The sequence below is a fragment of the Anomaloglossus baeobatrachus genome, chromosome 3 (assembly GCF_048569485.1).
Source record: "Anomaloglossus baeobatrachus isolate aAnoBae1 chromosome 3, aAnoBae1.hap1, whole genome shotgun sequence".
Lineage (NCBI taxonomy): Eukaryota > Metazoa > Chordata > Amphibia > Anura > Aromobatidae > Anomaloglossus > Anomaloglossus baeobatrachus.
In genome coordinates, this window is record NC_134355.1 from 201,444,279 (window position 1) to 201,732,636 (window position 288,358).

Genomic DNA, 288,358 nt, shown 5'->3' on the forward strand with positions numbered 1-288,358 from the left:
TCCTCTCCTACCACTTCCCTAACTGTTCTCTACTCATTCTCTGAACTGACTTCCTTCTCCCGCCTCCAGGACTGTGAACTCCTCAGTGGGTGGGGCCAACCGCCTGGCTCCACCCCACCTGGTGTGGACATCAGCCCCTTGAGGGAGGCAACAAGGATTTTGTGTCTGGCTGATGTGCCTGTCTCAGGGTGGGGGTGTGTGTTGTAGTACCTGTGACGACCTGTCTAGACCAGGGCGCCACAGCTGTAATCAGCAGACTTTATTTTCCAGAGACAGGGCAGGGAGCGATACATGTCTATCAACTCCCGAAGAAACTCTTGGTTATTGGAAGACATCTGAAAAGAGAAAAGCGAACAGTGTGAATGAAACAATACATGTAACAGTTTTGAAAACTCATAAACCACATTAGAAATGCCCTAGCATTGGAAGGGCATGGCCCAAAACAAATCCATGGTTGACCTTGGCAAAAGTATGTACACAAATAGAAGCCTAGGCCTCCATTTGCTTGCAAGCCTAAAAGCATGACCACAATGTAGAATACATTTATGATTCCATATAACTGATAGCTACAAATATATAATATATATAATACTATAAAATATATCAAATATAATATAAAACTTATAACAGAAACGCTACTAAGATCCTAATTAGAGACCGCAAACTATGCCTACCTTTCAAAGTAGATGGTGTAGATCCACAAATAATAACGCACTTCCGACTCCGATGGGGACGCTGAAGACAGTCCAGAGATGCACGCACCTTTGGAAGCTCTACTTCGTTCCCTTTATGTAATGACAACGTCATCCAATCACAGAATTACAGCGCATCAGTGGCCAAACAGAGAATGACAACGCAGCAGTGGCCACCCTAATAGAGAATGACAACGCAGCAATGGCCAACAATCAGAGCAAACATATACCCATATATATTCACAGACATACAAGAATGCAGACGTATATATTCCTAGTCCTGTGGATATCTATCTTGGTAAAATACAGATATATAATTAAACAAGCAACATAACATTTGGCTGCCCAGAGTCGCTGTATTGATGAATCACTTATCGAACGCAGCTGCGTCTCCGGCCACTTCCTTCGCGGTCGCATTAGCGTCTTTTAAGCTGCCGCAAGTCCCTTACGTCGACGCTACAATTCTATCGGATGGCGCTGATTCATGGCGGGCGGGTTCAATGTCGCAGATGCGACCTAGTGCGGTAATATGGCGGCCAGAAGTCGTTCAACACCCTGGGGGGATGCAGAAGTGCAATATTTGATTAGAAAGGTGGACAGCAGGGATTATGATTGTACTGAACACCAGGAACATCTCTGGCGCCCTGGACAAGCCAGGACGTCACAGGTACTGCAACAACACACCCCACACCCCGGTTAGGCACATCAGCCGCACACACAAATCCTTGTTGCCTCCCTCCAGGGGCTGATGTCCATACCAGGTGGGGTGGAGCCAGGCGGTTGGCCCCACCCACTGAGGAGTTCACAGTCCTGGAGGCGGGAAAGGAAGTGAGAGAGAACAGCTAGGGAGAGTGGTGGACTTTTTCATGTGTTTAGGATGGAAACTGTCCCATCTGAGGTATGTGGGACGGTCAATAGGCTTCCGATACACTGATGTCTGGATTTAGCCATTTTGAATGAGAAACTTCAAGAAACTTCACCACATTCTACACAAGGATGACCGGTTAAAAACAATATTCAAAGATCCTCCATTACTGTGCTACAGGCAACCTCCTAATTTAAGGAGCATCATGATCCGAAGTTCTATGCCCTCAGACACACCAAGAGGAACTTATCCTTGCAATGTAAAGAGCTGCAAAACCTGCACTCATGTAGAGACCAAAGACCGGATACAGATCCCTAACACACAGAAGGACTATAAGATTCCTGGGACATTCACATGCTCCTCTTCCAACGTGGTGTACTTAATCCTGTGCACTATATGTCCTATTGGGGGCCTCTATGTTGGAGAAACAGGACAGAGACTGAGAGCAAGGATGAGATCTCACAGGCACACAATTACAGACAAAAAAATCCATTTACCTGTGGCCAAACATTTCTGTGCTCCAGGACACAACATGAACCACATGAAAGTTGTCATATTAAAAGGCAACTTCAGATCACAGAGCCATCGCAGGGTCTGGGAATACAAATTCATCACACTGTTTAACTCTGTGGACACAGGACTCAATCTCTCAGAAGGATTTATGACTCATTATAAAATCTGAGAGGTCAGCTCCAGAGACTACAAGGGCACCAGGCCTCTGATCCTACATGGATATTTTGGACAATAAAACTCACACCACTAATCAAAGCTAATTAAGGACTCACTTTCCAAGCTCAGTGTTTGTTTATTTGAATGTCCTTTTACTATGCATCGCTCTGCCCTGTTTTGTGTATATATTTGTGTTTCTTCAGCTATTTTGTCATACCATGCCTGAGGAAGAGACCTGAGATGTCTCGAAAGCTTGCTTTATAACATCATATTTTATTTGTATCTTAGTTAGCCATTAAAAGGTATCAGAACTACAAAATTTTATTTTTGTTTCTCTCACTGAGAGCAATCAATCATTTTTCAACTGGCTAACATAATAATAATAATAATAATTTTATTCATTTATATAGCGCTATTAATTCCACAGCGCTTTACATACATTGGAAACACTGTCCCCATTGGGGCTCACAATCTAGAGTCCCTATCTGTATGTTTTTGGAGTGTGGGAGGAAACCGGAGTACCCGGAGGAAACCCACGCAAACACGGGGAGAACATACAAACTCCTTGCAGATGTTGTCCTTGGTGAGATTTGAACCCAGGACCCCAGCGCTGCAAGACTGCAGTGCTAACCACTGAGCCACCGTGCCGCCCATCACATGGTACCAAAACCTTTTTCTTTTAACTAAAAAAAAAAACAAACTCAAAAATTAGTTTACAACATACAGCACCCCACCACAGAAATTTGTTGGTATTGGATATATCATGACCAGCATGAGTGTAGTCCAGCAAGTCATAGTACCATCAGGAGGGCACAAAAACCTCATCTGTGCACATGAGTAGTACCACCATACAGTGCCCACATAAGACGCAGCGCATGAGTAGTACTGCATCAGTAGTACCACCATACAGTGCCCACATGAGACACAGCACATGAGTAGTACCACATGAGTAGTACCGCCATACGGGCCACAGGGACTATACACTACAAGGTGCAGGAAGCAGGCTCACAGGTCAAGCGATACTGATACTTAAGTCCGGAGGAAGCAGAACCACTCCCTCAACTGTCACGTTGGCCAGCACCCGGGAGCAGTTTCCAGAAACTGTGAGTAAAAACACCAGTAACTGCAACACCGGCTGGACATTCAGTTATTGCCTGCAATGCTACACTACACTCCTACTACTACCCCCATCTTCATCATCATCCACGCTGGGCCAGCTCTTCTCACGGGGAGCCTTACACCTTGCTGCCTACTAACCACCAGTCCAGCAGTGCCAAGCAGCGGCGGCTCCACTATAGCCGCAAGTATGTGGGTGGCGTCACAAACAATTCCTCTAACTCCCTAATAAACACCCCTAAAGACTTCCCAATTACTGTGGTGCCTCCCCAGGGTGCAGCTACCTGGTACCAGTGGGGCCTACCCCTTTTCCCAAGGACCCAGCAGATAATCCCCCTGCTGGGGTGCTACACATTAAAAGCATATTGGGCTTAATACCAGCTGGTAAAACAAAGATGGTATTAACTCCTTAATACGCAGCGAGCCATCCGGCACCAGGGCCGCTGGAAGAGTTGGAAACAGCGCCAGAAGATGGCGTTTCTAAGAAAGCGCCATTTTCTGGGGAGGCTGCGGACTGCAATTCGCAGTGGGAGGGGGGGGAAGCTTATGCCAACCTGCGCTGTGGATTCCAAGGGGGGGGAACTTTTTTTTTTTTAAAATAAAAGGGTGGGGGTACAATTAGGCAGCTGGGGGCTGGAATCCGAGATGCTTAAAGTTTTTTGACCTGGCCATTAAGAATCTCCAATAAAGGGTTAAAACAAATACACCACAGAGAAAAAATACTTTATTACAAATAAATACACAGACACACTTAGGGACTCCATCTTTATTACTTCCTCTCACCTCTGAAACTATCCAGGTCTTCGTCTTCATGCTGATGCTTCCCGTGCTGTTTAATCACGTCACCGCTGCCATAGTAATCTAACAAGTGGGTTACTATAGCAACGGTGACCAATGAAACAGGAAGTCAAAAATTAAAATGAAAGTATCGTAGCGGATACAGTTTTATTTGTTTATTATTAGTCGGATACCAAATACATCGAATACCCTATTATCCGTCGGATATCGAACAGTGGCGAATACATTCGCTCATCCCTAGTATGGGCACAAATAGCTTGCAAGTGGAGAAGCATGACTGCACTGTCGAATAGGGCTATAATAGCAGAACATTGAGAGGTGTTCTATAAATAGAGTAAAAATGGAAACGCAGTTGAGACCCCCAAACGATGCCCAGTTGAGAAACGTTGAAGAACAGATGAATCGGTAAGGAGTCACAGCCCGGAGGACTCTACTGCGATCTGCAATCCAGAACAAAGGATGGAAGTAAAGGGAAGGCCGCCCAGTCACAACGCACGTACAACCACCAATCGGAGCAGAGGGGACGCGGAAAAAGCAATGTAGATGCACACCTATATGTTACTAATCATGTTATGTGACAGGGTCTCAGCGACCAATGATATCGTTGTACAAGTCGTCATGGGTCGCCGTATCGTTGTTACATCGTTGGGAATATCTCACTGTTTTACAGCTCGCCAGTGACCACGTAGCGACTTACTAGCGATCCCGAACAGGTCATATCGTTGTCGGGATCGCTGGAGCGTTGCTTAGTGTGATGGTACCTTAAGGATATAGATTACTGGAACATTGTCCTGTGGTCTGATGAGATCAAGTGTAACACCCTTACAGGCATCCCCTCACTGTCCAGCTCCCCTCCCACAGTGGGGACACCGACACTCTCACCTTCTCGGCCACTCAGCGATGGCTGCTCCATACCCGATCACTTCCATTGCCTCCTTGAGACTGCATACGCCGCACAGGTCTCCTTGGAGTGTTCTTATAGGAGACATTTGGTGAATTCAGTATGACAACGAGAGGGACTACACTTTTGTTCAGCGGTTCACAAGCTGCACTTGAGAATATACATGACCAGCTGAGGGAGGATTCTCCGGTCATGATGTCTGTGTTACCAAACCCCTTATACTCTAAGAATAAACACACGGACTGCATGCGACTTGGTTCAAAATGGCCACAGCAGCCTTTTATTGCCTATTGTTTACAAACTAACACCTTAGGGACGCCGTCCAACGGGCGACCCCCAAACAACAACATAAAGTTAACAATAGACAATAACATTTACAAGACCCCCCGGGGCAGGCCCAGTCCATAACTACTACTCCCCCTGTCCCCGGCCGCAACATACCGACCCAGAGACGAGGTGCCAATCACCCACGGATTGACACCCCACACCTTGGCAGAACCCCGTGCCTGCCACATCCCGGAACCGAGAGCCACCATACCGAGACAATGACTCCGGGTCCAGCCACCACTCACTTCCAAACCTCTGGACCAGACCTACCCCCCCCGCTGCTGTGACAAATATCATCCCAACTACCCAAAACACATCCCCCAAAACACAACATAAAGGGAGGGTGGGCGGGGATCGATCGGCGTCCGGAAGGAGGAAAGGAGGTAACCTTTCCTCTTTCCCAAACTAACCCTTTCCTTACTCCTCCTCTTCCTCCCAGGCTAAGACCAACCCCCCTAAAGCCGTATTAGGCATACCTACACTGTCCCTATTAACCCCATCACTCCCTACCTCCCCCTTGGTCATGTCACCCCTCCCCCCAGGGGGATCCGTGGCTTTCTTGACCAGCTGAGGGAGGATTCTCCGGTCGTGATGTCTGTGTTACCAAACCCCTTATACTCTAAGAATAAACACACGAACTGCATGCGACTTGGTTCAAAATGGCCACAGCAGCCTTTTATTGCCTATTGTTTACAAACTAGCACCTTAAGCTGGGTTCACACTAAGCGACAGCGACAACGACGTCGCTGTTACGTCACCATTTTCTGTGACGTAACAGCGACCTTGTAAGTCGCTGTTATGATCGCTGCTTAGCTGTCAAACACAGCGACGCAGCAGCGATCATAACGTCGCTGTGCTACATGTGCAGAGAGCACGGAGCCGCGCTTAGCGCTGGCTCCTTGCTCTCCTAGGTACAGTACACATCGGGTTAATTAACCCGATGTGTACTGCAGCTACATGTCACAGTGCAGAGAGCAGGGAGCCGCGCACACTGCTTAGCGCTGGCTCCTTGCTCTCCTTGCTACAGTATACATCGGGTTAATTACCCAATGTGTACTGCAGCCACATGTGCACAGAGCAGGAGCCGGCACTGGCAGCAAGGGCGGAGGCTGGTAACGAAGGTAAAAATCGGGTAACCAGGAAAAGGTCTTCCCTTGGTTACCCGATGTTTACGCTGGTTACAGCTTACCGCAGCTGCCAGACGCCGGCTCCTGTTCTCTGCTCGCTTCATTTCGTCACTCTCTCGCTGTCACACACAGCGATGTGTGTGTCACAGCGGGAGAGTGACGACCAAAAAATGAAGCTGGACATTCAGCAACGACCGGCGACCTCACAGCAGGGGCCAGGTCGTTGCTGGATGTCACACACACGGGACGTCGCTGCAACGTCACAGAAAATGGTGACGTAGCAGCGATGTCGTTGTCGTTGTCGCTGTGTGTGACACCAGCTTTAGGGACGCCGTCCAACGGGCGACCCCCAAACAACAACATAAAGGTAACAATAGACAATAACATTTACAAGACCCCCCGGGGCAGGCCCAGTCCATAACTACTACTCCCCCTGTCCCCGGCCGCAACACACCAACCCAGAGACGAGGTGCCAATTACCCACGGATTGACACCCCACACCTTGGCAGAACTCCGTGCCTGCCACATCCCAGAACCGAGAGCCACCATACCGAGACAATGACTCCCGGTCCAGCCACCACTCACTTCCAAACCTCTGGACCAGACCTACCCCCCCGCCACAGGACAGGCCACGTGACACCTTACGTGGCCTGGATCCGCCACACACCAAAAGCACGCTCCACGCCATCCTGCAGACCCAACGCCCATAAATATGCACCAATGTCATTGAGGTGGACACCATCACCCCTCCGAAACTGCCAAGTAGCTGGCTCCAACTCCCTGTGCCTCACCACCAACCCACCGTTCCTGGTCATGAACCGAGCAACCACCCGATTCACCTGGGCCCTGGACTTATTGACCTTGTCTACCGACCGGGCCTCCCTCCACGCCAACCTGGTCACTATGTCGGACCACACGACAATCAAAGCAGGGTACTCCTTCCATAACCGCAATAAATCAAGCTTTATATCACGGATAAGATCGCGCGACGCCCGGGCACCCAGATCATTACCCCCCACATGTAACACCAGCACATCCGGAGGCCGCTCGACTTTACAATGGAAACGGAATTCCGGGACCACCCTGGACCATTCCATACCCCGAACACCAATCCACCGAACAGTCGCTTGAGCGCGATCCAAACCCAGCTGCCGACCATTCTGGCGAACCTCAGCTCGACGGGCCCCCCAAACCACGAATGAATGCCCCAAGATCCAGATCAGGCAGTTCCCTACAACAAAGTAAAACAAACAGAAAAAATCAAAACCAATAACATCACAGCCACCAAAGCAGCTAGAAACAGCCTCTTCACAAACCACCCGCACGTGAACGAAATTACCATGCTGCTACAACAACTGCGGTCTCACATACCGCCAAAAACAGGAAGATTCCCATCTACCAATACGCTTCACCACCTCGTCGCCAAGCCCCCAACGAGCGGCCTCTGTAGCCGCCCCAATCCGAAAGGAATGCGACCCGAACTCCTCCGGGCGCTCCCCTGCGTTCCGTAAACTTCGTCGCAGAACCGCCAAAAACTGAAACCTTGATAAAAAACACCCATTCATGTGCCACAAAAACGAGCCCGGTAAGCCCCCCTCATGGCCACAAACCTCTCAACTAAACGCACTGGGCACAATTCTTCCCCTAGAACCGCATATAACACCACCCACCTACCACGGCCCAACTGGTCAGTGTTTGACCGACGAATCCGGCACTCCACCTGACCACCGCCCACTCGGACATCCTCGAGCATCAAACCGCCACCTGTCACCTTGGACGGGCTCACCAACTCCCCAATCCGGAACGCCCCATAAAAAGCAAGACCGAAAGCCGTTGTAAACAAAACCGTCTTGTATGCCGACTCACAAATACCACTCAGGCCACCCACCATCCGTCGCAACAAACCAAACGAAATAGGACGCCTCCTGTCCCTCACCCATACACCGCGGCGAAAACCCCGTAAAGCCTGTCGAACCCGAAAATCCTGCGAAACATTGCACTCCCCTCTCATTTTTAACCAAAATGCCACCGCCGCCACCTGATCTGCCACTGCCGACGCCGATCGTCCGGCCGCAAAATCCGTGCACACCAATGACAATAAAGCCACCAAGTAATCTACGCTCACCCCGTCAAACAACCGACCCACAAACTCCTCCCATTCAGCCCACACTTTCTCGTAGCGGCACCAAGTCACCTCGGTCACCGACCACTGAATCAACTCTGAGATCCCCGCCTCACCAGATTCCACAAGTCCTCCGGACACTCCACTCCGACCTCGTCCGCCCAAGGCAGTAGCGCCCGAAACCTGCCGAACTGAAAACGAGACAAAGCGTCAGCCACCTCATTGTCAACTCCCGGAACGTGCTTTGCCACCACCTGCACATTCAGCTGCAAACATCTCAACACCAAATGCCGCAAATACACCACTACCGGCTCCGACTTAGCAGACAAGTTGTTGATAGCGTACACCACCGCCTGGTTATCGCAATGAAAGCACACCTTCCTCTCCATGAAATGTGACCCCCATAGCTCCACTGCCACTACAATGGGCAATAGCTCCAGCAGCGCCAGATTCCTGACCAAACCGCTCTCCCGCGACGCCTGCGGCCACTGCCCCATACACCAGTGACCCCGAAACACGGCCCCAAAACCGGCCGACCCGACCGCATCCGTGAACAGCTCTAGCACCCCGTTAGATGCCACCTTCTCCAGCACCAGCGCCCTGCCATTAAAATGCTGCAAAAATTGGTCCCACACCGACAAATCGTCCCTGATCACCCTCGTGATCCGCACAAAATGCGCCGGCGACCGCACACCTGCCGTCGCCGTTGCCAAGCGCCTCGCAAATACTCTCCCCATCGGCACGATCCTGCAAGCGAAATTCAATTTCCCAAGCAAGGACTGCACCGCCTTAAGCCGCACCTTCTTTGCCGCTTTCACCTCCCTCAAGTCACGAACCTTCCCTTCCGGCAACCTGCATTCCATAGTAATGGAATCAATCTCAATAACCAGAAAACGCATCACCGGCGCCGGGCCTTCCGTCTTTTCAGGCGCCAAAGGAATACCAAAACTGCCCGCGACTTTCTGCAACGCGAATAGCAGCCCCGCACAAACCATGGAGCCCGCCGGCCCAACACAAAAGAAATCGTCCAAATAATGAATAATGGATGTAAGCCCGGACACATCCTGGACCACCCACTCTACAAACGAACTAAACGCCTCAAAATACGAACACGAAATTGAACAGCTCATTGGCAAACAACGATCAACATAATAACTGCCATCCCACCAGCAACCTAACAAATGCTGGCTGTCCGGATGAACCGGTAACAACCGAAACGCCGCCTCCACATCCGCCTTCGCCATCAACGCACCCGGACCCGCCGCCCTGACCAGATCCAATGCCTTATCGAACGACACATAATATACCGCCGACAGCTCCGCCAAAATGCCATCATTCACCGATAGCCCCTCTGGGTAAGACAAATGATGGATGAGCCGAAATGTGTTCTGTTCTTTCTTCGGTACCACCCCCAGCGGCGAAACCACCAAATTTAAACACGGTGGGGCGTCATAAGGACCTCCCATCCTGCCCAAAGCCACCTCCTTTTCCAGCTTCTCATCCACCACTTCCGGATGCTCCCTAGCAGAACGCAAATTACGGTATGGCGGGACCGATGCATTAACAACCGACGGGATACGAAAGCCGTCAGAAAAAACAAAACATAACAACGCCGCCGACTCACTATCCGGATATCTATTTAAAAAGGGGGCCATCGCTTCTACCTTCACCGGCGTCGTCCCTCTTACCAGCACCGTCACCAGTCTTTCCTTTCCCCTTTTTAAAACACTTGGACAGGCTATGTCCTCCCCCACATCCCGAGCATTCATGCTTAAAGCGGCATGCCGCTCCAAACCTGCACTGCCCTTCATTATATTGCCAGCAGACACCTTTCTTCTGACTCGCCGCGGACCCTGCCCCCGGACCCCCGGCACCCCCCCGAAAGGGCTGAGTCGGCGCCGACATCAGCCGCATCCATAAGGAAATATCCTTATGGTCCCATCGCATACTTGGCTGCAGCGCCTTCCGCTGCCTGAATTGCTCATCGTAACGCAGCCACGCCAACCCGCCGTAAACCCGATAAGCCTCCCCTATCGCATCCATGTACCCGAACAAGGCCGAACAATGCTCCGGCTCCTTCTCCCCCACCACGCTGGCCAAAATCGCAAACGCCTGTAACCAGTTTGTAAAAGTCCGAGGAGCCCCACGAACTGCCGGTTCCACCCATGCCGCCGCCGGTGCCTGCGCCCCCTTCCCCGCTGCCCCTGAAGCCGCCGCCAGCCCCTGCAACAGCCCCAACAATTGGCTCCATACTGCAGATCCACCGGGAGCTGCCGTAGCCGCAGCCGCCCCCCCTCCCCCGAAACACCCCGCCAGCGCAGCCCCTGCCGACTCCACGGCCGTCTCACCTGACCGCAGCTCGGCGTCCCCCAAGACCGCCGCCTCGCCGTCCTCCATCTGTCGTCCATCCGACTCCTCTGAAGCGAAGTCCTCTTCCTCCTCCTCGCCGCCGACCTCATCTTCCACCCAACATCCGGGGGGCGCCGCCGCAGCACCCCCCCACCACAGCCTCCAGATCGGGCCGCCGCGTGGGCAGAGTCCTCCCCGCTCCGTCTCTTGCCCCGGGGCGACAACCCAGGAGACCGTCCTGTCCCCCGCGCCGGCACCCCGGGCCTCGACCTCTTGCGCCCACGCCCACCCCCCTGCCGACTGCCAGGGGACTCTAGACGCGGACAGACAGACGCCCGGCCCTGGATCCCAGCCGTCGCCGCCTCTGGCCCTCCTGGGCCACCGCAAGCCTCCATCCGCCAAGTCCTCCCGCTCCCACGGGAGACTGCCACGTCCGGGGGCTGCACAGCGGACCTGAGTGACCTGGCGGTCGCCGCAGGGCTCACGCCGTCACTCCTTCCCTCAGCCGCACCAGGGGCAGGCACCGCAGACCCCCCCGGTGCAGGACCTACCGCCACCTGCAGCCCCACGGTCCCCCCCGCCGACTGCAGGGGGATCTGCTGGCCTCTCTCCAGCGCCGAGCGCGCTCCCGACCTGGAGCCGCTGCAGTCTCAGTAACTCCAGCCCGGAGGCCGGGACCGGAAGTAGGCCCTGTGCTGGCCACTCCCACATCCCGACCGCCGCGGCTGGAACGAAGATTCCTCCTGCCGGCTTCTGCAGCAGAGGGTCCCTGGAGGGGCTCTTGCATCTCCTCCTCGCCCCCCCGCGCCCGGGGAATACCTGCGGGGGGCCGCGACTGGCGCCCGCTGCCGCTGGGGGGACGAGGGGCAAGCGCCGATGGGTTAACCCCAGCAGCCCTGATGTGGGTCTGCACTGCCAGGGGCCCGTGCGCTGCTACGGCTGCCTGCATCATCCGCTGCAGTTCCTGGAGGTCCGCCATGGGGAGTCCACGTGTGGATCGATCGGCGTCCGGAAGCAGGAAAGGAGGTAACCTTTCCTCTTTCCCAAACTAACCCTTTCCCTACTCCTCCTCTTCCTCCCAGGCTAAGACCAACCCCCCTAAAGCCATATTAGGCATACCTACACTGTCCCTATTAACCCCATCACTCCCTATTTCCCCCTTGGTCATGTCGCCCCTCCCCCCAGGGGGATCCGTGGCTTTCTTCTTCTTGGTAAGCAGATCCCTTCTTCACATGACAATTTCATCACCTGGTCTGACCACGCCTCAATCACAATTTGTATAGATGAAAAATATCCAAATTCTCCAATTTCCATTTGGAGACTTAAACCATACATTCTTGCTAATTATTCACACGTAGAATTTCTTGGAGTTAGGCACACTCCCTTTGTTTGAGTAAACTACTTTATATTGCATAACTATTGGTGCTTATATTTTAGCTTCTTTTTATCATGGATTTGTTTGCTGGAGAGGCTGCCTGGCACAGTCAATTTGGTGATATATTTGGAGCAGGAGAGGCCAGATTTGCATTACCAGAATCTACATCTGGTGATAATGTTATACTGCTGCTATTAGGGAACACCCAGGGCGTTGGGATGGTAGCTAGCTGTTGTTAACCCTCCGTGGGTAGGGATGGATGCCCCGGGACCCAGTGTCTCTGTGCTAAGGATGGTGATTGCAGGGGCCTGCGCGCCCAGACGGACCGGGGGTTGTTGGTGTACTCAATATTAAAGAAATCCCACAAGTCCGTGGTAAACCAAGGTGCCAGTGGCCGGAGCTCCGCGGCCGGGTGTATTCTGGTCCCTCACCCGGGGTGATGGTGTGTGTCACTTTCCTCTGCACTATTTTAGTTCTCTTTTGGACTTCTCGGTATGGAACTCGGGAGTCCGCTACCAGAACTTCAGGTGGGAGCCTTGCCCCAAGACTCTGACCCGTGGGATCTAAAAGGGCCCTGGCGGATGCCCTATCCCTCTCGGTGGGCTGCTGGTCTGCTTTTGGGACTTTGGGTGGGATAGGACCTGTAATCCTGTCCTCAACTGGTTGATTAACAAAGTCGGTGGTTCCATACTCTGCTTCAGGGTCCAGGTACCCCCTCTGTGCACGGTTTCCGGGTTGGTTCTCCGGTGTCGTTACCGGCGGGCTCCTACCCTGTCCCGGTCCACCTCAGATCTCTGGCAGCCATCTCCCCATCTCCTGTCAGATACTGACCACCACCGTCTGCCACCTAGCCAGAACACCGGGGATCCAACCCCGAAGCCTTTGCTCTCTGATTTATTCCACTCCAACTCCTCACTCCTCTCAACTACACTTCAAACAGAGACTCCTCTTAACTTTCACTCCTTCACTAGTCTTTTACCCGCCCCGGGTTCTCTAGACGCCAAGGTGGGCATTTCCTTTCCGCCTTGTCCCACCCACTGGTGTGCCTGTCCTACCGTGGGGGGAAAGGACTAGGGTTTTGGTTGGCTTTGGTGTAACCCTGTGAGGGATGGTGTTATGCGGGGGCCTATTTGGTGTGTGACCACCTGACGGCACCAGGGCGTCACATTCTCCCTTGGTTTAATACAGACCGTCCGCGGGCTGTCCGACCACCAGCATTTATTTTTTAGCAACTGTAAAACGGGAAAAAGGGGATAACATGTAAAGCATAACATAAAACATTTAAAACTTTTCTTCCCTCACGGGAGGCACACAACAAAATTTCTTTCCCATGGCACCCGACACCCAATAAAACCTGCCCCCTGGTGCCACCGCTAAAACTGGTAGACACCCCTTTCCCAAGTCCAGGAAAGGTTTCGAGTGATGCCCACACGGGCCAGGTGAAAAGTTCCTTACCCGGTAGTCCTTGTCACGGGTCCCAAGTCAGGGGGACCCCTGGCCTGGAGGTTAGTCACTGGTTGCAATAGTGACTGAGCCTCGGACTACTCCACCGCAGCCCCTTCCTCCAATCAGCCTCTCCAGAGGCCATGCTAGTGCTCAACAAGAAAGTAGGAGGGGATATTTACAAGGCCCAAACGTTTTTGGGTTGGCCTGCCAGTTCTCACCCTTGGTCCATTTTTAAAACAACATAACTTTCAAACGGGGTAAACAACTGTTGGGTAGCCGGGAAACCGCTACCTTACTCATTCTTTGTAGTAATCAGGTGAGGTATTCGGCTGATTGGAACTCATTTGCACACATACAAGACTATTTATACAGCAAGCGGACACCACTCACCTAAACTATGGTTTCCCTGTACCTGAGTGGTGGCTGACCTAAGTTAGGGCATGTGGACCGTCTTGGCCCGCTATCCTCACTTAGGACTGGTGGGGGAGAGTGAATTACAGGTTCCTCTTCCCTAATGTCAGGTATAGCTGGTAGGGACCTATGAGGGCGTGGTGTAGGTGCATCCCTGGGTGCTTGTGGTGGTGTGTCGCTGGTAGACCTCTCTGGCTCTATATCTACCACGGGTTGTGGGAACATTATGACAGAAACAATCACCACTCCTTTGTGATGTGCAGGTGTGGAGTCGGTGCCTACGTGTAGCTCTTGACACCAATCCTCTAGCTGCTTTGGGGAACTGTCATTGCCTGACAATGATGCAGTGATGGTGGAGGCAGCTACCTGGATGGCATTAATGTCTACTCTGAATAGTTTAGCAATGGTGGCATAACAGGGTAGCCTAACCTCTTCCTCTCCTCAATTCATCACTCTCACGGGCACTCTTTCCTTCCGGACATCAATCACCCCTCTGGCTGCCATTACTATGGGCCAGTTTTCTGAAGGCAGAGGTTCCACCACTGCCGAGTAATCCTGTTCCCTGGGACCTACAGCTGCCCTGCACCAGATCATCATTTCACTCCACGGAGGCACCACTAGAGGCGCTATATCCATCACCCGCACACTACCAATCTTTCCGCCTGACATGTTCACCTGTTGCCGCAGAAGGGGAGCCCGGATTTCGCGTTGCAGAGCCCTCTACTGTCCCGCTCCTGCTGTGGCAGACAGTTGTTGTAACAAATGCAGCACTTCCCCCATACAGTTCTCAATCACATTTGTCCCTAGGACCATTTTTGGGTTACAATCACTAGGGTCATTCTGCACAACAATGAGTCCTTGATGCTTCAGCTCCACTCACCCCACCTTTAGGGTCACTTCCTTAAACCCTACTTTGGTTATAGGGAGTCCATTAGCTGCAATGATAGTCAAGCTGGCATCAGGTGAGGTGAGTTCACTATCAGACAAATAACGATTGTATAGTACATAAGGCATAGTGGTTACCTGCAAGCCAGTGTCCAGAAGGGCGAACGTCGGGATCCCATCCACAGCCAGGAAGATGATATGTCGGAGGTCGCCCTACCAGTCACGCCAATCAGCTTGGCCTTGAGGATCTATTCCTGAGGATTGGCCCTTGGCCTCAGGGGTTGCTCGTTTAAAGGACACCGGTGGGAATAATGACCAGTCTTGTTGCACTTGTAGCAAACGGGCTGTCCATACCGGCTGTTGTTGTTGCTATCCTTTCTCCTTTGCATCCAGGGGACGTCTTCCGGTCTGTCGATGAGCTGGATCTTCTCTGCTGGCTTGACCTTTGGTAGAAGCTGTAGGGTTGCGAGAATCCTTGCGACGTCCTTGCTCAGACGTAATTCCGCTCCTGTACGAGTTTCAAAAGCAACTTGTAATTTATCAAAAATGGCGGTTACCGAGGCCCGGTCGGCATTGGCCCAGGTCTCTACCTCCTGCTCAGTGGCGCCGGACAATTGTCCCAACACTACCATTGCACGCTGCTTGCCGGTCGTGGCGTACATATCCAGAACAGTACATATTTTCTTCTTGAATACCTGCAGGGCATCAGGCCGGCCATCATACTGAGGTAACCAGGCAGCGCCAGGCACGTAAGGTAAGGTGATCAGCATAACTTGGGTGACTGCCAGAACCACAGGCTTACTGCGACCGGAGCGGGAGCTGCCGCATCTTTGCTATCCACCACGTTCGCGGGCACCACCGCTCCACTGGGAGGCACTCCTCTGCCATCAACATTCGGCGAAGACATTTTCCCGCTTCTCCCCCTTGGTTTTTCTGGAGCCGTTCCTTTGCGCGTCTTATTAGTTTCATTTTCGAAGAGTCACTTCTGCCCACCTCATTCCCACGGGGCGGGGCTTCCTCCTTGTGCCCTTTCTCAGGGAAGAAGACGCTGGGTTGTCGTTTTTCGCGCCCGAAGATGGTGGCAAAATGGCGACTTTTTAAGATTTTTACAGCGGAGTACCGCTGACAGTTCAGAACAAGGCGCACTTCCACCGGGTCACAATCCTGTTCGTGACTAGAGATGAGCGAACCGGTCGCGGTTCGGCTCGAGGTCGGTTCGCCGAACAGAGCTCCCGTTTGAGTTCAGTTCGTCGAACGTTCGACGAACCGAACTCGAACTGCATAGGAAACAATGGCAGGCAATCACAAACACATAAAAACACCTAGAAAACACCCTCAAGGTGTCCAAAAGGTGACAAACAACTCACAACACAACACAAACACATGGGAAAGTGACAAGGACATATACTCATGCGAAAACAAAAGAGCTGGACAAGGAAAAAGAGGACGAGACACAGATATAGGCATGGCATGCCCTTCTAAAATCATGTAAAACACCGCACGGTGACTCCAAGCGGAGTCTCCCTTTTTTCCAAAAATTGGGCCACACACACCCACCCCTTCACTGGCAGCAGTTGTGCCCCAGTTGTACACTGCACAGCTAGATTTGCATCAAGCACATTCAAAAATACGCTATTCTTAGCCGTCCCCAGGATGACACCGGGGTAGGTAGCAAAGTCTTTCCTGATCCCAGCTCTGTTCATCTTGGCTTCTTTTAAAAACAATGTAAGCAAGGGTTACTCCAAGCGGAGTCTCCCTTTTTTCCAAAAATTGTGCCCCACACACACCCACCCATTCAGTGGCAGCACTTGTGCCCTAGTTGTACACTTCACAGCTAGATTTGCATCAAGCACATTCAAAAATACGCCATACTTAACCGTCCCCAGGATGACACCGGGGTAGGTAGCAAAGTCTTTCCTGATCCCAGCTCTGTTCATCTTGGCTTCTTTTAAAAACAATGTAAGCAAGGGTTACTCCAAGCGGAGTCTCCCTTTTTTCCACAAATTGTGCCCCACACACACCCACCCCTTCAGTGGCAGCAGTTGTGCCCCAGTTGTACACTTCACAGCTAGATTTGCATCAAGCACATTCAAAAATACTCTATTTTTAACCGTCCCCAGGATGACACCGGGGTAGGTAGCAACGTCTTTGCTGAACCATGACTTGTTCATCTTGGCTTCTTTTAAAAACAATGTAAGCAAGGGTTACTCCAAGCAGAGTCTCCCTTTTTTCCAAAAATTGTGCCCCACACACACCCACCCATTCAGTGGCAGCACTTGTGCCCTAGTTGTACACTTCACAGCTAGATTTGCATCAAGCACATTCAAAAATACGCCATACTTAACCGTCCCCAGGATGACACCGGGGTAGGTAGCAAAGTCTTTCCTGATCCCAGCTCTGTTCATCTTGGCTTCTTTTAAAAACAATGTAAGCAAGGGTTACTCCAAGCGGAGTCTCCCTTTTTTCCAAAAATTGTGCCCCACACACACCCACCCATTCAGTGGCAGCACTTGTGCCCTAGTTGTACACTTCACAGCTAGATTTGCATCAAGCACATTCAAAAATACGCCATACTTAACCGTCCCCAGGATGACACCGGGGTAGGTAGCAAAGTATTTCCTGATCCCAGCTCTGTTCATCTTGGCTTCTTTTAAAAACAATGTAAGCAAGGGTTACTCCAAGCGGAGTCTCCCTTTTTTCCAAAAATTGTGCCCCACACACACCCACCCCTTCAGTGGCAGCGGTTGTGCCCCAGTTGTACACTTCACAGCTAGATTTGCATCAAGCACATTCAAAAATACGCTATTCTTAACTGTCCCCAGGATGACACCGGGGTAGGTAGCAAAGTCTTTGCTGAACCTTGACTTGTTCATCTTGGCTTCTTTTAAAAACAATGTAAGCAAGGGTTACTCCAAGCAGAGTCTCCCTTTTTTCCAAAAATTGTGCCCCACACACACCCACCCATTCAGTGGCAGCACTTGTGCCCTAGTTGTACACTTCACAGCTAGATCTGCATCAAGCACATTCAAAAATACGCCATACTTAACCGTCCCCAGGATGACACCGGGGTAGGTAGCAAAGTCTTTCCTGATCCCAGCTCTGTTCATCTTGGCTTCTTTTAAAAACAATGTAAGCAAGGGTTACTCCAAGCGGAGTCTCCCTTTTTTCCAAAAATTGTGCCCCACACACACCCACCCATTCAGTGGCAGCACTTGTGCCCTAGTTGTACACTTCACAGCTAGATTTGCATCAAGCACATTCAAAAACACGCCATACTTAACCGTCCCCAGGATGACACCGGGGTAGGTAGCAAAGTCTTTCCTGATCCCAGCTCTGTTCATCTTGGCTTCTTTTAAAAACAATGTAAGCAAGGGTTACTCCAAGCGGAGTCTCCCTTTTTTCCAAAAATTGTGATCCACACACACCCACCCATTCAGTGGCAGCACTTGTGCCCTAGTTGTACACTTCACAACTAGATTTGCATCAAGCACATTCAAAAATACGCCATACTTAACCGTCCCCAGGATGACACCGGGGTAGGTAGCAAAGTCTTTCCTGATCCCAGCTCTGTTCATCTTGGCTTCTTTTAAAAACAATGTAAGCAAGGGTTACTCCAAGCGGAGTCTTCCTTTTTTCCAAAAATTGTGCCCCACACACACCCACCCCTTCAGTAGCAGCGGTTGTGCCCCAGTTGTACACTTCACAGCTAGATTTGAATCAAGCACATTCAAAAATACGCTATTCTTAACCGTCCCCAGGATGACACCGGGGTAGGTAGCAAAGTCTTTGCTGAACCATGACTTGTTCATCTTGGCTTCTTTTAAAAACAATGTAAGCAAGGGTTACTCCAAGCAGAGTCTCCCTTTTTTCCAAAAAGTGTGCCCCACACACACCAACCCATTCAGTGGCAGCACTTGTGCCCTAGTTGTACACTTCACAGCTAGATTTGCATCAAGCACATTAAAAAATACGCCATACTTAACCGTCCCCAGGATGACACCGGGGTAGGTAGCAAAGTCTTTCCTGATCCCAGCTCTGTTCATCTTGGCTTCTTTTAAAAACAATGTAAGCAAGGGTTACTCCAAGCGGAGTCTCCCTTTTTTCCAAAAATTGTGATCCACACACACCCACCCATTCAGTGGCAGCACTTGTGCCCTAGTTGTACACTTCACAACTAGATTTGCATCAAGCACATTCAAAAATACGCCATACTTAACCGTCCCCAGGATGACACCGGGGTAGGTAGCAAAGTCTTTCCTGATCCCAGCTCTGTTCATCTTGGCTTCTTTTAAAAACAATGTAAGCAAGGGTTACTCCAAGCGGAGTCTCCCTTTTTTCCAAAAATTGTGCCCCACACACACCAACCCATTCAGTGGCAGCACTTGTGCCCTAGTTGTACACTTCACAGCTAGATTTGCATCAAGCACATTCAAAAACACGCCATACTTAACCGTCCCCAGGATGACACCGGGGTAGGTAGCAAAGTCTTTCCTGATCCCAGCTCTGTTCATCTTGGCTTCTTTTAAAAACAATGTAAGCAAGGGTTACTCCAAGCGGAGTCTCCCTTTTTTCCAAACATTGTGCCCCACACACACCCACCCCTTCAGTGGCAGCAGTTGTGCCCCAGTTGTACACTTCACAGCTAGATTTGAATCAAGCACATTCAAAAATACGCTATTCTTAACCGTCCCCAGGATGACACCGGGGTAGGTAGCAAAGTCTTTGCTGAACCATGACTTGTTCATCTTGGCTTCTTTTAAAAACAATGTAAGCAAGGGTTACTCCAAGCAGAGTCTCCCTTTTTTCCAAAAATTGTGCCCCACACACACCAACCCATTCAGTGGCAGCACTTGTGCCCTAGTTGTACACTTCACAGCTAGATTTGCATCAAGCACATTCAAAAATACGCCATACTTAACCGTCCCCAGGATGACACCGGGGTAGGTAGCAAAGTCTTTCCTGATCCCAGCTCTGTTCATCTTGGCTTCTTTTAAAAACAATGTAAGCAAGGGTTACTCCAAGCGGAGTCTCCCTTTTTTCCAAAAATTGTGATCCACACACACCCACCCATTCAGTGGCAGCACTTGTGCCCTAGTTGTACACTTCACAACTAGATTTGCATCAAGCACATTCAAAAATACGCCTTACTTAACCGTCCCCAGGATGACACCGGGGTAGGTAGCAAAGTCTTTCCTGATCCCAGCTCTGTTCATCTTGGCTTCTTTTAAAAACAATGTAAGCAAGGGTTACTCCAAGCGGAGTCTCCCTTTTTTCCAAAAATTGTGCCCCACACACACCCACCCCTTCAGTGGCAGCACTTGTGCCCTAGTTGTACACTTCACAACAACTAGATTTGCATCAAGCACATTCAAAAATACGCCATACTTAACCGTCCCCAGGATGACACCGGGGTAGGTAGCAAAGTCTTTCCTGATCCCAGCTCTGTTCATCTTGGCTTCTTTTAAAAACAATGTAAGCAAGGGCTACTCCAAGCGGAGTCTCCCTTTTTTCCAAAAATTGTGATCCACACACACCCACCCATTCAGTGGCAGCACTTGTGCCCTAGTTGTACACTTCACAACTAGATTTGCATCAAGCACATTCAAAAATACGCCATACTTAACCGTCCCCAGGATGACACCGGGGTAGGTAGCAAAGTCTTTGCTGAACCATGACTTGTTCATCTTGGCTTCTTTTAAAAACAATGTAAGCAAGGGTTACTCCAAGCAGAGTCTTCCTTTTTTCCAAAAATTGTGCCCCACACACACCCACCCCTTCAGTGGCAGCAGTTGTGCCCCAGTTGTACACTTCACAGCTAGATTTGAATCAAGCACATTCAAAAATACGCTATTCTTAACCGTCCCCTGGATGACACCGGGGTAGGTAGCAAAGTCTTTGCTGAACCATGACTTGTTCATCTTGGCTTCTTTTAAAAACAATGTAAGCAAGGGTTACTCCAAGCAGAGTCTCCCTTTTTTCCAAAAATTGTGCCCCACACACACCAACCCATTCAGTGGCAGCACTTGTGCCCTAGTTGTACACTTCACAGCTAGATTTGCATCAAGCACATTCAAAAACACGCCATACTTAACCGTCCCCAGGATGACACCGGGGTAGGTAGCAAAGTCTTTCCTGATCCCAGCTCTGTTCATCTTGGCTTCTTTTAAAAACAATGTAAGCAAGGGTTACTCCAAGCGGAGTCTCCCTTTTTTCCAAACATTGTGCCCCACACACACCCACCCCTTCAGTGGCAGCAGTTGTGCCCCAGTTGTACACTTCACAGCTAGATTTGAATCAAGCACATTCAAAAATACGCTATTCTTAACCGTCCCCAGGATGACACCGGGGTAGGTAGCAAAGTCTTTCCTGATCCCAGCTCTGTTCATCTTGGCTTCTTTTAAAAACAATGTAAGCAAGGGTTACTCCAAGCAGAGTCTCCCTTTTTTCCAAAAATTGTGATCCACACACACCCACCCATTCAGTGGCAGCACTTGTGCCCTAGTTGTACACTTCACAACTAGATTTGCATCAAGCACATTCAAAAATACGCCATACTTAACCGTCCCCAGGATGACACCGGGGTAGGTAGCAAAGTCTTTCCTGTACCCAGCTCTGTTCATCTTGGCTTCTTTTAAAAACAATGTAAGCAAGGGTTACTCCAAGCGGAGTCTCCCTTTTTTCCAAAAATTGTGCCCCACACACACCCACCCCTTCAGTGGCAGCACTTGTGCCCTAGTTGTACACTTCACAACTAGATTTGCATCAAGCACATTCAAAAATACGCCATACTTAACCGTCCCCAGGATGACACCGGGGTAGGTAGCAAAGTCTTTCCTGATCCCAGCTCTGTTCATCTTGGCTTCTTTTAAAAACAATGTAAGCAAGGGTTACTCCAAGCGGAGTCTCCCTTTTTTCCAAAAATTGTGATCCACACACACCCACCCATTCAGTGGCAGCACTTGTGCCCTAGTTGTACACTTCACAACTAGATTTGCATCAAGCACATTCAAAAATACGCCATACTTAACCGTCCCCAGGATGACACCGGGGTAGGTAGCAAAGTCTTTCCTGATCCCAGCTCTGTTCATCTTGGCTTCTTTTAAAAACAATGTAAGCAAGGGTTACTCCAAGCGGAGTCTTCCTTTTTTCCAAAAATTGTGCCCCACACACACCCACCCCTTCAGTGGCAGCAGTTGTGCCCCAGTTGTACACTTCACAGCTAGATTTGAATCAAGCACATTCAAAAATACGCTATTCTTAACCGTCCCCAGGATGACACCGGGGTAGGTAGCAAAGTCTTTGCTGAACCATGACTTGTTCATCTTGGCTTCTTTTAAAATCAATGTAAGCAAGGGTTACTCCAAGCAGAGTCTCCCTTTTTTTCAAAAATTGTGCCCCACACACACCAACCCATTCAGTGGCAGCACTTGTGCCCTAGTTGTACACTTCACAGTTAGATTTGCATCAAGCACATTCAAAAATACGCCATACTTAACCGTCCCCAGGATGACACCGGGGTAGGTAGCAAAGTCTTTCCTGATCCCAGCTCTGTTCATCTTGGCTTATTTTAAAAACAATGTAAGCAAGGGTTACTCCAAGCGGAGTCTCCCTTTTTTCCAAACATTGTGCCCCACACACACCCACCCCTTCAGTGGCAGCAGTTGTGCCCCAGTTGTACACTTCACAGCTAGATTTGAATCAAGCACATTCAAAAATACGCTATTCTTAACCGTCCCCTGGATGACACCGGGGTAGGTAGCAAAGTCTTTGCTGAACCATGACTTGTTCATCTTGGCTTCTTTTAAAAACAATGTAAGCAAGGGTTACTCCAAGCGGAGTCTCCCTTTTTTCCAAAAATTGTGATCCACACACACCCACCCATTCAGTGGCAGCACTTGTGCCCTAGTTGTACACTTCACAACTAGATTTGCATCAAGCACATTCAAAAATACGCCATACTTAACCGTCCCCAGGATGACACCGGGGTAGGTAGCAAAGTCTTTCCTGATCCCAGCTCTGTTCATCTTGGCTTCTTTTAAAAACAATGTAAGCAAGGGTTACTCCAAGCGGAGTCTCCCTTTTTTCCAAAAATTGTGCCCCACACACACCCACCCATTCAGTGGCAGCACTTGTGCCCTAGTTGTACACTTCACAACTAGATTTGCATCAAGCACATTCAAAAATACGCCATACTTAACCGTCCCCAGGATGACACCGGGGTAGGTAGCAAAGTCTTTCCTGATCCCAGCTCTGTTCATCTTGGCTTCTTTTAAAATCAATGTAAGAAAGGGTTACTCCAAGCGGAGTCTCCCTTTTTTCCAAAAATTGTGATCCACACACACCCACCCATTCAGTGGCAGCACTTGTGCCCTAGTTGTACACTTCACAACTAGATTTGCATCAAGCACATTCAAAAATACGCCATACTTAACCGTCCCCAGGATGACACCGGGGTAGGTAGCAAAGTCTTTCCTGATCCCAGCTCTGTTCATCTTGGCTTCTTTTAAAAACAATGTAAGCAAGGGTTACTCCAAGCGGAGTCTCCCTTTTTTCCAAAAATTGTGCCCCACACACACCCACCCCTTCAGTGGCAGCAGTTGTGCCCCAGTTGTACACTTCACAGCTAGATTTGAATCAAGCACATTCAAAAATACGCTATTCTTAACCGTCCCCAGGATGACACCGGGGTAGGTAGCAAAGTCTTTGCTGAACCATGACTTGTTCATCTTGGCTTCTTTTAAAAACAATGTAAGCAAGGGTTACTCCAAGCGGAGTCTCCCTTTTTTCCAAAAATTGTGCCCCACACATACCCACCCATTCAGTGGCAGCACTTGTGCCCTAGTTGTACACTTCACAGCTAAATTTGCATCAAGCACATTCCAAATCCACAAGCATTTACTCTCCCCAGGATGACACAGGGGTAGAATATTCCTGGTGGATCCATGACTTGTTCATTTTGATGAACGTTAGTCTGTCCACATTGTCACTGGACAGACGCGTGCGCTTATCTGTCAGCACACACCCAGCAGCACTGAAGACACGTTCAGAGACAACGCTGGCAGCTGGACACGACAAAATCTCCAAGGCGTAACTGGAGAGCTCTGGCCATTTTTCTAGATTTGAAGCCCAAAATGAGCAAGGCTCCATTTGCAAAGTCATGGCATCGATGTTCATTTGGAGATACTCCTGTATCATCCTCTCCAGCCGTTGACTATGTGTCAGACTTGTTGTCTCTGGTGGCCTTGCAAAGGAGGGTCTAAAAAAATTATGAAAAGATTCCATAAAATTGCTGTTACCAGCACCAGATACAGTCCTACTGGTACGGGTAGACTGTTGAAGATGACGAGACAGTCCCATGTTTGTCAAGTTACAACTGGGAGAATCACTCCCTGTACCTGCACGGTTGTTTGGTGGAAAAGCCAAGCTAAGATCGAGTAACAGCTTCTGCTGATACTCCTGCATACAGTTAGGTCCAGAAATATTTGGACAGTGACACAATTTTCGCGAGTTGGGCTCTGCATGCCACCACATTGGATTTGAAATGAAATCTCTACAACAGAATTCAAGTGCAGATTGTAACGTTTAATTTGAAGGTTTGAACAAAAATATCTGATAGAAATTGTAGGAATTGTACACATTTCTTTACAAACACTCCACATTTTAGGAGGTCAAAAGTAATTGGACAAATAAACCAAACCCAAACAAAATATTTTTATTTTCAATATTTTGTTGCGAATCCTTTGGAGGCAATCACTGCCTTAAGTCTGGAACCCATGGACATCACCAAACGCTGGGTTTCCTCCTTCTTAATGCTTTGCCAGGCCTTTACAGCCGCAGCCTTCAGGTCTTGCTTGTTTGTGGGTCTTTTCGTCTTAAGTCTGGATTTGAGCAAGTGAAATGCATGCTCAATTGGGTTAAGATCTGGTGATTGACTTGGCCATTGCAGAAACTTCCACTCATGAACTCCTGGGTAGCTTTGGCTGTATGCTTGGGGTCATTGTCCATCTGTACTATGAAGCGCCGTCCGATCAACTTTGCGGCATTTGGCTGAATCTGGGCTGAAAGTATATCCCGGTACACTTCAGAATTCATCCGGCTACTCTTGTCTGCTGTTATGTTATCAATAAACACAAGTGACCCAGTGCCATTGAAAGCCATGCATGCCCATGCCATCATGTTGCCTCCACCATGTTTTACAGAGGATGTGGTGTGCCTTGGATCATGTGCCGTTCCCTTTCTTCTCCAAACTTTTTTCTTCCCATCATTCTGGTACAGGTTGATCTTTGTCTCATCTGTCCATAGAATACTTTTCCAGAACTGAGCTGGCTTCATGAGGTGTTTTTCAGCAAATTTAACTCTGGCCTGTCTATTTTTGGAATTGATGAATGGTTTGCATCTAGATGTGAACCCTTTGTATTTACTTTCATGGAGTCTTCTCTTTACTGTTGACTTAGAGACAGATACACCTACTTCACTGAGAGTGTTCTGGACTTCAGTTGATGTTGTGAACGGGTTCTTCTTCACCAAAGAAAGTATGCGGCGATCATCCACCACTGTTGTCATCCATGGACGCCCAGGCCTTTTTGAGTTCCCAAGCTCACCAGTCAATTCCTTTTTTCTCAGAATGTACCCGACTGTTGATTTTGCTACTCCAAGCATGTCTGCTATCTCTCTGATGGATTTTTTCTTTTTTTTCAGCCTCAGGATGTTCTGCTTCACCTCAATTGAGAGTTCCTTGGACCGCATGTTGTCTGGTCACAGCAACAGCTTCCAAATGCAAAACCACACACCTGTAATCAACCCCAGACCTTTTAACTACTTCATTGATTACAGGTTAACGAGGAAGACGCCTTCAGAGTTAATTGCAACCCTTAGAGTCCCTTGTCCAATTACTTTTGGTCCCTTTAAAAAGAGGAGGCTATGCATTACAGAGCTATGATTCCTAAACCCTTTCTCCGATTTGGATGTGAAAACTCTCATATTGCAGCTGGGAGTGTGCACTTTCAGCCCATATTATATATATAATTGTATTTCTGAACATGTTTTTGTAAACAGCTAAAATAACAAAACTTGTGTCACTGTCCAAATATTTCTGGACCTAACTGTATGTGCGTCCCTTTCTATGGCTGGAATTATGTCACAAAATTTGGACTTGTACCGGGGATCTAATAGTGTGGCAATCCAGTAGTCATCATCACTTCTAATTTTGACAATACGAGGGTCATGTTGGAGGTAGTGCAACAAGAAGGCACTCATGTGTCTTGCGCAGCCATGCGGACCAAGTCCACGCTGTGTTTTTGGAATAGAGGTGCTACCCGTTCTTTCTTCCTCTGACATCTCCCCCCAACCTCTTTCAACTCAAATTTGACCAAGGTCTCCCTCATCTGCTGAGTCTTCCATGTCCATGGACAGTTCGTCCTCCATTTCTTCATGTTCTCCTGCCTCTTCCTCAACATTTCGCCTGCTACTATGTGCCCTTGTTGATCCCTGTCCCCCATGGTCCCATGCCTGCTGCATTGGTGATGATGAACGTCTGGACCTTGGTGATGTTGTTGTCCCTTGCGCATATGAATCCTTCTGTAGTTCCTCCCCTTCCTGTTGTCCCACCCCCTGACTCCGAATAGTGTTTAGCGTGTGCTCCAGCATGTAAATGACTGGAATTGTCATGCTGATAATGGCATTGTCAGCGCTAAACATATTCGTCGCCATGTCGAAATGTGCAGAAGGGTGCATAGGTCCTTGATCTGAGACCACTCCATCAGGGTGATCTGCCCCACCTCTGCATCTCGTTGGCCCAGGCTATACGTCATGACGTATTGCACCAGAGCTCGGCGGTGCTGCCACAGTCGCTGTAACATGTGGAGAGTCGAATTCCAGCGTGTCGGCACATCGCATTTCAGGCGATGAACCGGCAGGCCGAAAGACTTCTGGAGAGATGCAAGTCGCTCAGCTGCGGCGGTTGAACGGCGGAAGTGAGCAGACAGTTTTCGTGCCCTGGTCAGAAGGCCATCTAGGCCGGGATATCGTGTTAAGAATTGCTGGACAACAAGGTTCAACACGTGAGCCATACAAGGCACGTGTGTCACCTTGCCCAGGCGAAGGGCCGCACCCAGGTTTGCAGCATTGTCGCACACGGCCTTACCAGGCTGCAGGTTGAGTGGAGACAACCATTTATTAAACTCGGACCGCAGAGCTGACCACAACTCCTCAGCTGTGTGACTCCTATTCCCAAGACATGTCAAGCTAAAGACCGCCTGATGCCGTTGCGCTCTGCTGCCAGCATAGTAATGAGGCGTGCGTGATTCCTTCTGCGCAGTGAGAACGCTGGTGGCCTGACCAGGCAGGCTTGGGGCAGAGGTGGAGGACCCAGATGAGGTGGAGGAGGCAGAAGCAGTGGCGGAACTTGGACAGACAGAGGATTGACACACAAGTTGTGGGGACGGCAAGACTTGTGCAGCAGACCCTTCACCATCTATCACCATAGTTACCCAGTGCCCAGTCAGTGACATGTAACGTCCCTGTCCATGCTTACTGGTCCAAGTATCGGTGGTGAAATGCACCCGTTGACACACAGAGTTTCTCAAGGAAGCGGTGATGTTGTGTGCGACATGCTGGTGTAGCGCGGGCACACCTTTCTTAGAGAAGTAGTGGCGACTAGGCATCTGGTACTGGGGCACAGCGACAGACATAAGGTCTCTAAAATCCTGTGTGTCCACTAGGCGGAAAGGCAGCATTTCTGTAGCCAAGAGCTTACAGAGGGATAGAGTCAACCTCTTAGCTTTGTCATGGGTCGCAGGAAATGGCCTTTTATTTGACCCCATCTGAGGGACAGAGATCTGGCTGCTGTGTGTAGACGGTGTTGAGTAGGGTGTCCCTGGAAAAATGCAGTTTTGTGAGGAAAGTGCAGGCGGAGACATGATGTTGCCTTCATCCAACGTTGGTGCTATCGATGTCTGAGAAAGCTGTACACACTCACTTGTTTCCCCTTCCAAACCAACTGACGACCTACCAAGCAAACTGCCTGTTGCGGTTACAGTGGTGGAAGTTGTGCGTGGAAAATCAGGTGTGACAGCTGTCCCCACAGTCCTAGAAGATGAAAAGCGCGCAGATGCACTGGAAGGGGCAGGCCGTGGATGGTTCGCTCCGCTAGGCCGCATTGCAGCATGGTGAGCTTCCCACCGGGACCTATGATATTTATTCATGTGACGATTCATGGAAGAAGTTGTCAAACTGCTGAGGTTTTGACCTCTACTAACAGAATCACGACAAATTTTACAGATCACATAATTTGGGCGATCTTTTTCTATGTCAAAAAAGGACCAGGCTAGGCAAGGCTTAGAGGGCATGCGACCTGCTGAGCCCCCCCGACTAGTTCTCAGAGGCAGAGTGGTCGCTGATGATGCAGTTGTAGACGTGCTACCAGTGCTCCGACTCTGTCCAGGAAGGCGCAAGGTAACTTCGTCGTCGGTTGCATCCTCCTCCACAGCCTCTGTTGACCTCCTCGAGTGCCTGACTGGGGGTTGACAGTAGGTGGGATCTAGAACTTTATCATCAATTGTTGTGTTTGCACTCCCCTCCCCCTCAGACCGAGCCTCATCTTGCCCTGACCGAATATTTAAGTTGTCATCCCAATCTGGTATCTGGGTCTCATCGTCATCAGTATGTTCCTCATTGTCTATAACCACAGGTGTTACAGTTTGTGACAAAGGGTCAACATTACGCTCAGAAACTTGGTCCTCACGGCCTGAATCAGAGTCACAAAGGTTCTGGGCATCACTGCAGACAATTTCCTGGTCTTTCTTTACTCACTGTAGCTTGGGAGCAGACCTCTGATTCCCAGGCTATAGTGTGACTGAACAGCTCTGCAGACTCAGCCATCTCAGTTCCACCATACTGTGCAGGGCTGATGGAGACTTCAGAGCTGGGAGAAAGCAAGTTTGATTGGGATGACAACTCAGAGGACTGGTGTTTTTTGGATGCGGTACTTGAAGTGGCTGAGAGGGTACTTGTTGGACCACTTGAGATCCATTCAAGCATTTTCCTTTTTTGGCCATCATCTAGCTTTGTTCCTGTTGTTCGTGTCTGTAAAAAAGGGAGCACATCGGATTGTCCATGGTAAGTAGTAGACATCTTACTTTTGCTGGTAGATGGTCTATCTTCAGCAGATGATAATGGAGCTTTGCCACCTTCCCCACGGACAAACCCTTTTTTCCTTTTACACCCCGCCTCTTCCCCTTTCCACCAGCATCTGTCATTTTGCCACTCATGTTGATTGCGACAAGATTGTGCACTGAAAATGTGGTAGTAAAAATTGAGAGGTGGTGTAGATTGCAGCGGTGGTCTAGCTTTATTAACAGCAGAATAATAAAGATAAATTTCCCTGACAATGCAACTACGGCCCTTAAACTGGCTTCATAAATTGCTAGTATAATGGCTTAGTTATAATGAGTTGGAGTTTGCAATGCAGGCAGACGTGCTGCAAATATCTGTGCACTACTGGGACTATACAGAAGTCCAACAGCCACGTTTAGGATGCCACTAGGTACACTCAGTGTTTGCTAGTATAATGGCTTAGTTATAATGAGTTGGAGTGTGCAATGCAGGCAGACGTGCTGCAAATATCTGTGCACTACTGGGACTATACAGAAGTCCAACAGCCACGTTTAGGATGCCACTAGGTACACTCAGTGTTTGCTAGTATAATGGCTTAGTTATAATGAGTAGGAGTGTGCAATGCAGGCAGACGTGCTGCAAATATCTGTGCACTACTGGGACTATACAGAAGTCCAACAGCCACGTTTAGGATGCCACTAGGTACACTCAGTGTTTGCTAGTATAATGGCTTAGTTATAATGAGTTGGAGTGTGCAATGCAGGCAGACGTGCTGCAAATATCTGTGCACTACTGGGACTATACAGAAGTCCAACAGCCACGTTTAGGATGCCACTAGGTACACTCAGTGTTTGCTAGTATAATGGCTTAGTTATAATGAGTTGGAGTGTGCACAGGACAGGAGGGTACAGTGCCAGGCTTGTGGGTCTCTGGGTAGAGGAATGGAAGCCTGCCTTTCTATCTCTCCTAATGGGGAAATGCATCGAGGAAATCCCTGACCTTAGCTACACAGACGCTGTCATCTTGTGTAGCTGTTAAACTCTGTTTTCAGGACCTGTCACCTATGGCTCTGACCCTGCCCGTATGAGCCCTTAAAAGGCCATTATCCATACAGCAGTGATCTGAATGCGCTGTTCCTGCACACTATACACTGAAATTTCATAATAGTGTGAGTCACAGAGTGACTTACACTATTACAGCGGAAAGCCAGCTAGGAATTAGCTGGGTTTTTTGCTGCTAGAACCGTTCTCGAACGTAGCTAGAACTATCGAGCTTTTGCAAAAAAGCTCGAGTTCTAGTTCGATCTAGAACAGCCCCCAAAATCACTCGAGCCGCGAACTGGAGAACCACGAACCTAGAACCGCACTCAACTCTATTTGTGACGCCAAATTTTCGAGGTGTACCGCCCTGACGTCAGCAGCCGGGCTGCTCAGATCCGTATCTGCAGTGTGGCTCGATGGGTCTCCGGACCTGGGGGTCTCGCAGACACTTCGAAATAAAAGGGGGGATAATGGTATGTGGGGATATTGTATACAGTCCGTAACGCCACCCACGGTGTGTGGTAAAATGGGGTACCACCGCTGCTATTAGGGAACACCCGGGGCATTGGGATGGCAGCTCGCTGTTGTTAACCCTCCGTGGGTAGGGATGGATGCCCCGGGACCCAGTGTCTCTGTGCAGAGGATGGTGATTGCAGAGGTCGGCGCGGGGGTTGTTGGTGTACTCACTATTAAAGAAATCACACAAGTCGGTGGTAAACCAAGGTGCCAGTTGCCGAAGCTCCGCGGCCGGGTGTATTCTGGTCCCTCACCCGGGGTGATGGTCTGTGTCACTTTCCTCTGCACTATTTTAGTTCTCTTTTGGACTTCTCGATATGGAACTCGGGAGTCCGCTCCCATAACTTCAGGTGGGAGACTTGCCCGCAGACTCTGTTCGTGGGATCGAAAGGGGCCATGACGGATGCCCTATCCCTCTGGATGGGCTGCTGGTCTGCTTTTGGGACTTTGGGTGGGACAGGTCCTGTAATCCTGTCCTCAACTTGTTGATTAACAAAGTCTGTGGTTCCGTACTCTGCTTCAGGGTGTAGGTACCCCCTTTGTGCATGGTTTCCGGGTCGGTTCTCCGGTGTCGTTACCGGCGGGCTCCTACCCTGTCCCGGTCCTTCTCGGATCTCCGGCAGCCATCTTCCCGTCTTCTGTCAGACACTGACCACCGTCTGCCACCTAGTGGCAGACGGTGGTCTCCGCCTGGTCCCGCACACTGGTGTGCCTGTCCTACCCTGGGGGGGTGACTAGGGTTTTAGTTGGCTTTGGTGTAACCCTGTGAGGGATGATGTTATGCGGGGGCCTATTTGGTGTGTGACCACCTGCTTGCCTTGTAGCATTGTGCCCACCCTTTAGCATTGTGCCCATACTTGTAGCATTGTGCCCATCCTGTAGTATTGTGCCAAACCTTGTAGTATTATGCCCATCCTTGTCCCCTATAGTAATAATGTCCACCAACCTTGTTCCCAGTAGCATTGTGTCCATCCTTGTAGCATTGTGCCCATCCTTGTAGCATTGTGCCCATCCTTGTAGCATTGTGTCCATCCTTGTAGCATTGTGCCCAAACTTGTAGCATTGTGCCCATCCTGTATTATTATGCTCATCCTTGAAGCATTGTGCTTATCTTTGTAGCATTGTTCCTCAACCTTGTAGTATTTTGCCCATCGCTGTAGCATTGTGCCCATCCTTGTAGCATTGTGCCCAAGCAGTAATGTCTCCAGTCCTCACCCTAGTTACCTATTATGCCGTTCTTGACATAAACACACACAAAAAAAAAATTCTTCTCACCTTTCCTCCGTTCCCTCTGTTTTCTTAACTGCTTGTTTTGGCCTGAAGACCCGTAGACCCTGTGACGATCGTTACTACACTTGAATCATTTGCGGCGCAGCACGTACTTAGGAGCTCTCTGCACTCTACTATTCACAGGTAAGCAAGTGACTTCATACAGCGATGTTACCAGCTTGACATTAGTATAGTGCAGAGAGCTCCTAGCGCGTGCTGTGCCGCAAATGCATCAACTGTAGTAGAGCCCTGCTGGCGCCGGCCCCCTGCATAGTACCAAGATAGTCACGGGGTCTGGGGGCACTCGGGCCGCAACAAGCAGCCTCAGGGGCCGCATGTTTGAGACTTTTGAGCTAAGGGATCAACAAAATAATATATACACCGTGTGCAGAATTATTAAGCAAGTTGTATTTTAAAGGATTTTTTTTATTATTAATCAACAACTATGTTCTCAATCAACCCAAAAGACTCAAATATCAAAGCTTAAATATTTTTGGAAGTTGGAGTGTTTTTTTTTCTTAAATTTTGCTATCTTAGACCTGCAACACACATCCTTTTAATTTGTACGTGTGCGGTACGTATTTGCACGTACCGGAGACACGTACACACGGAGACCCATGTTAATCAATGGTAGATGGCACACACACTAAAAATAAAATGGCACGGAACGTGTGTCCGTGAGGTAAGTACGTGTGTGCGCTTTTCTACATGGACAACATGTCCGTTTTTGGCCGGCAGCACGCAGGCACGGACCCGCTAAAGTCTATGGGTCCGTGCCTGCACGGACCGCACACGGAGTATGTCCGTGTTCAGCACGTTTCGTGCGTGTGCGTTTTTACACTAGCGATCTTTTTTCTTTTTTTTTTTAATTAAATTCAGTATACTTACCTTTTTTTCTGCTGTTCTCAGTCATACTTACATTGGCGCTCGGTTTTTTTCTTCCCCCGGCTCATACCGCTCCCCGATCACCAGCGCGGCGAGGAACAGCTGTGCAGAGAATACACGGCAACAATTACTTTGAATATGCCGGCCGCTCATTAATCAATCTCGTATTCCCTGCTTTCCCCACCCACCGGCGCCTATGATTGGTTGCAGTCAGACACGCCCCCCACGCTGAGTGACAGCTGTCTCACTGCACCCAATCACAGCAGCCGGTGGGCGTGTCTATACTGTGCAGTAAAATAAATAAATAAATAATTAAAAAAAACGGCGTGCGGTCCCCCCCCATTTTAATACCAGCCAGATAAAGCCATATGGCTGAAGGCTGGTATTCTCAGGATGGGGAGCCCCACGTTATGGGGAGCCCCCCAGCCTAACAATATCAGTCAGCAGCCGCCCAGAATTGCCGCATACATTATATGCGACAGTTCTGGGACTGTACCCGGCTCTTCCCGATTTGCCCTGGTGCGTTGTCAAATCGGGGTAATAAGGAGTTATTGGCAGCCCATAGCTGCCAGTAAGTCCTAGATTAATCATGTCAGGCGTCTCCCCGAGATTCCTTCCATGATTAATCTGTAAATTACAGTAAATAAACACACACACCCGAAAAAATCCTTTATTAGAAATAAAAAACACAAACATATACCCTGGTTTACCACTGTAATAAGCCCGGAAAAGCCCTCCATGTCCGGCGTAAACCACGGACCTCCAGCGTCGCATCCAGCTCTGCTGCATGGAGGTGACCGGAGCTGCAGAGGACACCGCCGCTCCTGTCACCTCCACGCAGCTAATGAAGGCAATAGCGCGATCAGCTGAGCTGTCACTGAGGTTACTCGCGGCCAACGCTGAACACAGCTGATCGCGCTATTGCCTTCATTAGCTGCGTGGAGGTGACAGGAGCGGCGGTGTCCTCTGCAGCTCCGGTCACCTCCATGCAGCAGAGCTGGAAGCGACGCTGGATCATCCTGGATTACGCCGGACATGGAGGGCTTTTTCGGGCTTATTAAAGTGGTAAACCAGGGTATATGTTTGTGTTTTTTATTTCTAATAACGGATTTTTTCGGGTGTGTGTGTTTATTTAAAGTAATTTACAGATTAATCATGGAAGGAATCTCGGGGAGACGCCTGACATGATTAATCTAGGACTTACTGGCAGCTATGGGCTGCCAATAACTCCTTATTACCCCGATTTGACAACGCACCAGGGCAAATCGGGAAGAGCTGGGTACAGTCCCAGAACTGTCGCATATAATGTATGCGGCAATTCTGGGCGGCTGCTGACTGATATTGTTAGGCTGGGGGGCTCCCCATAACGTGGAGCTCCCCATCCTGAGAATACCAGCCTTCAGCCGTATGGCTTTATCTGGCTGGTATTAAAATAGGGGGGGGACCGCACGCCGGGTTTTTTAATTATTTATTTATTTTACTGCACAGTATAGACACGCCCACCGGCTGCTGTGATTGGGTGCAGTGAGACAGCTGTCACTCAGCGTGGGGAGCGTGTCTGACTGCAACCAATCGTAGGCGCCGGTGGGCGGGGAAAGCAGGGAATACGAGATTGATTAATGAGTGGCCAGCATATTCAAAGTAATTGTTGCCGCGTATTCTCTGCACAGCTGTTCCTCACCGCGCTGGTGATCGGGGAGCGGTAAGTATGAGAGAGGGCTACTAACTTCAGTCACTCGGGGGATTAGCGGTCACTGGTGAATCCTTCACAGGTGACCGCTAATCAGTACTCGACACACAGACAGAGCCGCGGCATGACAATGAAGTCGGGTGAAGTTCACCTGAGTTCATTCTGATCGCGCAACTCTGTCTGCTGTCAGCCGACATGTATCAACGACATTGTGCAACACACAAACGGACATTCCACACGGACATTCCACGTACACATACACGGGCATTTTACACACAAACACGGACATTTTACACGTACACACGGCTCGCATACGCCATCACACGGATGCCATACGTACTGGAGAAACGGACGTTTTTTTTGCGGAAGTGTGTTTTAGGCCTTAGGAGGATATCTGTTTGTGCAGGTAACTATTACTGTGCAGAATTATTAGGCAACTTAATAAAAAACAAATATTCCCATCTCACTTGTTTATTTTCACCAGGTAAACCAATATAACTGCACAAAATTTAGAACTAGAGGGGCAGGCCTTCTCGTCTTAATTTTAAGCAACAGGCCAGATAGAATAACAGACGTACAAGTGAATGGGCACCTAGGGAACAGTGACCACAATATAATACAATTCCACTTGTCCTTCAGTAAGGTGCCTTGGAGGGGGGTTACAAAAACGCTAAATTTCAGGAAAGCAAAGTTTTATCAGCTTAGAGAATACCTTCGCCGAATTGATTGGGACAATGTCCTCAAAAATGGGAGCACAGAAAATAAGTGGGAATTTTTAAATCGGTATTAAACACCCACTGCGAGCGAGCCATACCATACGGAAATAAAAGGGCTAGGAACAGGAGAAAACCAATGTGGCTAAATAAGGATGTAAAAGGGGCAATGAATAATAAGAAAAAGGCATTTAAAAAGCTAAAACAAGAAGGCAGCGAAGAAGCATTAAAAAGATATAGAGAAAAAAATAAAATGTGTAAAAAACAAATACATTTAGCAAAAGTAGAAACTGAGAGACTCATTGCTAAGAAAAGCAAAACAAACCAAACTATTCTTTAATTATATAAACAGAAAAAAGATTAAAATTGATGGTGTTGGCCCTTTAAAGAACAATGAGGGCAAAATCATAGAAAGTGATGTGGGAAAAGCAAATGTTTTAAATGCTTTTTTCTCAACTGTGTTCACACAGGAAAAGCATATGCCACGGGAAATGCAGAGTGATCATGTAATCGCTTCATTAAGTATGACCTGCCTAACCCAGGAAGAAGTGCAGAACCGACTTAGTAACATTAAAATTGACAAATCACCAGGCCCTGATGGCATTCACCCTCGGGTATTAAGGGAGTTAAGTAATGTGATAGACAGGCCTCTATTTCTTATATTTAAAGACTCTATAGAAACTGGGTCTGTTCCACTGGATTGGCCTCTAGCAAATGTGGTACCAATATTCAAAAAAGGGTGTAAAAGGGAACCTGGAAACTATAGGCCGGTAAGCTTAACATCTGTTGTGGGTAAAATAATTGAAGGGTTTTTAAGGGATACTATTATGAAATGTCTCAATGTTAATAATTGTTTAACTCCATATCAACATGGATTTATGATTAGGATCGCTCCTGTCAAACTAACCTGATCAGCTTCTATGAGGATGTAAGCTCTCACATGGACCCAGGAGAATCATTGGATGTCATTTATGTCAACTTCGGTAAAACATTTGACACTGTCCCACATAAAAGATTGATAAGTAAAATGAGAAAGCTTGGGCTCGGGGAAAATGTGTGTAGATGGGTAGGTAGCTGGCTTAGTGATAGAAAACAAAGAGTGGTTATTAATGGCGCATACTCAGATTGGGCCAGGGTTACTAGTGGGGTGCCACAGGGGTCTGTATTGGGCCCCCTACTATTTAATATATTTATTAATGATCTGGTGGATGGTTTACAGAGTAAAATATCAGTATTTGCAGATGATACAAAACTATGTAAGGTAGTTAACACAAAGGAGGACAGTTTGCAACTACAGATGGATTTGAGTAAATTGGAGAATTGGGCTGAAAAATGGCAAATGAGGTTTAACACAGATAAGTGTAAAGTTATGCACATGGGAAGGACAAACAGATGCTACGATTACTTACTAAATGGAAAACTGCTGGGGAAATCAGACATGGAAAAAGACTTAAGGCTACTTTACACGCTACGATATCGGTCCCGATATCGCTAGCGTGGGTACCCGCCCCCATCTGTTGTGCAACATGGGCAAATCGCTGCCCGTGCCGCACAACATCGCACAGACCCGTCACACATACTTACCTGCCCGGCGACATCGCTGTGACCGGCGAACCGCCTTCTTTCTAAGGGGGCGGTCCGTGCGGCGTCACAGCGACGTCACTGAGCGGCCGCCCAATAGAAGCGGAGGGGCGGAGATGAGTGGCCGGAACATCCCGCCCACCTCCTTCCTTCCTCATAGCGGCCGGGAGGCAGGTAAGGAGAGGTTCCTCGTTCCTGCGGCGTCACACATAGCGATGTATGCTGCCGCAGGAGCGACGAACTACATCGTTACTGCTGCAGTAATGATAATTGAGAATGGACCCCCATGTCACCGATGAGCGATTTTTGCACGTTTTTGCAACGATGCAAAATCGCTCATCGGTGTCACACGCAGCAACATCGCTAATGCGGCCGGATGTGCGTCACAAATTCCGTGACCCCAACGACTCCGCATTAGCGATGTCGCAGCGTGTAAAGCCCCCTTTAGGCATATTAGTCAATAAGAAGCTAAATTGGAATGCCCAGTGTCAGGCAGCAGCCACCAAAGCAAATAGGGTGATGGGATGCATTAGAAGAGGTCTGGGGGCACGAGATGAAAACATTATTCTCCCTCTGTACAAATCACTCATCAGACCACACTTGGAGTATTGTGTGCAATTTTGGGCGCCGGTGCTCAAGAAAGACATTACTGAACTTGAAAGGGTTCAGAGGCTGGCTACTAAAATAATAAATGGAGTGGGTGCATTACAATACATGGAAAGGTTATCAAAATTAGGTCTATTTTCTCTAGAAAAGAGAAGACTTTGGGGAGACCTAATAAATATGTACAAGTATATCAGAGGGCCATATAGAGATCTCTCCCATGATCTGTTTGTACCAAGGACTATGACAAGAACAAGGGGGCATTCTCTACGATTGGAGGAAAGAAAATTCCTACATCAGCATAGAAGAGGGTTCTTCATGGTAAGAGCAGTGAGGCTCTGGAACTCTCTTCCTGAGGAAGTGGTGATGGCCAACTCACTGAATGAATTTAAGAGAGGAATGGATGCTTTTCTTGATAGCAAAAGTATAGAAGGTTATAAATAGCATAATCTTACAGGTAGATAGAAGAGCGACCAAGATTATTAGAGGAATGGGTGGGCTGCAATACCAAGACAGGTTATTAAACTTGGGGGTTATTTAGTTTGGAAAAACAAAGGCTTAGGGGGGATCTAATCACAATGTATAAACATATGACGTGACAGTACAGAGACCTTTCCAAAGATCTCTTTACACCTAGGCCTGTGACTGGAACACGGGGGCATCCGCTACGTCTTGAGGAAAGAAGGTTTAATCATAATCACAGATGAGGATTCTTCACTGTACGAGCAGTGAGACTATGGAACTCTCTGCCGCATGATGTTGTAATGAGTGATTCACTACTAACATTTAAGCAGAGCCTGGACGCCTTTCTTGAAAAATTTAATATTACCAGTTATGTATATTAGATTTTATGACAGGGTGTTAATCCAGGGAACTAGTCTGATTGCCGTATCAGGAAGGAATTTTTTTCCCCATTGGAGCTTGTTTGACACATTGGGGTTTTTTTGCCTTCCTCTGGATCAACATGTTAGGCTACGGGTTGAACTAGATGGACTTAGAGTCTCCCTTCAACCTTAAAAACTATGAAACTATGAAACATTTCTGACATGAGAAAACAAAACCCCAAAAAATTAGTGACCAATATAGCCACCTATCTTTATGATGACACTCAACAGCCTACCATCCATAGATTCTGTCAGTTGCTTTATCTGTTTATGATCAACATTGCGTGCAGCAGCCACCACAGCCTCCCAGACACTGTTCCCAGAGGTGTACTGTTTTCCCTCCCTGTAGATCTTCCATTTTATGAGGGACCGCAGGTTCTCTATGGGGTTCAGATCAGGTGAACAAGGGGGCCATGTCATTATTTTTTCATCTTTTAGACCTTTACTGGCCAAGCACGCTGGTGCACATGTGATGGAGCATTGTCCTGCATGAAAATCATGTTTTTCTTGAATGATACCGACTTCTTTCTGTACTACTGCTTGAAGAAGTTGTCTTTCAGAAACTGGCAGCAGGTCTGGGAGTTGAGCTTCACTCCATCCTCAACCTGAATAGGTCCTACAAGTTCATCTATGATGATACCAGCCCATACCAGTACTCCACCTCCACCTTGCTGGCGTCTGAATCGGAGTGGAGCTCTCTGCCCTTTACTGATCCAGCCTCTGGCCCATCCATCTGGCCCATCAAGAGTCACTCTCATTTCATCAGTCCATAAAACCTTTCAAAAATCAGTCTAAAGATATTTCTTGGCTCAGTCTTGACTAGAGATGAGCCACCCCCCTAGAGTTCGAGTTCGGTTCGGTTTGTTGAACGGTGCCCTGTTCGAAGAGCCGTTCGACGAGCCGTTCGACAAACCTCTCGAACCCCATTGAAAACAATGGGAGGCAATCACAAACACCTAAAAACACCTAGAAAACACCCTCAAAGTTGTCCAAAAGGTGACAAACAACTCCAAAGACAACACAAACACATGGGAAAGTGACAAGGACAAATACCCATGTGAAAACTAAACAGCTGGACGAGGAAAAAGAGGAGGAGACACAGATATATGAGTATATGCAAGGGAACATCGATGCCATAACTGTGCAACTTGAGCCTTGCTCATTTTAGGCTTCCAACTTGGATAAATTGCCTGAGCTCTCCACGTACGCCTTGGGGATCTTGTCGTGTCCTACAGCCAGCGTCCTCTCGGAATGTGTCTTCAGTGCTGCTTGGGGGTGTGCTGACAGATAAGCACACGCATCTGTCCACTGACAATGTGGACATACTAACGTTCACCAAGATGAGGAAGTCATGGATCACAGAAGACTTTTCTTCCCCTGTGTCAGCCAGGGGAGGCGAAACGCTGGTGTATTTTTGAGAGTGCTTCATGCAAAGCATCTTTTTCAGCTTGAAAATGGGGGTCAGCTGATGCCAGTCAAGTAGGGTGTGTGTGGCCCAATTAGTGGAAACGAGGGAGACTGTGGTTGGAGTCCCCACGCGGTGTTTAAAAGAACCAAGATGAACAAGTCATGGCTCAGAGAGAACTATTCTTCCCCTGGGTCATCCAGGGGAGGTGAAAGGCACGTGTATTTTTGAGAGTGCTTCATGCAAAGCATCTTTTTCATCTTGAAAATGGGAATCAACTGATGCCAGTCAAGTTGGGTGTGTATGGCCCAATTAGTGGAAACGAGGGAGACTGTGGTTGGAGTCCCCTCGCTTTTGAAAAAAGAACCAAGATGAACAAGTCATGGCTCACAGAGGACTTTTCTTCCCCTGGGTCATCTAGGGGAGGCGATAGGCATGTGTATTTTTGAGAGTGCTTCATGCAAAGCATCTTTTTCATCTTGAAAATGGGGGTCAACTGATGCCAGTCCAGTGAAGTGTGTGTGGCCCAATTTGTTGAAACGAGGGAGACTGTGGTTGGAGTCCCCTCGCTTTTAAAAAAAGAACCAAGATGAACAAGTCATGGGTCACAGAGGACTTTTCTTCCCCTGGGTCATCCAGGGGAGGCAAAAGGCATGTGTATTTTTGAGAGTGCTTCATGCAAAGCCTCTTTTTCATCTTGAAAATGGGGGTCAACTGATGCCAGTCAAGTGGGGTGTGTGTAACCAATTAGTGGAAATGAGGGAGACTGTGGTTGGAGCCCCCTCGCTTTTGAAAAAAGAACCAAGATGAACAAGTCATGGCTCACAGAGGACTTTTCTTCCCCTGGGTCATCCAGGGGAGGCGAATGGCACGTGTATTTTTGAGAGTGCTTCATGCAAAGCATCTTTTTCATCTTGAAAATAGGGGTCAACTGATGCCAGTCAAGTGGGGTGTGTGTGGCCCAATTAGTGGAAACGAGGGAGTCTGTGGTTGGAGTCCCCTCGCTTTTGAAAAAAGAACCAAGATGAACAAGTCATGGCTCACAGTGGACTTTTCTTCCCCTGTGTCATCCAGGGGAGGCGAAAGGCACGTGTATTTTTGAGAGTGCTTCATGCAAAGCATCTTTTTCATCTTGAAAACGGGGGTCAACTGATGCCAGTCAAGTGGGGTGTGTGTGGCCATTTTTGTGGAAACGAGGGAGACTGTGTTGGAGTCCCCTTTCTTTTGAAAAAAGAACCAAGATGAACAAGTCATGGCTCACAAAGTACTTTTCTTCCCCTGGGTCATCCAGGGGAGGCGAAAGGCATGTGTATTTTTTAGAGTGCTTCATGCAAAGCATCTTTTTCATCTTGAAAATGGGGGTCAACTGATGACAGTCAAGTGAGGTGTGTGTGGACCAATTTTTGGAAACAAGGGGGACTGTAGTTGGAGTCCTTTTGCTGTGTTTTACATGCTTTTAGAAGGGCATGACATGGCTTAGAGCTTGACTTTCAGCATCTGCAAACTGTTGGCTACCGAAATGCTGCCTTTCCAACCTTTTTAACCGAGGATTTTCGAGATCTTATGCCCATCGCAGTGCCCCAAGAGCTGATGCCCATGCGCCACTCCTTCTCCAACAAAGGCGTGCACGCGCTACACCAGCATGTCGCACAAAACATCACCGCTTCTTTGAGAAACTGTGTGTGACAGGGTGCATTTCACCACAGATACTTGGCCCAGTAAGCATGGAAAGGGGCGTTACATGTCGCTGACTGGGCAATGGGTTACTATGAGGAGAGATGGAGAAGGGTCTGCTGTACAAGTCTTGCCGTCCCCACGAGTTGTGTGTCAATCATTCCTTTGTATGTAGAAGTTAATACACTGCTTCTGCCTCTTCTACCTCGTCTGGGTCCTCCACCTTGGCCCAAACTCTGTTTGGTCAGGCTACCCGCGTTGTAACTGCGCACAAGGAATCCCACACACCTCCTTACTATGCTGGCAGCAGAGCTCAACATCATGAGGCGGTCGACTCTTTTCTTTGAAATGTCTGTGAATTGTGAGTCACACCGCTAAGGAGTTGTGGACGGTAAGCCTACATGGCCTTCTGCAGAGGGCACGGTGTAATGCCTGCCTGGATCCACACACTCAGACGGGCTGTAAAGGATAGGCTAGAGGGAAGCCACTCACCAAGCAGGACCCCCAGAACCTTGAAACTTTTTAACCCCTATACAGGGATTTGGAATTACACAGGACCCAAGGTGATCAATACCTGTGGAAGGCTGCAGTCCGAGAGAGTAGTAGTCAGGCAAGGTCAAACTATGAATTGAGGAACAGGAACAGAATGGGATGGCCAGGACTTAATCAGAAAACAAGCAGAGGTGAAATGCGGATCGGCCAACAAGGTACATAAACAGCAGGCAGGAAAATTAGTCAGGAAACAAGCACACAAAATCACAAAACAGAACTAGGGGGTAACAGTAACCAGAGGTTCATAGCTATGTCTGGCAGTGGTCAGCAGACAAGATGAGCCTAAAAAAGGGGGTGGTGTCTTCCCATTGATTGTAGCTGAATGATGGTACTTCATCTGTGAGACACCCACCACCTATATTCAGCCAGTGGTTCTGCATCTGTCAAGGTAACGCAGCCCAGTGGATGAGCATAACCTGTGTCCACCTGCACCGCTGGCATCGACTTCTCTCCCATCATCAGCACTATGCCCGAAAGGAACACGTTGTCACCTGGCGACCGGAGTACAAATTGATGGAGCGGACTCCGGTGGTGACTTAACAGCCGTGTGCGGCAATGATGCAAACCTGGCTGCGGGCCTTCATCAGGGCAATGTGACACACGTGCCTTGTATGGCTCACGTGTTGAATCTGATTCTACAGCAATTTTTAAAACACCATCCCGGCCTACATGACCTTGTGCAGCGGGCACGATCGCTATGTGCTCACTTCCATCGTTCACACCCAGCAGCTCAACAACTTTCATCGCTCCAGAAATCTTTCGGTCTGGCGGTTAAACGCCTGAAATGCGATGTGCCGACACGCAGGAATTTTAATCTTCACATGTTGCAGCGCCTGTGGCAGCACCGCCGAGCCCTGCTGAAATACGTTATGACGTATACCCTGTGCTACCTTGATCAAGAGGTGGTGCAGATCACTCTGCTGGAGTGGTGTCAGATCAAGGACCTATGCACCCTTCTACACAGTTTACAAATGTTGAAGAAGATGTTTAGCACTGGCAATGCCCTTCTCAGCGTGACAATTCTGGTCATCTACATGCTGGAGCACACTGCAAGCATTATTCGGAGTAAGGTGTTGGGACAAGAGGAAGGGGAGGAAGTACAGGAGGAGTCATATGCGGAAGATATAAAAAGATCTCCAAGGTCCAAATGGTCAGCGGCACCTAGGCAGCAGTCATGGGACGGTGGGGGAGAGGGATTAACAAGGGTGCATAGAATCAGGAAAAACTGTTGAGGAAGGTACAGGAGCCCATGAAGAAATGGAGGACGAACTGGCGATGGGCATGGAAGACTCAGCAGATGAGTGAGAGCTTGCTCACATTTCGATTGTGCAAGGTTGGGGGGGGAGAGGGCAGAGGAAGGAGGCATGATTTTCACCTCTCCGCCACCAACACAGCAAGGACTTGGTCCTCCTGGATGCACAAGACACATGAGCGCCTTCTTGCTGGACTACCTACAACATGACCTTCGGATTGTACGAATTCGAAGTAATGCTGACTACTGGGTTGCCACACTGTTAGATCCCCGCTACAACACAAAATTTTGCAAAATAATTCGGGCCATAGAAAGGGACGCCCGTATGCAGGAGTATCAGCAGAAGGTGGTACGCAATCTTAGATTTGCTTTTTCACTAAACACCTGTGCTGCACAGAGTGAATCTCAACGCTTTGTCATGGATAGGAGGAAATGGTCTTTTACTTGTCCAGATCTGAGGGACCGAGGGCTGGCTGCTGTGCTGAGACGGTGTTGAGTACGGTGTCCCCGCAGAGTTGCACTTTTGATCATATACAAAATGAGTTGAAAAAGGACAGATGCTGGTGGAAAGGGGAACAGGTGTGTTGGAAAGGGGAAAAAAGTTTTTGTCCGTGGGTTTGGTGGTTAAGCAAAAGTAACATTTGATGAAGAAACACTATCTGTTACGGTGGGACTGGCAGATTTGGATAAGGTGGTATATACTATGTTACCGCTATATATCGAAAATGAATAAGAAAAGAAAGAGAAAGGTATATATCCCCATCAGCAGTCAGTGTCCACCGTGCTCCCAGATGGAAAAGGAGAGGTTGGCAACTGGAAGGTTAGGTGGAGGATACAGAGCTGTGTGGCTGTGAAACTAATAGTAGCCTGAATCGAGTTAGACGCCACTCGGATCTGGAGACTGGGAGCCCTGTTAGTGTCACAGGGTCCACACGCCCACCCAGCCCAGGAACTCCCTGTTATCATCACAGGGGCCATTGAGTACGCTGACCGTGTGCATTGGGGCATCACCTGTGGACAGCAGGCGCATCAGCAGCAGCAGGCCTGTTAATGCCACTGGGCTGCACAAGCAGGACTTGTAGGACAGGAGCTGGTCTTAACCATTGTGCGTTACCAACTGTGGTGGCGGCCTGCATCGACGCCCTATCCCTGCCTACCTCTGGCCTAAAGCCGCAATGGGTTCAACACATGGAGGTGTGCTCTTTCGGAGCATAATAGAAGACTGCGCACCTCCTTGTTGGCTCCAGCCCGTTTTATAACCTGGGTCCGCCCCAAACCAGGGTGGACCACAACGCATCTCCTGGAGACAAAAGCAGAGTGACACGTCATGAGTGGCATAACTAGCGTCCTATTTGGAACCGCAACTTCAATAATGACCTCATGGCTGCCACGACACAAACACCTCACCAGTCATCGTCTGACCATCAATAATGAGGTGACAAGTCATAGGGGCTGTGCCTGATGCCCTGTGGTCTATATGGGCCCCCCACATCAGGGGCAGGGCCAAAGAGTTCATTACCGGACCTAGTCTCTGATGCAGTAAGGGCCTGAGCATGCTCAGTAGCATGAAATACAGTCTCTGAAAAAAGACTATCAGCTTTAGCATGGTGTCTAGGCACAAAACAGGACTTAGACCCGGCACGGAATGCAAGTACCTGTGCAAAGAGGCTTTTCGCACCAAGTGTGGGAGCATGCGCTGTATCCCGAAATGAAGACTTAGCCTCAGGAATGGCACAGTCAGGCTGAGCATACTCACTAGGCGAAACACTGTAGTTAGGCTGCGGCTGGGGTAAATCGGCACACGCATGCGCACTAGCTGCCTCTCCACACTTAGACGTGGAGGAGAAATTGCTCTACGGGTGTGGACTTGGAGATGCTGTCTATGAACAGAAGGAAAAGCTAAAGGTGTGTGTTACAGCAAGAAGCCACCGCAGAAACACTTCGTTCAATTGTGAGGGGAGTCATTTTGGAGTTTGGTGAGGAGTACCATAACGCCAGTGAGCAGCATCCTGTGCCACAGACCAACATTCTTACGGTGCAGTCTATACTGCTTACCGTGAGAGGAGCGTAAAGTCTGTATTTCTGGCAACTGGACATCACAGTACCCGGGTACGGTAGGCTGTGCCCAGACAATAATGCGGGCACGCAACACTTTGTTTTATTAGCAAAACACATATCTGTTCTGTGTAGGCCGACTATTTATAGACAATAAGACTTGCTGCCTCTGCACTGTCAAATTGTCACGTACAGTTTAAATCATAGAGGGACAGTGACACATGTTTGCATTGACTGTTGATTTTCAAGATTTCCATGACTGTGTTGCAGAGCTGTGTGGTTTGCATTCACACTTTTATCATCTGCCTTATCTGTGAGGCTTCAGCTAACAAGGGTATTCAGGGGGGGGTAATGTGTTTTGTCTATGTTTAGGTAGATAACTGGGAAGCTCTTGTGATGCGCCACTTGTAAGTTGTGTTCGCACACACACACACACACAAACACGCACAAACACACAATTACTGCTACGCAGAGGGATTAGCAGGTAGTAGGCAACAGAATGTTGATTGTTCAATTATTTAAATTGTATGCATGGTTCTTATTGTTTGTTTTGGTAAAGTTAAACAATCATTTATCAACCCAACTGACTAGAGTCCTTTTCCTGTTGCCTGGTTTTGCTGCATACTGGGGAGCCCACCCTGTACACGACTTAAAATGAAGCATAAGCCGCAATGTGAATTTCACTGTGCTACAATGTGGCCTAGCGTGCCTGTGCAACCACCGCCTGCCCCATCAAGTGCATCTGCGTGCTCTTCATCCTCTGTGACTGTGGGGACAGCAGTCTCACATGGTTTTTCCCACTGAACTTCCACCTCTTTACACGCAACAGGGAGTGTGATTGGCAGGTCATCACTTGTTTTGGAAGTGGAAACAGATGGTATTGTTGAGCTGTCAGACATCGAGAGAACCATCATTGGATGCAGGCTACATTATATCCACACCTGCACCTTCGTCACAGATTGGCTGGACTACCTGCAGTTAATAATTGCATTCCAGAAATGGAAAGGAGTGTAGAATGCACATGTGTTGTACCTTGCTTGGCAGCAAAGGAACACTAACTTAGTATTACAGACAATTTTAGGAAGGCAGAAAAAGAGTCAGCTCTTTGTGCAAATTAAATAGCGTGGAAAAAGTGGACAGGTGGGTACAGTGGCCGTGTTCTGTGGGTGCCAGGACAGTAAAGGAAGCCTCACTTTCTATCCCTCCGAATGATCAAATGCAGCAAGGAATTCCCTGAGTTTGCTATAAAATTAGCGTAGCAAAATGTGCATGAGGGTGTCATGCAGAGGTGCTGCAAATAGAATTGCACCAGTGGGACACTAATGGAAGTCCAACAGCCACTTTTAGGATGCCACTATGTTTCCTCAGTGTTTGCTAGTATAATGGCTTAGTAACAATGTGTCTGAGTGTGCAATGCAGAGGTGCTGGAAATAGATTTGCAATAGTGGGACACTAATGGAAGTCCAACAGCCACTTCTTGTATGCCCCTTAATGGCAGCATTTTTTGCTATTATTATAGCTTATTAAAAACAGAGCAGGAGGGTGTCATGCAGAGGTGCTAGAAATAGCTTGGCACCAGTGGAACACTAATGGAGTACAACAGCCACTTCTTGTATGCCTCTAAATGGCAGCATTTTTTGCTATTATTAGAGCTTATTAAAAACAGAGCAGGAGGGTGTCATGCAGAGGTGCTAGACATAGCTTGGCACCAGTGGGACACTAATGGAGTACAACAGCCACTTCTTGTATGCCACTAAATGGCAGCATTTTTTGCTATTATTATAGCTTATTAAAAACAGTGCAGAAGGGTGTCATGCAGAGGTGCTAGAAATAGCTTGGCACCAGTGGGACACTAATGGAGTACAACAGCCACTTCTTGTATGCCACTAAATGGCAGCATTTTTTGCTATTATTATAGCTTATTAAAAACAGAGCAGGAGAGTGTCATGCAGAGGTGCTTGAAATAGCTTGGCACCAGTGGGACACTAATGGAGTACAACAGCCACTTCTTGTACGCCACTAAATGGCAGCATTTTTTGCTATTGTTATAGCTTATTAAAAACAGAGCAGGAGGGTGTCATGCAGAGGTGCTAGAAATAGCTTGGCACCAGTGGAACACTAATGGAGTACAACAGCCACTTCTTGTATGCCACTAAATGGCAGCATTTTTTGCTATTATTATAGCTTATTAAAAACAGAGCAGGAGGGTGTCATGCAGAGGTGCTAGACATAGCTTGGCACCAGTGGGACACTAATGGAGTACAACAGCCACTTCTTGTATGCCACTAAATGGCAGCATTTTTTGCTATTATTATAGCTTATTAAAAACAGTGCAGGAGGGTGTCATGCAGAGGTGCTAGAAATAGCTTGGCACCAGTGGGACACTAATGGAGTACAACAGCCACTTCTTGTATGCCACTAAATGGCAGCATTTTTTGCTATTATTATAGCTTATTAAAAACAGAGCAGGAGGGTGTCATGCAGAGGTGCTAGAAATAGCTTGGCACCAGTGGGACACTAATGGAGTACAACAGCCACTTCTTGTATGCCACTAAATGGCAGCATTTTTTGCTATTATTATAGCTTATTAAAAACAGAGCAGGAGAGTGTCATGCAGAGGTGCTTGAAATAGCTTGGCACCAGTGGGACACTAATGGAGTACAACAGCCACTTCTTGTACGCCACTAAATGGCAGCATTTTTTGCTATTGTTATAGCTTATTAAAAACAGAGCAGGAGGGTGTCATGCAGAGGTGCTAGAAACAGCTTGGCACCAGTTGAACACTAATGGAGTACAACAGCCACTTCTTGTATGCCACTAAATGGCAGCATTTTTTGCTATTATTATAGCTTATTAAAAACAGAGCAGAAGGGTGTCATGCAGAGGTGCTAGACATAGCTTGGCACCAGTGGGACACTAATGGAGTACAACAGCCACTTCTTGTATGCCACTAAATGGCAGCATTTTTTGCTATTATTATAGCTTATTAAAAACAGTGCAGGAGGGTGTCATGCAGAGGTGCTAGAAATAGCTTGGCGCCAGTGGGACACTAATGGAGTACAACAGCCACTTCTTGTATGCCACTAAATGGCAGCATTTTTTGCTATTATAGCTTATTAAAAACAGAGCAGGAGAGTGTCATGCAGAGGTGCTAGAAATAGCTTGGCACTAGTGGAACACTAATGGAGTATAACAGCCACTTCTTGTATGCCACTAAATGGCAGCATTTTTTGCTATTATTATAGCTTATTATTATTATTATTATTATTATTATTATTATAGCTTATTAAAAACAGAGCAGGAGGGTGTCATGCAGAGGTGCTAGAAATAGCTTGGCACCAGTGGGACAATAATGAAGTCCAACAGCCACTTTTAGGATGCCACTAAGTTTCCTCAGTGTTTGTTAGTATAATGGCTTAGTAACAATGAGTTTGAGTGTGCAATGCAGAGGTGCTGCTGTCGCGGGCGGAGGAGGGGATGCCCATTTTGGTTTGAATAGATTGTGGACGCCATGTCACATTTGAAGATAGTTTGTCATGCCAAAACAACATAAAACGCCACAAGTTACCCCATTTTGGAAACTGCACCTCTTGCAGAATTCATCTAGTGGTATAGAGGACATTTTTAACTCCTAGGTGATTCATGGCATTGTATATCATTAAGCTGTGAAAATAAAAAAAATACCACTAAAATGTTGCTTTGGCCCCAAAGTTTTAATTTTCAAAAATATGAAAAAATAGATCATGCAGTTCATTACACAATTTCTCCTAAGTTCATAAGTACCCCATAGTTGGTTGAAAACTACTTTTGAGGCACAGTGCAAAGCTTAGACGAGAAGTAGCGCCATATTGGAATTCAGATTTAGTTGGAATAGTTTGAGGTTGCCATGTTACATTGGCAGAGGCGTTGACATGCCAGAAAAGTAAACCCCTCATAAGTGACCTAATTTTATAAAGTACACCAATCAATTAAGTCATCTGGAGGTACAGTGAGCATATTGACACAAAAGGTGTGCCACAGAATATCATACCATTTGTGGTAAAGAAAGAATAATGACATTGTTCTCACTAAAATATTGTTTTAGTCCCAAGTTTTTATTTTATAAGGGATAATAAGAAAAAAATGGACCACACAGTTTGTTGAGTAATGTTTCCTGAGTACACCAATACCCTACATCTAATCGTAAACTACTTTTGAGGTATAGTGCAAATCTCTGAAGGAAAGAAGTGCCATATTTGACTTCATTATTTGCTGGAACGGTTTGCAAATGTCATGTAACATTGGCAAAGCCCTTGAGGTGTCAGAACAGCAGAAATCCACGACAGAAAAACAAACAAAAACATCTTACAAACTGCACCCCTAAATTAATTCATGTAAGGGTGCAGTGAGCATATTGACATTATAGGTGTGTCACAGAATTGTATACCATTCTATGGTGAAGAACTATTAATTGCATTTTTATCAATAAAATAGTGTTAATGGATGAAAGATCGCTATTTGACTTTTGTGGCACAGATTTGTAGCTGGCAGACTCCATTTGCAGAGCCCCTGATGTGCCTAAACAGTGGAAACCCCTCTCAAGTGATCCCTTATTAGAATTTGTATCCCTCTGGAAATTCATCTATAGGTGTATTGATTATTTTTATGCTATAGGTGTTTTCCAGAAACAAACATGTAGTGGAAAGTTGCAGAGTTGCAGGAGCAAAGTTGCAAATCTGCCATTGTAGTGCCCAAAACATTGTAGCAACTAATACTTTGTGTCCAGCTCGTGCTTCTGGAGCTATACACTCATAAAAAAGTGGGCTTCCTCACTTCGTGAAAGCAAAACATGTACATGACACCTGCTGTTTAGGCACATTGGGGGGTCAGAAGCGAGGTGAGCATTTGGATTCAGTAGTGCAGATTTTGCTAGATTTCTTTTCCAGCGCCCTTCTGCTACAAGTAACTTGGACACCTCCTATATTTCTGTTAATAGGTGATCGACCTGAATGTGGACTTTCTGTGGGTTGAGTTGAAACTTATATAGGTGGCATTTTAGGCTAGAGAACATTTTGAATCAGTTGACATGTATCCAGTGCTCTACACTAAGCACTTATATCGGGGTTTCCATCTAAATCTACACAATACATCATTCAGATGAAACCCCAAAGGATCCATTCGCTAATGAGGCAGGCAGAGTTACTCCAGACTCAGTTTGGTTTCTATTTAGTGGTGTCCAGCTCCTTAGAGGTGGAAAAACCTGTGGTTCACGGCACTTTTGTGCTTGCCTAAGAAAAAGAATACTTTTGGATTATAAGCCAAACAGCATCTACAGTGTCTCCATCTGCCTCATGATAGGGATAGCCTCCACTGGGGGTTCTGTCTGAATAAAATATTTCAGAGATGAACACAGAAATCCCAATGTAAGCGCTCAGTGCAGAGGGCAGGATGAATGTGAGCCAAGCCTTACTGTGATGTTTGGGAGACAGAATAAATATTTCAACAGCAGGTCAACAATTGGATTTATTTGTTTTTTATGTAATTCCTCATGCAGTATAAGTGATTGGACGTGTTAAGAACCGGCGCCGCCATAGTCGCAAGCAGCCTGCTGCGGTTCCTGTTGCGCCCAGGCACCGGCTGACGTTCTTGGCCGTGCATCGGGTCATCCAGTTGGCTGCTCCTTCCACCACGTCTAAGTGTGGAGAGGCGGCTAGTGCGCATGCGTGCGCCGATTTACCCCAGCCAGAGTCTAAGTCTGGTGTTTTGCCTACTGAGCATGATCAGCCTGATTGTGTCATTTCTGAAACTAAGTCCTCAGTTCAGGCTACTGAGCATGCTCCCACAATTAATCCTAACAGCCTCTTTGCACAGGTACTTGTACTTCGTGCTGTGTCTAAGTCCTATGTTGTGCCTACTGAGCATGCTCAGGCAGATAGTCTGATTTCCGAGACTGTTATTCAGGCTACTGAGCATGCTCAGGCACTTAGTGCATCAGAGGCTAGGTCCGGTAAGGATCTCACTGAGCATGTCCGTGAGGTGGCAGGCCCTGATAGGGCAGAGGGTGTCAGGTGTCCTGATGACGTGGCCACTCCGGACTGGCTAACAGAGGCCCGCCCCTATGATCTGGCACCTCACCATTGGTCGTCAGATGATGACTGGTGAGGTGTTTGGGGCGTGGCTGCCATGAGGTCATCAATGACGTGGCGGTTCCGGATAGGCCGCTGGTGACGTCGCTGCTGACATGCACTCTGCTATTGGATCTTGGTGGTTCCACCCTAGGTTTGGGGTGGACCCAGGTTATAAAAGGGGCTGGAGACAACATGGAGGTGCGAAGTCTTCATTTAGAGTTCATGGTGGCATAAGCTTTGTTGGAAGCGGTAGGTAGGGCTAGGCAAATGGTGCCTGTCACGCCAAGATTCGTGGCTCGGCACATCAGGGTCAGGTGCCGTGCTTCCTTGCTGCCATTCCAGTTGTGCTATAGCATTTTAGTGGCGTTAACTGCACTGCGGCTGCTGTGTCACCTGTCCGGTTGTGCCTTCTACGCACACGGACAGCATACCTGTTGCGTTACTTGTCCGGTTGTGTACTCTATGCACACGGACAGCATACCTGCTGCGTCACCTGTCCGGTTGTGCCCTCTATGAACATGGACAGCGTATTCCAGAACCCCTGTGGAGTTAACAGGGTGTTCCTGGATTGGGTGTGTGAACCCTATTTCTCTCCTTGGCTTCCCAGTCAAATGCTACTGGTGTGACTACGTGGTCTGACGTGTCCTTCACACACATGGCCAGTCGAGTGGTGACCAGAAACGCTAATCGAAGGACCGCTCGGCCTGACGTGTCTTACACACGTGGCCGACAGGGCGCTGTCGCAGCGGTCTTCTCGGTCAACGCTAACTGGTTACCATCCGGCCTGACGTGTTCCCTACACACGTGGTTGGAGTAGCGCCCGCTCCACCGAAACGCTAACTGGGTTGTCGTCCGGTTTGACGTGTCCCTACACATGTGACCGGTTCCCAGGTCTCCTGGGTTATCTCTGAGTCATCAGCTCTATAGTCTCTACCTAACCTTCGTGTTGCCAGCAGCTCCATTGCCATCTGGAGCACGGTGGGCCCCGACTGGCGATTGGGATATATACCCCCTGGTCCTAATTTGCCGGTCCCCCCGTAACAGGATGACATTTTTCTTTGGGTCACTTTGAATACAGTGTTACCAGGTTTATAAAGTTTTTTAAAAAAAAAAAAAATGTGACCGTTTTATTTGTGGGGTTGTTCCAGATGTGGCAATACCAAATGTGTATTTTCTTGTTTTTACATAAATGTACGTATTTATTGGTACATGTAATTTCATTTTTTTTCTTTCATTTGACTTTTTTTTTATATTTTACAATTTTTAAACATTTTTAAACTTTTTTTACTAATCCTACTATGAGACTTTAACATTTTGATGGCTGATATAATGCATCAGCATTGCAATGCATTATACCTGACAGTCCTGCACTGATAGCCTCTTAGATCATGATTCTGGCATTGTCTAACAGGCTTTCCAAAGCCAGCAAACCCGAAGGTCGTCATGGTAACCTCAGGCCCTCGTGATAACATTGCAGGGGCGCCAATTGGACGAGAGAGGGAGTGCACTCCATCCCCCAACCTCCTAAATGTTGTGACTGATATCAATCTCAGCATTTGGGAGGTTAAACAGCTTGGAGTGGTGCAGGCACCACTTCTGACTGTGAGATCCAGAACTCAGCTGTCATGTAAGCCGAGGTTCCAACAACAATCGTGCTGGCACAGCTCCTGTGTCTCACATGATCGCCATGATATACCTGTATGCGTTTGGTCAGAAACCCCTATCCAACCATGATATATACAGTAGGTATATTAAATGTTGTGAAGGGTTTAATGTAGCTCCTGCTAATGTCTTCATGTTAAATATTACTTAAGGGCTTGTGCGCACACTGCGTTTTTACCTGCGTTTTTGCTGCAGAAATTTCTTGAGAAATGTTTGTAACCTTTCTGCAGACATTTCCCAGAAAAACCTATGGGGAAAAAAAATAGCTGTGCGCACACTGCGTTTTTTTTCTCAAGAAAATTCTTTCTGCAGAATTTCTTGAGAAAATTTCTTGAGAAAATGTGCATGTCACTTCTTTTCCGCAGGTACCTGCGGTATTTCACTTCATTCACTGTAATGTAATTTGCGAAATACTGCGGATATACCGCAGGTAGCAAATGATGTGCGGTATACCCTCGGTATAGTCGCGGTTTACCTGCGGTAATGTTCATCACTGCCTGTGTTTTGCAGAGAAGTGATGTCATTCTGACAGGAAGAGGAAGGTGAGCAAACTAAACACACACATCACACTCACACACAGACACAAACATATATAATACACATAGAAATCAAACGTACATATAAAAATAAATAAAAAAAAAGCGTGTGCTCCACTGTATTTTTACCGTCCAGCCGAGGTAAACACACAGCGGCGGCCCGGTATTCTCAGGCTGGGGAGGGTGAGGGCCAGGGTTAATGCCCCCCCTCCCGCAGCTGAGAATATCAGCCCGTAGCTGCCCCGGGACTGTCGCATCCATTATGTGACAGTCCCGGCGTGTCCCCGGCTTTTCCAGATTGCCGTGATGTGGTGGTAATCCAGGTAGTAACGAGTTAAATAGCAGCGGATTGCTGTCATTTAAGTCCAGGCCTTATCATGGCAGCGCCTATGAGGCAGCTTTCATGATTAACCCATAAGTAAAGTAAATAAACACACACACCAAAAAATCCTTTATTTTAAATAAAAGACAAAAAGACCCACTTTCACCCCTTTATTTACCCCCCAACACACAGCTCCAGCGTAATCCATGCAGGTCCCACGACGCTTGCATCCAGCCGCGACTGACACTGTACAGAATGCAGCCTCGTAATGAGACTATGGAGAGGTAATTACAGGTCATTTCTCACCGTCGGTAATGTGAACAAACTACCGACCGTGAGAAATACAGTGTGTGCTCACAGGGACTCTATCTATTGATTGATCTGTCCTCTATATATCCCTCTATCTATCCTTCTATCTATTATCCCTCTATCTATCCATTACCTATTTATTTATCTATCTATCCATTATCTATGTATCTATGATTCTATCTATCCTTCTATCTATCTATATATCTATCAATTATCTATCTATTTCTCTATCTATATCAGAAGGAAATTACCTTTTTTTTTCTTCTACCTGCGGAAAAACCGCAGCAAAAACGCACCAAAAAAGCAGCAAAACCGCATGCGTTTGTCCCGCGGTTTTGGTGCAGTTTTTTACCGCAGATGCAGTAATCTTCATCTCCCAGAAGTCTCTCAAGAAATTTTCTTGAGAAAAATCACTTTTCTAGTGCGCACATAGCCTTAGAAAATCTTATGGAATCCATGCCTTGATAAGTTCTATCTTATTTTGTGTCACGATTTAGGCTGGTCTCATTTTGAATAATTTTCAGCATTTCGTGTTGTAAATACCCACACACAATTTGTCAATGTTTTATGCAATTTAATGTGCCATTCGGTGCTTATTTAAAAGTGAAAATTTGTCTAGCTATCTTAATGGCATGAAATACATGTTTATCGAAGTATTTTTTTTAGAAAAGTCTTGAGACATATACTAGTCACATATGCTAAACAGCTCATATGTGTATTATAAAAGACATCAAACAAATACATTTCTCATTTTGCCCTTTTACCCAGTTAAGCCTTCTCTTTTCTATTAGGTTGATGACATCACATTATTAACAACTGACTAGCTGAATCCTTCTAAGCCCTATGTAGAAAAAGGAAGTCTCTTTTACCTGCATGAGTCATTACTAAAAAGTCCTCAACGGGCAGGAGCAGAGCAGCTGGGTGGGGAGTTAGAGTTGGATGACTCATACAGAGAAAAGAGACTTCCTGTTTCTACAGAGAGAAGAGAAAAGACAAAAGAGAAAAACTGACTAGCTACAAAAGAAAAATAATTAATTGTTACTACACAGTGCTATATAATATAATGATTTCAATATATTAAGAGGATAAAAACTGATGGGAGTGCTTCTTTAAGCTTTATATTGGAAATCTTGCAAACTTTTGGTGTAAACATGAGGTATTGATTTCAATTCCTGAAGGTAGTATATTGTAAAAATGAGCCAAATTTATTAAGGAGCATGCTCTTTGACATGAATTTAAAACAGTTTACTCTTTTGATATAATCCTTAGACGCATACTGCAAATCTGTACCATTGTGTCTAATGATCTGTCCCATTGAATCTTTGTTCTTCATCAGCTGTTATTATTGCAAATTTGCATTTTCTATATTTAATTTCTTAATTATAAAATAAGCCTGTACTTTAATATTAATATAAGGTACGTAAACTGTAATCAGGCAAGATTTTGTACACTGAATAATTTGCGTCATTCAATATCTAATTGAAGGAAATAAGATTGGCATTGCTACCATTCTGTTTTGGCTTATAATACAAACAGCTGTGTTGAATGTCTACATGATCCAGACGATAAAATGATTATTCAGACTTTTCCGACTACAAAGCAGATGTTACTTCATATTATTTTTGTTGTCTTCATATTTTATAATAAAATATCATACTGTTCTTTCATCTTAGTAATTCAAAATCATTTCACCTTTGATCAATACAGATTGAAAGGTATTGAAAATATTGGCTTTGATTAATCACACTTTCACTTGTTTATCAATTTGTAACTGTTATGATTTTATTTTTCAATTTGGGTAGGGTTGAAATAAAGATTTACCATTTTCTGGGATTTTACTTTGACTATCAGCATGTGATCAGTGTAGGTACAATTCCTAAGACAGCCTACAAAATGATCATGCAACATTGCTATCTAGCTTGTAATTATATGATATTTGTCAACATTGTCAATATTCTTTTGCACCAAAATGCAAAATGTTTTACAAGCAATTGAATTGACCTGTCTAACGTGTTTTGTTCGGCCATCTAATACTCATGTATGGCCAGGTTTGTCACTTAACCTAACCTCCGTGATACTATAAAGCTTTAGGTTTCATATAATGATTTCTAAATTTGGCACATTGAAACATATTGTCATGATTCATGCATGACGCTACCATTCCTGAGCCAGTGCATGTATCCTGCCTCTGGGAGGGGCCTGTTTGCTCTGGCCTCATTCCGGGGGTCATGACGCTATATCTTGCTGCTGCTGTCTCCTAGACCCCGCCAGTGATATTTCCAGCTTGGTGTCGTGCTACTCCTTTGAGAAGTACTCTGCTCCGTTTCCCTGCTACCTGATACTTTTCCTGACCCCTAACCTGTCCGACCCCATCTCTCCAGCCCTGTCTGACCTCGATCACGCCTCAACTGCCTGACCTTCATCCCTCCAGCCGTGCCTGACCTCTACTGTCCCTGCTCGCTCCGTTCCCAATCTGTCCTGCCCAGTCTTACCTCTAGGTTTCCTCAGTTACTCGGTCTTCTGTCCTCCCCCATGTTTCTCCTGTGTAGTTTGCTTCCCGGTATCTGACCTCTGCTCTGTTCTTGAGTGTGACTAGTTTTGCTCCCTGTTCCAAGATGTGACTTCGTGGCATTGACCCATTTCTGTTTGACTTCTCTGCCTAATAGTTTAGTGACCTCTGGTCAGCTTCTGTAGTATTACATTCAGGTTAGTTTTCCTGCCTGAGCGTCCGCGCCACCTAGTGGTAGTCTAACACAGTCTACTCTTTAAATCTTTGAGAACATATATTTTCTTTTTTAATTTCATCAATATCTTCTTTTTTCATACATATTCTTATGCCTTGGGCATTCACCCCCATGATATTCCAGAGTGAAACATGATGGACCGTTGTCTTTTTTCAACCATACTATATATGTAACTATGCAATTATTTTGGTCATATTCAAATTTTGTACAGATTTCAGAATACTAGGATTTCTGATGCTTCAAGTTGTTGCATATTCCATAGTGTTATGTTCATTTTAGAAAAAAAAAATAGACTTTGTGTTAATAAAAGATTATATAAAACAAGAGCTTTTCCTTCTTCAGGAAACTGTAAAATAACATTTGTGTTTGTTATGAAAAACTAGACTAAAATATATGCATCTTGGTAAAATAAATGTGCTTTATCCAAGGGACAGATGCTATTCTGTTGTTTTTTGTTATAAACATGCAAGTGATGCAGGCAAATATTTGCAGCATGTGTTCTGATGTTTACAGCCCTTATGCACAATGTGTGCAGACATCTGTGATACACTACTACACAATTAACACTTTATATCTGGACAATAATTCAGGAGTAAATAATGATAAACTGGCTTTTCAAGTAATAGATGATATATTTTTATATTAATGTTATCAAATTTTAACAGTTGTAAGAAAGTGCGATAAAGAATGAATTTCTCAGTCTCGTTATCAATTTAAATTGATAGTGCATTTAAAGCGGTTTCCAAACTTACCAGTTTGATCTATCGAAGGTCGAAGGCTAGGACAGGCTTGATTCGAGTAACAAACATAATGAAAGGCAATGGGGAACTCAGCACTTTTCCAGAAGATCCTATTGGAAGGAAAATCGTTGAAATTGATGGAAACAGCACTCAAATGGAATGGGAATAGCCAGCACCTTTTTTGTAAAAAAATGTTTGCCGCTGTCGTGCGGCCGGGAGATCCTGTGCACAATTTACCTGTTGAGGCACTGGGTGGCGGAAAATGGCACTACCTATACAGCTCTGCCCTTCGGCCGCATTGATGCTCCCTGAATATAGTGCCGTCTGAGCAAACTGCTCAGCTTGTCCAATGCAAATAAGAAAGCCGCGGAGACACCATCACATGTTTCTCAACGCTGCCAGGAAACTAGCCAGGTCTTTCACCTGGAAGGAACAACCACGGGAAGGGCAGTCTCCAGTCAAGGAGACCACCTATACCAAACATGGTATCCATCCACAGACAGCCGTTTCGGGGTATTTGCCCCTCATCAGTGTGGAGTAGGAATCTGGCTAGTGGGGGCAATGCCTAGTAAAAGACTACTTAAGCAAGCATTGTTGACCTTAGGGAGATCAACTCAGCTTGTCCAATGGACAGTGCGGCCTGGTTTTCATTATTCAGTTTTGTAGTCTGTACGCTAATTTCAATAAAAAACTATGTAGTTCAGATTTCAAAAGAAAAATAAAAAATGACTAATACTGTATAATCGTTTTTTTCCCTTGGAAAATATGGTTTTCGACTTACCTAAGCTGTATTCTATAAGAAATGCCAAATTTCAACCAAATTCATCAGGATCATTAACACTAGCTGATGCAGGTTCGATAGTTGAAGAACCAGTGGCCACGTTCTGTTCTATCATCTGATTTGTTTCTGTCTCCACGTCTGTTCGGGGTCTTTTGCGTGCCGGAGCCGCACTGATCGAGAAATAGTGCGTTATTTTGTCCATCTAAGACAAGTTTGCCGAAACAAAACTCAATGAACCCTGCTCCCTCCATTCTCCATCCCCCTGCTCCTTCCATCCTTGATCCCCCTGATCTCGCCATCCTCCATCCCCCTGGACTCACAATTCTCCATACCTTTGATCTCACTCTATCCCCTCTGCGTCCTTCTTCCCCCTGCACAGACTGCCGCCCTCTGCACCCCTCTCTCACATACCCTGCACTCATCCATCTTCTCCAGCTTCTTTCCCGCTGGGCAAAACTCCATGGCTCCGCCCACCCGAGTCACATGTACATGACATCATCGCAGGTCCTGCAGCTCTAGTAGCTGCTCTGCTTGTGCCTCCGCTCCACACATGGCTAATTTGTATAGTTTACAAATTAGCCATGTGGACAGAGCCAGACGTGCTGGCCCTCAGCGCTCTTCAGATTTTCCGGTACGCCGTACCGGCATGTACCACCGCAAAAAAAAAGCACTGGAAATAGCATGGGGAAGACATGTGGCTGTATCTCCGACTCCCAGGTTACTGCTGGGAACTAAATAAATAAAAACATACATAGTTAAAATGACGTTGGGTTCTCCGCATTTTTGATAACCAGCCAAGGTAAAGCAGACAGCTAGAGACCAATATTATCAGGCTGGGAAGGTCCATGGAAATTTTCCCCTTCCCAGCCTAAAAATACCAGTTTGCAACCACCCAAGAATGGGTGCATCACATTAAATACGGCTGCTCTGTCGCTTTGCCCAGCTCCTCCCAATTGCCCTGGTCTGGGGGCAATTAGGGTAATATTTTTCGGGGTTGATGTCAGCTGTGTAATGTCAACTGTCATTAAGCGCCGATGTAAGTAATAGAGAGGTAACTAACACCTCCATTTCTAACCCAGTAATCAAAAAAACACATGAAGGAAAAAATTGTTTATTTGAATAAAAACTCCCCCACACTATCCATTGTTCACAAATATATGATAAAAAAAAATTCCACAAAGCACCTTCATAGTCCCCAATCCACGAATGTAGTAAAGTACCCCTATTCTGAGGCGTCGGGTTGTGACTAGAGATAAGTGAACCGGTCTTGGTTCGGCTCGAGCTTGGTTCGTCGAACGGAGGTCGCGTTAGAGTTCGGTTCGGCGAACCGGTTCGACGAACCACTCAAACCCCCATAGGAAACAATGGGAGGCAAACACAAACACATAAAAACACATTATAAATGTACACATACAGTTAATAAACATTGCCATAACACTTACCGGTGCCCGCGATTCGTCCTGCACTCTGTCTCCTGTCGCTATTTCTCCCGATGATCGCTGCGTCCTCCGGGAACCAGCACTGATGACAGGTCTTATCGTGATGTCAAAATAGCCATGTGACCAGTCACGTGTCTATTATCTCATTGGCTACAGACTGGTCACATGTCTTTGACATCATGCTAGGTCCTGTCATTGCATCTCTCCGGTACACGGTGCACGTGTGTGTATCACCGTGTAACGGCGACATGCTCTGGCACACGGTCGACTCCCCGTTCTGCTTCGCCATTCCGTTAGGGACCGAATGACACAGCCGGTCAATAACGAAGATCACCGTTGCCATAGCAACGCACCTGTTAGCGGTGACTTCACTGCTAACAGCGGCATCGGGAATCACATGATCGGAGCACCGTTGCTATGGTAACCGTCTGTCAGCGGTAACGTTACCGCTAACAGCCAGCAGCACTGATCACTCACGGAGTGAAGACTGCATGGGGAGCAGCAGCGTCTTTCTCCCATGCTGTGCTGCTCATGGAGCAGAACTGCATGGGCTGAAGGAGAAAGACAGAAGAGCATGGATCATGGAGGAATAAGAGGGATTAATAAACATGGAGTCTCTAAGTGTGTTTGTGTATTTATATCTATTAAAGTATTTTTTTCTCTGTGTGGTGACTTTTTTTTAACCCTTTATTGGAGATTCTTAATGGCTGGGTCAAACTTGCCTGACATTAAGAATCTCTGACTTAATACTAGCTAGTAAAACAAAGCTAGTATTAACTCAAGATTACCCAGCAAGCCACCTGGCTTCAGGGCTGCTGGAAGGGTTGGATACAGCGCCAGATGATGGCGCTTCTATGAAAGCGCCATTTTCTGGGGCGGCTGCGGATTGCAATTCGCAGCAGAGGCACCCAGAAACCTCGGGCTAACCTGTGCTGCGGATTCCAATCCCCAGCTGCCTAGTTGTACCTGGCTGGACACAAAAATGGGGCGAAGCCCACGTAATTTGTTTTTTTAATTATTTCATGAAATAAGTGAAATAATTAAAAAAAAACTGGCTTCCCTATATTTTTGGTTCTCAGCCGGGTAAAAAAAGGCAGCTGGGGGTTGGAGGCAGCCCGTAGGTGCCTGCTGTACCCAGCTAGCATACAAAAATATGGCAAAGCCCACGTCATTTTTTTTGGTGGGCAAAAAACTCCAGCATACAGTCCTGGATGGAGTATGCTGAGCCTTGTCGTTCTGCAGCTGCTGTTTGCTCTCCTCCATACAGAAAAACAGCAACTACAGAACTACAAGGCTCAGCATACTCCATCCAGGACTGTATGCAGGAGTTTTTTGCCCCCGAACAAAATGATGTGGGCTTCGCCACATTTTTGCATGCTAGCCAGGTATAGCAAGTAGCTACGGGCTGCCCCCAACCCCCAGCTGCCTATTTTTACTCTGCTAGGAACCCAAAATATAGAGAAGCCCTTTTTTATTATTTCATGAATTTCATGAAATAATTAGAAAACAAATGATGTGGGCTTCGCCATATTTTTGTGTCCAGCCAGCTACAACTAGGCAGCTGGGGATTGGAATCTGCAGCACTGGTTGGCCTGAGCTTTCTGGGCCCCTCTGCTGCAAATTGCAGTCCGCAGCTCCCCCAGAAAATGGCGCTTTCATAGAAGCGCCATCTTCTGGCGCTTTATCCAACTCTTCCAGCTACCCTGGTGACGGGTGGTTCGCTGGGTAATAATTGGGTTAGGGCTAGCTGTATATTAACTGAAATCATTATTACCCAGCGAGCCACCGGCATCAGGGCAGCTGGAAGAGTTGGATACAGCGCCAGATGATGGCGCTTCTATGAGAACGCCATTTTCTGGGGCAGCTGCGGACTGCAATTCGCAGCAGAGGGGCCGAGAAAGCCCGGGCTAACCTGTGCTGCGGATCCAATCCCCAGCTGCCTAGTTGTACCCGGCTGGACACAAAAATGGGGCGAAGCCTACGTCGTTTGTTTTTTTTAATTATTTCATGAAATTCATGAAATAATTAAAAAAAAGGGCTTCCCTATATTTTTAGTTCCCAGCCAGGTACAAATAGGCAGCTGGGAGTTGGGGGCAGCCCGTACCTGCCTGCTGTACCTGGCTAGCATACAAAAATATGGTGAAGCGCATGTCATCTTTTTTTGTAGTTTTGTGGCAAAAAAAATAAAAAAAGCTACCCTGGATTTTCCATTGCCCGTGAAGGTAACACCAAGCAGTGGGGGTTAGCAGCCAGTAGCTGCTTGGATTACCCTTAGCTAGCAATACAAAAAATGCAGTGGGAGCCCATATATATTTTTATTAATTATTTATTTAAATAACTAAAAACATAAAGGGCTTCCCTGTATTTTCATTGCCTGGCATCACAGTGCTGTAAAAATAAATCTTTAAAAAAAATGACGTAGCGCTCTGCGGTATTTTTGATTCTCAGCACAGATAAAGCAGACAGCTGTGGGTTGCCACCCCCATCTGCCTGGCTTTACCTTGGCTGGCAATCAAAATACAGGGAAGCCCATTAATTTTTTTTATTTAAAAAAATAGTTACAAAAAAATGACGTTGGGTCCCCCCATTTTTGATAGCCAGCTAGGGTAAAGCAGAAGGCTGTAGCCTGAAAACCACAGCTGGCAGCTTTACCGGGGTTGGGGATCCAATGTGGAGGTCACCCCAGGCTCTTTTTTTTATAATTATTTTATAAATATTAATAATTACAAAAAAAAAGTAGGGTCCCCCCCAAATTGGATCACCAGCCAAGGTAAAGCGGCCAGCTGTGGTCTGGTATTCTCAGGGTGGAAAAGTCCATAGTTATTGGCCCTTCACAGCCTAAAAATAGCAGGCCGCAGGCGCCCCAGAAGTGGCGCATCCACTAGATGCGCCAATCCTGGTGCTTCACCCCAGCTCATCCTGTGCTCTGGTGCAGTGGCAAACAGGGTAATAAATGGGCTTGATACTAGCTGTAAAGTCACCTGACATCAAACCCACTTGCTCCACATGCTGGGACCTGGGCTGGCCTCTATCCACAATTGCCTCTTTTGCAACATAGAAGCGGTTATGTATACAGGTTACAGGTATGTGTGCTCCATTATGGTTCTGCTTTTAACTTTATCTAGGAGGCCGCATGGCACATGAAATACAGAATATAGAGTAGGACCCCCCTATTGAGATTTGCCGTGACGTTGGCAGGGGTGGCTCAAAGAATTGATCAATTATTTGCTAAAAATCTCATTTATATTACAGTACAGTTGGAATAAATCTGTGAATTTGCACTTTTTATATGATGCATGCCATTTTCAGATCGTGCTGGCTCCCCTCTCTGACATCAAACCCAGCAGTTTGTGATGTCATGGCGTCTATCAGATACCCGACATCACAAACTGTCAGTACTAACAAAAAAAAATAGACAAAAAAAATTTGAAAAAACACTCCTCCAAACATTCCCTCTTTCACCAATTTATTGTAAGGAAAATAATTAAGGGGGTCCCACGATGACTCTGGACCGTCTACAATATGGGGGGACATGCTCAGGGAACATATCCCCCATTTTCTAGGAGTGCAGACCCTCCATGTGAGGAGTGTGGGTGCAATGAATCTGCACCCACTCTCCCCGGGTCTACAGCAGCAGAGTCCATGTCGTAACTGTTGCTACCAAAGCTGCAATGCCCTGCTCATGAGGTAAGGGCATGCCTAATCAGGAGAACTATTCTACATTTCCAAATATTGGTATTTGCTGGTATTATTGCTATTCCACCTACTATATATTGGGGATAGGATCTTGGAGATGGAATACCCCTTTAAGTCCAGTTATCCAGCTGAATGAATACTAAACAACAGAGCTTGCTATTTAGACATTTTTTTTGTGGCGTATAACGGACTCTCATGTTTGGTAGTCGTTCAGCAGGGCAACTATAAAATCAAATACCTCCATTTGGAAATGTAGTATAGCTCTCCTAATCAATTATGTTCCTTACCTCATGAGCAGGGCATTGCAGTAGCTTAAAGATGCATGCTTAAAACCACTCACTGTGTCTGAACACAGGAAGCTGAGCTGACAGCCGCTCTGTGCATGTGGCAGCGTCTATTGTGAAGGAGGGGGCCGCGGGGGAATCAACGCTTCACAGGTACCACGGGACACCGGGGAACACCGGTGGGGTTATAGGGGGTGACCTGGCAGGGCCTGGGGAGGAGTTTTCTGTTGCATGTGTCAAGGCACATGCGACAGAAATCAGAGAAGTAGGGTGAATGCGGCCGGCGCGCTGCTGTGCGCGCGGCCATTTTGGATTTCCGGGAGGGGGTCAAAGGGGTTACTTTGGCGACAACGGGGGACCGGGGAGGAGATTCTCCCATCTGACATGTTTATTTATCTCCCATCTGGCATGAACAATTTTTTACCGGCGCTGTCATTTACTGTAATGTGATCATTGGTATACGGTGTATACCGGTGATCACGTGAGCGGGGATCAGAAAAACCGGCCTGAATCATGATCTCCAGGGTCTCAGCTACCCCTAAAACCCCGGAGATTTTCAGACGCTGGGGGGCGCTATTCACTTATTTCTGCCTGCTGTTTATAAACGGTAGATTAGCATAAGGCTACATTCACACAACTGATCCGTTTTTGCGGTCCGCAAAAAACGGTCCGTTTTTTTCACAGGTGCATCCATGTGGCATTCGTTTCCGTTCCGTATATGGTCCATATGTCATCCGATTGTTATCCGTGTGCCTTCCGCTTTTTTGCATACTGCAGAAAAACTGAAGGAGGGAAAATAGATAAATTTACATGAGGCGGTCACATGTTCACTCCAGTGCCATTTTCTACTGCTTTTCACAGCGTAGAGCGCTCTGGTGATTTTCTTGTGCTTGTACACTTCATATCAGTCTTTTCTGTCATTATAATGGCAGAAAGACACAATGTCCCACTCTCCTGCATTTTGTAATTTTGCACCCTGTGGTGCCTTTCATGTGGCACTAAGGGGTGCTTAGCCTTGTACTTACCAAAAAAAATAAATTTAAAAAAAAAAAATGATGTGGGGTTCCTCCTATTTTTGATAGCCAGCTAGGGTAAAGCAGACGGCTGCAGCCTGTAGACCACAGCTGGCAAACCAAAACTGAGGCACCCCACGCTGTTATTTTAAATTAAGTAAATAATGAAAAAAAAAACACGTGGGGGTCCCCCCAAAATTGGATCACCAGCCAAAGTAAAGCAGACATCTGGGGACTGATATTCTCAGACTAGGGAGGTCCATGGTTATTGGACTCTCCTCAGCCTAAAAATAGCAGGCCGCAGTCGCCCCAGAAGTGGCGCATCCATTAGATGCGCCAATCCTGGTGCTTCGCCCCAGCTCATTCCGTGCCCTGGTGCGGTGGCAAACGGAGTAATATATGGGGTTAATACCAGATGTGTAATGTCATCTGGCATCAAGCCTTGGGGTTCGTGAGGTCAGGCGTCTATCAGATACCCGACATCACCAACCAAGTCAGTAATAAAAAAAAATAGACAACAAACACATTTTTATTTGAAAATACACTCCCCAACACATTACCTCTTTCACCAATTTATTAGAAAGAAAAACAAATTAAGGTCTGCTGTAATCCGAGGGGTTCCCATGATGATCCATACCATAGTCACTGTCCCAGTCAATGAAGAACTGAATGTTCCCCATTGGCTGGGAGAGCAATGCAGTGACCTGAGCTAACATCAATAGGTCAGCCCAGGTCACTGCAGGGCATGACAAGTGCTGCTGTCAGCGAGGTACATTACCTGCGGTGACAATCTCCTGCACTGCTGACAGCAGAGCTGTCACTGACTTCAATGACCGCCGACCTCACAGCCAAGTATCGCGGGAGCCTGTGACGTCACCGCTAGTCACAGTCTCGGCTCCGCAGCGAGAGGAGATGTGAAGCGGCGGCCATGGAGCACAGTGACAGCGCTGAGGTTGGGAGGGCAGGACTTCATCACCGCAGGTAAGCCGAGCGGGGTAATGTGTGCGGCGTGCGAGGTGGGTGGAGCCAAGTGGGGCCATGTGTGTGGGTGGCGGAGTGCGAAGTGGGTGGAGCCTAGTGGGGCCATCTGTGCGGAGTGTGAAGTGGGTGGAGCCTAGCGGGGCTATGTGTGCGGGCGGCGGAGTGCAAAGTGGGTGGAGCCTAGCGGGGCCATGTGTGCGGGCGGTGGAGTGTGAAGTGGGTGGAGCCTAGCGGGGCCATGTGGCGCTGAAGACGTCAGTGTCGGGGACTGCATGGCTGGGGACAGGTGAGTGTGAGTGTGTGTGTGTGTGTACATGCCGAATGCAGGAGGGGGCGGAGCCGAGCGGGGAAGTGTCGGCTCCCTGCACACGTTACCAGGGTAAATATCGGGTTACTATCCAAAGCACTTTGCTTGGATACCCGATATTTATCTTGGTTACCAGCTTACCGCAGGCTGCCAGCGATGGCTCCCTGCACACTGTAGCTGTAAAAAGCCACGTTTTTGCTGATCGAACCGTTCTCGAACGTAACTCGAACTGCCGAACTTTTAGCAAAAAGCTCGAGTTCTAGTTCGATCTAGAACACTCCCCCAAAATCACTCGAACCTAGAACTGGCGAATCTCGAACCATGAACCGCGCTCAACTCTAGTTGTGACTACAACACTCATCAGATTCGCTGAGTCTCACTAAGCACAACATTGAGCAGCTCTGATGAGAGTTATAGTCCCTATATTAACCCCCCAAAATATTACCCCTGATTGCCACTGCACTAGGGCTATTGGGAAGAGCTGGGCAAAGCTCCAAAATTGGCACATCTAATGTGATGCACCAATTCTGCTGCGGCTGCGATCTGATATTTTTATTCTGCTGGAAAGGGGCCAATACCTATGGACTTGCCAAGCCTGATGATATCAGCCTGCAGCTGTCTGCTTTCTCTTGGTTATTAAAAATAGGGGGGACCCAACACCATTTTTTTTTCATTTATTTATTAATTTATTAACAGGTATAGTCAACTATACATACAAAACACTAATTATAAAAAAAAAATAATTATAATTATATATCGGATGGTTATTTATGTGCTTTGTGTGTACTTTACTGTACTTGTTACTAAATAAATAATTAAAAAACGTGGGGTCCCCCTTAGTTTTGCTAACCAGCCAAAGTAACAAAGACAGCTGTGGACTGATATTACAAGGCTGGGAAGGTCCATATCATTTGGCTCTTCCATGGCTAAAAATACTAGAATTGGCGCATCACATTAGATGCATGTCACGGTCATCTCTCTCTGACAGATACAGGCCCAGAGTCTCTTATTGCTTTCAGAGACTCTACACATTACAAGTGTCTTTTTTCCTTTTGGCATGCACGAAGTTAATGTCAGTTTTCTTGCCTTACTCTTTGTCAGCTCAGGTATATCCACTTTTAACCACTCCCTACCTGAATAAATACCCTCTGCTCCCAACAGAGAGTGCCGATTATTCAGATTTCATTCTGGAGTTTGGCCAGGAGGGTCTATGTTGTGTTTGAGCTGCTGTCTGTTGCATTCTGTGTGAAAGTTTTTCGGTCATTTGTAACTACTCTTCCCTTATTTATTTACCTCCTGTGCACTGTTTGTATGATCCCATGTGGGTTTGGTAGTGGTTTTCTTTAGTTGGGTTGCACCCCCCTTTTTGTGTGTCCGTTTGTGGGGTTTGACTCCTGTCCTGGTCCATCCATTGGATGGTGTATGTGGAGCGAGTTACACCAGGGCCTGAACAGGAGACAGGGTGTGACTATCATATGTCACAACCCCGTTCAGAAAGATAATAAGGGGTTCCAATGATAATAAAATGCTGAGGTGCAGTAGCAGCAAAGAGTAATTGCAGCACAAATGAAAAAGGATCACTGCCCCTTTAAGAATACATATACTACATAGATGACCGCCAGAAAAAACGTTAAGGACACATACCCATTGTACCACCTTGCCAGCAAAGAGGGTGTAGCTCCAAGAACGCGAAACGCGCGCCGGGTCCTTGGAGCTACACCCTCTGTGCTGGCAAGGTGGTACAATGGGTATAATAATAATCTTTATTTCTATAGCGCCAATGTGTCGCCCTGGACAAGCCAGGGGCCACAGGTAACAACACACACCCCCACCCCCAGTAGTTCACAGCAGACACCCCCAGTGAAACCTGATTCCTTCCCTCGGGTTCAGACAGATACACTAGGTGGGCGGAGTCAAGCAGATAGGCACGCCCACCGAAGAGTCTAGCTGGCCTGAGGCAGGAAGCAGGTTCAGACAAGTCTAGTAGAGGAAGAGAGAGGAGGTCTGCAGAGAGGCAGACGCAGACTGGGGCCTAGGTTGGAGCCTAGGGCCCCATGTAGAGAGTGAGGCAGACGGTAGTGGCCGTCTGCAGGGAGCCAGGCAGACAGTTGGTGGAACCGCAGGTAGCCGGGGCTGGGCGGTGGCCCACCGGTACTGAATCGGGGAGCCAGCTGAAAACCGGAGCGCAGGAGAAGCATACGGAAGGTGCAGGAAAGGACTTACATTACCAACCTGGGGTCAGGGGAAAAACACCGCAGCCGCCTGTGGGACCCGTCCATCCAACCGTTTGTTTCAGCAGAGACTCTCTGTGCATCATTGGGCTGAGTGAGTACCACCGTGCCGTGCGGCACAGCGCTGCCCCCTGCGACCCTGCACCTCGCCAGGCCCCGTAACCCGCCTGCCATCCATCCCTACCCCATCACCGGGCCCCGGGGCAACCAACCCCCTACCCACGGAGGGGAGAACTAACAACAAAGCTGCTCCCTGTCACCGCTCCCGAGATCCCCGTCCAGAGCAGCGGTGGTGTCACCATTATCACCAAAGCCGTGTGTGGCGTCACGGACAATAAATCCCCACTATCAATCCAATCCTCCCCCCCTTTTCACTTACGGGCGAGGAGCGCCGCTCGAGTCCCCGGGATCCGGCCCACCGCTCGAGCCACCACCGAGCAGCAGCACCAGCGGCCGGACTCGAGCAGTGGGAGAGCGCAGCGTCCCCTCCTCCGCCTGCGACACCAACATATTCCGCAGTGCTTTACAATTCAGGAGGATCATATACAAACAAGTAACAGTTATAGAAATACAATATTTAGAGGAAAAAAAAAGAAAAAACACAACCCTGCTCGTGAGAGCTTACAATCTACATTGAGATGGGGGGGAGAGGCAAGGTTCAAGTGCTTATTTACAATGACAATCCAGCCATCTCACGGAAATGGGGCTAGATAGTGGTTTCCTGGACCAGTGGGCCCGAGCCTTGAGATGCCTTTGGGTGCCATGGAGTTTGATGTGGAGTTATGTTGTGAGAAGTTGTAGAGGGACTATGTGAATCAAATCTGATTAGGGAGTGTGATAGGCCGTCCTAAAAAGTTCCCTTTTTGGGTGCGTCTGAAGCTGAGTAAGTTGTGATTTGTCCTATCTTCTTGGGGTAGAGCGTTCCAGAGGGTTGGTGCAGCTCGGAAGAAGTCTTGGATCCGGGAGTGGGAGGTTCAAATTAGTGTGGATGTTAGTCGAAAGTCGCTTGCAGAGCATAGAGAACGGGTGGGATGATAGACAGAGAGGAGGGTGGAGATGTCGGGGGGTGCTGCACTGTGGAGAGCTTTGTGGGTGAGAACAAGCAGTTTGAATTGGATCCGATGATATATGGGCAGCCAGTGCAATGACTGGCACAGAGCAGAGGCATCCGAGTAGCGGTTAGCCAGATAGGTGACCCTGGCTGCTGCATTAAGGATGGACTGTAGAGGAGAGAGTCTAGTTAGGGGGAGACCAAATAATAGAGAGTTACAGTAGTCAAGGCGAGAGTGGATCAGGACCACGGTGAGGGTTTTTGTCGCTTCCATAGTGAGAAAGGGGCGGATTCTAGAGATGTTCTTGAGGTGCAAGCGGCAGGAGCGGGCAAGAGATTGTATGTGGGAGGTGAAGGAGAGATCAGTGTCAAGTATAACACCCAGACAGCGAGCCTGCTGCCTAGGACTTATCGTTGTGCCACACACAGAGAGGGAGATGTCAGGTTTAGGAAGGTTGGAGGATGGAGGAAAAGGAAGAAGTTCAGTTTTGGAAAGGTTAAATTTCAGATAGAGAGCAGACATGACATTGCAAACTGCAGTCAGGCAGTCACTTGTGTTCTTTAGTACAGCGGGGCTGAGCTCAGGGATGAGGTGTATAGCTATGTGTCATCAGCATAAAGATGGTACTGAAAGCCAAATCTGCTGATGGTCTGTCCAATTGGGGCAGTGTAGAGGGAGAAAAGAAGAGGCCCAAGGACTGAACCTTGAGGGACCCCAACAGTGAGAGGGAGAGGAGATGTGGAGCCAGCAAATGATACCCTGAATGAACGGCCAGAAAGATAGGAAGAGAACCAGGAGAGCACAGTGCCCTTTAGGCCGATAGAATGGAGCATAGAGAGAAGGAGACTGTGGTCAACAGTGTCGAAAGCAGCAGAAAGGTCAAGAAGAATAAGCAGAGAGTGGTCACCGTTACATTTTGCTGTCAATAGGTCATTGGTCACTTTGACAAGGGCAGTTTCTGGTGAGTGTAAAGGGCGGAAGCCAGACTGTAAAGGATCTAGAAGAGAGTGAGTGGAAAGGTAGCGGGTGAGGCGAGAGTAGACCAGGCGCTCCAAGAGTTTGGAGATGAAGGGGAGATTGGAGACTGGTCTGTAGTTGCTTGTGCAGGACGGATCAAGAGAAGGTTTTTTTTAATAATGGAGTAATGATAAAGTGTTTGAGGGAGCAGGGGAAGATACCCGAAGAGAGAGAGAGATTGAAGATTTTAGTTAGGTGAGTGGTGACAACCGGAGAGAGGGACTGGAGTAGAGGTGTGGGGAAGGGATCAGTAGGGCAAGTGGTAGGACGAGAGGAGGATAGGAGCCTGGATACTTTCTCCTCTGTGACTGGGTCAAATGTGGAAAGTGAGCTGGATGGGATATGGGGATGGATGGGATTCACAACGCTTGGTGGCTGGGAGCTGATCTCTTGGCGGATGTTTTCTATTTTCTCTGTGGAATACGAGGCCAGGTCATCAGCATGAAGGGCTGTGACAGGGGTCTGTACTTTGGGACTGAGGAGGGAGTGAAAGGTGTCAAAGAGCTTTTTTGGATTGTTGGCAAGTGAGGAAATAAGGGTGGTGAAGTAGGTCTGTTTGGCGAGGTGAAGATTTATGAAATAAAGAAAATCTTATCTACAGCATCTGTGGTTTCTAGGGCAGCATTTAAACCGGTTTAATTCCAATTTGATTTATTTATTGGCGAGGTGAAGGGAATAGTTGTAGGTCCTTAACATGAACTTGTAGTGGATGAAGTTTTCTGGTGTTCGGTTTTTCCTCCATAGGCGTTCGGCACTCCTGGAGCATGAACCTGTATGAGGTTAATGAGCAGTCTCAGAAGTAGCGTTAGAGCTATGCTTGAGATGCTTGTTTTTATGCTTGAGATTTGGTTTTTATAACGCACCTGCTCAAATGCCCCTATCTCTTCTACCACCATTTTTAAGCTCCTGATTCGAGTCCCCACAGACTAGGATGGGGACTGGCATCTGGTTGGATATGCAGGATCAATTCCAGACAGTATCCTCAGGTTTTTTTTTTGTTTTTTTGTTTTTTTAAAACAACTTGCTTGGACCTGCCGATCCCAGGTATCTGTCAGTCCACCCCTCACTATAGCCTGGGAATCAGAGGTCTGCTCCCAAGATACAGTGAGTACAGACCAGGAAATGGTCTGCAGTGATGCCCAGAACCTTTGTGACTCTGATTCAGGCTGTGAGGACCAAGTTTCTGAGCATAATGTTGACCCTTTTTCACAAACTGTAACACCTGTTGTTATAGACAATGAGCAACATACTGATGACGATGAGACGCAGATACCAGATTGGGATGACAACTTAAATATTCTGTCAGGGCAAGAAGAGGCTCGGTCTGAGGGTGAGGGGAGTGCAAACACAACAATTGATGAGGAAGTTCTAGATCCCACCTACTGTCAACCCACAGTCAGGCACTTGAGGAGGTCAACAGAGGTGGTGGAGGAGGATGCAACCAATGATGAAGTTACCTTGCGCCTTCCTGGACAGAGTCGGAGCACTGGTAGCACGTCTACAACTGCATCCTCAGCCACCACTCTGCCTCTGAGCACTAGTCGGGGGGCTCAGCAGGTCGCATGCCCTCTAAGCCTTGCCTAGCCTGGTCCTTTTTTGACATAGCAAAAGATCGCCCAAATTATGTGATCTGTAAAATTTGTCGTGATTCTGTTAGTAGAGGGCAAAACCTCAGCAGTTTGACAACTTCTTCCATGAATCGTCTCATGAATAAATATCATATGTCCCAGTGGGAAGCTCACCGTGCTGCAATGCGGCCTAGCGGAGCGAACCATCCACCGCCTGCCCCTTCCAGTGCATCCGCGCGCTCTTCATCTTCTAGGACTGTGGGGACAGCTGTCACACCTGGTTTTCCACGCACAACTTCCACCACTGTAACCGCAACAGGCAGTTTGCTTGGTAGGTCGTCGGTTGGTTTGGAAGGGGAAACAAGTGCGTGTGTACAGCTCTCTCAGACATCGATAGCACCAACGTTGGATGAAGGCAACATCATGTCTACGCCTGCACTTTCCTCACAAACCTGCATTTTTCCAGGGACACCCTACTCAACACCGTCTACACACAGCAGCCAGATCTCTGTCCCTCAGATGTGGACAAATAAAAGGCCATTTCCTGCTACCCATGACAAAGCTAAGAGGTTGACTTTATCCCTCTGTAAGCTCTTGGCTACCGAAATGCTGCCTTTCCGCCTGGTGGACACACAGGATTTTAGAGACCTTATGTCTGTCGCTGTGCCCCAGTACCAGATGCCCAGTCACCACTACTTCTCTAAGAAAGGTGTGCCTGCGCTACACCAGCATATCGCACACAACATCACCGCTTCCTTGAGAAACTCTGTGTGTCAACGGGTGCATTTTACCACCGATACTTGGACCAGTAAGCATGGACAGGGACGTTACATGTCGCTGACTGGGCACTGGGTAACTATGGTGATAGATGGTGAAGGGTCTGCTGCACAAGTCTTGCCGTCCCCACGACTTGTGTGTAAATCCTCTGTCTGTCCAAGTTCCGCCACTGATTCTGCCTCCTCCACCTCGTCTGGGTCCTTCACCTCCGCCCCAAGCCTGCCTGGTCAGGCCACCAGCGTTGTAACTGCGCAGAAGGAATCACGCACCCCTCATTACTATGCTGGCAGCAGAGTGCAACGGCATCAGGCGGTTTTTAGCTTGAATGAAATGTCTTGGAAATAAGAGTCACACAGCGGCTGAGTTGTGGGCAGCTCTAAAGACTGAGTTTAATAAATGATTGTCTCCACTCAACCTGCAGCCTGGTAAGGCCGTGTGCGACAATGCTGCAAACCTGGGTGTGGCCTTTCGCCTGCGCAAGGTGACACACGTGCCTTGTATGGCTCACGTGTTGAACCTTGTTGTCCAGCAATTTTTAACACACTCTATCCCGGCTTAGATGGCTTTCTGAACAGGGCACGAAAACGGTCTGCTCACTTCCGCCATTCAACCACCGCTGCTGAGCGACTTGCATCGCTCCAGAAGTCTTTTGGCTTGCCGGTTCATCGCCTGAAATGCGATGTGCCGACACGCTGGAATTCGACTCTCCACATATTACAGCGACTGTGGCAGCACCGCCAAGCCCTGGTGCAATACGTCATAACGTATAGCCTGGGCCAAAGAGATGCAGAGGTGGGGCAGATCACCCTGATGGAGTGGTCTCAGATCAAGGACCTATGCACCGTTCTGCACAGTTTCGACATGGCGACGAATATGTTTAGCGCTGACAATGCCATTATCAGCATGACAATTCCAGTCATTTACATGCTGGAGCACACGCTAAACACTATTCGGAGTCAGGGGGTGGGACAACAGGAAGGGGAGGAACTACATGATGATTCATAGGCGCAAGAGACAACAACATCACCAAGGTCCAGACGTTCATCATCACCAACGTGGCAGGCATGGGACCATGGGGGACAGGGATCAACAAGGGCGCATGGCAGCAGGCAAAATGTTTGAGGAAGGTGCAGTAGAACATGAAGAAATGGAGGACGAACTGTCCATGGACATGGAAGACTCAGCGGATGAGGGAGACCTTGGTCAAATTTTAGTTGAAAGAGGTTGGGGGGAGATGTCAGAGGAAGAAAGAATGGTTAGCACCTCTATGCCACAAACACAGCGTGGACTTGGTCCGTATGGCTGCGCAAGACACATGAGTGCCTTCTTGCTGCACTACCTCCAACATGACCCTCGTATTGTCAAAATTAGAAGTGATGATGACTACTGGCTGGCCACACTATTAGATCCCCGGTACAAGTCCAAATATTGTGACATTCCAGCCATAGAAAGGGACGCACGTATGCAGGAGTATCAGCAGAAGCTGTTACTCGATCTTAGCTCGGCTTTTCCTCCAAACAACTATGCAGGTGCAGGGAGTGAATCTCCCAGTTGTAACTTGACAAACATGGGACGGTCTCGTCATCTTCAACAGTCTACCCGTACCAGTAGCACCGTATCTGGTGCTGGTAACAGCAATTTTATTGAATCTTTTCATAATTTTTTTAGACCCTCCTTTGCAAGGCCACCAGAGACAACAAGTCTAACACATAGTCAACGGCTGGAGAGGATGATACAGGAGTATCTCCAAATGAACACCGATGCCATTACTTTACAAATGGAGCCTTGCTCATTTTGGGCTTCAAATCTTGAAAAATGGCCAGAGCTCTCCACTTACGCCTTGGAGATTTTGTCGTGTCCAGCTGCCAGCGATGTCTCAGAACGTGTCTTCAGTGCTGCTGGGTGTGTGCTGACAGATAAGCGCACGCGTCTGTCCAGTGACAATGTGGACAGACTAACGTTCATCAAAATGAACAAGTCATGGATCCACAAGGAATTTACTACCCCTGTGTCATCCTGGGGAGAGTAAATGCTTGTGGATTTGGAATGTGCTTGATGCAAATGTACCTGTGAAGTGTACAACTAGGGCACAACTGCTGCTACTGAAGGGGTGGGTGTCTGTGTGGCCCAATTTTTGGAAAAAAGGGAGACTCTTCTTGGAGTAACCCTTGCTGTGTATTTTAAAAGGAGCCAAGATGAACAGAGCTGGGATCAGGAAAGACTTAGCTACCTACCCCGGTGTCATCCTGGGGACGGTTAAGGATGGTGTATTTTTGAATGTGCTTGATGCAAATCTAGCTATGAAGTGTACAACTGGGGCACAAGTGCTGCCACTGAAGGGGTGGGTGTGTGTGTGGCCCAATTTTTGGAAAAAAGGGAGACTCCGCTTGGAGTAACCCTTGCTTGCTGTGTTTTTTAAATGGAGCCAAGATGAACAGAGCTGGGATCAGGAAAGACTTAGCTACCTACCCCTGTGTCATCCTGGGGATGGTTAAGGATGGCGTATTTTTGAATGTGCTTGATGCAAATCTAGCTGTGAAGTGTACAACTGGGGCACAAGTGCGGCCACTGAAGGGGTGGGTGTGTGTGTGGCCAAATTTTTGCAAAAAAGGAAGACTCCGCTTGGAGTCACCTTGCGGTGTTTTACATGATTTTAGAAGGGCGTGCCATGCCTATATTTGTGTCTTTTCCTCTTTTTCCTTGTCCAGCTCTTTTGTTTTCGCATGAGTATATGTCCTTGTCACTTTCCCATGTGTTTGTGTTTGTGTTGTGTGTTGTTTGTCACCTTTTGGACACCTTTGAGGGTGTTTTTTAGGTGTTTTTATGTGTTTGTGATTGCCTGCCATTGTTTTCTATGGGGTTCGAGTGGTTCGCCGAACCGAACTCGAGCCGAACCACGGCTGGTTCGCTCATCTCTAGTCAGAAATCAAAATAAATTTCATTCTAAATTCCAATCTATTTAGTGCCATAATATAACCTTTTTTCTAATATACTTCATCAGTGACACTCATTCAGGAGCTGTGCTCATCCCTGCTCTGTCCCTCTCTGCGAGTTATGCACTGTGCGATCTACACAGTTGACAGCATCCAGCACTGCTCAGATCAGTAATTATAAGCCTTCAACAAAATTATGTCAGAATACCCAGCATTCAGGAAATCAATCACATCACTAGTAGGGATGGTACTAGTCTCCAATTGTCACAATTATTCCTCACCATGGAGTGATTTGTAGCAGTTCTACTATTTGAGCTTTCTCCCTACTCTGGAGGCATATATTAAATGTATTTTGCTTCCTGTTGGCACAGCAAGGGTAAAATGTCAGTTTTTCCTTGCATCAAGTTGCTTAATTGCAGCTCAGGTGCAGCCTTTTGTGGTCATTCCCCTGATCCTCAAAAAGGCCCATCAGCCACCTCTACTTGCAGTTGATAGAAACCCATTCTACCAAGACCTACTGTGGAGAGAGGGAGTCATTTGCAGCTGTTGGTGCAAATGTTGCTGTATGCCTGCTGTTGTTGTGAGCTACTTTTTGTCTCATTATTTCTTCCCTGCTTTGGTTTTCCCCCTCCTTTACCAGTAGTTGTCTTATACCTCTGTATTTGGGTGCAGAGAGACTGAGTTTTGGTTTCCCCCCTGTTTGTCTACTTTCTGTTGGGCTACCACTCTGATCCCGGTCCTCCACTGGGGGGAAGAGGGAGTACTAGATCAGGGCTGGCTAGGAGCAGGGCCATGGTGGCAGCCCCACATCATCACCATCAGAGGTAATTATGGGATTAGGGATAGCTAGGGCCCCCCTAGCCTGATAGTCAGTCCAGGAACCCTTGAACTCACACCTGCACACTGGGTATTCTGACAACACTCTGCTGCTGGCTGATTATTACTGATCTTTGTTGACAACATAGCGGATGTTGTCATTGTGCAAATCCCACACTGCACAATGAGCAGGAGGGACCAAGCAGGGATGAGCACAGCTCCTGAAATGAGCATCACTGATGACACTTCATTTCAGCGAGGGGCAGTATCTGTGACATTACAGCAGCCTCTGCCCCTTGCTCTGTTGACACTTCGGTTGAGTATTAAAGCTTGCACTAGGTTTTCAAACATAGCGTCTTCACACAGGAAACAGCAAAAATTAGAATAGCAGATACTGTAGTTAGGGAACGGTGGGGAAATGTTTAATACAAGTATATTAGAAAATAGCTTAGATTGCGGCATTTAATAGATAAGGATTTAGAATGAAATCTAGTTTGACTTCAAAACATCCCTTTAAGAGTTATATTCTACTGTCTTTTTGATAATGTTTTTAATTGTTTTCGCAAGCCACTATTTTTTAACATTTAGATATAAACTTTTGAGGACTCCAAGCTAAAGTCACCTGAAGAAAAGTCAGGTCATTTTGTATAATCGCTTCACATCTTAGGAATAGAGATGAGAGAACCTCTAGAGGCTCGAGTTCGGTTCGGTTTGTTGAACGGAGGCCGCGTTCAAGTTCGGTTCGGCACACCGTTCGACGAACCTCTTGAACCCCATTGAAAACAATGGGAGGCAATCACAAACACTTAAAAACACCTGGAAAACACCCTCAAAGGTATCCAAAAGGTGACAAACAACCCCCAAGACAACATAAACACGAAAGGGACAAGAAGAAATACTCATGCGAAAACTAAACAGCTGGACGAGGAAAAAGAGGAGGAGACACAGATATAGGCATGTCATGCTCTTCTAAAATCATGTAAAACACAGCAAGGGGACTCCAAGCAGACTCTCCCTTTTTTCAAAAAATTGGGCCCCACAGACACCACTTCAGTGGCAGCACTTGTGCCCCTGTTGTACACTTCACAGGTACATTTGCATCAAGCACATTCAAAAATACGCCAGCCTTAACTGTCCCCAGGATGACACCGGGGTAGGTAGCAAAGTCCTTGCTGAACCAAGACTTGGTCATCTTGAATCATTTTTAAAAACACAGCAAGGGGACTCCAAGCAGAGTCTACCTTTTTTCAAAAAATTGGGCCACACAGACACCCACCCCTTCAGTGGCATCACTTGTGCCCTAGTTGCAAACTGGACATGTTGATTTGCATCAAGCACATTAAAAAATACGCCAGCCTTAATTGTCCCTAGGATGACACCGGGTTAGGTATAGCAAAGTCTTTGCTGAACCATGACTTGTTCATCTTGGCTCATTTTTAAAAACACAGCAAGCAAGGGTTACTCCAAGCAGAGTCTCCCTTTTTTTCCAAAAATTGGGTCACACAGACACCACTTAAGTGACATCACTTGTGTCCCAGTTGCATACATGACAGGTACATTAGCATCAAGCACATTCCAAATCCAAAAGCCTTTACTCTCCCCAGGATGACACAGGGGTAGTAAAGTCCTTGCGGATCCATGACTTGTTCAGCTTGATGAATGTTAGTCTGTCTACATTGTCAGTGGACAGACGCGTGCGCTTATCTGTCAGCACACACCCAGCAGCACTGAAGACACATTCAGAGAAAATGCTGGCTGCGGGACACAACAAGATCTCCAAGGCATAAATGGCGAACTCAGGCCATTTTTCAAGATTTGAAGCCCAAAATGAGCAAGGCTCCAGTTGCAAAGTCATGGCATCTATGTTCTTTGGAGATATATATAACCAATTACATTAACCCTATGTGTACTATCTCCCACAACCTGTGATATCTCTGACAATATAACATCATTTAGCGGGTATTTTGGCGCTGAACATAATCCTGACATGCATAGCTGCCCTGTCGTTTGTTGTGTGTATTGATTTTAAACCTTCACCATATTGCACTGTGTTTTTCCGATTTGCATTGTGTAATAAAAATATTTTTACATTTGTAAAACTCTTTGGCATTTAGCCTTTATTTAGCCCTTTAATGGATGTACCAATAGAGTCAGTCTGTAAATATTGTTGTCTCTGGTGGCCTTGCAAAGGATGGTCTAAAAAAAATTATGAAAAGATTCAATAAAATTGCTGTTACCAGCACCAGATACGGTGCTGCTGGTACGGTTAGACTGTTGATGATGATGAGACAGTCCCATGTTTGTCAAGTTACAACTGGGAGATTGACTCTGTGCACCACTGGTGTTTGGTAGAAAAGCCGAGCTAAGATTGAGTAACAGCTTCTGCTGATACTCCTGCATACGTGCATCCCTTTCTATGGCTTGAATTATTTCACAAAATATGGACTCGTACCAAGGATCTAATAGTGTGGCAACCCAGTAGTCATCATCACTTCTAATTTTGACAATGCAAGGGTCATGTTGTAGGTAGTGCAGCAAGAAGGCGCTCATGTGTATTGCGCATCCATATGGACAACGTCCTCGCTGGGTTTGTGGCATAGAGCTGCTAATTGTGCTTTCTTCCTCTGACATCTCCCCCCAACCTCGTTCAACCAAAATTTGACCAAGGTCTCCCTCATCTGCTGAGTCTTCCATGTCCATCGAGAGTTCGTCCTCCATTTCTTCCTGGTCTCCTGTACCTTCCTCAACATTTTGTCTGCTACCATGCGCGCTTGTTAATCCCTCTCCACCACCGTCACATGCCTGCCACCTTGGTGATGATGAACGTCTGAACCTTGTAGATGTTGGTATCCCTTCTGCATATGAATCCTCCTGTACTTCCTCCCCTTCCTCTTGTCCCACCCCCTGACTCCGAATAGTGTTTAGCGTTTGCTCCAGCATGTAAATGACTGGAATTGTCATGCTGATAATGGCATTGTCAGCGCTAAACATATTCGTCGCCATGTCGAAACTGTGCAGAAGGGTGCATAGGTCCTTGATCTGAGACCACTCCATCAGCGTGATCTTCCCCACCTCTGCATCTCGTTGGCCCAGGCTATACGTCATAATGTATTGCACCAGGATTCGGCGGTGCTGCTACAGTCGCTGTAACATGTGGACAGTCGAATTCCAGCGTGTCGCCACATCGCATTTCATGCGATGAACCGGCAGGCTGAATGACTTCTGGAGCGATGCAAGTCGGTCAGCTGCGGAGGTTAAACGGCGGAAGTGAGCAGAGAGTGACTGTGCCCTGTGCAGAAGCCTTTCTAGGCCGGGATAGTGGGTTAAAAATTACTGGACAACAAGGTTCAACATGTGAGCCATACAAGGCACGTGTGTCACCTTGCCCTGGCGAAGGGCCGCACCCAGGTTTGCAGCATTGTCGCACACGGCCTTCCCTGGCTGCAGGTTGAGTGGAGACAACCATTTACGAAACTCGGATCGCAGAGCTGACCACAACTCATTCGCTGTGTGACTCTTATTTCCAAGACATTTCAAGCTAAAGACCACCTAATGCCATTGAGCTCTGGAGGAGGAGGAGGTATGCAGGATTCCTTGTGCGCAGTTGCAACGCGGGTGGCCTGACCAGGCAGGCTTGGGGCGGAGGTGGAGGACCCAGACGAGGTTGAGGAGGCAGAAGCAGTGGAGGAACTTCGACATGCAGAGGATTGACACACAAGTCGTGGGGACGGCAAGACTTGTTGAGCAGACCCTTCTCCATCTATCACCATAGTTACACAGTGCCCAGTCAGCGACATGTAACGCCCCTGTCCATGCTTACTGGTCCAAGTATCGGTGGTGAAATGCACCCGGTCACACACAGAGTTTATCAAGGAAGCAGTGATTTTGTGTGTGACATGCTGGTGTAGCGCAGGCACACCTTTCTTGGAGAAGTAGTGGCGAGTGGGCATCTGGTACTGGGGCACTGCGACGGACATAAGGTCTCGAAAATCCTGTGTGTCCACCAGGCGGAAAGGCAGCATTTCGGTAGCCAAGAGCTTACAGAGGGCTAAAGTCAACCTCTTAGCTTTGTCATGGCTCAACGGAAATGGCCTTTTTATTTGTCCACATCTGAGGGACCGAGATCTGGCTGCTGTGTGGAGACGGTGGTGAGTAGGGTGTTCCTGCAAAACTGCAGGTCTGTGAGGAAAGTGCAGGCGGAGACATGATGTTGCCTTCATCCAAAGTTGGTGCTCTCGATGTCAGAGAGAGCTGTACACCCGCACTTGTTTCCCCTTCCAAACCAACTGACGACCTACCAAGCAAACTGCCTGTTGCGGTTAAAGTGGTGGAAGGTCTGCATTTAAGAACAGGTCTGACAGCTGTCCCCACAGTCATAGAAGATGAAGAGTGCGCGGATGCACTGGAAGGGGCAGGCGGTGGTTGGCCCACTCCACTAGGCCGCATTGCAGCACAGTGAGCTTCCCACTGGGACTTATGCTTGTTATTCATGTGATGATTCATGGAAGAAGTTGTCAAACTGGTGAGGTTTTGGCCTTTACTTATAGATTGCCGACAAATTTTACAGATCATATGATTTGGGAGATCCTTTGCAAGGTCAAAAAAGGGCCAGGCTAGGCAAGGCTTAGAGGACAAGCGACCTGCAGAGCTACCCAGACTTGTGCTCAGAGGCAGAGTGGTGACTGAGGATGCACTTGTTGACGTGCTTCCAGTACTTTGACTCTGTCCAAGAAGGCGCAAGGTTACTTTGTCGTCAGTTGCATCCTCCTCCACTGCCTCTGGTGACCTCCTCGAGTGCCCGACTGAGGGTTGACAGTATGTGGGATCTAGAACTTCATCATCAAGCATTGTGATTGTACTCCCCTCGCCCTCGACCTAACCTCTTCCTGCCCTGACTGAATAGTTAAGTTGTCATCCAAATCTGGCATCTGCGTCTCGTCATCATCAGTATGTTCCTCATTGTCTCAACCAACAGGTGTTACAGTTTGAGAATGAGGGTCTACATTATGCTCAGAAACTTGGTCATCAGGGCCTGAATCTAAGTCACAAAGCTTCTGGGCATCACTGCAGACCATTTCCTGGTCTGTACTCACTGTAGCTTGGGAGAAGACGTCTGATTCCCAGCTTATAGTGTGACTGAACAGCTCTGCAGACTCACCCATCTCTGTTACACCATACTCTGCAGGACGGGTGGAGACTTGAGAGCTGGGAGAAAGCAAGTGTGATTGGGATGACAACTCAGAGGACTGGTGTTATTTGGATTTTGAAGTTGAGGTGGAGGAGAGGCCATTTGTTGTAGCACTTGAGATCCATTCAAGCATGTGTTTTTGTTTTTTTTGTGCATCATCTACCTTTGTTAAAGTTGTTTTGTTCCGTACAAAAGGGAGCACATCGGATTGTCCACAGAAAGTAGTAGACATCTTACTTTTGCTGGCAGATGGCCTATCTTCAGCAGATGTTAATGTACCTTTCCCACCTTCCTCATGGACACAAACTTTTTTTTCCTTTTCCAACACCCTGTTCCCCTTTCCACCAGCATCTGTCCTTTTGCCACTCATTTTGTTAGCGACAAGATTGGACACTTAAAATGTGGTAGCAAAACTTGGGAGGTGGTGTTGATTGCACAGGTGGTCTAGCTTTATTAACAGCTAAAGAACCAACACTGACTATCCCTGACAATGCAACTATGGCCCTAAAACTGACAGCACTGTTTGCTATAAAAATAGCGTAGCAAAAATGGCCAGGAAGGTAGAAGGTTGAGGTGGTGATACTTGCTTGGCACCAGTGGGACACTAATTTAGTATAGCGGACACTTTTTGGATACCACTAAATTTCAGCACTGTTTGCTATAAAAATAGCGTAGGAAAAATGTGCAGGAGGGTAGAAGGCAGAGGTGGTGGAACTTGCTTGGCACCAGTGGGACACTAATTTAGTATAGCAGACACTTTTTGGATGCCACTAAGTTTCAGCACAGTTTGCTATAAAAAATAACATAGCAAAAATGGCCAGGAGGGTAGAAGGCAGAGGTGGTGGAACTTGCTTGGCACCAATGGGACACTAATTTAGTATAGCAGACACTTTTTGGATGCCACTAAGTTTCAGCACGATTTACTATAAAAATAGCGTAGCAAAAATGGCCAGGAGGGTAGAAGGCAGAGGTGGTGGAACTTGCTTGGCACCAGTGGGACACTAATTTAGTATAGCAGACACTTTTTGGATGCCACTAAGTTTCAGCACTGCTTGCTATAAAAATAGCGTAGCAAAAGTGGGCAAGTGGGTACAGTGGCCGGGTTCTGTGGGTACCAGGACAGGAAAGGAAGCCTGACTTTCGATCCCTCCTAATGATGAAATGCAGCAAGGAATTCCCAGAGCTGAGGTACACAGACGCTGTTATCTAAAGCTGTATACAGCGTTTGCACGGACCTGCCTAGCAGCTATGGCTCTGGGGCAGAAATAAACAGCAGTCACTAATTTCTACAGCGCTGTGTCTATATCGCACACAGCAGGAGCGGCGGCAGCAGCAGCGTGAGCGGTGACTGTCACCCACACGCAGAAAGCAGATAATGGCGGCGTGAGAGAAAATGGCCGTATTTATAAGGCGAGGACATGTGACCTTCACAGCCTATGACACATGCTCTTGCTTGTCTGGCAAAAAGTACACTTAGCTGTGTGTGTGTCTGTGATTGGCTGACATCCTGGCCCGCCCCACTGCACGCGCGCTTAGGGAAAAAAAAAAAAAAAAAGGCGATCGGCATTATCTTAGCACTCAGCTGCAGCACAGATCTAAACCGCGCCCCCCCCCCCCGCACACTATACGCTGAAATTTGGTAATAGCATGAATCACAGTAACTCACACTATTACAGTGAAAAGCGAGTTAGTAAATAGCTAGGCTTTTTGCTGATCGAACCATTCTCGAACGTAACTCGAGCTATCGAGCTTTTTGCAAAAACTCGAGTTCGATCTTGAGCACCCCCCAAAATCACTCAAACATGAAATTGGAGAACCTCGAACATCGCTCATCTCTACTTAGGAAAACCTGAAGTGGTTATGTGACGCCCTGGCAAAACCAGGTTCACATCCTCCTTGTCACCACCAAAACCTACACTTAGGCATAACACACAGCCATAAAACACTAGCCACCCCCTCGTGATGATAGGGACATACCAGTGGGTGAGATCAGGCGGATGAAAACACCCGCCTACTGGTCCTGAGGTGTCAGAGATGGGGACACAACAGATTTGTAGAGCGTGTGAAGTGAAGTGGAAGTGCAGACTGCAGACAGTAATGTAGTCAGGGGTCATAGCCCTTGGACTACCTGGCTAGGTGGCAGATGGTGAGCAGAGCCACAGGCGACGGAGCTCCGGTCGCGGGAGACCTAAACTGGACTGGGGCAGGGTTGTAGCCTGCCGATACCGACAGCGGGAATCTGGTCCGGAGGCCGTGCACAGTTGGGGTGCCTGGACCCTAGGGCGAGGAAGGTTGCAAGCCCCTCTCCAATTAACCAGCTGGGGACAAGGTTCCAGACTTGGTCCCATTAACTGCACAGATAGAGCGAAATGGAAGCCCAATGCGGGGGATAGGGTGTCCACCAAGAACCCACTGAAATCCCAAGGGTCAGCTTTCACGGGCCACAGCTCCCAATACAAATAGAACCGGGAATGGACTTCTCCGTTCCATGCAAAGTCGTCCAAAAGAGAAGGAAACCCAAAGTGCAGGAGGAAAGGTTATCTGCTAATCAACCTGGGTGCGGGACCCGAATGCAACCAAAGGCAGCCGGCCACTGGCAACTTGGTTTACTACTGGACTTGTGTGAAATTATTGAACTGTGAGTACACCACTGTCCCCTGGTACGGTCCGACGTGCCACCTCCAGCAGCCATCACTCCCGTCTTCCATCTTCGGGCCCCGGGACTACACCTCCCCTACCCGTGGAGGGGATCCCACCTTGCTGCCCCGCTGCTCCATCAGCCCCGGGCGCCCCCATCAACAGGCAGCGGCAGTGCCAACATCCTTCACCGCAACCCACAGGTGGCGTCACAGACAACCTCCCTTGTAAATATCCCCTTTCCGATGGTTGTGAGGACGGGCGGTCGTGCAAGCCCGGGTCCGGTCACCACTCGCAGCAGCGAACCCGGATCCGAGCAGGCCCCCCGAGAGAGAAGCGGCAGCGGCTCCCGCCCGCAACATCCTGAACCTGGCGTCACAAACAGGATTCTTATTCCATCAATAGATGATGTGCGCCTTGCTTCAAATTCCGTGAACTGTTTGAAAATTTTGAACTGCCACCATCTTGCCCACCATCTTTGGCACCAAAAACGACAACAGCGTCATTTTCGTCCCCGAAAAGGGCGCGAAAGCCGAAGCTCCGCCCCCTGGGAACGCGGGCGGAAGCTGGTAACTCCCAAGACAGGAAGCGCAAAGGACAGTGGGTCCCGCGAGACTGCTGTCGAAAAACCAAGGGGGAAAGACCGGAAGAATGTCGGCACCTGATGGCGATGGTGGAGCGGTGGCTCCTGCAGCGGTGCAAGATGACAGAGAAGCGGCAGGCTCCACTTCAGTCGCAGCAGCAGTGGCGCCCGCGGACCCGGTGGTCACACCAGCAATGTTACCACCCAGTCCTGTAGCGGCTGCCGTTGATGAGGCGCTGCCCGCGGTACCGGTAGCCCGCGGCCGAGGACGAAGGTAACCCGTTGGCAGCCTCCGATGAAGATGAACCGGCTGTTGAGGATTCAGAATCAGCGGAGCATGAGGAAAGTGACTCCGGTACCAGTACCCCGGAGGCCGCATGGGTCCCTCGATTTGGTGGGAACGGCTACAGGATGCCCTTATCATCACGGGTGCTCTGTACACTGGAAATGTATGAAGTGGAGGCGGAGTCCACCTCAGAAGATGAGCCCCCATCCGCCGCCATTGCTAACGTGGTGGTGCCAGTATGCCGGCGTTGTGGTCTGCCTGGGCACTTTGCCAGAGTGTGCCCGGGAGGCGCCTGGCTTTAAAGGGACCAGAACGTGAAAACGAGTTAAAAGTTTTAAAAGTTTCAAATTTGAAGGACTGCACCCTTCTTAAACGTGCTCATGTTCCGTGGAGGAGGCCATCGGATCCCAGGTGGAGGGTGGCAGGACAGTTAACAGTTAAACAGTTAAGATGCTCCATTCTTGTTGAACTTCTTCATCCCTGCCTGCTAAAGATGACAAGGCCATCAGGGGTCGGAGCCCTTGGTGGAGGATGGAGCCGGACCAGTTCAAATAAAAGCAGCTGCCCCTGCACCACAGATAACTGGAGAGGGGTCTCAGGACATTGCAGCACCGTGAGTTAAAGTGGCACTGGGGATCTGTGTTGTTGTTGAGAGGTGCTGCAGCAGGAGGTTGCCCCGGCAGCGGTGTTAAAACGTTTTCTTTGTACCTACTTTCTTGTTGCCTCACCACCAGGACTGCAATGCTTCTGGAGAGGTTGGTTGGAGGAAGGGCCTGCGGTAGAGTCGGCTCCGGCCCAGTCACTAACAAAACCGGTGGCTAACCTTCAGGCCAAGGGTTCCCGGACTATGGAACTCTTGGGGTGGACTGGCGGGTGAGGGACTTTGCCCGGACATTGCAAACGTTCACAGGAACCCGGAACGGTGTGCACTTGGGATTAGCGGTGGCACCGAGGGTGGGTTCATGTGTTTTGGGTGGCCGGTAAAAACGGGAAATGTAGATGACTGTTTTCATTTTTTTGCAACGTTCAAGTATTGTGCATCCCGTAAGGAATGAATGTTTTACCATTGATAAGGCGGTCCATTTATTTACTGTGATGCAATCTAAGTGTGCATCCCTCTTAAATCTGTCTGCTCCAAATTATGAGTCAATTGTGGTAGCATGCATACCACTCTCTTTCATACACACCAGAGACGTACTCGGATATGAATAGAAAGTAAGACTGATTTAATACGGAAGTTGGACAAACATTTAAGAGGAGTTATTGGCTAGGAAACAAGAATACGTAACACGTCCATCCTATTGGATAAGGTAGAACAGCTTATTCTGTGATGTACAATATACTGTAATGTGCTTGCTTCCTCATTTATATTAAGCAATGTCAGCATGATTCACTTATCACATGAAAGCAGAGACTGTCTGAGTCTTATGTTGAAAATGCAGAATTAGATGTGGTACACAGTCTCAAACAGCATCTTAAATCCTGGTTTTTGGATATCTCCATATAATTCTTATATACTCATAATAGTTCATAATCTTGTCCATAACAGTCCCCCCTTTGGAGATAGCCAAAAGTCTTTCCTTACTTTTCCCGAGTCTATTAATCTGTCCTAATGCCAATGGTTACCTCACTCACATAGGAGATAACCCATCCCTTGTGGATGAATCTCCCCACCCAACAGACTATGCATAGGAAGCCAGATCCTGACCGTATTCTCTAGACTGTCCTCATGGCTATGTTCCACACTGGCACACGTTATTCAGGAAGGGGAACGTGGACGTAGTCCTCTAATTAGCTCCTATTTATCAGTGTTGGTTTCACTCAAAGTCTCATGCTCCTCAGTCCTCAGGCGGTAATGGTGGGACATCATCAAAGGTGGGATGCACAGTCATCTTCTGGTCCACAGGCTTAGATATCATCGTCCTGGCACAAAGTATCCGGTAGAAGAGGGAAGACAGCCATCTCCTGGTCTCAGGTCCAATATCTCTTGTTGTGGAATGCATGGATCTTTGTCAGAAAGAAAAAGAGTGAGAAAAGAGAGAGGAAGAGAGAGAAAGATTCAGAAGAGAAAAAGAAAGAGAAGAGAGAGAAAGATTGAGAAGAGAGAAAGAGAGAGAAAGATTGAGGAAAGGGAGAGAGAGAGAGAAGAAGAGAGAGAGAAAGATTGAGAAGAGAGGAAGAGAGAAAAAAGAGGAAAAGAGGAGAGAGAGAAAAAGAGAGAAAAAGAAAAGAGAAAAATCTAGATCTGGTTGGATCTGGAGGAGAAAACTCAAAAACGTATATTAGGCAAATGTTTAGTTAAATAAACAAAAAGTTTAGTTAAAGTATCTGCGGGTACTTCTAAACAGGATTTCATAGGGTCTCAACCTAGTGGTCCCTGCTGGGGTGTGTCTGACACTGAACAATGCAAGGGGAAGACTCTCATACCCTTGCTTTCTACACTGCCCCATCCTCCCAACCTTCCCTCTATTGTGTGGCTGGTATGGGGTGTGTAGAGTCAGTTCTGTGTCTAAGGCCTGCCAAATCTCTTTAGCTGGCAGTAAAAGCAGGTCACTAGCCACTTTCTATGGTCTCCGGGAGCCCACAGCTGCACCCTATCTCAGTCCTCTTCTTCTTCTGAGACTTGCTCTTGTAGGGTCAGGACAAAGTTTTCTCGAGACTTTCCATCTTTCCTGTCTTCTTCACATCGGGGTCATTAAAAAGGCACAGATTGACTGACTGTTTCTTTGGAAAGTGGTCTTGGGGCTTCTTCTTTGGATATTCTGTCAGTGAGGGCACTTCTCACTGCTTCCCTGAGCTCCTCCAATGTAGGCCTCAACCCTGCTCACCGCGACTCTGTCTGGCAATAGCAAAGCTTCCATCAGTTCTTCTATGGCCTCATGGCAGCGTACAGTTCAATTGGCAGTGATCAAGTCACTTGTCTTCCATACAGAGTAGATATTGGTTGCTTGCAGGCTTCAGTGAGAGCACATACCTCTGCTTCTTTTGCAGACAGGCAAATCCACAAGCATTTACTCTCCCCAGGATGACACAGGGGTAGTAAATTCCTTGTGGATCCATGACTTCTTCATTTTGATGAACGTTAGTCTGTCCACATTGTCACTGGACAGACGCGTGCGCTTATCTGTCAGCACACACCCAGCAGCACTGAAGACACGTTCAGAGACAACGCTGGCAGCTGGACACGACAAAATCTCCAAGGCGTAACTGGAGAGCTCTGGCCATTTTTCAAGATTTGAAGCCCAAAATGAGCAAGGCTCCATTTGCAAAGTAATGGCATCGATGTTCATTTGGAGATACTCCTGTATCATCCTCTCCAGCCGTTGACTATGTGTCAGACTTGTTGTCTCTGGTGGCCTTACAAAGGAGGGTCTAAAAAAATTATGAAAAGATTCAATAAAATTGCTGTTACCAGCACCAGATACAGTGATACTGGTACGGGTAGACTGTTGGAGACGACTAGACCGTCCCATGTTTGTCAACTTACAACTGGGAGATTCACTCCCTGCACCTGCACGGTTGTTTGGTGGAAAAGCCGAGCTAAGATTGAGTAACAGCTTCTGCTGATACTCCTGCATACGTGCGTCCCTTTCTATGGCTGGAATTAAGTCACAAAATTTGGACTTGTACCGGGGATCTAATAGTGTGGCAAGCCAGTAGTCATCATCACTTCTAATTTTGACAATACGAGGGTCATGTTGGAGGTAGTGCAGCAAGAAGGCGCTCATGTGTCTTGCGCAGCCATGCGGACCAAGTCCACGCTGTGTTTGTGGCATAGAGGTGCTAACCGTTCTTTCTTCCTCTGACATCTCCCCCCAACCTCTTTCAACTGAAATTTGACCAAGGTCTCCCTCATCCGCTGAGTCGTCCATGTCCATGGACAGTTCGTCCTCCATTTCTTCATGTTCTACTGCACCTTCCTCAACATTTCGCCTGCTACCATGCGCCCTTGTTGATCCCTGTCCCTCATGGTCCCATGCCTGCCGCGTTGGTGATGATGAACGTCTGGACCTTGGTGATGTTGTTGTGTCTTGCGCATATGAATCCTCCTGTAGTTCCTCCCCTTCCTGTTGTCCCACCCCCTGACTCCGAATAGTGTTTAGCTTGTGCTCAAGCATGTAAATGACTGGAATTGTCATGCTGATAATGGCATTGTCAGCGCTAAACATATTCGTCGCCATGTCGAAACTGTGCAGAAGGGTGCATAGGTCCTTGATCTGAGACCACTCCATCAGGGTGATCTGCCCCACCTCTGCATCTCGTTGGCCCAGGCTATACATCTTGATGTATTGCACCAGGGCTCGGCGGTGCTGCCACAGTCGCTGTAACATGTGGAGAGTCGAATTCCAGCATGTCGCCACATCGCATTTCAGGTGATGAACCGGCAGGCCGAAAGACTTCTGGAGCGATGCAAGGCGGAAGTGAGCAGACAGTTTTCGTGCCCTGGTCTGAAGGCCATCTAGGCCGGGATAGTGTGTTAAAAATTGCTGGACAACAAGGTTCAACACGTGAGCCATACAAGGCACGTGTGTCACCTTGCCCAGGCAAAGGGCCGCACCCAGGTTTGCAGCATTGTCGCACACGACCTTACCAGGCTGCAGGTTCAGTGGAGACAACCATTTATTAAACTCAGTCTCCAGAGCTGCCCACAACTCAGTCGCTGTGTGACTCCTATTTCCAAGACATGTCAAGCTAAAGACCGCCTGATGCCATTGCGCTCTGCTGCCAGCATAGTAATGAGGGGTGCGTGCTTCCTTCTGTGCAGTGAGAACGCTGGTGGCCTGACCAGGCAGGCTTGGGGCGGAGGTGGAGGACACAGATGAGGTGGAGGAGGCAGAATCAGTGGCGGAACTTGAACAGACAGAGGATTGACACACAAGTCGTGGGGACGGCAAGACTTGTGCAGCAGACCCTTCACCATCTATCACCATAGTTACCCAGTGCCCAGTCAGCGACATGTAACGTCTCTGTCCATGCTTACTGGTCCAAGTATCGGTGGTGAAATGCACCCGTTCACACACAGAGTTTCTTAAGGAAGCGGTGATGTTGTGTGCGACATGCTGGCGTAGCGCGGGCACACCTTTCTTAGAGAAGTAGTGGCGACTGGGCATCTGGTACTGGGGCACAGCGACAGACATAAGGTCTCTAAAATCCTGTGTGTCCACCAGGCAGAAAGGCAGCATTTCGGTAGCCAAGAGCTTACAGAGGGATAAAGTCAACCTCTTAGCTTTGTCATGAGTCGCAGGAAATGGCCTTTTATTTGTCCACATCTGAGGGACAGAGATCTGGCTGCTGTGTGTAGACGGTGTTGAGTAGGGTGTCCCTGGAAAAATGCAGGTTTGTGAGGAAAGTGCAGGCAGAGACATGATGTTGCCTTCAACCAACGTTGGTGCTATCGATGTCTGAGAGAGCTGTACACACGCAATTGTTTCCCCTTCCAAACCAATTGACGATCTACCAAGCAAACTGCCTGTTGCGGTTACAGTATTGGAAGTTGTGCATGGAAAACCAGGTGTGACAGCTGTCCCCACAGTCCTAGAAGATGAAGAGCGCGCGGATGCACTGGAAGGGGCAGGCGGTGGATGGTTCGCTCCGCTAGGCCGCATTGCAGCACGGTGAGCTTCCCACTGGGACATATGATATTTATTCATGTGACGATTCATGGAAGAAGTTGTCAAACTGCTGAGGTTTTGCCCTCTACTAACAGAATCATGACAAATTTTACAGATCACATAATTTGGGCGATCTTTTGCTATGTCAAAAATGGACCAGGCTAGGCAAGGCTTAGAGGGTATGCGACCTGCTGAGTCCCCCCGACTAGTGGTCAGAGGCAGAGTGGTGGCTGAGGATGCAGTTGTAGACATGCTACCAGTGCTCCAACTCTGTCCAGGAAGGCACAAGGTAACTTCGTTGTCGGTTGCATCCTCCTCCACCGCCTCTGTTGACCTCCTCGAGTGCCTGACTGTGGGTTGACAGTAGGTGGGATCTAGAACTTCCTCATCAATTGTTGTGTTTGCACTCCCCTCACCCTCAGACCGAGCCTCTTCTTGCCCTGACCGAATATTTAAGTTGTCATCCCAATCTGGTATCTGCGTCTCATCGTCATCAGTTGTTCCTCATTGTCTATAACAACAGGTGTTACAGTTTGTGAAAAAGGGTCAACATTATGCTCAGAAACTTGGTCCTCATGGCCTGAATCAGAGTCACAAAGGTTCTGGGCATCACTGCAGACCATTTCCTGGTCTGTTCTCACTGTAGCTTGGGAGCAGACATCTGATTCCCAGGCTATAGTGTGACTTAACAGCTCTGCAGACTCACCCATCTCAGTTCCACCATACTGTGCAGGGCGGATGGAGACTTCAGAGCTGGGAGAAAGCAAGTTTGATTGGGATGACAACTCAGAGGACTGGTGTTTTTTGGATGCGGTAGTTGAGGTGGAGGAGAGGGCACTTGTTGGACCACTTGAGATCCATTCAAGCATTTTCCTTTTTTGGCCATCATCTACCTTTGTTCCTGTTGTTCGTGTCCGTAAAAAAGGGAGCACATCGGATTGTCCACGGTAAGTAGTAGACATCTTACTTTTGCTGGAAGATGGTCCATCCTCAGCAGATGTTAATGGCGCTTTGCCACCTTCCCCACGGGCAAACCCTTTTTTTCCTTTTCCAACACGCCTCTTCCCCTTTCCACCAGCATCTGTCATTTTGCCACTCATTTTGATTGCGACAAGATTGTGCACTTAAAATGTGGTAGTAAAAATTGAGAGGTGGTGTAGATTGCAGCGGTGGTCTAGCTTTATTAACAGCAGAATAAACAACAATAATTATCCTTGGCAATGCAACTACGGCCCTTAAACTGGCAGCATAAATTGCTAGTATAATAGCTTTGTAACAATGAGCTTGGATGTTCAATGCAGACGTGCTGCAAATATCTTTGCACTAGTGGGACAATACAGAAGTCCAACAGCCACTTTTAGGATGCCACTAAGTTCACTCAGTGTTTGCTAGTATAATGGCTTAGTAACAATGAGTTTGAGTGTGCAATGCAGGCAGACGTGCTGCAAATATCTTTGCACTAGTGGGACAATACAGAAGTCCAACAGCCACTTTTAGGATGCCACTAAGTTCACTCAGTGTTTGCTAGTATAATGGCTTAGTAACAATGAGTTTGATTGTGCAATGCAGGCAGATGTGCTGCAAATATATTTGCACTAGTGGGACAATACAGAAGTCCAACAGCCACGTTTAGGATGCCACTAAGTTCACTCAGTGTTTGCTAGTATAATGGCTTAGTAACAAGGAGTTTGAGTGTGCAATGCAGGCAGACGTCCTGCAAATATCTTTACACTAGTGGGACAAAACAGAAGTCCAACAGCCACGTTTAGGATGCCACTAAGTTCACTCAGTGTTTGCTAGTATAATGGCTTATTAACAATGAGTTTGAGTGTGCAATGCAGGCAGACGTGCTGCAAATATCTTTGCACTAGTGGGACAATACAAAAGTCCAACAGCCACTTTTAGGATGCCACTAAGTTCACTCAGTGTTTGCTAGTATAATGGCTTAGTACAATGAGTTTGACTGTGCAATGCAGGCAGATGTGGTGCAAATATCTTTGCACTAGTGGGACAATACAGAAGTCCAACAGCCACTTTTAGGATGCCACTAAGTTCACTCAGTGTTTGCTAGTATAATGGCTTTGTAACAATGAGATTGAGTGTGCAATGCAGGCAGACGTGCTGCAAATATCTTTGCACTAGTGGGACAATACAGAAGTCCAACAGCCATGTTTACGATGCCAATAAGTTCACTCAGTATTTTCTAGTATAATGGCTTAGCAACAATGAGTTTGAGTGTGCAATGCAGGCAGACGTGCTGCAAATATCTTTGCACTAGTGGGACAATACAAAAGTCCAATAGCCACGTTTAGGATGCCACTAAGTTCACTCAATGTTTGCTAGTATAATGGCTTAGTAACAATGAGTTTGAGTTTGCAATGCAGGCAGACGTGCTGCAAATATCTTTGCACTAGTGGGACAATACAGAAGTCCAACAGCCACTTTTAGGATGCCACTAAGTTCACTCAGTGTTTGCTAGTATAATGGCTTAGCAACAATGAGTTTGAGTGTGCAATGCAGGCAGACGTTCTGCAAAAATCTTTGCTCTAGTGGGACAATACATAAGTCCAACAGCCACGTTTACAATGCCACTAAGTTCACTCAGTGTTTGCTAGTATAATGGCTTAGTAACAATGAGTTTGAGTGTGCAATGCAGGCAGACGTGCTGCAAATATCTTTGCACTAGTGGGACAATACAGAAGTCCAACAGCCACTTTTAGGATGCCACTAAGTTCACTCAGTGTTTGCTAGTATAATGGCTTAGGAACAATGAGTTTGAGTGTGCAATGCAGGCAGACGTGCTGGAAATATCTTTGCACTAGTGGGACAATACAAAAGTCCGATAGCCACGTTTAGGATGCCACTAAGTTCACTCAATGTTTGCTAGTATAATGGCTTAGTAAAAATGAGTTTGATTGTGCAATGCAGGCAGACGTGCTGCAAATATCTTTGCACTAGTGGGACAATACAGAGGTCCAACAGCCACGTTTAGGATGCCACTAAGTTCACTCAGTGTTTGCTATTATAATGGCTTAGTAACAATGAGTTTGAGTGTGCAATGCAGGCAGACGTGCTGCAAATATCTTTGCACTAGTGGGACAATACAGAAGTCCAACAGCCACGTTTAGGATGCCATTAAGTTCACTCAGTGTTTGCAAGTATAATGGCTTAGTAACAATGAGTTTGATTGTGCAATGCAGGCAGACGTGCTGCAAATATCTTTGCACTAGTGGGACAATACAGAAGTGCAACAGCCATGTTTAGGATGCCACTAAGTTCACTCAGTGTTTGCTAGTATAATGGCTTAGTAACAATGAGCTTGAGTGTGCAAAGGGCAGGAGGGTACAGTGGCAGGGTAGAGGAAAGGAAGCCTGCCTTTCTATCCCTCCTAATGGGGAAATGCAGCGAGGAAATCCCTGACCTTAGCTACACAGACTGTTACACCTCGTGGCTCTCCTGTGGCAAGGAATGAGACAGTCTCCTTGCCTGCCACGAGCGTTCCTGCTCCGCAGCGCCGAAGGTCTGCCAGACTGCGCAGAGTGCAGGAGAAACCTCCTCAGAGAGGCAGCACAAGGGTGACACCTAGTGGTACTCCTGTTGCAAGAAATGAGGCGGTCTCCCATTCCTTGCCTGCCACAGCTCCTCCTGCTCAGCAGCCTCGAAGGTCTGTGAGGTTGCGCAATGTGCAGAGATTTGCTGCTCAGGGAAGCAGTGAGACTCCCGTTATCTCTACACATTGTGAGACCGAGGATCCCGCCTCTATTTCCCAGAGGCAGGAGGGTGAGCATGTGCTATGCTTGGTGGATCCTGATTCACCCACTGACGTCACACGGCTTGATGACAAGGCTGGTGACGTGGTGAATCCTGACTGGCCAGGCTGGGATGTCGTGGATCCTGATTGGGTCAAGTCCGTCATCTCCACCTCGCGCCCGCCCTTGGCTGGAGCTACACCTCCTTAAAAGCTCCTCCTGCCATCATGGCGGCGCGCGACCGTCCTTCTATGTTTGGATGTCTGGCAGCGTGCTGCCACGCCACTGCTCAGGCATTATCTTCTTCTGTGGGCTTGGCCCTTGCTGCTTAGGCAGCACCTGGTTTGCAGGCCGTGTCCCTGCCTTGCTGCTCTGGCAGTAGCTCCTTCTACAGGCCGTGTTCCTGTCCCAGGTGAGCTCCTCGAGTCTCCACTGGACTCACCTGGTTATTGAAAGCACACGTGCGTGGGCACCTCTGTGCTACCCTCGTGCCATATTCTCGTGACTTCCACTGGCACACGTGCGTGGGCACCTCTGTGCTTCCCCGTGCAACAGGTACACCGAGCCGTGTGATCCCTGCCATACAACCCACACGGGTTAGGGCAGACCGGTGTACATAGATCGTCTGTGACATTCCAGACGATCGCTAGCAGCAACCCGCTCACTCTTCACCCACCATAGCAGCGGTCCCTTACACCGCACAGTGGACCTTGACCGGCGGAAGCGGTCCATTCCCCATCTTGGCACGCTTCCCCGGGTCCCCCTCGTAACATTACGGTCGCGCCAAAGGTCTGGCTATGGCTGAAGAGCAGCAGCAGTTGCTGCGTTATGTGCAGCAGTTGGAATCACGTTTGGCAGCAGTGGAGCAGTCTTCCTCCGACAAGACTGCTCTGACGACAGTCGCCACCCAGGCGGCTACCCATGCTGTGCTATTGGGCGGAAGGTCTCCTCGCCTTGCGCTTCCAGAGCGCTTTAGCGGGGACAGCTCCGAGTGCCGTGGGTTTATAAACCAAGTTACCACCTACTTAGAGCTGTCCGCGACTCTTTACGCTACCGAGAAGGCGAAGGTAGCCTTCGTCCAGTCCCTGCTCACAGGGAGAGCGCTGAAGTGGTCCACGCCGTTGTGGGAGCGCGGAGATCGGGTGGTGAATAACTTAGCATCTTATCTTGGGGCCATGAGAATGGTGTTCCTCGGGCCTCAAGTCACCCACGACTCCGCGCTGCGCCTCCTACGACTTCGGCAAGGGTCCGCTTCAGTCGGGGACTTTGCCGTACACTTTAGGACACTTGCCGCAGAGCTGGACTGGCCCGATAAGGTCCTTGTCCCTGTGTTCTGGGAGGGCCTGGCAGGGTTCGTCAAAGACGCACTGGCCACGCGTGAGGTGCCTGCTACTTTAGAGTCCTTGATTGTGGTTGCCTCTCGCATAGACATCCGCCAGGCGGAGCGGAGGCTCGAGGTCTCTTCAGCACCCACGTCCTCACGGCCTAAAAAGCGTCTGGCTCCCGTATTCCACCAGACAGGTCTCCCAGCCAGCTCTGTAGGCGACTCCGTGGAGTCAATGGAGGTGTCCAAAGCGGTCTCCTCTACCCCAGGTTCTCGGTCTGGTGTCATCTGCTTTTCCTGTGGGCAGAGGGGACACATAGCTACCCGATGTCCCAAACCGTCGGGAAAAGACAGCGTCTAGTTTCCATCAGAGGGGGGTTACTAGACGCTGCTTCTCCCTCTAGGTTGACTATCAGCGCCCAGTTGCAGTTTGGCACTACTCTCTTCTCTGCTCTGGCCTGCCTGGACTCAGGCGCTGATGGCAATTTCATTTCGACCTCCCTGGCAACCCGATACTCAGTTCCCCTGGTTCTCTTACCCAAGCCACTCAGGGTTCGGGTAGTCAACGGGTCCCTACTAGTCGATCCCATCACCCAGATCACCATCCCTCTCAGGATGGAAGTACCACCAGGACACCATGAGCAGGTGTCCTTCCTGGTGCTTCCAGGGGGGACGGATGAGATCCTACTGGGCCTCCCCTGGTTGAGACAGCATGCTCCTATACTCAACTGGGCAACAGGGGAGATCTCATCATGGGCAGGATCCTGTAGGGAGCACCTCGTGACTACCGAACCACCCGCTACCATTAGGTCGGTTGGGTCCTCAGGGAATACAGGGGAGCCAGGTTTACCGACACCTTATGAGGCCTACAGGGACGTCTTCTCCAAGAGGGCCGCAGATACCCTTCCTCCCCACCGGCCATACGATTGCCGAATAGACCTGAAGCCAGGCTCCGAGCCCCCTAGGGGCAGAGTGTATCCCCTCTCTGCTCCAGAGACGGAGGCTATGTCCAAATATATTCAGGACAGCCTGGCAAAAGGGTTCATTCGCAAGTCTATTTCACCGGCCGGTGCGGGGTTCTTCTTCGTGCAAAAGAAGGAAGGGGATCTACGCCCCTGTATCGATTACAGGGGATTAAATGCAATCACGATCAAAAACAAATACCCTTTGCCCCTCATTACGGAGTTATTTGATCGATTCCGCGGTGCAAAGATCTTCACGAAGCTGGATCTACGCGGGGCGTATAATCTAGTGCGAGTCCGAGAGGGCGATGAGTGGAAGACCGCCTTCAACACCAGGGACGGTCACTACGAGTATCTCGTAATGCCCTTCGGACTCTGCAATGCCCCTGCCGTATTTCAAGACTTTGTGAATGATGTTTTCCGGGATTTGTATCTTTCCGTGGTTGCATACCTGGATGATATCCTTATCTTCTCCCCCGATCTTGCCACCCATCGGAGGGATGTCATCCGAGTACTTAAGAGGCTCCACACTCATTCGTTATATGCTAAGCTAGAAAAGTGCGTTTTTGAACGTGAATCCTTGCCGTTCCTGGGGTATATCGTGTCCAGTCAGGGGTTAGCAATGGATCCGGGGAAGTTGGAGACAGTGATGAAATGGCCTGAGCCCCGCTCGCTGAAAGCGATCCAGCGATTCTTGGGGTTTATCAATTATTATCGCCAGTTCATTCCCAACTTCTCGACGGTGGCAGCACCCATCATTGCCCTTACCCGCAAGGGCGCTAATCCCAAAGCATGGACACGGGAAACGGTAGAGGCATTTCACACTCTCAAAACTTACTTCTCCAGAGCTCCCATCCTTCATCGTCCAGACATCTCCAAACCCTTTCTACTAGAGGTAGACGCCTCTTCGGTCGGTGCTGGTGCAGTCCTGTACCAGAAAGACGAACGAGGAAGGAAGCATCCTTGTTTCTTTTTCTCCAAGACATTTTCTCCGGCCGAGAGGAACTACTCCATAGGGGATAGGGAGTTATTGGCGATGAAACTAGCATTCCAGGAATGGCGGCATCTCCTGGAGGGTGCGAAGCATCCATTTGAAGTATTTTCCGACCATAAAAATCTCACATACCTCCAGACAGCACAACGCCTGAACCCAAGGCAGGCCCGTTGGTCCTTGTTCTTCTCCCGGTTCCGCTTTATTATCCGCCACCTGGCCGGTGAGAAGAATGTACGGGCCGATGCCTTGTCACGTTGTATGGTTGTGTTGGAGGAGGACGAGGAGGAGCCTCGTCTTATACTACCCCCGGACAGCTTGAGGATGGTCACTCCCACTTCTTTGGACCAGGTGCCACCTGGCAAGACCCTCGTTCCCCCTGAACTACGGAATGAGGTGCTATCGTGGGCCCATGCCTCCAAGGTCGGGGGTCACTTTGGGGTCAAAAGGACCAGAGACCTTGTGACTAGGCACTATTGGTGGCCGAGACTACCCCAGGACATACAGGAGTATGTGGGAGCCTGTATGTCGTGTGCACGGAATAAGCCGTCCCGGCAGAGACCGGCAGGTCTTCTTCACCCACTGCCAGTGCCGGATCGTCCCTGGGAAGTGGTGGGAATGGACTTCCTGGGAGATCTGCCCAAGTCAGCAGGTCACAAGGTCGTATGGGTCATCACGGATCACTTCTCTAAAATGGTCCACTTGGTGCCTCTCCCACGACTCCCGACGTCCCGTGCTCTCGCCACCTTATTCATTAGGCATGTATTTAGGCTGCATGGCATGCCTGACAAGGTGGTGAGCGACCGGGGTCCCCAGTTCGCGTCTCGCTTCTGGAGAGAGCTCTGTAAGCTCCTGCAGATAGAGCTGAACATCTCCTCCGCATACCATCCCGAAACCAATGGACTGGTAGAGAGGACCAATCAGACCTTGGTAACTTACCTCCGCCATTTTATCTCCGCGCACCACGACAACTGGGCTAACCTCCTTCCTTGGGCCGAATTTGCCATTAATAATTCGGTCCATGAATCCTCTGGTCAGACTCCGTTCCTGCTCAATAACGGACAACATCCCAGAATCCCGGTTCCGATGCCCATTACGTCACCCGATCCTAGAGTGGAGGATTGGGCGACCGAGGCCCGGGAGATCTGGGATAACACCCAAGAGGCCCTTAAGAGGGCTAAAGACCGGATGGTGACAACGGCTGATGAGCGCCGCCGCCCTGCACCATCCTTCGCCCCTGGTGACCTAGTGTGGCTGTCCTCTAAGAATGTTAACCTACGGGTACAGGCAGCCAAGTTCGCCCCTAGGTACCTGGGTCCGTTTAAAGTGCTAGAGCAGGTGAACCCGGTGGCATACCGACTCCAGCTCCCTCCACGCTGGGCTATAGCCAACACCTTTCACGTGTCCCTCCTGAAACCCGTACGACTTAATAAGTTCTCGGGGTCCCTGATGCCTCAAACTGACTCCCCGCCCGACGACTCTGAGGTGGCGAAGCTTGTGGAGACAAAAGTTATACGGGGCAGGAGGTACTACCTCGTGGAGTGGGTCGGCCGTGGTCCGGAGCATAGATCCTGGGAATTGGAGGATCATATCCACGCCCCGGGTTTGATAGCGGCCTTTGAGCACGGGCAGGGCCTAGATGGGGGGGTAATGTTACACCTCGTGGCTCTCCTGTGGCAAGGAATGAGACAGTCTCCTTGCCTGCCACGAGCGCTCCTGCTCCGCAGCGCCGAAGGTCTGCCAGACTGCGCAGAGTGCAGGAGAAACCTCCTCAGAGAGGCAGCACAAGGGTGACACCTAGTGGTACTCCTGTTGCAAGAAATGAGGCGGTCTCCCATTCCTTGCCTGCCACAGCTCCTCCTGCTCAGCAGCCTCGAAGGTCTGTGAGGTTGCGCAATGTGCAGAGATTTGCTGCTCAGGGAAGCAGTGAGACTCCCGTTATCTCTACACATTGTGAGACCGAGGATCCCGCCTCTATTTCCCAGAGGCAGGAGGGTGAGCATGTGCTATGCTTGGTGGATCCTGATTCGCCCACTGACGTCACACGGCTTGATGACAAGGCTGGTGACGTGGTGAATCCTGACTGGCCAGGCTGGGATGTCGTGGATCCTGATTGGGTCAAGTCCGTCATCTCCGCCTCGCGCCCGCCCTTGGCTGGAGCTACACCTCCTTAAAAGCTCCTCCTGCCATCATGGCGGCGCGCGACCTTCCTTCTATGTTTGGATGTCTGGCAGCGTGCTGCCACGCCACTGCTCAGGCATTATCTTCTTCTGTGGGCTTGGCCCTTGCTGCTTAGGCAGCACCTGGTTTGCAGGCCGTGTCCCTGCCTTGCTGCTCCGGCAGTAGCTCCTTCTACAGGCCGTGTTCCTGTCCCAGGTGAGCTCCTCGAGTCTCCACTGGACTCACCTGGTTATTGAAAGCACACGTGCGTGGGAACCTCTGTGCTACCCTCGTGCCATATTCTCGTGACTTCCACTGGCACACGTGCGTGGGCACCTCTGTGCTTCCCCGTGCAACAGGTACACCGAGCCGTGTGATCCCTGCCATACAACCCACACGGGTTAGGGCAGACTGGTGTACATAGATCGTCTGTGACATTCCAGACGATCGCTAGCAGCAACCCGCTCACTCTTCACCCACCATAGCAGCGGTCCCTTACACCGCACAGTGGACCTTGACCGGCGGAAGCTGTCCATTCCCCATCTTGGCACGCTTCCCCGGGTCCCCCTCGTAACACAGACGCTGTCATCTTGTGTACCTGTTACACTCTGTTTTCACGGCCCTGACTGTCACATACGGCTCTGACCCTGCCGGTATTAGCCCTTAAAAGGACTAATAGAAACTTCTATCCCTATTCTGTATAGCGCTGTGTATAGAGCGTACACAGCACTATCGGAGACAGGAGCTACACCAGCGGTGACTGACACCAAGACGCAGAAGAGATAATGGCGTCCGGACGGGCAGATACTCGTTTTTATAATGCAGGGACATGTGACATGGACATCCTATGACACATGCCGTTGCTTCTCTGGCTAAAAGTCCACTTAGCTGTGTGTGTGTCTGGGATTGGCTGACATGCTGGCCCGCACCACTACACGCGCGCGCTTAGGGAAGGAAGACAAGGAAAAAAAAAAAAATGGCGCTCGCCATTATCCATACAGCAATGATCTGAATGCGCTGTTCCCGCACACTATACACTGAAATTTCATAATAGTGTGAGTCACAGAGTGACTTACACTATTACAGCGGAAAGCCAGCTAGTAATTAGCTTGTCTTTTTGCTGCTAGAACCGTTCTCGAACATATCTAGAACTATCGAGCTTTAGCAAAAAGCTCGAGTTCTAGTTCTATCTAGAACAGCCCCCAAAATCACTTGAGCCGCGAAGTGGAGAACCTCGAACCGCGAACCGCGCTCAACTCTATTCAGGACAGGAAATAATGGGGTGGGCTTACGTGGGCACAGTGCTCCACAGACAGTACACAAGTCCAACCTATGGGGACGACTTATAGGGTGGAGGGCGTTGCTTCTAATTAAAGTTGAGTGCGGTTCGTGGTTCGAGGTTCTCCAGTCCGCGGTTCGAGTGATTTTGGGGGCTGTTCTAGATCGAACTAGAACTCGAGCTTTTTGCTAAAGCTCGATAGTTCTAGTTACGTTCGAGAACGGTTCTAGCAGCAAAAAGCCAAGCTAATGACTAGCTGGCTTTCCGCTGTAATAGTGTAAGTCACTCTGTGACTCACACTATTATGAAATTTCAGCATATAGTGTGCTTGAACAGCGCGTTCAGATGACTGCTGCTGGGATAATGGTGATCGCCATTTTTTTTTTCTGTTCTTCCTTCCCTCCCTAAGCGCGCGTGTAGTGGGGCGGGCCAGCATGTCAGACAATCCCAGACACACACACACAGCTAAGTGGACTTTTAGCCAGAGCAGCAACGGCATGTGTGATAGGATGTCCATGTCACATGTCCCTGCATTATAAATACGGGCATCTGCCCGTCTGGACGCCATTATCTGCCTTCTGCGTCTGGGTGTCAGTCACCGCAGAGCAGCTCCTGTCTCTGATACTGCTGTGTACGCTCTACACACAGCGCTATACAGAATAGGGATAGAAGTTTCTTTCAGCCCTTCTAAGGGTTAATTACAGCAGGCTCAGAGCCATAGATGACAGTCAGGTCCGTGGAAAGAGTTTTTACAGCTACAGATAAGAGCGTCTGTGTAGCTGTTAGCTAAGGTCAGGGAGTTCCTTGCTGCATTTCACCATTAGGAGGGATAGAATAGAAAGTGAGGCTTCCTTTCCTCTACACTGACCCACAACCCGGCCACTGTACCCTCCTGCCCTTTGCACACTTAAGCTCATTGTTACTAAGCCATTATACTAGCAAACACTGAGGAAACTTAGTGGCATCCTAAAAGTGGGTGTTGGACTTCCATTAGTGTCCCAATAGCACAAATCTATTTGCAGTACCTCTGCATTGCACACTCAAGCTCATTGTTACAAAGCCATTAGAATACCAATCACTGAGGAAACGTAGTGGAATCCTAAAAGTGACTGTTGGACTTCCATTAGTGTCCCACTAGTGCAAATCTATTTGCAGCACCTCTGTATTGCACACTCAAGCTCATTGTTTCAAAGCTATTAGAATACCAATCATTGAGGAAACTTAAGGTCCAGTCACACTAAGCAACTTACCAGCGATCCCAACAACGATAGGGATCGCTGGTAAGTTGCTAGGAGGTTGCTGGTGAGATGTCACACTGCGACGCTCCAGCGATCCCACCAGCAACCTGACCTGGCAGGGATCGCTGGAGCGTGGCTACACGAGTTGCTGGTGAGCTCACCAGCAACCAGTGACCAGCCCCCAGTCTCCTAGTTACAGCACACATCAGGTTAATTAACCCGATGTGTGCTGCAGCTAAATGTGCACAGAGCAGGGAGCAGCGCACAATGCTTAGCGCTGGCTCCTTGCTCTCCTAGTTACAGCACACATCGGGTTAATTGCCTGATGTGTGCTGCAGCTAAATGTGCACAGAGCAGGAGCCGGCAGCACAGGCAGTGAGAGCGAGGAGGCTGGTATCAAAGGTAAATATCGGGTAACCAAGGACAGGGCTTCTTGGTTACCCGATGTTTACATTAGTTACCAGCCTCAGCAGAAGCCGGCTCCCTGCTCACTGCACATTAGTTGTTGCTGTCTCGCTGTCACACACAGCGATCTGTGCTTCACAGCAGGACAGCAACAACTAAAAAATGGCCCAAGACATTCAGCAACAACCAACGACCTCACAGCAGGGGCCAGGTTGTTGCTGGATGTCACACACAGCAACATCGCTAGCAACGTCACAAAAGTTGTTCGTTACCAGCGATGTTGCTAGCGATGTTGCTTAGTGTGACGGGGCCTTTAGTGGAATCGTAAAAGTGGCTGTTGGACTTCATTAGTGTCCCACTAGTGCAAAGATATTTACAGCACCTCTGCATTGCACACTGAAGCGCATTGTTACAAAGCCACTATAATACCAAACACTGAGGAAACTTATTGGCATCCTAAAAGTGGCTGTTGGACTTCATTAGTGTCCCACTAGTGCAAAGATATTTGCAGCACCTCTGCATTGCACATTCAAACTCATTTTTACTAAGCTATTATACTAGCAAACTGTCCTGCCATTTTAAGGGCCATAGTTTGATTGTCCGGGATAGTTATTGTTGTTCATTCTGCTGTCAATAAAGGTAGACCACCGCTGCAATCTACACCACCTCTCAATTTTTACTACCACATTTTAAGTGGACATTCTTGTCGCTAGCAAAATGAGTTTCAAAATGACAGATGCTGGTGGAAAGTGGAACAGGCATGTTGGAAAAGGAAAAAAAGGTTGTGTCCGTGGGGAAGGTGGCAAAGCTCCATTAACATCTGCTGAAGATAGGCCATCTTCCAGCAAAAGTAAGATGTCTACTACTTTCCGCGGACAATCGGATGTGCTCCTTTTTTTACGAACACGAACAAATGGAACAAAGGTAGATGTTGCCCAAAAAAAGAAAATGCTTGAATGGATCTCAAGTGGTCCAACAAGTGCCCTCTCCTCCACCTCAACTACCGCATCCAAAAAACACCAGTCCTCTGAGTTGTCATTACAATCACACTTGCTTTCTCCCAGCTCTCAAGTCTCCATCCGCCCTGCACAGTATGGTGGAACAGAGATGGCTGAGTCTGCAGAGCTGTTCAGTCACACTATAGCCTGGGAATCAGAGGTCTGCTCCCAAGCTACAGTGAGTACAGATCAGAAAATGGTCTGCAGTGATGTCCAGAACCTTTGTGACTCTGATTCAGGCCGTGAGGACCAAGTTTCTGAGCATAATGTTGACCCTTATTCACAAACTGAAACACCTGTTGTAATAGACAATGAGGAACATACTGATGACGATGAGACGCAGATACCCAATTGGGATGACAACCTAAATATTCGTTCAGGGCAGGAAGAGGCTCGGTCTGAGGGGGAGTGGAGTGCAAACACAACGCTTGATGAGGAACTTTTAGATCCCACCTACTGTCAACCCACAGTCAGGCACTCGAGGAGGTCAACAGAGACGGTGGAGGAGGATGCTACTGATGATGAAGTTACCTTGCACCTTCCTGGACAGAGTCGGAGTACTGGTAGCAAGTTTACAACTGCATCCTCAGCCACCACTCTGCCTCTGAGCACTAGTCGGGGTGGCTCAGTATGTCACATGCCCTCTGAGCTTTGCCTAGCCTGGTCAATTTTTGACATAGCATAAGATCGCCCAAATCATGTGATATGTAAAATTTGCAGTGATTCTGTTAGTAGAGGGCAAAACCTCCGCAGTTTGACAGCTTCTTCCATGAATCGTCACATGAATAAATATCATTTGTCCCAGTGGGAAGCTCACCGTGCTGCAATGCGGCCTAGCAGAGCGGACCATCCACCGCCTGCCCCTTTCAGTGCATCTGCGCGCTCTTCGTCTTCTAGGACTGTGGGGACAGCTGTCACACCTGGTTTTCCACGCACAACTTCCACCACTGTAACCACAACAGGTAGTTTGCTTGGTAGGTCGTCAGTTGGTTTGGAAGGGGAAACAAGTGCGTGTGTACAGCTCTCTCAGACATCGATAGCACCAACGTTGGATGAAGGCAACATCATGTCTACGCCTGCACTTTCCTCACAAACCTGCTTTTTTCCAGGGACACCCTACTCACTACTGTCTCCACACAGCAGCCAGATCTCTGTCCCTCAGATGTGGACAAATAAAAGGCCATTTCCTGCAACCCATGACAAAGCTAAGAGGTTGACTTTATCCCTCTGTAAGTTTTTGGCTACCGAAATGCTGCCTTTCCGCCTGGTGGACACACAGGATTTCAGAGACCTTATGTCTGTCGCTGTGCCCTAGTAGATGCCCAGTCGCCACTACTTCTCTAAGAAAGGTGTGCCTGCGCTACACCAGCATATCGCACACAAAATCACCGCTTCCTTGAGAAACTCTGTGTGTGAACGGGTGCATTTCACCACAGATACTTGGACCAGTAAGCATGGACAGGGACGTTACATGTCACTGACTGGGCACTGGGTAACTATGGTGATAGATTGTGAAGGGTGTGCTGCACAAGTCTTGCCGTCCCCACGACTTGTGTGTCAATCCTCTGTCTGTCCAAGTTCCTCCACTGCTTCTGCCTCCTCAACCTCGTCTGGGTCCTCCACCTCCACCCCAAGCCTGCCTGGTCAGGCCACCAGCGTTGTAACTGTGCAGAAGGAATCACACACCCCTAATTACTATGCTGGCAGCAGAGCGCAACGGCATCAGGCGGTCTTTAGCTTGAAATGTCTTGGAACTAAGAGTCACAAAACGGCTGAGTTGTGGGCAGCTCTGGAGACTGAGTTTGGTAAATGGTTGTCTCCACTGAACCTGCAGCCTGGTAAGGCTGTGTGCGACAATGCTGCAAACCTGGGTGCGGCCCTTCACCTGGGCAAGGTGACACACGTGCCTTGTGTGGCTCACGTGTTGAACCTTGTTGTCCAGCAATTTTTAACACACTATCCTGGCCTAGATGGCCTTCTGAACAGGGCACAAAAACTGTCTGCTCACTTCCGCCGCTCAACCGCCTCAGCTGAGCGACTTGCATCGCTCTAGAAGTCTTTCGGCCTGCCGGTTCATCACCTGAAATGCGATGTGCCAACACGCTGGAGTTCGACTCTCCACATGTTACAGCGACTGTGGCACCACTGTCGAGCCCTGGTGCAATACGTCATGACGTATAGCCTGGGCCAAAGAGATGCAAAGGTGGGGCAGATCACCCTGATGGAGTGGTCTCAGATCAAGGACCTATGCACCCTTCTGCACAGTTTCGACATGGCGACGAATATGTTTAGCGCTGACAATGCCATTATCACACACACATACGGTTGTAGAACAACCAAGTAAAAATGGAGCAAATGTAAAAAGCTCCTAATATCACCATGGAAGGACAAACCTCACACTAGGGGGGAGGATAGAGTAACCTCCCACCACGGTGATAGAGAAACAAACAACCCCAACCAGGTTGTAAAAATTACTGAATTATACACACAAGACAGTATAGTCCAAAAGACAAAATTCAAAAGATGTATGAAGAAAAATTATTTTAGTTGTCCAATATATAGAGGGGGGGGGGCCAAACACAACAGCCTCACAATGCCCCTCAATTGGCAACCATCTGACCTGATGTGCTCCTAGACCTCCCAACGCGTTTCATAATATGCTTATTCCTCAGGGGACTATGGTCAAAAGAGAGCTGCAAATGATAAACACAAGGGTCAGATTGCTATTCAAGTACAGTGTATAGCAAAAAGGACGTATAAAGCAAAAAGCAACGTATTTACCTTCAGTTAGACAGACTTCCAGCATGTTATGTCTGGGCCTTGGCATACAGCACCAGACTTTCAAAACTCCCACCCTTAAATATCCTGTGAGTGTGCAGAGGAACGCCCTCCCAATCACAATGAGGCTAATGATAATTATCTACCACATGTATGAAGGTGTTCCTTTACTCAAGGGAAATACGCCCCTGTGGTGTGTGGGCGGAGGTATATTTCCCAAGTTCCTCCCATTCACAACTCCCACATGCAAGGAATATGGCTTTCCCCCAATCACGTAACCTGGGGGACCGCCCACCTCAGGCACACGCCTTAAGGGGCGTGGCCAAGGTCCCATCCCACGTACTGGTATAGACAACAGCCATTGATCACGTGCGCGGACCGCGTCATATCCGGTCACGCGGCCGCGCACGTGACATAGTAACTAAGGTGGCGATAAACGTCAGCCGGAAGTCACGTGCGCGGACCGCGTCATATCCGGTCACGCGGCCGCGCACGCCACATGATAACTGCGGAAGCGATGAACCTCAGCCGAAAATCACGTGCGCGGACCGCGTCATATCCGGTCACGCGGCCGCGCACGTGACACGGCAACCATGAAGCGTCTCATCCGGACATGGTGACTATGGTGGCAATAAACATCAGCCGAAAGTCACGTGCGCGGACCGCGTCATATCCGGTCACGCGGCCGCGCACGTGACATGATAACTAAGGAAGCGATGATCATCATCCGAAGATCACGTGCGCAGACCGCGTCATATCCGGTCACGCGGCTGCGCACGTGATACGGCAACCATGAAGCGTCACATCCGGTCACACGGCCCCTAGAGGCGATCCGGTGACCATGGCAACGCTGGATATGTCACCAAAAGCTGATCAACACAGTATCAGAAAAGTGACACGGTATTGAATTAGGCGACCATAAACACGTAAAACGGTCCCCACAAGCAATAAGGACCAATAGCTGATGCCGCATGCCAAATATTAACAAGCTAAAAAGCTAATAACTGATGTCAAATGCTAAATCATACACAGTATAGATAACCAGGGGGCCTAGATGGGACCGCAGGGGGGGGGGGGGGAGGGTGTAATTTATTCTGGTGTGGGAGGACATTAGCTGGCAAGCCTATATGATAACAGGGCTGAAATATTGCAGCCCCAAACAAAAAGAAGGAAGACTGTATACATCAACAGAGGTAGTCCTACCAACGAACCTAAATGGTGGACAAATGAATTGGATTAGGACAGGCATCCACGCAAGTACCTCGACTGGGGGCACGGGGGAAGAAACTAAGGAATGAAAAAGTAAAATGACAACGATCTCAAAAGGGGCCCTAACCGCTAAGTGATCCCTAACACAGCCCTAACGGACTCCTGCCTACCGACGGAGTGTAACAACACCTTAAAGTACCGGGTGCCCCCGTTCCACGGTGGCTGTCCCTAGGAGTCCCTCGCTGTCCCTACCAAACTATAAGAAGCATCCAAAAGTGAGGATCTCATTCAGGCCTAATGGGGTATGTGTCCTAAGAGTGTAGATCCATCTGCATTCCCGTTGGAGAATCCTACGGTCCCAATCCCCACCCCGGGCTGGATGATTAATGAGATCAATACCCATAAATGTTAGGCCAATGATGTTCCCATTGTGCATCGTTTCGACGTGTTTAGCCAATGGGGTGTTTCTTTTATTGGCTATATCCCGAAGGTGTTCTCCAACACGCCTCCTGAACTCTCTGCTTGTTTTGCCCACATATTCTAGACCGCAGCTACATCTTGCCTTATATATTACGCCTCTCGAGCGACAGTTTATAAACGCTCTGATCTGAAAAATTTCTCCTGTTACGGAGCTCGAGAAGCTTTTACCAGTCTGAATATGCGGGCAAGCGACACATATATCACCAATGGAGCGACCTCGCCGATAGGTACATTTTGGAAGAGTTCCCACTACATCACCAATATCCACATCCATTTTCAGGATGGCCCAGTGTCGCTCAAGAATCTTACGTACTTCCATGGAGCAGTTATTGAAAGTGGTGATAAAGCGGAACTTCCCATCCATTGTCCCTTCCTTCTTTAATGAGGGAACTAATAGACTTGTCCTATCTCTTGATAGTGCCGTCTGAAATGCTTGGGAAAGGACCTGATCGGGATAACCCCTTTCCCTGAAACGGCTACGTAAGTCCTCTGCTTGGTCAGAGAAATGCGAGGGGGTCGAGCAGTTCCTCCGTGCCCGAAGGTATTGGCCCTTCGGGATGCCTGCCCTAAGGGGTCTAGGGTGATTACTTTCCCAGCGCAGGAGCGAGTTTGATGAGGTGGGCTTGCGAAAAGTACTTGTGGCAAGGGTGCCATCCGCCTGTTTGGGGCTGCAATATTTCAGCCCTGTTATCATATAGGCTTGCCAGCTAATGTCCTCCCACACCAGAATAAATTACACCCTCCCCCCCCCCCCCCCCTGCGGTCCCATCTAGGCCCCCTGGTTATCTATACTGTGTATGATTTAGCATTTGACATCAGTTATTAGCTTTTTAGCTTGTTAATATTTGGCATGCGGCATCAGCCATTGGTCCTTATTGCTTATGGGGACCGTTTTACGTGTTTATGGTCGCCTAATTCAATACAGTGTCACTTTTCTGATACTGTGTTGATCAGCTTTTGGTGACATATCCAGCGTTGCCATGGTCACCGGATCGCCTCTAGGGGCCGTGTGACCGGATGTGACGCTTCATGGTTGCCGTATCACGTGCGCAGCCGCGTGACCGGATATGACGCGGTCTGCGCACGTGATCTTCGGATGATGATCATCGCTTCCTTAGTTATCATGTCACGTGCGCGGCCGCGTGACCGGATATGACGCGGTCCGCGCACGTGACTTTCGGCTGATGTTTATTGCCACCATAGTCACCATGTCCGGATGAGACGCTTCATGGTAGCCGTGTCACGTGCGCAACCGCGTGACCGGATATGACGCGGTCCGCGCACGAGATTTTCGGCTGAGGTTCATCGCTTCCGCAGTTATCATGTGGCTGTGCGCGGCCGCGTGACCGGATATGACGCGGTCCGCGCACGTGACTTTCGGCTGATGTTTATTGCCACCATAGTCACCATGTCCGGATGAGACGCTTCATGGTTGCCATGTCACGTGCGCGGCCGCGTGACCGGATATGACGCGGTCCGCGCACGTGATTTTCGGCTGAGGTTCATCGCTTCCGCAGTTATCATGTGGCGTGCGCGGCCGCGTGACCGGATATGACGCGGTCCGCGCACGTGACTTCCGGCTGACGTTTATCGCCACCTTAGTTACTATGTCACGTGCGCGGCCGCGTGACCGGATATGACGCGGTCCGCGCACGTGATCAATGGCTGTTGTCTATACCAGTACGTGGGATGGGACCTTGGCCACGCCCCTTAAGGCGTGTGCCTGAGGTGGGCGGTCCCCCAGGTTACGTAATTGGGGGAAAGCCATATTCCTTGCATGTGGGAGTTGTGAATGGGAGGAACTTGGGAAATATACCTCCGCCCACACACCACAGGGGCGTATTTCCCTTGAGTAAAGGAACACCTTCATACATGTGGTAGATAATTATCATTAGCCTCATTGTGATTGGGAGGGCGTTCCTCTGCACACTCACAGGATATTTAAGGGTGGGAGTTTTGAAAGTCTGGTGCTGTATGCCAAGGCCCAGACATAACATGCTGGAAGTCTGTCTAACTGAAGGTAAATACGTTGCTTTTTGCTTTATACGTCCTTTTTGCTATACACTGTACTTGAATAGCAATCTGACCCTTGTGTTTATCATTTGCAGCTCTCTTTTGACCATAGTCCCCTGAGGAATAAGCATATTATGAAACGCGTTGGGAGATCTAGGAGCACATCAGATCAGATGGTTGCCAATTGAGGGGCATTGTGAGGCTGTTGTGTTTGGCCCCCCCCTCTATATATTGGACAACTAAAATAATTTTTCTTCATACATCTTTTGAATTTTGTCTTTTGGACTATACTGTCTTGTGTGTATAATTCAGTAATTTTTACAACCTGGTTGGGGTTGTTTGTTTCTCTATCACCGTGGTGGGAGGTTACTCTATCCTCCCCCCTAGTGTGAGGTTTGTCCTTCCATGGTGATATTAGGAGCTTTTTACATTTGCTCCATTTTTACTTGGTTGTTCTACAACCGTATGTGTGTGTGGTTTAATATTTTTAACTATGAACCAATAAAGGTTATATTTTAATTGTTACCACAATTTACATTAGTGCTGGGCTGTATCTACACATATATCGTGAAGCATATGACAATTTTTGGGAATTACTAAACATTATTGGAATGGCAGGTTTCCTCACAACTGGCCTCGATACTGGCAGTTGGGTTCAGGAAGCTAAGGAAATATTTTCGAAAAAAACTTTTCACAACCCAAGTATACTCCCACATACACGGCTGCATTTAAGGAACTCACTAGAGTCTACAAAAATCAGATCACCTCCTGGTGGGAGGTTCAAAGCTTTGAAAGTTACATCAAAGCTGATATAGTTCCCCGCCACCTCCGAATTTCTCTTCTCCCTGGTCTGAGATATAAGAATTCTACCCTTCTCGATAAGTGGGAAAGAGAAGCGACCAATAGTTCTATACAGTTCATGAAGCTTCTTTTAGAGGAGGAGAAGATAACTCTGTCTGCTCTTTCAGTACAACTAAAGGAACAAATTGAGGTAACTAAGAAGTTCTCAAACGAACCAGACTTTGCCTCTAAAGAGACTTCTTTACAGGGGCAGCTAGAAAGGTTCCAGTACCATTTAAAAGAGCGTAAACACAGATATTTTGTACGGGACCTGCAGCAGTTTAAGGATAGGAGGGCCTACCTTTTTTCTACATCTAGGAATACCCCTGCAGGTCCAGAGACAGATTTCTCATCCACAGACACCGAGGCCTCGGATAACGAGAAGCGTAATAAGAACTCGAGAGGGAGACAGCGCGGCCGAGGAGGGAGAGGAAGGGGTAGAGGTTTTCATAATGAGAACTCAGGAGTTCGTTTTTTAGATCAAGGGTACTATTTGAGAAGCCAGTCCCGAGCACCCAATCAAACAGACAGCCACAGGTTTTGAATCTCTCTTCACGCATCTTAACCACTGAAGAAATGTGTGTGCTCAGTAAGGGTCTTTCTTTTGTTCCCACCTCAGATTTCCAACTCTTTGACGGCATTAAAGATTTACATCTCTTTGCCAGGAAGCTTAAATGGCACAAACATTTTGTAAAAGAAGAAAAACGTGTGAGCAAGGAGTTGGGGGTTCCTGAGGAATTGTTGGGGGACATACGAATGCTGTATCATCTATCGGACCCTGATCCGAATCTTGGTGGTGAAGGTCCTTTCACCACGTTGAAAAATAAGAGCAGTCGTATGCCTCCTAACTTATTTGATCAGTCGACCATTGACGTCTTTGTTGAGCAGGTCTCAAGGGACTTGGAATCTTTGGCTCGAGAAAAGAAACACAAGAGGTTTAATTTGACTAAATCTGAAATGTTGGCCCTCCAGACTCTTGAACATGACCGATCCATCATCATAAAAAGTTCGGATAAGGGGGGCAACATTGTGGTACAGGACGTGGCACACTATAAAGAGATGTGTCTTTCTATCCTTCAGGATGCAAATAATTATAAGAAACTTCTGAGTAATCCCCTCAAGGATTTTAAATCTGAACTCAAGGTAATTTTATCTGAGGGACTGAGGGACAAACTCATAGATAAAAATGAGTATGAATTTTTGCTTCCTGCACATCCCACCTTGGCCACTTTCTATTGCCTTCCTAAGGTTCACAAAGGCCTCTCCCCCCTCAAAGGCAGACCAATTGTGTCTGGGGTGGGAGGCCTTTGCCAGAACGTTGGCACATATCTTGATCAGATTCTTAAGCCTTTTGTGGGGGCCCTCAACTCATTCACTTTGGACTCTACGGATTTTCTCAGGAAAATCGAAGGTGTGGAATTGGACGAGTATACCATCCTATGTTCAATAGATGTAGAGGCATTATACTCATCTATTGTCCATAAAGATGGATTGAGAGCAGTGGAATATTTCTTGAGGGGTCGCGGTTGTCAATTTTTTAAACATAATGATTGGCTTCTCAGGTTGCTTGAGTTCTGTCTCACCAGGAATTTCTTTTTATTTGATGGGTTTTTCTTCCACCAACTCAGGGGCACCGCCATGGGTTGTCCATGTGCACCATCCTACGCCAATCTGCTCCTGGGTTGGTGGGAAGAAAACCTAATTTTTGGGGAGGGTTCCAGTTATGATTTGAGTAATATCGTCCTATGGACCCGTTACATAGACGATGTTTTCGTGCTATGGCGGGGGACAAAGGAGACTTTTGCACAGTTTGTCTCGGATATCAATCAGAACCCCCTCGGTCTTCATTTTACTGCAGAGAGCAATGAGAGGGAGCTCTCTTTTCTGGATATCCTGGTTACAAAACAGGCGGATGGCACCCTTGCCACAAGTACTTTTCGCAAGCCCACCTCATCAAACTCGCTCCTGCGCTGGGAAAGTAATCACCCTAGACCCCTTAGGGCAGGCATCCCGAAGGGCCAATACCTTCGGGCACGGAGGAACTGCTCGACCCCCTCGCATTTCTCTGACCAAGCAGAGGACTTACGTAGCCGTTTCAGGGAAAGGGGTTATCCCGATCAGGTCCTTTCCCAAGCATTTCAGACGGCACTATCAAGAGATAGGACAAGTCTATTAGTTCCCTCATTAAAGAAGGAAGGGACAATGGATGAGAAGTTCCGCTTTATCACCACTTTCAATAACTGCTCCATGGAAGTACGTAAGATTCTTGAGCGACACTGGGCCATCCTGAAAATGGATGTGGATATTGGTGATGTAGTGGGAACTCTTCCAAAATGTACCTATCGGCGAGGTCGCTACATTGGTGATAGAGTCGTACACAGCCACTTTGTACGTCCCAAAGAAATCAGTTGGTTACACTCGGACATCAAAGGATGTTACAAATGCAGTGGCTGTGTCGCTTGCCCGCATATTCAGACTGGTAAAAGCTTCTCGAGCTCCGTAACAGGAGAAATTTTTCAGATCAGAGCGTTTATAAACTGTCGCTCGAGAGGCGTAATATATAAGGCAAGATGTAGCTGCGGTCTAGAATATGTGGGCAAAACAAGCAGAGAGTTCAGGAGGCGTGTTGGAGAACACCTTCGGGATATAGCCAATAAAAGAGACACCCCATTGGCCAAACACGTCGAAACGATGCACAATGGGAACATCATTGGCCTAACATTTATGGGTATTGATCTCATTAATCATCCAGCCCGGGGTGGGGATTGGGACCGTAGGATTCTCCAACGGGAATGCAGATGGATCTACACTCTTAGGACACAGACCCCATTAGGCCTGAATGAGATCCTCACTTTTGGATGCTTCTTATAGTTTGGTAGGGACAGCGAGGGACTCCTAGGGACAGCCACCGTGGAACGGGGGCACCCGGTACTTTAAGGTGTTGTTACACTCCGTCGGTAGGCAGGAGTCCGTTAGGGCTGTGTTAGGGATCACTTAACGGTTAGGGCCCCTTTTGAGATCGTTGTCATTTTACTTTTTCATTCCTTAGTTTCTTCCCCCGTGCCCCCAGTCGAGGTACTTGCGTGGATGCCTGTCCTAATCCAATTCATTTGTCTACCATTTAGGTTCGTTGGTAGGACTACCTCTGTTGATGTATACAGTTTTCCTTCTTTTTGTTTGGGGCTGCAATATTTCAGCCCTGTTATCATATAGGCTTGCCAGCTAATGTCCTCCCACACCAGAATAAATTACACCCTCCCCCCCCCCCCTGCGGTCCCATCTAGGCCCCCTGGTTATCTATACTGTGTATGATTTAGCATTTGACATCAGTTATTAGCTTTTTAGCTTGTTAATATTTGGCATGCGGCATCAGCCATTGGTCCTTATTGCTTATGGGGACCGTTTTACGTGTTTATGGTCGCCTAATTCAATACAGTGTCACTTTTCTGATACTGTGTTGATCAGCTTTTGGTGACATATCCAGCGTTGCCATGGTCACCAGATCGCCTCTAGGGGCCGTGTGACCGGATGTGACGCTTCATGGTTGCCGTATCACGTGCGCAGCCGCGTGACCGGATATGACGCGGTCTGCGCACGTGATCTTCGGATGATGATCATCGCTTCCTTAGTTATCATGTCACGTGCGCGGCCGCGTGACCGGATATGACGCGGTCCGCGCACGTGACTTTCGGCTGATGTTTATTGCCACCATAGTCACCATGTCCGGATGAGACGCTTCATGGTTGCCGTGTCACGTGCGCGGCCGCGTGACCGGATATAACGCGGTCCGCGCACGTGATTTTCGGCTGAGGTTCATCGCTTCCGCAGTTATCATGTGGCGTGCGCGGCCGCGTGACCGGATATGACGCGGTCCGCGCACGTGACTTCCGGCTGACGTTTATCGCCACCTTAGTTACTATGTCACGTGCGCGGCCGCGTGACCGGATATGACGCGGTCCGCGCACGTGATCAATGGCTGTTGTCTATACCAGTACGTGGGATGGGACCTTGGCCACGCCCCTTAAGGCGTGTGCCTGAGGTGGGCGGTCCCCCAGGTTACGTGATTGGGGGAAAGCCATATTCCTTGCATGTGGGAGTTGTGAATGGGAGGAACTTGGGAAATATACCTCCGCCCACACACCACAGGGGCGTATTTCCCTTGAGTAAAGGAACACCTTCATACATGTGGTAGATAATTATCATTAGCCTCATTGTGATTGGGAGGGCGTTCCTCTGCGCACTCACAGGATATTTAAGGGTGGGAGTTTTGAAAGTCTGGTGCTGTATGCCAAGGCCCAGACATAACATGCTGGAAGTCTGTCTAACTGAAGGTAAATACGTTGCTTTTTGCTTTATACGTCCTTTTTGCTATACACTGTACTTGAATAGCAATCTGACCCTTGTGTTTATCATTTGCAGCTCTCTTTTGACCATAGTCCCCTGAGGAATAAGCATATTATGAAACGCGTTGGGAGGTCTAGGAGCACATCAGGTCAGATGGTTGCCAATTGAGGGGCATTGTGAGGCTGTTGTGTTTGCCCCCCCCCCTCTATATATTGGACAACTAAAATAATTTTTCTTCATACATCTTTTGAATTTTGTCTTTTGGACTATACTGTCTTGTGTGTATAATTCAGTAATTTTTACAACCTGGTTGGGGTTGTTTGTTTCTCTATCACCGTGGTGGGAGGTTACTCTATCCTCCCCCCTAGTGTGAGGTTTGTCCTTCCATGGTGATATTAGGAGCTTTTTACATTTGCTCCATTTTTACTTGGTTGTTCTACAACCGTATGTGTGTGTGGTTTAATATTTTTAACTATGAACCAATAAAGGTTATATTTTAATTGTTACCACAATTTACATTAGTGCTGAGCTGTATCTACACATATATCGTGAAGCATATGACAATTTTTGGGAATTACAATGCCATTATCAGCATGACAATTCCAGTCATTTACATGCTGGAGCACACGCTGAACACTATTCGGAGTCAGGGGGTGGGACAACAGGAAGGGGAGGAACTACAGGAGGATTCATATGCGCAAGAGACAACAACATCACCAAGGTCCAGACGTTCATCATCACCAAGGCGGCAGGCATGGGACCATGGGGGACAGGGATTAACAAGGGCGCATGGTAGCAGGCGAAATGTTGAGGAAGGTGCAGGAGAACATGAAAAAATGGAGGACGAACTGTCTATGGACATGGAAGACTCAGCGGATGAGGGAGATCTTGGTCAAATTTTAGTTGAAAGAGGTTGGGGGGAGATGTCAGAGGAAGAAAGAACGGTTAGCACTAGTGATGAGCGAGTACTAAAAAGCTCGGGTGCTCGAGGCTCAGGCCGAGCATCCCAAGATACTCATGTACTCGGCCCGAGCACCGAGCCAAATGTTATCCTATGGGAGACCCGAGTATTTTTATGAAATGACCCCCCGGCAGCATGTAGAAACCCTAAAAATGTCACAAAAGTCTCAGAAGAGTGTTCAAATGACATGGCAACAGCATGGGGAAAACCCCTTGAAGCATTTATCACTCAAAAGTCACAGCTGTGAACAATTTTGTCCGCGTTTTACGCCATTTTTACGGACTCACCAGAAAACCTTCAAAAATGACACCAAAATGAATTTTCATGGCGGAAATGTTAAGGGCACATACCCAATAGTGAGATAGATCTGGTGTATGTTACTTTTGGAGATTACATGAAAGATTTTACGTGAAAACATTGTGTGGCACTCCGATGTCCCTGAGAAGAGACGTACATGAAGGCCTCTTGAGTCTAATGTGCCCATTTTGAGGAAGTGAGTCTTTGTAGTATTTTCCTTTGCCAGGGCAGTCCAAAATTGTGAGGTTCACCAATGCCTGTTACGGGGGGCTGTCTGATAATAACCTAAAGGAGTATCAGACAGTCAGGGTCCACCGTGCAAAGACTCTGCTGCAGACTATGGCAGAGTGCAATACCTCTGTTAACTCACAGAAGGATATAATAAGTAAGTAAAGAAATTCCTCCCTTACTTGGAGGGTGTGTGGAATGATCTCTGTTAATAATCACAGAGACAAAGGCAATGTGTGCGAAATGGCACCTACCTAGGTCCGCTCTTTTAGTGGTGCAAAAGAGACGAACAGCAGCATAAGCCGCACAAAGCTCCTACCTCTGTTCGCTCCCCTAGTGTGCGAGGATACGAACAACTGCCAGACGCAGTATAAGGAACGTTACCCTAGCGGCAACATCCACCTACGAGTCGAACCACAAGGCCCAGCCAGACCATGTGCCTCAGGCACCTGCCTATGTCCGCTCCCCTAAGAGGTAAGGATATGGACAGCAGCCGAAGCTGTAAGGTATAAGAACGCTACCCTGCCGGTAGCGCTCACCTAGCATAGACAGAGGAATGCCTAGAGGAACGCGCACAGAGCCTCTACTCTTATGCATGAACCAAGAGGACTGAGTGCCATGCGGCGTGTCAGGGTCTTATATAGACTCTGTGCCTCATCCAAGATGGAGGACACCAGAGCCAATCCGCTGCCAGAACGACAGGAGTTACGTCATGCTGGCCTATCACCGAGCAAGGCGTCACAAGCACATGACCAGCGACCAATCGGCATAGAAGGTGTCAGAGACATGTGACCTCGTGTCAGCGATGATGTCACCCGCACATGTGCAATGGCTCCAAGATAGGACTTAGTCTCCGGCGCTCGCACGTGTGCAGTAGCAAGAAATCTGGACATAGTCTCCAGTGCTCGCAGCAACCGTAACAGTACCTCCCCCTCAAGGGCCCCCCTCCCGGCGACGCAGGTAATCGGCAACTAAGTCGGGAGCATGGACAGCCTCCTCAGGCTCCCAAGAGCGATGTTCCGGGCCGTAACCCTCCCAATCTATCAAGAAGAACCTGCGCCCTCTAACCATCTTAGAACCAACTATGGCTCGTACCTCATAGCTAGAGCGAGAGGAATCAGAGGCAGGAGAGTGCACTTCACGAGCGTGAGGTAAAATAGCCGGCTTTAGCAGTGAGACATGGAATTTGTCATGAATCCTAAGATGGACGGGTAACTTCAATTGGTAGACTACAGGATTTACCTGTCGAAGAACCTCATAAGGACCCAGGAAGCGAGGAGCAAATTTGACAGAGCTCACTCTAAGTCTCATGTGTTTTGCAGAGAGCCACACAAAGTCCCCTGGAGAAAAGACAGGAGCCGGGCGATGAAACCGATCGGACACCGTCTTCATACGGTCCTTAGCTGCTTGGATCGACTCTTGAGTCCGATCCCAAACCTCTCTGGCATTAGTTGCCCAGTCGGCGACAAGAGGAGGAGGTGCAGCAGCGGGAAACGGTACCGGTACCCTAGGGTGTTGCCCATTATTGAGTACGAACGGTGTCTGCCCAGTGGCCTCAGCCAGCGAATTGTTAAGGGCAAATTCTGCCCAGGGTAACAGGGAGGACCAGTTATCGTGGTTCTCAGCAACAAAGTGTCGAAGGTATATAATCATAGATTGATTGGTACGCTCAACCAAACCATTGTTCTCCGGATGGTATGCCGAAGAGAGATTCAACTCAATTTGCAGAAGGCTACAAAGATCTCGCCAGAAACGGGAAGCAAATTGCGGGCCTCTATCACAAATGATACGATCTGGCATCCCGTGAAACCTAAAGACATGCTTGAGGAATAGTTTGGCTAGTACCCTGGAAGATGGGATTCTCGATAACGGTACGAGATGAACCATCCGGGAGAAATGGTCCGTAATGACCCACACAAATCTATGTCCCTGTGAACATGGAAGATCACCCACAAAGTCCATGCCTACCACCTCCCATGGTCTATCTGGCACTGGTAAAGGATGCAAGAGCCCAGCCGGTCTCTGCCGTAATGGACGGTTGCGAGCACACGAGTAGCAGGAACCGACATATCTCTTGACGTGGCTGGCTAAGTGTGGCCACCAATACCACCTCTCCAGTAACTCTCGTGTCCGCCTAATACCAAAATGCCCACCCACCTTTGAGGTGTGGGCCCATGACAGTATATCATTCTGTCGATCAGGCAGAACAAAGGTCTTGCCCGGTGGGATTTAGTCTAACGTCACAGGGGAGAGCGTATGAAAAACCCTGGAGGGAAGAATAAGACGAGGTTCGTCAATCTCTTCCTGGGTAGAAAGCATAGAGCGAGACAGGGCGTCTGCCTTGTTATTCTTACTCCCAGACAGATAGTTGATGGAGAAGTGAAAGCGGGAGAAAAACAAGGACCAGCGGGCTTGGCGAGGATTCAGACGCTGAGCGGTTTGTAAGTACGTCAGACTCTTATGGTCTGTATAGACCTGGAAAGGATGTTTCGCTCCTTCCAGCAAGTGACGCCACTCCTCCAAGGCTAATCTCAGGGCGAGCAGTTCCCTATCCCCAATGGTATAGTTTCTCTCTGCCGGTGAAAAGGTTTTAGCAAAGAAGAAACACGGCCTTTTTCTACCTGCACCGTTCTTTTGATACAAGACCGCACCAGCACCCACTGAAGAGGCATCAACCTCTAAGAGGAAGGGCTTTACTCTCATCGGGTCTTTGAAGAACGGGAGCAGTTGAAAAGTGTCTTTTTACTGCCTCAAAAGCCTGAGATGTCTCAGTAGACCAGGCTTTGGGATTAGCACCTTTCTTAGTCAAGGCCACCAAAGGGGCCACCAAAGTAGAAAAATGGGGTATGAACTGCCTGTAATAATTTATGAATCCTAAGAAGTGTTGCACCGCCTTCAAGGAATGAGGTTCGGACCATTGCAGGACAGCAGAGAGCTTCGCAGGATCCATAGCCAGGCCCTCTTGTGAGATAATGTAACCCAAAAAAGGCAATGAGAACTGCTCGAATACACATTTCTCGAGTTTAGCAAACAATGAGTGCTCCCTTAAACGGGAAAGGACACGAACGACATCCTGGCGATGAGTCTCCAGATCAGGAGAAAAAATCAGGATGTCGTCCAGATACACCACTACTGAGGATAACAGTAAATCCCTGAACACATCGTTTACGAAGTCCTGAAATACTGTGGGTGCATTACATAACCCAAAAGGCATGACGAGGTATTCATAGTGACCGTCTCGGGTGTTAAAAGCGGTCTTCCATTCGTCACCCTTTCGAATTCGTACCAAGTTATACGCACCCCGCAGATCCAACTTCGTAAAAACTTGAGCTCCTCTCAGTCTGTCAAAGAGCTCCAAAATTAAAGGTAATGGGTATTTGTTCTTTATTGTGATTGCGTTGAGACCCCTGTAATCTATGCAGGGACGCAAATCACCCTCTTTCTTCCGAACAAAGAAAAACCCAGCTCCCGCGGGAGAAACAGACTTACGAATGAACCCCTTCTCTAAACTCTCTCTTATATATGTCGACATGGCCTCTGACTCAGGTATCGACAGGGGGTAAACCCTGCCTTTAGGTGGAACCGAACCTGGGATAAGGTCTATGGCACAGTCATACGGCCTATGGGGTGGAAGAACCTCAGCACCCTGTTTGGAGAACACGTCAGCGAAATCCACATAGGGTGTAAATATGGGAGAGAGATCAGTAGATGCAACCGCAATGACCTTAGGTGGTAAGGGAAGACATCGGGACTGACATTTCGAACCCCAACTAATAATGCTGTCAGACTCCCAGTCAATGTGAGGAGCATGAGTCCGAAGCCATGGGAGACCCAGAAGGACGTCGTCTATACCCTCAGGCAAAACAAGAAAAGAAATCTCCTCTATGTGACCCTGAGACAGGGAAAGGCGCAAGGGAACTGTCCTCAATGTAATGGAGTCAGACAACATAGTTCCATTAACAACACGGACAGGAATAGGCGCCTCTAACATGATAGAGGGAATATTGTGTCCCTTTACAAATCCTGAGGACACAAAAGTCTCGTCAGCTCCGGAATCCACAAAAGCCATAATAGGCCATGTATTCTCAGATAACGAGAGCTGACCTGGGATACAACACTTAGAGGGTGCAGAAGACGTCTCTAGTAACCCCCCTCTAATGGTTACTAGGCCTGGGAGTTTCCCTGACGACTAGAACACTTGTTGGCATAGTGCCCAGCCTGACGACATACGTAACATTTAGGAGGACCAGACTTGCGTAGTCTGGAAGACGTATGACCTAACTCCATAGGAGTGGGAGATGTTTCAGATGCTGAGGAAGATGGTAGTGGACCCTCAACAACTGGAATAGCCCGATGCTTAGGGCGTGAGGAAGAGACCTCGAGTCTACGTTCCTTATGGCGTACATCGATCCTCGTTGCTACTGTGATCAAGTCCTCCAGAGAAGCAGGGACCTCACGAGTAGCAAGAGCATCCTTGACATAGCCTGCCAACCCTCTCCAGAAGATAGGAAGCAACACCTTCTCTGGCCAATCTAGTTCTGCCACCAGAGTTCTAAAAGCAATGGCATAAGAACTAGTGGATAACGAACCCTGAGATAGATCTAACAGTCTCAGGGCCGCATCATGGGTAACCTGCGGACCCATGAATACCGCCTTAAGAGCATCAAGAAAGTCTTGATGTCTCAGAGTAACCACATCAGAGCGCTTCCATAGGGGAGTCGCCCATTCTAAGGCTTTGTCCTGAAGTAAGGAGATGATAAAGCCTACTCTGGACCTCTCCGTAGAGAAGCGAGAAGAGTTGACCTCTAGGTGTATCTGACACTGACAAATGAAACCACGACATGATCTGGCATCGCCAGAATATGTTTGGCAGAGCAAGTCGAGGATCATGTGCAGATGTCACCATGGGCTGAGGTTTATCCTCTATACTCGTGACTCAAGTACTTGTATGTAACGGTGTAACTGCTGATATTCTGCCATAACTGCTAGACCCTTGGCTCATTCCTAATGTTACAGGGGGCTGTCTGATAATAACCTAAAGGAGTATCAGACAGTCAGGGTTCATCGTGCAAAGACTCTGCTGCAGATTATGGCAGAGTGCAATACCTCTGTTAACTCACAGAAGGATATAATAAGTAAGTAAAGCAATTCCTCCCTTACTTGGAGGGTGTGTGGAATGATCTCTGTTAATAATCACAGAGACAAAGGCAATGTGTGCGAAATGGCACCTACCTAGGTCCGCTCTTCTAGTGGTGCAAAAGAGACGAACAGCAGCGTAAGCCGCACAAAGCTCCTACCTGCGTTCGCTCCACTAGTGTGCGAGGACACGAACCACTAGATATGGCACCTGCCTAGGTCCGCTCTTCTAGTGGTGCAAAAGAGACTGACAGCAGCGTAAGCCGCACAAAGCTCCTACCTCTGTTCGCTCCCCTAGTGTGCGAGGATACGAACAACTGCCAGACGCAGTATAAGGAACGTTACCCTAGCGGCAACGTCCACCTACGAGTCGAACCACAAGGACCAGCCAGACCATGTGCCTCAGGCACCTGCCTATGTCCGCTCCCCTAAGAGGTAAGGATACGGACAGCAGCCGAAGCTGTAAGGTATAAGAACGCTACCCTGCCGGTAGCGCTCACCTAGCATAGACAGAGGAATGCCTAGAGGAACGTGCACAGAGCGTCTACTCTTATGCATGAACCAAGAGGACTGAGCGCCATGCGGCGTGTGTCAGGGTCTTATATAGACTCTGTGCCTCATCCAAGATGGAGGACACCAGAGCCAATCCGCTGCCAGAACGACAGGAGTGACGTCATGCTGGCCTATCACCGAGCAAGGCGTCACAAGCACATGACCAGCGACCAATCGGCATAGAAGGTGTCAGAGACATGTGACCTTGTGTCAGCGATGATGTCACCCGCACATGTGCAATGGCTCCAAGATAGGACTTAGTCTCCGGCGCTCGCACATGTGCAGTAGCAAGAAATCTGGACATAGTCTCCAGTGCTCGCAGCAACCGTAACAATGCCCCTGCATACAGACGTGCATGAGGGCCTGTAAACCTGAAGTGCCCATTGTAAGGAAGTGGGTCTATTGTAGTATAGCCCTTAGGCAGGGCAGTCAAAAATTGGGAGACTCCACATTGCCCCTGGATAGAGACGTGCATGAGGGCCTGTAAACCTGAAGTTCCCATTGTAAGGAAGTGGGTCTATTGTAGTATAGCCCTTAGGCAGGGCAGCCAAAAATTGGGAGACTCCACATTGCCCCTGGATAGAGACGTGCATGATGGCCTGTAAACCAGAAGTGCCCATTGTAAGGAAGTGGGTCTATTATAGTATAGCCCTTTGGCAGGGCAGCCAAAAATTGGGAGGCTCCACATTGTCCCTGGATAGAGACCTGTTAGGTTCTTAGTGCGTCCGTGCTTGCATTTAAAAACCGCACGTGTGTGCCTGTTGGTGGCAGCGTTCAGGTGCACTTGTGTGCATTTTGCACAAACTTGGATATAACGCACAAGTTTAGTGAATACACATCAGCACAGCATTGCAAAATGCGCAAGGACATTGGCAACGAACAAGGAAGTGGACGTGATGGTGGTGCAGGCAGAGACCGAGGTCGTGTGCAAGCTCTAATTTTGCCACAACAAAGGGCCACATCTACTCGCTCGCACATCCTGTCCCAAATTCTTGGGGACCGCAGCAGTACACCGCTCTTGAACCAAGACCAGTGTCAACAGGTTGTTAGTTGGATAGCGGATAATGCTTCCAGTCATATTGGCACCCCCACAAACACTCTGTCTTCCACACGGTCAAGTGTCAGTAGCCGTGATACTGCACCGCACATTTCAGAACCTGATCCTCCTTCCTACCACCAGGCCGAGTACACTTCCACGGACACTCGGAAGAGCTGTTCACGTTTCCATTCACACATTCTGGCCTCTCGCCAGCTCCTGTTGAAGTAGGTCATGACGAGATTGTGTGTACAGATGCCCAAATATTTGAGCAGACACGTTCTCACGAAGTTGGCAATGTGTCTCAACAAGGGGTGGACGATGATGAGACACAATTGTCAGGAAGTCAAGAGAAGGAGCAGGGTGCGGAAGAGGAAGACGACGTGGTGGATGATCCAGTAACTGACCCAACCTGGCAGGAGGATATGCAGAGCGAGGACAGCAGTGTACAGGGGCAGGGAGGCGTAGCATCCCAACAGGCAGTAAGAAGCAGGGTGGTGGCCCCAGGCAGAAGTCAGGCAACCGTTTCCCGGAACAACAACACGACACAAGGTGCCTGTACAAATGTTAGGTCTTCCCGAGTCTGGCAGTTTTTTAAGTTGGCTCCAGTTGATTCTAAAAAGGCCATTTGCAACACCTGCCGTGCCAGCATCAGCAGGGGTACCAAAACTAGCAGCCTGACCACCACCAGCATGATCAGGCACATGTCAGCCAAGCACCCGAGTTTGTGGGATGTACAACAGAGTCGAGGAGCAGTGCTTGGTGATGTCACTGCTGCGTCTTCGCTTGTTGTGCATGCGAGCCAATCCTCTGTCCATGCTGCCCGCGAACAAGCCTCCTCCGGCCCTGCACCTGCAGTTGCCCACGCAGATATAACACCATCATCAAGCACGTCCTTGTCCCAGCGCAGAGTTCAGTTATCCATTCAGCAAACCTTTGAACGCAGGCGCAAATACACTGCCAACGCCCCACATGCCACACTTCTAAATGCTAACATTTCGCGACTGCTTGCACTGGAAATGTTGCCTTTTAGGCTGGTGGAGACAGAAGCATTCCGTAACCTGATGGCGGCAGCTGTCCCACGTTACTCGGTCCCCAGCCGCCACTATTTCTCCCGGTGTGCCGTCCCAGCATTGCATAACCACGTGTCACAAAACATCACACGTGCCCTGAACAATGCTGTTTCAGCCAAAGTCCACCTAACCACGTGGACAAGTGCTTGTGGGCAAGGCTGCTACATCTCGTTGACGGCACACTGGGTTAATATTGTGGAAGCTGGGACCCAGTCTGAGCAAGGGACGGAACACGTCCTTCCCACACCAAGGTTTGCAGGCCCTACCTCAGTCAGGGTTTCACCTACACTCTACAGCTCCGGAATGTAATGCTCCTCAGCCTCCTCCTCCTCCTGCGCATCCTCATCCACTTTACCCTCCACACCAGTCCCAAGCTGGAAGCACTGCAGCACTGCCTCGGCGAAGCGGCAACAGCCTGTGCTGAAGCTAATCTGCATAGGTGACAAACCGCACAATGCAGAAGAGGTGTGGACAGCTCTGAAACAGCAGGCAGATCACTGGCTCACACCTCTGAACCTAAAGCCAGGAAAGGTCGTGTGTGACAATGGCCGGAACCTGGTGGCGGCTTTGAGGCGAGGCCAGCTGACACATGTTCCATGCGTGGCCCATGTGCTCAACCTCGTGGTTCAGCGGTTTCTAAAGTCATACCCAGAGCTGTCTGATCTGCTGGTAAAAGTTCGCCGCCTGTCTGCACATTTTCGAAAGTCACCTACTGCTTCAGCCGGCCTTGCTGGCTTTCAGCGCCATTTGCATCTTCCGGCTCACAGACTGGTGTGTGATGTCCCCACGCGTTGGAATTCAACTCTGCACATGTTGGTCAGGATATGTGAGCAGAAGAGGGCAGTTGTTGAGTACCTGCATCACCTAAGCCGTCGGGAAATGGGTCAAACTCCACACATAACACCTGAGGAGTGGAGATGGATGTCCGACCTATGTAAGATCTGCCAAAACTTTGAGGACTCCACCAAGATGGTGAGCGGCGATGACGACATTATTAGCGTCACCATACCGCTTCTCTGCCTTCTAAAATGGTCTCTGCTCAAAAACAAACATGATGCATTGCAGGCGGAGCGCGATGAGTTGGAGCAAGAAACAGTAGTGGGTGTGGGTGATAACACACAGCCCAGCCTCGTCTCATCACAACGTGCAGTGGAAGACTATGACGAGGAGGAGGATGAAGACATGGAGCAACTCTCCGGCCAAATTGAGGATATGACATGCAGTCATATCCTCGGTTCAGCGTGGCTGGCCAGAGGACAGGGTAGATGATGAGGAGGAGGAGGAGGAGGACAGCATGTTCTGTCATCGTGTTGGTCAGGATACTGAAGTCCTGGCTGTTAAGAGTCTGGCGCACATGGCTGACTTTATGGTAAGCTGCCTGTCTCGTGACCCTCGCGTTAAGAACATCTTGGCCGACAATCATTAGTGGTTGGTAACACTGTTAGACCCACGAGGAGAACTTTATGTCTCTTAATCCTGAGGCAGAGAGGTCAGGCAAAATGCAGCAGTTCCAGAAGGCCATAGTCACGGAAGTAGGCAAAGCATTCCCCTCACAAAACGCTAGCGGCATAGGTCAGGAATCAGTGGACAACCAAGGCGTACAGCCAAGAGGGGCACAAGTCCAATCCGCCTGAGGTAAGGGAACAGTCTTTAAGATGTGGGACAGTTTTCTCAGCCCCTCACATACCACAGCCCCTGAGGTGCCGGGTAGTGCCACAAGAAATTCTAAGTTTGCAAAGATGCTGAAGGAGTACCTTGCAGATCGAACAACTGTACTCCGACATTCCTCTGTGCCTTACAATTATTGGGTATCCAAGCTGGACACGTGGCATGAATTGGCTCTCTACGCCTTGGAAGTCCTGGCCTGCCCTGCCGCTAGCGTTTTGTCAGAGCGTGTTTTTAGTGCCGCAGGTGGAATCATTACAGATAAACGCACCCGCCTGTCAACTGAAAATGCTGACAGGCTGACTCTGATCAAGATGAACAAGGGTTGGATTGGGCCAGACTTCACCAGCAAATGACAGCGGAATTTAAAGTTTGTAACGGGAATTTGCCATGTACCTCCACTCACCCATGGGTACACACTTCTGGACTTTGGATAATCGCTGGACTGCTCCTCCTTCTCCTCATGCGCCACCATGATGACCGTTACAATAGTTAGGCCGTTGTTTCAGGTATACCCCCAGTGGCAATTTTTTTCGCCCATTCTTTCAGAATGGGCATTACAACGACAGGAGACCCGCTCCTTTGCAATGGGAACAATGTTTTGAGACCCTCATGCACGTCTCTATCCAGGGACAATGTGGAGCCTCCCAATTTTTGGCTGTCCTGCCAAAGGGCTATACTACAATAGATCCACTTCCTTACAATGGGCACTTCAGGTTTACAGGCCCTCATGCATGTCTCTATCCAGGGACAATGTGGAGCCTCCAAATTTTTGGCTGCCCTGCCTAAGGGCTATACTACAATAGACCCACTTCCTTACAATGGGCACTTCAGGTTTACAGGCCATCATGCACGTCTCTATTCAGGGACAATGTGGAGCCTGACGCTGCCACCGACTGCCACACACGTGCGGTTTTTAAATGCAAGCACGGACACTAAGAACCTAACAGGTTTTTAGGAGCGACAATTACTGAGAAGTCTGACACTACCAGGACTGTTTTAGACTGTGTACACCAGCCCCAGATATGATGAAGGCTGGTATACGGTCACCACTAGGAATGGCTATATACCCTGCCTGCCTGCCTGTATACAGCTACAATAGTCCTGAGGACTCTTCTGGTCACTAGCCTGTATTCCGACCTGGCTATACCCTGCCTGCCCTGCCTGTTTACAGCAACAATAGTCCTGAGAAGGACTCTGCTCCTGTACTCCGACCTGGCTATACCCTGCCTGCCTGTATACAACTACAAAAGTCCTGAGAAGGACTTCTGGTCACACCGTTTGCAGCCCTGCTACGGAAATAACTATAAAGGGCCGCAAACCTTTCCCTGAAGCAGCAACACTCTCCCTGCACTGACTGTCTGGATGGCTGTGTGCAGAGCACAGCGCGCCCGCCGGTATAAAGGCTCGGTCACGCTGTGCAGGCCGGCCAATCACTGCAATTCCACAACTAACAGGGCTGTGGCATTGCAGTGGTCTGCCAGCCAATCCCTGCATGAGGGCTGGCTCTCAAAAGAGCGCCAACATGCTGGGTTGAAGACCACGAGTACAGCACGAGTATCGCGAGATTACTCGGTCCCCGCCGAGTAGCCCGAGTACAGTGATACTCGTGCGAGTACCGAGTAGTGACAAGCATACTCGCTCAACACTAGTTAGAACCTCTATGCCACAAACACAGCGTGGACTTGGTCCTCATGGCTGCGCCAGACACATGAGCGCCTTCTTGCTGTACTACCTCTAACATGACCCTCGTATTGTCAAAATTAGAAGTGATGATGAGTACTGGCTTGCCACACTATTATATATATTATATAATTCCAGCCATAGAAAGAGACGCACGTTTGCAGGAGTATCAGCAAAAGCTGTTACTCGATCTTAACTCGGCTTTTCCACAAAACACCCGTGGTGCACGGGGTGAATTTCCCCGGAGTATCTCCAAATGAACATCGATGCCATGAGTGACTTTGCAACTGGAGCCTTGCTCATTTTGGGCTTCAAATCTTGAAAAATAGCCAGAGCTCTCCACTTACGCCTTGGAGATCTTGTGTCCAGCTGCCAGCGTTGCCTTTGAACGTGTCTTTAGTGCTGCTGGGTGTGTGCTGACAGATAAGCGCACGCGTCTGTCCAGTGACAATGTGGACAGACTAACGTTCATCAAAATGAACAAGTCATGGATCCACAAGGAATTTTCTACCCCTGTGTCATCCTGGGGAGAGTAAATGCTTGTGTATTTTGAATGTGCTTGATGCAAATCTACCTGTGAAGTGTACAACTGGGGCACAAGTGCTGCCACTGAAGGGGTGGGTGTCTGTGTGGCCCAATTTTTGGAAAAAAGGGAGACTCCGCTTGGAGTAACCCTTGCTTGCAGTGTTTTTAAAAAGGACTTAAGATGAACAATTCATGGTTCAGCAAAGACTTTGCTACCTACGCCGCTGCAATCCTGGGGATGGTTAAGAATGGCGTATTTTTGAATGTGCTTGATGCAAATCTACCTGTGAAGTGTACAACTGGGGCACAAGTGCTGCCCCTGAAGGGGTCCGTGTCTGTGTGGCCCAGTTTTTGGAAAAAAGGGAGACTCCGCTTGGAGTAACCCTTGCTTGCTGTGTTTATAAAAGGAGCCAAGATGAACAAGTCATGGTTCAGCAAAGACTTTGCTACCTACCCCGATGCAATTCTGGGGACGGTTAAGGATGGCGTATTTTTTAATGTGCTTGATGCAAATCTACCTGTGAAGTGTACAACTGGGGCACAAGTGCTGCCATTGAAGGGGTGGGTGTCTGTGTGGCCCAATTTTTGGAAAAAAGGGAGACTCTGCTTGGAGTAACTCTTGCTTGCTGTGTTTTTAAAAATGAGCCAAGAAGAACAAGTCATGTTTCAGCAAAGACTTTGCTACCTACCCCGGTGCCATCCTGGGGACGGTTAAGGATGGCGTATTTTTGAATGTGCTTGATGCAAATCTACCTGTGGGTGTCTGTGTGGCCCAATTTTTGGAAAAAAAGGGAGACTCCGCTTGGAGTCACCTTGCGGTGTTTTAGATGATTTTAGAAGGGCATGCCATGCCTATATCTGTGTCTCGTCCTCTTTTTCCTCGTAATGCTGTTTTGTTTTCGCATGAGAATTTGTTCTTGTCACTTTCCCATGTGTTTCTGTTGTGTTGTGAGTTGTTTGTCACCTTTTGGACACCTTTGAGGGTGTTTTCTAGGTGTTTTTATGTGTTTGTGATTGCCTCCCATTGTTTCCTTTGCGGTTCGAGCGGTTCGCCGAACCGAACTAGAACGAGACCTCCGTTCGGCGAACCGAACTCGAGCCGAACCATGACCGGTTCGCTCATCTCTACTTCTAATAAGCTTGGCCACTTCCTGAGGTACCATTTTCTCAGACAGATTCAGAATTACATTTTTTCAAATCATCTCAATACTTCCACTATATTGACATTCAATATAACATTCTGTACCTTCAATCAATTCTCATCTAATCTTCCCCCTTGGGAGAATTCTCTTTTTCAACATACTTGTGTCATTACAATTAAACTTGCTGGTCTAATTTGACTTCATTCACAGAAGTTGAAATAGAAACCTAACACTTATCTTTTTTCAATTTCACTACGGTGTTCCACACCAGAAACTGCGTACATTATACAAACAAACGTCTTCCAGAAAAACCTAGAGCTCCAGTGTCACCTGGGTGATAGAAACTAAATTCACCCTCACTTTACGCCAGCTGTTCTTGATACCTCAAATCTGTTCACATTACATATACCTCATGAGGACGGTCCATTCATAACTCAATAATTCTGATTAAGGCAAAAGGTTAAGGGTTCTACTAATGTATTTCTTAAAATACATCGCCATCTACCAAGCAAACAAGTCATTGTACAAACGTTCAACTCACTGCTTAGCGGAAACCGTACCAGGTAACAGTCAGGGCTCTTTCACCCACTTTAATAACTCTGCACCAGTACGTTTAAAATCACACTTTCAAATCCTCTTTCCATCGAGGACCAGGCTCCCGGGCCTTATCAAGCATCAATTAGTGATGACACGTCACTCATCGGAGTATATCAGCAGTATACCTTCTTATACCGTCCCTTACACAAACAGTTAACTTTTTACAGAGTACAATTTTCCCTCATCAAAGAAACAGCTGCTATTGTACGTGACACTTCCTCATTTTTGCTCGAACGCCGGTGTCTGCTAATATTCTTTCCAGTCTTCCAGACAGGCAAAATAACGAACCAACACATTGATTGACATAACAATAAAGACACTATATATACCATCCAGGTGGGTGATCTCACCTGCATCACACACACATATAACATATTATATATATATATATATATATATATATATATATATATATATAACCAGCGTATATAACAACTTCCTCATTTTCCTCTGCAGTTAAGTCAGAGAAAACGAAACTTGGAACTCCTGCTTTCTCCACAGAACGGACAAACCCCCCCCCCAAGCCACATTACATTTTACGTGATTTAGAATTACATTTATACAGACAGCTTAAGGTGAACCTGACCAGGTGGGGTCTCTCAAGACGTCCATCCCATGCGAGAACGTGGTCATTAGGTGTCTAGACTGGGACAGCCCAACCCCCTCCTTCGAAATGCAAGTACATGCATGAGCTGTGCAAGGTGAGATTAGACAAATGTTCTCACCTGCATTTTGTAAAATAGTGAGTTTATGGAGATTTGATTCATAAACTGGATTACATGCATTCATATAATGTATGTATATTTCGCCATTGCCTTTAAGGATGCCTGTGAGTTGGAAAATGCTAACCAAGGTTTTTGACATTGTAGAACCAAAGTCATCTGCTATTGTTCATCAAAGTTGTCAACGAGGAGCTATATTCTGTTTGGAATTTTGGGCTAAGAACTGAAATAGCTATGAGAAACTTCTTTCTGTTACACTAAGGGCAAAGTTCAGCGAGCTTCAAAGGAGTTAAATATAAGTTGAAGTAGGTCTAGTTACAAGTCTCTACTGCGCAAGTACACTTATTTCGCGGGGAAAATGAACCACGTGACATGACATAATGCTGAACTAAAATTAGGATAGTTACTTGTTGTAATACCATGTAAAGAGATAAGGACAATCAGGAGGAGGGGTTTGGATTATAAAAGCAGCCCACACTTCAAAGGGTTAGAAGAAGGAGGGAGAAGAAGAAGGAGGGAGAGGCAGAAGGTGACAGGAGAAAGACGGACTCACCAACCCCGACCAGACCATCTACAGACAGAGAGACGGCTTACACACACTACAGCGATGTAAGATAAATGAACTATTATTTTTTCTCTCTGCTTATCTGTCTATCCATCTATTAACTCAAGCCAAGACAGTTATTTTTCTTTAATGACTGTAACCTCAAACTCTTAATCTGAATAAATCCATAACATGTTTTTGCACCAATTCTCGCTCCAATCATTATATACTGGCTATGCAGTTTGTCACCTTACACCGGTTATTTAACACATTTGGAGAGCGCAATTCTCCCCTCTCGTGCAGTTGCCTTTCGAATCAAGGTTTCAGCAGGGCCATCCGTCATCCAGAGCTCCGTCTTAAGGTTCGTTGGGCGCCACTGATAAGGCGGTCCATTTATTTACTGTGATGCAATCTAAGTGTGCATCCCTCTTAAATCTGTCTGCTTCAAATTATGAGTCAATTGTTGTAGCATGCATACCACTCTCTTTCATACACACCAGAGACGTACTCGGATATGAATAGAAAGTAAGACTGATTTAACACGGAAGATGGACAAACATTTAAGAGAAGTTATTGGCTAGAAGCCAAGAAGACGTAACACGTCTATGCTATTGGATAAGGTAGAACAGCTTTTTCTGTGATATAGAATATACTGTAATGTGCTTGTTTCCTCATTTATATTAACCCCTTCACGACCGGCCGATTTTTCGTTTTCCGTTTTTTTTTGGCCATTCTTTTTCTGAGAGACGTAACTTTTTTATTTTTCAGTCAATATGGTCATGTGAGGGCTCATTTTTTGTGTAACGAGCTGTACTTTTAAATGAAACTATCAGTTTTACCATATAGTGTACTGGAAAACGGCAAAAAAAATTCCAAATGCAGAAAAATTGCAAAAAAAGTGCGATAGCACTATTGTTTTTGAGATATTTTATTCACTGTGTTGACTATATGGTAAAACTGATGTGTGAGGTGTGATGCCTCAGGTCAGTGCGAGTTCGTAGACACCAAACATGTATAGGTTTACTTTTATATAAGGGGTTAAAAAAAATTTGTCTGAAAAAAGTGGCTCATGTTTTACGCCATATTCCGTGACCCGTAGCGTTCACATTTTTCGGGATCTATGACTTAGTGATGGCTTATTTTTTGCGTCTCGAGCTGATGTTTTTAACGGTACCATTTTTGCGCAGATTCTACGTTTTGATCGCCTTATTTTGCGCAAAAGTTGTGGCGACAATAAATCGTCGTTTTGGCGTTTGGAATTTTTTTGCTGCTACGCCGTATACTCATCAGATTAATTGATTTTATATTTTGATAGATCGGGCGTTTCTGAACGCGGCGATACCAAATGTGTGTATATTTTTAATTTTTTTAACCCTTTCATTTTCAATGGGGCGAATGGGGGGTGATTTGAACTTTTAGGGTTTTTGTTTTTTTTTAATTTTTTAAAACTTTTTTTTAACTTTTATTTTTTATTTTACTAGTCCCCCTTGGGGGCTATTGCGATCAACAGTCCAATCGCTCTGCACTATCTGCTGATCACAGCTATACAGCTGTAAACAGCAGATACGCTCACTTTATTTTTCACTGTGCCGCGGGCACAGCGAAAGAGAAAGCAATTCATGTGTAGTACAGGAGTCATGACATGACCCTGTGCTACCATGACAACTACCGGAAGTCACGTGATCGCGTCACGTGACTTCCGGTATCGGGCGGTAAGTAAAACTTTACCGCGATCGCGCTTATAATGGTGCTGTCACATATTGACAGCGCCATTTAAGGGGTTAAACTGCACGAGCAGATAACGATTCTGCCCGTGCCTAGCAGGCACACATCTCAGCTGGGAAAATCAGCTGAGATGTGCGCCGATCGCTGCATGCTGCCGGCGGCAGACCGCGGGCAGTAACGTTATGACCGCTAGGACGTAATTTTACGGCCCACGGTCGTTAAGGGGTTAAGCAATGTCAGCATGATTCACTTATCACATGAAAGCAGAGACTGTCTGAGTCTTATGTCGAAAATGCAGAACTAGATGTGGTACACAGTCTCAAACAGCATCTTAAATCCTGGTTTTTGGATATCTCCATATAACTCTTATATACTCATAATAGTTCATAATCTTGTCCATAACACCATGTTTTATGTTCCTGTTGCTTTTCTACTTTACAGTTGCTGAAAACAATAAACGTCAGTGGCCAGACAGCCCGCGGACGGGCTGTATTCAACCAAGGGGGAGTATGACGCCCTGGCAAAACCAGGTAGTCACAAACAGTTCACATTCTCCTTGTTACCACCAAAACCTACACTTAGGCATAACACACAGCCATAAAACCCTAGCCACCCCCTCGTGATAATACAGACACATCAGTGGGTGGGATCAGGCAGATGAAAACGCCCCCCTAGGGGTCCTGAGGTGTCCGAGGTAGGAACACAACAGATCTGTAGAGAGTGTGAAGTGAAGTGGAAGTGCAGACTGCAGACAGCAATGTAGTCAGAGGTCGTAGCCCTTGGACTACCTGGCTAGGTGGCAGACGGTGAGCAGAGCCACAGGCGACGGAGATCCGGTCGCGGGAGACCTAAAGTGGACTGGGCAGGGTTGTAGTCTGCCGGTACAGACAGCGGGAATCCTGTCCAGAGGCCGTGCACAGTCGGGGTGCCTGGACCCTAGGGCGAGGATGGTTGCAAGCCCCTCTCCAATTAATTAGCCGGGAACAAGGTTCCAGACTTGGTCCCATTAACTGCCCAGATAGAGCGAAACGGAAGCCCAACGCGGGGGATAGGGTGTCCGCCAAGAACTCACTGAAATCCCAAGGGTCAGCTTTCGCGGGCACATCTCCCAACACAAATAGAACCGGGAGTGGACTTCTCCGTTCCTTGCGAAGTTGTCCAAAAGAGAAGGAAACACAAAGTGCAAGAGGAAGGGTTATCTGCTCAGCAACCTGGGTGCTGGACCCGAATGCACCCTCCAAAGGCAGCCGGCCACTGGCAACTTGGTTTACTACTGGACTTGTGTGAAATTATTGAACTGTGAGTACACCAATGTCCCCCAGTCCGGTCTGGCTCGCCACCTCCAGCAGCCATCACTCTCGTCTTCTACCCTCGGGCCCCGGGACTACACCTCCCCTACCCGTGGAGGTTATCCCACTTTGCTGCCCCCCTGCTCCATCAGCCCCGGGCGCCCCCATCAACGGGCAGCGGCGGTGCCAACATCCTTCACCGCAACCCACGAGTGGCGTCACAGACAACCTCCCTTGTAAATATCCCCTTTCCGACAGTTGTGAGGAAGGGCGGCCGTGCGAGCCCGGGTCCGGTCACCACTCGAGCCGCAGCAGCGAACCTGGATATGAGCAGGCCCCTCGAGAGAGAGAGAGAAGCGGCAGCGGCCCCCGCCCGCAACAGTTAAAAGAAGATCAAGGATTAAACCTAAGCACAGTAGGTTGCTTTTCCATTGCAGTGCATATATTCAATCTCTTATTCATTTATGTAGCGCTTTTTTTAAGTGGGTTTATCAGTGGACCCACTGAAATAGATATTGTGTGTGTATATACAAATACAGTGCTTCCCTGAATTATAATTACATTGCATTTTTCACAACTGTTTAAAAAAAATGATTGGGAAAAGCTACTGCCATATTGTTTTATTGTTTATTTTCTGGCTTTGATGACTTCTTGTGGCATCCGTCACCCATGAGCTGCAATATTATCCATTAAAAATATATGCAATCAGCTTTTCAATAACATTTCATGATGTATACTTTTAACAAATGTCATTATAGCCTATTGTTGACAGTTCAGACATCTTCCATAGGCATCCCTTCTTCAGAGGCCATTGAAAATCACATGATGTGTTTAATGTATGGATGCCATACAGTGGTATGTGTCACCCACTGGCTTCCATTGGCTTCTGCAAACTATTATATTTTTTTTCTGGCCTCGTTGGGATAAAATAATATAGTTTACCATGTGATTGCATACTAATTTCATGACATACTGATGTATACAGATGGAAGCCAAAAGAACAATCTTCTGATATTCTAGCGTGACTTTTGCAAGCCACATATTGGCTTATGGTGACGAATACAGTAAATAACATCTTGTGAAAGCAGCAGAAAAGCTACAAAAATTAAATAAATCAAAGGGAGGACAGACATTTAATTCCCCGTGGCATTGGATAAGGCTCAGTTTCTGGAAAAGCAGAACGTCATGTGTTAATCTTTAAGAAAGCTCACACCTGCATTCCTTTAGGCACATGTATTAATAAATATGTTTATTATAAGAATATTGTGAGACATGAGTGAATCATTGTGCTTTATATGCTGATTTTCAAGGTCATGGAATACCAAGGGCAAATTAATTTTCTTTTAATATAAATAATTTATAAAAACAAATAATATTAAATCTGCCAAATCATTTTCTTCAATGCATTCATAAGGCTTAAGAACTGCAATTCTGTATAAGAATCATTGGAACTGAAATGAGATGAAAAGTGTGTTCATCTCTACTCAGAATTTGATCCCCCTTCTTGATGAGGCCACATACCACCAGAAAATAATAAAAAAAATAATCTCTTTAGAGTTTGTTATTTACATTTATTTACGATAAAACTGACCTAAGAATATGATTCTCCAGGTCAGTACAATTTTTACATATTCTGATTTGTTCACCGCTATCTGCATCCTGTGGATGCAAATACAGAGCCTTGCGAAAATATTCGGCTCCCTTGAATTATTCAACCTTTTCCCACATTTCAGGCTTCAAACAAAAAGATAAAAATGTTAATGTTATTGTGAAGAATCAACAAGTGGGACACAATTGTGAAGTTGAACGAAATGTATAGCTTATTTTAAACTTTTTTAAAAAATAAATAACTGAAAATATTATTCATCCCCTTTTAGTTAACACTTTGTGTGACGCCTTGAACTAGCCAGGTAGTCACAGATAGACCCCCGCACTACACCTGTCCCCTAATAAGGTGTCAGCAGCCACCCATTTAAACCCTAGTCAACTCCCTCAGGGCTGGATGAACACACCAGGGGGCGGTTGGCATGCCCACCGAGGAGTTCAGAGAACCTGAGGCAGGAAATAGAAAACAGTCTGTTAGGAGTGAAGGAGTATGAAAGCAGGCCTGTGCCCAGGTCTGCAGCAGTCTGACAGGTGCCGGGGTTGGAGCCCGGGCACCTTTGGCTAGGAGGCAAACGGTGGCCTTAGCCTGCAGGAGCCGGGAAGATGGCTCGGAGGAACTGTGGTGGACCGGGTAGTGGCCCACCGGTATTGACCCAGGAACCGGAGCACACAGGGGGGTACTCAGACCCTGAAACAAGGTCCAGAATCCACTGAACTGAGTTAATTAACTGATTGCGGTCTGGACTATAGGTCTTTTCCCACCCAAGTCCCGACTGAAGACAACAGCCCACCGAGGGGGATAGAAAGCCACCACACAGGCAGAGAGATACCACGGGCCAGCGTCTGTGGGCAAAAGGGCTCTCCCGACATCCACAAAGCCAGGGAGCGGACTCCCGTCGCTGAAGCGCAGGCAGCCCAAGTAAACAACACGGTGCAGGAAAAAGGCCAAGACCACCGAACCGGGTGGGGGACCAGATGCAGCCGGCTGCGGGCACCAACCACCATCAACTTGGTTTATCAGAGACTTGTGTGTGTCAATAACAGTGAGTACAACAGTGCCATCCAGCCGCATACCGCCCTGCACCACCCAGCTACCCTCAACGGGTCCCGGGGCATCATCCCTGCCCACGGAGGGGTTAACAACTTGCTGCATAACATCTCCCCCGGGTGCCCCATAACTGCAGCAGTGGTGTCTACCTTCACCACATCCCGTGGGTGGCGTCACGAACTCAAGCACGGCTCCGGCCTACCTAACCCTCACCAAAAGCACCAGCACCCCCTTTCAGAGCGAAGTGACCCCGGGTCTGGAGGCGCTCGAGCCAACCACCAACGAGCCCGGATCTGAGCGGCTCGGCTGCAGCCGAGCGCGGGGCGGTACATTTGTAGCGCCATCTTTTGCTGTGATTACAGCTGAAAGTCGCTTGGGGTATGTCGCTATCAGTTTTGCACATCGAGAGGCTGAAATTCTTGCCCATTCTTCCTTTGCAAACAGCTAGAGCTGAGTGAGGTTGGATGGAGAGCGTTTGTGAACAGCAGTTTTTAGCTCTTTCCACAGATTCTCGATTGGATTCAGGTCTGGACTGTGACTTGGCCATTCTAACACCCAGATATCTTTATTTGTGAACCATTCCATTGTAGATTTTGCTTTATGTTTTGGATTATTGTCTTGTTGGAAGACAAATCTCCGTCCCAGTCTCAGGTCTTTTGCAGACTCCAACAGGTTTTCTTCAAGAATGGTCCTGCATTTGGCTCCATCCATCTTCCTATCAATTTTAACTATCTTCCCTGTCTCTGCTGAAGAAAAGCAGACCCAAACCATGATGCTGCCACCCCCATGTTTGACAGTGGGGACCCACTGGCTTTTACGCCAAACATTTCGTTTGGCATTGTGCCCAAAAAGTTCAATTTTGGTTTCATGTGACCAGAGCATCTGCTTCCACATGTTTGGTGTGTCTCCCAGGTGGCTTGTAGCAAACTTTAAACAACACTTTTTATGGATATCTTTGAGAAATGGCTTTCTCCTTGCCACTTCTCCATAAAGGCCAGATTTGTGCAGTGTGTGACTGATTGTTGTCCTATGGACAGACTCTCCCACCTCAGCTGTAGATCTCTGCAATTCATTTAGAGTGATTATGGGCCTCTTGGCTGCATCTCTGATCACTCTTCTCCTTGTTTGAGATGAAAGTTTGAATGGACGGCTTGGTCTTGGTAGATTTTCAGTGGTATGATACTCCTTCCATTTCAATATGATCGCTTGCACAGTGCTCCTTGGGATGGGAAACCCTGTGTCTAAAGAAGGGGGAGATAGTGGTCCCTGACCAAACTTACCATTGGCCCCTGACTTCTCTCATTACCCTAGATAGGTACCACACCTATGTGCTGAGCCGCATACCTGAACCTGGCTGACCCTGAAACAGGCCCTGGGCAGGGAACGGATGGGATGAGCACTTAGTCAACCCCAGTAAGCTCTAAAGAACACACAGGGAAAACACCAGGGGAATCTTATCTCCAGATGACTCAGGGAGAGGAACTGCAACAGCAACAAGGTTTCTCCAGATGAATATAAGCCAACTGCTTGCACTGAAGGCTTGTTAAGGATATTATACCCATCACCAACACCGAATAAAAGGGAATGAGAGTATTTAAGACACAAAGCGAATTGCTGAAGATTAGAAGCTAAAAGGGGGAGGAAATTTGCAGAGTCCTAAAGAGAAAGAGATAAACCCCAAGCAGGGAAAAAGGGAAAGTCAGAGAGCAATTTGTGTAGCCAAATGTTGCCACTTTCTAGAGCTAAAAACTACAGGACTGTCTTTCAAGTGTCACACACCTGTGACAGATGGCTCATTTACTGTAAACGTTGTTCAGATACTCTGATGGTTCCACTTTCCCCATATGTAGATTCTCCTTCTCAAACATTGGATGGACTTTCTTGTGTGTCTCTCTGGTCAGTGGGTGCTTTAAGTTAATTATTTTGTTAAGCGGTATCTGTCCTGGCACTAAAGCTCACAACCTAAACTGTAATCCCATTTGATGGGGAGCAAACACTAGTCCTGCATAGAGGCCCATCACACTCAGTGTCCATGTAGCACCCCTGAAGCCATCAGGGAGCTACAAGGTACTGCATCCCCACCAGGATGCAGGGCCTACCCCCTAGGGACCCAGAATACCAGTACCGGTAACACACAAACACTCCAGAAAATCCATGTTTTCCCCAATGATCCCCCATAGAATGGTACCAGGCAAGGGTCGGACCAATGGATGGCCACCTAGAGTTGGAGCCAATCCAGTTAACTAGACAACCAGGTGGGAGGGGCAGACAGTGACGAGTCAGACTGTGGAGAAGAGGCACAGTAGTGGTAGTAGTCGAGGAGAGTGTGTTAGAGACAGTGAAAGTGAGCAGATGGACTGACAGGAGTGAACAGTGACCTGATGGCCCAGGCGGTTAGTTGCCGGTGGAGTACGGTGGACTACTCCCGGAACTATGCACCAACGGGGTACAGAATCCTAAGTCAGGCAAAAGCTCCAGGCAGACCTGATAAAATCTGCACAGTGAGGGGACCATCAAGGACCTCACTGAACTTGAAGTTCAGGACACAGTAGCAACGGGAGAACCGGGGACAGGACCAGAGACTCCAACCCCACAGGGTTCACGATACCGTCATACGGACTACTGAAGAAGACAACCAGAAGGGGACCCCCAGCCGCTCTACGCCACAGGGACGCACCAACCAAAGACAGGTGCAGGGGAAAGAAGCCACCAGGTCACTAAACCGGCACTGGAACAAAGGGGACCTAAGGTTAAGACCAGCCAGCCTCAAGTGACCAGTTACCAGCTTGCAGTGAGTAAAAAGAACCAGTTACACTGAAACTTCCGTTGTGGCCTACCTTCTTTCAACACCCACCTGCAACACCCATCATCTGGGGCCTGGCCCTGCTTGCGAAGGGTCTATCATCCAGGCTGCCAATAACACCAGCCCCAGTGGTGAACATTGTGCAGAGGCGGCCCCATCGCTATAGCTGCAAAACTGCAAGTGGCGTCACGTATAACTTTATTCAACAATCCCAGGTAAATATTACCCTTTTCAAAAAACACCCAGGGCATGTAGCCGGGCAACGGCCACCAGAGTGACATTCCCCATTTATACACCGACCGGGACAAAGTACCCCATAACCCTGGGCAACACATCCACCCTTGACTTTGATAAACTCATGCTTAACTTTACCAAACTGAAACGGCTATGATGTCCTGACTAAGCATTTTCTCATTTGACACTTTCTCTCCTCAGCAGTCAGCACTAGAGTTGAGCGTGGTTCGTGGTTCTCCAGTTCGCGGTTCGAGTGATTTTGGGGGCTGTTCTAGATCGAACTAGAACTCAAGCTTTTTGCTAAAAGCTCGATAGTTCTAGTTACGTTCGAGAACGGTTCTAGCAGCAAAAAGCCAAGCTAATTACTAGCTGGCTTTCCGCTGTAATAGTGTAAGTCACTCTGTGACTCACACTATTATGAAACTTCAGCGTATAGTGTGCGGGAACAGCGCGTTCAGATCACTGCTGCTGGGATAATGGCGATCGCCATTTTTTTTTTCTTTTCTGTTCTTCCTTCCCTCGCTAAGCGTGCGTGTAAATAAGAAAGCCGCGGAGACACCATCACGTGTTTCTCAACGCTGGCAGGAAACTAGCCAGGTCTTTCACCGGGAAGGAACAACCACGGGAAGGGCAGTCTCCAGTCAAGGAGACCACCTATACCAAACATGGTATCCATCCACAGACAGCCGTTTCGGGGTATTTGCCCCTCATCAGTGTGGAGTAGGAATCTGGCTAGTGGGGGCAATGCCTAGTAAAAGACTACTTAAGCAAGCATTGTTGACCTTAGGGAGATCAACATATCCACTGCGGAGACACCATCACGTGTTTCTCAACGCAGTGATTCTAGAGCATTGCCCCCTGGGAAGTATGCAAATAAGCGTGCGTGTAGGGGGGCGGGCCAGCATGTCAGACAATCCCAGACACACACACAGCTAAGTGGACTTTTAGCCAGAGAAGCAACGGCATGTGTGATAGGATGTCCATGTCACATGTCCCTGCATTATAAAACCGGACATTTTGTTCCAGCATGGCATTATCTGCCTTCTGCGTCTGGGTGTCAGTCACCGCTGGCGCAGCTCCTGTCTCCGATACTGCTGTGTACGCTCTACACACAGCGTTATACAGAATAAGGATAGAAGATTCATTCAGCAATTGTAAGGGCTAATTACAGCAGGCTCAGAGCCATAGGTGACAATCAGGTCCGTGGAAACCGTTGTTTAACAGCTACAGATAAGAGCGTCTGTGTAGCTAATGTCAGGGAGTTCCTTGCTGCATTTCCCCATTAGGAGGGATAGAAAGTGAGGCTTCCTTTCTTCTACACTGACGCACAACCCGGCCACTGTACCCTCCTGCCCATTGCACACTCAAGCTCATTGTTACTAAGCCATTATACTAGCAAACACTGAGGAAACTTAGTGGCATCCTAAAAGTGGCTGTTGGACTTCATTAGTGTCCCACTAGTGCAAATCTATTTGCAGCACCTCTGCATTGCACACTCAAGCTCATTGTTACAAAGCCATTATAATACCAAACACTGAGGAAACTTAGTGGCATCCTAAAAGTGGCTGTTGGACTTCATTAGTGTCCCACTAGTGCAAAGATATTTGCAGCACCTCTGCATTGCACACTCAAGCTCATTGTTACAAAGCCATTATAATACCAAACACTGAGTAAACTTAGTGGCATCCTAAAAGTGGCTGTTGGACTTCATTAGTGTCCCACTAGTGCAAAGATATTTGCAGCACCTCTGCATTGCACACTCAAGCTCGTTGTTACAAAGCCATTATAATACCAAACACTGAGTAAACTTAGTGGCATCCTAAAAGTGGCTGTTGGACTTCATTAGTGTCCCACTGGTGCAAAGATATTTGCAGCACCTCTGCTTTGCACACTCAAACTCATTTTTACTAAGCTATTATACTAGCAAACTGTGCTACCATTTTAAGGGCCATAGTTTCATTTTCCGGGATAGTTATTGTTGTTTATTCTGCTGTCAATGAAGGTAGCCCACCGCTGCAATCTACACCACCTATCAATTTTTACTACCACATTTTAAGTGGACAATCTTGTCGCTAGCAAAATGAGAGGCAAAATGACAGATGCTGGTGGAAAGGGGAACAGGCGTGTTGGAAAAGGAAAAAAAGTTTGTGTCCGTGGGAAAGGTGGCAAAGCTCCATTAACATCTGCTGAAGATAGGCCATCTTCCAGCAAAAGTAAGATGTCTACTACTTTCCGTGGACAATCGGATGTGCTCCCTTTTTTACGAACATGAACAACTGGAACAAAGGAAGATTTTGCCCAAAAAAAGAAAATGCTTGAATGGATCTCAAGTGGTCAAACAAGTGCCCTCTCCTCCACCTCAACTACCGCATCCAAAAAAAACCCCAGTCCTCTGAGTTGTCATCCCGATCCCACTTGCTTTCTCCTAGCTCTCAAGTCTCCATCCGCCCTGCACAGTATGGTGGAACAGAGATGGCTGAGTCTGCAGAGCTGTTCAGTCACACTATAGCCTGGGAATCAGAGGTCTGCTCCCGAACTACAGTGAGTACAGACCAGGAAATGGTCTGCAGTGATGCCCAGAACCTTTGTGACTCAGATTCAGGCCGTGATGACCAAGTTTCTGAGCATAATGTTGACCCTTATTCACAAACTGAAACATCTGTTGTAATAAACAATGAGGAACATACTGATGATGATGAGACGCAGATACCAGATTGGGATGACAACTTAAATATTCGTTCAGGGCAGGAAGAGGCTCGGTCTGAGGAGGAGGGGAGTACAAACACAACGCTTGATGAGGAACTTCTAGATCCCACCTACTGTCAACCCACAGTTAGGCACTGGAAGAGGTCAACAGAGGCGGTGGAGGAGGATGCTACTGACGACGAAGTTACCTTGCGCCTTCCTGGACAGAAGAGGAGTGCTGGTAGCACGTCTACAACTGCATCCTCAGCCACCACTCTGCCTCTGAGCACTAGTCGGGGTGGCTCAGCAGGTCGCATGCCCTCTAAGCCTTGCCTAGCCTGGTCCTTTTTTGACATAGCAAAAGATCGCCCAAATCATGTGATATGTAAAATTTGTCGTGATTCTGTTAGTAGAGGGCAAAACCTCAGCAGTTTGACAACTTCTTCCATGAATCGTCACATGAATACCAAGCATAATTCCCAGTGGGAAGCTCACCGTGCTGCAATGCGGACTAGCAGAACGGACCATCCACCGCTTGCCCCTTCCAGTGCATCCGCGCGCTCTTCATCTTCTAGGACTGTGGGGACAGCTGTCACACCTGGTTTTCCACGCACAACCTACACCACTGTAACTGCAACAGGCAGTTTGCTTGGTAGTTTATCAGTTGGTTTGGAAGGGGAAACAAGTGCGTGTGTACAGCTCTCTCAGACATCGATAGCACCAACGTTGGATGAAGGCAACATCATGTCTACGCCTGAACTTTCCTCACAAACCTGCATTTTTCCAGGGACACCCTACTCACCACCGTCTACACACAGCAGCCATATCTCTGTCCCTCAGATGTGGACAAATAAAAGGCCATTTCCTGCGACCCATGACAAAGCTAAGAGGTTGACTTTATCCCTCTGTAAGCTCTTGGCTACCGAAATACTGTCTTTCCGCCTGGTGTGCCCCAGTACCAGATGCCCAGTCGCCACTACTTCTCTAAGAAAGGTGTGCCTGCGCTACACCAGCATATCGCACACAACATCACCGCTTCCTTGAGAAACTCTGTGTGTGAACGGGTGCATTTCACCACCGATAGTTGGACCAGTAAGCAGGGACAGGGACGTTACATGTCGCTGACTGGGCACTGGGTAACTATGGTGATAGATGGTGAAGGGTCTGCTGCACAAGTCTTGCCATCCCCACAACTTGTGTGTCAATCCTCTGTCTGTCCAAGTTCCTCCACTGCTTCTGCCTCCTCAACCTCGTCTGGGTCCTCCACCTCCGCCCCAAGCCTGCCTGGTCAGGCCACCAGCGTTGTAACTGCGCAGAAGGAATTACGCACCCCTCATTACTATGCTGGCAGCAGAGCGTAACGGCATCAGGCGGTCTTTGTCTTGAAATGTCTTGGAACTAAGAGTCACACAGCGACTGAGTTGTGGGCAGCTCTGGAGACTGAGTTTGGTAAATGGTTGTCTCCACTCAACCTGCAGCCTGGTAAGGCCGTGTGCGACAATGCTGCAAACCTGGGTGCGGCCCTTTGCCTTGGCAAGGTGACACACGTGCCTTGTATGGCTCACGTGTTGAACCTTGTTGTCCAGCAATTTTTAACACACTATCCCGGCCTAGATGGCCTTCTGAACAGGGCACGAAAACTGTCCGCTCACTTCAGCCGTTCAATCGCCGCAGCTGAGCGACTTGCATTGCTCCAGAAGTCTTTCGGCCTGCCGGTTCATCGCCTGAAATGCGATGTGCCGACACGCTGGAATTCGACTCTCCACATGTTACAGCGACTGTGGCAGCACCGCCGAGCCCTGGTGCAATACGTCATGACGTATAGCCTGGGCCAACGAGATGCAGAGGTGGGGCAGATCACCCTGATGGAGTGGTCTCAGATCAAGGATCTATGCACCCTTCTGCACAGTTTTGACATGGCAACGAATATGTTTAGCACTGACAATGCCATTCTCAGCATGACAATTCCAGTCATTTACATGCTGGAGCACACGCTAAACACTATTCGGAGTCAGGGGGTGGGACAACAGGAAGGGGAGGAACTACAGGAGGATTCATATGCGCAAGGGACAACAACATCACCAAGGTCCAGACGTTCATCATCCCCAGGGCGGCAGGCATGGGACCATGGGGGATAGGGATCAACAAGGGCGCATGGTAGCAGGCGAAATGTTGAGGAGGGTGCAGGAGAACATGAAGAAATGGAGGACGAACTGTCCATGGACATGGAAGACTCAGCGGATGAGGGAGACCTTGGTCAAATTTCAGTTGAAAGAGGTTGGGGGGAGATGTCAGAGGAAGAAAGAACGGTTGGCACCTCTATGCCACAAACACAGCGTTGACTTGGTCCGCATGGCTGCGCCAGACACATGAGCGCCTTCTTGCTGCACTACCTCCAACATGATTCTCGTATTTTTAAAATTAGAAGTGATGATGAGTACTGGCTTTTGTGACATAATTCCAGCCATAGAAAGGGACGCACGTATGCAGGAGTAGTAGCAAAAGCTGTTACTCAATCTTAACTCGGCTTTTCCACCAAACACCCATGGTGCATGGAGTGAATCTCCCAGTTGTAACTCGACAAACATGGGACGGTCTCGTCATCTTCAACAGTCTAACCGTACCAGCAGCACCGTATCTGGTGCTGGTAACAGTAATTTTATGGAATCTTTTCATCATTTTTTTAGACCATCCTTTGTAAGGCCACCAGAGACAAGAAGTCTGACACATAGTCAACGGCTGGAGAGGATGAAACAGGAGTATCTCCAAATGAACGTCGATACCATGACTTTGCAACTGGAGCCTTGCTCATTTTTGGCTTCAAATCTTGAAAAATGGTCAAAGCTCTCCACTTACGCCTTGGAGATCTTGTCGTGTCCAGCTGCCAGCGTTGTCTCTAAACGTGTCTTCAGTGCTGCTGGGTGTGTGCTGACAGATAAGCGCACGCGTCTGTCCAGTGACAATGTGGACAGACTAACGTTCATCAAAATGAACAAGTCATGGATCCGCAAGGAATTTACTACCCCTGTGTCATCCTGGGGAGAGTAAATGCTTGTGTATTTTGAATGTGCTTGATGCAAATCTACATGTGAAGTGTACAACTGGGGCACAAGTGCTGCCACTGAAGGGGTGGGTGTCTGTGTGGCCCAATTTTTGGAAAAAAGGGAGACTCTGCTTGGAGTAACCCTTGCTTGCTGTGTTTTTAAAAAGGAGCCAAGATGAACAAGTCATGTTTCAGCAAAGACTATGCTACCTACCCCGGTGCCATCCTGGGGACCGTTAAGGATGTCGTATTTTTGAATGTGCTTGATGCAAATCTACCTGTGAAGTGTATGACTGGGGCACAAGTGTTGCCACTGAAGTGGTGTCTGTGTGGCCCAATTTTTGGAAAAAAGGGAGACTCCGCTTTGAGTCACCTTGCGGTGTTTTACATCATTTTAGAAGGGCATGCCATGCCTATATCTGTGTCTCCTCCTCTTTTTCATTGTCCAGCTCTTTTGTTTTCGCATGAGTATATGTCCTTGTCACTTTCCCATGTGTTTGTGTTGTGTTGTAAGTTGTTTGTCACGTTTTGGACACCTTTGAGGGTGTTTTCTAGGTGTTTTTATGTGTTTGTGATTGCCTCCCATTGTTTCCTATGCGGTTCGAGTGGTTCTCTGAACCGGTTCGCCGAACCGAATGCGAACCAGACCTCGGTTCGGTGAACCGAACTCGAGCCGAACCACGACCAGTTCGCTCATCTCTAATCAGCACTCAATCACAGCAGAAATCATAGCCAACTGAAGACCCAAACATAAATTACATTGGGTCATCACACCCAAAGCTTGATAACATGGCAGAGGGCTGCATAAACACCAATAATAATACAAAAGTTATCTTAAATGCAGTGAAATTGAATAGTCTATTTCAAACACTTTTACATGACTTTAGAATTTAATTTTATGTTGTGGTTAAATGTATTAATTGGGTAGGTTCATATTTATAATTATTTACTTTATAAAAACCCCACTTTATTGTATATCAGATTTTGTTTGATCAGCTTTTTTTATACCATGTTCACCATTAATAGGTAAATGAGATTGGGTCGAAATCAACATTTAATCTTACTGATTGTTTTTAGAAGGCATTTCCTTCAAGTAGTTGTACAGAAAAGCTATAGTTTTTATGTATTATAATGCTTTATCACATGCATCGACAATCTCCACTGTTTGGCTAGTCATTAATGAACTTAAAGGGTTATTCCCTTCTCTAAGATCCTATCCCAGTATGTAGTAGGTGTAATAATAATATTAGCAAATCCCTCCACTTAGAAATGTAGTTTAGTTCTCCTGATATAGCCATGTCTCTTACCTCATGTGCAGGGCATTGCAGCTTAGCTATCCATGGTTACATCCACTCATAATGTAACAGTTACTAAGTCACTTAGTTGCTTGTGGTCGTAACCATGGACATCTAAGCTAAATTGCCCTGTACATGAGGTAAGAGGCATGGCTATATCAGGAAAACTATACTACATTTCTAATTGGAGGTATTTGCTAATATTATTATTTTTACATCTACTACATATTGGGATAGGATCTTTGAGATGGGAATATGGGAATATCCCTTTAAAGATTAAAGAATAATTACATGAACCCTTCTTCACCTGATGTAATCGTTATTGAAGACTTGTAGGCACTTTTGAAATGGGAGATTTAGGGGCACTTTGCACACTACGATATCGCAGGTGGGGTCAAATTGAAAATGACGCACTTCCGGCATCGCATGCGACATCGCAGTGTGTAAAGCCTAGATGATACGATTAACGAGCGCAAAAGCGTCGTAATCGTATCATCGGTGCAGCGTCGGCGTAATCCATGATTACGCTGACGCGACGGTCCGATGTTGTTCCTCGCTCCTGCGGCAGCACACATCGCTGTGTGTGAAGTCGCAGGAGCGAGGAACGTCTCCTACCTGCGTCACCGCGGCTTCCGTAGGATATGCGGAAGGAAGGAGGTGGGCAGGATGTTTACATCCTGCTCATCTCCGCCCCTCCGCTCTGATTGGCCGCCTGCCGTGTGACGTCGCAGTGACGCCGCACGACCCGCCCCCTTAACAAGGAGGCGGGTTGCCGGCCACAGGGACGTCGCACGGCAGGTGAGTGTGTGTGTGAAGCTGGCGTAGCGATAACTTTCGCTACGCCAGCTATCACCACATATCGCTGCTGCGACGGGGGCGGGCACTATCGCACTCGGCATCGCAGCATCGGCCTGCGATGTCGTAGTGTGCAAAGCCCGCCTAAGGCTATGTCCGCACTTTGCGTTGTCCTAGTTGTAGTTCAAAGCGCATGTTTTGGCACAAATTGCTTTTGCCAAAGTTGCTTTTGACCATCAAAACGGCGTTTTTGCCGCGTTTTTAGTGCTTTTTACATGCTTTTCCATTGCTTAAACTTAGATGCGTTTTGATTACAAAGACACTACTAAATAAAGTTTTAACGGGGGGGGGCGTGGCCGGAGCTTCATGGAGCAGGACACCTGAGGGTTGAGCTCCTCCACCCGGGATTAAACTAGCCCTTTACATCAGCTGAAGAAACCCACCATGGGAAAGAAAAGGCCCCCAAAGACGCCCAAGGACCCCAGGGCTACATCAGCGACCACCCTGTACTCCTACCTGGTGAGGGAAATGCCAGAGGAGCAGGAGGACGCACTGGCGGCTGGAGCCGTACAGCATCCATGCGCTCTGACGGCTGCAGCGGCGCTGTGTGCAGGAGAGACAGAGCGGGATTCACCCGCCCGCGTCACAGATGAGGAGAGAGGAGAGAGATTCGTGGAGGTCGGGGTCACAGACGGAGGGAGAGGTGAGGAACCTACGGGTGTCAGCGAGCGAGGGGCCTCCCTCGTGGGCGAGATGGCGGCTGCAGTGGAAGGGACGCGAGGTGACTCACCCGAGCGCCGACAGAAGCGGGACTGCAGCATGCCAGGTGACCGTGTCTGCCCCCGGACCACCAGGCCAGACAGCATGTTCACTTTCTCCCTAGATGCGGGCCCCGGCAGTCCGACGGAGACGGTGGTGATGGTGCCGCCCCTCCCCCCTACAGAGATCTTGGAGCGTGGCGGGGGCTGGAGCCCAGCTGCTTCCTCTGATGATAAGCAGAGAGGAGCCGGTGATGAGGATTGGGGTGAGGCAAACATGGAGTGGGGGAGCCCCAGCTATGAGCAGGAGAGCGGCCAGAGGGAAGAGGAAGGGGAAGCCCTGGAAGAGGCACAGGAGAACAGAAATGAGGCTACACTGCCTGCTGGAGTCCCCCAGCCCCCATGGGACAATCTAATTAGCAATAAGGATGATCTTTTGTCCTCCCCACTGGGACCACCAATGCTGCAAAATGAAAATCTCACCCCCAGGCCCCAGAGAGCCCACAAGCCAGCTAGGGATGCAGGCTTGCAGGGTTCAGATCCTGCAGCCCAACAGAAACGGACCCCCAAGCTCCCACCTGGCCCGTCTGCTAGGGATATTGTCAAAAGAAAGGCCCCAGAAAATAAGTCCACTGGACCCCCACATTCGCAGCCTGCAGGCCCTCCAGCAGACTGGTGGGAATTTGTGCGTCAAGTCCCCACCAAGAGAGATTTTCAGGCACTCATCTCTGAGGTGAAAGATACCTGCAGATCCGAAATAGCGGCAGTCCGCCAGGATGTAGCTTCCATCTTTCATAGAGTAAATGAGCTGGAAAAGGACCATAATGAAGCTAGAACAACTACCCGTCACCTCATGTCCCAATCCTCTTCCCAAACCGAAGTCATAAGAGAGCTACAACGCCATATAGAAGATCTAGACAACAGAGGTAGGCGCCAAAATATAAGGGTCAGAGGTGTCCCGGAGGCCCAAGCGAAGGAAGAGGTTACAGTAATTCTACAGACTATATTCAACTCACTCCTTCAGCGCCCTTCGGATAATCCAATCCCTATGGATAGAGCACACAGGGCCCTGAGCCCAAAAAAATTAAAGGGGAACCCAAGAGACATTATCTGTCACCTCACTGACTTCCAACTTAAAGAGGAAATAATGTTTAAGGCACGGCCGCCAAAACAAGTGATGTACCAAGGGACCAAGATCCAACTATTTCAGGACCTCTCATGGATAACGCTGCAGCAGAGGAAGGTCCTTCGCCCATTTTTGTCATCCCTGAGGGTCAATAGCATTTTTTATAGATGGGGATATCCGTTTAGCCTTTCTGCGCAGCGAGGAGAGACGTCAGCCAGCCTTCAGACCCCTGCGGACCTGGATTCCTTCTGTCGGGCATTTGACCTTCCCATCCCGGACTTATCAGACTGGACTTTGCCTCAGCAGATACCGCAGTTTTCCCAGGCCTGGCAGCCAGCCACCACATCACATAAGCGGCGATCGAGGAGCGCGAGGGAAGGAGGACCCACCTGAACGTAACCTCTCGTGAATTCACGACTACCTTGTGAACTTGATAGGGGTTAATGGGCTCACCTATGTCGCCTTTTATTTCTTGGAGATTTTCTCTTTCTTAAAGAATCCCGGGGGGGGTCTGGGACCCGTAAGTCTGGTTTTGTGGAGTTTCGTCAGTCACCCCACCGACGGAGCCGTACCAATTTATTCGCACTTTGGTTTTATAGTGCAGGTTATAATTAGTGCGACAATCTCTACTTTGAGAGAGGTCGGCTCTGGCGCTGGGATAGTGGACGGTTGGTATTGATTACCATACACCTATCCTATTGCATAATTGCAAAGTTTTTACTCTTCAGTAGATTATAGTTATGTTTAGGTTTGTTTGTTTGTTTGTTTATGTCCTGGTTATATTCACAGGTATGCAATCCACCAAAGTCTATATGCTTTATCTCAGAAGGGCTTGGGGAGTACTTTTGTCAAACATACCAAAAGGCGGTGCCAGACACTAGCCCTCACACTAGCATATATTGAAGTCTTGAGATGGCTAAGTTAATGAGCCTTAATGTTAAGGGGCTGAGTTCAGATGTAAAGAGGAGGCTGGTTATCCAGGAGATGTGAAAATCAATGGCGGAAGTGGTGTTTCTACAAGAGACACACTTCACAGAAAAAAGCTCTTTCAATTTTGCCCGCCATTGGTTTCCCCAATCCTTTTCGGCCACAAATACAAAAAAGAAGGCTGGGGTGGCTATACTGATTTTCCGCACTTGTCCATTTCGAGTAGAAAGGTGTGATGCAGACCCCTCAGGTCAATACCTCATAGTTCAGGGCACCCTGAAGGGGATACAGCTAGTGTTGTGTAACCTCTATGCCCCAAATTCTAATCAGACTAGATTTGTTTCTTCGGTCTTATCACTCCTTCCGTCAGACCGGGGGGCCCTACACATCATAGGGGGAGATTTTAATATGGTGTTTTCAGAAAGGGCAGATAGAATGCTTGCACCTTCATACTCTGCAGGCTCACATAAAACATCTCACCTATCTACTGGCTTCCGAAAATTGATCCATACACACCAACTATTTGACTTGTGGAGAATTGACAACCCGACGGCAAGACAATACACCTTCTTTTCACACCCCCATAATTCGCATAGTCGAATAGATTATTTTTTCGGCAATGTCCTCACACTCAGAACACTCCAACAAGCACAAATAGGCAACATCACGTGGTCGGACCATGCCCCTCTGATAATATATCTTAATTTAACAAATGCCCCCTCAAAAAGAACCCATTGGAGACTGAATGAATCCTTACTCACCAATATCACCTCCCGTGAATCACTCTGTAAGGCTATACAGCACTACTTTACGGAGAACTCTCAGTCTACTCCATCATTCCTGATGATATGGGAGGCCTACAAACAAGGCAGTTATTAGAGGGGAGTGTATAGCCCTTTCGTCTAAACTTAAAAAGGACTCACAGCGACTTTACCGCCAATATGAGACAGATCTCCGTTCAGCAGAAGCTCTACTCCACACCCATCCCACCAAGTCCCGCCTGAAAAGGGTGATAGACCTGAGAACTAAATTAAAAGAAATCTCACATGGGAAAATAGAGAGGCTCTTACGCTACTCTCGCCAGAAATATTATGAATACGGTAATAAACCGCACACGATGCTGGCTAGAAAGCTTAGGGATCAAGCCATGAATTCAACCCCTTGTGCCATAAAGGACACTTTAGGCACCCCTCATTACGACCCTACAAAACAACAACACCCAGACAGAACAAAAATAGTAAACGAGTACTTGACGGACTGCCACCTCCCATGACTGTCCCAAGAGGCCCTAGATGACCTTAATCGAGAAATATTACCAGACGAGATTAACCAGATCATTAAGGACCTTCCAAACCATAAAGCCCCGGGCCCGGATGGGTTTACGTACCTATACTATAAAACCTTCGTAGGGGAACTGTCTCCACATCTGACTCAGCTATTCAAACTTTTTATGACAGGGGAGGACATCCCAAATACATTTCTACACTCTTACATAACTGTCATTCCCAAAACAGGTAGGGACCCTATGGAGTGTTCGAGCTACCGCCCTATTAGCCTCCTAAATTCTGATCTTAAAATATTCACCAAATTATTGGCAGAACGTCTAAATAATTGGCTCCCACAGCTGGTCCATAAAGACCAAGTAGGATTTGTCCACTACCGGCAGGCGGGGGACAACACCCGAAGGATCTTGGATCTAGTGGAGGTGGTGAACAGAGAGGGGGCGGAGGCACTTCTCTTGGGATTGGATGCGGAGAAGGCTTTCGACAGGCTGGACTGGTCCTTCATGTTTTCCATGCTGGGCCACTTTGGCCTGTCGGGGCCATTTGTCTCAGCCCTGAGGGGTCTGTACTCTCTTCCTGCGGTGACCATTCACCTCCCACACGCACATTCAGAGCCTCTCCCTATCCGAAATGGAACCAGGCAGGGCTGTCCACTGTCCCCTCTCCTATATGTTCTTAGCATCGAACCGCTGGCGGCACAGATTCGACTTAATCCGGATATTATGGGGTTCAAGGTTCGGGAGAAGTCCTTCAAAGTAGCCCTGTTTGCAGACGAGGTCTTAGGCTAGGTTCGCACACTGCGTCTTTTTGACGCTGCGTTTTTGTGCGTTTTTGGCCGCTAAAAACGCACAAAAACACACCTGCGTCGAAAAAACGCGTCAAAAAACGCATGCGTTTTTACCGCGATTTGGTGCGTTTTTGGCTGCGTTTTGCTGCGTTTTTGATCTCTGCGTTTTGCTGCGTTTTTCCAATGCATTGCATGGGGGGAAAACGCAGAAAAACGCAGGAAAGAATTGACATGTCCATTTTTTTTTTCAAGCTCAAAAACGCAGCTTAAAAAAAACAGTTGTGTGCGGACAGCAAAATTGAAAACTCATAGACTTTGCTGGGGAAGCAAAGTCATGCAGTTTTGAGGCCAAAAACGCACCCGAAAAACGCGCAAAAACGCCGCGAAAAACGCACTGTGCGCACATAGCCTTACTGTCATTGACTAATCCCGCCATCTCCCTACCAAATTTACATGCAGTGCTATCTCAATATGCCAAACTTTCAGGGTACAAACTTAATTCCGATAAAACAGAAGCCTTACCCTTCAATATCCCAGAAGTCAAATTGCAGTCGCTTAAACAAAACTTCAAGTATTCTTGGAGATCGGATTCCCTGCAATACCTAGGAGTCAAAATAACCCCCAACTATAAAGCTTTATACCAGGCAAATTTTCCACGCATGATACGCAATCTTGAAAATAGCCTTAAAAAAGGGTCATCTTTACAGATCTCGTTCCTGGGTAGAATCGCCACAATTAAAATGTCGGTCATTCCTAAATTTTTATATTTATTTGAAACACTCCCGGTGCGGGTTCCCTTGGGGGTCCTGAAAAGAGTCCAATCCACACTCCTGCAATTCATATGGCACTCGGGAAGGCACTGTATCCCAGATTCGGTTATGTGTGCACCCCGTGTAAAGGGGGGCTTGTCATGCCCAAATCTTAAACTTTACTACTACGCCTCACACCTACGTAGCCTGGCCTCTTGGATGACTCTACCGGCTTACAACAAGTGGACGGAGATAGAGAAGCTTTTGATGGCACCCTATCATCCAGGCTCCCTAATCTGGGGCCGCCCTAGTTAAACCCCCTCCAGAGACCTCTTGGGCCCAATGGCATTCACAAGAGAGATTTGGCGGCAGTGTAGAATGAAATATCAGCTGTCGTCACAGACTTCTCTGTTAACCCCTTTCCTGTTTACACCACACCTGACGGAGGCTATGAGTCCGGGGGTGACGGGGCTGTGGGCAAAGACGGGCCTGTAATGTTTCCGAGATATAGTTAACCCGGTGACTCTAAAATTAAAGCCATTTTCAGACCTACGATACCAATATAACCTACCTTTTTATTGTATTTCTCATACCAACAAATAACACATTCCTTTACAGACATTATGGGACTGATGGGGGCGTGTCGCCCAACCGCATTCGAGACCCTATGCTCTGGCCGAACCTCGACCAGAGGATTAATCTCAGTCATTTATAATATACTGATAACTGGGGATCTTTTGGATACTGTGAAACACACGTACATGAAGAGATGGGAGGGTTGGATAGGGCGCCCACTATTGGACGCCAGGACATTCCGCATATGGGCGCATATGGGCCAGGACATTCCGGTCCTCAATTAGCACTCTCTACAAGTAGAACCAAGTTAAAATCCTCATGACATGGTACCACACTCCAGAACTCTTACATAAGTTTAATCGTAACTACCCAGATGTATGTTGGAGGTGCGGCCTTGGAGGAGCATCTTTATACCACATTTTCTGGACATGCTCGGCCATCGGGGGTTTCTGGGAGGAGGTAGAGTCACTGATGGGCAGATTGGTTGGCAGAAGTGTGTCCAGGGACCCGGTGGTGTTTTTGCTAAACGCCCTCCTGTCATCCCTAAGCAAATCGGAATTAAAACTCCTACTTCATATCCTTACAGCTGCTAAATGCCTAGTCTCATTATTCTGGAAGAGGGCAGCCCCTCCGTCTGTCTCTGATCTATACACCCGGATAAAAGATGTTAGAAATATGGAAAAATTGACAGCCCAGCTCAATAATACCATGGATGGTTTTGTAGCCACATGGTCTAGTTGGGATGAGCTTGTGGACACCTACCAAATTTAAGGACGAAAATAGGCTTATGATAATACGTTCTCCTCCTATACACAACCCTGAGGGGATGTGCGAAGGCTCCACCGGGTCCCCTTGGGATTGGTCCCAGTGTCTCCCATCCTCAGATTTATCCAATGACCGAACCCCGCCCACCCTTCAATTGACATTCAGTATGTGTATGACATAGCAAATTTGTACACCTGTGAAATGTTTCGTTTGCTTTTGAAAATGTATATTTTCTTTTGTTGTATAACATGTTAAAAAACTCTTTTTTGAAAATAAAAAAAAAAAAAATAAAGTTTTAACATACAAACACAATGAAAAAAGGGGAAAAAAAAGAATACACACAATTTATTAAATCATAACGAAAAGAGCGATATTTAATATAATTATAGCAGTTTTATACTAAATATGGTTAAAATATTAATAAATGTATATTTTTCATTAATTTAATTGTCGGACTATGTGTGTGTGTAAAGGGACATATTCCATTATTTTGATGTCAGAAAAGCATGCGTTTTGGTAGTCCAAAACGCATTGTTTCTGCAGCTAAAAAGCATGTAAAACGCTGGAATTTGGATGTTGCTTGCTTTTTACAACTTCTCATTGACCTCAATGTTAGCAAAACGCAGCCCAAATGGCAAAAACAATTGACATGCTGCTTCTTTGAACGCAGAGTTTTTGACCAAAATTATGCAAATTAAATGCTGCGTTTGGAAACGCAAAGTGCGGACAAGAAATCCACATTTTCCATAGACTTTGCTGGAAAATCAAAACGCATGCATTTTGGCATGAAACCGTTGCAGTTCAAAACGGACCTAAAAAGCAGCAGAAACGCAGGTGGAAACGGAAAGTGCGGACATAGCTTAACGGTTAATCCCACATTTAGAAATATAGTACTGACCAAAAGTTTATATATATTTAGTACAGACCAAAAGTTTGGACACACCTTTTAATCTCTAGAACAACTATTAAGAAGAGACTTTGTGCAGCAGGCCTTCATGGAAAAATAGCTGCTAGAAAACCACTGCTAAGGACAGGCAATAAGCAGAAGAGACTTGTTTGGGCTAAAGAACACAAGGAATAGACATTAAACCAGTGGAAATCTGTACTTTGCTTTGATGAGTCCAAATTTGAGATCTTTGGATCCAACCACTGTGTCTTTGTAGAAAAGGTGAACAGATGGACTCTACATGCCTGGTTCCCACCGTGAAGCATAGAGGAGGAGGTGTGATGGTGTGGGGGTGCTTTGCTGGTGACACTGTTGGGGATTTATTCAAAACTAGCTGTACTACCCGGCTTCGCCCGGGTTAATAACTGCTGTTAACAAAATAGAATGTATTAACAAAAATGTACTCTGCACACAAAAACCACAAAACAAATAGATAGCAATGTAATTATTAAATTGTTTCATATGGTGAAATGTGTGCTGAGAGTGGTATATGTGTTCAAGTACGTGGTAGTGTGTGGCGCATTTTGTGTGTGTGTGTTCATATCCCCCGAGTGTGGTGAGTATCCCATGTCGGGGCCCCACCTTAGCAACTGTATGGTATATACTCTTTGGCGCCATCGCTCTCATTCTTGTTCCTCTTCCTCCCTCTTGTTCACATCTGGCAGCTGTCAATTTGCCCCCAACACTTTTCGTTTCACTTTTTCCCCATTATGTAGATAGTGGCAAAATTGATTGGTAAATTGGAATGCGCAAGGTTAAAATTTCGCCTTACAACATAGCACCCGGCGCTGCCCGGGATAGTAACTGTCTCTGTTTCTTTCCCATTCTCTGTCTGTCTCCCCCTCTGTATATATCTCTCTGTCTCTCTCTCTCTCTCTCTTTGTCTGTCTGTCTCTTTCCCTGTCTGTCTCTGTCTCTTTCTCCATCTGTCTCTATCTCTTTCTCTGTCTGTTTATCTATCTCTGTCTCTTTCCCTCTCTTTCCCGGTCTGTCTCTTTCCCTCTGTCTCTTTCCCTATGTCTGTCTCTTGTCTGTCTCTTTACCTGTTTTTGTCTGTCTCTTACCCTGTCTGTCTCTTTCCCTGTCTGTCTGTTTCCCTGTGTCTGTTTCTTTGTCTGTGTCTGTCTCTTTACCTGTCTGTCTGTCTCTTAACCTGTCTCTCTCTTTCCTTCTCTTTCCCTGTCTGTCTCTTTCCCTGTCAGTCTGTCTCTTTGTCTGTGTCTGTCTCTTAACCTGTCTATGTCTGTTTCTTACTCTTTCCCTGTCTGTGTCTGTGTCTTTCCCTGGCTGCATTTTGACACACCAACATTCCATTTAAGGGCGTGGCTGCACATTCTTCTGAAGTTCTGGCTGCACTGTGGCTCCCAGCTCTATTCGCTTTAACCCCTTCACGACCATGGACGGATATATCCGTCATGGAGCGTGTCCCATTAAGCCCCGCCTCCTGCCACAGGCAGGCAGCGGTCGGCACACATATCAGCTGTTTTTAACAGCTGACATGTGTGCCTGCATGTTGCGAGTGGAATCGCTTCCACTCGCAACATTTAACCCCTTATATCTTTGGCAGCGAGATCTATATGCGCGCGGCCATGATTTTTACTTACCGCCGCCCCCACCGGAAGTCACGTGAGTGGTCACGTGACTTTCAGTGGTTGCCATCGTAGCACAGGGTCATGTGATGACGCTTGCAGCTATGAAGTTTTACTTTAGTTTTCCCTCGGCAGGGAGCAGAGGGAAACAGGAAGTGACTGAATCTGCTGTTTACAGCTGTATAGCTGTGATCAGCAGATAGATAAGAGCGATCGGATTGCTGATCGCTATAGCCCCCTAGGGGGACTAGTAACATAAAAAAAAAAGTTTTAAAAAGTTTAAAAAAACAAAACAAAACAAAAAAACCCTAAAAGTTCAATTCACCCCCCTTTCCCCCATTGAAAATTAAAGGGTTAAAAAATAAATAAATATACACATATTTGGTATCGCCGCGTTCAGAAATGCCTGAGCTATCAAAATATAAAATCAATTAATTTGATTGGTAAACGGCGTAGTGGCAAAAAAATTCCAAACGCCAAAATTCAGTTTTTTGGTCGCCGCAAGTTTTACGCAAAATGCAATAACAGGCGATCAAAATGTAGCATCTGTGCAAAAATTGTACCATTAGAAACATCAGCTCGAGACACAAAAAATAAGTCATCACTGAGCCATAGATCCCAAAAATTGAGAACGCTACGGGTTTCGGAAAATGGCGCAAAACGTGTGCCACTTTTATTGGACAAGCTTGTGAATTTTTTTTAACCCTTTAGATACAAGTAAACCTTTACATGTTTGGTGTCTACAAACTCGCACTGACCTCAGGCATCATACCCACACATCAGTTTTACCATATAGTGAACACCGTGAATAAAACATCCCAAAAACTATTGTGCCATCACACTTTTTTTGCAGTTTTTCCACACTTAGAATTTTTTTTGCTATTTTCCAGTACACCATATTGTAATAGTTATGGTTTCATTTAAAAGTACAACTTGACCCGCAAAAAACAAGCCCTAATATGGCAAGATTGATGGAAAAACAAAAAAAGTTACAGCTCTCGGAAGAAGGGGAGCAAAAAACAAACGCAAAAACGGAAAGTGCCCCGGGGCTGAAGGGGTTAATGGAGGCTGTTTTTTTGTGAATAATTGTAAAGCGCGGGGATAAAATTTCCCCGCAAAACATAGCCTATGACGCTCTAGGGGTCCAGAAGTGTGAGTGTGCAAAATTTTGTGGCTGTAGCTGCGACGGTGCAGATGCCAATCCCGGACATACATACATACACACACACATGCATACACACATTCACCTTTATATATTAGATTGAAGGCATACTGAACCAGCATGGCTACCACAGCATCTTGCAGCGGCGTGCTATTCTATCCAGTTTGCATTTAGTTGGACCATCATTTATTTTTCAACAGGACAATGACCCCAAACACACCTTCAGGCTGTGTAAGGGCTATCTGACTAATAAGGAGAGTGATGGGTTGCTATGCCAGATGGCCTGGCCTCTACAGTCACCAGACCTGAACCCAATCGAGATGGTTTGTGGTGAACTAGACCGCAGAGTGAAGGCAAAAGGGCCAACAGGTGCTAAGCATCTCTGGGAACTCCTTCAAGACTGTTGGAAGACCATTTCCGTTGACTACTCCTTGAAGCTCATCAAGAGAATGCCAAGGGTGTGCAAAGCAGTAATGAATAGAGATGAGCGAACCGGTCGCAGTTCGGCTCGAGTTCGGTTCGCTGAACGGGCGTCTCTTTCGAGTTCGGTTCGGCGAACGTTCGACGAACCGAACTCAAACCGCATAGGAAACAATGGCAGGCAATCACAAACACATAAAAACACCTAGAAAACACCCTCAAAGGTGTCCAAAAGGTGACAAACAACTCACAACACAACACAAACACATGGGAAAGTGACAAGGACATATACTCATGCGAAAACAAAAGAGCAGGACAAGGAAAAAGAGGAGGAGACACAGATACATGAGTATATGCAAGGAAACATAGATGCCATTACTGTGCAACTTGAGCCCTGCTCATTTTAGGCTTCCAATCTGGATAAATTGCCTGAGCTTGCCAAGTACACCTTGGGGATCTTGTCATGTCCTGCAGCCAGCGTTCTCTCTGAACCTGTCTTCAGTGCTGCTGGGGGTCTGCTGGCAGATAAGCACATGTGTCTGTCCACTGACAATGTGGACATGGCTCTCAGAGGACTTTTCTTCCCCTGGGTCAGCCAGGGGAGGCGAAAGGCACGTGTATTTTTGAGAGTGCTTCATGCAAAGCATCTTTTTCTTTTTCAAAAGGGGGGTCAACTGATGCCAGTCAAGTGGGGTGTGTGTGGCCCAATTAGTGGAATCGAGGGAGACTGTGGTTGGAGTCCCCTCGCTTTTGAAAAAAGAACCAAGATGAACAAGTCATGGCTCTCAGAGGACTTTTCTTCCCCTGGCTCATCCAGGGAAGGCGAAAGGCACGCGTATTTTTGAGAGTGCTTCATGCAAAGCATCTGTTTCATTTTGAAAAGGGGCATCAACTGATGACAGTCAAGTGGGGTGTGTGTGGCCCAATTAGTGGCAACGAGGAAGACTGTGGTTGGAGTCTCCTCGCTGTTTTATACATGTTTTTCGAAGTGCATGACATGCCTAAGAGGTTTAGTTTCGGCATCTCAAACTTGTTAGCTACAGAAAGGCTGCCTTTACACCCTTTTGTCACCGAGGATTTTCGAGACCTTTTGCCCATTGCAGTGCCCCAAGAGCCGATGGCCATTTCCCACTCCTTCTCCAAGAAAGGGGTGCCCGCGCTAACACAGCAGGTCGCACACAACATCACCGCTTCCTTGAGAAACTCTGTGTGTGACAGGGTGCATTTCACCACAGATACTTGGAACAGTAAGCATGGACAGGGGCGTTATATGTCGCTGACTGGGCACTGGGTAACTATGGTGATAGATGGAGAAGTGTCTGCTGTACAAGTCTTTCCGTCCACACGAGTTGTGTGTTTAAATCCTTCCTCTGTATGTACAAGTTCCTCCACTGCTTCTGCCTCATAAACCTCATGTTGTTCCTGCACCTCAGCCCAAACCCTGTGTGGTCAGGCCACCCTTCCTTGTAACTGCGCCCAAGGAATCTCACACACCTCCTTACTATGCTGGCAGCAGAGCTCAAGGCCATCAGGCGGTCAAATGTTTACTTTGAACTGTAGGGGAAATGTGAGACACCGCTGAGGAATTGTGGACGGTTAGCTCTGTAGAGTGAGACCGAGTTTCAGCAATGGTTGTCTTCACTCAACCAGCAGCCAGGGAATGCCGGGTGCGACAATGATGCTAAACAGTCTGCGGCCCTTCTTCAGGGCAATGTGACACACGTGCCTTGTATGGCTCACGTGTTGAATCCGAATCTCCAGCAATCTCCGGCCTACATGTCCTTCTGTCGAGGGCATGGTGTAACGCCTGCCTGGATTGACACACTCAGACGGGCTGTGAAGGATAGGCTAGAGGGAACCCACTCACCAAGCTGGACCCCCAGAACCCTGAAACCCTTTAATCCCTATACAGTGATGTTGAATGACACAGGGCCCAAGTTGATCAATACCTGTGGAAGGCTGCAGTTCCAGAGAATAGTAGTCATGCAGGGTCAAAACATTAATTGAGGAAGAGGAACAGAATGGGAGGGACAGGACTTAATCAGAAAACAAGCAGAGGTGAAATGCAAATCGGCCAAAGAGGTACCTAAACATCAAGCAGGAAAAGCAGTCAGGTAACAAGCACACAAACTCATAAAACTAAACTGGGGGTAACAGTAACCAGAGGTTCATAGCTATGTCTGGCAGTGGTCTTCAGACAGGAGGGGCCTAAAAAAGGGTGTTGTGTCTTCCTATTGGTTGTAGCTGAATGATGGTACTTCATCTGTGAGATACCCACCACCTGCATTCAGCCTGTGGTTCTGCATCTGTCAAGGTAACGCATCCCAGTGGGTGAGCATAACCTGTGTCCACCTGCGCCGCTGGCGTCGACTCCTCTCCCATCATCAGCACTATGAACGAAAGGAACACGTTGTCACCTTGCGACAGGAGTACAAATTGACGTAACGGACTACGGTGGTGACTTAACAGCTGTGTGCGGCAATGATGCAAACATGGCAGCGTGCCTTCGTCAGGCCCATGTGACACACGTGACTTGTATGGCTCACGTGTTTAATCTGATTCTCCAGCAATTTTTAAAACAACATCCCGGCCTACATGGCCTTGTACAGCGGGCACGCTCGCTATGTGCTCACTTCCATCGTTCGCACCCAGTAGCTCAACAATCACTCCTGAAGTCTTAAGGTCTGGCAGTTAAACGTCAGAAATGCGATGTTCCGACATGCAGGAATTTTAATCTGCACATGTTGCAGCGTCTGTGGCAGCACCGCCGAACCCTGCTGAAATACGTTATTATGACGTATACCCTGGGCTAACTTGATCCAGAGGTGATGCAGATCACGCTGCTGGAGTGGTGTCAGATCAAGGACATATGCACCGTTCTACACAGTTTACAAATGTCGACGCAGATGTTTAACACTGGCGATGACATTCTCAGCGTGACAATTTAGGTCATCTACATGATGGAACACACTGTAAGTATTACTCGGAGTCAGGTGTTGGTCCAAGAGGAAGGGAGGAAGTACTGGAGGAGTCATATGCGGAAGGGATAACGAGATCTACAAGGTCCAGACGTTCAGCGGCACCTTGTCGGCAGTCATGGTACGGTGGTGGAGAGGGATTATCAAGGGAGCATAGTATCAACAAAACAGTTGAGGAATGTGCAGGAGCCCAGGAAGAAATGGAGGATGAACTGGCGATGGGCATGGAAGACAGCAGATTAGTGAGTGCTTGCTCACATTTTGGTTGTGCGAGGTTATGGGGAGAGGGCAGAGGAAGGAGGCACGATTCTCACCTCTCCGCCACCAACACACCAAGGACTTTGTCCTCCTGGATGCTCAAGACACATGAGCGCCTTCTTGCTGCACTACCTACAACATGACCCTCGGATTGTACGAATTACAAGTCATGCTGACTACTGGGTTGCCACACTGTTAGATCCCCGGTACAACACAAAATTTTGCGAAATAACTCCTGCCATAAAAAGGATTGCACGTATGCAGGAGTATCAGCAGAAGGTGGTACGCAATCTTACATCTGCTTTTCCACTAAACACCAGTGGTGCACAGAGTGAATCTCAACGCTTTTTCATCAATAGGAGGAAATGGTCTTACTTGTCCACATCTGAGGGACCAAGGGCTGGCTGCTGTGCTGAGACGACGTTGAGTACGGTGTCTCTGCAGAGTTGCATTTTTGGTCATATACAAACTGAGTTGAAAAAGGACAGATGCTGGTGGAAAGGGGAACAGGTGTGTTGGAAAGGGTAAAAAAGTTTGTGTCCGTGGGTTTGGTGGTTAAGCAACATTAACAATTGCTGAAGAAAAAACATCTGGTATGGTGGGACTGGCAGATTTGGATAAGGTGGTACATATTATGTTACCGCTATATCAAAAATATTAAGAAGAAAAGAAAGAGAAAGGTAGATATCCCAATCGCCATTCAGTGTCCACCGTGCTCATAGATGGAAAAGGAGAGGTTGGCAACTGGAAGATTAGGTGGAGGATACAGAGCAGGTTGACACTCAAACAAATAGTAGCCTGAACCGAGTTAGACGCAACTCGGATCTGGAGACTTGGAGCCCTGTTAGCGTGACAGGGTCCACACAACCACCCAGCCCCGGAACTCCCTGTTAACAACACAGGGGCCATTGGTTACGCAGTCCGTGTGCGTAGGGGACACACCTGTGGACAGCAGGCACATCAGCAGCAGCAGGCCTGTTTATGCCACTGGGCTGCACAAGCAGGACTGGTAGGACAGAAGGTGGTCTTAAATGTTCTGCGTTACCAACTGTGGTGGCGGCCTGCATCGATGACCTATCCCTGCCTACCTCTGACCTAAAGCCGCAATGGGTTCAATACATGGAGGTGTGCTCTTTCGGAGCATAATAGAAGACTGGGCACCTTCTTCTTGGCTCCAGCCCCTTTTATAACCTGTGTCCGTCCCAAACCAGGGGGGGACCACAATGCACCTCCTGGAGACAAAAGCAGAGTGACACGCAATGAGTAGCATAACTAGCGTCCTATTTTGAACTGCCACTTGAATGATGACCTCATGGCTGCCACAACCAAAACACCTCAACAGTCATCGTCTGACCAACAACAATGAGGTGACAAGTCATAGGGGTGGCCCTCTGCAAGCCTGTTGGGAGTAGCCTGGCCAAATTGTCAGGACACCTGATTCCCTGTGGTCTATATGGGCTCCCCACATCAGGGGCAGGGCCAAAGAGTTCATTACCCGACCTAGCCTCTGATTCAGTAAGTGCCTAAGCATGCTCAGTAGCATGAAATACAGTTTCTGAAAAAAAGACTATCCGCTTAAGCATGCACTCTAGGCACAACACAGGACTTAGACCCGGCACGGAGTGCAAGTACCTGTGCAAAGAGGCTTTTCTCAGTCAGTGTGAAGCCCCACAGGTGTTGTGTTGGTGCATTACCTTCAGGGACTGGAGGAAGAGTCTGGTCACACTTAGGTTGCTTCTTTATATGTATTTTCATGATGCCACTCTCAGTATTGCGGTCAGTGGGGACCGCCACTGCAGTGTAAGGGGACACCTGGGGCTGATGTTGGGTGCAGTTAGTTTTAGTGGCCTCACGAGAGTGAGTCAACCACCAGGGCCCTGTGTAAGTGTGTTGAGCCGCAGGTCGCAGAATGACTCAGGCACAGTCCAAACGAGCATGCGCTGTAGCCCAAAATTAATACTTTGCCTCAGGAATGACACAGTCAGGCAGAGCAGGCTCAGTTGGCGAAACACTGGAGTTAGGCTGCGGCTGGGGTAAATCGGCACACAGGAAGGAGCAACTGCGGAAACACTTCGTTCAATTGTGAGGGGAGTAATTGTGGAGTTTGGTGAGGAGTACCGTAATGCCAGTGAGCAGCATCCTGTGCCACAGACCAACATTCTTCCGGTGCTGTCTATACTGTTAACCATGATAGGAGCGTAAAGTCTGTATTTATGGCAACTGGACATCACATTACCCGGGTACGGTAGGCTGTGTCCAGACAGTAATGCGTGCACGCAACACGTTGTTTTATTATGAAAACACATATCTGTTCTGGGTAGGACGACTATATAGACAATCACACTTGCTGCCTCTGCACTGTCAAATTGTCACGTACAGTTTAAATCATAGAGGGACAGCGACACATGTTTGCATTGAATGTTGCTTTACAAGATTTGCATGACTGTGTTGCAGAGTTGTGTGGTTTGTATTCACAATGTTATCATCTGCCTTATCTGTGAGGCTTCAGCTAACAAGGGTATTCAGGGTGGGTGACGTGTTTTTTCTATGTTTAGGTAGATAACTGGGAAGCTCTTGTGATGCGCCACTAGTAAGTTGTCTTCGCGCACACACACATACACACACACACACAAACACACAATTACTGCTGCTACGCAGAGGCATTATCAAGCAGTAGGCAACTGAATAGATTATTCTATTATTTCAATTTAATGCATGGTTCTTATTGTTTGTTTTCAGAAAGTGAAACAATCATTTATGAACCCAACTACATACAGTGCTTTTCATGTTGCATAGTTTTGCTGCATACTGGGGATCACACCAAATACAAGACTTAAAATGAAGCATAAGTTGCAATGAGAATTTCACTGTGCTACAATGCGGCCTGTGCAACCACCGCCTGCCCCATCACGTGCATCTGCATGCTCTTCATCCTCTGTGACTGTGGGGACAGCAGTCACACATGCTTTCTCACACTGAACTTCCACCCCATTACCCGTAAGCGAGAGTGTGATTGGCAGGTCGTCACTTGTTTTGTAAGTGCAAACAGATGTTATTGTTGAGCTGTAAGACATCGAGAGAACCACCATTGGATGAAGGAAACATTATATCCACGCCTGCACCTTCATCACAGATTGGCTGGACTACCTGCAGTTAATAACTACGTTCCACAAATGGAAAGGAGTGAAGAATGCACAGGTGTTGCACCTTGCTTGGCAGCAAAGGAACAATAACTTAGTATTCCAGACAATTTTATGATGGTAGAAAAATAGTCAGCTCTTTGGGCAAATAAAATAGCGTGGCAAAAGTGGGCAGGTGAGTACAGTGGCCGAGTTCTGTGGGTACCAGGACAGTAAGAGAAGCCTCACTTTTTATTCTTCCTAATGATGAAATGCTGTAAATAGCTTGGAACCTTTGGGCACCATTGGAGTACAACAGCCACTTTTTGTATGCCACTAAGTTGCAGCATTTGTTGTTATTATTATAGCTTTTAAAAACAGAGCAGGAGGGTGTAATGCAGAGGTGCTGAAAATAGCTTGGCACCTGTGGGGCACAAATGGAGTACAACAGCCACTTTTTGTATGCCACTAAGTTGCAGCATTTTTTGCTATTATTATAGCTTTTAAAAACAGAACAGGAGGGTGTAATGCAGTGGTGCTGCAAATAGCTTTGCACCAGTGGGACACTAATGGAAGTCCAACAGCCACTTTTAGGATGCCACTAAATGGCAGCATTTTTTGCTATTATTATAGCTTTTAAAAACAGAGCAGGAGGGTGTAATGCAGAGGTGCTGTAAATAGCTTGGCACCTGTGGGGCATAAATGGAGTACAACAGTCACTTTTTGTATGCCACTAAGTTGCAGCATTTTTTGCTATTATTATAGCTTTTAAAAACAGAGCAGGAGGGTGTAATGCAGTGGTGCTGCAAATATCTTTGCACCAGTGGGACACTAATGGAAGTCCAACAGCCACTTTTAGCATGCCACTAAATGGCAGCATTTTTTGCTATTATTTTAGCTTTTAAAAACAGAGCAGGAGGGTGTAATGCAGTGGTGCTGCAAATAGCTTTGCACCAGTGGGACACTAATGGAAGTCCAACAGCCACTTTTAGGATGCCACTAAATGGCAGCATTTTTTGCTATTATTATAGCTTTTAAAAACAGAGCAGGAGGGTGTAATGCAGAGGTGCTGTAAATAGCTTGGCACCTGTGGGGCATAAATGGAGTACAACAGTCACTTTTTGTATGCCACTAAGTTGCAGCATTTTTTGCTATTATAGCTTTTAAAAACAGAGCAGGAGGGTGTAATGCAGTGGTGCTGCAAATAGCTTTGCACCAGTGGGACACTAATGGAAGTCCAACAGCCACTTTTAGGATGCCACTAAATGGCAGCATTTTTTGCTATTATGATAGGTTTTAAAAACAGAGCAGGAGGGTGTAATGCAGAGGTGCTAGAAATAGCTTGGCACCTGTGGGGCACAAATGGAGTACAACAGCCGCTTTTTGTATGCCACTAAGTTGCAGCATTTTTTGCTATTATTATAGCTTTTAAAAACAGAGCAGGAGGGTGTAATGCAGTGGTGCTGCAAATAGCTTTGCACCAGTGGGACACTAATGGAAGTCCAACAGCCACTTTTAGGATGCCACTAAGTTTACTCAGTGTTAGCTAGTATAATGGCTTAGTAACAATGAGTTTGAGTGTGCAATGCAGAGGTGCTGCACATAGATAAGTACCAGTGAGACACAAATGGAAGTCCAACAGCCACTTTTAGGATGCCACTAAGTTTACTCAGTGTTAGCTAGTATAATGGCTTAGTAACAATGAGTTTGAGTGTGCAATGCAGAGGTGTTGCACATAGATTTGCACAAGTGGGACACTAATGGAAGTCCAACAGCCACTTTTTGTATGCCACTAAGTTGCAGCATTTTTTGCTATTATTATAGCTTTTAAAAACAGAGCAGGAGGGTGTAATGCAGAGGTGCTGTAAATTGCTTGGCACCTGTGGGGCACAAATGAAGTACAACAGCCACTTTTTGTATGCCACTAAGTTGCAGAATTTTTTGCTATTATTATTATTTCTTAAGGGGTGCATGCATGCGGGGTGTTGCATGCATGCCATCTCTTGCTAAGTGCCATCATTGCGAAGTGCTGGGCAGTTACCTCAATGGCAGTGGACTAACTTCCGTCTTCTCTCTCTCTTCACACAGGTATATAACTCTGCTTCCTGTCAAGTGAATTGTCTGTTCCCCACTGCATTGGCTGAATATGTGTTCTGGTATATAACTCTGCTTCCTGTCAAGTGAATTGTCTGTTCCCCACTGCATTGGCTGAATATGTGTTCTGGTATATAACTCTGCTTCCTGTCAAGTGAATTGTCTGTTCCCCACTGCATTGGCTGAATATGTGTTCTGGTATATAACTCTGCTTCCTGTCAAGTGAATTGTCTGTTCCCCACTGCATTGGCTGAATATGTGTTCTGGTATATAACTCTGCTTCCTGTCAAGTGAATTGTCTGTTCCCCACTGCATTGGCTGAATATGTGTTCTGGTATATAACTCTGCTTCCTGTCAAGTGAATTGTCTGTTCCCCACTGCATTGGCTGAATATGTGTTCTGGTATATAACTCTGCTTCCTGTCAAGTGAATTGTCTGTTCCCCACTGCATTGGCTGAATATGTGTTCTGGTATATAACTCTGCTTCCTGTCAAGTGAATTGTCTGTTCCCCACTGCATTGGCTGAATATGTGTTCTGGTATATAACTCTGCTTCCTGTCAAGTGAATTGTCTGTTCCCCACTGCATTGGCTGAATATGTGTTCTGGTATATAACTCTGCTTCCTGTCAAGTGAATTGTCTGTTCCCCACTGCATTGGCTGAATATGTGTTCTGGTATATAACTCTGCTTCCTGTCAAGTGAATTGTCTGTTCCCCACTGCATTGGCTGAATATGTGTTCTGGTATATAACTCTGCTTCCTGTCAAGTGAATTGTCTGTTCCCCACTGCATTGGCTGAATATGTGTTCTGGTATATAACTCTGCTTCCTGTCAAGTGAATTGTCTGTTCCCCACTGCATTGGCTGAATATGTGTTCTGGTATATAACTCTGCTTCCTGTCAAGTGAATTGTCTGTTCCCCACTGCATTGGCTGAATATGTGTTCTGGTATATAACTCTGCTTCCTGTCAAGTGAATTGTCTGTTCCCCACTGCATTGGCTGAATATGTGTTCTGGTATATAACTCTGCTTCCTGTCAAGTGAATTGTCTGTTCCCCACTGCATTGGCTGAATATGTGTTCTGGTATATAACTCTGCTTCCTGTCAAGTGAATTGTCTGTTCCCCACTGCATTGGCTGAATATGTGTTCTGGTATATAACTCTGCTTCCTGTCAAGTGAATTGTCTGTTCCCCACTGCATTGGCTGAATATGTGTTCTGGTATATAACTCTGCTTCCTGTCAAGTGAATTGTCTGTTCCCCACTGCATTGGCTGAATATGTGTTCTGGTATATAACTCTGCTTCCTGTCAAGTGAATTGTCTGTTCCCCACTGCATTGGCTGAATATGTGTTCTGGTATATAACTCTGCTTCCTGTCAAGTGAATTGTCTGTTCCCCACTGCATTGGCTGAATATGTGTTCTGGTATATAACTCTGCTTCCTGTCAAGTGAATTGTCTGTTCCCCACTGCATTGGCTGAATATGTGTTCTGGTATATAACTCTGCTTCCTGTCAAGTGAATTGTCTGTTCCCCACTGCATTGGCTGAATATGTGTTCTGGGGTGCATGCATGCGGGGTGTTGCATGCATGCCATCTCTTGCTAAGTGCCATCATTGCGAAGTGCTGGGCAGTTACCTCAATGGCAGTGGACTAACTTCCGTCTTCTCTCTCTCTTCACACAGGTATATAACTCTGCTTCCTGTCAAGTGAATTGTCTGTTCCCCACTGCATTGGCTGAATATGTGTTCTGGTATATAACTCTGCTTCCTGTCAAGTGAATTGTCTGTTCCCCACTGCATTGGCTGAATATGTGTTCTGGTATATAACTCTGCTTCCTGTCAAGTGAATTGTCTGTTCCCCACTGCATTGGCTGAATATGTGTTCTGGTATATAACTCTGCTTCCTGTCAAGTGAATTGTCTGTTCCCCACTGCATTGGCTGAATATGTGTTCTGGTATATAACTCTGCTTCCTGTCAAGTGAATTGTCTGTTCCCCACTGCATTGGCTGAATATGTGTTCTGGTATATAACTCTGCTTCCTGTCAAGTGAATTGTCTGTTCCCCACTGCATTGGCTGAATATGTGTTCTGGTATATAACTCTGCTTCCTGTCAAGTGAATTGTCTGTTCCCCACTGCATTGGCTGAATATGTGTTCTGGTATATAACTCTGCTTCCTGTCAAGTGAATTGTCTGTTCCCCACTGCATTGGCTGAATATGTGTTCTGGTATATAACTCTGCTTCCTGTCAAGTGAATTGTCTGTTCCCCACTGCATTGGCTGAATATGTGTTCTGGTATATAACTCTGCTTCCTGTCAAGTGAATTGTCTGTTCCCCACTGCATTGGCTGAATATGTGTTCTGGTATATAACTCTGCTTCCTGTCAAGTGAATTGTCTGTTCCCCACTGCATTGGCTGAATATGTGTTCTGGTATATAACTCTGCTTCCTGTCAAGTGAATTGTCTGTTCCCCACTGCATTGGCTGAATATGTGTTCTGGTATATAACTCTGCTTCCTGTCAAGTGAATTGTCTGTTCCCCACTGCATTGGCTGAATATGTGTTCTGGTATATAACTCTGCTTCCTGTCAAGTGAATTGTCTGTTCCCCACTGCATTGGCTGAATATGTGTTCTGGGGTGCATGCATGCGGGGTGTTGCATGCATGCCATCTCTTGCTAAGTGCCATCATTGCGAAGTGCTGGGCAGTTACCTCAATGGCAGTTAGTCAGGGCAGGAGTCTGCAGGTAAATTACTCTTTGACGCCATCTGTTTTAACCTTAACTATTATCTCACTCTCTATCATCCTATGTGCTTTTTCTGTTCACTTTCACCGCCCTGTCCCCCCTCCATCACCACTCATCCACATCAGCCCCTCTCTCCTCCCCTCTCCTATGTACAGCTCCCAGGCTCTTTTCACCTATCTTAATAATCTGACTCAATCAAGCTCCAGGGACTTCCAAAAAAAGCCATGCCACAAGTCCAAAAACCATCTGACCTTTCTCCTTCTACTCCTACTTCTTTCAGGTGATATCTCTCCTAATCCCGGTCCACCCCAGGCTAACTTTACCCCCTCCCCCACCTCCCATAGAAACCCTGATAATATTATTAACATTCCCTGTACACCCTCGCTTCCCTCTTTTAATTGTGCTCTATGGAATCCACGGTCCGTATGTAACAAGCTTCCTTACATCCACAACCTCTTTCTCAATAACTCTCTTAACTTACTAGGCCTAACTGAAACCTGGATTCAGGATTCTGATACTACTTCCCCTGCTGCCATCTCTCATGGTGGCTTACACTTTTCCCATTCACCAAGACCTGGAAACAGACATGGTGGTGGAGTCGGCTTACTCCTGTCCCCACAGTGCACCTTCCAGGTCATCCCCCCAGCTCCATCACTCTCATTCCCATCCTTTGAGGTTCACACCATCAGGCTCTTCCATCCCCTTCCCCTCAGAGTAGCTGTCATATACCGTCCACCAGGCTCACCCACCCAGTTCCTTGACCACTTTTCAGCCTGGCTGTCACACTTCATGTCCTCAGAGTTACCAACCCTGATCCTAGGAGACTTTAACATCCCCATGAACAGCCCCTCCTCCCCTTCTGCATCCCAGCTTCTATCTCTCACCACCTCCCTTGGCCTCTCACAGCTCTCATCCTCTGAGACACATGAAGATGGTAACACCCTTGACCTGGTCTTTATCCGCCTCTGCTCAATCTCTCACTTTGACAACTCACCTCTTCCCCTCTCTGACCACAACATCCTCTCCTTCAAGCTCACAAACCCTCGTCCGCCCCAGCACACTCCCACCAATCACACATTCAGAAACCTACAGGCCATCGATTCTCAGACACTTTCAGACTCTTTACACACATCACTGTCCCCTATATCCTCACTTTCCTGTCCTGATCTGGCTGTAAAGCACTACAATGACACACTCAGGACTACGCTAGACCAAGTAGCGCCCCTCACCCTCAGAAAGACCAAACACAGAGTAAAACAGCCCTGGCTCACATCACAAACTCTATTTCTCCAGCGATGCTCCAGGAGCGCCGAACGCCTATGGAGGAAAACCCGCACACCAGAAAACTTCATCCACTACAAGTTCATGTTAAGGACCTATAACTATTCCCTTCACCTCGCCAAACAGACCTACTTCACCAACCTTGTTTCCTCACTTGCCAACAATCCAAAAAAGCTCTTTGACACCTTTCACTCCCTCCTCAGTCCCAAAGTACAGACCCCTATCACAGACCTTCATGCTGATGACCTGGCCTCGTATTTCACAGAGAAAATAGAAAACATCCGCCAAGAGATCAGCTCCCAGCCACCAAGCCCTGTGAATCCCATCCCTCCCCATATTCCATCCAGCTCACTTTCCACATTTGACCCAGTCACAGAGGAGGAAGTCTCCAGGCTCCTATCCTCCTCTCGTCCTACAACTTGCCCTACTGATCCCTTCCCCACACCTCTACTCCAGTCCCTCTCTCCAGTTGTCGCCACTCACCTAACTAAAATCTTCAATCTCTCTCTCTCTTCGGGTATCTTCCCCTCCTCCCTCAAACACTCTATCATTACTCCATTATTAAAAAAACCTTCTCTTGATCCGTCCTGCACAAGCAACTACAGACCAGTCTCCAATCTCTCCTTCATCTCTAAACTCTTGGAGCGCCTGGTCTACTCTCGCCTCACCCGCTACCTCTCCTCTCACTCTCTTCTAGATCCTTTACAGTCTGGCTTCCGCCCTTTACACTCAACAGAAACTGCCCTTGTCAAAGTGACCAATGACCTATTGACAGCAAAACGTAACGGTGACCACTCTCTGCTTATTCTTCTTGACCTTTCTGCTGCCTTTGACACTGTTGACCACCATCTCCTTCTCTCTATGCTCCACTCTATCGGCCTAAAGGACACTGTTCTTTCCTGGTTCTCTTCCTATCTTTCTGGCCGCTCATTCAGTGTATCATTTGCTGGCTCCACATCTTCTCCTCTTCCTCTCACTGTTGGGGTCCCTCAAGGCTCAGTCCTTGGCCCTCTTCTTTTCTCCCTCTACACTGCCCCAATTGGTCAGACCATCAGCAGATTTGGCTTTCAGTACCATCTTTATGCTGATGACACACAGCTATACACCTCCTCCCCTGAGCTCACCCCCGCTGTACTACAGAACACCAGTGACTGCCTGACTGCAGTTTGCAATGTCATGTCTGCTCTCTATCTGAAACTTAACCTTTCCAAAACTGAACTTCTTCTTTTCCCTCCATCTTCCAACTTTCCTCAACCTGACATCTCCCTCTCTGTGTGTGGCACAACGATAAGTCCTAGGCCGCAAGCCCGCTGTCTGGGTGTTATACTTGACACTGATCTTTCCTTCACCTCCCACATACAATCTCTTGCCCGCACCTGCCGCTTGCACCTCAAGAACATCTCTAGAATCCGCCCCTTTCTCACAATGGAAACGACAAAAACCCTCACCGTGGCCCTGATCCACTCTCGCTTGGACTACTGTAACTCTCTATTAATTGGTCTCCCCCTAACTAGACTCTCTCCTCTACAGTCAATCCTTAATGCAGCAGCCCGGGTCACCTATCTGGCTAACCGCTACTCGGATGCCTCTGCTCTGTGCCAGTCATTGCACTGGCTGCCCATATATCATAGGATCCAATTCAAACTGCTTGTTCTCACCCACAAAGCTCTCCACAGTGCAGCACCCCCCTACATCTCCACCCTCCTCTCTGTCTATCAGTCCACCCGTTCTCTACGCTCTGCAAGCGACTTTCGACTAACATCCACACTAATTCGAACCTCCCACTCCCGGATCCAAGACTTCTTCCGAGCTGCACCAACCCTCTGGAACGCTCTACCCCAAGAAGTTAGGACAAATCACAACTTACTCAGCTTCAGACGCACCCTAAAGACGCATCTTTTTAGGGCGGCCTATCACACTCCCTAATCAGATTCGATTCACATAGTCCCTCTACAACCTCTCACAACATAGCTCCACATCAAACTCCATGGCACCCAAAGGCATCTCAAGGCTCGGGCCCACTGGTCCAGGAAACCATTATCCAGCCCCATTTCCGTGAGATGGTTGGATTGTCATTGTAAATAAGCACTTGAACCTTGCCTCTCCCCCCATCTCATTGTAGATTGTAAGCTCTCACGAGCAGGGTTGTATTTTTTTTTCCCCTCTAAATATTGTATTTCTATAACTGTTACTTGTTTGTATATGATCCTCCTGAATTGTAAAGCGCTACGGAATATGTTGGCGCTATAGAAATAAAGATTATTATTATTATTATTATAGCTTTTAAAAACAGAGCAGGAGGGTGTAATGTAGTGGTGCTGCAAATAGCTTTGCACCAGTGGGACACAAATGGAAGTCCAACAACCACTTTTAGGATGCCACTAAGTGGCAGCATTTTTTGCTATTATTATAGCTTTTAAAAACAGAGCAGGAGGGTGTAATGCAGTGGTGCTGCAAATAGCTTTGCACCAGTGGGACACTAATGGAAGTCCAACAGCCACTTTTAGGATGCCACTAAATGGCAGTATTTTTAGCTATTATAGCTTTTAAAAACAAAGCAGGAGGGTGTAATGCTGAGGTGCTGTAAATAGCTTGGCACCTGTGGGGCACAAATGGAGTACAACAGCCACTTTTTGTATGCCACTAAGTTGCAGCATTTTTTGCTATTATTATAGCTTTTAAAAACAGAGCAGGAGGGTGTAATGCAGTGGTGCTGCAAATAGCTTTGCACCAGTGGGACACTAATGGAAGTCCAAAAGCCACTTTTAGGATGCCACTAAATGGCAGCATTTTTTGCTATTATAGCTTTTAAAAACAGAGCAGGAGGGTGTAATGCAGAGGTGATGCACATAGATTTGCACCAGTGGGACACTAATGGAAGTCCAACAGCCACTATTAGAATGTCACTAAGTTTACTCAGTGTTTGCTAGTATAATTGCTTAGTAACAATGAGTTTGAGTGTGCAATGCAGAGGTGGTGCACATGGACTTCCATTAGTGTCCCACTGGTGCAAATCTAAGAGCCACTTTTAGGATGCCACTAAGTTTACTCAGTGTTTGCTAGTATAATTGCTTAGTAACAATGAATTTGAGTGTGCAATGCAGAGGTGGTGCACATGGACTTCCATTAGTGTCCCACTGGTGCAAATCTAAGAGCCACTTTTAGGATGCCACTAAGTTTACTCAGTGTTTGCTAGTATAATTGCTTAGTAACAATGAATTTGAGTGTGCAATGCAGAGGTGATTCACATAGATTTGCACCAGTGGGACATTAATGGAAGTCCAACAGCCACTTTTAGGATGCCACTAAGTTTACTCAGTGTTTGCTAGTATAACGGCTTTGTAACAATGAGTTTGAGTGTGCAATGCAGAGGTGCTGCACATAGATTTGCACCAGTGGGACACTAATGGAAGTCCAACAGCCACGTTTAGGATGCCACTAAGTTTACTCAGTGTTTGCTAGTATAATGGCTTAGTAACAATGAGTTTGAGTGTGCAATGCAGAGGTGTTGCACATAGATTTGCACCAGTGGGATACTAATGGAAGTCCAACAGCCACTTTTAGGATGCCACTAAATGGCAGCATTTTTTGCTATTATTATAGCTTTTAAAAACAGAGCAGGAGGGTGTAATGCAGAGGCGCTGTAAATAGCTTGGCACCTGTGGGGCACAAATGGAGTACAACAGCCACTTTTTGTATGCCACTAAGTTGCAGCATTTTTTGCTATTATTATAGCTTTTAAAAACAGAGCAGGAAGGTGTAATGCAGAGGTGCTGTAAATAGCTTGGCACCTGTGGGGCACAAATGGAGTACAACAGCCACTTTTTGTATGCCACTAAGTTGCAGCATTTTTTGCTATTATTATAGCTTTTAAAAACAGAGCAGGAAGGTGTAATGTAATGTAGTGTTGCTGCAAATAGCTTTGCACCAGTGGGACACAGATGGAAGTCCAACAGCCACTTTTAGGATGCCACTAAATGACAGCATTTTTTGCTATTATTATAGCTTTTAAAAACAGAGCAGGAGGGTGTAATGCAGTGGTGCTGCAAATAGCTTTGCACCAGTGGGACACTAATGGAAGTCCAACAGCCTCTTTTAGGATGCCACAAAATGGCAGCATTTTTTGCTATTATTATAGCTTTTAAAAGCAGAGCAGGAGGGTGTAATGCAGTGGTGCTGCAAATAGCTTTGCACCAGTTGGACACTAATGGAAGTCCAATAGCCACTTTTAGGATGCCACTAAATGGCAGTATTTTTTGCTATTATAGCTTTTAAAAACAAAGCAGGAGGGTGTAATGCAGAGGTGCTGTAAATAGCTTGGCACCTGTGGGGCACAAATGGAGTACAACAGCCACTTTTGTATGCCACTAAGTTGCAGCATTTTTTGCTATTATTATAGCTTTTAAAAACAGAGCAGGAGGGTGTAATGCACTGGTGCTGCACATAGATTTGCACCAGTGGGATACTAATGGAAGTCCAACAGCCACTTTTAGGATGCCACTAAATGGCAGCATTTTTTGCTATTATTATAGCTTTTAAAAACAGAGCAGGAGGGTGTAATGCAGAGGCGCTGTAAATAGCTTGGCACCTGTGGGGCACAAATGGAGTACAACAGCCACTTTTTGTATGCCACTAAGTTGCAGCATTTTTTGCTATTATTATAGCTTTTAAAAACAGAGCAGGAGGGTGTAATGCACTGGTGCTGCAAATAGCTTTGCACCAGTGGGACACTAATGGAAGTCCAAAAGCCACTTTTAGGATGCCACTAAATGGCAGTATTTTTTGCTATTATTATACAGTTAGGTCCAGAAATATTTGGACAGTGACACAATTTTCGCGAGTTGGGCTCTGCATGCCACCACATTGGATTTGAAATGAAACCTCTACAACAGAATTCAAGTGCAGATTGTAACGTTTAATTTGAAGGTTTGAACAAAAATATCTGATAGAAATTGTAGGAATTGTACACATTTCTTTACAAACACTCCACATTTTAGGAGGTCAAAAGTAGTTGGACAAATAAACCAAACCCAAACAAAATATTTTTATTTTCAATATTTTGTTGCGAATCCTTTGGAGGCAATCACTGCCTTAAGTCTGGAACCCATGGACATCACCAAACGCTGGGTTTCCTCCTTCTTAATGCTTTGCCAGGCCTTTACAGCTGCAGCCTTCAGGTCTTGCTTGTTTGTGGGTTTTTCCGTCTTTAGTCTGGATTTGAGCAAGTGAAATGCATGCTCAGTTGGGTTAAGATCTGGTGATTGACTTGGCCATTGCAGAATGTTCCACTTTTTTGCACTCATGAACTCCTGGGTAGCTTTGGCTGTATGCTTGGGGTCATTGTCCATCTGTACTATGAAGCGCCGTCCGATCAACTTTGCGGCATTTGGCTGAATCTGGGCTGAAAGTATATCCCGGTACACTTCTGAATTCATCCGGCTACTCTTGTCTGCTGTTATGTCATCAATAAACACAAGTGACCCAGTGCCATTGAAAGCCATGCATGCCCATGCCATCACGTTGCCTCCACCATGTTTTACAGAGGATGTGGTGTGCCTTGGATCATGTGCCGTTCCCTTTCTTCTCCAAACTTTTTTCTTCCCATCATTCTGGTACAGGTTGATCTTTGTCTCATCTGTCCATAGAATACTTTTCCAGAACTGAGCTGGCTTCATGAGGTGTTTTTCAGCAAATTTAACTCTGGCCTGTCTATTTTTGGAATTGATGAATGGTTTGCATCTAGATGTGAACCCTTTGTATTTACTTTCATGGAGTCTTCTCTTTACTGTTGACTTAGAGACAGATACACCTACTTCACTGAGAGTGTTCTGGACTTCAGTTGATGTTGTGAACGGGTTCTTCTTCACCAAAGAAAGTATGCGGCGATCATCCACCACTGTTGTCATCCGTGGACGCCCAGGCCTTTTTGAGTTCCCAAGCTCACCAGTCAATTCCTTTTTTCTCAGAATGTACCCGACTGTTGATTTTGCTACTCCAAGCATGTCTGCTATCTCTCTGATGGATTTTTTATTTTTTTTCAGCCTCAGGATGTTCTGCTTCACCTCAATTGAGAGTTCCTTAGACCGCATGTTGTCTGGTCACAGCAACAGCTTCCAAATGCAAAACCACACACCTGTAATCAACCCCAGACCTTTTAACTACTTCATTGATTACAGGTTAATGAGGGAGACGGCTTCAGAGTTAATTGCAGCCCTTAGAGTCCCTTGTCCAATTACTTTTGGTCCCTTGAAAAAGAGGAGGCTATGCATTACAGAGCTATGATTCCTAAACCCTTTCTCCGATTTGGATGTGAAAACTCTCATATTGCAGCTGGGAGTGTGCATTTTCAGCCCATATTATATATATATATAATTGTATTTCTGAACATGTTTTTGTAAACAGCTAAAATAACAAAACTTGTGTCACTGTCCAAATATTTCTGGCCCTGACTGTAGCTTTTAAAAACAAAGCAGGAGGGTGTAATGCAGAGGTGCTAAAAATAGCTTGGCACCTGTGGGGCACAAATGGAGTACAACAGCCACTTTTTGTATGCCACTAAGTTGCAGCATTTTTTGCTATTATTATAGCTTTTAAAAACAGAGCAGGAGGGTGTAATGCAGTGGTGCTGCAAATAGCTTTGCACCAGTGGGACACTAATGGAAGTCCAACAGCCACTTTTAGGATGCCACTAAATGGCAGCATTTTTTGCTATTATTATAGCTTTTAAAAACAGAGCAGGAGGGTGTAATGCAGTGGTGCTGCAAATAGCTTTGCACCAGTGGGACACTAATGGACGTCCAACAGCTACTTTTAGGATGCCACTAAATGGCAGCATTTTTTGTTATTATTATAGCTTTTAAAAACAGAGCAGGAGGGTGTAATGCAGAGGTGCTGTAAATAGCTTGGCACCTGTGGGGCACAAATGGAGTACAACAGCCACTTTTTGTATGCCACTAAGTTGCAGCAGTTTTTGCTATTATAATGGCTTAGTAACAATGAGTTTGAGTGTGCAATGCAGAGGTGATGCACATAGATTTGCACCAGTGGGACACTAATGGAAGTCCAACAGCCACTCTTAGGATGCCACTAAGTTTCCTCAGTGTTTGCTAGTATAACGGCTTTGTAACAATGAGTTTGAGTGTGCAATGCAGAGGTGCTGCACATAGATTTGCACCAGTGGGACACTAATGGAAGTCCAACAGCCACTTTTAGGATGCCACTAAGTTTACTCAGTGTTTGCTAGTATAATGGCTTAGTAACAATGAGTTTGAGTGTGCAATGCAGAGGTGCTGCACATAGCTTTGCACCAGTGGGACACTAATGGAAGTCCAACAGCCACTCTTAGGATGCCACTAAGTTTACTCAGTGTTTGCTAGTATAATGGCTTAGTAACAATGAGCTTGAGTGTGCAAAGGGCAGGAGGGTACAGTGGCAGGATTGTGGGTCTGGGTAGAGGAAAGGAAGCCTCCCTTTCTATCGCTCCTATTGGGGAAATGCAGCGAGGAAATCCCTGACCTTAGCTACACAGACGCTGTCATCTTGTGTAGCTGTTAAAATCTGTTTTCACGGACCTGACTGTCACCTATGGCTCTGACCCTGCCGGTATTAGCCTTTAAAAGGACTAATAGAAACTTCTATCCCTATTCTGTATAGCGCTGTGTATAGAGAGTACACAGCAGTATCGGAGACAGGAGCTACGCTAGTGTGAAGCCCCACAAGTGCAGTGTCGGTGCATTACCTTCAGGGACTCCACTCAGCTGGATCTTGTCACAGGTAGGAGATCTTCTATTTAGGATTGTCGTGACACCACTTTCAGAATTGCGGTCAGTGGGGACCGCCACTGCAGGTTAAGGGATGCCTGGGGCTGATGGTGGGTGCAGTCAGTTGTAATAGCCTCCTGAGAGTGAGGCAAGCCCCAGGACCCTGTGTAGGTGTGTAGAACCACAAGGCGCAGAATAACTCAACACAAGCAGAATGTCTTTCAGGGGTTTTACTCACTGAAGATGGCAGGGTGAGTAACCCGGGCGTAGCTGTGATGAACCAGGCTGGAACCAGGTATCCTTCAGGCTGACTGATGAGGGTGGCTACTGACTCGCCTTCCTTAGCCCTTCTGTGGTTTGTGGTAACCCCGACTTTTAGTCCCTATGGGGGTCACCCAGGGAAGTAGCTGCTCCCCTCGTTTGCTTGCCGTTTGCTTGTCGCCTGGACCAGATCACTCCAGCTGCTTGCCTCCTGTGAACTATGGGCCCTAACTGTGGCTACGTGGCTGCGGCTTTTGGGGTGTTGTGGCGTGGGCTTTAAGGGCCCCACACCGGCAGGTTTAGCAAGGAAAGGTGGATCTATCCCCGCACCGGGATCTGCCGCCCGTTTGGGCCTGGTACTCCCTGACAGTCTCCGTACTTTCCACTACGCGGCTCTCTCTCCAGCTGTGTGTGGGGTTCGGGCAGCACTACCAGGTGACCGTTCTCCCCCGTCGGTAGTCACTGCGCGGACGCTGTTAGACTGCCACAGCTCCAGGGGTCTGCTCCTGACGTCTGCTCTCCCTGGACTGCACACTAAACCGGCTCACTGCTCCTCCTCTCCTGTTCTTGCCTACGCCACCTAGCAACCAGGCTCTCTACCACACCCCTTGAGTGGAGATGGAGGCTTCGCCCCCTCCACTCCTCAAGTGGAGGTGAAGGCTTTGCCCCCTCCTGGGATCCCCAGGGGTCCTCTCAAAGGTACATGTGTGAGACCTGATCACTATGCGCCTGTGTAGTCACACCTCGGTCAGCCTTCTGGATTACCTGTATTGTACTGTCCCCAGCATGGGTGCAGTACTCAGTGGTGCCTGACCAGGTCAGGGGCGCCACATTCCCCCTTAGTTATCACCAGCACGTCCTCGGGCTGCAAGACAACATTTTAAAATGCATAAAACATTAAAACATGGTAAAACTTTTAAAACCACCAGGTACCATACATCACCACCCTCCACCCACAAGTCCGTTAACCCACCCAAAACCCTTTCACGTTGGCCGCGCCTTCAGCCACTTCTGGCAGGATGTAGAGGCGGCTTTCGTGGTTTGGTGGTTTCAGGGTATACCTGGCCTGGTGGATCCGCGCCTTCAGCCTCTTCTGGCAGGATGTAGAGGCGGCCTCCACAGTTGGTGCTGACCAGGTACCCTCTTTGTGGTGGAGAGCCAGGCCCCATAAACAGGCATGCTCTCTGGTTGCAGGCGAGCCAAGGCCCCATAAACGGACGTGCTCCCTGGTTGCAGGCGAGCCAAGCCCCATAAACAGGCTGGCTCTGGTGGTGGTACCTCTGGGGTAACTATTTACACTGCGAGAGTTTGTGGCTATAGCCAGTTCATAGCCTTAAGGTTTATGGGTTTCTCACATTAGTTCATGTGGGCACATGCTTAAACTTATAAACGTTGCAAACTGGTCAAAACTGTAACTTGCTGTACTTCTTTCTTTACTTTACATAGATTCCTCCTTACCAGGGCTTGGGCCTGTAGGGCTGCGGCACCTGTTGTTTTCTCCATCTCTGTCTTTTCCTTCTTCTTCTGTATCTGTTTCTTTTTCTGTTGAGACAGCAGGTTCACTGTAGGGGTCTCTGGTACATGGCGTAACGTCGAGTGCATACCATCCTCTTTCTCCTTGGTGCATGGTGAATTCCACTGTATCTCCCATCTGTAAGTTTCTTCCTGGATGTCCTCTAGGCAAATGGGCTCTAACATCCCTTCTGTTCACAAAGATGCCTTCTTTCATGCCAGGTGCAACTATGAAACCGTATCCAGATTTTAAACTAAATGCCTCTACAATTCCACGACAAAGTGGGCCTCTGACCTGGGATTTAGCTCTCCTTAAAGACCGTTTCTCTTCCAAGTCTCTGGCTGTTACTTCATCCTTCTTATCTGGAGACTGCTGTGCAGGTGGATCCCTTGTCCTGCTGCGGCGCCGTGTCCTGCGGGCTGGATTCTGCTGGGTTGCTACTTCACTGCTTGCAGACTCCCAGGTGATGTATCTGGACAGATCTTCCTCAGCGGAGGGTGTCGGACTCTCTTCATCCCAGCGGGAATATGGCAACATCTCTGGCTCTGGGCATGGATCCACTGCTGATGGCTCCGGGGTCAGCTCCTCAGCCTTCTGTCCTCCTCTCCCCCTTAGTTCTTCTGAGCACTCCTGTGGTGGCAGCGCTGGGGATGGGTGTTCATCAGCTGGCCAGGGCGGTGGACTTTTTGGCGTGGATGTTGCAGGAGTCTTCCTGTGGGTGTGCGGGGGGAGCAGATACCGGTCCACCATCTCCTGTGGGAACTGGGCCTCTAGGTCAGCCTTCAGCTTCCAGTATTCGGGGTCCTCTCCTATCAGGGACTTCCTAGCAGGGACTTCCTTAGACTGGGGAGCGGTGTCTGCTCTGGCCTTGCAGGCCGGGGTAAACAGAGGTACATTCTTGTCTTGGCGGGCCGCGCCTGACATGGCGGCGGCCTGGTCTTGGCGGGCCGCGCCTGACATGGCGGCGGCCTGGTCTTGGCGGGCCGCGCCTGACATGGCGGCGGCCTGGTCTTGGCGGGCCGCGCCTGACATGGCGGCGGCCTGGTCTTGGCGGGCCGCGCCTGACATGCCGGCGGCCTGGTCTTGGCGGGCCGCGCCTGACATGCCGGCGGCCTGGTCTTGGCGGGCCGCGCCTGACATGGCGGCGGCCTGGTCTTGGCGGGCCGCGCCCTGCATGGCGGCGGCCTGGATCAGCGTTGCTGTCGCAGTCTCACTCAGGGTCGCAGCTGGAGTCTTAGCGGGCATCGCTACTGTGGCCGGTTCTTGGCGGGCCGGGCAGGGCATCGCTGCGGCGGCCTGAATTGGCGTCGCAGCCGCGATGGGATCTGTGCAGGCTGGGCTGGGCGTCGCTGCAGCGATCTGGGCTTGGCGGGCCGCACCTGGCGTGGCTGCGGCCTGGTTCAGCACCTCGCCTGCGGCGTGGATCAGCGTCGCTGCTGCGGTGGGGTCTTGGCGGGCCGGGCCTAGCAAGGCGGCGGCCTGGGTCAGCGTCACACCCGCGGCATGGATGAGGGTCGCGGTGGCAGCCGGATCTTTGCGGGCCGGGCAAGGCATCGCTGCGGCGGCCTGGGCTTGGCGGGCCGGGCAGGGCATCGCCGCTGCGGCCTGGTCCAGCGTCGCCGCGCCGGGCGCCTCTTCAGGGACCGCGGGCGTGGCAGCAGGGGTCGGGGCACTCGCGCTGGCAGGGGCAACACTGGACTCACCCATCGGTGGCACCATCGGGGTCTGAGTCGTCGCCGCTCGGTCTGGCACTCGTCGTGCGGTTCCCCTCTCATAGGCCTGAACCGCGGCAGCCATCTCCAGAAGCGCCGTGCGTTCCTCGCTGATCTGTCGTATGACCCTGGCCTCCAGTTGGTCGCAAAACTGGGCAAGTTCCTGATACCACCAGGCAGCGGAGCCTGGCTCTGGGTCTCTGCGTTCAGACGCCATTTCCTCTGCGCCTTCTTCTGCACGATTTCCCAGCAGCGGACTCGTCGCTGCCTCCAGTAGCAGGCTCTTCAGTTTCTGCTCTGCCTCTTCCAGCAGCAGGCTTCTGGCTCCCTTTCTGTCCCGACGTCTCTGAACGCCTCCGCTCTCTTCACTTGCGAGGTCAGGACTCTGCAGGGGATCTCTGGGTAGCCACACCTCTTCGTGGGCGGTATCTTCTCCGAGCGCGGGCTGCTGTTGTTTTTCAGCGCGCTTTTCATGGTGGCAATATGGCGGCGCTTCCAATTTTTCAAGCGGACCGCCCAGGCACATGGTCACCTGTCTGAACAGGTCTAGTCCTTATCCTGTTCGTGACGCCAGATGTGAAGCCCCACAAGTGCAGTGTCGGTGCATTACCTTCAGGGACTCCACTCAGCTGGATCTTGTCACAGGTAGGAGATCTTCTATTTAGGATTGTCGTGACGCCACTCTCAGAATTGCGGTCAGTGGGGACCGCCACTGCAGGTTAAGGGATGCCTGGGGCTGATGGTGGGTGCAGTCAGTTGTAATAGCCTCCTGAGAGTGAGGCAAGCCCCAGGACCCTGTGTAGGTGTGTAGAACCACAAGGCGCAGAATAACTCAACACAAGCAGAATGTCTTTCAGGGGTTTTACTCACTGAAGATGGCAGGGTGAGTAACCCGGGCGTAGCTGGGATGAACCAGGCTGGAACCAGGTATCCTTCAGGCTGACTGATGAGGGTGGCTACTGACTCGCCTTCCTTAGCCCTTCTGTGGTTTGTGGTAACCCCGACTTTTAGTCCCTATGGGGGTCACCCAGGGAAGTAGCTGCTCCCCTCGTTTGTTTGCCGTTTGCTTGTCGCCTGGACCAGATCACTCCAGCTGCTTGCCTCCTGTGAACTATGGGCCCTAACTGTGGCTACGTGGCTGCGGCTTTTGGGGTGTTGTGGCGTGGGCTTTAAGGGCCCCACACCGGCAGGTTTAGCAAGGAAAGGTGGATCTATCCCCGCACCGGGATCTGCCGCCCGTTTGGGCCTGGTACTCCCTGACAGTCTCCGTACTTTCCACTACGCGGCTCTCTCTCCAACTGTGTGTGGGGTTCGGGCAGCACTACCAGGTGACCGTTCTCCCCCGTCGGTAGTCACTGCGCGGACGCTGTTAGACTGCCACAGCTCCAGGGGTCTGCTCCTGACGTCTGCTCTCCCTGGACTGCACACTAAACCGGCTCACTGCTCCTCCTCTCCTGTTCTTGCCTACGCCACCTAGCAACCAGGCTCTCTACCACACCCCTTGAGTGGAGATGGAGGCTTCGCCCCCTCCACTCCTCAAGTGGAAGTGAAGGCTTTGCCCCCTCCTGGGATCCCCAGGGGTCCTCTCAAAGGTACATGTGTGAGACCTGATCACTATGCGCCTGTGTAGTCACACCTCGGTCAGCCTTCTGGATTACCTGTATTGTACTGTCCCCAGCATGGGTGCAGTACTCAGTGGTGCCTGACCAGGTCAGGGGCGCCACACTAGCGGTGACTGACACCAAGACGCAGAAGGCAGATAATGGCGTGCTGGAGGAAAATGTCCATTTTTATAATGCATGTACATGGACATCCTATTACACATGCCGTTGCTTCTCTGGCTAAAAGTCCACTTAGCTGTGTGTGTGTCTGGGATTGGCTGACATGCTGGCCCGCCCCACTACACGCGCGCGCTTAGGGAAGGAAGACAAGGAAAAAAAAAAATTGGCGATCGCCGTTATCCAAACAGCAGTGATCTGAATGCGCTGTTCCCGCACACTATACGCTGAAATTTCATAACAGTGTGAGTCACAGAGTGACTTACACTTTTACAGCGGAAAGCCAGCTAGTAATTAGCTTGTCTTTTTGCTGCTAGAACCGTTCTCGAACGTATCTAGAACTATCGAGCTTTAGCAAAAAGCTCGATTTCTAGTTCGATCTAGAACAGCCCCCAAAGTCACTCGAGCCGCGAACTTGAGAACCTCGAACCGCGAACCGCGCTCAACTCTAGTAATGAAAGCAAAAGGTGGCTACTTTGAAGAGCCTAGAATATAAGACATATTTTCAGTTGTTTTACACTTTAAGTATTCATTCCAAATGTTTTAATTCATAGTTTTGATGTCTTCAGTGTGAATCTATAATTTTTAGAGTCATTAAAATAAAGAAAACTCAAGGTGTGTCCAAACTTTTGGTCTGTTCTGTATATTTATATCTATCTATCTATATATCTATCTATCTCTATATATCTATCTCTATCTATCTATCTATCTATATATATATATATATTTATATACATATATATATCTATATCTATATCTATATAGATATATATATATATATATATATATATATATATATATATATATATATATAAAAACTGTGCATAAATAGTATATGTGCCTATTTATGTTCCTGTATATATGTGTATGTGCCTTTGTGTATATATAGTATATGGGTGTATGTGCCTGTATATCTGGTATGTGTATGTGCCTGTATATCTAGTATGTGTGCATGTGCCTGTATATGTTTGTCTATGGTATGTGCCTGTATGTATGGTATGTGTGTATGTGCTTTTAATATGTTATGTGGGTATGTGCATATATAACTGGTTTGTATGTATGTGCCTTTATATGTGTCTACACTGTATGTGCTTGTATATGTGTATATGATATGTGGCTATATATCTGGTATGTGAATATTTGCTTGTATGTGTCTATAAAATATCTGCCTGTAAAGCTGGTATATCTAGGGTGTGTGTATGTGCCTTTACAGTTTATGTGTATATAGTATTTTTCTGTATATCTGGGATGTTGGTGCCTGTATATCTGTTATGTGCCTTTGTATGTGTGTGTATGGTATTTGTGTATGTGTGTACTGTATATATCTGGTATATATATGCGTATGTACTTGTATATCTGGGATCTTGGTGCCTGTATATGACTGTATAAGGTATGTGTGTGTATATCTGGCATGTATGTGTGTTGTTCATCTGACATTTACAGTTAGTTCCAGAAATATTTGGATAGTGATACAAATTTTGGCATTTTACTTGCATACCAGTACATCACAATATATTCAACATGCAGTTATGTTATCAATATGCGTTTTTAAATGCATATTCTCAACTTTAATTTTATGGTATTCATATACTAATTGGAGTAAGGGTTTAGGAAATATATCTCTTTAATCCCTTTTCAACCAAGGACATATAGGTACGTCCTATTTTTAGATCATGTAATGACTAGAGATGAGCGGTGTTCGAAGCGAACCGTTCGCCAATTTCAAATTCGAGTTGCTTTGGGAGATGTTCGAGTCGTTCGATGAACTCGAACGATTTGCTTCACGTTCGACCGTTCGAGTTACCGTTCAATAACAATTCGATCACCAAAAGCATAGCTAGATACTAGCTGGCTTTTCACTGTAATACTGTCAGTCAATGTTACTAATGATTAGAGATGAACGATGTTCGAGGTTCGAGATTCGCCAATTTCATGTTCGAAAGATTTTGGGGGGGTGCTCGAGATGGAACTCGAACGGGAGCTTTTTGCTGAAAGCTCGATAGCTCGAGTTACGTTCGATAATGGTTCGATCAGCAAAAAGCCTAGCCAGTTACTAGCTGGCTTTTCACTGTCATAGTGTGAGTCACTCTGTGATTCACACTATTATCAAATTTCAGCGTATAGTGTGCGGGGGGGACGCGTTTAGATCTGTGGTGCACTGCTGAGAGGATGCCGATTGCCATTTATTTTTTTTTCCCTACCCGAGGACTGGTGCAATACGTCATGACGTATAGCCTGGGCCAAAGAGATGCAGAGGTGGGGCAGATCACCCTGATGGAGTGGTCTCAGGTCAAGGACCTATGCACCCTTCTGCACAGTTTCGACATGGCGACGAATATGTTTAGCGTTGACAATGCCATTATCAGCATGACAATTCCAGTCATTTTCATGCTGGAGCACACGCTAAACACTATTTGGAGTCAGGGTGTGGGACAACAGGAAGGGGAGGAATTACAGGAGGATTCATATGCGCAAGGGATAACAACATCACCAAGGTCCAGACGTTCATCATCACCAAGGCAGCAGGCATGGGACTATGGGGGAGAGGGATTAACAAGGACGCATGGTAGCAGGCAAAATTTTGAGGAACGTGCAGGAGAACATGAAGAAATGGAGGATGAACTGTCCATGGACATGGAAGACTGAGCAGATGAGGGAGACCTTGGTCAAATTTCAGTTGAAAGAGGTTGGGGGGAGAAGTCAGAGGAAGAAAGAACGGTTAGCACCTCTATGCCACAAACACATAAGCGCCTTCTTGCTGCACTACCTACAACATGACCTTCAGATTGTCCAAATTAAAAGTGATGAGTAGTGATGAGCGAGTACGCTTGTCACTACTCTGTACTCGCACGAGTATCACTGTACTCGGGCTACTCGGCGGGTACCGAGTAATTTCACGATACTCGTGCTCTACTCGTGGTCTTCATCCCTGCATGTTGGCGCTCTTTTGAGAGCCAGCCCTCATGCAGGGATTGTCTGGCAGACCACTGCAATGCCACAGCCCTGTTAGTTGTGGAATTGCAGTGATTGGCCGGCCCGCACAGCGTGACCGAGCCTTTATACTGGCGGGCGCGCTGTGCTCTGCACACAGCCATCTCGTATTCCCTGCTTTCCTCGCCCACAGGCGCCTTTGATTGGTTGCAGTGAGACACGCCCCCACGCTGAGTGACAGGTGTCTCACTGCACCCAATCACAGCAGCCGGTGGGCGTGTGTATACTGTGCAGTGAAATAAATAATTAAATAATTAAAGAAACCGGCGTGCGGTCCCCCCAATTTTAATACCAGCCAGATAAAGCCATACGGCTGAAGGCTGGTATTCTCAGGATGGGGAGCCGCATGTTATGGGAAGCACCCCAGCCTAACAATATCAGTCAGCAGCCACCCAGAATTGCCGCATACATTATATGCGACAGTTCTGGGACTGTACTCGGTTCTTCCCGATTTGCCCTGATGCGTTGGCAAATCGGGGTAATAAGGAGTTAATGGCAGCCCATAGCTGCCAATAAGTCCTAGATTAATCATGTCAGGCGTCTCCCCATGAAACCGTCCATGGTTAATCTGAAAATTACAGTAAATAAACACACACACACCTGAAAAAATCATTTATTAGAAATAAAAAACACAAACCAATTCCCTCGTAACCAATTTAATAAGCCCCAAAAAGCCCTCCATGTCCGGCGTAATACACGGACATCCAGCGTCGCTTCCAGCTCTGCTGCATGCAGGTGACAGGAGCTGCAGAATACACAGCCGCTCCTGTCAGCTTCACACAGCAACTGAGGTGAGTAGCGCGATCAGCTGCTGTCAGTCAGGTAACTCACGGCCACCGCTGGATCCAGCGGTGGCCGCGGATAAGCTTAGTGACAGCTCAGCTGATCGCGCGGCTGTCTTCATTAGCTGCGTGGAGGTGACAGGAGCGGTGGTGTCTGCTGCAGCTCCTGTCACCTCCATGCAGCAGAGCTGGAAGCGACGCTCGAGGTCCGTGGATTATGCCGGACATGGAGGGCTTTTTGGGGCTTATTAAATTGGTTACGAGGGAATTGGTTTGTGTTTTTTATTTCTAATAAATGATTTTTTCATGTGTGTGTGTGTGTTTATTTACTGTAATTTTCAGATTAATCATGGAAGGTATCTCGGGGAGACGCCTGACATGATTAATCTAGGACATATTGGCAGCTATGGGCTGCCAATAACTCCTTATTACCCCGATTTGCCAACGCACCAGGGCAAATCGGGAAGAGCCGGGTACAGTCCCAGAACTGTCGCATCTAATGTATGCGGAAATTCTGGGCGGCTGCTGACTGATATTGTTAGGCTGGGGGGCTCCCCATAACGTGGAGCTCCCCATCCTGAGAATACCAGCCTTCAGCCGTATGGCTTTATCTGGCTGGTATTAAAATTGGGGGGACCACACGCCATTTTTTTTAATTATTTAATTATTTATTTCACTGCACAGTATAAACACGCCCACCGGCTGCTGTGATTGGGTGCAGTGAGACACCTGTCACTCAGCGTGGGGGCGTGTCTCACTGCAACCAATCATAGGCGCCGAAAAGCAGGAAAGCAGGGAATACGAGATTGTTTAATGAGCGGCCGGCTTTTTCAAAAGAGGAAAAGCCGCCGGAGTTTAGTGAACAGCTGTGCAGCGCCGCGGCAGTGATCGGGGAACGGAAAGTATGAGAGAGGGGGGAGACTGACCAACAGACTGTGAGAGGGGGACAGACAAGACAGAGAGAGACCGACAGACAGATAGAGAGACCGACCGACGGACTGAGGGAGATAGAATGAAAAAAAAAAATGACCGACATCGCTAGTAAAAAGCACAAAACGTGCGTTTTGGACATCGGAGTGCCACACAATGTTTTCACGTAAAATCTTTCATGTAATCTCTAAAAGTAACATACACCAGCTCTATCTCACTATTGGGTATGTGCCCTTAACATTTCCGCCATGAAAATTCATTTTAAAAATGGCGTAAAACTCGGACAAAATTGTTCACAGCTGTGACTTTTGAGTGATAAATGCTTGAAGGGGTCTTCCCCATGCTGTTGCCATGTCATTTGAGCACTCTTCTAAGACTTTTTGTGACATTTTTAGGGTTTCTACATGCTGCCGGGGGTCATTTCATAAAAATACTCGGGTCTCCCATAGGATAACATTGGGCTCGGTGCTCGGGCCGAGTACACGAGTATCTTGGGATGCTCGGCCCGAGCCTCGAGCACCCGAGCTTTTTGGTACTCGCTCATCACTAGTGATGAGGACTACTGGGTTGCCATACTATTAGATCCCCGGTACAAGTCCAAATTTTGTTAAATATTTCCAGCCATAGAAATGGACGCACGTATGCAGGAGTATCAGCAGAAGTGGTTACTTAATCTTAGCTCGGCTCTTCCACCAAACACCAGTGGTGCACGGAGTGAATTTCCCAGTTGTAACTCGACAAACATGGGACTGTCTCGTCATTAACAGTCTAACCGTACCAGCAGCACCATATCTGTTGCTGGTAACAGCAATTTTATTGAATCGTTTCATAATTTTTTTAGACCATCCTTTGCAAGGCCACAAGAGACAAGAAGTCTGACACATAGTCAATGGCTGCAGAGGATGATACAGGAGTATCTCCAAATGAACATCGATGCCATGACTTTGCAAATGGAGCCTTGCTCATTTTGGGCTTCAAATCTTGAAAAATGGCCTGACCTCTCCACTTACGCCTTGGAGATCTTGTCATGTCCAGCTGCCAGCGTTGTCTCAGAACATGTCTTCAGTGCTGCTGGGTATGTGCTGACAGATAAGCGCACGTGTTTGTCCAGTGACAATGTGGACTGACTAATGTTCATCAAGATGAACAAGTCATGGATCCACAAGGACTTTACTACCCCTATGTCATCCTGGGGAGAGTAAAGGCTTGTGGATTTTGAATGTGCTTGATGCAAACCAACCTGTCCAGTTTGCAACTGGGGCACAAGTGATGCCACTGAAGTGGTGTCTGTGTGGTCCAATTTTTGGAAAAAAAGGGCTTCTCTGCTTGGAGTCCCCCTTCCGTGTTTTTAAAAATGAGCCAAGATGAACAAGTAATGGTTCAGCAAAGACTTTGCTACCTAGGCCGGTGTCATCCTGGGGACAGCTAAGGCTGGTGTATTTTTGAATGTGCTTGATAAAAATCTACCTGTCAAGTTTGCAAATGGGGCACAAGTGATGCCACTGAAGTGGTGTCTGTGGGGCCCAATTTTTGGAAAAAAGGGAGACTCTGCTTGGAGTCTGCTTGCTGTGTTTTACATGATTTTAGAAGGGCATGCCTTGCCTATATCTGTGCCTCATCCTCTTTTTCCTCATCCAGCTGTTTTGTTTTCGCAGGAGTATATGTTCTTGTCACTTTCCCATGTGTTTGTGTTGTCTTGTGAGTTGTTTGTCACCTTTTGGACACCTTTGAGGGTGTTTTCCAGGTGTTTTTAGGTGTTTGTGATTGCTTCCTATTGTTTCCTATGGGGTTCGAGAGATTCGGTGAACGGGGCACCGTTCGACGAACTGAACCGAACTCGAACTCTAAGGGGGTGGCTCATCTCTACTAATGATATTATCAAATTCAGCATATAGTGTGCGGGGGGGATGGGGTTTAGATCAGTGCTGCTGAGTGCTGAAAAAAAGGCAATCGCTATTTTTTTTTTTGTTCCCTAACCGCGCGTACAGTGGGGCGTTGCATGCTGTCAGCCAATCACAGACACACACACAGCAAAGTGTATTTTTGCCAGTCAAGAAAGGGCATGTTTCATTGGCTGTGCATGTCACATGTCCTTGCCCTATAAGACCCGGCAATTTTCCTCATCGCCGCCATTATCTCAGTGCTGCGGGTGTGTGACACTCACCGCTCCCGCTGCTGCTGTGGGAGCTATAAAGTGAAATTGAGACATCGGTTTAGGGAGTAGGGACTTTAATTTCAGCCCTTTTCAGGGCTATATTAGAGCAGTTCATAGCCATTTGTGCTAGGCAGGTCTGTGCCAGCACTGTGCAAGGGTTTTTCACAGCGTCAGTCTAAATTAGCTCAGGCAATTCCTTGGGGCATAGTATCATTGTCTGGGATGATCAGTGATGTTCCTCTGCTGACAAGAAAGCTACCCCACCTCTGCATTCTACACCACCTCTCCATTTCTGCTATGCAATTTTAACTGCAAAAAATGCAGGCAATTCTTTCGGGCATAGTATCATTTGACTAGTGTTGAGCCACCCCCCTAGTGTTCGAGTTCAGTTTGGGTCGTCAAACGGCGGTGTTTGTTTGGCGAACGTTCAACCAACGTTCGACGAACACCTTCGAACCCCATTGAAAACAATGGCAGGCAAACACAAACACATACAAACACATTATACATGTACAGATACAGTTAATAAATATTGCCATTATACTTACAGGTCCCCGCGATGCGTCCTGTCTCTTACCTCTTCTCCTTCCAATCATTGCTGCGCCCTCTCGGTAACCAGCACTGATGATAGGACCTTCCGTGACGTCGTCATCGCAGGTGACCAGTTACGTGTGTATTATCTCATTGGCTACAAACTGGTCACATGGCTAGACGTCATACTAGGTCCTGTCAGTGCATCTCTCCGGCACGCGGTGCTCGTTTGAGCATCTCCGTGTACCGGCGAGATGCTCTGGCACATGGTCGGCTCCCCGTTCCTGCATGTCAGCGTTCTTTACAGAGTCAGCCCACATGCAAGGACTGGATGCCACAGCCGGTGAATAGCGGCACCGGGAATCAAGTGATCGGAGATCACCGTTGCTATAGTAACCCACCTGTCAGATTACTATTTCAACGGTGGCAGCGGTGGCATCACCGCTTACAACCCGCAGCCTCTGCTCACTCAGTGAGTGATTAGACTGTGTGGTGTCTTTTTTTAACCCTTTATTGGAGATTCTTAATGTCCGGGTCAAACTTGCCTGACATTAAGAATCTCTGGCTTAATACTAGATAGTAAAACAAAGCTAGTATTAACCCTTTATTACCCAGCAAGCCACCCGGCATCAGGGCTGCTGGTAGAGTTGGATACAGCGCCATATGATGGCGCTTCTTTGAAAGCGACATTTTCTGGGGCGGCTGCAGACTGCAATTCGCAGCAGAGGGGCCCAGAAAGCTCGGGCCAACCTGTCTTGCTGATTCCAATCCCGAGCTGCCTAGTTGTACCTGTCTGGACACAAAAATGGGGAAAGCTCATGTAGTTTTTTTTTTTATTATTATTTCATGAAATTCATGAAATAATTAAAAAAAGGGCTTCCCTATATTTTTAGTTCCTAGCCGGGTACAAATAGGCAGCTGGGGGTTGGGGGCACCCGTACCTGCCTGCTGTACCTGGCTAGCATACAAAAATATAGCGAAGCCCACGTCACTTTTTGGTGGGCAAAAAACTCCTCCATACAGTCCTGAGCCTTGTAGTTCTGCTCCCCCTGTCTCTCCCTCCAGTATACAGTCCTGCATGCAGCATGCTGAGCCTTGTAGTTCTGCAGCTGCTGTCTGCTCTCCTACATACACTAGTGGATGAAGTATTCTGAGCCTTGCAGTTCTGCTCCCCCTGCCTCTCCCTCCAGCATACAGTCCTGGATGGAGAATACTCAACCTTGTAGTTCTGCAGCTGCTGTCTCCTCTCTTCCATACAGACAGACAGCAGCTTCAGAACTACAAGGTTCAGCATACTCCATCTAGGACTTGGATTGGGATTAGGAGCAGTGTACGCTCAAAACACGTTCCATCTACTATATCTCATATTACCATGTGGATTTTTAATACTTAGGATTTGACTCCTTGAATCTTTTAATGCATATCCAATAATAGAATATTTTTGTACCATTGGACGTGGATGCTGGAAATCTTCCTTCTTTGCTCTGAATATTGTTACCTGGCTGGCTTTTTCTTCCGTGCACCTGTCTCTCATTGCAGTCTGCACGTGGATCGGGTGAGTTGAATCTTCTCTACTTTTTCAGTCCATCCAGGACTGTATGCAGGAGTTATTTTCCCCCCCAAAAAAAAATTACGTGGGCGTCGCCATATTTTTTTTATGCTAGCCAGGTGCAGCAGGCAGCTATGGGCTGCCCCCAACCCCCAGCCGCCTATTTGTACCCGGCTGGGACAAGAGAGAAAAAGGAAGAGAGAGAGAAAAAGAGAAAGAGGAAGAGAGAGAGAAAAAGAGAAAAAGGAAGAGAAAGAGAAAAAGGAAGAGAGAGAAAAAGAAAAAGGAAGAGAGAGAGAGAAAAAGGAAGAGAGAGAGAGAAAAAGAGAAAAAGAGAGAGAGAGAAAAAAAGAGAGAGAAAAAGAAAAAGAGAGAAAAAGAGAGAGAAAAAGTGAGAGAAAGAGAGAGAAAGAGAGAGAGAAAGAGAGAAAGAGAAACACTACCGCACTCATCATCATCCTTGCGCACACAAGCACTACCGCACTCATCATCCTTGCACACACGCAGAAACTACCTCACTCATCATCATCCTCGCACACACGCAGGCACTACCTGGGTGAAGTCTCCGGTGACAGCGCGGCTCACTTCAGTAGCTGCGTGAAGCTGACAGAGCGCTGGTGTTCTACGGCGCTCCCAGTCAGCTTCATGTAGCAGAGCTGAAAGTGTCGTGTGGATTACTTCGGACCTGGATGGGTGTTTGGGATTAATAAAGCGGTGAATGAGGGGTTTTTTTTGTCTTTTATTCCAAATAAAGGATTTTTTCGGGTGTATGTGTTTTATTTACTTTCACTTACAGGTTAATCATGGAAGGTATCTCGGGGAGACGCCTGTCATGATTAATCTAACCTTATTACCCCGATTACCACCGCACCAGGGCAATTCGGGATGAGCCGGGTAGAGTCCCAGGACTGTCACATCTAATGGATGCGGCAATTCCGGGCGGCTGCTGGCTGATATTGTTAGGGTGGTGGGCTCCCCATAACATGGCGCTCTTCATCCTGACAATACCAGCCTCAAGCCGTGTAGCTTTATCTTGGCTGGTATCAAAATTGGGGGGAACCGCATTTTTTTTGTTATTTATTTATTTTACTGCATGATATAGACTCGCCCGGTGGCGGCTGTGATTGGTTGCAGTGAGACAGCTATCACTCATCATGGGGGTGTGTCTGACTGCAACCAATCATGGGCGCCGGTGGGCGGGTAAAGCAGGGAATACCTGATTGAATAATGAGCGGCAGCCATTTTCAAAAGAGGAAAAGCTGCCATAGCTTTGTGACAGCCGTGCAGTGCCGCGCCCGTGATCTGTGAGTAGGAAAGAGAGAGGTATTATGCTGGGATCGCTGGACGCATGCAAATACGCAATGTGCGCACATAGCCTTACTGTGAAAAGCCACGCTTTTGGTGATCGAACCATTATCGAACGGTAACTCGAACTGCCAAATTTGAAGCAAATCGTTGAAGTTGGTCGAACGACTCGAACACAGCCCAAAATCATTCGAATTTGAAATTGGTAAACGGTTCGATTAGAACATCGCTCATCTCTAGCAGTGACGTACCTCAGCTGTCAAGACAGCTACACTACCTGTGCATTCTACACTAGAGATGAGCGAACCTCTAGAGGCTCAAGTTCGGCTCAGGGCGTCGAACGTAGGCCGCATTCGAGTTCGGTTCGGCGAACTGTTTGACAAACCTCTCGAACCCCATTGAAAACAATGGGAGGTAATCACAAACACCTAAAAACACCTGGAAAACACCCTCAAAGGTGTCAAAAAGGTGAAAAACAACTCCCAAGACAACACGAACACATGGGAAAGTGACAAGGACATATACTCACGCGAAAACTAAACAGCTGGACGAGGAAAAAGAGGAGGAGCCACAGATATAGGCATGTCATGCCCTTCTAAAATTATGTAAAACACAACAAGGAGACTCCAAGCAGAGTCTTCCTTTTTTGCCAAAATTGGGCCACACAGACACGCCTTCAGTGGCATCACTTGTACCCCAGTTGCAAACTTGACAGGTAAATTTGCATCAAGCACATTTAAAAATATGCCAGCCTTAACTGTCCCCGGGATGACACCGGGGTAGGTAGCAAAGTCTTTGCTGATCATACATCTGTTCATCTTGGATCACTTTTAAAAACACTGCAAGCAAACGGACTCCAAACACAGTTTCCTTTATTTCCAAAAATCATGCCCCACAGACACCCCTTGAGTGGCATCACTTGTGCCCCAGTTGCAAACTGGACAGGTTGGTTTGCATCAAGCACATTCAAAAATACGCCAGCCTTAACTGTCCCCAGGATGACACCGGGGTAGGTAACAAAGTCTTTGCTGATCCATGATTTGTTCATCTTGGATCATTTTTAAAAACAGAGCAAGGGGAGTCCAAGCCGAGTATCCTTTTTTTCCAAAAATTGTGCCCCACAGTTGTCTCCCAGTTGCAAACTTGACAGGTAGATTTGCATCAAGCACATTCCAAATCCACAAGCCTTTACTCTCCCCAGGATGACACAGGGGTAGTAAAGTCCTTGCGGATCCATGACTTGTTCATCTTGATGAACGTTAGTCTGTCCACATTGTCACTGGACAGACGTGTGCGCTTATTTGTCAGCACACAACCAGCAACACTGAAGACACGTTCAGAAACAACGCTGACAGCTGGACACGACAAGATCTCCAAGGCGTAAGTGGCGAGCTCAGGCCATTTTTCAAGATTTGAAGCCCAAAATGAGCAAGGCTCCATTTGCAAAGTCATGGCATCGATGTTCATTTGGAGATACTCCTGTATCATCCTCTGCATCCATTGACTATGTGTCAGACTTCTTGTCTCTGGTGGCCTTGCAAAGGATGGTCTAAAAAAATTATGAAACGATTCAATAAAATTGCTGCTATATGGTGCTGCTGGTACGGTTAGACTGTTGATGATGACAGTCCCATGTTTGTCAAGTTACAACTGGGAGATTCACTCCATGCACCACTGGTGTTTGCTGGAAAAGCTGAGCTAAGATCGAGTAACAGCTTCTGCTGATACTCCTGCATGCGTGCGTCCCTTTCTATGGCTGGAATTATTTCACAAAATTTGGACTTGTACCGGGGATCTAATAGTGTGGCAACCCAGTAGTCATCATCACTTCTAAATTTGACAATCCGAGGGTCATGTTGTAAGTAGTGCAGCAAGAAGGCGCTCATGTGTCTTGCGCATCCATGCGGACCAAGTCCTCGCTGTGTTTGTGGCATAGAGTTGCTAACCGTGCTTTCTTCCTCTGACATCTCCCCCCAACCTCGTTCAACCAAAATTTCACCAAGGTCTCCCTCATCTTCTGAGTCTTCCATGTCCATCGAGAGATCTTCCTCCCTTTCTTCCTGGTCTCCTGCAGCTTTCTCAATATTTTGGCTGCTACCATGCGCCCTTGTTAATCCCTCTCCCCCACCGTCCCATGCCTGCCGCCTTGGTGATGATGAACGTCTGGACCTTGTAGATGTTGTTATCCCTTGTGCATATGAATCCTCCTGTACTTCCTATCCTTCCTCTTGTCCCACCCCCTGACTCCGAATAGCGTTTAGCGTGTGCTCCAGCATGTAAATGACTGGAATTGTCATGCTAATAATGACCTTGTCAGCGCTAAACATATTCGTCACCATGTCGAAACTATGCAGAAGGGTGCATAGGTCCTTGATCTGAGACCACTCCATCAGGGTGATCTTCCCCACCTCTGCATCTCGTTGGCCCAGGCTATACATCATAACATATTGCACCAGGGCTCGGCGGTGCTGCCACAGTCGCTGTACCATGTGGAGAGTAGAATTACAGTGTGTCGGCACATCGCATTTCAGGCGATGAACCAGCAGGCCGAAAGACTTCTGGAGCGATGCAAGTCGGTCAGCTGTGGCGGTTGAACGGCGGAAGTGAGCAGAGAGTGACCATGCCCTGTGCTTAACACACTATCCAAGCCGGGATAGTGTGTTAAAAATTGCTGGACAACAAGGTTCAACACGTGAGCCATACAAGGCACGTGTGTCACGTTGTCCCGGCAAAGAGCCGCACCCAGGTTTGCAGCATTGTCGCACACGGCCTTCCCTGGCTGCAGGTTGAGTGGAGACAACCATTTACGAAACTCAGACCGCAGAGCTGATTACATTTCATCCGCTGTGTGACTCTTATTTCCAAGACATTTCAAGCTAAAGACCGCCTGATGCCATTGAGCTCTGCTGCCAGCATAGTAATGAGGTGTGCAGGATTCCTTGTGCGCTGTTGCAACGTGGGTTGCCTGACCAACAGGCTTGGGGCAGAGGTGGAGGACCCAGACAAGGTTGAGGAGGCAGAAGCAGTGGAGGAACTTCGACATACAGAGGATTGACGCACAAGTCGTGGGGACGGCAAGACTTGTTCAGCAGACCCTTCTCTATCTATCACCATAGTTACCCAGTGCCCAGTCAGCGACATGTAATGCCCCTGTCCATGCTTACTTGTCCAAGTATTGGTGGTGAAATGCACCCGGTCACACACAGAGTTTCTCAAGGAAGCGGTGATGTTGTGTGCGACATGCTGGTGTAGCACAGGCACACCTTTCTTGGAGAAGTAATGGCGACTGGGCATCTGGTACTGGGGCACTGCAACAGACATAAGGTCTTGAAAATCCTCTGTGTCCACCAGGCGGAAAGGAAGCATTTCCGTAGACAAGAGCTTACAGAGGGATAAAGTCAACCTCTTGGCTTTGTCATGGCTCAGAGGAAATGGCCTTTTATTTGTCCACATCTGAGGGACAGAGATCTGGCTGCTGTGTGGAGACGGTGGTGAGTAGGGTGTCCCTGCAAAACTGCAGGTCTGTGAGGAAAGTGCAGGCGGAGACATGATGTTGCCTTCATCCAAAGTTGGTGCTCTCGATGTCTGATTGAGCTGTACACCAGCACTTGTTTCCCCTTCCAAACCAACTGATGACCTACCAAGCAAACTTCCTTGTGCGGTTAAAGTGGTGGGAGGTCTGCGTGGAAGAACAGGTCTGACAGCTGTCCCCACAGCCATAGAAGATGAGGAGCGCACGGATGCACTGGAACGGGCAGGCGGTGGATGACCTGCTCCGCTAGGCCGCATTGCAACACAGTGAGCTTCCCACTGGGACTTATGCTTGTTATTCATGTGATGATTCATGGAAGAAGTTGTCAAACTGGTGAGGTTTTGGCCTCTACTTATAGATTGCCGACAAATTTTACAGATCACATGATTTGGGAGATCCTTTGCAAGGTCAAAAAAGGACCAGGCCAGGCAAGGCTTAGACGCGATGCGACCTGCAGAGCCACCCCGACTTGTGCTCAGAGGCAGAGTTGTGGCTGAGGATGCAGTTGTAGACGTGCTTCCAGTACTCCGACTGTCCAGGAAGGCGCAAGGTAACTTCGTTGTCAGTTGCATCCTCCTCCACCGCCTCTGGTGACCTCCTCGAGTGCCCGACTGAGGGTTGACAGTATGTGGGATCTAGAACTTCATCATCAAGCGTTGTGTTTGCACTTCCCTTGCCCTCAGACCTAACCTCTTCCTGCCCTGACTGAATAGTTAAGTTGTCGTCCCAATCTAGTATCTGCATCTCATCGTCATCAGTATGTTCCTCATTGTCTCCACCAACAGGTGTTACAGTTTGGGAATGAGGGTCTACATTATCCTCAGAAACTTGGTCATCGGGGCCTGAATCTGACTCACAAAGCTTCTGGGCATCACTGCAGACCATTTCCTGGTCTGTACTCACTGTAGCTTGGGAGCTCTGATTCCAAGCCTATAGTGTGACTGAACAGCTCTGCAGGCTGAGCCATTTCTGTTACACCATACTCTGCAGGCCGGGTGGAGACTTGAGAGCTGGGAGAAAGCAAGTGTGATTGGGATGACAACTCAGAGGACTGGGGGTTTTTTTATGTGGTAGTTGAGGTGGAGGAGAGGGTACTTGTTGGAGCACTTGAGATCCATTCAAGCATGTTCTTTTTTTGTGCATAATCTACCTTTCTTACAGTTGTTCCGGTCCGTAAAAAAGGGAGCACATCGGATTGTCCACAGAAAATAGTTGACATCTTTCTTTTGCTGGAAGATGGCCTATCTTCAGCAGATGTTAATGTAGTTTTTGCCACTTTCCCCACGGACACAAACTTTTTTTCCTTTTCCAACACGCCTGTTCCCCTTTCCACCAGCATCTGTCCTTTTGCCACTCATTTTGTTAGCGACAAGATTGGACACTTAAAATGTGGTAGCAAAAATTGAGAGGTGCTGTAGATTGCAGAGGTGGTCTAGCTTTATTGACAGCTGACGAACCAACACTGACTATCCCTGACACATGCCCTTGTTTGTCTGGCAAAAAGTATACTTAGCTGTGTGTGTATGTCTGGGATTGGTTGACATCCTGGCCCACCCCACTGCATGCGCGCTTAGGACAAAAAAAAAAAATGGCGATTGACATTCTATCAGCATCACAGATCTAAACCGCGCCCCTCCCTGCACACTATGCGCTGAAATTTGATAATAGTGTGAATCACAGTGACTCACACTATTACAGTGAAAAGCCAGCTAGTAACTAGCTAGGCTTTTTGCTGATCGAACCATTCTCGAACGTAACTCGAGCTATCGAGCTTTTAGCAAAAAGCTCACGTTCGAGTTCGATCTCGCGCACCTCCCAAAATCACTCGAACATGTAATTGGCGAACCTCGAACATCGCTCATCTCTATTTTACACCCCCTCTCCATTTCTGCTATGCAATTTTAACTGCAAAAAGTGCAGGCAATTCTTTGGGGCATAGTATCATTGTCTGGGATAATCAGTGACATTCCTCTGCTGACAAGAAAGCTACACCACCTCTGCATTTTACACCACCTCTCCATTTCTGCTACACTAATTTTAACTGCAGGTAGTTCAGCCAATCTGTGAGGAAGGTGCAGGCGTAGATATAATGTTGCCTTCATTCAAAGGTGGTGCTCTCAATGTCTGAGGGAGCTCAACACCAGCAGCTGTTTCCACTTCCAAAACATCTGACGACCTGCCAATCACACTGCCTGTTGCGGGTAAAGAGGTGGAAGGTCTGAGTCCAAAAGCATGTGTGACTGCTGTCCCCAGAGTCACAGAGGATGAATAGCACGCAGATGCACTTGATGGGGCAGACGGTAGTTGCCCCGCCTCGCTAGGCCGCATTGTAGCACAGTGACCTTCCCACTAGGACTTATGCTTCAATTAAAGTCGTATAAAGGGTGGGCTCCCCAGTATACAGCAAAACCATGCACCAGGAAAAGGACTCTAGGCAGTTGGGTTGATAAATGATTGTTTAACTTTACAAAAACAAACAATGACAACCATGCATAAAACAGAATAACAATCTATTCTTAAGTCCAAAAGCCTACACCCCTATGCTGTGCCACACGTAATGGCTATTTATACCCCCCTTCTCACCAACCTATGCCTAACCAAGGGGCTGTCTAAACAGTCGCCTATTATCTGGTAATCCCTCTGTGTAGCACTAGTAATTGTGTGTGTTGTGCGTGTGTGCGTGCGAACACGACCTACCAGTGGTGCAGCACAAGAGCTTACAACTTATCTACCTAAACATAGACAAAACCCATTAACCCCCCTGAATACCCTTGTTTGCTGAAACCTCACAGATAAGGCAGATGATAAAAGTGGTAAGGCAAACCACACAGCTCAGCAACACAGTCCTGAAAATCTTGTAAAGCAACAGTCAATGCAAACATGTGTCGCTATCCCTCTAGGATTTTAACTGTAATGGACAAATTGACAGAGCAGAGGAAGCAAGTCTTAAGGCCGCTTTACACGACATCGCTTAATGAGATGTCGTTGGGGTCACGGAAATCATGATGCACATCCGGCCTCGTTAGCGACGTCGTTGCATGTTAAATGCAGGAATGACCGTTAACGATCAAAATTTCTCATGTTATTGTTGATTGTTGTTGCGTCGTTCCTTTCCTGAATATCGTTGCTGTTGCAGGACGCAGGTTGTTCGTCGTTACTGCGGCAGCAGCAGCACACATCGCTATGTGTGACACCACAGGAACGAGTTACTACATCGTACCTGCGGCTGCCGGCAACGAGGAAGGAAGGAGGTTGGTGGGATATTCCGTTCGCTCATCTCCGCCCCTCCGCTTCAATTGGACGTCTGCCATGTGACGTTGCTGTGACGCCACATGAACTGCCCCCTTAGAAAGGAGGCGGTTCACCGGCCACAGCGACGTCGCAGGGAAGGAAAGTATGTGTGACAGGTGTAAGCAATGTTGTGCGCCACGGGCAGCGATTTGCCAGTGACGCACAACCGACGGGGGTGGGTACGCTCGCTAGCGATATCGATACCGATATCGCTGTGTGTAAAGTGGCCTTAATTGTCTATATAGTCAGCCTAAGCAGAACAGATATGTGTTTTGTTACCAAAACAAAGTGATGCGTGCACGCAGTCCTGGCTGGGCCCAGCCTACCGTACCCGGATACTGTGGTGTCCAGCTGCCATGAATACAGACTTGACGATCCTCTCACGGTAATCAGTATAGCCAGCAACTGAAGAATGGCAGTCTCCAGCACAGGATGCTGCTCACACGCGTTACGGTCCTCCTCACCAAACTCTAACACGAGTCTCCTCACAATCCACCTAAGTGTTTCTGTTACACACACCTTTCGCTTTTCCTTCGGCTCACATACAGCACCTCCTCCGGTCTCCAAGTCCACAGCCGAAGACCGTTTTGCTGTTGCTATAGTGACCAAACAGTCAAAGGCAAATGCAAAACAGTGGCCTTTTGTGGGAAGTCAGCAACAATGCATACAATGAACGGCAAATAAGCATCTTGCATTCATAATAGATAAAGGTCATCAATACACCCTCACCCTATCACTTCATATCCATGTGACGGTTCATGGACAAAGTACTCAAACTAGTGAGTTTTTGGCTTCTATTTACAGATTGGTGACAAATCTTACAGATGACATGAGTTGGGTGATCCTTTGCGATGTCAAAAAGGCCCAGGCTAGGCAAGGCTTACAACCCATGCAACCTGCAGAGCCATCACGACTTCTGCTCAGAGGCAGAGTTGTAGCTGAGGATGCACTTGTTGATGTGCTTCCAGTACTTCATCTCTGTCCAGGAAGATGCAACCTAACCTCGTCGTCAGTAACATCGTCCTTCACCTCCGCTGCTGACCTCATCAACTGGCTGACTGTGGTTTGACAGTAAGTGGGGTCTCCAACCTCATCATTAGAGTTGAGTGCGGTTCGCGGTTCTCCAGTTCGCGGTTCGAGTGATTTTGGGGGCTGTTCTAGATCGAATTAGAACTCGAGCTTTTTGCTAAAAGCTCGATAGTTCTAGATACATTTGAGAACGGTTCTAACAGCAAAAAGGAGGGCTTTTTACAGCTACAGTGTGCAGGAGCCATCGCTGGCAGCCTGCCAGAAGCTGGTAACCAAGATAAACATCGGGTATCCAAGCAAAGCGCTTTGGTTAGTAACCCGATGTTTATCCTAGATACGTGCAGGAAGCCCACACTTCCCCGCTCAGCTCGCTCCGCCCCCTCCTGCCCGCGGCATGTACACACGTACACACACACACACACACACACACACACACACACTCTGCACACCCACTCTGCACACATGGTCCCGTTCGGCTTACCTGCGGTGATGAAGTCCCGCCATCCCGACCTCAGCGCTGTCACTGTCCTCCATGGCCGCCGCTTGTCACATCACCTTCTCTCGCTTCCGACCCGAGACTGACTAGCGGTGACGTCACGGGCCTCTCGCGATACTTGGCTGTGAAGGCGGCGGTCATTGAACTCAATGACAGGTGCTGTCAGTGTGCTGGAGATCAGCGCAGGTAATGTACCTCGCTGACAGCAGCACTTGTCATCCCCTGCAGTGACCTGGGCTGACCCATTGATGTTAGCTCAGGTTACTGCATTGCTCTCCCAGCCAATGGGGAACATCCTGCTCTTCATTGACTGGGACAGTGTGGATCGTCATGGCAACCCCTTGGATTACACCAGACCTGGATTTGTTTTTCTTTCTAATAAATTGGTTAAAGAGGGAATGTTTTGGGGGTGTTTTTTCAAATAAAAATGTGTTTGTCGTCTATTTTTGTTTATTACTGACTGGGTTGGTGATGTCGGGTATCTGATAGACGCCTGACCTCACCAACCCCAGGGCTTGATGCCAGGTGACATTACACATCTGGTATTAACCCCATATATTACCCCGTTTGCCACCGCACCAGGGCGCGGGATGAGCTGGGGCGAAGCACCAGGATTGGCGCATCTAATGGATGTGCCACTTCTGGGGCGGCTGCAGCCTGCTATTTTTAGGCTGGGGAGAGTCCAATAACCATGGACCTCCCTAGTCTGAGAATATCAGACCCCAGCTGTCTGCTTTACCTTGGCTGGTGATCCAATTTTGGGGGGACCCCTACGTGTTTTTTTTTTTAAATTATTTATTTAATTTAAAATAACAGCGTGGGGTGCCCTCAGTTTTGGATTACCAGCCAAGGTGAGGTTGCCAGCTGTGGTCTGCAGGCTGCAGCCGTCTGCTTTACCCTAGCTGGCTACAAAACTAGAGGGAACCCTACGTTATTTTTTTTTTCTTTTTTTTGGCTAAATACAAAGCTAAGCACCCCTTGGTGCCACATGAAAGGCACCAAAGGGTGCAAAATTATAAAATGCAGGAGAGTGGGACATTATATGTCTTTCTGCCATTATAATGACAGAAAAGACTGATATGAAGTGCACAAGCACAAGAAAATCACCAGAGCGCTCTACGCTGTGAAAAGCAGTACAAAATGGCACTGGAGTGAACATGTGACCGCCTCATGTAGGATGAAGCTATGGATCCTGGGTAAATTTATGCATTTACCCTCCTTCAGTTTTTTTTGCAGTACATAAAAAAAACGGAAGGCACACGGATGACAAACAGATGACATACGGACCGTCTACGGAACGAAAACTGATGCCACACGGATGCACCCGTGAAAAAAACCGGACTGTTTTTTGCAGACCGCAAAAATGGATCGGTCGTGTTAATGTAGCCTTATTCTGATCTGCCGTTTATAAACAGCAGGCAGAAATAAGTGAATAGCGCCCCCCGGCGTCAGAAAATCTCCGAGGTTTCAGGGCTAGCTGAGACCCTGGAGATCATGATTCAGGACGGTTTTTCCGGTCCCCGCTCACGTGATCACAGGTATACACCGTACACCGATGATCACGTTACAGTAAATGACAGCACCGGTAAAAAATTATTTATCTCCCATCTGGCATGAACAAACACTTCTTCTCCACTTCTTCTCCACCTTTTCTCCACTTTTTCTCCACTTTTTCTCCACTTTTTCCTAAATTTTTTCTCCACTTTTTCTCCACTTTTTCTCCACTTTTTCTCCACTTTTTCTCCACTTTTTCTCCACTTTTTCTCCGTTCTTTTTCTATGGTCGGTCTACCCATTAGCTCTGCCATGCATACTGTAGCTCTACACCTACTGCACATGTTACTTTATGATTGACATCTCTTTCGTACCAGAGCTGTCTAAGCCTACTCTGACCCCATATTTGTCATTACTATATTGTCCTTGTACTGTATTATGACATTTGTATCATGTGTTTCATTTCTTGCTGTGTTGCAATTTTTTTGCTGCATCCCAATTGTACCTCTACATTGTTCGAGTTTATGTTATTGTTCTTTCACTCTTATGTGATACTGATTATTGTCATTTTTCATGATTACATGCAGATAAGTCCAATCTGACGAAGGAACAGGCCGAAACGTCATTTGTAACTTGTTTTGGACAAAAACATATATGCTTATGAAAATTTTTTTTTTCTTAATACGGACCAATAAAGAGTCATTTTGTATTACTATCCGTTGTGACTTACTGACTTAGTCTGGGAGATTTAGAGTGCCGAGGTTACTCACTAATTTTATCTATTATTACCTCTGAGCACCTATATACCAGTGAGCAGAGCTTCCTCTACAGTAGTTCTCCTGATTAGGCATGCCCTTACCTCATGAGCAGGGCATTGCAGCTTTGGTAGCAACCATTACGACATGGACTCTGCTGCTGTGGACCCGGGGAGAGTGAGTGCAGATTCATTGTACCCACACTCCTCACATGAAGGGTCCGCACTCCTTGAAAATGGGGGATACGTTCCCTGAGTGTCTCATCCCCATATTCTAGACGGTCCTGAGTCGTCGTGGGACCCCTTTATTTTTTTTCTTACAATAAATTGGTGAAAGAGGAAATGTTTTGGGGACTGTTTTTTCAAATAAATTTCTTTTGTCGATTTTATTTTTTTTGTTAGTACTGACAGTTTATGATGTTGGGTATCTAATAGATGCCATGACATCACAAACTGCTGAGCTTGATCTCAGGTGACTTACAGCTAGTATCAACCCGATTTATTACCCCGTTTGCCACTGCACCAGGGCACGGGATGAGCTGGGGTGAAGCGCCAGGATTGGCGCATCTAGTGGATGCGCCACGTCTGGGGTGCCTGCGGCCTGCTATTTTTAGGCTGTGAAGGCCCAATAACTATGAACCTTCCTACCCTGAGAATACCAGACCACAGCTGTCCGCTTTACCTTGGCTGGTTATCCAATTTGGGGGGGACCCTACTTTTATTGTGTAATTATTAATATTTATAAAATAATTATAAAAAAGAGCCTGAGGGGACCGCCACATTGGATCCCCAACCACGATAAAGCTGCCAGCCGTCTGCTTTACCCTAGCTGGCTATCAAAAATGGGGGGACCCAACGTCATTTTTTTTTTTTAACTATTTTTTAAATAGAAAAAATGAATGGGCTTCCCTGTATTTTGATTGCCAACCAAGGTAACGGCAGGCAGATGGGGGTGGCAACCCATAGCTGTCTGCTTTAGCTGCGCTGAATACCGCGGAGCGCTACGTCATTTTTTTAAAGATTTATTTTTACAGCACTGTGATGTCCAGCAATCAAAATACAGGGAAGCCCATTTTGTTTTTAGTTATTTAAATAAATAATTAAAAAAAATATATATGGGCTCCCGCTGCATTTTTTGTATTGCTAGCTAAGGGTAATCCAAGCAGCTACTGGCTGCTAATCCCCACTGCTTGGTGTTACTTTCACTGGCAATGGAAAATCCAGGGAAGCATTTTTTATTTTTTTTGCCAAAAAACTACAAAAAAAGGACGTGAGCTTCGCCATATTTTTGTATGCTAGCCTGGTATAGCAGGCAGGTGCTGGAAGAGTTGGATACAGCGCCAGAAGATGGCGCTTCTATGAAAATGCCATTTTCTGAGGCGGCTGCCGTCTGCAATTCGCAGCAGTGGGGCCCAGAAAGCTCAGGCCAACCTGTGCTGTGGATTCCAATCCCCAGCTGCCTAGTTGTACCTGGCTGGACACAAAAATGGGGCGAAGCCTACGTCATTTGTTTTCTAATTATTTCATGAAATTCATGAAATAATAAAAAAGGGCTTCCCTTTATTTTTGGTTCCCAGCCGGGTACAAATAGGCAACTGGGGGTTGGGGGCAGCCGTACCTGCCTGCTGTACCTGGCTAGCATACAAAAATATGGCGAAGCCCACATAATTTTTTCAGGGGGCAAAAAACTTCTGCATACAGTCCTGGATGGAGTATGCTGAGCCTTGTAGTTCTGCAGCTGCTGTCTGTCTGTATGGAGAAGAGCAGACAGCAGCTGCAGAAGTTTTTTGCCCACCAAAAAAATGACGTTGGCTTCGCCATATTTTTGTATGCTAGCCAGGTACAGCAGGCAGCCACGGGCTGCCTCCAACCCCCCGTTGCCTATTTGTACCCGGCTGGGAACCAAAAATATAGGGAAGCCCGTTTTTTTTAATTATTTCACTTATTTCATGAAATAATTAAAAAACAAATGACGTGGGCTTCGCCCCATTTTTGTGTCCAGCCAGGTACAACTAGGCAGCTGGGGATTGGAATCCGCAGCACAGGTTAGCCCGAGGTTTCTGGGTGCCTCTGCTGCGAATTTCAGTCCGCAGCCGTCCCAGAAAATGGCGCTCTCATAGAAGCGCCATCATCTGGCACTGTATCCAACTCTTCCAACAGCCCTGGAGCCGGGTGGCTTGTTGGGTAATCATGAGTTAATACTGGCTTTGTTTTACTAGCCAGTATTAAGCCAGAGATTCTTAATGTCAGGCACGTTTGACCCGGACATTAAGAATCTCCAATAAAGGGTTAAAAAAAAGACACCACACAGAAAAAAAATACTTTAATAGAAATAAATACACAGACACATTAGAGACTCCATCTTTATTACCCCCTGTCAGCCATCCACGATCCATGCTCTTCTGTCTTTCTCGTTCAACAAATGCAGCTCTGCTCCATCACTGCTGCATGGGGAAAGACGCTAATTCCCGTGGAGCATTCACTCCGTGAAGGCTGCACGGGAAACAGCGTGCAGCCTTCACTCCGTGAGAGATCAGTGCTGCTAGCGGTAACAGCGGTAACGCTGACAGACGCGTTACCATAGCAACGGTGCTCCCGGAGCCGCGATTAGCGGTGACGTCACCGCTAACTGCGTTGCTATGGCAATGGTGATCTCCGTTAATGACCGGCTGTGTCAGCCAGTCCCTAACGGAACGGGGAGTCGACCGTGTGCTAGAGCATGTCGCCGGTACACGGCGATACACAAATGTGCACCGTGTACCGGAGAGATGCACTCGCAGGTCCTACATGACGCGTCATAGTCATGTGACCAGTCTGTAGCCAATGAGATAATAGCCACGTGACTGGTCACATGGCTGTTTTGACGTCACGATAGGTCCTGCATCTCTGCTGGTAGTGCCGGTCACCGGGAGGATTCAGCGATCATCGGATGGAATAGCGGCAGGAGACAGAGTGCAGGAGGGATCGCGGGGACCGGTAAGTGTTATGGCAATGTTTATTAACTGTATGTGTACATTTATAATGCATTTTTATGTGTTTGTGATTGCCTCCCATTATAGCCTATTGGTTCGAGTTCGGTTCGTTGAACGTTCGACGAACCGAACTCGAACGGGAGCTCCGTTCAGCGAACCGACCTCGAGCCGAACCGCGACCGGTTCGCTCATCTCTACTCATCATCACCTTGTGTGTTCTCACTACCCTCGTCCTGACTCCTTAGATCCAACCTCTTCCTGCCCTGATTGAAAAGTAAAGTTGTCGTTCCAATCAGGTATCTGAGTCTCATCAGCATGTTCCCCATTTTCTCCACCAAAAGGAATTACAGTTTGGGAATGAGGGTCTACATTATGCTCAGAACCTTCTTCTTCTGGGCCTGGATCCGACTCACAAAGCTTCTGGGCATCAGTACAGATCATTTCCTTGTCTGGACTCACTGCAGCTTTGGAACAGACCTCAGATTCCCAGCCTATAGTGTGACTGAACAGCTCTGCAGACTCCACCATCTCTGTTACCCCATATTCAGCAGGGCAGGTGGAGACGTGAGAGCTGGGAGGAAGCAAGTGCAATTGGGGTGACACCTCAGAGGAATGGAGTATTTAGGATATTGAAGTTGAGTTGGAGGAGAGGCCACTTCATGGTGCACTTGAGATCCATTCAAGCACCTGCTCTTTTGGTGCCTCATTAACATTTGGCAGCGATGGTCGTATCCGTAAACAAAGGGATCATATCAGATTATCCACGGGAAGAAGTATACATCTTATTTTGGCTGGAAGTTGGTGATACGAATCGGTGCCGCCGCAGCCCCAAGCAGCCAGCTGCGGTTCCAATTGCGCCCAGGCGTCAGCTGCCATTTTTGGCCATGTCTAAGGTCGTCCAGCTGGCTGCTTCCTCCTCCACGTCTAAGTGTGAAGAGGCAGCTAGTGCGCGTGCGTGTGCCGATTTACCCCAGCCACAGCCTGAGTCCAGTGTTTTGCCTAGTGAGCATGCTCAGCCTCACTGTGCCATTCCTGAGGCTAAGTCCTTAGTTCGGGCTACTGAGCATGCCCCCACACTTAGTGCGAAAAGCCTCTTTGCACAGGTACTTGGACGTCCTGTGTTGTGCCTACAGAGCATGCTCAAGCTGATAGTCTCTTTTCTTAGACTGTTGTTCAGGCCTACAGAGCATGATCAGGCACTTAGTGCATCAGAGGCTAGGTCCGGTAAGGACCTCACTGGCCATGTCTGTGAGGTGGAAGGCCCTGATAGGCCAGAGGGCATTAGGTGTCCTGATGATGTTGCCACTCCGGACTGGCTCGCAGAGGTCCCCCCTATGACTTGGCACCTCATCATTGTTCGTCAGACGATGACTGGTGAGGTGTTTGGGGTGTGGCTGCCATGAGGTCATCAGTGAAGTGGCGGTTCCGGATAGTCCGCTGGTTATGTCACTGATGACGTGGCACTCTGCTATTGGCTCCTGGAGGTGCATTGTGGTCCACCCTGGGTTGGGGCGGACCCAGGTTATAAAAGGGGCTTGAGACAACATGGAGGTGCGCAGTCTTCTATTATGCTCAGACAGAGCAAACCTCCATGTGTTGAACCTATTGCGGCTTTAGGACAGAGGTAGGCAAGGATAGGGCGTCGGTGCTGGACGCCACCACACTTGGTAACGCAGAACGGTTACGGCCAGCACCTGTCCTACCAGTCCTGCTAGTGCAGCCCAGTGGCATTCACTGGGCTGCTGCTGCGCCTGCTGTCCAGAGGTGTGCCCCCTATGCACACGGACAGCGTACCCAATGGCCCCTGTGTTGTTAACAGGGAGTTCCTGGGCTGGCTGTGTGGACCCTGTGATGCTAAAAGGGTTCACAGTCTCCTGATCCGAGTGTCGTCTAACTCAGGTAACACTACTATTAGTTTCAGAGCCACCCAGCTCTGTATCCTCCGCCTAACCTTCGGGTTGCCAGCATCTCCTTTTCCATCTGGGAGCACAGTGGACCCCGACTGGCGATTGGGATATATACCACCTTATCCTAATCTGTCAGTCCCCTCGTAACAGATGGTGCTTCTTCAGCAGATGTTAATGTTGCTTTACCACCAACCCCACAGACACAAACTCTTTTCCCCTTTCCAACACACCTGTTCCCCTTTCCACCAGCATCTGTCCTTTTTCTACTCATTTTGTTGATGATCAAATTTGAAACTCTGCAGGGACACCATCCTCAATACCGTCTCAGCGCAGCAGCCAGCCCTCGGTCCCTCAGATGTGGACAAGTAAAAGACCATTTCCTCCTAGCCATGACAAAAGCGGTGAGATTCATTCTGTGCACCACTGGTGTTTAGTGGAAAGCTGATCTAAGATTGTGTAACAGTTTCTGCTGATACTCCTGCATACAGTGCTAGTCAAAAGTATTGGCACCCCTGCATTTCTGTCAGATAATACTCAGTTTCTTCTTGAAAATGATTGCAATCACAAATTCTTTGGTATTATTAACTTCATTTATTTTGCTTGCAATGAAAAAACACAAAAGAGAATGAAACAAAAATCAAATCATTGATCATTTCACAGAAAACTCCAAAAATGGGCCAGACAAAAGTATTGGCACCCTACTTGGTTGCACAACTTTTAGCCAAAATAACTGCGAACAAACGCTTCCAGGTAACCATCAATGAGTTTCTTACAATGCTCTCCTGGAATTTTAGACCATTCTTCTTTGGCAAACTGCTCCAGGTCCCTGAGATTTGAAGAATGCCTTCTCAAAACTGCCATTTTGAGATCTCTCCACAGGTGTTCTATGGGATTCAGGTCTGGACTCATTGCTGGCCACTTTAGTAGTCTTCAGTGCTTTCTCTCAAACCATTTTCTAGTGCTTTTTGAAGTGTGTTTTGGGTCATTGTCCTGCTGGAAGACCCATGACCTCTGAGGGAGACGCAGCTTTCTCACACTGGGCCCTACATTATGCTGCAAATTTGTTGGTAGTCTTCAGACTTCTTAATGCCATGCACACGGTCAAGCAGTCCAGTGCCAGAGGCAGCAAAGCAACTTCAAAACATCAGGGAACCTCCGCCATGTTTGACTGTAGGGACCATGTTCTCTTCTTTGAATGCCTCTTTTTTTTTTCCTGTAAACTCTATGTTGATGGCTTTTACCAAAAAGCTCTACTTTTGTCTTATCTGACTAGAGAACATTCTTCCAAAATGTTTTAGGCTTTCTCAGGTAAGTTTTGGCAAACTCCAGCCTGGCTTTTTTTATGTCTCGGGGTAAGAAGTGGGGTCTTCCTGGGTATCCTACCATACAGTCCCTTTTTATTCAGATGCCGACGGATAGTACGGGTTGACACTGTTGTACCCTTGGACTGCAGGGCAGCTTGAACTTGTTTGGATGTTAGTCAAGGTTCTTTATCCACCATTCGCACAATCTTGCGCTGAAGTCTCTTGTCAATTTTTCTTTTCCTTCCACATCTAGGGAGGTTAGCAACAGTGCCATGGGCTTTAAACTTCTTGATGACACTGCGCACCTTAGACACAGGAACTTTCAGGTCTTTGGAGATAGACTTGTAGCCTTGAGATTGCTCATGCTTCCTCACAATTTGGATTCTTCTTTCCTTTCTCCATGCTCAATGTGGTACACACAAGGACACAGGACAGAGGTTGAGTCAACTTTAATTCATGTCAACTGGCTGCAAGTGTGATTTAGTTATTGTCAACACCTGTTAGGTACCACAGGTAAGTTACAGGTGCTGTTAATTACACAAATTAGAGAAGCATCACATGATTTTTCAAACAGTGCCAATACTTTTGTCCACCCCTTTTTTATGTTTGGTGTGGAATTATATCCAATTTGGCTTTATGACAAATTTTTTATTTTTTTTCATTGAAGACAAATTAAATGAAAATAATAATACCAAAGAATTTATGATTGCAATCATTTTCAAGAAGAAACTGAGTATTATCTGACAGAAATGCAGGGGTGCCAATACTTTTGGCCAGCACTGTACGTGCGTCCCTTTCTATGGCACAAATTATTTCGCCAAATTTGGCCACAGACACCACTTAAGTGGCATCAATTTTCCCACAGTTGCAAACTTAAAATGTTGATTTGCATGAAGCACAATCAGAAAGCCACAAGCCTTTACTCTCCCCAGGATGACTCAGGGGTAAAAAAGTCTTTGACTTGTTCATCTTGATGAACGTTAGTCTGTCCACATTGTCACTGGACAGACGCGTGCGCTTATCTGTCAGCACACACCCAGCAGCAATGAAGACACGTTCCGAGAGAACGCTGGCTTCAGGACACGACAAGATCTCCAAGCCGTAAGTGGTGAGCTCAGGCCATTTTTCAGATTGGAAGCCAAAAATGAGCAAGGCTCCAGTTGCAGAGTCATTGCATCGATATTCACTTGGAGATACTCCTGTATCATCCTCTCCAGGTGTTGACCAAGTGTCAGACTTCTTGTGTCTTGTGGCCTTGCAAAGGATGGTCTAAAAAAATTCATGAAATGGTTCAATAAAATTGCTGCTACCACCAGATACGATGTTGCTGGTACGGTTTGAGTGATGATGATTCGACAGTCCCATCATTGGCAAGTTAGAAATGTGAGATTCACTCTGTGCAGCACTGGTGTTTAGTGGAAAAGCCGATCAAAGATTGCGTACCAGCTTTTTCTGATACTCCTGCATACGTGCGTCCCTTTCTATGGCAGGACTTATTTTGCCAAATTTTGTCTTGTACCGGGGATCTAAGAGTGTGGCAACCCAGTAGTCAGCATCACTTCGAATTCTGACAATCCAAGGGTCATGTTGTAGGTTGTGCAGCCACAAGGCGTTCATGTGTCTTGAACATCCAGGAGGAACAAGTCCTTGCTGTGTTGTTGGTGGCAAGGTGAGAATCATGCTTCCTTCCTCTGCGCCCTTTCCTCCCAACTTCTCACAACAGAAATGTGATCAAGGTCTCCCTCATCTGCTGAGTCTTCCATGCCCATTGCCAGTTCGTCCTCCATTTCTTCCTGGGCTCCTGCACCTTCCTCAACAGTTTGGCTGCTACCATGCGCTCTTGTGCTCTCCCCCACCGCCACATGCCTTCCGCCTTGGTGCTGCTGACTGGACCTTGGAGATCTTGTTATCCCGTTCGCATATGACTCCTCCTGTACTTCCTCACCTTCCTCTTGTCCCACCACCTGACTCCAAATAATGTTAAGCGTGTGCTGCAGCATGTAGATGACCGGAATGGTCATGCTGATAAAGGCATCGTCAGCGCTAAACATCTTCATCGCCATTTCGAAACTGTGAAGAAGGGTGCATAAGTCCTTGATCTGAGACCACTCCAGGAGCGTGATCTGCCCCACCTCTGGATCTCGTTAGCCCAGGCTATACATCATAATGTATTGCACCAGTGCTCGGCGGTGATGCCACAGTCGCTGCAACATGTGCAGATTCAAATTCCTGCACAGTGCATTTCAGGCGGTGAACCGGCAGACCGAAAGACTTCTAAAGTGATGCAAGTCGTTGAGCTGCGGGGTGTGAACGGCGGAAGTGAGCACATAGCGAATATGCCCTCTGCAGTAGTCCATGTAGGCTGGGATAGTGGTTTAAAAATTGCTGGACAATCAGGTTCAACACGTGAGCCATACAAGGCACATGTGTCACATTGCCCCGGCGAAGGGCTGCACCCAGGTTTGCAGCATTGTCGCACACGGCCTTCCCTGGCTGCAGGTTGAGTGGGGACAACCATTGATGAAACTCGATCTCCATAGCTGACCAGAACTCCTCAGCGGTGTGACTCACATTTCGCATACATTTCAAAGTAAAGACTGCCTGATGCCATTGAGCTCTGCTGTCAGCATAGGAAGGACATGTGGAGGAGTCCTTGTGCGCAGTTACAACGTGGGTGGCCTTACCAGACAGGATTTGGGGGGAGGTGGAGGACAGAAACGAGGTGGAGGAGGCAGAAGCAGTGGAGGAACTTCTACATACAGAGGATTGACGCATAACTCGTGGGGATGACAAGATTTGTACAGCAGACCCTTCTCCATCTCTCACCATAGTTACCCAGTGCCCAGTCAGTGACATGTAACGCCCCTGTCCATGTTTACTGTTCCAAGTATCTGTGGTGAAATGCACCCTGTCACACACAGAGTTTCTCAAGGAAGTGGTGATGTTGTGTGCAACATGCTGGTGTAGCACAGGCACACATTTTTTGGAGAAGTAGTAGCGACTGGGCATCTGCTCTTGGGGCACTGCGATGGACATAAGGTCTCGAAAATTCTCTGTGTCCACCAGGCAGAAAGGCAGCATTTCTGTAGACAACAGCTTGCAGATGCTGAAAGTCAACCTCTTAGGCATGTCATGTCCTTCTAAAATCATGTAAAACACAGCAAGGGGACTCCAACAAGAGTCTTCATGTTTTCCAAAAGTTTGGCCACAGACACCACTTAAGTGGCATCAATTGTCCCACAGTTGCAAACTTAAAATGTAAATTTGCATGAAGCACAATCAAAAAGCCACAAGCCTTTACTCTCCCCAGGATGACACAGGGGTAGAAAAGTCCTTGCGGATCCATGACTTGTTCATCTTGATGAAGGTTAGTTTGTCCACATTGTCACTGGACAGACACATGTGCTTATATGTCAGCACACCCCCAGCAACACTGAATACACGTTCCGAGAGAATGCTGGCTGCGGGACACGACAAGATCCCCAAGGCGTACGTGGTAAGCTCAGGCCATTTTTCCAGATTGGAAGCCCAAAATGAGCAAGGCTCCAGTTGCACAATCATGGCATCGATGTTCATTTGGAGATACTACTACATCTGTGTCTCCTCCTCCTTTTACTCGTCCAGCTCTTTTGTTTCAGCATGAGTATATGTACTTGTCACTTTTCTATGTGTTTGTGGTGTCTTCTGAGTTGTTTGTCACCTTTTGGGCACCTTAAAAGGTGTTTTCTATATGTTTGTATGTGTTTGCCTGCCATTGTTTTCAATTGGGCTCAAATGTGTTCATCGAACGTTCGACGAACACACCCGCCGTTCGACGAACCGAACTCAAACACTAGGGGGGTGGCTCATGTCTAGTAATTACCATGGACGTACGGATACGTCCTGTCATTCGTGGGGGCACAGGGGGCTGTGCACCCGCAATTGCAGCCAGGTAGTTGGGTTACCAAACAACTGAGCCCCTTCCCTCACAGCCAGGGATGGTGCCTGCGCCTTCCCTGGCTGTTTAACCCCCTAATTGCCACGATCAATACCGATGGCGGCAATTAGGAGATTGGGAGAGGGATCGCACTCCCTTTCCACTCCAATTGGGATCCCCGCAATGTGATTGCGAGGGCCTGATCATTGTCATGGTGACCCTATGCCTGCAGCTTTCACTGTGCAGCTCTGACAGCTGCAATGTTCTCTAGGGATCGAGCACTGTAGAACATTACAGCATCACTCATAGTCCCTTTTATAGGACAATACACAACAAGGCTAAGTGAAAAAGTTAAAGTTAAAAAAAGTAAAAATATTTTTTTAAAAATCAGAAAATAAAGAACAAAAAAAAATGATTCCAATAAAAACTTAGTTGTGTAAGAATAATTTAAAAAAGTAGACCTATTTGGTATAACAACCCGAGCTATAAAACTGTCAAGCTAGTTAACCCTTTCAGTAAACACCATAAAAAAATAAATAAAAAAGTAGCAAAACCTGTCTTTTCAACTTACAGCTGACAAAAAAATTGGAATAAAACGTGATCAAAAAGTTATATATAAATATAAATGGTACAGCTGAAAATGTCATCTTGTCCTGCAAAAAACAAGTTATAACTCTCAGAAGACAGCTGTGCAAAAACTTTTTTTCCTAAAAAATAGTTTTTATAGTGTTACAGTGGCAAAACAAAAAAAACTGGCACAGTGAGCAGCGTGAAAAAAAAATGAAGAAAAAAAAATATTCCTGAGTTGCTGTTTCTTCCTGATTTTGCCTCCCAAAAAGTGGAATAGAAAGCAATCAAAACCTATTATGTGGCAAAAATTGTAAGCAATAAAAACTCCAACTCATCCCACAAAAAGCGAGCCCTCACATGACTGAAGAAAAATAAAAAATAAAAAGCTATAGCCTTCAAAATTCAGTGATGCAATAAACCTTTATTTTGTAAAAAGCGGTTTTTAATGCAATAGTCACCAAACCTAAAAAACAATCTAATCCTGGTATCACTGTAATTGTACTGACCTGAGGAATAGAGCCGCACAATCACTTATACCGCCAGTTCTTAATTTGCTGTTGATTCTGCCTTTCAAAGATCGCAGTACGACATTGCTCCTATTTGTCCAGCTTTATACACTGTGCGCTTGCACCGGGATTACGTGTAAGGGTGCATGCTCACAATAAGGAATAGCAGCATTTTGGATGCAGTGTGTTTTTGCTGGTCCAAACTGCTGCATTGTGCAGTACAAGCCCATTGGATGGATTTATAGAAATCCCATGACCATTGTGCTTCTTTTTGCCACAGCATAAACTGACATGTTGTGCGGCTTCCATAGATGCAGCATGTCAATTTATGCTGTGGAGACGCGAGTGTACTCTGCTGGAAAAACTCTGATCTTGGGAATTAGCAGCTGTGGTTTCCTGCGTAAAACACTTGTGTCTATGCAGGAGAAGATGGGCCGTGTCCAGAATGCAGCATTGGCAGATCATGAGCATGGTCAGCTGCAGTCTCCTGCATAGGACACTTGCGTCTCCACACGAGATCATGTGGATAACTGGCACATACCTTAAATCTCTGAAAAACGTAATTCAGACAAAATTCACTGTAATGAAGGAGACACTTTGACCTCACATCTGGCTTATGATCTTGCGGTGTCCATCTTTTTACTCCTCTTTTTAGGCGTGTACAAAAGTGAAGTCATCAACAGTTTTGTTCACCTTTGAAAATATGGACACCGCTAAACAGAGGCCATATGGAGTCTGGAGTAACCCTGCTGGCTCATTAGTGAATGGATCCTCAAGGATTTCCCTTGACTCATGTATTTCGAAGATGTAGATGGAAACCCCGAGGTAAGCCCTCAGCATAGAGCAGAAGATAAATGTTAACTGATCCAAAATGTTCTGTACCAAAATTGCCACCAAATAGCATTCAACTAAACCCACAAAAACACAAGTCCCCACTCAGTTCTATTATCGGTTAGCGGAAATATAGGTGGCTTCCACATTATTGACAGCACAAAAACTCTGGAAAAACACTATGGCCCCACCCCTAAAAAAAATAATCTGCGCTCCACGCCTAAAAAAAAAAGTCCTAAATCCAAATGCCTTCCTTTCTTTCACAATGTGCCTAAATCACAGTTAGCGTCCACATGTGTGGCATTGTTAAAATGAGGAAAGCCCACTTAAATGTACGGAGTGCAGGTTTACATAAGCACAAGCTGGGCACAATGTACAGGCACTAGAATGTAATGGGCACAACAAAAATTTTCTGTTTTTAATTCTGCAACATTCACTCTGTTTGACACCATTTGTTTTTTCTGGAGATTAAATAGTCAACATTTTTGTGGTTAAAATTTAATTTAGTTTTTCATTATCACAGCTCAACATTATAAAATTCTGTGATGCCCCCAGGGGTTCAAGGTGCTTACCATCCATCTAGATAAATTCCCTGTGAGGTCTAGTTTTCAAAATGGAGTCACTTGTGGAGGAGCTACACTGTTGAGGCACATCAGGAGCTCTCCAAACGCAACATTGCATTCCTGCCAATTTTGCAGTCAAATGGCGCTTCGTCTCCAACTGTGCCCAAACAGTTGATTTCCACCACATATGAGGTATCTGCGTACTCAGGAGACATTGCACAGTATATTTTATGGTGCATGTTATCCTGATACCCTTTTGAAAACAAAGTTGTCTCGTTAAAGTAACAATTTTGTTGCAAAAATATATATTTTTTATTTTCATGGCTCAACGTTATTAAGTTCTGTGAAGCTGAAGGTGGGTTCAGGGTGCTCAACAAACAGCTAGATAAATTCATTGAGGGGTCTAGTTTCCAAAATAAGATTGCTTGTGGGGGAGCTGCACTGTTTAGGCACCTCAGGGGGTTTCAAAATGTGACATAGCATCTACTAAAGATTCCAGCTAACTTTACTTTCAAAAAGTCAAATGGCGCTCCTTCCTATCCGAGCCCTGCCATGCGCACAAACAATTGATTTCCACCACATATGAGGTATTAGCGTACTCAGGAGAAATTGAACAATACATTTTAGTGCATTATCTCTTGATATCCTTGTGAAAAAAGCTAACTGGTTGAAGTAACAATTTTGTGATAAAAGTGTTTTTTTTATTTTCACAGCTTAACGTTATAAACTTCTGTGAAGCCCCTGGGGGTTCAAGGTGCTCACCAAACACCTAGATAAATTCATTGAGGGGTATAGTTTCCAAAATGGGTCACTTGTTGCAGAGCTCCACTGTTTAGGCATGTCAGGGGTCTCCATTTTTTCCTTACACATTGCTTTGGCTCCTGTGAAGCACCTAAAGGGTTAATAAACGTCTAGGATATGGTTTTGAGCAGTGTGGGGTGTACAATTTTTAGAATGTTGTCACTTTTAAGTATTTTCTGTCACCTATTTGTCTAAATCTGTGTTAGTGAATATTTTTCCTCTGAGTAGATAATCCATCCACCTTATAGGTGCGGCATGTCAAGATGCAGATTAGACAGCATGATTATTGCAAAGGCCACCTAAAACGATGGTGCGATGTTGTTCCTTGTTCCTGTGGTGTCACACATAGCGATGTGTGCTGCCGCAGGAACGACGAACAACCTGCGTCCTCAACAACCAACGATTTTTTGAAAATGAACGACATGTCAACGATGGGCGATTTCGTGAGTATTTTCCTTTGTTAACGGCCGCTCGTTGGTGTCACATGCAACAACGTCGCTAACGATGCCGGATGTGCTTCACAGAATCCGTAACCCCAGCGATATATCATTAGATACGTCGTTGCGTGTAACGGGGCCTTTAGAGAAGCTCAACTCCATGCTCGTCATTCTCATTAGAGTCTCCACCTGAGTTTGTTGCAGTTTGTTGTCATAACCGACTTGAGTGGGCAAATGCTAATGTTGTGGATGGAGGCCGGGTCGCTCCAGGGGCTGCTCAAATCCGGGTTCGTTACTGTGGCTCGAGTGGTGGCCGGACCCGGGCTCGCACGGCCGTCCGTCCTCACAACCGTAGGAAGGGAGTATTTACAGGGTATGGTTTTGTCGGTGACGCCACCTGTGGGTTGCGGTGAGAGTTGGTAGCACCGCTGCTGCCTGGTGATGGGGCACCCGGGGCTCATGGAGCGGGGCAGCAGGATGGAATCCCCTCCATGGGTAGGGGAGGTGTAGTCCCGGGGCCCAGGTACATGGGAGCAATGGCTGCTGGAGGGAACGTGCCAGGTTGGACCAGGGGTAAATGGTGTGCTCACAATTCAAAGAATCGTACACAAATCCAGTGGTAAACCAAATTGCCAGTGACTGGTCACCTCCAGTGGGTGTATTCGGGTCCCACACCCAGGTGTAGCAAACAGGGGTCCCTTCCTCCTGCACTCAGTGTTTATGTCTTCACTGGGACAACTCCGCTTGGAACAGGGAAGTCCACTCCCGGTACTGTGTATGTTGGGAGCTGTAGCCCACAAAATCTGACCTTTGGGATTTCTGTGGGTTCTGATGGACACCTTATCCCCCGCGTTGGGCTGCCGTTTCGCTCTCTGGGTTTCTGTGGAACAAGGCCTGAAACCTTCCTCGTCCTAGGGTCCAGGTACCCAGACTGAGCATGGCCTCCGGACCGGATTCCCGCTGTCGGCACCGGCGGGCTACGACCCTGCCAAGGTCCACTTCAGGTCTCCCGCGACCAGATCTCCATTGCCTGTGATCCTGCTTGCCGTCTGCCACCTAGTTTGGTAGTCCAGGGGCTCCAACCCCTGACTCCACTGCACTTCCACAGTCCTCCACTGTCAACTGTCAGCACTGTTCTGTTGTGTTCCCACTCCACCGCAGGCCCATCCTCCAACCAACCTCTCCAGAGGCGTTACAGTCCTGGTGGTGGCTTAACAAGAAGGTAGATGGGGGTTATGTACAAGGCCCAAGAAAGTTTTTGGGTGGCCTTTTCCAGTCCAGAGGCCATGGTCCATTATAACTTTAAAACAGGGAAAGCAGGTTAACTGGGGAATGGGTAGCTGGGATCCGCTAACTACTCCTTTTCAAATAAGTGATGGTAGGAGGCGAGGCATGGTTTTTCGTCAACCACGACCCACTTCTTAACATCCAGGGCAAACCACCCTCGCTCTCCACAATGTCGGGTGGAGCTCACCATATCCCCGGGTTCCAGATTTCGGTCTGGCTGGCTAGTTGGCAAGTGAGGGGCCACATCCCTCCGGGATTTCGGACTCCAGTCCCGGCTCATAAATGAAACCCTACCCTTTCTGGGGGTCAAAGTAACGGACCTATGCTCTGTATGTCGGGCCCCTGACCCAGAAGGTAGCTTGGTGCAGGCAATCTTTTTTTCTTGTAGGTGCGGGCAAGCACCTCAGCCTTGCGCTTCTCTCTGGCAGCTATTTCCCGGCGCAACTGCTGTTGTTGCTGCTCCCAGTACGGGCATGGGTTCCATGCTCCGCCTCCTGCTCGTGAGCCAGGCCCACTCGGATGCACTCGGCGCCGGCAATGACCGGCCTCTCACACTGCCGTGGGCCCCATCGATCAGTGGCCTGCTCCGTCTCTCTGCAGGTGCACTCCAGCTGCTCCACAGCCAGGACTGGGTGCCTAGGAGTGGTTGGTGCTGCAGCTGGGGTAGACTTCAGGTCGGGTGGTGCCTCCGTTGCGGCCAGGCGGATAGCCGGAGCCATCGTCATCACTGGTGCGGCCAAGTTCGGGGCCAGGGATGATGTCATAGGGGTTGCAGCCTGGCTCGGGGCCGGATGAGATGTCATCGGGATTGCGGCCATGTTCGAGACCGGAACGGGACTCTCCGCATGCTGCTTGCCAGGCTGCTGAGATATCTTGCTGCTTGGTGTCCAGGAACGTGTTTCTGCAGAGTCCTGGCGTCCCTGCACTTTATCTTCTTTGGGCACATGCCGCTCTTTCCTGCCTTCCCCCTTGGTTTTCGACAGCAGTCTCGCGGGACCCTCTGTCCTTTGCAACTTCCTGCTCTGGGGATCACCGGGTTCTGCCCACGTTCTTAGGGGTGGGGCTTCAGCTTTGCGCCCTTTTCGGGGAAGAAGAAGGCGATGCTGTCGTTTTTTGGCACCAAATATGGCGGGCAAGATGGCGGCAGTCCAAAAATTCCAGCGTTTCACGGGTTAACAGTCCAGGAAAGGCGCACTTCACCAAGGTTAGTGGATGGGGTAAGTATCCTGTTTGTGACACCAAGTTTGGGTTGTTGTGGACGGGGGCCGGGCCGCTCGGAACCGTGTTCGTTACTGCGGTTCGAGTGGTGGCTGGACCTGGGCTCGCACGGCTGTCCGTCCTCACAACCGTAAGAAGGGAGTATTTACAGGGGATGGTTTTCGCAGTGACGCCACCCGTGGGTTGCGGTGAGAGTTGATAGCACCGCTGCTGCCTGGTGATGGGGTGCCCGGGGCTGATGGAGTGGGGCAGCAGGATAGAATCCCCTCCATGGGTAGGGAAGGTGTAGTCCCGGGCAGGGCCGGCGTCACCACCCGGCATACCCGGGCAAATGCCGGGGCCCTATACAGCCGGGGGGGCCCATTCGCGAGTTCTGGGAACCACAGTCCTCTGCAGGAAACTGCGGGTGCTGTCCCTTTAAGGCACACTGTCCACAGCGTTCCCTGTAAACTCCTTGTCTGAATTTCATCTGTGGGCGGAGCTATCACACAGCGTCCTGCTTCAGTCACTGTCCCACAGATGAAGACAAGGAACAGTGCCAGCCAGCGACCCCCAGCACAACGCTGTCTTCCAGCGCTGTGTGGGCCCCCTTTCCACAGTGATTTGAGTGGTATGTTCTACAACCCTCCCCGCCCCCCCGATTTATGGGCCCCAGTGAGCTGCATGGGCTTTTTTTCCCCTGAGATGTATGTCCTGGCCCCCAACTATGTGCTGTCCCCCAGAGCCGAGTGTGTGGGACCCCCAGAGCCGAGTGTGTGGGGCCTCCCAGAGCCGAGTGTGTGGGGCCCCCCAGAGCCGAGTGTGTGGGGCCCCCCAGAGCCGAGTGTGTGGGGCCCCCCAGAGCCGCGTGTGTGGGGCCCCCAGAGCCGAGTGTGTGGGGCCCCCAGAGCCGCGTTTGCACATGTCTCAGATCATGTCCCATCATAATCTAAAACCCCTTGCATTAAAAGGAGATAACTACAACAGTAAGTGTGTGTCTGGGTGAAGCAGAGCCGAGTGGGTGTCTGGGTGAAGAAGAGCCGAGTGGGTGTCTGGGTGAAGCATAGCCGAGTGGGTGTCTGGGTGAAGCAGAGCCGAGTGTGTGTGTGGGTGCAGGAGAGCCGAGTGTGTGTGTGGGTGCAGGAGAGCCGAGTGTGTGTGTGTGGGTGCAGGAGAGCCGAGTGGGTGTCTGGGTGAAGCAGAGCCGAGTGTGTGTGTGGGTGCAGGAGAGCCGAGTGTGTGTCTGGGTGAAGCAGAGTCGAGTGTGTGTCTGGGTGAAGCAGAGCCGAGTGTGTGTCTGGGTGAAGCAGAGCCGAGTGTGTGTGTGGGTGCAGGAGAGCAGAGTGTGTGTCTGAGTGCAGGAGAGCCGAGTGTGTGTCTGGGTGAAGCAGAGCCGAGTGTGTGTGTGGGTGCAGGAGAGCCGAGTGTGTGTCTGGGTGAAGCAGAGCCGAGTGTGTGTCTGGGTGAAGCAGAGCCGAGTGTGTGTGTGGGTGCAGGAGAGCCGAGTTTGTGTGTGGGTGCAGGAGAGCCGAGTGTGTGTCTGGGTGAAGCAGAGCCGAGTGTGTGTCTGGGTGAAGCAGAGTCGAGTGGGTGTCTGGGTGAAGCAGAGCAGAGTGGGTGTCTGGGTGAAGCAGAGCAGAGTGGGTGTCCGGGTGAAGCAGAGCCGAGTGTGTGTGTGGGTGCAGGAGAGCCGAGTGTGTGTCTGGGTGAAGCAGAGCCGAGTGTGTGTCTGGGTGAAGCAGAGCCGAGTGTGTGTGTGGGTGCAGGAGAGCCGAGTTTGTGTCTGGGTGAAGCAGAGCCGAGTGTGTGTCTGGGTGAAGCAGAGCCGAGTGTGTGTGTGGGTGCAGGAGAGCAGAGTGTGTGTCTGAGTGCAGGAGAGCCGAGTGTGTGTCTGGGTGAAGCAGAGCCGAGTGTGTGTGTGGGTGCAGGAGAGCCGAGTGTGTGTCTGGGTGAAGCAGAGCCGAGTGTGTGTCTGGGTGAAGCAGAGCCGAGTGTGTGTGTGGGTGCAGGAGAGCCGAGTTTGTGTGTGGGTGCAGGAGAGCCGAGTGTGTGTCTGGGTGAAGCAGAGCCGAGTGTGTGTCTGGGTGAAGCAGAGTCGAGTGGGTGTCTGGGTGAAGCAGAGCAGAGTGGGTGTCTGGGTGAAGCAGAGCAGAGTGGGTGTCCGGGTGAAGCAGAGCCGAGTATGTGTCTGCAGCAGAGCTGTGTGTATATATACTCTTTGGGCAGCAGAGTGTGTATTTACTCTGGGCAGCAGAGCTTTATGGCTATGTGATGTTTGGGCAGCGTAGCAGAGATGTGTGCAGCAAAGCTGTGTGTATATATAGTCTTCGGTCAGCAGTGATGTGTATATATGCAGCAGAGCTGTGTGTGTGTTTGTGTCTGTACATATGCAGCAGAGATGTGTGCAACAGTGCTATCAAGGGGTGTGTGTAGCAGAGCTGTGTGAGTGTGTATGTATGGATTAGAGCTGTGCATGCAGCCCCCCAGAGCCGTATGTGCAACCCACCCCAGTAATGTGTATACCCCCAGAGCTGTTTGCTACTCCAGTAACATCTATGCCCTCCAGTAATGTCTATACCCCCTGCCCCTCCTGTGATGTATATACAGCAGTGTCAGTGTGCACTGTGCACGGCCATGTCTGTTATGACCATCATGCAGCACAGCCACATGTCTAGGAGGAGCTGGATGGAGATAAGCGGGTATGTGTCTGTATGCAATGATGTGTATCTATGTATGTCAATGTGTATGACTATAGATTTGTCTGTTTATAAGTATGTTTGTGAGTTTGTCTTCAAATATGTATATGTGTGTATGCCTGTATGTGTGTGTGCATGTCTGTATGTGCGTGTCTGCGTGTGGATGGGGCACAGTGAGACTCTTCCGCCCGGGGCCCACAAAAACCTGGAGCTGGCCCTGGTCCCGGGGCCCAGGTACACGGGAGCAATGGCTGCTGGAGGGGATGTGCCGGGTTGGACCGGGGGTAAATGGTGCACTCACAGTTCAAAGAATCGCACACAAATCCAGTGTTAAACCAAATTGCAAGTGACCAGTCGCCTCCGGCGAGTGTATTCGGGTCCCACATTCGGGTGTAGCAAACAGGGGTCCCTTCCTCCTGCACTCAGTGTTTGTGTCTTCACTGGGACAACTCCGCTTGGAACGGGGAAGTCCACTCCTGGTACTGTGTATGTTGGGAGCATTTGGCCTGTGAAATTTGACCCTTGGGATTTCTGTGGGTTTTGACGGACACCCTATCCCCAGTGCTGGGCTGCCATTTCACTCTCTGGGCTTCTGTGGAACAAGGCCTGAAACCTTGTCCCCGGCTGGTAAATTAACGAGGGGGCTTGCAACCTTCCTCGTCCTAGGGTCCAGGTACCCAGACTGTGCACGGTCTCCGGACCGGATTCCCACTGTCGGCACCGGCGGGCTACAACGCTGCCCTGGTCCACTTTAGGTCTTCCGCGACCGTCTCTCCGTCGCCTGTGGTCCTGCTTGCTGTCTGCCACCTAGTCCGGTAGTCCAGGGGCTCCAACCACTGACTCCACTGCACTTCCACAGTCCTCCACTGTCAACTGTCAGCACTGTTCTGTTGTGTTTCTGCCTCTGACACCTCAGGACCCCTAGGTTGGTGCTCCACACCGCCTGGTCCCACCCACTGGTGTGTCCCTATTGCCATGAGGGGGTGACTAGGCTTTACTGGCTGTGTGGTGTACCCGGGAGTGGGTTTTGTGTTGGTATGCCAAGGAGGATGGAGCTTTGTACCAGAGAGATTTGTACAACCTCTGTGACTACCTGGTTTTGCCAGGGCGTCACAATCACATCCCGGTTTTCATTGTACATTGCAGATGGCAGACTGACAAATGGTGGTCCCACCAGATATTGACTGGTTTTATGACCCCTCCTTGAACCCCTCCAGTACTTTATATACTTTATATACATTTTAGAGTATCCTTTCATTGTGGCCAGCCTAAAGGCCTCTTTACATGCAACAACAACACTAACGAGATATCGTTGGGGTCACGGAATTCGTGACGCACATCCGGCCTCGTTAGCGACTTTGTTGCGTGTGACACCTACGAATGACCGCTAATGATCAGAAATACTCACCAAATCGTTGACACGTCGTTCCTGAGGCAGCACATCGCTACCTGTGACACCCTGGGAACGACGAACAACAGCGCTCCTGCATCCTCCAGCAACGAGATGGGAGTGACGTGAATGCGGCTGCTCTCCGCCCCTCCGCTTCTATTGGTGACCCGCTGGGTGATGTCGCTGTGATGCCGCATGAACCGCCCCCTTTAAAAAGGTTGTTTGCCGCCCACAGCGACGTCGCTAGGAAGGTAAGTCCGTTTGATGCATCCTAGAGATATTGTTCGCCACGGGCAGGGATTTGCCCGTGACGCACAAACGACGGGGGCGGGTGCAATCGCTTGCGATGTCGCAGCGTGTCAAGCGGCCTTTAGGCACACTTGTGCAATAAATATGCTGTCTAATCTGCATCTTGACATGCCATACCTGTTAGGTGAATCGATTATCTTGACAAATGAGAAGTTCTCTCTAATAGATTAAGGGCAGAGTCAGACTTGCGTATGACTCGTACGAGAAAATCTCGCATTGCACTTGGCCCCATTGAAGACAATGCTGCAGCTCAGATGTGCGAGTTTTTCCTCAGCTCTAAATGGACTGAGGAAAAAAATCACAGCATGCTGCGATTGTCTGGGAGAGCTGTGTCACTCGCACCCATACACGTTTATGGGTGAAAGACAAACATCGGACTGCACTCGGATGACATTAACCCCTCCCTCTCCTCCGCAGCTGTGATCCGATCTCAGAATCAGATCACAGTCACATGACACTTGGCTCACACTCGCAGAAAAGCCTAAGCTAAGGGTCATTAGCATAACGCATCCAATGCTCTTGCATCAGAAGCGATACACAAGTGTGACTCTGCCCTTAGACACATTTGTAAACAGTATTTGAGAGAAAAAAAGCCTTTTGTGTATATAGAAAAAGTCTCAGGCTATGTGTCCACGTTGCTTTTTACCTGCTTTTTACCTGCTTTTTTTGCTGCTTTTTCAACTGCAGCGTTTAATGCCAAAATAGATGTGTTCTGCTTTTCAAGCAAAGTCTATGGGAATTTGGGTTTCTTGCCCGCACTATGCTGTTCAAACTGCAGCCTTTTTCTGGCAGAAATTTGGTCAAAAACTCTGCTTTGCAGTTCAAAACGCAAATGGCAAAAACAATTGACATGTCAGTTGTTTTTGCCATTTGGGTTTTGCACTGCAAAGCTGAGTTTTTGTCCAAAGTTCTGCCAGAAAAAGGCTGCAGTTTGAACAGCATAGTGCGGGCAAGAAACCCAAATTCCCATAGACTTTGCTTGAAAAGCAGAACACATCTATTTTGGCATTAAACGCTGCAGTTGAAAAAGCAGCAAGAAAGCAGGTAAAAAGCAGGTAAAAGGCAACGTGGACACATAGCCTTAGATGTTTGAGTTCAGCTCATGGAAAATGGGAGCAAAAACAAAAGTGTTGCATTTATATTTTTGTTCAGTATATATCAATCACCGCTGCTCAGTACAGAACTAAAATGTCTTACAATTTTAATAGAAAAAAGTTACATTTCTAATTTAAAAATCCTATATTCAATTACTCTGAAAACAATTAGAATATTGTACTCCAAATAGACCAAAGGCTCTTAATAATTTCAGGAGGCATAAGCCAGCAAATTTCCTTTATATACCTCCAAGTGCAGTGCTGAAACATCCTTCAGGATAAAAGCTGAAGATTTAAACATCACCTCACTATATTATTATGGTGTAGCCAAATTTTGACATGCTAAAAAAACATTTTTGCTTCCTCCGCAGAACAAAGACATTAGATTGATCAAACCTTGCCAACAGCCTGCAGGAAGATAATATTGTTACATGAAACACATATAGACAATGCCTCCTATTACTAAGGGGAATTTCTATTTAAGATGATTAAAAACTAACAACCCTGAAGTTAGTACTAAAATAAATGCTTACATTATTTGTCAGTTAACAACACAATATCTGAAGCTATTTTCTCACGTCATTAATTTTTAGCAGTTTTTTCACAATTTATTTTAATTTTTATATCAGATCAGATATACTTATGTTGGTCTTTACTAGATGAGCTAATTATGAAATAATGGATTGTAGGAAAGGCTTCCTGTCCCTCCCGTGTTCATATTGTGCAATAAATGGAACAGGAAAAAGTCTGTCTCTGCCAAACAATATATTTTTCTGAGGGCATGGAGAACACACAACTATTTTACAAGGCCATTAAAGGTATAATTTTTCAAACTACATATATTGCTGTGTAGTATCTGACAAACACGGTTTCGTTTTGCTCACCTTAGAAGTAAACAGGAATTCCGCAATCAACTCGGTGAAGGTTAGATTGGGATGTGCAGCCTAAAGAATTTCCTGGTTTTCATCTTTCAAAGAAAGATTGGACTTGGCTTGAGATGAATGACCATAATTACAATCCCAAGAAGAGTTGTCAACTTATAGGAGTAACCAATAATCAGGAACAGGAAAAGCCATGACCAGAATAATTACAAATATCAGACAGCAGGTAAGAGGGTGTAATAATAATAATAATAATAATAATAATAATATTTATTCACTTATATAGTGCCATTAATTTCACAGCACTTTACATACATCAGCAACACTGTCCCCATTGGAGCTCACAGTCTAAATTCCGTATCTGTTTGTGTTTGGAGTGTGAGAAGAAATTGGAGTACTCAGAGGAAACCCACGCAAACACGGGGAGAACCTGCAAACTCATTGCAGATATTGTCTTTGGTGGGACTTGAACCCAGGACCCCAGCACTGCAAGACTGAGCCACCGTGCCACTGAGGGAAGTCTAAAAATCTAAGGTTCAACAGCAATAAATCCACAGTTAGGCCCCTTTCACACGTCAGTGATTCTGGGACGTTTGTGCTTTTTTTTAAACGTACCAGAATCACTGACATACGCAGACCCATTATAATGAATGGGTCTGCTCACACGTCAGTGATTTGTCACTGCACGTGTCTCCGTGCGGCGTACCCGCGTGTGCGTGATTGCCGCACGGAGACATGTCCATTTTTTTCTGGCATCACTGATGTTCCACGGACCACTTAGTGGTGTGGTCCGTGAAACACGTGCCAGAAAAAAACGTGCTTTTAAAATAAAAAACATTTTTACTCACCCGGCTTCAGCCGCGCTCTCTGCAGCCCGTGCAGCCTGCTGCTTCTAAGCCGGCTGATTACTGTCGCGCATATTAATGATGCACGACACAGGCGACCCGGAAGCAGCTGCTGCAGGGGTCACCGCCGGCCGGATGCTGCACCGCGAGAGCGATCAGCACCATGGAGAGCGGGAGCGGGCACAGGTGAGTTGATTTCTAAGTGCAATCACGGGCCACGGAGAACGGAGCCCGGATTGCCCTTAGACAACCCACGTGTGCCGTGATTCACGGCACACGCAGGGACATGTGCGTGTTTTACACGCCAGTGAAAAACGTCTGTGTTTTTCAATGACGTGTGAAACGGGCCTAAATCCAATAGTGTTTAACATGTTTAACAGAGAAACAAAAGGATTCTTGGCATGGAATGTCTAAAGGCCACGTCACACTAAGCAACATCGCTAGCAACATCGCTAGCAACATCGCTGCTAAAGAACAACTTTTGTGACGTAGCAGCGATGTTGCTAGCGATGTTGCTGTGTGTGACATCCAGCAACAACCTGGCCCCTGCTGTGAGGTCGTTGGTTGTTGCTGAATGTCCTGGGCCATTTTTTAGTTGTTGCTCTCCCGCTGTGAAGCACACATCGCTGTGTGTGACAGCGACAGCGCAACAACTAAATGTGCAGGCAGCAGGGAGCAGGCTTCTGCGGACACTGGTAACCACGGTAATCATCGGGTAACCAAGAAGCCCTTACCTTGGTTACCCGATGTTTACCTTCGTTACCAGCGTCCGCCGCTCTCACGCTGCCAGTGCCGGCTCCCTGCTTTCTGCACACGTAGCCACAGTACACATCGGGTAATTAACCCGATGTGCACTGTGGCTAGGAGTGCAGAGAACAGGAGCCGGCACTGACAGCTGAGAGCGGCGGACGCTTGTAACGAAGGTAAATATCGGGTAACCAAGGTAAGGGTTTCTTGGTTACCCGATGTTTACCGTGATTACCAGCGTCCGCAGAAGCCGGCTCCTGCTGCCTGCACACGTAGCAGAGTACACATCGGGTAATTAACCCGATGTGTACTGTAGCTAGGTGTGCAGGGAGCCAGCGCTAAGCAGTGTGCGCTGGTAACCAAGGTAAATATTGGGTTGGTTACCCGATATTTATCTTAGTTACCAAGCACAGCATGCTTCCACGCGGCGCTGGGGGCTGGTCACTGGTGAGATCTGCCTGTGTGACAGCTCACCAGCAACCCGTGTTGCGACGCTCCAGCGATCCCTGCCAGGTCAGGTTGTTGGTGGGATCGCTGGAGCGTCGCTTAGTGTGACATCTCACCAGCGACCTCCTAGCAACTTACCAGCGATCCCTATCAGGTTGTATCGTTGTTGGGATCGCTGGTAAGTTGTTTAGTGTGACTGGGCCTTAACGCAAAGTAGAAGCACTTATGTTCTATTTGTACTCCAGCTTCTCTCTTTAGGATCAAATCCCTTCCTATCTTTTAAGGGAAAAAAAATTCCTGTGTACTATCTTTTGCAATCCAAAATCTGTTTGATTTAAGATTCTATTCCTGGAATGTGGGTGGACACAGAAAAAGATTTAAAAGGGTTATTCACTACTCAATCAACCCATTCTCAATCTCTATGTTTCTCCCAAGTAGACTATGGACACCTATAGTTTTCTCTGGTGCCGATGTGACTCACCCGCCCAGGGCCTTAGGTGACTCGGTGTCAGGCCGGACTAGTCTGGGGTGGTTAGGGGTGGCGGGGCCCGACTTTGTGACCCTGGCGGAGTCAATTAATGTGGCGGTATAGGGGAAGATGGTAATAAGAGCTTGTATAATATTCGTGATGCCATCTGTGGTATTTTGCGGCTATGGAGCCGCAGCTGCTGGATGGGTCCTCCGGGGCAGATGGTAATGGCGTAGCCTAGGTGATCTCTTGCTCCCCACAGGTGGAGCGGGAACCCCGGGGCAACCGTTTGCAAAGTCTATGGTGGATGTTGATGAGGTGCTGGGCTGACAGGGCACAGAAAGAAGTAGGTGACACAAAGGCTACAGTTCAAAGTGTTTTACCTCACTGTTCGTTATGCCTGCAGAGTGCCGGTTTCCAGCATGATGGGCTCCAGGCGATCCCGAACTCCTCGGATCCCAGTGCCGGTTGTGACCCGGTGAATTCTTCTCTCATGCACCTCTCTGTTACTAGTGGGTCACCGTAGCCTGTAACTTTCGAAGGCCCCTGCTTGGCTTTTTGTATAAAAAGTCCCGGTCCGTTCGCAGGCAGCGCGAACCTTTCAATGGGCTGTACCTCTGCACCAATTCCCAGGCTCTGAGTCTGCTGCTGTGCTTCGGACACTATGGTGGGCCGAGAAATGTGCAATCTTCTCTCCATGTAGATTTATTAGGTGAGCCTGAAGCGTCCCCTAATCTAGGGCTCTACACCCTGACAGTGCTCGGTCCTGTGAGTAATCACACTTTACTCTCCAGTGACCGCAATCCTCTTTTCACCAAAGTCACTAGTGAGCTCTGACAGGAGCTGATTGGGACTCTCAGCTGTCCCCCTACTTCTCCTCAGACTGACTGACTGGCCTCCCTCTCTGGACTTGACTCCTGACTGGACTGGACTGGTCTCAACTGTCAACTGTCCACTTTTCAAAACTAGCTCCGCCTACTTTACCTACTGACTCCTCTCACACTCCCTCTTGCCAGGCTCCACCCCTTCAGGACAGTGAATGGGACTTAAGGCTCCATAACCAGGTATACTGGTTGCTGCTTCCCAGCATCAATGGAGTACTTGCCTTAAACCCTGACCCGAGGTGTGACCTAACAACTGGGATGTGTTGAGGTGTGATGTTGTTGTTTAGAACTGACACTGATCACCTAGGAATTCAGGATGAGCACAGCACCTAAAATCAGGTGCTGTGCCCTGTGGCGTCTGAAGCCTCAGGGGCGCCACAGGTGCATATCCAGCAATGTCAGCACTGATTATCTCTGAGCTCATGTGACATAGTGCCAATCAGTGGACACCTGTTGACTTCTTTCGGCACATGAGACATCTAGAGGAAGTAGTAGAGAAGCCACAGCTCTCACTTCCTCCAGACAACAATTGCGATCAAGAGAGGGGACAGTAATGTTTTTCCTAATTAGCTGCAGGAATCCCATGAAATAGCAATGTCATGCGAGCTTTGGGAGAGTAAAGGCTGCTTTACACGCAGCGACATCGCTAGCAATGTCGCTCATGAAAGCACCCGCCCCCGTCATTTGTGCGTCACAGGCAAATCGCTGCCCGTGGTGCACAATATTGCTTGGAAGCGTGAAACTGACTCTTTTCTAAGGTGGCAGTTTGTGCGGCGTCCCAGAGACGTCACATAGCAGGCGTCCAATAGAAGCAGAGGGGCGGAGAACAGCCAAATGAAAGTCACGCCCACCTCGTTGCCAGAGGATGCAGGTACGGTGTTGTTTGTCATTTCTGCGGTGTCACACGTAGCGATGTGTGCTGCCTCAGGAACGACGAACAACCTGCGTCCTGCACCATCAACGATATTTGGTATTTGAACAGTGTGCCAACGATCAACGATTAGGTGAGTAGTGTGACACGCAATGACATCGCGTTAGCGATGTCGTTGCGTGTAAATCCCCCTTAAGTGTCAACACCAATGCAATGGTACCAACACCAGAAGTGAGCATAGGTGTTATTCTTCTACTTGGCGGATTGAGTAGGGGTTAACTGTAAGGGATACTTTGCACACTGCGACATTGCTAGCCGATTGTAGCGATGCCGAGCACGATAGTACCCACCCCCGTCGCACATGCGATATCTTGTGATAGCTGCCGTAGTGAACATTATTGCTACGGCAGCTTCACACGCACTTACCTGCCCTGCGATGTCGCTCTGGCCAGCGACCCACCTCCTTCCTAAGGGGCGGGTCGTGCGGCGTCACAGCGATGTCACACGGCAGGCGGCCAATAGAAGCGGAGATGAGCGGGATGTTTATCCCGCCCACCTTCTTCCTTCCTCATTGCAGGCGGGACGCAGGAAAGGAGAAGTTCCTCGCTCCTGCGGCTTCATACACAGTGATGTGTGCTGCTGCAGGAATGAGGAACAACATCGTACCTGTCGCTGCAGCGTAATTATGGAAATGACCGACACTACACAGATCACCGATTTTCGACATGTTTGCGATCGTTTACCGGTGCTTCTAGGCTTTACACGTTGCGACATCGTTACCGGTGCCGGATGTGCGTCACTTTCGATTTGACCCCGACGAGATCGCAGTAGCGATGTCGCTACGTGCAAAGCCCACTTTACTCTAGAAAAAAAAAAAAAAGTATTAAAGGACCAACTTTGAAAAGTCACCAGCTGGCAAAATGGAGAGTGTTTGCAAGTAGTGTCTGAGCACATAGGTCTGGGGGGGGGGGGGGCGAAAAAAGGTCTCACTGTTGTATGGAAATTTGCTAGACCTGTTGCTCAAAATGGCTACTCTAAGTTCACAAAGTAATTCCTACAGCTCTTTCAGCATTGCGTTTCAAATAAAAGGAAGCAAGATGAGATCACTGTTGACCACTCCCTCCTACTACAGATCCTCTCTTCCCTTGGTGTCAGAGACCTCGCCCTCTCTTGGATCTCTTCATACCTCTCCAACCGCACTTTTAGTGTCTCCCACTCCCACACAACCTCTTCATCTTGTCCTCTCTGTGTTGCTGTCCCTCAAGGCTCTGTCCTGGGACCCTTACTTTTTTTCTATCTATACAATTGGCCTGGGACAACTCATAAAGTCCCATGGCTTCCAGTACCACCTATATGCCGATGACACTCAGATCTACCTCTCTGGTCCAGATGTCACTTCTCTGCTGCCCAAAATCCCAGAGTGCCTATCTGCTATATCTTCCTTCTTCTCGTCTCGCTTCCTAAAGCTCAATGTGGCCAAAACTGAACTGATCATCTTTCCTCCATCTCACCTACACTCTCTACCTGATCTATCTATATCTATAAGTGGTGTGGTGTCCTAGAACTGATGTCCCAGATAGACTGACTAGTGAATGTGTGTGTTTGCTCCTATTTCTACCCCATGTGGAAGCCACCCCCAGGTAGTTGTCCTAGTGACCAGGGCCGTCCCAAGCTCTGTGTTGGCCAACCCCCTGTCTACCCTAGTTCAGCTCCCCAGAAAGAAGGATCCTAAGCTATATGTAAAGTGTGAATGTGGAACACCGGTGATTAACCTGTGACGCCCTGGCAAAACAAGGTAGTCACATAAGAGGCCCCCGCATAACACCATCCCTCACAGGGTTACATACAGCCAACCTGAAACCCTAGCCACCCCCCTCAGGGCAAGACAGGCACACCAGTGGGAGGGACCAGGCGGTTAGGAAACGCCCACCAAGGGGTCTAGACAGCCTGGGGCGGGAAAACAGTCAGATAAGTTCAAGTTTGAGTTGCAGTGTAGAGATGGAGTTGAGAGGAGTGGAGGCTGGGGCTAGGTGTAGCTCCAGCAGAGGTGAAGCTCAAGTTGACAGGCGCCAGGGTTGGAGCCCTGGTGCCTTGGCTAGGTGGCAGACGGTGGTCCCCGTGAGCAGGCGACTGGAAGACGGCAGCCGGAGATCCGAGGTGGACCGGGACAGGGTTGGAGCCCGCCGGTACCGACACCGGAGCACCGACCCGGAAACTGCGCAGAGGGGGTACTTGGACCTTGAAGCCAGGACCGGAACCAACGGCCTAGCTAATTAACCAATTGAGGGCAGGATTTTAGGCGCTGTCCCAACCAAAGTCCCAAAAGCAGACAACCACCCACAGAGAGGAATACGGCAACTGCCAGGGCCTGATTGATCCCACGGGTCAGCGTCAGCGGGCACGGCTCCTCAGGTACACAATAAGCCGAGAGCGGATTCCCGTGTTCCATACTGGGAAGTCCAACACAAGCAAAAACAGTGCAGAGGGAAAATACGGCGACCACCAGCGCGGGTGGGGGACCAGAGTACAACCGGCCGCGGCGGCCGGCCACCAGCACCTTGGTTTACCAAAAGACTCATGTGATTTATTCAACTGTGAGTAACCAAACATCCCCTGGTACGTCCGGGCGCGCCGGCCCCTGCCATCGTCATTCCCTGCACAGAGACACTGGGCTCCGGGACAACCATCCCTACCCACAGAGGGGTTAACATCCAGCTGCCATTACATCTCCCCCGGGGTGTCCCAAAACAATAGCAGTTGTGCCACCTTTCACCACACACCGTGGGTGGCGTCACAAACTGAACACGGCCAAGCCCGTACAACTTTGTCCCCCATCTTTTCATTTGGCATGTCCGCGTGACCCCCGGGTCCGGAGGATCCCTCGAGCCACACAGCAGGTCTAGATCCAAGCAGCTTGGCTGCTATAGGCGTGGGGGCGGCACACCCCAAAAACTGGCATCACAAACAGGATTGTAACCCATCCACTGACCCGGTGGAAGTGCGCCTTGTTTTGGACAGTCAACGGTGATCCGTTGCAAAATTTTAAGAAGTTGCCATTTTGCTGCCATTTTTAGGCGTGAAAAACAACAGCTCAGCGTCTTCTTCACCGAGAAAGGACGCCCCTGGGAATGAGGCCGGAAGGAAACAACACCCTGATGCAGAAAAAGAAACTAACCAGCAGCACGAGGGAGTGCTTGCAAAAAAACAGAGGGGGGCGGGCGAAGAGTCTGCAGCATGTGACCCGAGGAGATAAAGGGCAGAGACGCCAGGACTCTGTGAACCTGTTGTTCCTGGATACTAACGGAGAAGGATGGCTGATCAGTCTGGCAATCCAATTGTGAAGGAACCCCTGCCCGGAACAGCCGACTGGGTGGAAGTCCAGACAGACCGCATGTGCCACAGAATCCAGGCCCAGGCCAATTTCCTGCTAAAGTGATGGACGGCCGAGATGCGGGAGCTAGCTGCAGCCCTTCAGGCCCGTGAAGTGGAGGCGACCTTTGAGGAGCGGGTAAGCGACCCACGAACCTATGTCCCACCGGGACCGGCCCACCAGGCCGAGGAGCTCGGTCTGCCCCCATCCGCCACGCCGCCTCCCTCGCTGCCCGTACCTGTAGCCGACACCCCACTCGGTCTGCTGCCACAAGCAACGGCAGCGGTACCCATCCCATCTGCCTGTGAGGACCTGCCAGCGGAATTCTCAGGCCGCGAGCACGCCATCACCCCGACACCCGCACCAGCTCCACGCCAAACCAAAGCCCAGAAGAAGCCTCATCCAGTCCCGAGCCAGGCCGCAGCCCCGATGATGTCACCCCCGGTCCCTGAGAAGGCAGCGCACTCAAAGACGACGGCCCCGGCAATCCGCCCAGCTGCAGCAGAGGCGGCGCCCGACTGGAAGTCAGCATCGGCAGAGACGCCGACCGCTCCCCAGTTCCCGGACCCGGCTGAGGTGCAGCCGGGATGCACTTGCGGGGCAGTAGAGCAGGCCATGACACAGTGGAGCCCTCCATTGCAAGTGACGCCGGTCGTAGCCGGCATGGAGTGTATCCGGCTGGGCCCTGCCCCTGCGCAAGAGGAAGCGGAGTATGGAACTGGTACTCAGTATAGGGAGCGGCAGCGACACCAGCTACAGAAAGAAATTGCTGCTCGGGAGAAGAGGAAGGCGGAGGTGTTATCCGGAACATACACCAAAAAAGACCACCTCCGGCAAGCCACCTTCCGGGTGCGTGGCCGAACGTACCAAGGGCAGGTCCGGCACTTTAATGCCCAAAGAGGTTGGGGCTTCATATACGAGCCGGGCCTGGAGGCTAAAATCTTTGTCTCCCGTAGAGATGTGGCCCCTCACCTGCCTGTTGGCCACCCGGACCGAGACCTGGTCTCCTACAGCCGGCATTGCAGAGAGAGGGGGGGTTCACCCTCGGCGTGAGGAAGTGGGTGAAGATGGGTGCCCAGCAGCACACCCGCCCCTCTCCACCATCGTCACCAGATTAAGAAGTGTAAGGTAGCGAAACCCCGGCTACCCCAGTTGTGAAAGTCCCTGTTGGGACTATTCACCGTTAACAGTTCCTGATGTTCAGAAAGTTTTAAAAATGGACCACGGCCGTGAACTGGCAGGCCAACCCAAAAATTATTGGGCCTTGTAAATAGTCCCTGAGCACCCTTCTCATTCCGCCGCAGTCTCTGAAGAGGCTGATTGGAGGAAGGGCCTGCGGTAGAGTAGGCCGAGGTCCAGTCACCATAGAGACCGGTGACTACCCTCCAGGCCAGGGGTCCCTGGACTTGGGGCCCGTGACAAAAAGACTGCCGGGTACGGAAATTTTTACCCGGCCTGTGTGGGCAAACACCCGAACCTGTTCCTGGACTTGGGCAAAGGGCTGCGCACCAGTGCTTAGTGCTGGCACCAGGGGGCAGGTTGTTTTGGGTGGGAGTGCGGTGAGAAGTGGCCCGATCCGTCCCATTCCGTTTTAGTTGTGTAGCGTTTAAGAAGACTGCCTCCCGAAAGGGAAGAAAAAAGAGAAATGTACCAATGTTATTATCCTTGTTATCCCTGTTTTTTTATCTTTTCAGTTGCAGTTCAAATAAATGGTGGTGGTTGGACAGCCCACGGACGGTCTGTATTAAACCAAGGGGGAATGTGACGCCCTGGCAAAACCAGGTAGTCACACAAGAGGCCCCTGCATAACACCATCCCTCACAGGGTTACATACAGCTGACCTGAAACCCTAGCCACCCCCCTCAGGGCAAGGCAGGCACACCAGTGGGAGGGACCAGGCAGTTAGGAAACGCCCACCTAGGGGTCTAGACAGCCCGGGGTGGGAAAACAGTCAGATAAGTTCAAGTTCGAGTTGGAGTTGGAGTATAGAGTTCGAGTTGAGAGAAGTGGAGGCTGCGGCTAGGTGTAGCTCCAGCGGAGGTGAAGCTCAAGTTGACAGGCGCCAGGGTTGGAGCCCTGGTGCCTTGGCTAGGTGGCAGATGGTGGTCCCCGTCAGCAGAGACTGGAAGATGGAAGCCGGAGATCCGAGGTGGACCGGGACAGGGTTGCAGCCTGACGGTACCGACACCGGAGCACCGACCCGGAAACTGTGCAGAGAGGGGGTACTTGGTTCCGGTCCTGGCTTCAGGGTCCAACGGCCTAGCTAATTAACCAATTGAGGGCAGGAACTTAGGTCCTGTCCCAACCAACGTCCCAAAAGCAGACAACCACACACAGAGAGGGATAGGGCAACTGCCAGTGCCCGATAGATCCCACGGGTCAGCGTCAGCAGGCACGGCTCCTCAGGTACACAATAAGCCGGGAGCGAACTCCCATGTTCCATACTGGGAAGTCCAACACAAGCAAAAACAGTGCAGAGGGAAAAGATGGTGACCACCAGCGCAGGTGGGGGACCAGAGTACAACCGGCCGCGGCGAACGGCCACCAGCACCTTGGTTTACCAAAAGACTCGTGTGATTTATTCAACTGTGAGTAACCAAACATCCCCTGGTACGTCCGGATGCGCTGGCCCCTTCCATAGCCATTCCCTGCACAAAGACACTGGGCCCCGGGGCAACCATCCCTACTCACGTAGGGGTTAACATCCAGCTGACAGACTAATGGCAGAAGATGTAAACTGCCCAAGGACAAAAAGACTAATGCACTGCCAGGATGCAGCAAGACCTCCATTAAATGGAGACATCACAGGTGCAAAGGGAGATGGTAGTAAAATTGCACACTTGTGGCTTGCATAGGTAGGTACACAGTATCTGGTATGCAGCCTATTAGTTACGCCCATCACAATCGATGCAAGCGGGCTGCGCCAGTACTATATATGTGCTCCATGCAGGGACAGTGAGTATAGTATGCAAGGCCTAACATAAAGAGGCCTGGCTGCATCCTGTATAAAATATTCGGTGCAAAAGAATAAATAAATATATGAGGTATTGGTAGGTAATATGGCCATAGTACAGAAAGCCCACAATCCACGTCACGGATCCTCATTTTTGTGGGTCCCTACACTAATATATCATATATGTACATACATAAAACACACCAAGCCACAAGTGTGCAATTTTACTACCATCTCCCATTGCACCTGTGATGTCTCCATTTCAGGACTAAAACAAACTTCCGCAAAAAAAAACGTCCGTGTGACACGGTCCGTTTTTCGGGTCCGTGTTCTGTTTTTTTTGGGGTGTTTCTCCGGTACGTATGGCATCCGTGTGATGGCGTATGCGAGCCATGTGTACGTGTAAAATGTCCGTGTTTGTGTGTAAAATGCCCGTGTACGTGGAATGTCCGTGTGGAATGTCCGTTTGTGTGTTGCACAATGTCGTTGATACATGTCGGCTGACAGCAGACAGAGTTGCGCGATGAGAATGAACTCGGGTGAACTTCACCCGACTTCATTGTCATGCCGCGGCTCTGTCTGTGTGCCGCGTACTGATTACCGGTCACCTGTGAAGGATTCGCCAATGACCGCTAATCCCCCGAGTGACTGAAGTGAGCAGCCCTCTCTCATACTCACCGCTCCCCGATCACCAGCGCTGCAAGAAACAGCTGTGCAGAGAATACGCAGCAACAATTACTTTGAATATGCCTGCCGCTCATTAATCAATCTCGTATTCCTTGCTTTCCCCACCCACAGGCGCCTGTGATTGGTTGCAGTCAGACACGCCCCCCATGCTGAGTGACAGCTGTCTCACTGCAACCAATCACAGCAGCCGGTGGGCGTGTCTATAATGTGCAGTAAAATAAATAAATAAATAATTAAAAAAAACGGCGTGCGGTCCCCCCCCCAATTTTAATACCAGCCAGATAAAGCCATACAGCTGAAGGCTGGTATTCTCAGGATGGGGAGCCCCACGTTATGGGGAGCCCCCCAGCCTAACAATATCAGTCAGCAGCCACCCAGAATTGCCGCATACATTATATGCGACAGTTCTGGGACTGTACCCGGCTCTTCCCGATTTGCCCTGGTGCGTTGGCAAATCGGGGTAATAAGGAGTTTTTGGCAGCCCATAGCTGCCAATAAGTCCTAGATTAATCATGTCAGGCGTCTCCCCGAGATACCTTCCGTGATTAATCTGTAAATTACAGTAAATAAACACACACACACCTGAAAAAATCATTTATTAGAAATAAAAAACACTAACAAATTCCCTCATCATCACCAATTAGCGCGATCAGCTGTATTCAGCGTTGGCCGCGAATAACCTCAGTGACAGCTCAGCTGATTGTGCTATTCCCTTCATTAGCTGCGTGGAGCTGACAGGAGCGGCGGTGTCTTCTGCAGCTCCGGTCACCTTCATGCAGCAGAGCTGGATGCGACGCTGGACCATCCTGGAGTACGCCGGACATGGAGGGCTTTTTCGGGCTTATTAAATTGGTGAACAAGGCAATCTGTTAGTGTTTTTTTTTTCTAATAAAGGATTGTTCGGGTGTGTGTGTTTATTTACTGTAATTTACAGATTAATCATGGAAGGTATCTCGGGGAGACGCCTGACATGATTAATCTAGGACTTATTGGCAGCTATGGGCTGCCAAAAACTCCTTATTACCCCGATTTGCCAACACACCAGGGCAAATCGGGAAGAGCCGGGTACAGTCCCAGAACTGTCGCATATAATGTATGCGGCAATTCTGGGCGGCTGCGGACTGATATTGTTAGGCTGGGGGGCTCCCCCTAACGTGGGGCTCCCCATCCTGAGAATACCAGCCTTCAGCCGTATGGCTTTATCTGGCTGGTATTAAAATTGGCGGGGACAGCACGCCGTTTTTTTTAATTATTTATTTATTTATTTTACTGCACATTATAGACACGCCCACCGGCTGCTGTGATTGGGTGCAGTGAGACAGCGGTCACTCAGCGTGGGGGGCGTGTCTGACTGCAACCAATCACAGGCGCCTGTGGGTGGGGAAAGCAGGGAATACGAGATTGATTAATGAGCGGCCGGCATATTCAAAGTAATTGTTGCCGCATATTCTCTGTACAGCTGTTCCTCGCCGCGCTGGTGATCGGGGAGCGGTATGAGCCGGGGGAAGAAAAAAACCGAGCGCCAATGTAAGTATGACTGAGAACAGCAGAAAAAAAGGTAAGTATACTGAATTTAATTTAAAAAAAAACAAAAAATAAGATCACTAGTGTAAAAACGCACACGCACGAAACGTGCTGAACACGGACATACTCCGCGGGCGGTACGTGCAGGCACAGACCCATAGACTAAAGCGGGTCCGTGCCTGCGTGCTGCCGGCCAAAAACGGACATGTTGTCCGTGTAGAAAAGCGCACACACGTACTTACCACACGGACACACGTTCCGTGTGATTTTACGTGTGTGTGCCATCTACCATAGAATAACATGGGTCTCTGTGTGTACGTGTCTCCGGTACGTGCAAATACCTACCGCACACGTACAAATTAAACGGATGTGTGTTGCGGGTCTAATGGAAGTCTTGCTGCATCCTGGTAGTGCATTAGTCTTTTTGGCCTTTGGCAGTTTACATCTTCTGCCATTTGTCTGTGAGTTTTTGCTTAATTTTTGGAGGATTTTTATTCCTCTTTTTGGTGTTTTTTATGTATGTACATATATGATATATTAGTGTAAGGACCCATAAAAATGAGGATCCGTGACGTGGATTGTGGGCTTTCCGTACTAGGGCCATATTACCTACCAATACCTCATATATTTATTTATTCTTTTGCACAGAATATTTTATACAGGATGCAGCCAGTCCTCTTTATGTTAGGCCTTGCATACTATACTCACTGTCCCTGCATGGAGCACATATATAGTACTGGCGCAGCCCCCTTGCATCAATTGTGATGGGCGTAGCTAATATGCTGCATACCAGATACTGTGCACCTGCGTGTGTGAACAGTGTCCTATGCAAGCCACAAGTGGGCAATTTTACTACCATCTCCCTTTGCACCTGTGATGTCTCCATTTAATGGAGGTCTTGCTGCATCCTGGCAGTGCATTAGTCTTTTTGGCCTTGGGCAGTTTACATCTTCTGCCATTAGTCTGTGAGTTTTTGCTTAATTTTTGGAGGATTTTTATTCCTCTTTTTGGTGTTTTTTATGTATGTACATATATGATATATTAGTGTAAGTACCCATAAAAATGAGGATCCGTGACGTGGATTGTGGGCTTTCCGTACTAGGGCCATATTACCTACCAATAACTCATATTTATTTATTCTTTTGCACAGAATATTTTATACAGGATGCAGCCAGTCCTCTTTATGTTAGGCCTTGCATACTATATTCACTGTCTCTGCATGGAGCACATATATAGTACTGGCGCAGCCCGCTTGCATCGATTGTGATGGGCGTAACGAATAGGCTGCATACCAGATACTGTGTACCTGCATGTGTGAACAGTGACCTATGCAAGCCACATGTGTGCAATTTTACTACCATCTCCCTTTGCACCTGTGATGTCTCCAATTAATGGAGGTCTTGCTGCATCCTGGCAGTAAATTTGTCTTTTTGGCCTTGGGCAGTTTACATCTTCTGCCATTAGTCTGTGAGTTTTTGCTTAATTTTTGGAGGATTTTTATTCCTCTTTTTGACGTTTTTTATGTATGTTAACATCCAGCTGCCATTATATCTCCCCTGGGGTGTCCCACAAAAGCAGCGGTGGTGCCACCATTCACCACACACCGTGGGTGGCGTCACGAACTGAATACGGCCAAGCCCGTACAACTACGTCCCCCCCTTTTCATTTCGCGTGTCTGCGTGGCCCCCGGGTTCGGAGGATCCTTTGAGCCACACAGCGGGTCCAGATCCGAGCAACTCGGCTGCTACAGGCGTGGGTGCAGCACAAACCCCATCCTTACCTCGAGGTGAATACTGCAACTTGAATGAGCTGCAATACTCTGACAACTGAAGCCTCAGGGACGCCAGACAGTGACTTTAGTGATCTCGGCCAGCCCTGACAAGCTGTACCTGCTTTAGCAGCACCTCCACCTCCTGCTGTATGGACATCCTACTTTGAAACACCACTGCTGGCCTCTCTAAACACACAGCACCATGTAGCCTCTACAGACATCCTGCGCTTCCCAGTGCAAAAGCCAAACCCCTGCATCCCGCAACCGTGGCCTGCACAACCCGTGCCCTGCACCACAGCATGCCGGTCACATGATGTCTGCACACTGCTGAACTTCCTAAACATGACGGATGTGATACGGGCAGGCGGTTCCTAACTTCTCCCTTCCCTTACCATGACGCTAATGTGTGTGAATAGTATATATTGACATCAACATAGAACTGCACATATATCAGCTTGGCTTCAGACAGAAGGATGCGATCAGCGTTATACAGTGATTATATGTATAAAGAATAAATTATTGGATATGCTAGATAAGGGTCTAGTTCTCCATAGCAACCAATCAGATCTCAGTTTTCACTGCACCTTAACAGATGCAATGCTGAAAGCTGCACTCTGGTTGCTATAGGCAACCAGAACAATCTTACTGGGGGGCAAGTTTAATTTTCTAAGAGGACTGATTATATATATATATATATATATATATATATATATACAGTGCCTACAAGTAGTATTCAACCCCCTGCAGATTTAGCAGGTTTGATAAAATGCAAATAAGTTAGAGCCTGCAAACTTCAAACAAGAGCAGGATTTATTAACAGATGCATAAATCTTACAAACCAACAAGTTATGTTGCTCAGTTAAATTTTAATACATTTTCAACATAAAAGTGTGGGTCAATTATTATTCAACCCCTAGGTTTAATATTTTGTGGAATAACCCTTGTTTGCAAGTACAGCTAATAATCGTCTTTTATAAGACCTGATCAGGCCGGCACAGGTCTCTGGAGTTATCTTGGCCCACTCCTCCATGCAGATCTTCTCCAAGTTATCTAGGTTCTTTGGGTGTCTCATGTGGACTTTAATCCTGAGCTCCTTCCACAAGTTTTCAATTGGGTTAAGGTCAGGAGACTGACTAGGCCACTGCAACACCTTGATTTTTTCCCTCTTGAACCAGGCCTTGGTTTTCTTGGCTGTGTGCTTTGGGTCGTTGTCTTGTTGGAAGATGAAATGACGACCCATCTTAAGATCCTTGATGGAGGAGCGGAGATTCTTGGCCAAAATCTCCAGGTAGGCCGTGCTATCCATCTTCCCATGGATGCGGACCAGATGGCCAGGCCCCTTGGCTGAGAAACAGCCCCACAGCATGATGCTGCCACCACCATGCTTGACTGTAGGGATGGTATTCTTGGGGTCGTATGCAGTGCCATCCAGTCTCCAAACGACACGTGTGTGGTTGGCACCTAAGATCTCGATCTTGGTCTCATCAGACCAGAGAACCTTGAACCAGTCTGTCTCAGAGTCCTCCAAGTGATCATGAGCAAACTGTAGACGAGCCTTGACATGACGCTTTGAAAGTAAAGGTACCTTACGGGCTCGTCTGGAACGGAGACCATTGCGGTGGAGTACGTTACTTATGGTATTGACTGAAACCAATGTCCCCACTGCCATGAGATCTTTCCGGAGCTCCTTCCTTGTTGTCCTTGGGTTAGCCTTGACTCTTTGGACAAGCCTGGCCTCGGCACGGGTGGAAACTTTCAAAGGCTGTCTAGGCCATGGAAGGCTAACAGTAGTTCCATAAGCCTTCCACTTCCGGATGATGCTCCGAACAGTGGAAACAGGTAGGCCCAACTCCTTGGAAAGGGTTTTGTACCCCTTGCCAGCCTTGTGACCCTCCACGATCTTGTCTCCGATGGCCTTGGAATGCTCCTTTGTCATTCCCATGTTGACCAAGTAGAAGTGCTGCTCACAAGTTTGGGGAGGGTCTTAATTAGTCAGAAAAGGCTGGAAAAAGAGATAATTAATCCAAACATGTGAAGCTCATTGTTCTTTGTGCCTGAAATACTTCTTAATACTTTAGGGGAACCAAACAGAATTCTGGTGGATTGAGGAGTTGAATAATAAATGACCCTCTGAATAAACTTTTCACAATTTAAAAAAAAAAAAAGAAATAACATTCTTTTTTGCTGCAGTACATTTCACACTTCCAGGCTGATCTAAAGTCCAAATGTCACAATGCCAAGTTAATTCCGAATGTGTAAACCTGCTAAATCTGCAGGGAGTTGAATACTACTTGTAGGCACTGTATATATATATATATATATATATATATATATATATATATATATATATAGTGAGGTAGCAGCGTTGCTTGGGCAAAAATGTGAGGCAGTGAGGCAGCAGCGTGTTCACACCAACAGTCTATTTATTGTTGCAGCATAAATAGATCCAATTTCCCACTGTCAAAGTCTCTTCCGGATCACAGCCGGTGCATATAGACAAATTCTTTGCATCAAAAAGTCTTGTTACCTTAGGACCCCGTTAACCGCAGGGATCTGTGTAAGGTTCTCCTAGGCTCACACTCTTGGCCTGTGTTCACTCCACACAGAGCCAGCCCAGCTCACACAGCATGTGTTAGCTTCACCAAGCCTGGCTCTCAACTGAGACACACCCTGCTGTGCTCTGCATGATTTAAACGAAAATGCCGGACATGAGGATTGCTACAAAACCTGGACTGGGAGGAGGGATCTGTCTCCCTGTTACCCTTTGTGCTATACTCCCAGTAATAGCTATAGCAAACTCAGAGGGTTTCCAGACACATTCTGGGGGACACATAGCGGTCTTCAAATATTACCCCTGTCACTGCCTCACATATCCCCCCCCTCAGTTCAAACGGGCGGGGTTGAACTTTTGCCAACATACAGGGACCTCTGGACAGGGCATCCGCATTGCCCTGCAACCTACCATCCCGGTGTTCCACAGAAAAGTGAAAGTTCTGCAAGGAGAGAAACCACCTGGTGACTCTAGCATTTCTCTCCTTAGCATTCCTCATCCAGACCAAAGGGGAGTGGTCTGTCACCAGGCGAAAGTGTCGCCCCAGCAGGTAGTTCTTCTCTGCCAGGGTGAGTTTTCTACTCAAATAGGTGACCGGGTGCTCTTCTCCATCTACCTCCTGGGACAGAACTGCACCCAGACCCACCTCAGAGGCATCTGCCTGTACTATAAACTCCTTTTGAAAGTCGGGGTTGACAAGGACAGGCTGACCACATAGGACTACCTTTAGCACCTGAAAGGCTTCCTCTGCTTGTGTATTCCAGTGGACCATGACCGACTTCTTCCCTTTTAAAAGATCGGACAAAGGCGCCGACCTTCCAGCAAAATTGGGTATGAATCGTCGGTAATACCCCATTATACCCAGAAAGGCTCTTACCTGTTTTGTGGTAAGGGGACGAGGCCAGCTTTGAATGGCTTCGATTTTGTTTACTTGTGGCTTGATAACCCCTTGGCCTATCACATACCCCAAGTAACGGGCTTCTTTGAGACCCATAGCACATTTGCTTGGATTCGCCGTCAGACCAGCAGCTCTGAGCGAATCCGCTACCTCTTGTACCTGAGATAAGTGGGTGCTCCAGTCACTGCTATAGATGATGATGTCATCCAAATATGCGGAGGCATATGGTTGATGGGGTTCTAACACTGTCCATTAATCTCTGAAACGTGGCCGGAGCCCCATGTAAACCAAATGGCAAGACGACATAGTGATAGAGCCCCCCTGGCGTGACAAAAGCGGTCTTTTCTTTTGCCGCCTCTGTCAGCGGCACCTGCCAGTAACCTTTAGTGAGATCAAGAGTCGTGAAGTACTGGGCCCGTCCCAGTCTCTCTATCAGCTCGTCGACCCTGGGCATGGGATACATATCAAATTTCGAAACCTCATTTAACTTTCGGAAGTCATTACAGAATCTTAAAGAACCGTCTGGTTTCGGGATCAGCACAATGGGACTGGCCCATTCGCTCGTGGATTTTTCAATAACCCCTAGTTGGAGCATCTTTTTTACCTCCTCCGCAATGGCTTGCCTACGAGCCTCTGGTACCCGGTATGGCCTCAGGCGTACCCTTACTTGAGGCTCGGTGACAATATCATGGTGGATTACGGTTGTTCGGCCTGGTAGGCTTGAGAACACATCCGTATTCCGCTGCACTAACCTCCGAGACTCCCGTCTCTGCTGTTTTGAGAGAGAATCCCCTATCCTCACTCCCAATTCATCATCAGGGAACTCCTCCTTTGTTGTTGTCAAGGCACCTGAAAAGGTTAGGTCCAACGTTACGTAAGCCACCATACATTCCCTGTCTTTCCACGCCTTCAGCAGGTTTACATGGTAGATTTGCTCTGGTTTTCTTCTACCTGGCTGATACACCTTATAGTTTACTTCCCCCACTTTCTCCCGGATCTCATAGGGACCTTGCCATTTGGCTACGAACTTACTTTCTGCAGTAGGTATTAGGACTAAAGCTGGTGTCACACACAGCGACAACGACAACGACGTCGCTGCTACGTCACCATTTTCTGTGACGTTGCAGCGACGTCCCATCGCTGTCGCTGTGTGTGACATTCAGCAACGACCTGGCCCCTGCTGTGAGGTCGCCGGTCGTTGCTGAATGTCCAGCTTCATTTTTTGGTCGTCACTCTCCCGCTGTGACACACACATCGCTGTGTGTGACAGCGAGAGAGCGACAAAATGAAGTGAGCAGGAGCCGGCACTGGCAGCTGCGGTAAGCTGTAACCAGCGTAAACATCGGGTAACCAAGGGAAGACCTTTCCCTGGTTACCCGATGTTTACGCTAGTTACCAGCCTCCGCTCTTGCTGCCAGTGCCGGCTCCTGCACTGTGACATGTGGCTGCAGTATGCATCGGGTAATTAACCCGATGTATACTGTAGCAAGGAGAGCAAGGAGCCAGCGCTAAGCAGTGCGCGCGGCTCCCTGCTCTCTGAACTGTGACATGTAGCTGCAGCACACATCGGGTTAATTAACCCGATGTGTGCTGCAGGAGAGCAAGGAGCCAGCGCTAAGCGCGGCTCCCTGCTCTCTGCACATGTAGCACAGCGACGTTATGATCGCTGCTTCTGCTGTGTTTGACAGCTAAGCAGCGATCATAACAGCGACTTACAAGGTCGCTGTTACGTCACCGAAAATGGTGACGTAACAGCGACGTCGTTGTCGCTGTCGTTTAGTGTGAACCCAGCTTTAGACACGATCTCCCGGTTTAAAAGACCTGATGGAGGCCTTTCTATTATCCTGAGTACTTTGGGCTGCCTGAGCATCCAGCAAATGCTCTTTAACAATGGGCATTATTGCCGTCATACGATCCTGCATACCCATAACGTATTCCACTGTGCTTTTGTGAGGGGTGGGCTCCTGTTCCCAAGTTTCCTTCACTATATCCAGCAGTCCCCGCGGATGTCTGCCATACAGTAACTCAAATGGCGAGAACCCGGTGGAAGATTGTGGGACCTCGCGGATAGCGAACATTAAATAGGGCAATAACATGTCCCAATCTTTCCCCTCTTTGGAGACCACCTTTTTCAACATAGCCTTCAGAGTTTTATTAAAACGTTCCACTAGACCATCAGCCTGGGGATGGTACACTGACGTGCGTAGCTGCTTGATCTGGAGGAGTTTCCACTGTTCCTTTGTAATTTTAGACATAAAGGGAGTGCCCTGTTCGGTCAGGATTTCTTTGGGTAACCCCACGCGACAGAACATAGCAAACAACTCCCGAGCAATAAGCCTCGCCGAGGTGTGACGTAGTGGAATGGCCTCCGCGTAATCCATCACTACCAGGATGTGCTGGTGACCACGGGCTGATTTTACAATGGGTCCGATCAGATCCATAGCAATCCGCTCAAAAGGCACCTCTATAATGGGTAAAGGTATCAGAGGACTACAGAAACGGTGCATTTTTGCGGTCAACTGACAAACTGGGCAGGACTCACAGAAACTCTTAATTTCTGCGCCGACTCCTGGCCAGTAAAACCGCTGAAACATGCGTTCCCGCGTTTTCTCTTCACCTAGGTGCCCACTCATTAGGTGGTTATGAGCCAATTCCAAGGTCTGACGGCGGTACGGCTGAGGGACCACCAACTGTTCCACTATTTCCCCCCGGATTGTGTTAACCCGATAGAGCAATTCTCGCTTTAGAGCCATGTAGGGAGTTTCCAGCCTGGCACCAGGCCGCTGGGGTACCCCATCAATTACCTGTACATTTCCACGTCCAGGAGCCAATGTGGGGTCCCGGAGCTGTGCTGTTCCGAAATTATCTGGAGACACGTTCAACTCCAGGATTGCCTCGGGTGGCTCAACCTCTCCTGTCATTACCTCTAGGGGGAACCTGGCAGGGTTACACTCTGTCCCTATACTGGTGACCCCTACGGCAGGTATCCCTGAGTCGGGATCGTCCGGCTCAGGGCCTGGTTCAATCATACACCTCGGAGGGCTAGGTCGCCTCCCACATAATGTCCAGAACAGGGGCAAGTCTCTTCCCAAAATAACAGCATATGGAAGTCTTTTCATCACCCCCACTTCATGTTGAACCTCTCCACACGAGGTAGCAATGGTGACCCTTTCCATAGGGTATTCACGTAGGTCTCCATGAATACAAAGTACCCCTACTTTATGTCCCGTAGGGTTTTCCCCGGAGACCAAGGAGGCATGTACAAGAGTCACTACACTTCCTGAGTCCAACAAAGCCTCTGCTGTATAGCCATTAACACGTACTTTGCAGAGATGGGGCTCCTCCCCCATAGTAACAGTGCTTACGGTACAAACAGTATGGGCATACATTGATACCCGGCGAGCGTACCGGCAGTCCATGGGTTCTGATATGAGTGGGCACTGTGCCATCACATGCCCGAGCTGATGGCACCGCCAGCACATAACAGCAGAGGTGTCCCTGTTTCGGGTGTCTGACTTTGGGGAACCGGGACTCCGGCTGACCTTAGTCTGGGGTTTACTCTCTGCCAGGGCTGAAGACGGGGCAGCACCCGAGGATGGACGGGAGTCTTTTACCAACTGTGAAGGGGGCATATCCCTACGGAGTGCCCGCCATGAAGCAGAGTCCCGGACCAACTCCTGGGTAGCTGTGTAGTGTTCCACCAAATTCACTAGCTGGTCTAGGGTACCGGGGTCCCCCTGTCCCACCCACCGTTGAATGGGGGCTGGCAAAGTCCGCACAAACCGTTCAATCACCACCCGCTCAATCATCTGTCCGGGGTTCAAGGTCTCCGGCTGCAGCCATTTTTTTACAAGGTCCAGTAAGACATGGGCCTGTGAGCGTGCAGGTTTTCCCTCCTCAAAGGACCACTGATTCACTCGTTGGGCCCGGAGATAAGTGTTAACCCCCATTCGTGCAAGGATCTCACCTTTCAGTGTGCCATAGTCCTTGGCATCCTCCGTGCTGAGATCCAGGTAGGCCTTTTGGGGTTCACCTACCAAGAACGGGGCCACGACATCAGTCCAACGGTCGATAGACAATTTCTCTCGCTTAGCGATCCTCTCAAACACGGAGAGAAAGGCTTCTGGGTCATCCTCTGCACTCATCTTTGTAAGTGCCACCCTTACTCTGTCCTGGGCCGCAGGAAGGACTGGATGACCTGGAGTTACCGCTGGGAGCGCTTCTCGCAGAGCAGAAAGCTGCTTAGTCAACAAGCTGTTTGTCTCCTGTTGCTGAACTAACGCCCGCTGGAGCTGGACATTGGTTTGTTGCTGCTGAGCATTAGCCTGTTGCTGCTGAGCATTAGCCTGTTGCTGTTGTGCACTGGTTTGTGCAAAAGCCTGCTGTAGTTGAGCAGTAGACTGGGCCAGCTGCTTTACAAGATCCTCCATAGTGGCTGCTGAGTTAAACTGTAACTTTGCAGGCTTGATCATAAACATGTGAAAACTGGGTTGTTGAGTCAGTAAAAAAAATTTTTTTATTTTTTTTTTCCGGGTAAGTACCTCTTAGGCCATTGCCCTTAGCAACCAGGCTGCCATGCCCGCATTCTCCACCATAATGTGAGGTAGCAGCGTTGCTTGGGCAAAAACGTGAGGCAGTGAGGCAGCAGTGTGTTCACACCAACAGTCTATTTATTGTTGCAGCATAAATAGATCCAATTTCCCACTGTCAAAGTCTCTTCCGGATCACAGCCGGTGCATATAGACAAATTCTTTGCATCAAAAAGTCTTGTTACCTTAGGACCCCGTTAACCGCAGGGATCTGTGTAAGGTTCTGTTAGGCTCACACTCTTGGCCTGTGTTCACTCCACACAGAGCCAGCCCAGCTCACACAGCATGTGTTCGCTTCACCAAGCCTGGCTCTCAACTGAGACACACCCTGCTGTGCTCTGCATGATTTAAACGAAAATGCCGGACATGAGGATTGCTACAAAACCTGGACTGGGAGGAGGGATCTGTCTCCCTGTTACCCTTTGTGCTATACTCCCAGTAATAGCTATAGCAAGCTCAGAGGGTTTCCAGACACATTCTGGGGGACACATAGCGGTCTTCAAATACTACCCTTGTCACTGCCTCACAATATATATATAAAATGTGTGTGTGTGTGTGTGTGTGTGTGTGTGTATATATATATTTTCATGACTCTAAAAAAATGAAATACTTAAAGTGTGAAACAACTGAAAATATGTCTTATATTCTAGGTTCTTCAAAGTAGCCACCTTTTGCTTTGATAACTGCTTTGCACACTCTTGGCATTCTCTTGATGAGCTTCAAGAGGCAGTCACTGGAAATGGTTTTCCAACAGTCTTGATGGAGTTCCCATAGATGCTTAGCACTTGTTGGCCCTTTTGCCTTCACTCTGCGCTCCAGCTCACCCTAAACCATCTCGCTTGTGTTCAGGTCTGGTGACTGGAGACCAGGTCATCTGGCATAGCACCCCATCACTCTCCTTAGTCAAATAGCCCTTACACAGTCTGGAGGTGTGTTTGGGGTCATTGTCCTGTTGAAAAATAAAATGATGGTCCAACTAAAACGCAAACCTGATGGAATAGCATGCCACTGCAAGATGCTGTGGTAGCCATGCTGGGTCAGTATGTCTTCAATTTTGAATAAATCCCCAACAGTGTCACCAGAAAAGCACCCCCACACCATCAAACCTCCTCCTCCATGCTTCACAGTGGGAACCAGGCATGTAGAGTCCATCCGTTCACTTTTTCCACAAAGACACGGTGGTTAGATCCAAAGATCTCAAATTTGGACTCATCAGACCAAAGCACAGATTTGCACTGGTGTAATGTCCATTCCTTGTGTTCTTTAGCCCAAACAAGTCTCTTCTGCTTGTTGCCTGTCCTTAGCAGTGGTTTCCTAGCAGCTATTTTACCATGAAGGCCTGCAGCACAAAGTCTCCTCTTAACAGTTGTTCTAGAGATGAGAAGGTGTATCCAAACCTTTGGTCTGTACCATGTATATATATATATATATATATATATATATATATATATATATATATATATATATATATATATATATACACATATATATATATATACTAGCTGTAGTAACTATCTCTCTGTCTCCCAGTCTCTGTCTGTCTCTCTCTCTCTAACTCTTTGGCTGTCTGTCTCGTTCCCTGTCTCTCTCTCTCTTTGTCTGTCTCTGTTTGTCTCTTTCCCTGTCTGACACATTAGCTACATTGTGGCTCCCAGCTGCATTGACTTTAATGGAGGTAGGTTTTTTCACGAATAAGTGGAAAGCACGGTGTTAAAATTTCCCCTCAAAACAGAGTTTATGATGTTCCCTGAATCAATTTGGATGTGTGTGCAAAATTTTGAGTTTATAAATGCGACGGTGCGGATTTCTTTAGCGGACACACACACACACACACACACACACTCACTGTACGTGTGTAATTGACATCATAGGTAGACCACAACTATGAGAGACAAAATGATAAAACAAATCCAGAAAATCACCTTCTCTGAGTTGGCAAGATTTTTTTTGCAAATTATGGTGGAAAATAAGTATTTAGTCATCTAAAACCATGCAAGAGTATTGGCTCTCACAGACCTGTAACTTCTTCTTTAAGAGACTCCTCTGTTGTGAACTCATTTGGACTGGGTTCCGGTTTGGGGCTCCCTCTTGTGGCCAGTGCTGGTAGTAAAGTTAGTCTGCTTAACAGAAGCCAGACAGCTGATAATGATTGGAAATCAGGCTGCTCAGACTGGGCCTATATAACAGACTAGTGTTCTCTCAGTCTGGGCCTGTGATCAATGTTGCCTCCTGTCATGCTTTGGACATTCTGGAGCCTGCTCTCTCTTCTGTTTCCACCTGAACTCCTTGTAGATCAGTTTTGCTTTTGTACCATTTGCTGGTTTGTTTCCACTTTCTTGTTGTTTTTATTTATGTGGTATTAAGGCTTGTTTCCTGGTTTCTGTTTGTGTGGAGTTCTGGGTGGAGTTGGATTATTATGTCCTTTCCTATTTAGTTAGTTTGGGCCTCATCTTTGCTGAATATATTTCACTGTATTTAATTTTGTCTCACCGGCTTTACATGTTTGGGGGCTACCTATAATCTTTGGGTAACTGCGCCGAGGCAGAGTCATTCCTTGTTTTTCCCTCTTTAGGAACAAATAGCTCTCCAGCTGTGTCGAGGTGACCAGGTCATCGTAGGTACGTACCACGGCTACTTCTAGTTGTGTTGTCAGTTAGAGGTCTCCATTCAGCTGATTTTCCAACCACTCTGGTGATTCTCTGGGTTTCCTAGTTTCTACCCCTTTGATCCTCCTCGATCACTGAATCATAACAGTATCACTGGCCAAATAGAAGGTACAAGGGTACTCAACTGAAGAAAAAAAAAAAAAAGTGTGTCAGAATTTTCTTTTTTGTGTGTTTTTCTTCTTTTTCTCTAGGTGTCGTGGAGGATCATGTGCTGCAATGGATGTTACACAATTAGCTGATCGAGTTGATCATCTTGCTTCTCAGGTTCTGGATATCTTATCTTGGTCAGACTCCTGCTGTAGAACCTAAGATCCCTGTCCCTGATTAATTTTTTGGGGATCGGTCTACATTTTTGAACTTTAAGAACAATTCTAAGTTATTTTTTTTCCCTGAATCCAAAGTCCTCAGGGTCCTCCATGCATCGGGTCAAGATTGTTATCTGACTGTTGCTTGGTGACCCCCAGGATTGGGCCTTTTCCCTGGTGCCTGGAGATCCGATTCTTGCTGATGTAGATTTTTTGTTTCAGGCTCTGTGGTGATTGATTTGGATACTCTTTTTCAAGCTCTGGGGTTGTTGTCTGATGAACCCAATGCTACTGATCAAGCCGAGAAGACATTATTGGCTCTGATCCAGGGTCAGGAACCCGCAGCGATATATTGTCAGAAATTTAGAAAGTTGAAGGTCCTTACTAAATGGAACGATGCGGCTCTTGCGGCTCTTTTTCGGAAAAGGGTTTGGCAGAGCCTGTAAAGGATGTTATGGTGGGCTTTTCTGTCCCCTCTGGTCTCAATGATTCTATGTCATTGGCCATTCAGATTGACAGATGTTTACGTGAACGTAACAATGCGAGCGGACGTGTTGCTCTCAGAGCAGTCTCCGGAGCCTATGTAGTGTGATAGGGCCTTTTCTAGGACTGAACGGCAAGGTTTTAGATGACGTAATAAGCTATGTTTCTTCTGTGGAGACACCTCTCATATTATTTCTGTCTGCCCTAAGCGCGAAAAAGATTTGCCCGTTTATTTACTTTGGGCAATGTTCAGCCTAAGTTTCTTTTGTCAGTTTCTTTGATCTGTTCACTGTCATCGTTTTCTGTTATGGCTTTTATTGATTCAGGAGCTGCCCTGAACTTGATGGATTTAGGGTTTGCTAAGCGTTGTGGTTTTCCCATGGTACCTTTGCCAATTCCTATTCCTTTGAGGGGTATTGATGCTACTCATTTAGCTGAAAATAAACCACAGTTTTTGACCCAGGTGACGATGCGGGTCGCACCAGACCACCAGGAAGATTGTAAGTTTTTGGTGTAGCATATTTGCATGACATATTGGTACTGGGATTCCCTTGGTTGCAAACCCATAATCCAGTTCTGGATGGACATCTTTGTCTGTGACTAGTTGGGGCTGTCAATGTGTGCATAGTGATACTCATGTTTTGTCTATTTCGTCTCAGACACAGGAGGTCCCTGACTATTTGTCAAATTTCATGGATGTGTTTAATGAGACCGAGGCTGCATCCTTGCCTCCACATAGGGACTATGACTGCGCTATTGAATTAGTGCCTGGATGTAAATTTCCCAAGGGACGGCTTTTCCATTTATCTGTACCTGAACATGTTGCTATGCGGACTTATATTAAGGAGTCATTGGAGAATGGTCACATCAGACCGTCATCTTCCCCTTTGGGTACCGGTTTATTCTTTGTGGCCAAGAAGGATGGCTCATTACGACACTGTATTGACTATCGTCTCTTTCATAAAATTACGGTTAAATATCGTTATCCATTGCCTCTGATTTCTGACTGTTTTCTAGAGTAAAGGGTGCTGATTGGTTTATTAGGCTTGATCTTCAGGGGTCGTATAATCTCATTCGCATTAAGCAGGGTGATGAATGGTTGACGGCGTTAAATACCCCTGAGGGGCATTTTGAGTACTTAATGATGCCTTTTGGGCTCACTAATGCCCCTTCCGTCTTCCAGTCTTTCATGAATGATATTTTCCTGGACTTTGTTGACACGTTTTTATTTGAACGACATTTTGATTTTTTCTGACGATTGCGATTCTCATGTTGAACAGATTTGGACAGTGTTTCACTTTTTCAGGTACAATGCGCTGTATGTTAAGGGATCGAAATGTCTTTTTGGCGTATGAAAGATGTCTTTTTTGGGGTTCATTTTGTCCCCATCTTCTATTGAAATGGATCTGGTCAAGGTCCAGGCCATTTATGATTGGGTTCAGCCTACTTCTTTGAAAGCCATTCAGAAGTTTTTGGGTTTGCTAATTTCTCATAGGTAATTTTTCTGGTATCATCAAGCCATTGACTGATTTGACCAAGAAGGGAGCTGATGTTGTGATTTGGTCTCCGGACGCAGTCTTGGCTTTTCAGGAGCTTAAAATGAGGTTTACTTCTGCTCCAGTCCTGCGGCAGCCGGATGTATCTCTTCAGTTTCAGGTGGAGATCGATGCATCAGAGATCGGAGCAGGGGCTGTCTTGTCTCAAAGAGATCCTGTGACTTCTAAAATGAAACCTTGTGCCTTCTTTTCCTGAAAATATTTCCCACCAGAATGGAATTATGATGTGGGGAATCGGGAATTATTGGCTATGAAGTGGGCCTTTGAAGAATGGAGACATTGGTTGGAGGGGGCTACACATCAAATTGTTGTACTCACCGATAATAAGAATCTTATCTACCTCGAATCAGTCAGGAGATTGAATCCCAGGCAGGCTAGATGGGCCTTGTTTTTGACGCGCTTTAATTTTGTGGTCTCTTATCTTCCAAGCACTAAGAATATTAAGGCAGATGCCTTCTCTAAGAGTTTCTTTGCTGATTCTCTTGATGTGACTGAGCCTGGTACCATCCTGCATGAGGGAGTTTTTTTTCTCTGCTATTTCACCCGATTTGAGACTAGCTCTTGAGGAATTTCAGGAGGACAAACCTGAAAGATGTCCTGTGGGGAAATTGTATGTTCCTGACCAGTGGAGGAGTAAAGTGATGTCTGAAATTCATTGTTCTGTGTTGGTTGGTAATCCTGGGATTTTTGGCACCAAGGATTTGGTGGGTAGGTCCTTTTGGTGGCCTTCTTTATCTCGTGATGGGATGAGTTTTGTGCAATCTTGTGGGATTTGTTCTAGATCCAAGCCTTTTTGTTCTCATTCTAGTGGATTGTTATTGCCGGTGCCTAAGACTCACATCTCAATGGATTTTATTTCTGATCTCCCTGTCTCTCAGGGGATGATGGTTATTTGGATAATCTGTGATAGATTTTTCAAAATGGTCCATATAGTGCCATTGCCTAAGTTGCCATCGTCTTCGAAGTTGGTGCCCTTGTTTCTCAGGTGGTTTATTTGCATGGTATCCCTGAAAACATTGTGTCTGACAAAGGAGTCCAGTTTGTGTCTAGATTTTGGAGAGCTTTTTGTTCAAGACTGGGAACGGAGTTATCCTTCTCCTCTGTGTTTCATCCTCAGACCAATGGACAGACAGAGAGCAAACCAGACTTTGGAAACCTATTTGAGATGTTTTGTGTCTGCTGATCAGGATGACTGTGTTTCTTTTTTATCTTTGGCTGAGTTTACTCTTAATAATTGGCTAGTTCGGCCACTTTGATGTCTCCTTTGGTTTGCAATTTCAGGTTTTATCCTTGGTTTTATTTGGGACAGGTGGAGGATTCAGCCTGTCTGGGCATTGACCACCTCTGCAATCTACACCACCTCTCAATTTTTACTACCACGTTTTAAGTGCACAATCTTGTCGCTATCAAAATGAGTGGCAAAATGACAGATGCTGGTGGAAAGGGGAATAGGCGTGTTGGAAAAGGAAAAAAAGTTTTTGTCCGTGGGAAGGTGGCAAAGCTACATTAACATCTGCTGAAGATAGGCCACCTTCCAGCAAAAGTAAGATGTCTACTACTTTACGTGGACAATCCGATGTGCTCCCTTTTTTACGGACCCGAACAACTGTAACAAAGGTAGATGATGCACTAAAAAAGCACATGCTTGAATGGATCTCAAGTGCTCCAACAAGTGCCCTCTCCTCCACCTCAACTACCGCATCCAAAAAAACCCAGTCCTCTGAGTTGTCATCCCAATCACACTTGCTTTCTCCCAGCTCTCAAGTCTCCATCCGCCCTGCATAGTATGGTGGAACAGAGATGGCTGAGTCTGCCGAGCTGTTCAGTCACACTATAGCCTTGGAATCAGAGTTATGCTCCCAAGCTACAGTGAGTACAGACCAGGAAATGGTCTGCAGTGATGCCCAGAACTTTTGTGACTCAGATTCAGGCCATGATGACCAAGTTTCTGAGCATAATGTTGACCCTTATTCACAAACTGTAACACCTGTTGGTAGAAACAATGAGGAATATACTGATGACGATGAGACGCAGATACCAGATTGGGATGACAACTTAAATATTCCGTCAGGGCAGGAAGAGGCTAGGTCTGTGGGTGAGGGGAGTGCAAACACAATGCTTGATGAGGAAGTTCTAGATCCCACCTACTGTCAACCCACAGTCAGGCACTCGAGGAGGTCAACAGAGGCGGTGGAGGAGGATGCAACTGACGACGAAGTTACCTTGCGCCTTCCTGGACAGAAGAGGAGTACTGGTAGCACGTCTACAACTGCATCCTCAGCCACCACTCTGCCTCTGAGCACTTGTCGGGGTGGCTCAGCAGGTCGCATGTCCTCGAAGCCTTGCCTAGCCTGGTCTTTTTTTGACTTTGCAAAGGATAGCCCAAATCATGTGAATTGTAAAATTTGTCTGGAATCTGTAAGTAGAGGCAAAAACCTCAGCAGTTTGACAACTTCTTCCATGAATCGTCACATGAATAAATATCATATGTCCCAGTGGGAAGCTCACCGTGCTGCAATGCGGCCTAGCAGAGCGGACCATCCACTGCCTGCCCCTTCCAGTGCATCCACGCGCTCTTCATCTTCTAGGACTGTGGGGACAGCTGTCACACCTGGTTTTCCACGCACACCTTCCACCACTGTAACCGCAGTTTGCTTAGTAGGTCGTCAGTTGGTTTGGAAGGGGAAACAAGTGCGTGTGTACAGCTCTCTCAGACATCGATAGCACCAACATTGGATGAAGGCAACATCATGTCTACGCCTGCACTTTCCTCACAAACCTGCATTTTTCCAGGGACACCCTACTCACCACCGTCTACACACAGCAGCTAGATCTCTGTCGCACAGATGTGGACAAATAAAAGGCCATTTCCTGCGACCCATGACAAAGCTAAGAGGTTGACTTTATCCCTCTGTAAGCTCTTGGCTACCGAAATGCTGCCTTTCTGCCTGGTGGACACACAGGATTTTCTAGACCTTATGTCTGTCGCCTTGCCCCAGTACCAGATGCCCATTCACCACTACTTCTCTAAGAAAGGTGTGCCTGTGCTACACCAGCATGTCGCACACAACATCACCGCTTCCTTGAGAAACTGTGTGTGAACGTATGCATTTCATCACCGATACTTGGACCAGTAAGCATGGACAGAGACGTTACATGTCACTGACTGGGCACTGGGTAACGATGGTGATAGATGGTGAAGGGTCTCCTGCACAAGTCTTGCCGTCCCCACGACTTGTTTGTCAATCCTCTGTCTGTCCAAGTTCCTCCACTGCTTCTGCCTCCTCAACCTCGTCTGGGTCCCCCACCTCCGCCCCAAGCCTGTCTGGTCAGGCCACCAGCGTTGTAACTGCGCAGAAGGAATCACGCACCCCTCATTACTATGCTGGCAGCAGAGCGCAACGGCATCAGGCGGTCTTTATCTTGAAATGTCTTGGAAATAAGAGTCACACAGCGGCTGAGTTGTGGGCAGCTCTGGAGGCTGAGTTTGGTAAATGGTTGTCTCCACTCAACCTGCAGCCTGGTAAGGCCGTGTGCGACAATGCTGCAAACCTGGGTGCGGCCCTTCGCCTGGGCAAGGTGACACACGTGCCTTGTATGGCTCATGTGTTAAACCTTGTTGTCCAGCAATTTTTAACACACTATCCCGGCCTAGATGGCCTTCTGAACAGGGCACGAAAACTGTGTCCTCACTTCCGCTGTTCAACCGCCGCAGCTGACCGACTTGCATCACTCCAGAAGTCTTTCGGCCTGCCGGTTCATCGCCTGAAATGCGATGTGCCGATACACTGGAATTCGACTCTCCACATGTTACAGTGACTGTGGCAGCACCGACGAGCACTGGTGCAATACGTCATGACGTATAGCCTGGGCCAACAAGATGCAGATGTGGGGCAGATCACCCTGATGGAGTGGTCTCAGATCAAGGACCTATGCACTCTTCTGCACAGTTTCGACATGGCGACGAATATGTTTAGCACTGACAATGCCATTATCAGCATGACAATTCCAGTCATTTACATGCTGGAGCACAGGCTAAACACTATTCGGAGTCAGGGGGTGGGACAAAAGGAAGGGGAGGAAGTACAGGAGGATTCATATGAACAAGGGACAACAACATCACCAAGGTCCAGACGTTCATCATCACCAAGGCGGCAGGCATGGGGCCATGGGGGACAGGGATCAACAAGGGCGCATGGTAGCAGGCAAAATGTTGAGGAAGGTGCAGGAGAACATGAATAAATGGAGGATGAACTGTCCATGGACATGGAAGACTCAGCGGATGAGGGAGACCTTGGTCAAATTTCAGTTAGAAAGAGGTTGGGGGGAGATGTCAGAGGATGAAAGAACGGTTAGCATCTCTATGCCACAAACACAGCGTGGACTTGGTCCGCATGGCTGCGCAAGACACATGAGTGCCTTTTTGCTGCACTACCTCCAACATGACCCTCGTATTGTCAAAATTAGAAGTGATGATGACTACTGGCTTGCCACACTATTAGATCCCCGGTAGAAGTCCAAATTTTGTGACATAATTCCAGCCATAGAAAGGGACGCACTTATGCAGGAGTATCAGCAGAAGCTGTTACTCGATCTTAGCTCGGCTTTTCCACCAAACAACTGTGGTGCACGGAGTGAATCTCCCAGTTGTAACTTGACAAACATGGGACTGTCTCGTCATCAACAGACGAACCGTACCAGCAGCACCGTATCTGTTGTTGGTAACAGCAATTTTATTGAATCGTTTCATAATTTTTTTTTTATTTTAGACCATCCTTTGCAAGGCCAGCAGAGACAACAAGTCTGACACATAGTCAACGGCTGGAGAGGATGATACAGGAGTATCTCCAAATGAACATCGATGCCATGACTTTGCAACTGGAGCCTTGCTCATTTTGGGCTTCAAATCTTGAAAAATGGCCTGAGCTCTCCACTTACGCCTTGAAGATCTTGTGTCCAGCTGCCAGCATTGTCTCAGAACGTGTCTTCAGGGCTGCTGGGGTGTGCTGACAGATAAGCACACGCGTTTGTCCAGTGACAATGTGGACAGACTAACGTTAATCAAAAGGAATAAGTCTTGGATCCGCAAGGACTTTACTACCCCTGTGTCATCCTGGGGAGAGTAAATGCTTGTGTACTTTGAATGTGCTTGATGCAATTCTACCTGTGAAGTGTACAACTGGGGCACAAGTGCTGCCACTGAAGGGGTGTCTGTGTGGCCCAATTTTTGGAAAAAACGGAGACTCTGCTTGGAGTTACCCTTGCTGTGTTTCTAAAAAGGGTCCAAGATGAACAAGTCATGGTTCAGCAAAGACTTTGCTACCTACCCTGATGTCATCCTGGGGACAGTTAAGGATGGCGTATTTTTGAATGTGCTTGATGCAAATCTACCTGTGAAGTGTACAACTGGGGCACAAGTGCTGCCACTGAAGGGATGTCTGTATGGCCCAATTTTTGGAAAAAAGGGAGACTCCGCTTGGAGTAACCCTTGCTTGCAGTGTTTCTAAAAATGATCCAAGATGAACAGATCTGGGATCAGCAAAGACTTTGCTACCTACCCCGGTGTCATCCTGGGGACGGTTAAGGATTTTTGGTCCTACAATTGAAAAAGCCCCGAGGTCTCTGTAGGGATGGAAACATAGTACAAAAAATTAGAATCCCTAGCCAACATGAGAGGGCAAACACTACAGTTTCCACAAGGATAGGAGCCTTCAACCAAAGAACCCCCATCTGTTCTTTTTGTGGGCCTGCAAACGAAGTAATTCAAGTTGAGGATCATAGAAAGCAGGTTCAACAAGAACTCATCATGTTCCCTAGATCCCGTACTATTTTTGGACAAAAAATATGAAACCGCCCCCACACCTAAATCATGTCTGATGTTGGTGTATAGGGACTCTACGTCCATAGTTACCAAGATAGTACCTTCTTGGATGTTGAGATCTTCCAATCGTGTGATGAGGTCCGCCGAGTCTCTGATGTCGGAGTCCAACTGGAGGGCAGTAGGCTGCAGATAGAAATCCAGATATAAGCAGGGTTGTTCAAGAATCCCACCTATTCCAGCAACAATAGGTCTACCTGGTGGATTGGTCAATGATTTAGGCACCTTTGGGAGCATATAGAAGGTTGGCGTCGTTGGATTCCTGACCGTAAGGAATTCGAGTTCCCTTTTGGTAATGATTCCTTGGTGATGTACATGAGTCAAGAGGCGATCCATCTTAGACTTAAAGAGCAAAGTAGGGTCAGAAGGGAGAGGCTGGTATATATCCCGGTTAGACAATTGATGTTTGGCCTCATTGATATACATGTTCGCCGGCCAAAGAACAATATTGCCCCCTTTGTCCGCCTCCTTTATCACTAGGTCCTTATTCTCGCTAAGATTCCGTAAAGCCCTTTATTCCTCAACAGAGATGTTATTCTGCCTGTTATTATCTATTTTAAGGGCACGTATATCCCTACAAACGGAATCAAAGAAGATCTGGACCACGGGAAAAAGTGAAAGGCGGGGGGTAGCTTGCGAGGGCAGTCTGCCCGGGAAACGTCTCTTACCCTGGGGGACATTTTGCTCCTCCATTAGATCGAGTAATGTCTGGAAGGTCAATTGCTCCTCCTGGGGTAAGGTATCCACCAATTGTGGTTTTTGGTAAAGAATCTTAAAAGTAATTTGTCTGCAAAACAAATAAACGTCTTTGATGAAAACAAACTTGTCTAGATTGTTCATGGGTGAGAATGATAATCCCCTAGAGAGGATTCTCTCCTCAACAGTACTGATTTCATACTCAGACAAATTAATAATTTTCAAATTACCTCCATTACTGTCGTTGTCCCCTACTTCCTTTTCCGATTCCCCCCTCGTTTGTGGGGTGACCAAGCAGTTCTCCTTACTCCACTTCTGAGGTTTATTCCTCCTCCTTCTGCCCTTCCTATGTCGTTTTCTAGATCGCTTGGATCCGAAGATAAAAAATCTTCACTAGATGAAGCCTGATTGGTAGTGTTGGGAATATGGGATTCCTGTCTCTTGTTTTTCAATTTGGGCCTACTATTGCCCCTATGGTTCCACTTGTAAACATCTCCTGTCTGGAAATCCTTTTGATCCCTATAGAGTTTACTCTTTTTCCTCTTAATAATCTCTTTTTCAAACTGATCAATAATTCCCTTCAATTTATCCTGAAAAGGGCCCACTAGGGTGGTTTGATCAAAGCTCCTCAGTTTAACTTCCCTGGTGCTAATTTCCTCTTTAATAGAGGTAAGGAGCTCACGATCATGCACAATAAGCATATCCAAAATGATAGCAGAGCATTTGGCCAGACCTGCCTCCCAAGTTTTCCTAAAGCTAGGGTCCGCCTCCCAAGCGGGAAAGATCTGGACTCTCAGTCCCCTTGGAATGATACCTAGTCTTTTGTAGTGCTCCAAGCTTTTTATATTATACCAAACTTTAGTTAAATTTTTATGTTGCTTAATCAATTCAGCACTAAGCTTATCAAACCCGTTTTCATTATTTACATCACCTTCAGTCTGGTCAGGGGTACACAAATCAAAAACATCCACAGTTTGATGGGACCAAGAATTTATCCTTTCCTCTAGATTCATGACAGCTGTTAAAAAGACCTTAATGTAAGAAAATACAAGATAAATATCAAAAGATAAACAATTGGTGTGCCAACACTCCAGAAAAACACCCTAAAGGAAGGTGTTAAAAAGCACAGACTAGTAAAACATGGGGAGGGCACCACCTGCAGGATTTTAATGATCCAATAGTAGAAACCAGCCAGGGATCACCTCAACACACCAATTTTAACATGTATATGGAGAGAAAGATGGTGTGCAAAAAGCAAGGGATACACCTGTATAAGTGTACAAAGAGGTCTTTATTATACAGCAAACAATCATGTGGACACAAACATATTAAAAACATTTAAAAAGGCATACAAACAAGCCTTTACGAGCTTTGTTTATCCCCTGTAAGGGATAAAGCATCCCCTGGCAATATGAATGGTCACAAAGGGCTATCCTTATAGGGCTACATACAATATGTGAGGGATCCTAAAGAGGAAACATGGTTGTTGGCATAGTTATTGGCATATAAGGATAAGCAGCAAAAACCATTTGCACAAAAACATAACAATTGCCACATCCACTTTACATACATCTGGCATCCTTGCTAATTATCTACTCATGTATTTCTTATACAAATTATTCCTTCTTTTAAAAAAACGGAACTTATAAGCTCCTTTGTCTCCTTGTATGGCGGCCGCCATCTATTTGGAGTCCCGTGCATGCGCGGTACCCGAAAATATCCAGAAACCCCTTTCCTCTTCCTGATTGAACGCTAGCGTGCATGTGACTTCCGGGACGCCGGGGACATGCCAAACGCGGCGTTTTTGATTATCAGGTTGATCTACAAACAGCTGTTAAGGTAATTGCCGGGTTACTTAAACCCTAGCCCTCTATGTGGGCACTCTCTACCCCTGACGAAGCTGTCCCAGGTGACAGCCATACGCGTGGGGGATCTCCTATCCCACCCTGGCTACCACATGAATCCTGTTTATTGGTAAATGCAGCATGGGCTGGTAACTCTGCTATCTTAGGGATCCTTGTATTATCATTGCTGCAACTAATGCTGACATCTTATATTGGTGCTGTGGTTTATGTGGATGTGGCAATTGTTATGTTTTTGTGCAAATGGTTTTTGCTGCTTATCCTTATATGCCAATAACTATGCCAACAACCATGTTTCCTCTTTAGGATCCCCCACATATTGTATGCAGCCCTATAAGGATAGCCCTTTGTGACCATTCATATTGCCAGGGGGATGTTTTATCCCTTACAGGGGATAAACAAAGCTCAGAAAGGCTTGTTTGTATGCCTTTTTAAATGTTTTTAATATGTTTGTGTCCACATGATTGTTTGCTGTATAATAAAGACCTCTTTGTACACTTATACAGGTGTATTCCTTGCTTTTTGCACACCATCTTTCTCTCCATATACAGTCTATGACATTCCCTGAGTCACATGGAGTGTCTGTGCAAGATTTCATGATTGTAAATGCGATGGTGCGGATTCCTTTAGCGGGCATACATACATACATACATAAATACATACATTCAGCTTTATATATTAGATGATGTGCTGTATACTGAGAGGCCTGATATGTATAATGGCTGTATACTGAGTGGACTGATATATATATCAATTCCTTCAGTATCCAGCACATTATATACAGTATACTGTATATGTGTGCAGTATACTGAGGGCACTGATACAATGAGCTGTATATTGAGGGCATTGATATAATGTACTTTTTACTGAGTGGACTGATATATAGTGCTGTACACTGAGGGGATTTTTGTATATACTGTAATGGGCTGTATACCGTATATAATGTGATATATCCTGTATATAATGTGCTGTATGCTGTATATATAATGTGCTATATCCAGATGTGATTGTGTGCTGTATACTGAGATATATATATACATACACACTCATACACACACACATCCAGTATATAATGTGCTGTAATCTGAGGGACTGATATACACACATATACACATATACCTTTTTTAGAAAATGGGCCCTTTGTCTTCTCTCGATTTTAGTTCTGCAGTAGTAAAGAGGAGAGGCCTAAAGCCTGCTTTACACGGTACGACCGATTGTGAAATCGCACAATCGATCGTACCCGCCCCCGTCCTTTTTGCGTCACGGGCAAATCGCTGCCCGTGTCGCACAAAGTTACTAAACCCCGTCACACATACTTACCTCTCGTGCGACCTCGCTGTGGGCGGCGAACGTCCACTTCCTGGAGTGGGAGGGACGTTCGGCGTCACAGTGACGTCACACGGCCGCCGGCCAATCAGAGCGGAGGGGCGGAGATGAGCAGGATGTAAACATCCCGCCCACCTCCTTCCTTCCACATAGAGCCGGCGGCGGCCGCGGGAGGCAGGTGAGCTGCTCATCGTTCCCGTGGTGTCACACGGAGCGACGTGTGCTACCACGGAAACGATGGGCGACTAAAGTAACCGATATTATGGAACCTAACGAGCAGTACCCGACTCACGATTTGTGAGCGATACTGCGTCGCTAGGAGGTGTCACACAGGCCGGCATCGCCAGCGATGCCGGATGTGCGTCACAAAAACCGTGACCCCGACGATCTATCGCCCGATAGATTGCCTGGTGTAAAGCAGGCTTTAGACTGGTCTCACGTGTAATGCTGAAGCCAATCAGTTGCTGGGGGTGTGTCCTCTTCACATCCGATGCACTGACAGGTTCGGCATTATATAGTGAATATAGTTTTTTCATGTATTGCAATATTTGCACAAGTTATGATAATCGTGACTCTTATTTCGCTGTAAATGGACCTGTATGAAGACTTTTTTAGGACAAGTGATAATCTTTGCTGGTACCATTTTGAGGATATATGACTTTTAGATCACTTTTTAATTCTTTTTTTTTGTACTAGGCATGAACAAAAAAAAAAATCTGTTTTTTAATTTCATCCTTTTTTAGGCTATGTGCACAAGGCATCTATTAATTACCGGCACAGTGATTGAGTATTCTCAGATGAAGCCATTACAGAAATATGCTGGCCATCATTTTCCAGAAGCGGCTTCGCCAGTAGTCGTGCCAATGTTCTTGAGTAGGGATGAGCGAGCAGTAAAATGCTCGGGTGCTCGACCCGAGCAAGCACCGAGCCCAATGTTATCCTATGGGAAACGCTAGCATTTTTCTGGCAGTACCCCCGGCAGTCTGCAGAAAGCCTTAAAATGTCACAAATGTATAAGGACAGTGCTCAAATGACATGGGAGCAGCATAGAGAAGACCCCTGTAAGCAGGGGCGGACTGGCCCACCAGGAGGTCGGGAGGACGCCCGGTGGGCCCCTGCTATTGATGGCCACGCCCCCTAGGCCCCACACCCCTACCCCCCTTGGGCCCCTATGGATATGTATGGGAGGCCTCCCCTGGCCGGTAATTTCACTAATCATATCGGCACATTGGCGATATGATTAGTGACAATCCCATTCCCTCTGCAGCAGCAAGCAGGGAGAGCGATCTCCCCGCTCTGCCTGCTGTCACTGTCAGTGCCGCACGGCTCTGACTCATCTGCGCAGCTAGTGACACTGCAGGAGGAAGCAGTCTCAGAGCGATGACTGCTTCCTTCCTGTGCAGGTGCTGGCAGCATCGCGCTGCGGAGAACGGACCCGGCGTCGCCCTAGGCCAGGCTGCAGAAGCAGCAGCAGCACGTGAGTATAGAAGGCGGGGGCCCAGGGGAGGGTGCGGGGGCCCGGGGAGCGAGCAGGGGCCCCGGGGGTGGTGCAGTGGCCAAGGGGTGGTGTACGGGGGCCCAGGGGGGCAAGCAGGAGCCGAGGGGAGGGTCGGTTGGGCATGTGGAGACTGTGGGCAATCAGATCAGTAACATTAACCCTTATTCCATCGAAATGTCTGCACAGTCAGGGGTGTGATTCAGCCGGTTCTGTCCGGTTCTGGAGAACCGGTTGTTAAAATAGCAGCCGGTTCCCAGAACCGGCAAGAAACAGCTCCAGCGATCCGGTTCCCTGTACTCATTTGTGTTAGTGTCTCTTTAAGACACTGACACAAATGAAACCCTGTACCTCCGTATGCGCCGCACTTCCGGGTTAAGTGGACCCTGACCCAGCGTGCAGCGACGTGCTGACGCTGCAGAGGTCACGGCAGTGTGGGGAGGTAGCTCTTCCTCCTGCCGTCTGTCAGCGTCAGGCCCTGTGCACACTAGACGTTTTTGCTGCGTTTTTAGCGGCGTTTTTTACCGCATTTTTTTGCAGAAAACTATGTGACATTGCTTCCCCAGCAATGTCTATGGGTTTTCAGAAGTGCTGTCCGCACACAGCGCTTTCTTGTAGCTGCGTTTTTGTGGTGACCACAAAAACGCAGCATGTCAATTATTTCTGTGTTTTTCACTGTGTTTTCCACCCATTGAGTTCAATGAGATGTTCAAAAACGCAATGAAAAACACAAATTGCAAATATAGCTGCGTTTCTATGACTAAAAACGCGGCTCTAAACGCAAGGGGTGGGTAGTACAGTGACGTGTACAGGAAGAGGATTCCTTCTGTTGGTAAACACAGAAGTGTGAATCCTCCCGGTACCAGCACCGTCGCTTCAATCTCCCGTCCGGCGCCATGTCCGCTCCCGTGCGGCGCCATGTACGGGCAGGAGATGAAAGCAGGAGGATGGAAGCAACTGCGAAGTCAAAAGTGAACAGTAGAGAAAAAAAATGTCATACTCACCTGTCTGCAGCCTCCCGGTGCCATGTCCGCTCCCAGCTCCTCTCCCGGTACCGCCACCCCTGCTCTGGGTGTGTGCAGACGGCCAGGATACCTCCGATAGCTGCAGGACCTGGCGCTGATCACCTGATGCGGTCACCTGACGGAATCAGCTGACAGTGACAGTGACAGCGGTGATGCCGGCTTTTTACTACCCGGTCAGCTAAACTATCAGCTAATGCCGTCAGGAGACTTCATCAGCTGATTACCGTCGGGTCCTGCATTGATCGGTCTGACAGGAGTCTGCACTAAAGTGTGTATTTTCTTTTTGCACTGATGCATCAGCTGATTGTATAAACGGCTTTTATACAATCAGCTGGTGTGTCATGGAATTCACATCCTTGATCCTGACACATCATTGGATCGCTTTGCCTTCCAGCAAACCGATCAGAGGATATTGGATCCGGATTGGACGGCGCGGGAAGCTTGACCCAGGATTACTGCGGAGGAGGGGGGTTCTTTATTTCAATAAAGATGGAGTCACTAATTGTGACTAATTTATTCTAATAAAAATATTTTTCTGTGTGTTGTGGCGTCAGGAGACTTCATCAGCTGATTACCGTCGGGTCCTGCATTGATCGGTCTGACAGGAGTCTGCACTAAAGTGTGTATTTTTTTTTTGCACTGATGCATCAGCTGATTGTATAAACGGCTTTTATACAATCAGCTGGTGTGTCATGGAATTCACATCCTTGATCCTGACACATCATTGGATCGCTTTGCCTTCCAGCAAACCGATCAGAGGATATTGGATCCGGATTGGACGGCGCGGGAAGCTTGACCCAGGATTACTGCGGAGGAGGGGGGTTCTTTATTTCAATAAAGATGGAGTCACTAATTGTGACTAATTTATTCTAATAAAAATATTTTTCTGTGTGTTGTGGCGTCAGGAGACTTCATCAGCTGATTACCGTCGGGTCCTGCATTGATCGGTCTGACAGGAGTCTGCACTAAAGTGTGTATTTTTTTTTTGCACTGATGCATCAGCTGATTGTATAAACGGCTTTTATACAATCAGCTGGTGTGTCATGGAATTCACATCCTTGATCCTGACACATCATTGGATCGCTTTGCCTTCCAGCAAACCGATCAGAGGATATTGGATCCGGATTGGACGGCATGGGAACCTTGACCCAGGATTACTGCGGAGGAGGGGGGTTCTTTATTTCAATAAAGATGGAGTCACTAATTGTGACTAATTTATTCTAATAAAAATATTTTTCTGTGTGTTGTGTTTTTTTTTATCTTTACTAGAAATTCATGGTGGCCATGTCTAATATTGGCGTGACATCATGAATTTTGGGCTTAGGGCCACTTGATAATATACAGCTAGCCCTAACCCCATTATTACCCAGCGAGCCACCCGACATCAGGGCAGCTGGAAGAGTTGGATACAGCGCCAGAAGATGGGGGTGGCTGCGGACTGCAATTCGCAGAGGGGGTGCCCAGAAAGCTTGGGCACCCTGCACTGCGGATTCCAATCTCCAGCCGCCTAGTTGTACCTGGCTGGACTAAAAAATTGGGCGAAGCCCACTTCATTTTTTTTTTAATTATTTAATGAAATTCATGAAATAAAAAAAAAAGGGCTTCTCTATATTTTTGGTTACCAACCGTGTACAAATAGGCAGCTGGGGGTTGGGGGCAGCCTATAGCTGCTTGCTGTACCTGGCTAGCATACAAAAATATGGCGAAGCCCACATATTTTTTTGGAGGGCAGCCAAAAACGCACAAAAAACGCAGTGTGAAAAAAACACCTAGTGTGCACATACCCTTAGTGTGCAGAGAGTCGCGGAGGACGGAAGACAGAGGAGAGGCCACCGGTGCTTGGAGCAGGTAAGCGCTCAGTGAGCCGAAGATGCAGGGAGAGGGGCCACATATGATGGCAGCTATATGTGGCTATATGGGGAGAGGGGCCACATTAAGATGGCAGCTATATGTGGCTATATGGGGAGAGGCCACATAAGATGGGAGCTATATGTGGCTATATGGGGAGAGGGGCCAAATTAAGATGGCAGCTATATGTGGCTATATGGGGAGAGGGGCCACATTAAGATTGCTGCTATATGTGGCTATATGGGGAGAGGCCACATAAGATGGGAGCTATATGTGGCTATATGGGGAGAGGGGCCAAATTAAGATGGCAGCTATATGTGGCTATATGGGAGAGGGGCCACATTAAGATGGCAGCTATATGTGGCTATATGGGGAGAGGGGCCACATAAGATGGCAGCTATATGTGGCTATATGGGGAGAGGAGCCGCATTAAGATGGCAGCTATATGTGGCTATATGGGGAGAGGAGCCGCATTAAGATGGCAGCTATATGGGGAGAGAGGCCACATAAGATGGGAGCTATATGGGAAAAGGAGCACATGGGATGTGATCTGCTGGGGAAAGATCCCATAATGGGATGGGACCTGCTGAAGAAAGAGGCCATAATGGGATGGGATCTGCAGGGGAAAGAGGCCATAATGGGATGGGATCTGCAGGGTAAAGAGGCCATAATGAGAAGGGATCTGCAAGGGAAAGAGGCCATAATGGGATGAGATCTGCAGGGGAAAAGAGGCCATAATGGGATGGGATCTGTAGGGGAAAAGAGGTCATAATGGGATGAGATCTGCAGGGGAAAAGAGGCCATAATGGGATGGGATTTGTAGGGGCAAAGAGGCCATAATGGGATGGGATCTGCAGGGGAAAGAGGCCATAATGGGATGGGATCTGTATTGGGAAGGTCGTGCATTCCAATTTTAGCAGGGCTCCTTTAGTAATAATTTTTAAAAACTGTAGAAAAATCATTTAGTACAATAAGACTGACAGTGACTGGAACAACTGATGCTGGACAGGAGAGGAAGGAGATTTTACTTTAAATTACTTGTATTTTTTGGTTGAGGATATGGCGTGAAAATGGGTGTGGCTAACAGAATGGGTGTGGTAACAGAATGGGTGTGGTTTTCAAATGTGGTTTTCAATTCAGATAACCTGTTAAAAATTTGAATCCCACCCCTGCTATATATAGTACGGTAACTGCATGGTGCTGGTGGGCCCCAAGATTGATTTTTCCTGGTGGACCCCAGGTACTCCAGTCCGCCGCTGCCTGTAAGCATTTCTGACTCCCAGGTCACTGATGTGAGCAATGTTGTCTGAGTATTAGGGGGAGGAAGAATCCTGTGTTCCTCCTCCCGTGACATGCACTTTCGCTTTGTAGTGTATGTTCGGCAGCTTGTCTCTGCCTGTACATTCGCTGCTAAGCGAAATCAAAAGGGAACAATAGGAAAAAAAAAATATCATATTAACCTGTCTGCCGACTCCTGGGACATGTCCGATCGCTCTAGAACCTCCCGGAAATCAGCTGATGCGGTCACCTAACGGCATTATCTGATCGTTTAAGTCCGGTCAAAAGCCGGCTTTTTACTGCCCAGCCGGTTTAAACGATCAGATTTTTTAGAGATGGATAATATGTGTTACAGGCTACACCAGCCCCAGACCTTACTGGAATGGAGTTTCCTGTGCATGGCATTCCATGATTAAGACCTTTACAGGTCGAAACGTGTAGGAAATTGCTCCTCTGTCCTATTTGCCTCCGTATTTTTGTCGTGTATTGAAGATTTTTATTACCAATAAAGAAATTGATTTTAAGCCGATTCTCTCCTGGAGTTGCTGGAAATCCTTCTTTTTTCTTCTCCATGTGTTTTCACCCAGGTCAGGGTGTTTCCGTGCACCAGAGGTAAGATCGGGAGTGAAGAGGGGTGAGCTGAATTCTTCCTCTTTCCTGTGCTATACGCACCACACTCTGCTATAGACCCTGGCTATATACAGTGCCTGGATACAGCTGGATTAATCCTGAAAAGGACTGTTTTTTTGAGATTTATAATATGTGTAACAGACTACACCAGCCCCAGACGTGACTGGAATGGAGCCTCCTGAGCTATACGCACCACACTCTGTTATATACCCTGCCTGCCTATATACACTGCCTGTATATAGCTGGATTAATCCTGAAAAGAACTGTTTGTTTTGATAGATTGTGTACCCTACCTAGTCCCTACACTACCTAAAACACACACTAAATCTATCCCTAGCTCAGCAGCACCTCCCCCTACCCTAGCTGACTGTGGATCAGAGTGACGAGCATAGCGCTGTCAGGTCTTATATAGAGCTGAAGACACTGTGCGACCAGCCAATCACTGTAATCCCACAATCAACAAGTCTGTGGCATTACAGTGGGTGGCAGCCAATCCCTGCATGTGGGCTGACTCTGTTAAAAGCACCAAAATGCAGGGAGGGGGAGCAGAGCATGTGCTCAAGCATCTCACCGGTACTCAGCGCTTGCCGAGTATCTTGAGTACTGAGATGCTCAGGTGAGCTCCGAGTACCAGTTAGCATGCTCATCCATCCCTATTCTTGAGTCATCTCTGCCTGCAGCGTCTTTTATTTGATACTGTGAACAACAAGCAAGTCAGTTTAACCATACCAGGGATTTTGAGAAATGAAGAAGTTAAAAGAAGTGACAAAATTGAACATGTGAACAGCAATGTCGTTTTGACCTTGCTGTGTATTATGCTGATTTTACTGATCACTTTTATTGTGCTTTCTCTAGCATATTCCGTCATTTGCACATTTGCACATAGACTTAAGGGCGCTTCAGACGCTTCGACATCACTAGCGATATCGCTAGCGTTCGCACCCGCCTCCGTCGTTTGTGCATCATGGGCAAATTGCTGCCCGTGGCGGACAAAATCGCTAGTACCCGTCACACATACTTACCTTCCTAACGATGTCGCTGTGGCCGGCGAACAGCCTCTTTTCTAAGGGGGCAGTTCTTGCGGTGTCACAGCGATGTCACACGGCAGGCGTCCAATAGAAGCGGAGGGGCGGAGAGCAGCTGCATGAAAGTCACGCCCACCTCATTGCCGGAGGACGCAGGTACGGTGTTGTTCGTCGTTCCCGGGGTGTCAGACGTAGCGATGTGTGCTGCCTCAGTAACGACGAACAATCTGCGTCCAGAACGAGCAACGATATTTGGGAAATGGACGACGTGTCAACAATCAACGATTTGGTGAGTATTTTGCATAGTTAGTGGTCGCTTGTATGTGTCACACGCAACGACGTCGCTAATGAGGCCGGATATGCGTCACGAATTCCGTGACCTCAACGACATCTCGTTAGCTATGTTGCTGCGTGTAAAGCGGCCTTTAGAGTCCTCCGTACAATATAATTGACATGTTTACTTTATTTGGTTCTTGTACTGATAGGTAACCTATGTTCCTAATATTATAATAATAAATAAATTAATAACTATTATTATTATATTTATTCACTTATATTGCGCTATTGATTTCACAGCGCTTTACATACATTGGCTAATACATTAATTTGCGGGAAGAGGTTAATGCCTGAACCATAATAAACAGTATTATAACAAATGTGCCTAGTTTGACATGGCGTTTCTATTTGTCTGCTTTATCCTACCATAGAAGGTTGTATTGTATGCTTTTTTTGTTTTCAAATATTTATGGTTGTTTGCTTGTTAAAAGACATAAGGATCTCCACCCTTGGCTTATTATAAGCTCAGCACACTTTAGAACAGTTTTGATTTAAGAGCTGACAGTAATTTTCTAAATACGCACATTGTGTCAGGCATCTCTGAAATAAGGAGGACTACTTTTTCACATAACATACTTTTTAATATATATCTTAGTTTTCTTTGATCTTTAATTGTCTCACATGTTAACAGTGACTTCAAAACAACCTAAAATAAGTGGTTTTTAATGGTCATTTTATGGGCAGCATCCTACTGAGTTCTTGTACTACTGTCTGTATTTATTTACCCATTGCAGGGGGTTATCTGAGTAAAATAACAGATATGGAAGTAGAGAATACCTTGCTGGTCAAAAGTGGTAGAGTTTTAAGAAGTTAAAGAACTGGTCTGTTCAACAATTTAGTATTTGAGTGAGGAGTTCACCAGAAATGCATAGAAAGTCACAGCTGTCACAATGTTCTTTTTACAACAATTAGTTGTAGCTGTCTTCAATGTAAATTTATTGTCATCAAAACAAGAAGTCGAAGGTCAAATTTAGTATTTAACATTCTCAAATTTCTATCAACGGGAAAGCCTATTTAAGATCTAGTAAAAAATCTAGTAGATATAGTTTTTAATTTTCATTTGTTAAACTATTCATGTTTTTTTAAGGAAAACAATTGTCATTTTTTTTAAAGTTATTCTCATGGAATAAGAAAAGTTTACCAGTAGACAAAAGGTGACTTGATCAACAGCCAATTTAGGTTGCAAGAAGAAACTGGGTGCTTATTCCCCGAGCAGACCACATTACTCCCTATTCCAATCAGAAAATGAATAGGCACAAAAAGGAACGATTTTTTTTTATTATTTATTGCTTTTGATTTTTTTTGCTTCATATTACAAAAAAGCCGTATGGCTTTATCTGGCTGGCATTAAAATTGGGGGGGACCGCACGCCGTTTTTTTAATTATTTATTTATTTTTCTGCTCCATAGTGACACGCCGACTGGCGGCTGTGATTGGTTGCAGTTAGGCAGCTGTCACTCAGCGTGTGGGCGTGTCTCACTGCAACCAATCATATTTGCCGGTGGGCGGGGAAAACAGCAGCGCAGCGCCGGAGATTGGGGAACGGTGAGTATGAGAGAGGGGGGGGACTGACCGACAGACAGCGAGAGGGACAGATAAGACAGAGAGACCGACAGACATAGAGAGAGACCGACCGACGGACTGAGGGAGAGAACGACACAGAAAAAAAAAAAAAATGACATCACATGAAAAAAGACCAAAACGTACACGGAGCATACAGAGATGCATCCGTGTCACTTAGGCGTGCCCACAGACCCATTGACTTTCATTGGGTCCGTGTGTGCGTGTTCCGTGATGAAAACGGACATGCTTCCGTGCAAAACGGAGACACAAACATAGCACGCACACGGACCCAGGGACCTTAATGAAAAATGCACATGTGTCCTCAAACATTAAATAACATTGGTGCACGTTTGCCCGTGTCTCCGGTATACACGGAAACGGACCAAACACGCACGTATTTCACGGATGTGTGTTGGAGGCCTTAGGGCAGTGATGGTGAACCTATGGCACGCGTGCCACCAGGGGCACGCAGAACCCATTCTGCTGGCACGTGTGCTGTCGCCCGATCCTGCTGCTTTGATCTGCTGGTGCAGTCGCGCCAGCAGATCAAAACTGTGTTGGAGCAGAGCAGACATTTCTCTTCGCTCTGACACTCCTCCTCCCCAGGCTGCAGGTGTGGTGCCTAGGAGACAGAGGAGCGTCAGTGAGCGGCGCCGGCGTAATGACGTCTTCTGGCCGCGTGAGAACCGAGGACCCAGTGGCGCGCAGCGGGGGAGCGAGTGCAGGAAGGTAAGTTGTGTGTTGCTTTTTTTTTTTTTTATAACTCGTGTGCGGCTATGCCAAGGTGGGGATGGGGGGGTCCAGCGCCAGCATGGGGTGGGGGAACGCACATGCCAGCATGGGGTGGGGGAGGGGGAACGCACATGCCAGTTGGGGGTGGGGGAACGCACATGCCAGCATCGGGTGGGGGAACGCACATGCCAGCATCGGGTGGGGAAACGCACATGCCAGTATCGGGTGGGGGAACGCACATGCCAGCATCGGGTGGGGGAACGCACATGCCAGCATCGGGTGGGGGAACGCACATGCCAGCATCGGGTGGGGGAACGCACATGCCAGCATCGGGTGGGGGAACGCACATGCCAGCATGGGGTGGGGGAACGCACATGCCAGCATGGGGTGGGGGAACGCACATGCCAGCATGGGGTGGGGGAACGCACATGCCAGCATGGGGTGGGGGAACGCACATGCCAGCATGGGGTGGGGGAACGCACTTGCCAGCATGGGGTGGGGGAACGCACATGCCAGCATGGGGAACAATGCATGCCAGGATGGGGAAACCATGCATGCCAGGATGGGGAAACCATGCATGCCAGGATGGGGAAACCATGCATGCCAGGATGGGGAAACCATGCATGCCAGGATGGGGAAACCATGCATGCCAGGATGGAGGAAACATGCATGCCAGGATGGAGGAAACATGCATGCCAGGATGGAGGAAACATGCATGCCAGGATGGAGGAAACATGCATGCCAGGATGGAGGAAACATGCATGCCAGGATGGAGGAAACATGCATGCCAGGATGGAGGAAACATGCATGCCAGGATGGAGGAAACATGCATGCCAGGATGGAGGAAACATGCCACGATAGGGTACATTTACCAGGAAGGGGAACATTTACCAGGAAAGGGTACATGCTAGGAAGGGGGACATTTACCTGGATGGGGGTAAATTAACCAGGATTGGGAACATTTACCAGGATGGAGGACATTTACCAGGAATGGGGTACATGCCGGGATGGGGAAACATTTACAAGGATGGGCAATATGTCAGGATGGGGTACATTTACCAGCATGGGGGAACATGCCAGAATGGGGTACATTTACCAGGATGAGGTATATTTACCAGGATGAGGCCATGATGGGGACAAATATACCAGAATGTAGGAAATATATACCAGGATGGGGGATATGTTTACCAAAAAGTGGCCCAGGAAGGGGGACATAACTACACAATTAAAGGGGAGGAGAGCAACTCACACGTCTTTATGGGATTTCAAGATGTTCAGACTTTGAAATGTAGATGTGGATTACAGGGTGACATCTGATTCCAGGCTAAAATCTCTGTCTAATATGCTGCAATTTTTCCAGAAAGATCAACTGCTGTGTCTGGAAAGGGCAGGGGCTCAGCTTCAATGTGTGGTAAGCAGGCATAAGCGTGATGCGCCCTGCTGAAGAGATGACTGCAAAGGTAAGGTTACAATCAATTATTTACATGATAGGATTGGTTGGCACTTCGGAAAAAAAAATTGGGTTTAGTGCTACAGTTTGGGCATTCGGCCTGTAAAAGGTTCGCCATGACTGCCTTAGGGGGTGAACTAGGCCATTATGCTCCTTCTCTAAAAACACTGTTGTAATGTATTATAGCAATGTAAACTCTGTTTATACATGTAATGTGTTACTGCATGGAGTATATGCCATCTAGTGGCTGGTTTTAGGTAAAGCTTCCTGGTGTACAGAATAGATTCTGCCTAGCGACAGGAGAAGTAAAGGTAGGGAACAGTTAACCTCTGTTGGTCGCCCACAGGAGTAGGAGGAGCCAGCTGCTGGATATATGCTGACTCCATCTTGGTTTATTCAGTGTGTAGTAGTTAGTAGAAAGCTGTACTCGTGGGAAGTACAGCAAGTATGAGCAGTGTGCAAGCAGGATAGATACCTTAGGCCATAGTAAGTGGGTGTTTGTGGCAACTGTCAACTGACCCTTTGGGTCAACAGTGGGAACAGAGTGCCTGGGAAGGACTCCAGTCGGGGACATATAGAGAGTTACTCACATCTCGCAGTCTTGAGCTGTAGGCCTGAGCTTCACCAAGGTCCCCCAGTCAGTGGACTGACTCCAGCCATACGAGTTCTCAAGTGAAGACTTGTCATAAACCTGGGTGAACAAGTCAGCACAGAAACGTGCATTAGATGAGACGAGCCCAACGGAGATCAACACCATTATAGAGAACAGGTCCCTGTGGGTGGGAAAAGACCCTAGTCACGGAGAACTATATGACTTTAATGTGCAGGACTGTGGTGCCAAAAAGTAAGGAGGAGAATGAAAGAGCATTTGTAGTATCAGGAATGATGAAGCAGCCTGAAGTAAAATCGTGCCTATAAAGATAAACACTCAAGTGTTGTGCACGCAATGGAAAGGTGTTCATATTATGCAAAGTGTTAAATAAAAGACTGTTCAAAAAGAAGCCAGTATCCATGTCTGTGACTCCCCAGTGTAAGAATCCTGGTCTGCATGATGGACTAGTCACAGGTATGGCTTGCACTCAAATCCAGCCAGGATCATCGCAACCAATCCCTTTCCCCTTGTTCTGTGGAAGTGGCTGGGACATGGACCACCGAAGGACTGAACCTCTTGCTCGCGACTTTGGCCCTGAGCCATCCCCAATTATGGACTAATTATTCCTGTGATAATCTTTCTGATGATAATTGTTCTTTTTCTATTTTCTTCTGCAATCGGCACAGGCAGCCACTGAATCTTGCCACAACTCACCTCTGCAGAATGTAGCACACAGATTTTTTTCTCATCAATTTTTCAGCATCCAGTCTAATTTTCCCCCACCGCTACACAAACTGCATTGAACTATATCCATCCAAAGTGTCTCAGGCATAAATAGATTCCAGTGCTGTTTTACACATTAATTGTACTCTTTTTAGTGCCCACCAATAATAGAGTTCCTACATGGTAATAGTATTCCTTCTGTGTCTCTACATGATAATAATGCCCGCCTATGTAAAAGTGCTCTGCAGCTGTAATAGTGCCATTGACACACTCCAGGGCCTTGGGGTACTCGGTACCGGGCCTTGAATCATGGGGACGTATCACGGGTGGCCATTACCCGGTTCCATGACCCTGAAGAGGGGGGGGAAGTGTCACTTAATAAAAAGGGGAAGTATTTTTTTTTTCGTGACGTCACTTGCGGTGTGCGGCTATATGGGGAAAGCCGCCGCTGCAAAGTCTCTAACTGCTGGGGCTAGTGCTATTGGGCACTGTGGATGTTATGGCTCTCCGCAAGTAGAGCTATGCCTAAGGGGAGGGTAATGGTGATTTTAGTATAGTGATGCAGACGTGTAGGAAGAATTCAGACAACACAGGGACTGCAGTTTAACTTGTGCTTTACTCACTGGTTTGAAGTATCTGCAACCTAGCTGGTGCTGGTCTCTACCAATCTGGACCTCAGGTAATCCGCTATTCCCTTGTTCCCAGTGCCAGTGTAGTGACCTGGCTGGCTTCTCTTCCATGCACACGTCTGTAGTTGGTGGGTCCTCGTAGCTTTGCCCTATTAAGAAAAAAAATGAAAGAAAGAAAAAATATATACATATTTGGTATTGCTGCATTCAGAAATGGGATGATGACCCCCTGAGGAAGCCCAACTCGAAATGGGGAAGAACGGGGATGAATGAACCAGGAGAGATGTTAAACCTGTGATTTTGAGGTTTTGCTACAGATTTGGAGAAGCCCTATATCTGACCATGTTCCTGCCTGACCACAGAGTTTGGCACCCTAAGATTGCTCAATGGCTCGTCCACTCAAAGTCGACTGACCCTAAGGGGTACTTTGCAGGTTGCGACATCGCTAGCCGATGCTAGCGTTGCCGAGCACGATCGTACCTGTCCCCGTCGCACATGCGATATTTTGTGATAGCTGCCGTAGCGAACATTATCGTTACAGCAGCTTCACACGCACTTACCTGCCCTGCGACGTCGCTCTGGCCGGCGACCCGCCTCCTTCCTAAGGGGGCGGGTCGTGCGACATCACAGCGACGTCCCACAGCAGGCGTCCATTGAAAGCGGAGGGGCGGAGATGAGCGGGATATAAACTTCCCGCCCACCTCCTTCCTTCCGCATAGCTGGTGGAGGCAGGTAAGGAGAAGTTCCTCGCTCCTGCGGCTTCATACACAGCGATGTGTGCTGCCGCAGGAATGAGGAACAACATCGTACCTGTCGCTGCAGCGATATTATGGAAATGTCTGACACTACACAGATCACCGATTTACGACGCTTTTGCGATCGTTTATTGGCGCATCGAGGATTTACACGTTGCGACGTCGTTACTGGGGCCGGATGTGTGTCACTTTCGATTTGACCCCGGCGATATCACAGTAGCAATGTCGCAACGTGCAAAGTACACCTAAGTGTCCTTAACTGCACCCTCAACTAAAAACAAAGTGTAACAAAAAACAATAACCATAAAGGTACATACAAAAGCAGAGGGTGAGACACAGGGCTAAGAACATGTTGACAGTCATACAGGGAAGAAAGAGAAAAACAGAAAACAACCAAAAGACTTACAGAATATGTTGAAACCCCCAAATCCTAAAACATAACAGAATGTAAAGAATGCTGAGAAGGAACACTCATACAGAAACTGCAGGGAAAAGCAATAGAAGTAAATAAGCAAGATAATCCTTGACTGAAAAGCTGGAACTCCAAACATCTATCTTTCTTGGAATATAGCTAAGAATGTAGGGAGGTGCATGGTGAGTATAGAAAGCCCCTCCAAAGACGTTTCACAAATAAAACAAAGGAGTCAAAACATATGAATAGAAAAGATATGCAATGGAAAGGAAAGACTAGAGAACTATCAGCAATTGGAGCAAGACAAAACAAGCTGTGGGCCAACCGAGAGTGAGATCAACCACACAACCAGAGGCCACCGGATTAAGCCCCATAGTCGAGTCATGATAGGTCAGTATTCTGTGATGTTGGATGGAAGGCATGTGAATCTTCTAACTTCCTGGCTCTTCTTTTGACTTGCCAGGTTGGCACAAAGTCATTATTGCAGCATGACACACATGATGTCGGGAAAGAGCTATTCAAATGAAGAGCCATAAATTCTGAGTGGTGAGGAGATTTGAAGGCCTCCTTTTTAGCACTGACCTGGCAGATTGACTGGAGTCCTATGATCAATTCTCCTATGTCTAGTCAGCATGTGATTAAAAGTATGCAAATCACATATGAGCAATAGAGGTCTAGGCCCAGACAACTATTTTTTCCTAAATGTGTTTGTTTACAAATAATTGCTTTGTCAAACATACATACGGTAAATATTTTATAAGCCTAGCAGGAATAAGACACATTTTGAATCCTAGATGAAATAGGTACATATTATGGTCATGCTGAGAAAAGAATTGATCTGTATTGGAAAACATTACTTAAAGTCAGACATTTCTGGGAATCTACTGTATACCATAAGAATTTCAGTAAACATCGATATTCTTGTCTTGCCTGATTGTTGCAAATTAATATTGTTGTTAAATTTCTGTTTACTGGAAAAGAGAATCATAAATTAAGATAGTGGCAGTAAAAAATGGGGGGGGGGGGGGCGGAATCCAGCACCATAGGAGTCTCGCAAAATAAAAGAAAGTAAATGAAAAAAATATTCAAACTTCATTAAAATCTAAAAAATGTGATTTAAAAATGGAAAAAAAAGACATGTTTTGTACCCTACAAATTTGGACCTTATTCATGAGTTGACTATGATGATAAGTCAACATAGCCCCTGCTGTCATAGCAAACCTTCAGTGCTCTGTGATTGCCTCACAGGGGCGTGGATAAACAATGAAGGACATGCACCCATGCTGGTGTGCGGTTAATGCCGCTGTCAAAGTTTAAGAGTGCCATTTAACAGGTTAACAGACGTAGGTGGAGCTCCCCACAACTGGCGGTTGTTAGGTGAAGCCCATTGGATTTATAATATTGCTTCTACTGAGATAAATAGGGATACTCATCCATGAGTAATATGGATTATAGTAAGATAACAGATGGGAAAGGTGGAAATTAAGCCAGTTTAAAATAGCATTCCCGTTTGTGTCTGATCTAGCTATGAGTAAGACCTCACTCACATATACATGAAAAAAATGGGACCAGTTTTCATTAGTGTGTCATAAGTGTATATGGTCTGTGTCCATTTTCACCATCATTGTGTCATATACAGTTAGGTCCAGAAATATTTGGACAGTGACACAATTTTCGCGAGTTGGGCTCTGCATGCCACCACATTGGATTTGAAATGAAACCTCTACAACAGAATTCAAGTGCAGATTGTAACGTTCAATTTGAAGGTTTGAACAAAAATATCTGATAGAAATTGTAGGAATTGTACACATTTCTTTACAAACACTCCACATTTTAGGAGGTCAAAAGTAATTGGACAAATAAACCAAACCCATACAAAATATTTTTATTTTCAATATTTTGTTGCGAATCCTTTGGATGCAATCACTGCCTTAAGTCTGGAACCCATGGACATCACCAAACGCTGGGTTTCCTCCTTCTTAATGCTTTGCCAGGCCTTTACAGCCGCAGCCCTCAGGTCTTGCTTGTTTGTGGGTCTTTCCGTCTTTAGTCTGGATTTGAGAAAGTGAAATGCATGCTCAATTGGGTTAAGACTCGGTGATTGACTTGGCCATTGCAGAATGTTCCACTTTTTTTGCACTCATGAACTCCTGGGTAGCTTTGGCTGTATGCTTGGGGTCATTGTCCATCTGTACTATGAAGCGCCGTCCGATCAACTTTGCGGCATTTGGCTGAATCTGGGCTGAAAGTATATCCCGGTACACTTCAGAATTCATCCGGCTACTCTTGTCTGCTGTTATGTCATCAATAAACACAAGTGACCCAGTGCCATTGAAAGCCATGCATGCCCATGCCATCACGTTGCCTCCACTATGTTTTACAGAGGATGTGGTGTGCCTTGGATCATGTGCCATTCCCTTTCTTCTCCAAACTTTTTTCTTCCCATCATTCTGGTACAGGTTGATCTTTGTCTCATCGGTCCATAGAATACTTTTCCAGAACTGAGCTGGCTTCATGAGGTGTTTTTCAGCAAATTTAACTCTGGCCTGTCTATTTTTGGAATTGATGAATGGTTTGCATCTAGATGTGAACCCTTTGTATTTACTTTCATGGAGTCTTCTCTTTACTGTTGACTTAGAGACAGATACACCTACTTCACTGAGAGTGTTCTGGACTTCAGTTGATGTTGTGAACGGGTTCTTCTTCACCAAAGAAAGTGAAGAACTGTTGTCATCCGTGGACGCCCAGGCCTTTTTGAGTTCCCAAGCTCACCGGTCAATTCCTTTTTCTCAGAATGTACCCGACTGTTGATTTTGCTACTCCAAGCATGTCTGCTATCTCTCTGATGGATTTTTTCTTTTTTTTCAGCCTCAGGATGTTCTGTTTCACCTCAATTGAGAGTTCCTTAGACCGCATGTTGTCTGGTCACAGCAACAGATTCCAAATGCAAAACCACACACCTGTAATCAACCCCAGACCTTTTAACTACTTCATTGATTACAGGTTAACGAGGGAGACGCCTTCAGAGTTAATTGCAGTCCTTAGAGTCCCTTGTCCAATTACTTTTGGTCCCTTTAAAAAGAGGAGGCTATGCATTACAGAGCTATGATTCGTAAACCCTTTCTCCGATTTGGATGTGAAAACTCTCATATTGCAGCTGGGAGTGTGCACTTTCAGCCCATATTATATATATAATTGTATTTCTGAATATGTTTTTATAAACAGCTAAAATAACAAAACTTGTGTCACTGTCCAAATATTTCTGGACCTAACTGTATACACAATACAGACCAAAAGTTTGGACACACCTTCTCATTCAAAGAGTTTTCTTTATTTTCAGGACTCTGAAAATTGTAGATTCACATTGAAGGCATCAAAACTATGAATTAACACATGTGGAATGAAATACTTAACAAAAAAGTGTGAAACAACTGAAAATATGTCTTATATTCTAGGTTCTTCAAAGTAGCCACCTTTTGCTTTAATTACTGCTTTGCACACTCTTGGCATTCTCTTTATGAGCTTCAAGAGGAGTTCCCAGAGATGCTTAGCACTTGTTGGCCCTTTTGCCTTCACTCTGCGGTCCAGCTTACCCCAAACCATCTCGATTGGGTTCAGGTCTGATGACTGTAGAGACCGGGTCATCTGGCGTAGCATCCCATCACTCTCTTTCTTGGTCGAATAGCCCTTACACAGCCTGGAGGTGTGTTTGGGGTCATTGTCCTGTTGAAAAAAAAATGATGGTCCAACTAAACGCAAACCGGATGGAATAGCACACCGCTGCAAGATGCTGTGGTAGGCATGCTGGTTCTGTATGCCTTCAATTTTGAATAAATCCCCAACAGTGTCACCAGCAAAGCACCCCCCCACCATCACACCTCCTCCTCCATGCTTCACGGTGAGAACCAGCCATGTAGAGTCCATCTGTTCACCTTTTCTACAAAGACACGGTGGTTGGATCCAAAGATCTCAAATGTGGACTCATCAGACCAAAGCACAGATTTCCACTGATCGAATGTCCATTCCTTGTGTTCTTTAGCCCAAACAAGTCTCTTTTGCTTGTTGCCTGTCCTTAGCTGTGGTTTCCTAGCCATTATTTCCACAGCATGTTACATACAATCAGCAACACTGTCCACATTGGGGCTCACAATCTAAATTCCCTTTCAGTATGACTTGAGTATGGGGGGGAAACCGGAGAATTTACACTCTGCTAACAAAAAGTTAGGGGTATGTGGCTTTCAGATGAAATTATAGGATAATTCTAAAATGCTCTCTAACCTTTTCAGGTGAACTTAATGTGACCTTCACTAAACATTTGATTGCACATGTCGAACTGTTCAGTATTTTGGTACTTTATTCATAACTTGCTGTTCTCTAACTAGGAGCATAATGGCAAAATTTACAAGAAGTGTTTTATCCATGAATCGCCCAATACATTTCGGGGTTAAATTAGAATTGGTATTTAAAAAGTCCTCATCATGCTGTTCACATTTTGACATCATGAGACCAAGACCTAACAATGGATCAACAAAGTTTCACCATTGCAACGCTTCAAGCCAGATGTTCTCAGTGGCCTCAGAGGTTAGAGCAACGCAGAGTGTCATCAACAAGTTGTAACAGAAATACAGAGAGACTGAAAGAGTCACCTTTGGTGGTGGTGGTGTTACAGTGTAAGCAGGTAGGCCTAATCAATTCAGAACTATACTACACTTTGTGAATGGTACAGTGCCAAGTACCCACTATTTGAATAACATAATTAATCCAGTCATTGTACCTCTGCATGAATAACACAGGCATAATTTTTCTTCATGGACAACAATGATCCAGCTCTTCAAGTTTGCACCATTATGGAATTGCTGCTGGAGACTAGAGTACCTCAAATCAAGTGGCCTAAAATTTCTCCAGACCATAATCATATAGAAAAATCCATCCATCCATCCATCCATATAACATACTGTATTGCCAACAGTGGCAGACAATGTAGCACTGTGGGGCCCATGAGTAAAGGGAGCATGGTGACAATGCTGGAATGGGCCCCCCTCCCATTCAGCTCTATCGGCATCTTGCTGATACAGTTGACAGCGCTGATGAATGAGGGAGCATTCTCTCTCACCATCTGAGATTTCAGCACATATTGTAAGGGCTTTGTGGCAATGAAGCAAAAGAGACAGGAAAGGAAGGTAGCGTGAGTCTCAAAAGGAGTCAGTTGACACAGGATGGGGATAGTGTTGTAACTATAGTTGGATCCTTTGATGGAGTAACTCCAGGATGGATTAATTACATCTGGGCCCTTTGACCATCAAGGTATGGGTCTACTGGTGCTGGTTTAATAGCCATGCCCCTTAACCATCAAGGTACTGTGTTAACTTCAACTGGCATGTGACGTAGTAAAACAACTGAGCTGTGTCCCGCTAGACTTTCAGGTTTGGAAGGCTTTACTTTTACCATTATGAGCCCCCTGAGGAGATTGGACATGTGACTGTGTACCGCCCCCGTGCCAGCGGCTGAGCTGCTCGGATCCGGAGCCACGGTGGCTCGAGGGGTCTTCGGATCCGGGGGGATCTGTGCGGACACTTGAATTAAGAAGGGGGCGGGGGGATGAGATATATACAAGGGGGGGGGGGATTTTTGGAAAGTTTGTGATGCCACCCACGATACGTGGTAATGTGAGGAACCACTGCTGCTGTTGGGGAGCCTGGTGACGATGGTGTGGCAGCTTGATGTTTAACCCCTCCATGGGTAGGGGGTTTGTGTCCCGGGGCCCGTTGATGGACGGATGGTGTTTGGGGTGCCGTTGGGGGAAGGTGCAGGGGTTATCCAGTGTACTCACTCAGTCCCAGAATAACCACACCGACAGCTTGTAAACCAAAGTTTTGAGCACCACCGTAGTCTCCGGGAAGCACGCCTGGATCCATGCCCCTGGGGTTGTTGTTGATCTGTGGCCCTATCCCTGGCACCTTAGTCTCGATTGGACCCATCGGTATGACACTCTCAGGGTTCCGCTCACCCATGGGGCTAACAGAGTTAGCTTGCTTTCAGGGTTCACGCGTAGGATTTCTTTGGACTGTAGTGGGAAAGTCCTATCCCATCTGTGTGCTAGTACCCCGATTTTGGAGCGGGTTGGGGATGACACTTGAAGTCTCACCCCCATCGAGTAAATTGCTGGAACGCGTGAAGCTACTTTCCAAACTAGGGTCCACGTACCCAGTCATGCCCTGGCCCCTGCCCGGTGATAGCTCAAGTCCGCCGGCTGCCCTCCTCGGCAGTTCGTGCCCCTTGACACTGTTCCCTGCGACCGGGTTCCAGCTCCTGCCAGGCCCAGACCAATGTCTGCCACCTAGCAAACAGGGATCTCTCCTCCATGGCCTCTCCTCACAAGAGCCACTTCACCTCTTCTCTCCTTCACTCTCAACTGTCACTGTCCTCACTGTCTACTCACCAACCCCCATATGGGTGGCCCTATTCCCTTCAGGCCACCCAATGGTGTGTCTGGTAGGTTCAAGTGGGAAGTGTTCCTAGGATTTTAATTGGACTAGCTGTTAACAACACCAGAGGACTGAGATCCGTTAACCAAGGAGGGTGGATATTGTGCGGGAGGGCAGATTGCACAATACCCTGTGACGACCAGATAGGCCAGGGCGTCACAACTGCAGAAAGGGAAGAGGACAGTCACGATGTGCACCGTAATGCTGGACTGAGTTGCACTGGGACTCACTGGCCCAGTTAGATTGGACGCAACCCAGCTGAAATTTGAACTGTGTCTGTTAATGCAAAGTGAAATGTAATGCTCTGTAAGATATGTGTCCGCTATCTGGAGTGTAAAGTTGTGAATCACAATGGACAGTCTAGTAAAGAATTGTGATTTAAAGTGAACATTCGGTCGCCATGTGTGTGTGTGGGTCATCTTCTGGTCCTGGCCAGGGCCAGCCAGCACATGTGGAAGTATGCAGCCTGCAGGGGTCCACAGTCCACATGGGTGAAATCTACAAACTCAGCCAGGACCAGGTAATTTACATATCATGCCAGAGTGTCTGTAGTCAGTCCCTCACTCTTAGGGGTGCTTCACACATAGCGAGATCGCTACCGAAATCGCTGCTACGGTACGGTTTTGGTGACGCAACAGTGACCTCATTAGCGATCTCGCTGTGTGTGACACTGAGCAGCGATCTGGCCCCTGCTGCGAGATCACTGCTCGTTACACACAGCCCTGGTTCGTTTTCTTCAAAGGCGCTCTCCCACTGTGACACACAGATCGCTGTGTGTGACAGCGAGAGAGCGACGAAATGAAGCGAGCAGGGAGCAGGAGCCGGCATCTGGCAGCTACGGTAAGCTGTAACCAGGGTAAACATCGGGTAACCAAGGTGGTTACCCGATATTTACCTTAGTTACCAGCCTCCGCAGCTCTCACGCTGCCAGTGCTGCCGGCTCCGGCTCTCTGCACATGTAGCTGCAGTACATATCAGGTAATTAATCCGATGTGTACTGTAGCTAGGAGAGCAAGGAGCCAGCGCTAAGCAGTGTGCGCGGCTCCCTGCTCTCGCGGTTATGATCGCTGCTTCGGCTGCTGTGTTTGACAGCTAAGCAGCGATCATAACAGCGACTTACAAGGTCGCTGTTACGTCACAGAAAATGGTGACGTAACAGCGACCTCGTTGTCGCTGTCGCTTAGTGTGAACCAGCCCTTACCTACTGCCTTGCGCCACTCTACAGGGCTGTAAGGGACACTTATCGTTGGACTCTATGTATGAAGAAAGTCTGTGAGGTCAAACTTCACAGCTACAATATACTAAGGGCATTGACTCAGCCAGTAGTAAATCACTATGCAAAGGGCTAATTTGATAGTAGACGCCAAGGTGTTGATTTTTACTAGGTTTTGCTTGTCATCACAATGCATAATTTGCAAGCAAAGGTTAGGGAGTCTTTTCCTTTTTTCCATCACAACTGCCAGGGAATTGTGTTACACAAGAGAGGGTGAGGTCTTACAGGTCACGACACTGGTCACTGTCATAAACTTC